Source organism: Coturnix japonica, chromosome 5, assembly GCF_054131305.1.
Source record: "Coturnix japonica strain WE chromosome 5, WE-NBRP24, whole genome shotgun sequence".
NCBI classification, from domain to species: domain Eukaryota; kingdom Metazoa; phylum Chordata; class Aves; order Galliformes; family Phasianidae; genus Coturnix; species Coturnix japonica.
The window spans coordinates 48,156,707-48,421,450 of record NC_140667.1 but is presented as its reverse complement, the minus strand read 5'-3'; the positions used below and the strand labels follow the sequence as shown (position 1 = coordinate 48,421,450).

General features: G+C 40.2%; 10 protein-coding genes and 2 long non-coding RNA genes across 53 annotated transcripts; 6 read left to right on the top strand and 6 right to left on the bottom strand.

Moving 5' to 3' along the window:
- Window positions 1-25,217: 25,217 nt before the first annotated feature.
- On the bottom strand, window positions 25,218-63,767 carry ASPG (asparaginase). Its single transcript, XM_015865667.3, has 16 exons — window positions 63,585-63,767; window positions 59,868-59,997; window positions 57,237-57,348; window positions 54,411-54,536; window positions 52,851-52,934; window positions 51,685-51,811; window positions 44,956-45,068; window positions 43,448-43,633; window positions 41,135-41,248; window positions 38,121-38,240; window positions 36,962-37,057; window positions 35,956-36,119; window positions 31,828-31,914; window positions 27,730-27,829; window positions 27,363-27,422; window positions 25,218-25,682 (listed from the first exon to the last, which is right to left on the bottom strand). The coding sequence occupies exons 1-16, from the start codon at window positions 63,730-63,732 to the stop codon at window positions 25,656-25,658; spliced, it is 1,794 nt and encodes a 597-aa protein (XP_015721153.1). The 5' UTR covers window positions 63,733-63,767; the 3' UTR covers window positions 25,218-25,655.
- Window positions 63,768-67,119: 3,352 nt separating this feature from the next.
- Window positions 67,120-111,479, bottom strand: TDRD9 (tudor domain containing 9). 4 transcript variants are annotated; one of them, XM_015865529.3, is made up of 36 exons: window positions 111,210-111,479; window positions 101,785-101,891; window positions 98,281-98,381; window positions 97,600-97,821; window positions 97,005-97,127; window positions 95,801-95,881; window positions 94,600-94,764; window positions 91,132-91,235; window positions 90,076-90,122; window positions 88,259-88,313; window positions 88,025-88,109; window positions 87,326-87,383; window positions 86,640-86,744; window positions 85,882-85,979; window positions 85,372-85,503; window positions 84,560-84,722; window positions 84,411-84,474; window positions 83,853-83,916; window positions 83,040-83,084; window positions 82,568-82,621; window positions 82,042-82,158; window positions 81,321-81,428; window positions 80,655-80,755; window positions 80,238-80,420; window positions 79,661-79,772; window positions 78,202-78,414; window positions 77,207-77,296; window positions 75,395-75,655; window positions 74,803-74,949; window positions 73,990-74,060; window positions 73,517-73,626; window positions 73,265-73,361; window positions 72,522-72,660; window positions 71,296-71,405; window positions 68,652-68,718; window positions 67,120-67,899 (listed from the first exon to the last, which is right to left on the bottom strand). In XM_015865529.3, exons 1-36 carry the CDS (start codon window positions 111,371-111,373, stop codon window positions 67,804-67,806), a joined length of 4,059 nt encoding a protein of 1,352 aa, XP_015721015.2. In that variant the 5' UTR covers window positions 111,374-111,479; the 3' UTR covers window positions 67,120-67,803. The 4 variants fall into 4 exon arrangements, with proteins under 4 accessions (XP_015721015.2, XP_085405653.1, XP_085405652.1 ...); XM_085549527.1 differs by having other exon boundaries at window positions 71,316-71,405; XM_085549526.1 differs by lacking the exon at window positions 86,640-86,744.
- On the top strand, window positions 67,870-69,287 carry LOC146760798 (uncharacterized). The gene is made up of 2 exons (XR_014946807.1): window positions 67,870-67,916; window positions 68,504-69,287. It is a non-coding gene; the product is annotated as an uncharacterized LOC146760798 (long non-coding RNA).
- Window positions 106,574-110,165, top strand: RD3L (RD3 like). Of its 5 annotated transcripts, none has more exons than XM_085549557.1 (4): window positions 106,574-106,713; window positions 107,601-107,687; window positions 108,243-108,541; window positions 109,405-110,165. In XM_085549557.1, exons 3-4 carry the CDS (start codon window positions 108,243-108,245, stop codon window positions 109,691-109,693), a joined length of 588 nt encoding a protein of 195 aa, XP_085405683.1. In that variant the 5' UTR covers window positions 106,574-106,713; window positions 107,601-107,687; the 3' UTR covers window positions 109,694-110,165. The 5 variants fall into 5 exon arrangements, with proteins under 5 accessions (XP_085405683.1, XP_085405684.1, XP_015721029.2 ...); XM_085549558.1 differs by having other exon boundaries at window positions 106,609-106,713; window positions 107,604-107,687; XM_015865543.3 differs by lacking the exon at window positions 106,574-106,713 and adding an exon at window positions 107,261-107,402.
- An 82-nt stretch (window positions 111,480-111,561) lies between the features above and the next one.
- ATP5MJ (ATP synthase membrane subunit j) lies at window positions 111,562-114,701 on the top strand. The gene is made up of 4 exons (XM_015865545.3): window positions 111,562-111,617; window positions 113,127-113,250; window positions 113,978-113,998; window positions 114,542-114,701. Exons 2-4 carry the CDS (start codon window positions 113,127-113,129, stop codon window positions 114,559-114,561), a joined length of 165 nt encoding a protein of 54 aa, XP_015721031.1. The 5' UTR covers window positions 111,562-111,617; the 3' UTR covers window positions 114,562-114,701.
- Window positions 114,702-123,609: 8,908 nt separating this feature from the next.
- Window positions 123,610-124,726, bottom strand: LOC146760797 (uncharacterized). Its single transcript, XR_014946806.1, has 3 exons — window positions 124,632-124,726; window positions 124,435-124,518; window positions 123,610-123,696 (listed from the first exon to the last, which is right to left on the bottom strand). It is a non-coding gene; the product is annotated as an uncharacterized LOC146760797 (long non-coding RNA).
- Window positions 124,727-124,784: 58 nt separating this feature from the next.
- Window positions 124,785-183,758, top strand: PPP1R13B (protein phosphatase 1 regulatory subunit 13B). 12 transcript variants are annotated; one of them, XM_085549532.1, is made up of 18 exons: window positions 124,787-125,087; window positions 143,595-143,742; window positions 151,442-151,561; window positions 153,026-153,093; window positions 167,595-167,696; window positions 168,820-168,994; window positions 169,344-169,540; window positions 170,957-171,097; window positions 171,901-172,081; window positions 173,770-173,928; window positions 176,488-176,657; window positions 176,897-177,398; window positions 177,742-178,508; window positions 180,052-180,189; window positions 180,267-180,400; window positions 180,790-180,956; window positions 181,371-181,570; window positions 182,217-183,758. In XM_085549532.1, the coding sequence occupies exons 1-18, from the start codon at window positions 125,079-125,081 to the stop codon at window positions 182,256-182,258; spliced, it is 3,420 nt and encodes a 1,139-aa protein (XP_085405658.1). In that variant the 5' UTR covers window positions 124,787-125,078; the 3' UTR covers window positions 182,259-183,758. The 12 variants fall into 12 exon arrangements, with proteins under 12 accessions (XP_085405660.1, XP_085405659.1, XP_085405658.1 ...); XM_015865537.3 differs by having other exon boundaries at window positions 170,957-171,121; XM_085549531.1 differs by having other exon boundaries at window positions 124,789-125,087; window positions 170,957-171,121; window positions 173,773-173,928.
- Window positions 183,759-184,235: 477 nt separating this feature from the next.
- Window positions 184,236-190,383, bottom strand: ZFYVE21 (zinc finger FYVE-type containing 21). 2 transcript variants are annotated; one of them, XM_015865540.3, is made up of 8 exons: window positions 190,230-190,383; window positions 189,820-189,870; window positions 188,682-188,850; window positions 187,592-187,667; window positions 187,371-187,462; window positions 186,558-186,611; window positions 185,201-185,343; window positions 184,236-184,977 (listed from the first exon to the last, which is right to left on the bottom strand). In XM_015865540.3, exons 1-8 carry the CDS (start codon window positions 190,359-190,361, stop codon window positions 184,942-184,944), a joined length of 753 nt encoding a protein of 250 aa, XP_015721026.2. In that variant the 5' UTR covers window positions 190,362-190,383; the 3' UTR covers window positions 184,236-184,941. The 2 variants fall into 2 exon arrangements, with proteins under 2 accessions (XP_015721026.2, XP_015721027.2); XM_015865541.3 differs by lacking the exon at window positions 186,558-186,611.
- A 405-nt stretch (window positions 190,384-190,788) lies between these two features.
- On the top strand, window positions 190,789-195,873 carry XRCC3 (X-ray repair cross complementing 3). Of its 4 annotated transcripts, XM_015865502.3 has the most exons (7): window positions 190,789-190,965; window positions 191,413-191,550; window positions 191,704-191,916; window positions 193,607-193,761; window positions 194,318-194,530; window positions 194,760-194,806; window positions 195,043-195,873. In XM_015865502.3, the coding sequence occupies exons 1-7, from the start codon at window positions 190,911-190,913 to the stop codon at window positions 195,263-195,265; spliced, it is 1,044 nt and encodes a 347-aa protein (XP_015720988.2). In that variant the 5' UTR covers window positions 190,789-190,910; the 3' UTR covers window positions 195,266-195,873. The 4 variants fall into 4 exon arrangements, with proteins under 4 accessions (XP_015720988.2, XP_085405679.1, XP_085405680.1 ...); XM_085549553.1 differs by lacking the exon at window positions 194,760-194,806; XM_085549554.1 differs by lacking the exons at window positions 194,318-194,530; window positions 194,760-194,806; window positions 195,043-195,873 and adding exons at window positions 192,432-192,506; window positions 193,009-193,150 and having other exon boundaries at window positions 193,607-193,794.
- Window positions 195,874-196,305: 432 nt separating this feature from the next.
- On the bottom strand, window positions 196,306-232,608 carry KLC1 (kinesin light chain 1). 19 transcript variants are annotated; one of them, XM_015865500.3, is made up of 16 exons: window positions 232,348-232,608; window positions 220,882-221,143; window positions 219,259-219,489; window positions 217,362-217,440; window positions 215,223-215,448; window positions 214,630-214,717; window positions 213,925-214,026; window positions 213,092-213,265; window positions 212,854-212,953; window positions 212,173-212,222; window positions 212,014-212,081; window positions 210,740-210,848; window positions 210,165-210,326; window positions 205,249-205,379; window positions 201,416-201,482; window positions 196,306-200,106 (listed from the first exon to the last, which is right to left on the bottom strand). In XM_015865500.3, exons 2-16 carry the CDS (start codon window positions 221,140-221,142, stop codon window positions 200,041-200,043), a joined length of 1,914 nt encoding a protein of 637 aa, XP_015720986.1. In that variant the 5' UTR covers window position 221,143; window positions 232,348-232,608; the 3' UTR covers window positions 196,306-200,040. The 19 variants fall into 19 exon arrangements, with proteins under 19 accessions (XP_015720986.1, XP_015720980.1, XP_085405664.1 ...); XM_015865494.3 differs by having other exon boundaries at window positions 210,192-210,326; XM_085549538.1 differs by lacking the exon at window positions 232,348-232,608 and adding an exon at window positions 232,037-232,183 and having other exon boundaries at window positions 210,192-210,326.
- A 10,380-nt stretch (window positions 232,609-242,988) lies between these two features.
- Window positions 242,989-249,986, bottom strand: COA8 (cytochrome c oxidase assembly factor 8). Of its 2 annotated transcripts, none has more exons than XR_014946805.1 (4): window positions 249,634-249,986; window positions 248,248-248,408; window positions 246,201-246,291; window positions 242,989-244,619 (listed from the first exon to the last, which is right to left on the bottom strand). XR_014946805.1 is itself a non-coding variant. In XM_015865504.3 (4 exons), exons 1-4 carry the CDS (start codon window positions 249,970-249,972, stop codon window positions 244,511-244,513), a joined length of 603 nt encoding a protein of 200 aa, XP_015720990.1. In that variant the 5' UTR covers window positions 249,973-249,986; the 3' UTR covers window positions 242,989-244,510. The 2 variants fall into 2 exon arrangements, 1 of the variants encoding a protein (XP_015720990.1); XM_015865504.3 differs by having other exon boundaries at window positions 248,248-248,311.
- Window positions 249,987-250,019: 33 nt separating this feature from the next.
- BAG5 (BAG cochaperone 5) lies at window positions 250,020-254,871 on the top strand. Its single transcript, XM_015865501.3, has 2 exons — window positions 250,020-250,125; window positions 250,346-254,871. Exon 2 carries the CDS (start codon window positions 250,374-250,376, stop codon window positions 251,724-251,726), a length of 1,353 nt encoding a protein of 450 aa, XP_015720987.1. The 5' UTR covers window positions 250,020-250,125; window positions 250,346-250,373; the 3' UTR covers window positions 251,727-254,871.
- Window positions 254,872-264,744: the final 9,873 nt, after the last annotated feature.

Genomic DNA, 264,744 nt, shown 5'->3' with positions numbered 1-264,744 from the left:
CGGCCCCTCCGCACGATGGGGGGGGGTTCAGGGTGGAGGGTCTGTGTGCTTTTTCTCCCTCCTCCTTCCCCTCCTCTTCCTCCTCCTCCGGGATAAGGGTAAGGAGGGAAGAGCTGCCGGTGAGGGCAGCTTAGGAGGGGGAAAGATGCACATGCACGAAAGGGAAAAAAAAAAGAATAAAAGGGGGGGTGGGGGGAGAAGAAACGAGAGAGAGAAAATAAAAAGGAGGTAAAGTGGGGAAAAAGGAAGATGAAAAGATGGTAGAAGACAAAAAGAAGGGGGGGGGGGGGGAAGAAAAGGCAGGAAGAAAAAAAGGGGAGAAAAAGAAGAAAAGATCGTGGAAAAAATAAAGGGGAAAAAAGAATGAAAAAGGGGGAAAATTAAAAAAATTTAAAAATAAAAAGGAAATGAATAAGGGGAAATTAAATGAAGGGGGGGGGGGGGGGGAGGGAGAAGGAAGGGGAAGGAAAGCCTAAGGGAGCTCTGGGTTGGGCCTTTCGCTCCTCTAGAAAGCTATACATATAAGAGAGCTCCTCACCTGGGGGAGGGCGAGGCCCCACGGCCCCCACTGGGGCATCGCAGCCCTGGTCGCACCTCCTACCCCCACCCCGGCTGCCTTACGCACAGTGTCCCCACTCAGGTCCCAGCCCGGGGCCAAGCGTTCGCCCCGGGGGTGGTTCGGGACCCAGCGGGGTATCCGCCCCCCGGAGGGGCACGCTCCGCTCAGCGCGTTAATCCCTTTCTGTGTACTTTGCCGCTGAACAAATAACTCACGTCCTGACAAAGGCATTATCCCGCTTCATAGCGCCGGCAGTGAAAGTCAGATCAATCGCCTGTTTAGTAGGGTCTCTGGGGAGCGGGTGCCAGCCCGTGCCCGGTTCCCGCTGTCACCGCCTCGGGGTGAGCCCAAGGCTGTTGCCGGCACGTCGGGTGGAAACAGAGGAAGACGGACAGATCGTAGATTCACAGATTGGCTTCGTTTGGAAGGGACCCTTAAGGATGTCTGTATTTTAATCCCCTACGTGGGCTGGCTGCCCCCCACCAGCTCAGGCTGCCCAGAGCTCCATCTAGCCTGGCCTTGGGCATCAACAGGGATGGGGAACCCACAGCCCTTTGGGCAGTAGTGCCAGAGCCTCACTGCCCACTATGAAGAATTTCCAGTCTTCTCTCTTTTAGTTTAAAGCCATTTCCCCTTGTCCTGTAAGAAGAGAAGAATTGAAGTCTCTATAGCTACAAAAGGACACCTTGTCTTCTTTTCACTCCAAATTGATCACGTTCTCTGTTCTGGGGTTTCAGCCCCTGCATTAGACAAGGAAGAGGGCTCAGTAGGCAGCTTTGCACAGTGGAGGTGGAACCCAGGTGTCCCAAGCAAGCACAGAAGGGTCCTGGGACGGGGGAAGGTGGAGAGAGGCAGTGAAGTGAGATGCTTATGGCAAAGGGGCACAGATTTCTCCAGCTTCCTTACTGCCTCCCTTCCTAACACAGACATCTCAGACTAGTGTCAGCATGTCAGCTGGGCCCTGAACCCACCTGGGATAAAGTCTGCAGGGACACAGCCACTGTCCCACCTTGTGCAGCCTCCTCCCCTCCCACAGACCAGCCCTATCCCTGCCTCCTACCTTGCTGTGCAAAGTCTCCTCCCCCCTCCTGAGCTCTACCATTCTGCCCCTCGCAAGTGGGATATGTCTCTGCCCCTGCAATGTACCATACTTGAAAGGTGCTGCATCACCAAGATGCTGGGAAGGGGAAAGCAGGAGGAAAAACAATACAAGCACAATGGTGAGATGGACATAAACTGTCCAGATAAAGATAAAATGGACAGATAAAATGGACCCATCACCAGAACCCAAAGCAACACATGGCATTTACTTTGCATTGTGGAAAGAGGCTAGGAAACTTCCAAGAACAGATAAAACTGTGACTCACTGCCTGCTTTGGAAGCATCTGCTCCCATTCCCCACATCTGTAGCCCATGGTGAGTTTAAACATTCACCCCCTACTGGATGGGCCCCAGGAGGACCTGGGATCTTCTATGTCCCTTGCCCTCCTGCCCAGCTCTCTGCAATGACCTCAGGAAGGTTTGGGTCTTAGATGGGCACTGAGCATCAGGCACTAATAGTCCACGTGCAGCTCAACCTCACCCCTAATGTGAGGATGTCTCTCTTCAGTTATCCCTAAAAGGGGGAAAATTACCTCAGCCTGCTGCCTTCAGGTGTCTTGCCAGCTGAAGCAAAAGTTATTAGCTTGTATTCAAGGCAGCTAAAGTAAAACATCAGCAGGGTGACAGTACATAATAATGGACTAGATAAAGTCCATTTTTCTTAGGCCCAATGAAAGCAATCCCCAAGCATTAAAACAGGTCTCTTAATAAATACCTTATCTCCCTGACACAGAGCCCTGGCTGAAGATAACCAGACAGCCATTACCCTACCTCTAAAATGACCTATTTCCATCCAGGCCACTTCAAATGGGCTCCTCTTTAGAGACCCCTCCCCAAGGTAGGCAGGGAAGGCATGAAGCACCTGAGTTGGGGGAGCCAAGCAGGGCAGGGGACCCCATTCTCATCTTCAGACAGGGTGGGGGACACTGCATTGCAATGCATCCCCATCCTCTCAGATAAATCACCATGGGGTGAAGCATTCTGTCATCTCACATCCTCCCACTACACCTGCACTGGGACAGGCAGTGCTGGGGTCCCACTACCTTGGGTCAACTAGGGAGATTCCGAGCAGAAGAGTGGGGCTGGAGCAGGAAGTTGAATCCCAGTGGTAGAAAAGCCCCACTCATCCCAATGTGAATATCCCAGGCTGCAAGGTGCTGCTGCACAGGTTGCACAGGACTCGTTCATTGAGGTACCATACAGGTGATTGTGGATTTATTAAGTATATTGCTGTGATTTCACATTTAATTTACTAAGAATACAATGGTTTGGGCTAGAGGACCCAAGGGAAATCTAGGCAACAGTGAGCAAAAATCCATGAAATTCAATGTAGCACACTAATCATGGAGGCATTATAGTATTAATTGCTATAATGATATACTTCTAATTCTATCTTACACCATGCCACATACTTTCATTGGGTAAGAGAGGAAAGGAATTAAATTTAGTTCAATACAGGCAACCGTGTAACTTAATAGAGTAGTTTGACTCCTTCACACTCATGAGTTTAGGGCTAATGTCACGCAATGCATGCCACGGCAGGGAAGGACAGCACGAGACTTCTGATGCCCTCCTGGAAACCTGGAAGCAATGAGGAAAAGTGCTAGAATTCTGCTTTTCAAGAGGCAACCCAGCCATATAGAGGATAATTAGAATTCGTTGTAAAGATGATTTATCATGTCTATCATTGTGCTTGAAAAGGCGAGGTCACCCATGAATGCTGATGAAATTTCAAAGATCTGCTCCCCAAGGACTTTCTGCATCTGCTGCCCTCTGAGATGGGGAAATAGCCGAGGGCAAGCTTCTCATTAATACCACAGGAAAATATAAGCATTTTGTCAGACCTAACATTTTTCTTCGGTATGATACCTGACATGATCAGACCTTTAAATAACGCCGTAATAGGGCTCACTTTCAGGTTCACAGACTTGGCCTCCCCCCAGGTTTCGCTGGGTAGCAGCACCCGGCCCAGCCCCACTCAGCCCCAAACAAATGTAGCATGGGGTGGGCGGAGGTGGGAAAGCTGCTTTTGATCTTGTTTGTGTAATATGCAAACGAACATCAATGCAAGGGAAAGGGGGGGTGGCAGAGAAAAGACAGCAGAGCAGGAATAGCCCTATGCACTGCAACAACCGAGAGCTCATGAACAGCCAAAGAAAACATCATTAGGAAAACACGATAAATTAGTGGGACTTAAAAGACAACAATAGCAGGCACTGCCCGACTTAGAGGTTGCAATGAGGAAACCCCACAGAGCCCACCCCACTGCCCCGGGCAAGTTCCCCGCAGGGCGCTGCAGGTTTCGAGGCGTTCACCAGGCACTGCCCACCCAGGGCTGCGTGGAGGGCTTTTGTTTGTTTGCTGTTTGCTTGGCCTCACCTTCATTTTCATCAGGTCTGCTAGGTGGGATTGATTTGTGGGGCAGGTGGTAAAGACCATAAAGGGAAACTTCAGCCCTCGCAAGCTGAGGAGAAAATAATGATCATAACTGTGAAACCAATGTGAAAAGTCCACATCCCACTCAACCCTTGCACGTGTTCAGATGCTGATGTGGCTGCCACCACCCTAGGGACATGGAGGTGGAGCCCAGGAGGGCTCCCAAAGAATCCTCCCCAGTTGCCCCTAACCACTCCCTGAGGGCTCCACAGGACAGGGTGGATGTACAGGCACCAGATGGGCCAGGAAAGGACAGGAAACAGGAGAAGAGAGGCCAAATTCACTCCTGAGGCAGATTTCCATTCTGTCTCCAGGAGGAGAAGGGCTTGCTGACTCAGTCCTGTTTTCCTCCCCCTCTGCACTCAGATATTTCTCTGCTATGCTGGGGCTCTTCCCCCTGCTCACTGTACTGCCACTTCCCTTCCACTCCCATGGTCCCAGAGGGACCAGCCTGGCCTCCAGGATACTTTATAGCTTCCACTTTTTATCAGAGGGGTCCCTGCCCCTGCAAGGCTGCCTTCCTCCTGAACTCGAGGCAATTCAGACACAGAGTGGATTCCATGAGCCTGCAGCAAAGCAGAGACTTCAGCAAGCCCTGAATCACAACTTGCCTGTTGGGCAGGGCTGGGTAAAACAACCTGATGCAGGGGCTCTGCTGAGCCTGCAAGCTTGGAGCTGATCTCAGGCCCAGCTTTGGCTCAGTCCCTTGCCTCCCTGTGACCTCACTCTCCAAGACGAGATCAAACCTCCCTCTTTCTGTAAACAACCTGTGAAGGTCAGGGGAAGGAAAGCCTGACACCGTTTAATGAGAGACAGTTGCAGACAATCTTTTGCTCAGTTGTCCGTGTCTGCAAGGCGTGGGGATCTCTGTCTTTCAGCTTTTTAATTTCCATTCTAATTTGCAAGTCATAAAGAGAGACAGTATGCAATCCGTGGTCTCCTGCTTAATTCCTTGTCACCCCTAATCATGCCAGTTTAACCCTCACTCACTTGGCTGGGTGTTTCTCATGCAAGCCCCAGCAACACTCACCACTGTGAAACATGCACACCCAGTCACGTTAGAATCCTGCTTGTGCTACACATCTGCGTTTCTAATACTATTTCAGTGGCTTCTATCTAGGATACATTTAAGCCGCAGAATGTAAAATAATAATTCTGCCTGCTTTTAATGTTGGTTGGCCTTTAGGGAGCTGCGGGTGGGGAGCCAGTCGAAGGCGCTCAACGCTTCAGCACCACGGACAGCGCCACAGCACTGTCTCGACAGCAGCGGGGAGAATCCGGCCTTGGGGCACAGCATCAACCAAAGGATGTACCGAGTAGGAACAGCCCTGTCCAAATACTCCTTGATCTCCGACAGCCCGGGGCCGCAAACACTGCCCTGGGGAGCCTACACCTGAGCCCGACCACCCTCTGGTCAAGAGCCTTTTCCTAACACCCAGCCTGATCCTCCCTTGATGTCGGTTTCTCACATTGGTGGAGTGAAATAGGATGATAAAGACTTGCAGGGCAGAAATAGGGACTTAGTGGAGGATTCATGCAGAGAGGTGGTCAAAGAGGGAGGGAAAAACCCAGCCCTAGCTTCTAGCTCCCATCTGCCCAAAGCAGTGCACACAGAGATGTTCCCAGGGACTCTCTCCACTTTGTGACAACCAACTCATTTAAAAAGCAAGCATCAAGTTCTGCACAGCCATTTTTTATTTATTTATTTTTTTTCCATCAAAGATAAAGGAGCATCATATCATAAAACAGAAATGTTAGCTTTGCTGGCCACACAGAAACACAGCTTCTGTGACTTGAGAATGCAACATGAAAATTATACCATAGAGAACAAAAACATGCTCCAAAGAGTTTAGAGCACACAGGCCATCCAATGCCTCATCTTACTGGAAAGCTGCTCTTTTATTTCCTTCTCCTCAGCTGATCCTGAGAGTATTTCCCCCCCCCCCCCACCAGTCCATTCAGAGCTCAGTGCCTTATCAATCCTTTAAAGAACCAGGAAGACTCCATTTTCTGAATTCAATACTTAAGCACACTTGATTGGAAAGAGCAAGTTGTAAATCTCAACTAAAACAAGGCTGCTTCAGTATGAGACAAAGAACAGAGCAGGTGACAATTTCCCAACAGCCTAGAGGCTCTTCAGAACAGATTACACCACCAGCAACAGGCAGAAACTTTTAGTCTCAGCAATACTGCTGATATCGGGGACTGCACCAGAGGAGTTCGAATCCCAAGCCTCAAGTAAACTCAAAACAAAGAGCATTTTGCAGCGCTGAAGGAGCAGCGCTTCCAGACCCGCAGCTCTCGGGCTGTGCTTTCCACTCTCGGCAGATGGCACTGCTCGGCCGGGAACTGCCCTTGGAGACCTCTTCCCAGAGGAGGGAACTCTTCTGCTGTTGCAAAACTCTGTCAGAACCCAGACTGGAGAACTGAGAGAGGCACAAAAGTCAGTCGCTAAGAAGGCTTAAATTCCAGCGTTATCAGGCAACGCATGGCAGCTGTCGGACTTTCACTGTGCATGCTGCTGTTTCACCATGCATCTTGCATGTCACAATAAAATACACAGCAGAATAAACTACCAAACAAATCATTAATGGCTTTCCTTTAATTTCTGTTGTTCCACCTCCCCCCCTGCCCCCCTACATGAGGGTGTTTAACAAAAGAAAACAAAATGGTTTCAAAATCAAGTGGCTAGACCAACCAGTTCATTAAGGTTTTATTTTTCCGAAAGCCCTCTTTTTCCAGTTTTTCAGTGCTTGCACTGAAGTTGGCTACATATTGTTTATTCTCTGTCCCAGGATATGAAAGATGAAGAGCTGAATCAGTGTCAGGGCGTTGACAGCCCAAGAAGGCAAAGCAGAATGAATGCAGTTTACTGTGAAACAAGGGGGGAAAGGCGTGTGGGAGCATCAGTATTGCACATGGAAAACATTGCTGGAGAGCCTATGACACAAAAAGTGATGACAGGTTCTTGCATAATACGACACTTAAAACTATAAATGGTTCACAAAAGTGGAAAAGCACTCCCTCTGTACCCACTCAGACATTTTCAGGCTACAAATACTTCACTGGTGCATAAAGCTCACACACGCTCACCACCAAATACAACACATAGTTTTGCATTTGTGTCTTGGGGCCATCCTGAACCAGTAGGCAACAAACAGCAGAAAGGGACACATGGACCAGCTCCAACTACAGGGAAAGCAGATATTGTCTAAATAGAGCTGCAGGCAAAAAGATTGTGAGCTCCACGGCCTCCACTGCCTTTGCCAAAGCTCTAGAAAACCGAGCTGGAAGCTGCTGAAAGGTTACTCTCTCATACAGGCACATCTCCCCTGTAATGGAAGGGACAGCAAACCAGAGTCCCCAGTATCCTTCCTTCAAATGGCAGAAAGCACCTGGCCCTTGCTATTATCTGTAGGACAATTAATCACACTGAATAGCTAAGAAGACCCAAGCCAGCTATGCTGAACACATCAGGCCAAAAACATTCCATCACATACCAGATGTGAATTGATTGTTCAAACAAAGGAAAAGCTTGCTTCCAGTGGGGGGAGGGAAGAATTCAGAAACATCAGAAAAAGGAACAATAACTGGGAGGAACAATCTCCCTAATCTACTGATTCTAACTAAACCTTTACTGGGGCATACCTGGAAAAACAAGCAACAGCTTTAAGTATCAAAGGTTATTTACTTCTTTGTTGATCCTTCTGGCAGGTCAGACTGAAGGAAGAGGTTAGAGTGGAACATAATTTTGTAAATGTAGGCAAGAAAATGGCACAGTGCAATGTCTGCCTGCCCTCCTATGCCAACTCTTCACCATGCTGGTCAAGCATCAGGAGACTCTAATTGGCAAGCCTGCATTTCTCCATGTCACAAACAGCAAAAGCTCCAACTCCTCAAGAGAGAGAGCAACTCTTCCTTCCCCACAAAAGCCTATCTTCAGATTCTTAGTGGGCCATGCCCAGTTTCCAGTATGCAGTCAGGAATAACCCTAATTTATACAAAGGCTCTTAAGTCAACCAACTGCACAGCTACATGGATGGTGGCAGCATTAGAAAAGTCCTCATCCATGCCACTTAAACTTACTTTCTGAAGTGACAAGAGTTTTCATGTTATTTAAAACCAGCAACTCAACTGGGAAACACCGTGATTGAACACACTTGACTGAAAGAGCCAAACTGTCAGTTTTAGAGCCTATTTCACAACCACATGGTTGTGAATCTGGTCAACCTTAGACCAGATCAGATGTACAATGACTACTAGACTGCAAGTGGCAACACATCCACACTCCTGGATGCCAGCTGACTGAAAGATGCAGTATCTTGCATGTTAGCTATCTAGACTAGTTTAGACATAGATCTTGGAGCTAAGGTTACTATGAGGCTGGAAAGGCACAACTTTGCAAGATGGTGGCCTCTTCTGGAATATTAGGTGTTTAATACAGTTTTCACATACATAAATACTCAGTGGTTGCTTATAAAGCAGTTTGGTCACACTCTTTTCTTTAAGGCCTTATTGCAAAATAGAATGTGTAAGTCAGGAAAAATATGTTTGTATTTACTAGGAAAAGAAAAACAGGGAGTGGAGATGCAAACAACATTATTACACGTGATGAATCTCCTGTTTATTTTAGGAGTCTGGAAATTGCCTTATTATTTTCAATTGAACCACATGTCTTTGTAAAAGATGTATTCCACTCCAAACCATAAATATTCCAGGGACATCCTATTAGATGTGTTATGAAAGAGGGGGAACTAGCTTATCCAAAAGCATTCACAGTGCCTACAGACTTGCACTTACTGTAAACCTGTCCTCTAAGCTCCCTCTATAGCAAAGGAGATACTGCCCTCACTACAGTTCTCTGTCTGCCCTCTGGAGATGCCTGGAAAATAAACCTCTCACAAATACTGCCTAAAATTACTGTCATGTGAATACCCTCTTCTGTTCTCACAGGCTCTGAGTCTGTGAAAACAATAAAGCACTATTCTTTAATTTGACATGAGCACAAAACTCTCTTTTACAATTTTACATCTGAATTTGGTTAGACGGAGCGTGTAGTGCCACCACCTCAACCTTCAGTATTTGTGGGTACACTACAGAGGTATGAAGACAAGAGCAGTGTCCAAAGAAATGTGCACGGTTGCCAAACCCACATCAGCCTGTGAAAATGTTCAGGGTGAATACATCCTGATGAGGTGAGTTCACATACACACTGAAGTGAGTGGAAGGAACATACTGGAATATGTTTGCCATTCTAAATTGTCATTTAGATCCCTGCCCATCAGCAGGGAGGTGGGAGACACTGCATAGGGAAAGACTGCATGCAAATATCATCTTCTTATTTCAGATTTGCCCTTGCCTGGCATCACGTTTGTGAATTCTCCCTCCCCAAGCAAGAGAGGTATCATCTTTCAGATCAGGGAGCCATTTTTCAGACCTCTTCCTTCCATAATTTAAACTGCCTTCTCAACAACTTACCAGAATTAGTTTTCCCATACACTAGTGCAGCTTTCCAAGCCTTCTGATGTGGAAATAAGATTAACAATATTTTCCTCTGACCATGAGGTCCTCTGGGACACGTAGTTCTTCTCTGTGCTTCACATGATGTCATGATGTGGAATACCAATAGCAAAAATAACAAAGCCATGAAAGCACAGATCATTATAGCAGTTGTAAGTAGCTTCTATTTGCTTATCTTATCCTATTCCATCCAGGTACACCAATAATTGGAGTTTCTCTGGTCTTACGCCCACATGAAAGAGAAAAGATTTGGCTTTCTATTTGGATATCATAAGATTAATGGAGAACATCTTTACTGGTTTATTACAATGTAATATTGCCGATTCCAAGCATTAAGAAAATAAGAAAAAAGGCATAATGAATTACTCATCCCCACCCTAGAACAAAAATCACGAGAGGAAAAAAAGAAAAAAAGCTTTGATTCCATTTGTTTACCAGTTTCTTAGCACTGCTGGTGTCATCAGATTACTATTCTAAGCCCTTCTACCACAATGAAAGCTAGTGACTGTCTTTAAGATTTACAGTTATGTTTAATTAAGTCACATAAATTTTGAAGCTGAATATGTAAGGAGGAAAAAAAAATCTAGCAGAACAGGCTAACAAGGAACCAAGTAAGAAGGGGTTCAGGATAGAGCTTCCAGAGCCATCAATGAACCATTGATACTGAACAGATTCAGAAGAGTCACTAGGCTGTATGAACCAGGAAAGCTGATACATTCACTTGACCAGATTAAATCTGCCTGACATAAATGAGCACGTCAACATAGTACACATCATATGTTAATCCAGATTAACTAGACAGCATTCCTGACAAAACTCGCTCCGGATGACCCTGCTTGAGCAGGGGTTGGACCAGAAGACCCCCAGAACAATCCCTTTCAGCTTCAATCACCATTCTCTGAAAAACCAAAAGGGAACAACAACAACAACAAAAAAAAACAACAGCACAGACTTGTGGTTTGAGTCAGTTCTCTTGGTTCTGATTTCTTATGAGGTCAGGCAAAAAAAAAAAAGAAATACCCCAAAACCAGTAACACCCTATTGGCAAAAACTGCTGTGTAAAACTCGTGAGATGCGGTAACTAAACATTATTATAAATTTATTTCATCCTGACACCAAAACCAACTCTACAGCTGTTTTATGATAGTGTGAAGGTTAAACTGCTACAGAACAAGCACTCCTGCACGCGGCTACTATAAAAGTGTCACTGAATTATTTCTAATTTTAGTGCCCGTTGATCTAAAAACGCCTCTCGCTGCACTCCAGGAAGCAAGAAAAAAAATAATAAATCAAATAAAACTGGCAGGAGAAGCATGCATCTAACACAAGAAGCTGAGCAGCTCTTTATAGAACTAGGACTGTGGGGAGACTCAGGGGGGGTTCAAGTCACTATAGCCCACAAAGGAGAAGTCTGTGGTCAATTTAGCGATGTTGTACCACTTCACAGCAAACTGTGGGAAACGTGTACTTCTAGGGTGGAATTAGTCTGTCTTCAGCCATTCAGTTCAAGATGGTAAGATGCCTGAGAGTGCCCATTTGTCTTCACTAACCATTAAGTTAGTACATAAAAATTAGGCATTTCATTTACATTTGTTACAGGAGAATCCCATTCAAGTGCCCACTAGAAAGTAAATCAGGTCACTACCCCAACTTAAAATGTCATTACACCCCCACCCTGAGACTCAAATTCAACACTCACAAAAATGAGGGAAGAAACAGTAAAACAAACTTTCTGGACATGCCTGTAGAAAACAGTGTTCTCAAAAGACCTTTACTTGCACCTTTACCTGCACTCTCAGGTACCAGTAATGCTCATTACTTGAGCATTAGGTCAAGAACACCAAAAAGATGATATGAAACCATGTAAGCTAAGGGGAAATGTAAATAGCCAGTCCATCAGATAGAAAAAGAATAAATACCAGCTGGTGAAATGATCATCAGCACTCATCAGCTACCAGTATAAACTGCTGAAAATCATGAAGTTTTACAATGAAAGTCATGCACATTCTGAAATTATGGGTTCTCATAAAGCTTTGCCAAAGAAAGGAAAGGAAATCAGAAACAAACCGGCTAGCAAAAAATCATTTCTTCATAGTAATAAAGCAGAGACTTTGTCACCTCATTTATCTCACGGGGATGTCATTACTGCTGATATGGACAATTAACTGTATTTGGAAAAAAACATTCTTCAAAAATTATCTGCAATTCTCCATCATCAGTTCTGAGTAAAAAAAAAAACACTAGTAAGGAGAAATGATTTCCTCACTGGGGTAAGCTGGTATAGTTACACAGAGATGAATAACCATACAGCAATTTTACACAGGCTGAAAGCATGGACATTGCTCCACAACTATGGGATGGGTTAATCTCCTCCTCTCCTCCAGTCTCTAAAGTTTAGTCAGATCAGGTCAATGTGTTTCTTCTGCTGGCAGTGAATCACAGAAGCATTAAGGTTGCAGAGACTCCTAAGATCACCCAACCATCAACTCACTCCTGTGACTACTCTAGGCCATGTCACTCAGTACTACACCTACCCTTTTCTTGAACACCTCCAGGGTTGATGACATCACCACCTCCCTGGGCAGCCTGTATCTCACCACTCTGAGTATAAATGTTTCCTAATAACCAACCTGAACCTCCTCTGGTGCAACTTAAGGCCACTGCCTTTCATCCTATTACTGTTATGTAGGAGAAGCAGCCAACACCACCTCACAACAACCTCCTTTCAGGGTTGACATCCTGACCACAACCTCTCCTGATCCTCCTCTTCTCTAGACTGAAGAAGTTCCCTCAGCCCCTCCTCATATGATGTGTTTCAGAGCCTTCACCAGCTTTGTTGCCCTCCTTTGGACATACCTCAATATCTGGTTTCCCAGCACAGAAATTGTGCAAATACTATTACAAGCACCATCCCAGAAGCTGAGCAAGAATCTGGAAATGCTGAAGATTGGCACCTAGAATTAGTTACTGTTCAGGGCTTCTAGAGAAAGGCCTGCTGATCAAGAACAAGGACTTCAGCCTTATACCTAGTATGTCCCAATTCCATTATTACTCAGCAGCACCAAAACCTGTATTACTCCTACACAGAGACATGTTCTCCAGTAGATGACACAGAAAGAGCAAAGCTGAACACACCTTCCTCATTTCAAATGTGAATTTGATTTGAATGTATCTCTCACGAGGTGTTACCACCCGGCTCTCCAACCAATCAGCAGCACATCCAACATGTGTGTGCTGAAACTGGAAGGTGCTGCCAGAGCATGAAGCAGCCTACAGAAAAGGGTGGGGAGGGAGGAATGCACTGCTGCTTCCTGCTCTTGGGCACAGCACGCAGGAGACTGGCTCCTTCAAACCAGGGGACCAAAAGGTTTAACTCACCCCTGCTTCCAGTCTGACCATAAAATACCTTTGCTATTCAATTTTAAATGGAGCAGAAAAATTAAAGTGCTATTATATGAAGGCCGAGATTCTAGTGATAAGAAACTTAAATGCTGTCTGCAGTGTTAATAGTAAGAGCTAAAGATATGCTCTGCAACTGCGGGGCAACATTAGACTAAGTTTGGCAGAAGCCTCCTCCCTTCACACCCTCAGGCTTTTGCTTAGCTTAGACAATATCACAAGGAAAGGCTGTTTGCCCAGAGGTTTTCAGTGCATATTTGTTGGGGATTTTTGTTTGTTTGTTCATGGACATGGCTTACCGCCAGCTTATGAAAACTACAAGCTTTGTCATCAGGAGTTCACCCAGTCTGAGAGAGAAAAAAAAACAACGGTTAGAAGTCAACCTTATCCTATACCTTTAAAACATCACAAGAAAAATAAAAAAATAAATAAAAATCACACAAAGAGATGTTTCAGAAACATTGTGATGCTCTCCGATTTCATAGAAGGGTTATAACAAAGCATCGATTTCTATACAAGCATAATATAGCTTTACCATGACACAGCTGAACCCAGTGCAGGAACATTCAACTCTTTTCTCCACCTAAGCAGAACCTCCCCACCAGGTTTGTTCTTTCAGTTATTGAGGCCATTCTTGAATAAAAAAAGAAACACTTTTCTGATCCATTATCAGAGAGATCTTAAACTTTTTAGGGGCACATTGGACTCAGAGGAAAAATACCACTACTTACATCATCTTGAACCGTGCTATGAAGAGCAATGATAATACCTTGGAAGCAGGAAACCCTTCCTTAAACAGCTCACATTGCCACTGAAATCAGCCATGTGTTTGAACAGAGCCAGATGGGAGGATCAAGCTTATCAGCTGGAGGTGGCATCGGGCAGAAAAGCACTGGGCAAACCCCAGCTGATGTAAATGAGTGCAACTCCCCTCGAGTTAACAGAGTTGGGCCGATTCAAGCCAGCTGTGGATCAAACCCACAGCGTGTTTTGCAAGTCTATTTCCAACTCTTCAGGGCTCTGCTTTGCTGTGTTTAAACATTCACAACACCCACTGAATTTAATGAGAACTGTGTGTACAGAACACGAGTGTTATTTCTTTTTAAATATTTGGGAGGTGCTCAGAGACTGTGATAATGAGTGCCATATATTAGAACCGAGACAGAATGACATTGAATCATCCGACCCTTAAGTGGGACAGGTCATTAATCTTTTCCTTGGGAGAACATTTCAATTTTTGCCTTGGCAAACGAGGAATCATCATTAATAGATGTTGGGGGTTCTACCTTTGCCAAGTTCCAGACAAAAATGTGTTTTTCCATTTGCCTTGGGCTTGTGTAAGCTTGCCTAAGGAGGCCAGCCTCACGGTTTGAGAAACACTGCTAGCAGCCACCATACCCTTATTACCAGCTAAATTAAACCCTATTACACTGTAATTAACCTTGCCTAACTCGTTCTGAGTTACAGCAGTAGGTTAAAAAAAAAACAAAAAAGAATCATGCCTTGCCTAAACTGTCCCTGAGAAGCATTTCTGTGTACCAGGTTGGCTTGCCTACTACTCAAATATTTCAGCTTCTCCTGGAAGCTCCTCCTCTGAAGATCGCAACTCGACTGCAGGCAACATCAGAACTCTTCTTGACTTCAGCGTGACCATATTCATCTCCTATTATACTCCTGTGCCCCGATTTCATGCCAAACAGTGTATTTTTGAAGAAAGCAGAAATCACAGCAAGACTACGCATATATAAGGCTTAGATACACTAAAATATTAAGAGATACACATAGGCAGACTCACTATATTTCTTAGGTTACATTTAAAGCAATAAAATTCTACTTTATGGATTAGTCTGTCGACCATTTTATTTAGATATACGGTGAAAAACAGAACAAAAAAAAAATAAAAACCAAACATGTTTCTAGTTCTATTTGGCTCGTGGTGCAAGCGTGAGAAGAATAAGAAAGTAGGGAAAAACTTTTCAAAGTCATCCTTTCAAAAGGAAAACAAACTGTTGGTAAAACCATTGTTTCCAGATTCCCTTTTAAAAACTCAAAAGTTCTTCAGCTGTATTCTGAAAGACCCACTTTTATCAGAGGTCCATCAGGCTTGGTTAAGCGCACAGCTTTTCATCGAACCATCAAGGCAACAGCCTGAAAACTAAAAAACCACTGAAGTCGTTCTCATGAAGGTCTGGATAATCCTTTAACTGCCTGCAGTAAGAACATACATGGGAAATACACCACAAAGCACCACAGCTTCAGCTTTGTGCTGCTCCTGATAAAAGGGTATTCCCAAAAAGGAAAAAGAAACACCCTCACATATAAAGTGCCATGGTTGACTACATATATCACCAGCAAAAAGGTGGTAAACCTCTGAAGTGCAGCGCTGATGGTCAGAGCCAATATCAGTTTTCCTTTAAGTCTGGATGTATGGGTAAAAAAATAAGAGCAAATGGTTATACATTAAACATAGCATTACACCTCCCGCAGCTCCAGACTGATCCTACCTGCTCCTTTAAAGACATTATAACCCTCGATTCAGTACAAGCAATAACTGCTTGTTCTTTTTCCCCTCTCAGTACCCCCTGGATACCACAGGTACCGTCCCTTCGCCTCCTGTCCCCGCAGCCCCCCCCTCCCATCAAAGCCGGAGCTTCCAGCAGGGCTCAACCCCGTTCCCCACCGCCGACCCGCGGCGCTGCATCTCTCCGTCGACCGCCCGATGCCCGGACCTCGCTGGTCAAGTGGTCCTAAACATTTCACAATTATGATAGAGAACTGTTGAACTGTTAAGAACCACTGCACCAACGAGGCTGAGGAGCCGCGGGGTTTTGGGGTGGGGGGGAGATGCGCTTCCCCCTCGTTCCTAACAGCCGGCCTTGGCTCTTCCTCTCGCTGCTGCGGACCTGGGGACGAGATAAAACACACGGGGCAGTCGGGCAGGAGAGCAGCCGGAATCCCCCTCCTCCTCCTCCTCCTCGCACAGCGCTGCCACTTACTCCTGGCCAACGTCCCGCCGGCCTCGCGCTGGGGCTTGGAAGGAAGTTTTATAAAGAAGAAAAAAAAAAATAAATAAATAAAAAGAAGGGGGAAACAAAAACCAACCAGCCATCCTTCTCAGCTCGGAGCCGCTCTCTCCTCCACCCGCCCCAGTGCTGGGCTCAATGTGCGGGGCACGCTTTTATATCCACGCGGGCACGAGCCGTCCCCTACCGCGGCAGCCAGGAATGCAGCCCTCGCCCCTGCCGGGACCAGTTTTTCCAGGCTGCTTTTTCTCCCTGACGGGGTGGTTTTGTTTCGAGCCATCATCATCATCATCATCATCATCTGGGGCAACCCGACGTCAGCAGGGAAGAAAGGACAAACCTGTTCGGCGTTTCCTCCTCCCTGTCACAGAGGGGGGGGGAACTGCTCAACAGGTTTCGCCTGAGCTCGGAGGGAGAGCAGAGCTGACTCCACCCAGCGCCCTCCTGACAGCGGCTTCCCCCCCCCCCCCTTCCCCGCCTGGCTGCCAGCCTGACACAAATGGGATTTAAAATCATAATAATAATAGTAATAATAATAATAAAGCCTTAAACCGGCCCGTCGTGTTCGCTGGGGGATTTTTTTTTGTTGTTGTTGTTGAGGCACCGCTCGGCGCCTTCCCCTCAGCAAATATGGGGTGGGGTGTGGGGGGGGCCTTCTGTATCCCTGTGCCTTCTGTATGGGCTGGTAGTGCTGCTCAGGGGTACCATGGGTTGCTGTGTGCTGTGGGAGCAGGGCTGACTGTGCCCCATCTACCCCACTGCTGGGGCTTTTTGGATCTGAGGGAAAAGCTGCTTTCAATGAGGGCAGTGAGGCTCTGGCACAGGTTGCCCAGAGAGGTGGTGGATGCCCCGTCCTTAGAGACCATCAAGGTCAGGCTGGACGGGGCTCTGAGCACCTGGAGGAGCTGTGGGTGTCCTTGTTCAGTGCAGGGAGGTTGGACTGGATGGCCTTTAGGGGTCCCTTCCAACTCAAACGATTCTATGTACTTCCAGAAATCAGGCCGCTTGCCACAACGCCACAAGTCGCTTTCTCTAATATTTGAGTTTCTTCCATTAATTCCTCACAATTTCACTCTCTTTGTCTAATGGAAGAATGAAACACAACCCACCAGGAGCTGGGGTGGGCATGAAGGCCTTCGCACTTTGCCATGCTGGGATGGGGCAGCCTGTGTGATGTAGGAAAGCTGTGGATGGTCGGCCCTGCTCTGCCAGCGACTCAGCCTCAGGCCTTCACCAAGTCACTCTGCCACACCTTGAGGAGGAGAGATAATGCGTACCTGCCTCATCTTATGAGGCTTCACTAATGTTAATAGAGTGTTTTGCATGTTTAAAGAGCTTTATATGTGCTGTGTATGAATTCTGGCACACCAGATCCTATGATCTTTGGCTCTTTATAAATATATAGGCAACTCAAGCCAGTCCTGGAGGAAATGCCCATTTGAACAGGCATTGCAGAGCAGTGAGGGACTCCAGTGCATGTGATTGAGGCACTCCCAGTGGAGCAGGAGCAGACAGGTCGCTCCAGGAGCCTATGCAAACTCCCCAGTTCTAGGCTGGAGGCGTTTCAGTTCACTTTGGTAAAACCAGCTCCTGCTCTTCTCTGCTCTCTCAGATTCAAGCCCAGAAAATAATTTGGTGCCTTTTTATTTCCTAGAGAGTACAATCCTTACAGCATTTCTGAACCTTTGTGTTCACAAAAGCCTGCCTAATATAGCGGAATATGCAGTGTTTCTGGGTTAATTCAAAGGAAATATGTTGCTGGCAGCAGACATAAGTCTGCTCCTCTGTGAGGAGTCCCTTGTTTTATGACAGTATCCTGGCTCTTCTCTTACCGCGATGCACACACCATGCACACCATGATCAAACTAGCTGTTTTCTATATATAATTCCTTTCTAACTACTGCCAACTCTCATCCGCCCCTAACAAACACAAACACACACCCACATCCATGACTCTACAATACCGCTCAGCTAAATAATAACCCTACTGCCCATACTGTAAAAGCCCTTTCCAGACAAACCAGTCAGAACCCACTGCTGTGATGGTGAGATGTAACACCACCCGCTGACCCCAACTGCAGGTCTGATCCAGGTTCAGACATGTATGGCTGATGGCCCTAAAGAAGGGCTCTGAGTCCTAAGAGAGGAATTGCTTGGGGCAGCCAGTGGGAGCTGAGGTACAAGAACTCATACTGGGTTTAGGCAGGATGAGTCATCTTTTGCTTGGTGTTTTTTAGCATGTATTGGTGGTTTTACTGATTGAATGTTTAAGGTTGTTGTTTGTGTTTGTATTTTCAGGGAAGAATATAGTAGAAGATGGCACAGCTCTTGTACTTGGTAGATGTGTAAAGGGTGTCTAGGACGAATTTTATTGGCTAACATCCTATTACTGTTAAACTAGATATCATTTATATCCTGCTCTTTTCAGCTGCATATATATGACCACAGTAGCTATGTGCTTTGTTTGTAATGGACCATGGTGCAACAAATGGCCTTGTTAAACAAGCAACATGTATGTCACCCATTGAGTTTGCCAGTCAGGGGCAAAAACCCGATAAATAGGGCTATGGTATCTGCTAATGGGGACTCATCCTGCTAGACATTGAGACCTGTCCGATTGCAGTGGAGAAACAACACACTGTAGCATGGAACATGATGGCCTGATACAGCAGGTGGAGTGTGTGGGGAAGCAAATACTAATCAGCTGATAGTGTCAAACAAAGGAGCAACACAAATGAAGACTTAGTGCCAGGGATAACTGTAAGAAACAAACAGCTGGCCTAGGAGAAAGCAAAGATGTTGGGTAAGCTTATGGAAGACATGAAAGGATGTGCTGATTGCATGGTAGAATATGGAAGGCATAAGATCTTGCATATTCTGACAGTGAAAGATTATGTGACATTATGACAGATGACTGGAAGATGATATCATTATTTTCTGTCAGTATCCCCATGCTCCTTGGCGTAAGGTCTCAACACTTTCCTGCCAATACTGTATTTGGCAGGTAATATCATGGAAGGGTGTGGAACAACATACAGTACTTGTACTACAATGTGCTTTAGCTGACAGTTCTAAACTCAGAATAAATCCAGCATGCCAACTATCTCGGATTCAGAGCTTACTATTGTTTTTCTCCATCCTCAACACTATTCCCCCCTGATTCACTATTCCTGCTCATTGCTGTCTGCCTAAAATTAGGTTGGAAGTTTCTTAAGCAAAGGCTTGGAGTCTAACATGTGCTGTAAAATACCTGTCATATTCTTGGGAAACAGACCAAAAACCATGCAAGAAGATTTCCTTCCACTCAGGGAAATCACTGTTCCATATATTCATAGCAAGCACTGATGGGGCAACTTCTTGTTTACTTGAGTTGACTCAAACTCATTTGCCAATATAGCAGCCCACTATGTGTCACATGAAAGCGTAATAACAGTTTAATAGTAACCTGCTTTGCGATAATAAGCACCTTGAGAGAGAGCCTACTGCTTCCTCATGAATGGGATGTATTTTCATATTATTGCCTAAATAACAATAAGTAATTTAAAGAGAAAGAAGATGTGTTGGGATATTTTTTTTCAACCAAGAACTTTTAGAAAGATTGTTGGGGGTTGTGATTCAGTACTTAAATTGATATAGAGACATGCTAGGAATTAAAATAGGGATAGCAGTGAAGAATTCACCATTTTATGCACAAAATTGTGGTTAATCTCAAAATTTAGTGGGATGGGGGTTTGTAGGTCATGTGCTCTGTCTAAACAGTTCATCAACCCTGGGCACTACAGAGGCTGCATATCAATTTGGTACTTAATACTGCATGTCACCATTCTCCTTGCTCTGATTTAATGTATTGTTCATTCCATCCCAACAGCTACATCTGTAAATTACGGAATTACTTCCCACTGGAAGCTTTGGATTCTCAGCAGTACTTTCACCATGTACTCAAGTTGTGTGATCTGCAGATAGTTTTTCAGAGTGAGTAGAATGATGTGATCCACTCCATAAAGCCATGAGATAGGAAATCATTACTCATGATTTGACCATTGAGATTTCTAGAAGTGTTTGCTGGTTCAGACCATTGAAGATGGAGAATCAGAGTGGTGTAAAATAGTAATTTTTAGCAATTTGTCATACTTCTGGTTTTATGTCCTTGAATGCAGAACTTTCCAAACAACAGTGGTAAATGGTGACATAGCTGTGGGTAAAGAGCTCAGTCAAAGTGGTCAAGTAAATAATGTGCCTTATTTGACATCCCATTCTGTTAGTTGGCAAAGATAACATCTTGGCCTTGAAGCCCTGGGTCTCTGCTGGATTCAGCAGAGATCTCTGCAGGATCCTTGCCTTGAAGGTGCTGAGGATATCATAATCACCCATCAAAATGTCTTTAAGGAAGTCAAACACCCTAAAAGACACAAGTATAATTTTTCATGCGCCATTAGAGAATCTCCCCAACACAGCAGCTTCTAAGGTATGATGGGATTAATTTCCATCTCTCTGTTCTAATTGTCCTTATTTCTCAGTAAAAGATTGCCACAATAATTCCTTTTTCTCTATCCAGACGTTCTTCTCTTTGCTATGTATGACCATTGCTTCTGAACTGCCAGGACTGAAATTCCTCTTATGTGCTTATAATTAGTTAAATAATTTGGAATCAGGATGTAGAAATAACCACCTTACAAGAGCAAACATTATTGTAATTCCTTTTATTCCCTTTCTTATCACCCTTTACTGCATGGAATCTCACTTAATCTCACTTGCAAAGTCTTACAAGCAGGGTCTGTGGCAGCTGAACACCACGTACTAGAACCTAACAGGATCTGGGACAGTGGCACGTGCACTGTACACATATGCATGTAATTAGTGGGACTAATTGGCACTCAGAAATGCTGCATATGCAACTTAGCAGGCAGCTCTGGCATTCTTCTGGGCAAGAAAGTTATACAGGGCTTCCATTTTGACACCTAGAAGGCACGAGGGCCTGCAGAATACGGTGTCTTGGGAGAACAGTTATTTGTTGTGGTGGTATTGATTCAGAGACTAATCTCTTGGCCTCTTCCCATCTTGTGCCAGGTGCCACACATCAGCTTGCTGCTGGAACTGGGCTGAGCTGCAGGATGCTGCGGGTTGGCACCTGCCCAGGGCTTGGCTGCCACCTCCCTCTGAGCACAGCATCCCGGCTGCCAGGGAGGTGCCGCTGCTGAAGATGCCAGTGGGAGAGCACAAGATCTGCACCAGCTGAGCAAGTCTCAACCAGCTGGTGTTGGCAGGGCTGGGCAAAGGGAAAGGGACACTGCCTGTTCCTCACCAGCTGGGCCAGCAATGAGTCGTGCTCCCCATTCATTTTATTTGCTTCTCTTATGTCTGCAGTAGTTTTCTTCAGATGTCAGTGTAGATTTGGACATCAAGCACTGAAGTCTTTGACTATGGGATTTATATCAACTCTCCCAACTCAAGACAAATGAAGGAGAGCTGTTTCATGCAGTGTACACCAGACATTGCATATTGCTGCTATGAATCAGGGTACTTTTCCCAGCTGTACTTTTTGAGATGCAGGCTTCTGCCTTTTCCCATTCAGCTGATCACAGGTAAACAAATGTATGTATAATTAAATTTCTAAAGTAATTTTCAAGTAGACACTTTGCACAAATAATGAATCTAGTAGTAGCAGGTTTTGTTCTGACTCACGGACTATCTAAGATGGCAACATCTGAGTCCCACAGATTCATTTGTATGGTTCAGTAGGGTATTTTAAATATCTTCCAAGCTTTCTACATTAGTAGCTGTCCTAGAAGAGTCACTAAAATTACAGTGTCATTAAAGATGCAGAAGAATCATGGAAAGTCTAGTCTTAATGATCCTACAGTCTGCTTGGAAGAGACAGAAACGTGTCAGCAGTGCCTGTGATGACATACAGCCCACACATTTGATAGGTTCTTCATAATTTGATGTCACTTACCATAAAATTATTTCAGGTTTATAGTGATCTAACAAATTACAGTGATGGAAACTAAAAGCGTTTCATTTCATACACTTCAGTGTAGGTCCTATGCAGGGATTAGCATAAGTGCCTGAAGAAGGGGGTTACACCTATAGCTGTAAAAGCACCTATGACTGCAAAAGTCTGCTTTAAGGAAGCTGAAGGCTTTAGTTTCAGGTAAGGGATTTCGGTGTCACTCGCTGCTGAACACCAAAATCATGGTATGAGACATGTGAGATGTGCTGCTGCACAGTCATTCTAAGTAAAGACGTGCAGAAGTGGCGTTTTTTAGGAACTGAAGAAGAATGAGCAGACACTGAAGCCTCGTGAACAGCTGATGTCCTTCAGCAAGTGCTGATCAGACACAGCCAGTCAGTCTGTCAGTGGGTCAGCCAAGACAACACGCAATGAGAGCGAGCACATGCCCATTTCGCAAATAATTAAGAATACCCTTCCACCACTCAAGTTTTATAAGAGAATCTCCAAACAGAAGCTTAATGTTCTCAGACATCGTTTAGAAAGAAAGTGGTGGCATTCAGGAAAGGAAAGCTGTAACTCAAATCAGGAACTCAGACATATTAATTGTGCAAATCCCTGCTTTTTACAGTGTTAGAGAAGTGCTGACATAGCCCAAGCAGTCGCTATCCCTTGGCAGTATTTGCTGGATCATTAGGAAAAAGAAACAAAGTGGAAGCTGGGTGTTGTCTGTCAAGTGAAGAAAGCTTTAAAATTGATGCAATGTTTGACTTTTACACCAGGCATTCACAGTGTCTCCTCCATGGAAGAGGCAGCAGAGGTCCACCACCAGCATTCGTTTCAAGAGCATCACTTCAAAGCCCCAGCACCAGAAACAAATCCAACATTTGAGCAGCAGATTCCTGCTGTTATTTTCTCACAGGAACGGATATGTCATTTTTATGTTCTGTTAAGCATTAAAAACCGATGCTGAAAAACATCACGAGCTCTTCTGTGCCAAAAGGCTGCAAAACGATACAGATTCTGCCAATCTATTCCAGCATCTACTGTGTGCAAAGTAGCAAGCTGGGATCTACAAATGATCCTTGAATTATGTGTCTGATGTAGCATATGGATGTAGACATTAAAGGGTATAAGGGCATCATGGCTGACTGGAGGTGAATTTGTTAGAGAAGTTAAGAAATGGATCAGCAGTTAGTCCTGGGTAACAGAATGGGCATGTTAGTGTTAGTATGGCACTGTACAGCTGCTTAACCCATGGAGCTTTACCAAGCAGAAAACTGCTGGATAAAAAAAGAAGAGTGCATTTGATCTTTCTGTGATGACCCGAAGGGGAAAAATTAGGATGTTTGAAAAGCTAAATCTGCCCCAAGAATAGTTAGCATACTTTAAGTCATGAAAGACACCCGGCTGCTTACATTAACTGGAACAAATACGTAGGAACAAATTGGTACAATTTTCATTCCTTACTAATATTAAGATTTTGCTTTTAACCACTATGTAAAGCTGAAGTGTTACTATACACAAAGAGACTCATCACAAGACTGGGAGTTATCGCAGAGACTACAATCACAATTACTAAATCTACTGCACAAAGCAAAGGGTGCAACAGACAAACCAGACCAATACAGCATCTTGAAAGCGTTACTGAAGTCTGCCCCCAAGAGAATCAAGAGCTGAAGTTTCTGAGTGGACCGAGTGATCACTGCAGCTTCTGTGATCACAGCACCCTACACAGAGCTTCATAAAACCTAATGACTGCTGCAGTTCTTGAGTGAAATTCTGACTTACATTTAAAAGAGTCGGTTCTTTCTCAGATGTTACGTGTGAGTTCATGCATTTGCCATTAGCACTTTTTTAGATACCAGTCTATTTATAGGGCAAATTGTATCTAAAAAGTTACAGGAATACAGTCCTAAGCGAGGTAATGCATTAATGGTACATATACTTTCGTAAAGGTTTGTCAGAAACAGCCTAATACCTCTTCAGGCAGATGTTAGAAGTATAAGAACATGATTGTTAAGAATGTCTTCTGTAATTAAACCAATTCTTATTGAAAGCCATAAGGGTGCTTATGTATATATTGCAGTCAGCCATCCTGGGACACAGAGCGAGTGCTGCCATAGACACAGCATTGCATCTTAGAATCTATTTTGTTACTATTTATTCTCATCCCAAGGAAGTAAATTACAGAGTTGTTTATCAAGGGATTTCCTACCTCAGTGCACCTCCTTTTAGACAAGAGTTCGGACACCAGGTCTATATATCCTATAGGAAGAGGAGTCTGCGCACACTTCTTCTAATTGCAGATCAGACGTCAAATCTGAGGTCTGATATTTGAAGCTTATCTTAGTTCTCATTTACTTAATTCAATACTAGTTTTATTGAATCTGAAACATATTTATTGCTATGTAGCATCAATTGTTTAATAACAACGCAGCACAGCTGTAGCATTTGTGACTGTATTGAAGAGTTGCATTACTTTTCACATTAAAATACTGTGCTTTTTTGTTTTCTCAGCATACACTCATGGTTGCCCTGTTTGAGGGGGATCTGATATACAGCACATCTTGGGAACCTTTTAATGCCAGCCAGCTCAGCAAGTCATCCACACAGCTCTTCTCCATGATAAGAATAGCTGTGGGAAGGTTGAAGAGCATAAGGAGGAAAAAGAAACGACTATCTGCACTTCAAAGATTCCCTTCAGATGAAATAGATATAAAATCCACATAGATTACTGCAGCAGCTTTAAGGTGAAATTAAAAGTTGTCATTGCCAATATATGCATTTGCCTGGAGTACTCTCTGTGTTTACATATTCTGGGATGGACAGAGCTGGAAAGGCATGTATCACTTTTTTTTCCCCCCCTGCAGACTGAAGGTGTTGTGACTTTAAACTTAGGGTTTGTTAACACCAAGGTTGCATTTCCAGTCCAAAGAATTCAGTGTCCAACATGTAGCAATCTTGATTATATTCCGGTCAGGATGTGGTAGAGATGCTATTAGAAAGAAAACAATCAGTTCACTCAGACAGTCCCACAAACATGCTTTATGGCATCTGCATCCTACTCATTTCAAGTGAGCTTTTACAGTGACACACTGGTGAAGATTAGTACACAACTGCAGGCAGATGCCCACGGCTGATTCAATTGTTTGCACTGACACAATTGCTGTAATTGCAGCTGAAGAGATACAAGCCATTGCAAAAATCAGACCAAGTGAAACCAACATTGTTCCGCAGAGATTTTATTAGTTGAAACACAGAAATGTACAATCCAGTGTTTTCTCTCGGAACGAGTTCACCGCAGCGTTTCCTTTTGCCATGCCTGCAATACTGTCTTCGGTCATTTAATAAAAGGACATTCAAAAGGTCTCCTTAAAAACAGAGCCTGTGCAGTAAGGACAATAAGGACAATAAGGACAAGACAATCCAGTCTCACTTGTTCATAAAACTTTCTTTCTTTTAAAAAAAAGAAGTGATTAAACCATAAAGCAGCGTATTATTTTAAGAAAATCAATGAGAACTGAATGTGTTCCTAAGTAAAAAACCATTTCTTTCTAAGTCAGTTTTAGTTTTCCTATGTGCTCCGTGTGCAGCTTCTGTTGTTTCTTTCCTTTACTTCTCCCCATAATCGCTGGACACCACTAACGCTTCTGAGCTGGCATTTCTAAGAGGAGTGACCATCTTCTACAGCCTATGGATGAAGAGAAAATGGATGTTAAACAGCTGGCTGTACCCACGACCTTCTTGGGAAGAGAACCATGCAGGCTGTCAAGCAAGTTCTCATGCAGCAACTGATGACTTCCTTGAGATTGCTGCACTGGTGGTGGCTCAGATTGAAGGAGCTGACATGATCCAACAGGGAGCTGAAGATTTAACACATTCATTCCATGTTTGCAAACTAGAAGTGACCTCTGCAGGCAAATTTCACTGCAAATGGAAATAACTTTGTAACACCACAAAGATTGTAAAGATATTTTAAGCATTTTCATCCTGGACGCTGGAAAACTTCCATTTAAAAGCTTGATACTGTGACTGCATCTAATCCTACTCTAACACCTTAGAAGAAATAAAACCTCAAAACTTTACAGGAAAGGGGAAAAAATGCCTGATTCTGTCTCGTTCTCATTTATTTTTGAAATGAAATTACCCACCTATATACATGAATTCACTCACATTGATCAAATGGGACACGGAAGAAGTGAGGTAGCCATGACTGCAACCAAACCTTTAACTAAATTTCATGTTCATTTGATTAAATAAAAGGCCATCATCTCCTCCCAGTAATTAAATTGGTATTAGAATTGCCAATATATCGGAGAAGAGATATCTAAATCCACAACATATTGCAGCAAAAAGGAGCTCAGAGAAATGAAAGGCAAGTTGTAAATGTCTCCAGTTACAGCACAGCACTGGGGATGGTCAAACGCCCAGACAAGTTCACTACAGAGACTTGTCAGATCTGATGCTTTGAACATGGGACTCACACCCTTCTCACAAGCATTCAGCCAGGAGAACACACCTTGTGCATTAGCAGCACAAAAGAGATTCATGCTGGGCGTCAGAGACAGCCATGAAGCTAAATATATATAAATCAGAGAGGCCACAGCACTGCTCAGTCCTGTGCTCTGGGTGGGAGAGCTGTGTGCAGAAAGGGAGCCTTCCACACCCTGCTGTATAACTACCTTGTACCTATTGAGAACCTGCCTATTTTTCTGTGCTGCTCAACTTCATTACCCAAAAACTTCCAGAGTTCAGGGAGCGTTTTGACATCGCACTCAGACACAGGGTTTGGTTTTCATGGCCCTTTATGGAGCCAGGAGATGCACTTGATGAACCTCATGTGTCACTTCCAACTCGGGATATTCTGTAATGCTAAGATGGGTTAGTGTAAGTTGCTCTGTGGCAAAGGCAGATGGAGAGCACATCTGCAAATGCTGCAGGTACCCAGCAGGATCTCCTGAATGGGAGGCTGTGCTGGAGATGGGCATGTTCCCATGCTATGGGCACAGCAACCTGAAAAAACAGGCTTGGCAGGGTGACCGAGAGAAGGAACTTCCTCTCTAAAGCAGACAAGACAGAAGAACAATTTACTGCGGAAGGCCAGAATGAGATACTGCTGCCCTCAACAGATGTATTGTAATAGCATTCAGGTACCCAACCAAATTGTGAGCCACACTGTAAAAAAAAATCACTTATTGTTTCAGGCCAAAAGAGGAACGAGCATTAGTTCCATTCTAGAGACCAAGGCAGGGACTGCAGCTGAGCTCAGTGCTCAAATGCGAGATAAGGCTTAAATACTAAGTCCTCCTTCATACAAGCATATACTGACCCAAGCATTTCAGAAACCATGACCCTGAAATCTGAGTCTTACCTTCTTTTGTTGCTTCTGTCTGAGGAAGTCAAGAGCCTCCTTATGCCCTGTAGCCTTTGCCTGTGAGTAGAAACATGAATAAATCCTGCCATCCTGTGCACCGGGACATGCAAATACTTTCTTGTGGGAAGTAAAAACTCTGTTACCACAATATAATTAAAATCCAATTTAAATTTTAATTCCTCTGAGATAGATGAGAAAGTTCTGGCTCCAACAATTTATTACTTTGGGACAGCACCAGACTTGAGTTCACAACATACAGCAATCCAGTTTATACATCCAGAGCACTTACTTTTCCCAAACTCATATTAGCTGACAGCACCCACAGTTAGAGCACTGCACGCAGCATGGCCATGTGCACACTTACTACTTGTAGGGCGTTCTTGCCATCATAACCAGTTTGCTCCAGGTCTGCACCAGCCAGGCACCAGGCGTACAGCCCATCCACATCACCTTTAGCTGCAAGGCTGGAAAAAACACATAATGTTGGTTATAAGTCTTTCAGTCTATTTCACTGCGCTCCTGTGTGCCGTCCGTGAGCTCCACAAGCAAATGCTGAACCAGAACAGGTTCAATATGGCTGCAGGATGGAGAGGTAAGAAAAGGAACACTATTACAACAGCTTTGAATAGCTGAGCAAGCAACACAGCTTGATGAATCAGTTCCCTAAATTAATAAGGCTGTGCTATAAGTACTTACAACAGGCTAGTTTCACACAGTGGGTGTGACTATGACCAAGGGGGAAAAAAAAGTCATTCAGTTTCATATTTCACAACATGGTATTTATCTCATGAAATGAGTTGGGGGGAGGGCAATGGCTGCATCGAGGTGCAGTTGAATAAGTGAGGGTACAAGCAGACGTGTTTGCAATCAGTTTGAAGCCACTGAGAAAACCCCTTCTTAAGTCTGCACAGCTGTGCTCACTACCAGAAGTTCTGACAGCACATTTATGTGTTATCCTTTGGACAGCCAGCTATGTTTTTTGAGTTAATTTGTATGATTTAAATGGGCAGCATAGGAAAAAATAAAGAAAGAAAGGAAAACAGGCTGCTGAAGAGGACTTCTATCTGTCATGCAGATAAAGGGCTGCCTCTGCATTTCTCAGGCCACAGAACAGAGAGGAGCTTCTTGCTGCATGCTGGGACTGTCTGAGCACAGCTCCCTGATAAGCATCAGATGAGGCTGTAGCTCATTATGAGAGGGAAACCCCCGCTCCTATTAAGTTCAACATTCGCTGCCTGAAATGCTGCTTGATGTGGAGGAATAGCAGTGATGGGCTCCGGGATGATAAATGTCTGGGCAGACCAATGGAGAGCAGGGTGTGCAGGAAGGTGCAAGGGGCAGTCGGTCAGGTAAGCTTATGGAAGAAAGTCTGAAAGCAAGTCTGAAACTTCCAGTTCTCTGCTAGACTGAAATCACCCCTGATGTTGATTAAATCTCTTAAGTACCTGAAAAAATGTTTTCAGGGGAGTGGAAGCCTCTAATTGCAGCAGCCTGAGGAGAAAGGCAGAGAGAGGCTTTCACTCACAGCAGTCCCAGAAGTTGTGCAGGGAAAGAGTGCGGAGGATCTCCATATTCCTCATGTAACCCTGCCAGCCCCAGGGCAGGGGTGAGGCCCACAGCTGGGGCTCTGGGAGACAGGGATGTGGCAGTGGGGTCTGACATCATGAAGAAAGATCAGTGAGCCATTAATTACAATTGCTGCTACAGAAAGGGCCTCTCAGAAAGCAGAATGAAATAGAGGAAGCAGAGGAGGCCTAACAGGAAACTCAGTGGGAAGCCCTCAAGGAAACTCTAGAAAAAAAATAAGCTTTAGTAAAGAAGTGTTAGCAAATGAGAGAAGTTGCTTAGCAGCCACTTCAGAACACGGTGATTACTGTTTACTAAGACTTGCTGTTCACACTGAGATGTCCCAGAATGAAGGAACAAACAAACTAAAAGCTGAGCAAGTGAGCTACACTCAAAAACCTGGCCTCAGAATGTCACTACAAAGTGGAAACCACTCTGGACAAAGTCAAGAACACTCCGAACTATTACTAACACAGGGCAATTCAGCCAGCATCACTGTATGCAGCAAACCGCACTTAGAAACTAAATGCCTAATAGCACCTCTTCAGAAGGAGCAGTTCGAATCACAGTACAAGCATGAAGTGGTCTCTTTCTGTGATATTAGAGCAATCCAAACACACAGAAATATCTTCCATTTTGCAGCAGCCATTTACTGATCAAGTTAAAAAGGTATTCTTTAAGGACCACGACCAGAGAACAAAATATGATGGAGCTTGCTAGAAAATCCAGATACAGCTCTGAACAGAAGATAGCGGCCATTCATTAAGTTGACTGTAATCAAGAACACCATGAAGCATTTTCTCCTACTCCAGATCTCTACAGTCAAGCCAAATGCATCTGCATTTCCTTCACACACTGTAAGTGTACTTCATAGAGTCAAACATATACATATATATAGGACTTCGTAGTACACACACACCTAGGGAACTTTATTTTGTATTTTTCTCAGAGATACTTAGAATCATAGAATCATTATGGTTGGAAAAGACCACTAAGATCATCTAGTCCAACCATCAACTCACCATCATGCCCACTGACCACATGTTACAGCAGCAATTCTAACTGCAAGCACAGCCTCTACATGGAAAGTCCATCATTTTCGTATCATGAAATGGGATAAAAACAACTTCAGTGTACACTTAGCAGGATTTTTTAGACTTGTTTCTTGGCAAGTAAGAGCACATTTTGCCAAACTCAAATACCACATGCAGCAGAAAATCACAGGGATGCTGCGTATCAATGACATCATTTCTGGAAGAAATGATTATGCACTATTTTGCAGTTTCAGCATGGACAGTGTATTTATGATGATGACAGGAGAGCTGAGATACCAGGAACAGTGATAAAGCAATTATGTGCCTCATTTTATGCCTCCCTGTCACACCAGTATCAAGCAAACTGAGTTACAGGAGCTGCTGGGCAAAGGGTGGTTATGGTCAAATTACATCAAAAAGGGAGTGATGCTGCTTGGGTTTCTGAGGGCTGAGAAGGACAAGAGCTACTGCAGTTCTAGATCTGAGAAGGAATGTGAGCAGCTCAATGACACTTTGGGTTTCCTCCTGCCACCTACAGTAACAGAATTTCATCTTTCCAAGGAACACAAAGCTCTGCTCTTCCAGTGATTCTCCTATTTCAGTGCTTATACAAAGCAATCAGGAAAGACCTTCTGGTTTTGGGTGCATCATCAACATATATATATATATATAATAAAGAAAAGGCTACCCAGAACCACACATCCAGCATGGCCTTTAATGCCTCCAGGGATGGGGCATCCACAGCCTCCCTGGGTAACCCGTTCCAATGAAATCCAATGACATACTGTCACAGGGACAAATTCAGACTGTACAAACTGCAGCTTAAGGTACATTATATAAGGATAGAAGTGATGTAGGAAAATAGTTCTGATTAGGTAGAGGTGTTACAAACAGCCTGTTCTACCAGCAGCTCGGCCATATGAACAGACTGTTTTTATATTAACCTTATCAACATTAATAAAAGTTTAAAATATCCCCAAACCTCAAAGCAAAATATTAGCTTTGAACAAGCAATCAGACCATACAGATACAGCTTTGAACATGCAATCACACTGTACAGATACAGTATGTGCCACAGTCCCTGAAATGTTCTAACAAATGGTGTCAGAAGCACTTTGTGTTTACAGGTCTCTTGTTCTCTTTGTGGACACCCCACTCACATCAGCCAGACAAACAGGTTCTGCACATGGCACAGTGCTAAGCAAGGGGCCAACTTGTTTGCAGAAGAATTCCCTAAGCCACTCCCATCATCTTGACAGATGGATACAATGCAAAGGAAGGGCTCAGTTCTGTCCTACCACCTGCAGTGCTCTGTGAAGCTCATATTAGAACTCAATGGTAAAACTCTTTTTACCCAGTCTCCTCTGAATAAATTACAACAACTGAAAAACTTTAAGCTTGCATTTCTTCACTCTGGAATTGTTTAAAGGACAGGGTCTGGTCCCTACAATAATGCATATGTACCCTGACCTGATAGGTTTGAGGATAACACACAATCCTCAAATTGAGACCTGCCTTGGTAAGTCTCAATTTCCAGACAACAGTAAAGATTTCCTTCTCGCTCTTTGACACTGAAATTACTTGGAAAAAAACTGTGTTGTTTTCTTGGTCATTTATCCTCACAATGAATATTTTAGAGCCTTCTTGACTTATTGGTGTTGCAGCACAGAGTTGATTATAAATTTCATCACTTCTTTTGTTTCTTCATTATTAGTTTCGCACATGAGGAGTCTCGTGTCCTGTGCCAGGGACACAGGAAATAACTTCCTTGAAAGCTGTCCTCCATTCTCAGAGTCTCCTCTGGAAAATCATTCCCTTCCATCTCAATTTTAAGGCCCCACCTTCCCTAAAATCACATTTACCTGCAAAGTATCGTTCCAGTGTTCTCCAAGTCATGGCTTGAAAGATGTGCTCCTGTTTCTCTTAATAAATTGATCACCTCTATGTGCCTTTAAGAAAGAAACAGAAAAGAAGAAACATTTTAATCACAGATTTTGAGGACTTTCTGAAACAAATTTCCTTCCCTTTTCACAGGAACTCTGCCAGGCCCTGGGCAAGGCCAGCCTTTAAATATTGCCCTGGGTACAAAATAACTTGACCTGCAAAATGCATTTTCACAAGTGGCCTAATGAAAGGTTTGGAACTTGATTCCGAAGGGAGGTGATTGTGTTCCTCTGCTACACAAACAATCTAGGTCACAAACCTAAAAGCATAATGTCTTCTCCAGAAAGAGCATGAAGGCATCAGCAGATCAGGAACAATTTCCTATTTCCTCTTTCAAATAAGTTGCTAGACCAAACTTGAAGGATTAGGCACAACAGTGGTGCAGGAAATATTTGAAGTTTCTCAAGCCAAGTTCTTGGAATTGGTTCAAATTCAATTCCCTTTCTAACAGGACAGGACCAGAAGCAGTGCAACTGCTGGATAATCAAAGTATAAGCTTAGAGAAAAGGCCAATGTCCTCATGTTAACCTTTAGTCCAGAGCTGCTTGTCCAGTCCAGCTTCATCTACTAAGCAAAACCACAAGCATACGTGGTACCTGCAAACTGTTCCTGACTGTCTTTCCTTGGCTCTCTCTGTTATGTAGCCATGGCTCTGGCTCGGACATGGCCCACACTAACAATGCTATTTCATGTTACTGGAGTTGCCTGTTTGATACCACCACTGATATTTACTTGCTCTCCAATGGAATATACAGCAAACCAGAAGTGTTTCTAAGTGTCTTCCTGGCTCCGATTCTATTACTGATGATACCACTGAAGATGAAAAAAACAACAACAAAACAAAAGCAATGTAAAGTAGCATTTTAATGACTGAAAAGCAAAATACAGGGTTTGGTGTGGTCTTCAAATATCCATTCCCATGCTCAAAGTTTAAGAGCCAGATAAAGACACCAGAACTTCTGGTTCACAAGCGCTCTGACTCTGCAGCCACCACAGCGCCATGCAGTATGTATCATCCTAGGCCTTGACTTGGCAGACACTTAACAGAAGGGAATTGACTTCAAAAGGCATGAATCACACATGTGAAACGAACACACATGTAAGAGTTTGCAAGGTTGGGGCCTTAGGGTATACACCTTCCACCAACTCTCTTTAAAGAAATGCAGGTGTAATGTATATCCAAACTTGACAGGCTTCATTCTTTTTAATGCTTGCTTCCCTAGCAACTGCAGTGGTTATGGCAATATGAGCTTAGTTTCACTTCTTCAGTTTTCTACAGGGTATCAGAGGGAATTTTATGCTCAAATATTCTAAGGACAAACTTCAGCATATTTGTTCTAAATTCTAGTGTTTAAATTCTCGCTCTGCCTTAGATTTCCTGAAGTAATGTAAATGGAACCTTGCAAAATATCAAGTATTTAAATTTTTATTTACGTGGGAGGTAATTTTACTGCCTCTAATCTGATGTTCTCACAGCAGCACACCAGAAACTCCCTGTTTTCAACCTCTTACCTCTGTGGTGTAAGTAAATGGAAGTGCTTTTACTACATAAAATATACAGGTTTTTTATCCAAGACATTTTCCTGCTTAGAAAAGTTTTTATTATTAAGAAAATATTATTCTATTGTTTTGAAAATGAATTACCCCTGGAGGGTACTCTAAGAAGTTAAAGGAATGCTACTAATTTTGATATGTCAAGCAACTGGCCTAAATTAACAGTGGTCTGCTTAACTTCATGCATGAAGTGAATGAGACTACATGTAAATTGCACAGTTACAAAGGAAAAAGCGGAAATGCAGTACTTTATTTCTCATTTAGAAATGGACTCCACATTTTACCATCCACGGAAATGAAGAGTCAGAGTGAAAAAAATTACTTAAGAGACTACCACTGATACAGATCAAATTGCTGGTCTATAGGTGACAGTACTACGTTAAGATGCTTTTAAGAAGAGACATAACTCCTGATCATCTTTACACTTTATGAAATGGAAAAGAGAAATCAGTCATCATTACACAGATTTACATGCTAGGTTAAAAGGCAGGCTGCTGAACAATGTCACATATCAAACTGAAGGAAAGCTGTTTTTAAGATGAGCGGATTCTGTACTGCAATTATATTCCAATTAAGCAAATATTAATTCTCAGAAAATGGGATTAAGCTGATGCAATATTCAGTAAAATTGAGAAAGTTACAATACGAAACATTTTAAAGCACTGACTCCTCATTAAAGTCGGTTTTCCCCCTTCCCTTTCTGCCACACAGTACATTGCATCAGGATAATCTTCACTTTCAGCACGCAACCATTTAATAAACAGAATTTAAATGTTTCTGTAGCTCAGATCTTTTTAGTGGGTATCTAATTACACACACATAAAGCTGTCTGATCTTTACCCATCTTCTTGCGTGCTTATCAGCGTGAAATGCAGTGTGAATACACAGCAGATCATCAACACAAAATTATGAAGTTACTTCCAAGCCAACTCTTCCTCTCATCATAAGAGTTGAAACAAAAAGAGAAACTGAAAACAGTTACGGTGCAGCTTCCTTCTACAGTTCCCAATATCAAAATGTGCGTGCAGTTTTTAAAGAGCTTAAGAGTCATAGTAGGAGTCTTAATATAGGAGTGGCAATGCTAAAGAATCCAAACAACAAGCTCATGTGAAATTCCTCAGGCGGTAGTTGGGTGCGGTGAAAAAAAAGAGTAGGTGCCTGATTTGCAGGAACATCTAATGGTATCTAACGCTTTAGCATTTTCTCACATTGGACTAGAGCCACCTCTGTTCAGCTACGAGGTTATTTGTTTGATTTGCTGTTGGGCTTGTTTTTGCTTTAAGACTTCAAGGGTTTGCCACTGAAGAGTTTATATATTCATAAGATAAAGCAACAACTTATAAATCCATTGGAGACCATGCAGCAGGTCTGGCAGTAGCACAGTGGCGGAACAGGACTTTAAATCTCAAGTTAATAGGGCCTGTTGAGTTTTCTTGCATTTGGTCCTTCTGACAGGCAAAAAATCTACTTCTGTAGCCAATGCAAAAACGTGGCTGTCAGACCTGCCAGGGAGCAGTCTCCAGCCTGAAAGACCAGGTGAACTCGTCAACGTGAGAAAGCTGTAGGAATATCTGGGGACAGACACCCATGAAGACCATTACAATTCTACTACTCCAAGCTCCTTTATGTAAAATACCTTCTCTCCTGCCATCATACAGACTGAATATGAGATAAGGAAATGAAAGTGGATCAAAGAAACAAGAGATTAGGGTATGCAGCTTCTAACACGTTGGAAGACCAGTGGCTCTGTGAATCCCCAGGCTATAAAAACCAACTATTTTCAAATTAAACTTCTCCTAACTGATAACTTTTACACACTATGCTATGGCTGTCCCTTAAGAGTATGCACCATGGAAAAGACCAGTACATCACTTGTCCATGACACTCAGAACAACTGGAAGAGGAAATGAATAAAGCAGGCAAAGCCACACAGACATCTCATATTATTACGAGTGGGTGGAAGAGGAAAATAAGTAAATAAAATAAAGTCACCCAGCAAGACTCAAACAAGCATAGGTGGAAGGGAAAGACTAAAACTTGACAACCTACCAGTATATTTTGTGCCAATTGAAACAGTCTGGTCTTGATGAGAAAGGAGAGGGCAGAAAGAAAACAAACTGCCCTGGGTCCTGCGTTTGCATTTCTGACAGTCCAAATGAGTATTCAGTTTGGCTCTGTTTTATAAAGAAGCCTCATAGCAGAAAGTGATGACCTGAAATTATGGACAAAGCCTTGGCAGCAATAAGTCACCTTATGCTAAAATTCTACATGCATACAAAGTTTTTTGCTTTAATTTTCTGTTACTTCAAGAATACTTTTAATTTAGGCTAGTCGCATCCTTTGAAACAAAGCTGTTTTGTGTTATTTTCACTGCTGTCCTTTATGTATGATCGCTGAGACAACACAGGACCAAAAAAAATAGGGATGGGCTTTAAAATTCAAATGGATGTAATGTTTATCAACTTCACATGAAGTGGTATATAAATTGTTACCTGAAATTGATCGCATTCATCAGCGGGGTAGATCCGTATCTGTCTCTAGCGTAAACAGTTGCACCAGATGTTAACAAATACTCAACTAATGGTAAATGCCCTTCAGAGGCTGCAATATGAAGTGGAGTTCGGCCATCATAGTCTTCACAGCTTAGGTTTCCACCCTACAAAAGGACAGGTCCTTCACATGCTAAAAAGACAATGGCTGCACATGGAATTGTTGGTACAGCAAACCACAACAAGTTGTACCACCAAAATATTAAGCTTACAAGTTTATCTCACAGTGATATTTCTAGCACCAGTACAGGTATTTATTTCACTTTCCATATCTCATTACAGCCCCCTCAGATAGGCTTTTTACAGCACTATACCACACAGCAGCTTTGTGCCTGGAGTCTGCTAACTCTGTCTTCATTTGTTGTTATGTTCAAGATACATTCATCCTTTTTCTAGACCCATTATCAAAGCCTCAAGAGTAGAGTTAGAACAAGGAAAAATTAAAAACAAAGAGGTGTAGAAAATGATATAGGGTAATAGGTATTTCTTTTATCAAGTACAATCCAAGCTCGAGCTATGGGGAGAGCCCAAATCCTGATTTAACACTGCACTGTGATTCACTTAAATATAATTTCCAAGTTGTTTTTTTTTTTTTAAATCACGACAGATTTACATCCAAAAGCTGGATATTATGAATATGCATAAAGAGAGTTAAATGAAAGAAAGCAGCACAAATCATTTTAAAGCGTTCCAAAGTTAGCAGATAAGAACTTGCATATTAATCTACCTGTACTTTTGCAGTTCAAAAGAAAATGAATAGAGGAAATGGATAGAGGAAAGAACATGCCAGTTTTAAAGGCAAAGTCTGAAGTGCCTAGAAACTAGTTCTATTAGTCAAAGCACCTCGATTTTAAGACTTATATTGTTGCTTCCCAGAGAGCACTGGCTTCCTCCTGTCATGCACAGCTCTACTTTAATACTTATTCACAGACAGTGAATTTCACGTTACCATTTCTGCTATGGCTCTCAGTGCGTCTATGTCACCCAGTTTAGCTGCAGCACAAGCCAAAGGTGGAATTAATGCATCTCTTACAGCTTCTAACTCCTGAGAAACAAATAAAAACAAAACATTTAATATCAACCTCGCCTGTATGTGATTAAAACCTAAGTCATAAAAACTCTGCCCTTACGCTTTCATGTAGAGTTTTTGAATTAGTCATCTAGATATTTTAAAATGGTAGCGTTTTGTTCTTGGAAGGAATGAAGTCTCATGTTTGCTTTACATTTTGTAGCTGTCCCATCCATGATTTATATTCCTCCCTAGCAAAACTACAATTACCTGATATCTATATATACCATTTAAAGTGCACATACTAATTACCATCTCTGCCCTGACACAGTTACACATCAGTACAGTAAGAAAAACAGGGCTGGTAGGAGTTAGGAGAGATCATTATCATTTATTCTCGTCAAGAATGAATCAACTTTAGTCATGTGAGTCCTCAGATATTTGTGTAATCTGTACCTCCAAACCTCCCATTTCTCAAACTAAAGAACGACCTATTACTATACTATTCAGTATTCATACAGCTAGTAAAAATCTCATCTTCCCTCCAATCACGTCAAGAGGAAAGCAAACATTTGTATCTAAGAACCAATACTATAGTTTCTGATTTTCCAATCGAGACTAATATTAAAAACCACAAATTATACTTGTGTAACGCTTCCTCAGTACCATCCTTCTATGTCTGCATGCACAATTAAGCTGTTTTACCCCTTATTATTTGGCCTGCTCCAAACTGTCAATGCATTTGACCACAAAAGCACACAGCACTTTTTTCATATCATTGATACCCTGAATTACAGCAACTGTCTGAGGCTTCTTGTTGTAGCCAGCCAAAAAATAAAGTCAAGATGGGGCTACAAAGAAGGAAAAAAAAAAAACCTAACAAAACAACAAATGTAATGTGCTTTTAATTAAAACCATTTTAGTGCCCTGCTTGTCATTGTGTCCTTTTTCCCACCCCAGCTGGTTCGCGGGGGCACTTGGTACTGAAAAACATAACCTAAAAGTTCCAGTGTTCCATTTTTCTTTCAGCTGTAAGTTAGGTTCCTTTAACCGAGTTTACAGATTTATATAGTTTGGGTTTAAATATTTAAATATATACCTCCTTGCAGCTGATACTTAGAGATCTGGCAATCACTTGAATAAACTTGCTATCTCTGAGAGAGATCTTGGCTCCTGTGGGTACAACAGTCATTTCTCCTCTTAGATTCTCACTCAGCATCTGAAAAGCAATCAAACCTTTTGTTAGCAAAGGAAAAATATGGTAGTAGTCTAATAACAAAACCTTAGGATCAACTAAGAAAAAGTGTCTGGAGGAATTATGGAAAGTAATTGAATGCAGGCAGAAGATTAAATAGTTACTGTCCCATGAAGACTGCAAGTTTAAAAATACAAAGGGGGGGGGGGGGGGGGGGGGAGGGGGGAATAAGGGACAGGCAAATTAAACTTTCTTCCAAAGCAAAGAAACAAACTAAGCACAGAATAAACTACCTCAATTTTTAGAGTATGCAGTATAAAGTTCCCTAACAGAGTATGCTCCAGCCTACTTAAAAACACAGAGATACTGAGGAATTAGCAGACACTAAGGTGGAAGACCAGAATATTTTGAATGCTTTTTGCCAGCATTCCCAGCACCCAGTGCTCCTACACAGGTTGTGTGCTTAGGCCTCAGAATAAAGCCCAGCGCTGCCTGTGGAAGTCATCTATTTCAGCTGATTTTCAGCTCCAGTAGCCCTGATTTTGTTAACATTTCTGTCCTCAGAACCAGTTTTGAATGCAGAGGTTCTGTAGTAGTGCTTGTTATTTAATCATAAAGCAGGTGTGAATAGTATGCAACATAAGTGCATCTGATACAAGCAGGAAAAAACAAGAGAGAACAAAAATGGATAGATAATTCGTGTGTAGAAATGGATGGAACACATCAATAAAGAAACGAAAACACTGTGAAAAGCAGGCACTATGAAATCTGGAGAACTAGGAGAAAAGCCATTCACAGTTTTCCATACTGGCACCCTTTCACTACAGGCTGCTGATGCAGCTCCCAAGCACATAGTTGCTTCAATTAGAATTTTAAAAAGCAGGATTGTGAAAGTTTGCAAGGAACAGATGTGATGTTGGAAGGAGGAATGCCCCAGGTTCACTTCTGTCTAGGCATGCCCTTTATTACAAAAAAAGCTCCCAAGCGCTGACAACACTATAGCTGTCTGCTGGAAGAGTCCCATATACATGTAACCCGCTCAGAGGATACCAATTGCTTTGGCACAGTTTTAGAGTTTGACAGGTTGAGATCATTACTTTGCACAGGTAACCCTAGCAATTGGCACCTATGCTAAAGGCATCCAATGCAAAAATCCTGTGCGCCTTACTCAGTCCTACCAGCTCTGCAGCCATTTGCTTGTATCTGGGGGCACCATTCCTTCCTTCTTCATGTTGAAAAAGGATCCTAAAATAACCATGCCAGCTTCAGGAGAGCTTCTGTCTCTTGGGAGACCATTGTTTGGTGATATGCTTAGCTGAAGATATTGCCACAGACAACATATTTCCAGCCTTTCTTCTTCTCCTGGTCTCTACCACTCATTCCTGCCCAGGCAATGTAGCATGTTGCTCCCTTAGATGTGCCAACACAACTCTTTGTGTGTCTGTATAGTGAGATGAATGAGGAAACCGATCCTGCTTAACTCAAAGAAATTGCAGAAGTTACTTGTTTTTCAAGTCGTATAAGGGAGCTGGCAGCACTACCTCATAACACCATATAACACATTACAGACGATGCAGGAATACCATGCACCAGTGGTACCTAAAACATAGTATCACCAAGTCCTCACCTGAATAATTCAGCTATCTCGCCTTGGCAAACTGGATCTCAAATTAAGTTTTAACCCATACACCTAGGCAGGATGTCAGCCGGAAAGTTTCTCCGGTTCCAGGTCAAATGATCCTCTGTGCAAGAAGATTAAAGTCTACATTAAGAAAGAGGCTAGAGTATTCCAAGGGTCAGCGAGTCTATCAAGGGGGCATCAGTAAAGAGCCTGGGTTTCTGAAGTGTATATACACAAACACATGCAATACCACAACTTACAACATCACGCTGCCTGTTTAGCATATTGTTGCACAGAGTATGTTCTTGACATCCTCTCTGGAAAAAACCACACAGCCTCTCCTTCTCTTGTTTTTCAGAGTAAGGACTTCAGCAAGCAACACAAAGCTCAGAAATGGAAAGCATTTCCAAGTACAGTTCATGGTACTTCCAATCACCCATTTATGATCACAGGTACCTTAACATGCTTGTCTCAGAGCTCCTACTGAGCATGAAATGAAGGTCAAATTTCTTCCAGTTTTAATCTCAAAAACCCCTGATGTTATAAGATACACTCTTATAAGATACACTCGTGCGCTCAGTGCTGAAGACCAGAGAGTGACTCATCATGACGTCATCTCCCAGAGTGTCAAGATTTTGGTTTCACTGCATGCAGCCACAGAAACACACACATGCCTGCAGTCTGCTGCTCCTCCCACCTAATTCACAGCTGTGTGTTCCTTGTATGCAAGAACTTTATCATTTAGGGGAAAATGCCATAATTAAAAACCAATGAACAGAAAGAACAATGTTAAAAGGGATATGATTTTTAAATACGTTACAATTGGTTCTTAAAAATAATCTTCTAATTTGGATGTACTTACAAAATGCATCCCTAATGCTCACAGAAGTAGCACTGCACAGTTAGAGGCTCTACATACCATTCATTTTCAAAATTAGCCTTACCACTAATATCAATGACAAGATCTTTGCTGACATCAGAAGAGTCAGGATTCTGCTTCCCTTATTAATTCCACACATATTCTTTTGTATGGAAATGTCTAACGCAGACTACTGCATTTTTACTGCTTAGTCTTCAACCCATTTATGCAGAGAATTCTCTTCTTCCCCAGTCTACATATTTCTTTGCTTAAGAATATTTCCAATAAGAAAAAGAAAACCAGCGTGATGTTCACATTATGTCTCTCGAACCAACTGCTTTTAAATGGAAGGGAGAATCCCAAAGCATTCAGTTGAGCAGAAGTTAACACAGTAGATGAGAAAGTTAAAGCCTTTCAAGGTCACACTGAAATATTTACCTGTCTCTTCTCCTCCCAGCTAAGCTCACTCTTGCTGAGTATGTATGACAGTTTAGTTAAGGCTGCCTCTGGTGTCATATCACATCCAGGAATTACTCCAACATCAGCGAGAGTCTGAAGGAAAAGAAATAATGGCTCCAATTAGCATAGCATGCAGAAATATCTGTGTGTACAGAAGATGGGCATGAATGTGCAGCAACACAGAACACAGCATGCAGCTGTGCCTCTACACTCTTAGTCCTTCTGCCAATGTAATTTCTGTAAACGCAGCTATCAAATACTGGGTGAATACTAGAGCCAGTGGAATAAAGCTGGCTTATACTTTATGTTCCTTTTCACGCAGCAACGCTGAATTCAGCCAAACCCTTGCCATGGTCACTTACTGTGCTCAGATAGAAAGGTCACTGGTCTGCATCAGCTATCCGCAGAGTTGTCAGATTACTTTTACTGAAAAGCTGCAGTTAGTCCATTTTAACCCAGTGGAGTTGTGAACACTGCCAAGCAGGCTGCTCTTACTCAGCCATATTTACCGTTCTTTTATGGAGCATATCTTTGGATGAGTTCCAGCACTACAGTGTGCTCACAGCAGGAGCGCTTTCATATCCTTTCAGGCTGCACGAGCACTGTGTGATTTAGAACATGCAACTAAAATGCATAATTTACGCAGTTGTGATGAGAACAACTGAAAAAGATGACCCAACATTTTAAACTTACCTTGCTGGTAGTTAATAAAAGCACACAAGCACCTGAACCAGGGTAAGAAGCTGAAGCAAGTTAGCGAGCTTCATAAGTATATAACAGATGAAGAAGATTTCAGATCCCATCAGTAAACTGTACACGGGCAAACATTCAGGTTTCTATAAACTACAGGCCATAAGCTTTGCTATTACATGATGCCTCACAGCTAAGCATCTTGCAGTCACTTCTTTACATTGATTTACTTTTAAGTCCCTTGTATATAAGCTTCATAAGTCACCTGTTGTGACTTAACTAATATTTCAGAGACTTGATCAGCACGTTAACACTCCTGAGAGCCCCAAACCAATGTAGAACTCATACAGAAAAAACACATATAAAGAAAGTGAGAAAATACCCTCTGTACTGGAGAGATAATTAACAAACTAGCAAATAACAGTTAGGGCTTTTTCAGTAGGCTCAGGAAAAAGGAGGAGGAAGGGATTTCCCAGCTTCCTTCCTATACCTTAAGTCTCCTCCTCAATTATAAGTTTCTGCTTTGCAGATGGTTCAGATGCCAGACATTCAGTTCATTAAATAAAACAACACTTCAATGGAAAGCAGGGAGTCAGCTGACACACCAGATGAGTAAAAAAAAACAGCCTAGCCACATGCAAAGACCTGTGAAAGGTTGTATTTCTGCTCAAAACAGACTGTGTGTTCTAAAAGCAAATATAACCTAAAGTTGTGCCAAATCCATGTTAAAATAGCCAGGTTTCAGCATCAGTTCAGAGGACTTAGGTTTTCCTTATGGCTAACAACAAGACTAACCAACGATGAGTGTAGTCAGTGAGTACATTCTGCTGGACAGGTGACTACTCCCAACTAAAACAGGTGCCTAAAACAGGGGTGTGCATCACCCTACAGTAGTGCTTCTCGAATACTTAATAGCTGGCCTTTTTGTAAAGCCCAGTTAAACCAGCTTCCTTCACATCACCACATGCAACACATACTCCCACAGAGCTTTGAGCTCTTATTAGTCTCAGTGATGTCATATCTTAATACACAGTTAAGAAACTCACTACAAAATATCCTGAATAGTAAGAGCATCTGCAGCTTAAATATGCTTCCTTACACATTGCTCCCCTTCTTGCTGAATTCAGTTGCACTTCCAGTCAAATAAACACTGATATTTAGAATACTGCTTGGATTTGCATGCTTTCCTGCTGTTCTTACACTGTAACTAAGCAATTGCAAACCTATCCAGTATTACTCTATTTGATCATCTGATCCACTAGCTAGACTGTAGCTCTGGGAACGCTTTGGGGAGAGACACTCACAATCTAATGTAAGGTATCCTGGAGTGTTGCACACAACAGGAGAAAGCAGCCAGTGATTTGGGATTTGAGGTGAATATGTAGACCATTCAGGCTAAGAGTAACAGGACTATGTTTGCAGATATATATTCACACACTTACAGCTTAACATTTTTCTAACATATTTCTATTATGAGCAATATCTTCACAGTGTAACAAATCTGGCTTCATACATTGGCTCTACTGAAGTATACAATCATGTTATAGTGGCAAAATGTCTTTTACACAGAAGCAGAAACTGAAATCATTGCACAAGCCTCACCTGCCCCGTTGCATAGACTGTTTTAACAGACCCTCGCAAGCACTGGGTACAGTTCAGAATCACTACTTTCCGTTCAGTTGCTCTCTGAAGTTCTTCTAGCAGGTCTTCTCTGCTATTTGGGGCATTGCCACTTCCATACGTTTCAAGTACAATGCCCTCAATTGGAGGTTGGAGAAATGCTTTCACCTGTTTAAAAACAAGACAGCAGAGATTCATCTGAATGCTGTGTTTACATCACATTAAGATCTTATATGGCAGTTATAAAAAATAGGCTATTCCCTGTTACAGTCTTATATGCTCTTGTACCTTACAGTCTCCCCATGCCCTTCTGTACTACTCATCTGCAGTAACAAGGATGGAAGAATAATGTCAAAAAAAAATGACCATTTTAAATTCTTAGTTTCCTTTAAAATTCCTAGAGGGATAGATTTTAGAAAAAACTATTTCCCACTATGGTGACCTCGGTGTGAGGAAGGATGCTGAGGAAGGATGCTATTGTTTAAGGGCCATTAATGGGCTATAATGTTGCACCATGGAGGAACAAAAGGGTAGATTTACACTTACAAAATAAATACAGAATTATTATTTCAATCTGGAATTCCCATCCCTGCCTGAATTTTTTCATTTTAGTGAAGTTTTGCAAACAAGTATCTAAGAGAAAGAGTGTCTCATCTTCCAGGACAGAACACTACTGAAGCACAGAGGGTTTGTTTTAACTCAAAAAGCAATCAAGTTAATGCAAAGCAGCTAATTATTATTATTATTTTAAGAGAGGTTCAAAATCTTTCTGGGACAGCTGTTACTGTGACAGCTATTGTGCCTCGCTCTAAGAAAACACCTTGCAAATTTCTCTTCCTAGAAAAATATATTCTTAACAATCTAAACCTTTCCTTGCTGATCACATACACGAAATGCAATACAGTGTAAGCCCCTGTGAGACGAGCTAAGCAGTTGGAGTTTTATTGCACATATACCACCCCTCTGCCTTTCCATCTGTTCATATTCACCTAAAAAGAACGGTGATATAATTGAGGAGTGCTTCTTAAACTACTGGCTTCAGTTTAAATTGGCAACAGCCATGAAACACCCATCAATTTAATGGAAGTGGTACTAGACAAAATTTCAAAGACCAATTCACCTAAGCCCACAATAAAACTCTTTTCAAAGGCTAAGAGCAGGAAAATCCTATTCCTCATCTTCAGCTGTGTATGAATGCTGAAGATCATGCTAACCACTGCCATGAGATGAAATGAACCTTAAAAATAAGCATGAGCTGTGGAAGAATTCACACTCACCTCACAACCATGCATTCTTTGGCGAGGTATTTATTAGTGTACCTTAATGTGCAGCAAGAAAGCATTTCCACCATCACCGGAGCCTATGTTACTAAAAAACACACTTTATCTATTTATGAGCCCTTACAAGAAGTTAATTTTACATTTCAGGGCCCAGAAAGTTTAGATAAAAGATACTTTAATCTGCCTCCAAACCTCAGTGGTGACACTCACAGCAGCAGCAGTTATTCCTGGGAATATTCGCAGAAGCCCAACATTCCTGTTCATGTTGGTATGAACTCGAAATTTCTTCTTGGTATTGGCTCTCCATACTGTTTCCCAGTTTACTGCAAAAGAGAAATGGCCTTTCTAATATAATAACAAAGCCATAATATTAAGTACATTTGTAGCACCTCATACTTACAGCAGTATCTTCAGAACTATTTCTTATATAGGGGACTCATGAAAGACAATATATTTTTTAAAAGAGGAAATGAAGAGTTATTTAAGACAGCAGCCTTAGCAGCTGATCTAACACACTTTATCTATTACATGCCACAAGATATGTCTTTAAGGCCAGTTCCAGGTCAAACTCAACTGTGTTATATTTTAGCTTTAACTCCAAAATAGTGTAGAAGCTGAGATAAATCAGTATTACTTGTCAATATTTCTAAGTTAGTGTCCTTTGAGGGGATATTTAAGTACACTTGTTTCAATTTAATAGCATTTTACAGCTAAGACTTCCAGAATGGACATTTTAGTTCAATGACCGCTCATCCAACTGTAGCACCTTCAAAAGAAAAGTCTGCTGGCTGTGAAAGCCAGTTGAGTACAAGACCTGACTGGTTTGCAGTGTCAATCATGTCCTGTTGGCATCAGCTCTCCCATTTCAGAGTGGTCAGGAAGTCTCAACTAACACACTGATATGTATGTCTGCCATAGGCAACACACTGACATCACACACTGATCAGAACCTTACTGTTATATAGTTGGACTGATATCAGCCTGTGTTAATGTTTAGAAAATAGACCATTTTCTCAGACAAGAGATATGACAAATGCATTTACTGTTGCTGCTAATCACCTCCTGAGTTTATTATGTAGTTACTAATGATTAAATAAAATAGCAAGGATTCAATTAACTCCGATTACACATTTAGAGCCAGCAGCCAGCTGTTTAACTAATAGTTTGTTTGTGCTGTATTATTAGAATCCGAGTCATGCATTATTGATTTCAAAATTTTACTACTTCAGTAGCGCAGACGGCTGCTACAAGTCTGCAAAGGAAGTTTAACAAACAGCCAGCAGCTCAGTGCATCATGCCTCAATGGAAGCAGACCATGCTGTATACCTGTTACCTCACTGTGATATAAGCCTTTTAGAGTTTGGCAAAATCCCTGAGCAGGAAGACAGATAAAAGAATGCGTACTAACGATGTGTTCTCAGCCATGATAAGAGTTACTCAGACTAATTACTGTTAAAAATGTCTTGCAATCAGCTGATAGTCCCTTGCAAGAAAATCTGAAGGCATTTAGAAGCCTGCACCCAAGCCTACTCTATTGCCCCATTACCAGAGATGCTGAGAAGAACGCAGTCCTTTAAGTCAGGACAGAAAAACAGTCATCTATAACACTTTATGAGCCCTTCTCAAGGTGCCCATTAACAGCTTATTTCTGAAAAACAACAAAAAAATACCATATACAGAAGCTGGCTTGGCACTATGTTTACTCTGCCGTCTGTACTTAAGCACATGGATCACTAATCCTCTGGGAATGGGAGAATAGAAACATAGACAGTTCCTACAGCTCATTTTTGAGAAGCTGGAGAGTAAGTACCTTGCTGAAGCTAGTATTTGGCCCAGTAACTTCCTGGAAGATACATGCAAGAGATAAATGGGCAAGTGCACAGAATCATAGAATTCTGCTTGAGGTTCATAGAATAGACTAACCACACTCACTCCTCAGCACTGTGCTTTAAGAAGGAGCTGTGTTTAGCAATAAACTCACTCATTTCAACTTCATGGCAATCAGGTCTATCATTTAAATGCAGCCTTCTCTATAAGAAGGGACAGCAGTAAAACTCCTCTGGTTTTGTTGTCCTCCATAAGCCAGGAGTCCCTGCCAAAACTTCACAAATTCATGCTACTACATTTGGCAACGGCCAGCATCCCTAATGCCTTCAACAAACTGCCTGAAGTAGAAGGCCAAGGAGGGAGATCAGAGGATAGGTTCAAAAGCCAGACAATACCAGGCCCATGCCTGCACTCACTGTACATTCTACCAAATAACACATAGACTTCAAGATGAATATAATTCAGTTGGATGCAATAGAGTGATGCAGTTATAAACTATGCTAAAAAAAAGAACTAGTGAATCTCTTGAATCTCCTCAGTTTACATAATGTGCTCAGAACTGCAGACTCCACAGATGTCAGATTTCCATTAGACAAATGAGCTTAAAAAGCAGAACAAAAGGCAACAGTGATGCAAGAGCCACAAAACCACCTAGATTTCATAAAAGCTCAACTTCACCTCAGATTTATGCATGACTGTTCTAACTGAGGCTATACCGGGGAGGAAAAAGAGACACGTTTAGAACACATCTTTTGCATCCTCCACATCAAAGATTTTTATCCCCCAAAAGGAAGAATATTTAGGCAATATAGTTAAGCATCTTCATTGTACTGAATAAACTAGCTGTCCTGCAGCCAGTGGCTGCAGTGCACAAGGATCTTCACTTTTGATTAAATAAAAGTAATAGCAACCTTAGCAATAATGAACACTTCTTAAATAAGAAACTCTTACAGGCAAAGTACAAAAAGCTCTACATCTTGGTAACATAACATGATGGATATGATGGATAAGAGTGACTAATTAGGGATACAGACATTAGGCACAAGAAGAAAATAACCTGTCCTGACTTGGATGGGTTGTGCTTGTAAAAACTCATATAGCCCGCTGCATTAAGAATGCAATGCTGGGGAACATTAAGTTAGCTACTGGTCTCACAACGCAGAGAGAACACTTTAAAAACCTAAAACAGAAAGCTAATGGCTATTTAAATCCTGCGTTGAGGATGGCTTGGGACAGAAAAGACTGCGTTATTCAGGGACACTATATTCAAAGTATTAAGGCATGTTTGTTTTTCCTGACAAAACAAACACAAACAATACTCTGCTGCTCCCAACCCCTCTCTCCTTCCCAAACACTACCACTTTTCACATTACTGGCCAAAAACCAAATCTGAAAGAGAAGCATATACCTAAGTCACAAAGTGAACTAATAGGGTTTGAAGCCTGAATAGCTTTTGTTCCCCTTCTGAGCTCACTAGCGTAGGGATGGGAACAGAAAGCACCCTGCAATCCCTGAAGAGGGAGCTTTTGTCAGAGGGGTGCTAAGAAAAATCTCTTGCTTCCTTCACATCCCATGGTTGAACAGTGATGCAGAAGGAAACAAGCAAAAACATTTTTCCTTCAAGAAAGAAAAGCACAATTTTAGAGTCCTTATCTTATTGAGCTTTACACACACCCACACATGAGATAGGTCTAATGTGGGGGGAAAACAAACAGAAACAATAGCCTGTCTGAAGAACAAAATAAAAAAGAAGCAGCTCCAAGCAGTGCAGAAAGCAGCAAAATCCCTTCTTTTAACACTGCCTATTCCACAGTGCGGGTTTCAGCTTATAATGGGGAGCAGTAACTCAGAGGGACACTTCCCTTATGAGTGGTGAATGAACTCCAAGTTATGAAATCAAACAAGAAATGCAGCTTTTCTTGATCGCAGAGCTCCAGACAAACAGCAACACTTTCTTCTCATCCCTCTCTGCAAGGCTACCAATAAGCCATGCCATTATATAAGCTACGCCGGTGTTCATTAGAATTCATGGTCACAGCCAAGGGGTGGGGAACACAGACCAACCTATGGGTGGAAATTCCTGACAGAGGCAAGCAAGCTTAGACCCCCTTTTTTTGGCAGTTTATTATAAAACAATTGACACACGCCTTTTGAAATGAATATTTAAATTGAGGGGTATAACTGCAAGCATTAACATGCCTACTTACTAGGGGAAAAAAAACACCAAAAGCACTTTGGTGAGCAGAGCTGGCATTTGCCTTAATGCATAAATGACTTGGGCTTTTTACTATAAATAACCAGAACTGCCAACCAAGGCAGACTTGGCCAGTGACGAATAGCTTCTCTCTAATGAGACTGGTGGGTAGACGAGACTACAGGGCCTCCCAACCTGCTGCCACCATACCACACCTGCATACACAGGCACAGACACTTTTCATCCTGTACACAAGTTATGTTTCTAATCATACGGTCCTGCACACAAACACCACTCCCAGAAGTTACATGCATGCGTGATGAAGAAAGTCCAGTCATGGTAACAAAGCAGGTTTCATATTTGCCTCATTAAGACAAGAGAGAACAGAGGACAGTAATCAGTTATGAAATATATTGAGACTCCTTATGCATTTCATGTGGAACAGACCTCCTTGCGTCTCTTTGTTTTCAAAACATGAGAGAAATACAACAAGGTATTTTACTTCATGCGCTGTACGATTTAGAAATATCGGGCTTTGATTCTCTGTTGTTCATTTCATACAGTTCTCTGATCCTGTTGCAAAAGCATTTCCCACCAACGCTGGGTTCCCTATTCATCTGAGAAGTTTGCTCACATTTTTCACTCCTTTCGAGAGTTTTGTGTGCTGAATTGGAAGTCTGGAGGCAGCTGCCACACTTGTCAGCCTAAAATTCAGTAACAGGGCTCTTAGGTGTTGGTAACGAACACAGTCAGGTGATGGGAACAGAAATCCACTGGGACTTTCATCAGAGGGGGAAGATAGGGAAAAATGGAGATAAAAAGAATGGAGAGCAGAAGCTAGAGCAGGGAGAGGAAACAAACTAAGCTTCTTCCTCTCCTCTCTGACTCTATTGTCATTATATGGTATATCTAACCTCGATAACATCTCCTCTCCTTGTTCCTGTGTACCAACCCATGATCACAAGCTCTTATCCCATCATTCTCCTCATTTCCTCCATTTTGCCACCCATTCACTCTGCTTCTCCAGAATGTTCATTCCCAGCTTTGTTCCAAACTAGGAAGCCCCAGGAAGAGCACAAGGCCTATTCCTTCTGGCGCTGTCAGACTGCTCTACATAATGCTGAAGCAGCAAGAGTCAGCCCAGTCTACAGGAAGATTAAGAGGTATTACACAAAGTGATCTGGAAAAAGAATAAAACAAATTAAAAGATGCTAGATTTGTTTGGTTTGCTTCTAAAAGCCCTGAGTGGCTCCTTGTCTCTGTGGAATCTTCATACTAGGAATATATGAGCAAACACGAGGGAGACAGCTATGTTTCAAACAATCACTTTGGACACAATAAAGCAGCACTGGTAGATTGCCCATACTATACACTATGTTTTCCAGAATGAAACAATCCTTCAACTCTGACACCATCATCTTGGATAAATGATGCTACCCAAGCTGGGTAATCAACTGAAACAAATAAAAATAGATCCTATCACACCATCAGTTTTTAACTCAGAAATCCTTACTGACCTCAATGGGGCATCCTACCGAAAAGATAATGGGACAAAATATGGGCCAAGCAAAGTACTTAGTAACTTTCATTTTTCTCCCCTAGACAAGGAATCACAAAGCAGGCCATTTAAATCCAAAAGAAAGATGGCATGCTGCGATTTGCAGCCTGATTTCATTATCGATCAGTCAGTAAACTGAATTTATTTACAACCTATCTGATGCACTTCATAAAAACACAAGAAAGAAGAACCTCCCTCAAATTCCTAAAACAACCAGCTGACAGCATTTCAGTGCTTGACGTAGCACTGTCGAACAGCAGCAAACTCTCTACCAGAGATATGTCTCATACATCACTACAGTACTTTACAGACCTCCTTAGTTTATCTGGCCCTGCTACAAACACAGCCCTTTGACACTGGAACTTCTTTTTTTAAGTGACTCCCATGCATTTGGTTAAAGGAATACATTTATTTTTCCATACTACAGAATATCCCTCTCCTGTAGTGGAAACCATTCAGAACAGCACGCTGCGAAATCTTGAGCTCCTAGCAAAAGACTTTGTGAACCCCCATCTACTACTTATTTCTGGGAATAATGGAGACTGTCACCAAGGACTCTCTCTTTTAAAATATATCTTGGCTATCCAAAAGCAGCTGGCACAATGAAATAAGTGCTGAAAAATGTCCTTTAGTATGTTTTTTGACAGCCCCTCTAGAGAGAGACTCCAAATGGGCCTCTCTTCTCTCTTCTCCAAAGAAATAGTACCCGATGTCCAAGAACCAGCACCAGAACGTTAATGACTTTACAAACAGGTACTGAAATCTTTCTGTAGTTTTTCTCCTCCTTTTAAAGCAGACACATATAAATTACAGGGAGTCTTCATAAGTGAGGGGAAAAAAACCCCAAAACTTCACACAAAGCATATTTTCAGTGTGCTTGCAGTTCAGACAGGTCCTAAATATCCAGTAAAACATCTTACAAAATGTCATGCATCAAACAGATGATCTGTTGAAACTGCATGTACTCAATAATGACTCTTTTGCCTGATCTCAGAGCCCAGCACAGTCATTAATGAGGGTAAACTCTTTGTTCTTTCAATCCTCACTCACTCATTTTTATCTTCAGAGCAAGCATTTTCATGACACAAGGGAAAAATTCCCTTTGGTTAGTCTAGATCTTGAGTCAAAGTCTGTGCAGCTCACATCTATATTCAAGAGATAAATACAGTTGAGTTCACAAATTCTCAGCCCTACTAATATTTGAAGTTTCAGAGCATATAAAGTGGAGTCAAAATACAGTGCTTTCAAACATATTTGAGTTTAAAAACAGCATTTCAACTACATAGGCACAGATTCTTTTCGGCTACAGCTCTATTACATGCGGCATAAATTACAAGGCTTAAGAGAGGATGTTGCTTACTTGTAATATCAACCTCAGCATTTGCAAGTGGAGGCAGGTTAGGTGAGGAAAAGGCATTGAAACTCCCAGCATCCACCTTAGTCACCCTATTTCCCCTGTACAATTTATTATAAAAATACAGGCACACCTGCAAAACAAGTAAAGAAACAGGTCTATGAATAAGCCGGTAATTAAAAGATTCAGTAGATAAATACTGTAGTCTGTCCTTTATAAAGTGTTTTCTAAATCTTTAAAGCTACTCAGAGGCCAGTAGATGTTTACAACTCCTACCCTTTCAAAAAGAGTTGGCACATCTGTTGCACATTGGTTTAAGAATTTAAGAAGAAAATAGGTTAAGAGCTAACTAGTTTCATAATCCTCTTATGAGGCAGAGTCTAGGAGACAGCAAATTTACCTGAGCCCACTTCAGAGACTGAGGAAAGGAACAGCGTGGACAATTTGTGTACACTTACATCTAAATTCAGAGTCCAGAATCTCAACAAAAGGCCTAGTGAAAATGAAGGATAGCTTTCAAAACTATAAATAATATCAGGTTTCTTTTCAAGCCCTTTAAAGTAAGTCAACTGGAATTTGAATGAAAACCGATACCTCAAAGTTGCTCTTAATTATGAAGATCTTGGCCTTGCTGTGATATCCTGTAAGGACTGGCAAGCATGGCAGTAGTGAAATAAGGTGTAACCTGATGAGATTTCTCTCAGATTTTTGGCTTGCATGGCATCATCATCTTTAAAAGCAGGGTGCTGAGACCATGGAGATGCTTCCATGTTTATTATGTGTATCGTCCTTGACACTTCAGTCTTCGGGTACTAGAGCTAGAAGATATTGCTATCAGTTCTAGCACAAATTAAGAACTTCAAAGTAACTTTCAGTTCAAAAACTGACTTAGAAATGCTTCAGATCCCACACATTTGTAAGGGAATCTCTGATTTCAAGTCTGCTGCAAGCTAAAATTCAGACTAGATAGTCTCTATAGATTGCACACAGGCAAAATGAAATGTCCTGAAAAAACAGCGTGTGCTTTGCCATGCAAGGGGCTGTTACATCAGTGGAATCATTTTAATTCCCCTTTCAAGTGCAAATCCTAGCAGATTTTTGAGTAAGTAAGTATGTGTCCTAACTAGAGGGAAAGGAGCAGCTGCCAGGATGGTCTTCACAGGCAAACAGACCTCAGGAATCACAAACTGTCCAGCAAAAAGCAGCGCCCCCAGGAGGTTGGCTCGGCCGTCGTTCTGCAGCTCATATATGGGCACCTGAAGAGTAGAGAATGAAATTAAACCCCATCCTTTCTGTAAAGCCTACACAGCAGGAAAAAACTGTATTTAAAGAAAAAAAAAAATCCAAATTATGCAATAGAAATACATGAATAATTCATATAACAGTGATATATGACACGTAAAGTTTCCTTCTTTGTCCAAACTATTTTAAACTACAGTAGAAGGTGGGGTTTCCCTCTGCTTATCCAGCTTCTATAATTTAAATGCTTACAGATAACATAGAGATGATTCTAGTATGATTAAGCAGTTGTTTTTAGAAGGAAAAAAATCAAGAATATAAAGTAAGCAAACTCAGCTTATGTGACTGAACATGGGAGGAATGACTGTACAGAAGAAAGTCTCAGTTCATATGGAGCTGTCTCTATGGCTTCAGAACAGCTCTCTTGCACCATCTTTCATCATAGTAGTATATAAGACCTGAGCCAACAGGTTATTACTGACAGAAATGGACAAGATTAAAAGCAGAAATCTGGTCTGCTGAATGACAGGGATGACCTCCACGCCTTTACAGGTTGTGTCTTTATTAACAGAGAGTCAGAGCTCCTTTCAGCAAAAAAAAGTCACCTGCTCAATTGCAAGATTATGCCAGGCAGCTCCCCAAATAATTAAGCAAAAAACAAAGTAAAATCTTGAATATGATGTAGCACAACTGGACTGCTCCATGTCAAGACAGTAAGTGGTAGCCTGCTCCTTCCTAGACTTTCTATTTTGACTTCAAATAGACCACATGTGAAAGGGAAGTTATGAGACGTCGGGGAAGGGTTTTACAGCTCTATGTTTCATCCCTCTTTTGTGATTAGAACTGTATTTTACACTCAAGCAAGCTATTCTAGTACGACAACCCCTCCTCCTCAGACAATATGCAAAGATCTGATCTCCAGCTAAGAGAATGAAAATTAATAAATCTTGTCTTTAGAGGAAAAGACAGCCTGTGGGAGATGCTTTGTGGAACAGAAAGGATAAAAAAATGCATCCAATGCTGAGAGATTGTAAAAAGTGAAAAATAATGCAACAACAAGTAACATAAGATGGGCCAAAAAAATGATGAAGTAATAAGTATTAAGCTTCAGGGCTTTAAAACAACAACAAAAAAGACAGCTAACAACCAGCAGCCACCTGAGGCTGGAAAGATGCCTCTCATATAAACAGATTATTACACAATGGCCAGTGACAGGCTCTTATATCTTTCTCTGAAGCATCTGGCTCCAACCATAATGAACTACTGTTCTGATGTGGTACGGAGTTGTAAAGTCACTAATGATAAAATTATGGGACAGATCCTCAGCTGGTAAGCCTGTCAGTTCTCACTGATTTCTATCAGCACTGTGAGCATTCATTCACCCTGGTGAGAGGCCTGTCCTACACTACTACTACCAAAACCCATAATGACAGTCAAGATTCAAGACAGCTTTGCATACAAAAACAAGTTTTATTACAAAGAAAGCCCATTACCTGCGATCCTGTCAGAACAACAGTTTTACCCAGGTTCTCGCACATGAAGGATAAGGCTGAAGCTGTGTATGCCATCGTGTCGGTGCCATGGAGGATCACAAAGCCATCGTACTTTTCATAGTGCTCCTGGAGACAGACATTTTTCATGCTGTTATAACAACGCACTGGCATCAAAGAGACGGATGGACTGTGTGACTTTCACTGATGCAAGCAGCAGTGTAATACTTTGAAGGGTACTACATGGGTAATTCCTCCTCAAGTATCCACATTTTCAGTTTAAACATAATTAAGGGTTAATAGGACAATAAACACTACAGCTAGTAATTCTAATTAAGGAACAGTCAAAGAGATTTTTCTATGTATACATATTAATGCAGCATTTTTAAACCAGAAGACTGCTAATTAAGAAAAGCTTAGCAATGGCTCGAAACAAGAATGTTAACATATGTAAATCAGTCGCATGGTCTGATTTCTTGTAGCTGCTTTCACTGAGGGGATTACATCACTTACAGGAACAGAAGAGGCAAACCGAGGCTATCATCATATACATATAGAAAAAAAACCAGCCCGTTTAATCCTGTTGGCAGCCAGACAGATTGCCAGTGTAAGAGTGCCCTCTTCTGTTTAAATGCCATCACTTCTCAAGCATTACATCTGCAGCTCAAGAGGTGTAGAGGCTTTTAACATTTGCAGGTAAGGTGCACATGCTTGTCTAAGAACACCAGGCACAAACAAATGCAAAAGGGAATTTTATGATGACTTTATGAAGTCGGAGTGCATTAAAAAGAGTGAGGTGAGGGAGGTGATCTGCCCCTCCCAGGAGCACTGTTGGGCTCCTCAGGTCCAGAAAGACAGGGAACTTGTAGAGAGAGTCCAGCAGGGAGGCCATAAAGGTGACTTGGGTCTGGAGCACCCCCCCTGTGAGGGCAGGCTGAGAGACCTGGGGCTGTTCAGCCTGGAAGAGAGAAGGCTCAGAGGGGACCTTATCAGTGCTCATAAATAATGGATGGCAGTCACATGGATGGCTGCCCAGAGAGGTGGTGGAGTCTCCTTCTCTGGAGATACTCCAAATCCACCTGGATGCTTTCCTGCCCAACCTAATGCAGGGAATTCCTTTAGCAGAGGGTTGGACTGGATGATCTCCAGAGGTCCTTCAAGCCCCGACCATTCTGTGATGCAATCTATGTACAATTCTACACAGGAAGCTTTTAATGCAAAGCCACAAATTACTCTTTGTCCTGATGGAATAAAATCATCAGCCGGCTTTCAGAGGAAAAAAGGAATTGGTTCCTCTGCTTTAAGAGTGATGCACATAGTAAACATTTAAGTCAGAGAAACTGATGTCTCTAATGCAATTTGGTTTGCATGGACATGATTATACAGCACTCTGAGCAAATACAAAAAGTGCCAGCGGGAATTTTTCTTTAATTTTTCTTTAATTTTCCATAGAATTAAATCAGATTTCCTTTGAAGTAGATTTCTTATGTTACGTTGGGCACACACGTTTGGCATCTCTTGATAATATGGTCAGCTCCTAATCCACCCACACATTTTGACTTGTCCTTTACTATTTCTTCACTAATACTCATCCCTGCATGTTGCTATGAATGAAAATTTCAGTGGAAATCTGTTTAATTCTCACTGGTTAGCCCACAGAGCAACCACCAACGCTGCCAGATTTTTCTGTAGGCCAGAAACTGGGGTGCACAAAGTGTGCTGCTGTGTTCATCAATGCTGAAACAACACAAGTGAATCCCAAGGGCTAAAATCACAGAAACAGCCAAAGGTAAAATAGAAACAAAGGTAAATTCTCTCCTGTTCAACATGGCATTGCCTTCTTTAAGATACCCTACTCCCAGCCCTGGGCTTTTCCCACTTGCGTCCCTGTTCCATACCCTCTTTGCCTCTTCTCCGACCCATCAAGATGCATCTTCCTTACTTTGATGCCTTCAGGATTAGAGGACCTAAAGGTCAAAGACCATTACATAATCTTCAGTAGCATTCACAGCATTGTTATACCCTTAGTGAAAACTGGTACAGCTTGGAGGAAGAAGACTTGCAACACAAAGACTTACACCACTGCAGAGTGAGGAGTGGAAGAGTCTTTGCAGGCCCGTGGTTACTTATTGCTAACAGCTGCATATGAATTCCTGGTGTGAAGTATTTTAAATGTTTCATATTTCTGCTTTCTTAAAACCATACAGTTAAGAATGGGAACAGAAGCAGAGAAATGCTCTTAAACTAGAGAAGGATGTAACAAGTTTACCTGTATATACAAAAAATATTTAGGGCTTTGATTGTTTCCCAGCATGTAGAAGCCAACCTTGGTAATGCTTTTTCTCCTGGTTGCAAAACCAAAGCTAGTCAAGACTGTGTGTCTGATTAAGAAAGGCACACTAAATCATTTCCTACAATGATAGCTAACTATATCAGAACATTCAAATGCTGTGTAACTGTACAACCTTCTGCTAAGTTACCTGCACCTAAGGATTTACCTGATACTTTTCAACAGTGAATCTAAGCCAATATGTTATAACATATTAATCTATATACTACATGTCTTTTCCAATCACAGCTGCCATTTTTCTTTTAATTTTATTTTACAGAATTATAAGCTGGAAGAGCTATGCAACAAAATAGCATGAAGCCTTTTCAAAATGCAAGCTTGTTGTTTTACAGTTAACAGTGAAACATGGATGACATTAAAACTTTAAACAAACCAATGTAATTATAGCACTCCCACATTGTTATACCTTGCTAAGTATACCAAACACAGTGCTATTTTTGCTTTAGCAACAAATGAAGTTCTTTCCCACACCACAGTACCTCGAGTTTCTTTGCAATTATGGCCCAGTCCTCTGGTGTCATGTTTGAAGAATCGAGTAGTGGTGACAGCTCCAGGATTGTGTAGAAAATTCTTTTGTTTTGCTTAGAGACACTAAAAAGAGAGATAACTCAGAAAAAAATATATATATATGATATATATATATATTCATATATATATATATATCAATCACTATTACAGCTTACAGTAGCTCATCACCTCTGTTTTTTTTCACTAAAGCAATAGCTTCCCCCTGTATCTGCATGTCTATAGCCAAAGAAATGGTCTTAAAATTGAAACATCCAAGTTTAGAAGCTCATGACTTGATGTGGTTTAAAGCACAAACACTTCAATTTACTAAACTTAGAATTTGGGAGGCGGGGAGAGGTTGGCAAAAACAAAGGCAGGTAAGAATAACGCAGAGTCACTTTGTTTAAGTTTGGAACTGAGTTCTAATGTAAGTTCACATCTAGCCTTAAGGTTTAAAAAATGCTTTGTAAGCTACTGAGAGGAGTCTGTAAAGCTCCCAAGACACACAGAGGGTCCACAGATGAGTTTCAACAACTCTTTAATGCTTTGATAACTACAAATTCCTTGCAACGAAGGGAGTCTTCAGAGTCTTAGGACTGACCTTTATTTTTATAGCTTTTAGAAAGTTTACTTTCCTTGGTTTCTCTGAACTCAGATTTCAGAAAACATTTCCTTTTTTAGCCAATACCTTTCAAGTAAACTGTTGCCAAATGACACACAGTTTCCTACTATTAGCCATATAGAAGGCCATGATACTCCACAACATATGGATGTGTAAAATAAAAGTTTCTGTAAGAGTTTGCTTAGAGCACTGAGTTCACTGCCTTCCCTCAGCATTTGCAAGTGCCTTTTCTTCCCCTTACTTGCTCTTCTTGCTTATAGCAATATAAAATCTTCAATAAAAAATTCACCACCAAACAAAATCTGAGCAGACACTGCCCATATGAAGCCTGCCTGAGAGTTGCTTACAGTAGAGAAAGTGTTTAATCTACGTGGGGTTATAATTCAAAAACAACTGATTACTGTAACTAAGATATATGAGAAATTGCTTTACTGGGCATCACGTTTATCTGTGCTGCCTAAGAGCAACTTCAGAAGTCAGTGGAAAAATTGTGAGAAGAGCTTCTCAAGGAAGCGCTGCTTAATGAACACACAGCACACCTAAAACAAGACCAGCCGAGTCCACTGCTTTCAACTCCTCTCTCCGAGAAAGATGATCATTCGATGGTATCTTTGCTCATTACGTCACAGTTACAACACAGCTACACAAAGTTCACAAAATACTCCCGTTTTCTTCCTTCAGAAAGCTGCATTATTTCTCAATGCCTCGTTAAAATATCACTCAGCTGGCACAGAAGGGACAGTGGCAGATTGCCACGACTGACCTCCACAAACAGCACGCAGCAGTGCCAGAAAAAAGAGGACAGGACTGGTTTTTTAAGTTTCAGCTCTTGATCTGAATGACTGTCTCAAGGTTTTCTGCTCTTTGTGGAGAACACATACCAGAAGAAGTACATTTAAGAGTCCAGTTTGCATATCAGTGCAGTAACGTTACATTTTAAATCCACTAAAGTACTTAAAAGTTATTCAGTTATAACAGTATTGTTACAAATCTCAAATTTTCTTGATATAGCCATTGGATTGAACATAAATTGTATATTCACATCCATATTAATCTGCTGGGAGTTCATTACTTTCCCTTCATTCATCTTCCTGCCGTCTGCCTTCTAAGAAGTTACTTTTAACGCAGAGACGTTGGTACAGAATAGAAAGAAATTAATAAACCTTACAATTTGTTTTCATGCTCCGATTTTCTCCACAAAGTTTAAGGAATATCCATTTGCACTCATAACAAAACAGCAACGGTCCCATTTGTTCTCGAGTGATTGTAAAACCATCCTTTGTGCCAAGTTAACATGTTTACAGGGGCAGTCATTCATCACAGCTGTGGAATATCTCAAATTAGCATACTGCCCTCTCAGTGAAACCCAAAAGCTTCCTAATCATTGCCCAAGAGTTAAGAAGCAACGCAGATTAATTATAAGCCCATCAGCTATTATCATAATGCTGCATAAATTTGGGAAAGACAATCAGCTTTTGGGTTTTTAACAAAACAAAACAAACAGAAAGCCTGCAGAATTAAAGCATGAGGCCTATGCATGGATGCATTAATTAGATGCTACTTTATCGGGCACGCAGAAGATAATTCACACACTGCTGTATTTGCAGCTTTCCTAGTTACTTGGGAATATTTGTACACTTGCAGAGTAGCCCATTAATATCAAAATAAACTGCCCACAGTGTCTGCTTGTTGACAAATCCATAAGTAATTTCTCAAGCAGTTTTATGACACTTCACGTTTTGCACAGTACAAGGCACGTTAGGCTTCTTCCTTTTAGAATCATGGAATCACAGAATAATTAAGGTTAGAAGAGTCCACTAAGATCATCTAATCCAGCCATGAGCCCATCCCCACCGTGCCCACTTTTAAGCCAATATAAACATTTTTGCTGATTTCATAACAGCATCCCCAAGTTAATTATTGGCAGATACAAGTGTTTTAATTAATCTACACAATTCCATCTCCCCTTGGAAATACTTACGGGAGCACCAATGTGTCATCCGGAAATTCATGGAGGTTGCACAGTTTTGTTTCCTGGGCATATGCATCATCATGCAGCATCGGCATCGTCTTCAAGCTGCTGACTAACTTATTGGCCTCGGGAGCGAGTCCTGACAAATAAAGAATAAATGAAGTAAATGAAGGATAGAAGGGAGCGAGCAGCACCAAAAGGGGGGAAGAAATCAGTTTACACAGCTTGTGGCCTGTCCCTGCACATGAAACATTAGCAGTCTACTGCCAGCTCAGAATGTGAAAGCAACGTAATTAATAAATCTTTGGTGCAGTTATTCTTTTTCAGATTTTAAATAAATAGATAAATCCTTTATTTGGCAGAAATAAGGTTACAAATCCCCTGCCTATCAAGCGTTTATGTTTTACCTAGTTAAATTGTTGTCTATGTGTAAATACTGATAGCAAAAGGCTCCCATTCTCTTCAACATTTGCCATAGGTACCCTCTAGACAGCAGCAGGATATTTACCAAACACTGAGCGTTGTTTTGCACTACAGAACTGTGATATTGCTGCCTAAATCCACTGTGAACTCAGCCTGCAGCTGCTCTGACAGACATAGGATGAAGGAGGTCTCTGCATTTGACTGCTGAAATGAGTAGAGAGGAAGAGGGAGGTTCATTTATGGTCTGAATTTAGTAAAGTGGAACATTACGTATTTTATTAACTCGCATATCTTTAAGTGACAGCAGCACATTAGGAGTTTCCGGATCAGCAGCACTCCGATTAGATTACAATAATTCCAGTTATAAAATTATATTGCAGTGCTCAAGCAGAGGCACTTCCTTCTGAACTCCAAGATTCTACCGGTGCTGCTGTCCAGATCTGTTCAGTGTTAGCTGAACTGCATACAGCCTGCTTTGCTTGGGGTCTGTTTACTTCCCAAGCTGATGGAAAATCCTTAAGAATGGCCTAATCTCTTTCCTGGCTTGCCCTAAATGAAGTACCAGGCCTTTTCATAGCCAGCTTCCTTGCAGGACAGCAACAGTATTTGAGTGGCTTTGGTTGGATTCCTACTGGAACATTTTGTTTTACAAAATATACTTCACATGCTTCCAGCGTTTTGTTCCTTCAGTTATAAACCCTGCTTTTTCCTATTAAAGATGTCCCTACCCTACTCACAAATAGCCATTGCCCTTGGGATATAGAGTCATTCTGGCTCTGAACTCCACACAGTATCACAGTGTTCTTTTTGTTATCCCCACGTTCACCTTACTCTGGATACTGGCAATGAATTACTTCTTCTATTCACTCTAAGAGCAGGAGAGCTGATGAACAATAATATTCCTAAATCACTTCCCAAAGAACATTCCTCACCTCTGGATAACAAATTTTGATGCGATTTTCCTGTGCCTGCTTTACTGTGATCAACCCTTATGACATTCTGCAGACATACCAAAGATGTCTGGCTCACAACCAACACAGTCCCCTGCACACACCCACGTTTAGCAGTATTTTCTGCTCCATTGCTTCAAGGAGCCACACAGGGGAACTCGAGCACAACAGTTTTAAGAACACTTCTACTTTATTATGCATGGAAAACAGCTCCTGTGAGCCAAACTCATTAACCAAACAACTCATCTCATCAGCTGCTGACCTGTTCCTCTGCAGCTGGCTATGGTGAGGAGAACAAGGATGACCCTATCTCACCTGGATCCAAGGATTTTGTTTTTCACTCCAGTACTAAAACTAATACAGCAATAGCTACTTATCACTCTGGTTAACCTATATATAGCCTGTGTTGTAGCAGAGAACGGGGAGCTGAAAGACTCCAATTCAGCTGTGTCTTGGGGGCTCAACACCCAAGAACCTACCATAGGAGCTGGGTCCTATTTGGACCACGACAGTCAGTCCTCTGGCAGTCTACAACATCAAGAAAAGACAGAAAATTAACTATGTTTCCCAGAAAGACTATTCCAAGTAATCCTTATAAGGGGATTTAGCTTAGCCCTACTTGTGTTTGTTAGGTAAGATTTCTTGTCTCACTTTTTAAGGCAAAAGCTCAGAAACAGAGCAGTGCTCGAGAGTGAGGAAAAGACCTTCCTGAAATCATCATCCAGGAGGAGCGGGGCACAATCTTGACAAGGGGATCAGTATTATAGTAACCTCACTGCACAGAGCAGCGAGATTATCCTTCTGAAGTGATAAGCCAAAAGAGGTGGGGGGAATGAAGTAGGAGGAAGCAGAAGGAAGGAATTTAAGACACGTTGAGATGGCTTATTTGAATGTAAAGGAGGAATGTTGGGAGAGGCTGCAGGTTACTTTGGTTGTCACTTCACTGCATGAACACAAAGAGACCAGCCATCCTATGAAAAAGTCTCCTGCAGGGCTAAGCTCAAGGACTGTAGGGAGTTCAAAAGGTCTGAGAGACATTGGGATTGTACACAGATCAACTGCAAAGCACCTGCAGTGGGCTGACCATCAAACCAGGCAGCAATCAACAGTCATCCATACGATCAACAATCATCCATACGTGCACAGTGAGTGACTGTAACCAGCACTGCACCAGGGCACCTCTACACAGGCCTGTTGTGCTCTGCAGGGAGAAACCTCCTATCAAACTGTCAGCGTTTACAAATGATACCAGCCCTTCTATTAAGAGGAAAGACGCTGCCTTTCCCATCATGGCCTTTCACCAGCTTCAGTCTAAGCACTGTGAACTGCCAAATATCCTTAACGAGGCATTCCAGCTGCTCTGCTGCTGGATCCGTGCACAAGGAGGAGGAGGAACCCTCAGCGGGATGCAGCATTGGATCAGAACTGTCAGCTTGTTTGTATATGCTGTAATGATTGACACGTGTTAGGCAACAGAAATAAAGCACACAAGATCCAAACAAGCAACAGAGTTCACGTATAAAAGAACAGAGACTCTGTTTTTTAAGGTGTGTGGGAAAGTGAGACAGCAGAAATAGGAAATGATGTTGGCAGCAAAGCAAACAGAGGAAAGTGACCACGTGTCACTCGAAACACGGATTCCTCTTGCAGCTGTCACACCTCAGGCTCATTTTGCAGGTTAAACACAGTGACGACAGCCATAAAATACGAAGCACAACGCTGTGAAGTATGTGCCCTACAGTAACAGGAGCAGCAGCTGCCTAAGAAGGAAGGAAACAAACCGGGTGTAGGAAGCTCAGTGGCAAAGCCCCAAGTGCCTGAAACCTACAAATGCAACCTGAGGTGTTATATCAGCCCTGAAACCATTCAGTAGGTAACAGGAGCAGCCTAGCCCTATAGCTAGAAGCTTATACACTTGAGCCCCCCTGGGATGCTCTGCTGCCTACCAAGTAAAGCAAGAAGGGAACTTTGGTTTGGATGAACTAACTGCTCCCATTCTGTCCACACCACCAACCCGACATCACTACGGAGCCCACGATGATTCTTTTGGGGTTAAGAATATCGCAGCGTGAGCGATAGAACGAAGCTGGTTTCATTTTCAGCGCATGAGCGTGCAGAGAAAGGACCGGCGCTCCAGGAAACACGTTGTTCTGCCAGGGGCCGCTGCTCAGAAGGATGCGCTCCCAGCAGTGCAGGATTTGAGGAGAAAAGACCCCGTTTTGGTGCTGCTTGCCCTCTAAAAGCCCTGTTTTCAGCCCATGCAGGGAGCGGCCTCCTTCCCCTCCGTCCCCTCCGTCCCCTCGGCCCGCAGAACGCCGCAGCCCGGCTCGCCCCGCTCCCCATGGCCCCTCACCCTTGTCGTCCTGCACCATGCCGATGGTGCCGCCCGTGTTGATGACCAGCACCCTCGCCTCGCTGACGGCCTTACAGCCGGCCACATCCTCGCGGTGAGTGCCGGACAGGGCTCTGCCCAGCGAGCCCCGCTTCACCGCCGCCTCCATCCCGACTCGAGGAACCGCTACCTCCGGCCAAAAGGGGAGTTAGAGGGCAGACCGGGGCCGCCTCCGTCCCGCCCCATTGCCGGGCATGCAGCGAGGTGAGGCCCAGCGGGGCGGGGAGAGCGGAACCGCCTCCGGAGGCGGCTCTACCAGCAATTGCAGCTCCTGTTGCTCAGCCCCCACTCATAACACTGGGGGAAAACCAGGCTCATGGGCAGTAAAGATGCTCGGTGTGACAGTGCTGCCCTTCCTTGTGCCCCAGCTCCACCCTTCACACCAGCCTGGCACAAGATGACGATGGGCAGCACTGATAACACGTTTGCTAAAACAGATTAACAGCCACCAATGTGTCTTAAACTGGAAGTCTGCTATCACTGATTTCAGACACCTGGTTTAAGGGGTTTAGAAAGCAATGGGGTCCACTCTGACCCTCATGACTCAACGGGATGGTCTCCTCTATGTATGTGTTTATACAGTAAATAATTAGGTGTATCCAACCACCTGGTTAGTCAAATCTGGTAAAGTTACAGTTAAATCACTACATTAGAGCACAGCAACATATATCAGAAGGGCAACCTATCAGATTGACATCCTCACCTTACAGCAGTGGGTGGAGAAGGAGCTTAGTGCTCTTTGAGTTCCTTCTGTTGTTTAAAGTTGTCTTAATACGCAGTGATTCACCAAAAATGCAATTGTAGTAGTGCATTGTTAGATCAGAGGCAAGTATAGGCACAACGCCATGCTTGTACCACATAGCTAATAGCATCCAATATACTGGGAGGAGTGGCACTCACTAGTTGGAAGGGATTCCTGCCATCCCAGCTGGTTTGCTCCAGCAGCCACAAACCAGCCCTGTCCACACGACCTTTAGCTCTGAGGTCGGGAAAAGAAATAAATGAAAAAACAACAGCCCGGTGACGCAATTTCCTGCTTGTTAGCACTGTCACTTTTGTTCTGAACATCGTGAATCAAACAGGATTAGGAGGCCTGCCAAGGGAGTCTAAGTAGGAGCTGAGGAAAAATACAACAAACACAGACCAAAAAGCTTCAACCTGCGAACAGACAGCAAAGCACACTGCTGCAAGGTAGGACTTAACAGGCTTTCAGGGCAGTTTCCTTTCTAAAATATAATTCTCAGTGAAGACTTCTCACATGCTTCAGTTCCTTCTGATTAGCAGCAGTATGATAATTCACTGCACGAACCATGCAGGTTTCTGATCTCTAACCACAGGGTATTCTACAAATGTAGCATACAGGTCAATCTGATTATCCTCGTTCCTCAACAAGAAAGAGCTGGTCATGCGATGGAAGATGGGGTACTGTATGGCTGCAGTGACCACCAATGATGCAAACCATAACCATCAGCCACGGCCAGTCTAGAGCAGCACTCAAATGACTCAGGAAGAAGTTAGCAATATAACCTAGAACTCAACAGCATCATCTAGCAGCAGGCTGCACGTGCTGGCAAGGCTGTATATTGATGCAGTCAACGTATCATACATGGTTTGACTCAAGGACTAAAATACAACTAGAATAAAGCAAACAAGATACACGAGTTCCATATGGAATGAGTCAGAGGCCTCGTGATAACAGAACCCCAGAGGCTGTCAGCAGGATAAACTACTGACTTCTCTTTTTTTCTAAAGGCTTTAGAAGAACAGAGTAATAGTAAATCATTCAGGTAGACAACCAGTAAGAAGTGTCAGTGAGTTCTTAAGGCACATGTATGTGATCAGCCCACTGAGGATGTAGAACGTGCTGTAACTGATAGACCTTGACAACTAGCTGGGTTCTAGGGTGGCTGGAGCTCTTAAAAGCAATGTAATGCTTAATTGCAACTGTTAGGGTTGCAGCTGGAGGTTGTAGGGGTTTATTTGCTTGCTTAAAACATGGTGTTTAACCACTGGCCACTGACAGTTCAGAACTACATAATGAAAGGGCACACTGGCCCTTTCCTTACAGACCAAATAAGACTAAGCTTTGATGGCAATGTGCTTTTGAGTTCTGATCCTTTCTACATGGTAAGGTAGATGGAAAAAAAAAAACATTGCACCTATTACACCCTGAAATGTTCTTCCTCCTCAAGATCCATGCTGTCGGTCTCTCCATAGCAATTCTTTTCCCTGAGGAAAACCATCTCCGTGGCTGTGTGAACAGCTGACAAAAGGGAAGGTGAGTAATTCTCTGGGAGCTGTGTGAAAATACAATGTCCAGATTTGTTGCTTATTTTTAATAATTAAGTAGTTTTCACTTAGTAGAAGTGCTCCTATATTGAAATAACTATAAAGCAGGTGCTTACAAGTAATATAAAGAATCAACTTAGGAATCAGAGATTATGTTTCTCTCACCTTTCAGTAGTTCCTGTGTACTTGGAAAAACAGCCGCTATACCTACAGAACTATTATTGTAAGAGTTAAAAGGAAAAAAAAAAAAAAATCAAGCAAGCACACAAAGAAAACCAGTTCACTTCATGTCAAGTTAGCCAGGCAGATGATGGGTTATTAGACTGGGCAAAAGGGGAGTCAGATGATGCATTATTCATAAGGACAAGAGAAGAAACCTTTCACTTTTTTTTAGGACATGAGCCATTATCTCTTCACTGAAGGCATTACATCACACAAGTGGAAGTTCAAAGGGCAACTATAAGCATACGAATAACGCCAGCAGATGGCAGCACATGCACACAAACTCACCACGATAGCAAGACACGCGATCAAGAGATGAAAAACAAATTCCGAATACAAGATACACAGTGTTCCTCTATCAACTCTTAACTGCAATGTTAATTATGAAGGATCCTAAGAAATCACATCACTTATACCATCCATTCTGGTACTGCAATGTTGCATTTTCCCCACAGAGATTCCCACCATTACCAGGCAGAGCAAAGATCGGACACCCTGCTCATTTCATTTGCCCCCAGGGGTGCTCAGTTGCAACACTCTGATTTTGGATACAACACTGTTGAAAGATATCTAAGCACTTAATTTCTTCATATTAAGCACATCACAATATAAAGTGTGATGTTTTATAATTCACAAGTATGACTAAAATGGACGAGGAAGCTAAGCAGCTACTGAAATCACCTAATATACAGCTGCCCCTCTTGACTCCAAGTGCAGATTAAAATAATTAAATTACTTTAAGCATCCCCTCACATTCCCCAAATCTTCTTGCCTTTTATTTTAAAGCAGTGACTACTGATGATATCCATACTTCAGAAGACAGCTGGATTTAAACAACCTTCCAATCACTGAGTTAAGACTGAAAAGATGAATATTCTTTCAGTATTCTTTCAAATGCTGCTTTTGTATTCATATATTTCATGAATGCAATCACACAGCATCAGTAATGAAATTTAGCTCTTATTAAGCATGACTGCACAACAGAGCAGATAAACCCGTTTTATTTCACTTCTACATTTTATTCTGAAACCACTGACCTCATTTTTAGAGCTGAAGACCTCATGAAATCAGAAAAATAAACAGACAGGAAGAAACAGAGGTGCAACGAATCATTAATTCAAGAGCATTCTTCTGCCACACAGGAAAAGGAACCGTGCATTATGTTTTGTAGTTAGAAAAAATAATGAAAAATTGCACCTGGCATATAAAGTTATATTTTTGATCAGAATATAACATAAATATTCAGTTTCTTTTCACCCTGAGCTTTTAGGTTCAAAAAAATAAAATCAAATAAAGAAAGTAATGACAGAAAGAATAAGAAAATGCAACTTTCGGTTGCAAGTCTGAATCATAAGCCACAGCTCATTTGCTTTCAGACAGAGAATGAACCATTAAAGCTAATTTATTTTGTCTTTTGCAAGCACCGTGGTAAACCAGCTCAGAATTATTATTAACCAGAAAACAGCATCCTGCTCTATGAAATAAGAGCAACTCCTTGAGCTCAGTATATCTCTGCTTTGAAAATATAAACATGTACCGAACTACATTTCAATACACTTACACTAATCTTAACAGTCTTGTGAAACACAAGTCTAACAGTTCTATATAGAAGACAGAACATTTTTAAACTGGCTGTAACATTTCTTCCTCTGAAAGAATTCAGCAATGCTTAAACATTCAACCTAACAAGCTGATGCAGCTGATAAAGACCATCTTCTCTTTTATGCTTCTTTTCAGATTGGTCAATGATATACTGTGGATCCACCTAATGAAAAGAAAAATGTAAGTTAGAATTCAATCTTATAAATGCTCTCCTACAAAATACAGTTAAATAAAATATATTCCTTTTTCATGTCTGGGAAGTTTTGACTGTTTCAAATCATACAAGCATTTCAATATGCTATACACTTAAGCATAAGAGCTATTACTATAAAATAAATGAGAATACTATTTCATAGCCAATTCCAAGGCATTACAGTAGTACTTCATGTAACGACAATGTCCTGAGACCCCTCATACTTCAGACGCAATGCAGAAAATTCTGATATAAGCTTTATACATTAACTAGTTATAAAAAGCTAAACTCTAACAAAGCTGAGAATAGGAGATGATCTTTGCAATACACCAAGGAAAAGCAAGTTTGAGATATAAAAACACAAATAGTTTTGAGTTAGACATGATATCCAGATTGCTTCAATCCCTCACTGGAAGCACACTGGAAACTTGACAACAGCAGACTAACAATATGGGCCCATTCTTTCCAAAGAAACCGAAATCTCTCATTTATACATGCTGGGTTGTGAGAGGGATTGGGAGGGTAAATGTGGAAACTGTACTCCTGCACTCAGCAATGCATCACTTCCTTCTAGGTAAGAAAATGCAGTTGTTTATTATGGCATCCCCTCAGCAAAGAGATATCCTTCCAAAGAAAATTCTACTTCTGAACATGCTGGGGTACCATGTTCCTTTTCATCTTTTTTTATTGCTATATTCTTTAAGTTATGTTTCTACACTTACTTGATTCCACGCATACGGGTTCTCGTACCACTTAGGAACAACTGCAGGTCTTCGTTTGCAGATCAAACTGAAATTACATAAAAATAACCTTAAGAAATATATTTGCATTGGGCTAATTAAATATAAAGAAATGTTTATAGCAGGTACAGCTGGGTATCTGTAAGATGTCCAATCTTACTTTTACATGTTAATATGCATACAGTCTAATTAAATCACCTACCCGGCCTCTGTCCCTTTAGCTGAAGTCAAAAGATAAACTTACAGGGACAGTAACCGCAGTTGTTTGCTCTGTTGGTTGCTTTTGCTTTTTCTTTTCTTTTTTTTTGAAGTAATTATTTTTTAAATTGACACAGAACCACAATTTGCAACTCTTATTTATCCTGTAAATTTTATGTATGCTTATTCACTAGAACATATAATAAAGCTATTTTTAGGGCATTTTGTTTTGCATGACAACTCAATTACTATAGATCGTCTGCCTGCTCCAGTTATTTCCTCAAGCCCTGCAAACTACAACAGTAGCAGACTTTAATTAATTCTGTCTAGATGTGTTTTTCAAACACACATTTTAGTCTTAAGTAGTGCTGACACGCTGTATACATAATTAGCTTTCAAATAAAGGAAAAGATAATGAAAGATTACTGAAGCTGTATTTTTTACATATTTACTCTTACTAATAAAACAGTTTTTCCCCCCTCCGAGGCATTGAAGTGAGATTAAAAAGTATTTGTAATTAAGACAGATTTTTAACATATGAAAGAGACATGACAACAACCAGATTGTTTCTTCCATCTAAAAGGACAGAAAGATGTGTTGCATTAGAAAGTTTGATAAAATAAGCCAGAATAAAATCAACAATTGCTTGATTTGGTTTCCCAATAGTCTGACACCTCCCCATCCTGCAGAACCCTGCTGTAAGCTCCCTCCACCACTACTTCAGCTGCCTGTCTACCACAAACACAGCATGGCTACATAACCTTGGCTCAGTGGTGAACAATCTGCAGACAGGTAAGAAAAGTATAAAAATTAATATTAGGATCATGGGGCAGCATTATTAGCAGCACAAGGATTTCAGGAGGTAAAAAATAGAAGCTGACATCTTTATGCCCTGGACTTTGCATCTCAGAGTTTTTATCCAAACATAAGCTCTTCTTACTGCCACAAACAAACAGGCACCTTCAGAGAGGCTCTGTGTTTCTGCTTCCTTCTGCCCCTCTACAATTATTATCACATGAATCATGTGAGAAAGCTTCACTTAGATTTGGAGACTAAACATGGTGCTAGATGAGAGTCCAAAGGAGACACTGACACCCACTGGCCTAGTGTACTTGGATGCAAACAAGAAAGTAAATATTGCATCAGCAGTGCATTCAACAGCTTGTACTTTACCATGAATTCTGCCAGAGTGAAATGCCAACACATTGCTGGCAATTTGCACCAGTGCTTCTCTGAGTGCATCTCTAAGGTACAGCCTTTGTGAAGCTCTACCACCCCCTTTATGGATGTACAGACCAATCACTAACAGCGGGCTTCAAGCTGCCATGTCTGCATACAATAAAAAAAAAAAGCTATGCCTTGTCTTCAAGACTGCAGCACGCATGGCATAGCATCCAGAATAATCACCTTGACCTGACTCAACACCTGCTGGTCAGCTGACATGTTAGGTATCCAACCTTCTGGGGATTTTCTATGGTTTTTTAGTAGCATTTCAGTTCCACTGCCTCAAAGGGTAAGGCTGCCTGCCCCCACATTTGCACATTCATTATGCAACGATATATTTTTAATTTTCTCTTAAGTATGGCATTGCATTTAGTCTTCTCACAGATGGAAGAAAAACTGAACAGTTGTATTCAAAACCAAAAAACACCTGAAAACTCAGCATGAACAGTTGTTCTGATAATCATTTTCATAACCTGAGGTATTAGCAGTTAAGCTTAAAAGCTTCTGATCCAGAACAGCATGAGAAACTGCCTCATTTTGGCAGTTACTTTACAAAAGCTTATTGTAGGAAAATGTCCCATTAACTAGAAATGAGAGTAATACTAGACAGCATAACAACACACAGAAGGAGCTGATACAAGGACACCTAATTGACCAGGCTGGCTTGCCACCAGCTGAAAGAATTCTCAAGACTGGCTGCACTGACTCATGACACTCTTTTCAGAGCCACTGTTCCAGCTATAGCAGCTAAGAGGTCTGCTGAAGAAAGACAGGTAGTTTTAAGTTCAGTAACTAAAGACTTCCAGCAACTAAGCTGGTCAGCACCTCTCCTGTTGATACCTTTTTAGGGAAGAAACGCAACACAAAATTGAGTATCAAGTTTAGAGTGAGAAAATTTTAAGTCTTTCTGTGCTTTTATGCCACAGGTCTGAGCATAGAAAAGTAAAGAGGCCACAGAACTGGTATTCTATAGAACAGGTTTTAAGCTTCCTTGAAGAACCAGTGCTGCCACAAGCAGTCTGAAGTTGTTGAGTGCACTGCTTTTTTAAACAAGCAAATTAAATATCACTGAATGAAAACATCCTATGTTATCATTTCCCCAAAGCCTAATCTGAGCTATGCTTTCAAGTTATGCTTCAAGCAATCATTTACTTTTGTTGTTGAGACAGCAAAACACAAGTTCTTATTTCTATCAAATGATTACCATAGAAGTAACTGACGAACATTTTCCTGCAGCTGTGGCATCTTCTCTTTTTGAGAGCACACTGCACACTCATAGAGAAGCTTATTAATGACTTCCCTTAGGATGTTGATCTGTAAAAATAACAGTGACAGAATATAAAATAAGAATATATAATAACTCGAACTACAGAACGGCTTGGTCCCTTAAAAGGGACCTCAAAGATGATCTAGCTTTAACTCCCCCCCCACAGGTGGCAGAGTTGCCAACCAGGTATCTAAACCAGTCCTAGTTCTGCGTTGCATTACATCAGCATGTACAGAAGATAGCCATGGCACTCAAAATTGGATGGCAATTGGAATATTAATATACACAAAAGCACCTGAATCTTTGAAACACTTCTTCCTCCAAATGCACCACTGCTGGTAGAAGTTAGTGCACCAGACACTCAAAATCAATCTTCAAGTTTAATCAGATATGCTTCAGGAGATACAGGCTACCAACATAGAATTCCTTCTGAAACATATTGAGGATTTTCTCTTCTGTCCATAGTTTTTTTTACACATACAAGAGCCTGGCGCTACCATTATGGCTAAGGTGTAATGCATACAGATATTACAGATAAATGCTTTCAGAATAGAAAAGTTCACTGTATCTGCATGATGGTCACCAGCATGACCACCCCCTCCTTAAAAAGCCTCCAGAATCCACCAGTAACTAATTGGACCTGCTCTGCACACAGAACTGCTCAGGGTGTGAGGTCTTCCACTGTCTAGAATCAGATTCCCAGAGCAGATGAGTCACACCATAAGCAGCCTCGTATTCCTCATCAGAACATTCTTGCAATTTCTAGACAGTGGTCTGCAAGAAGGATGTGTGCACACGTGGTTTTGGACAGCAGAGTAAGCTCTATTTAACTTATCCACAAAGGTTTTTATTGCTTGACTGATTTGCTCTGGAAGAATGAGCTTGATAGAGTTGACCTCTAAGAAGTTTACAGAGCATTGTACTAAAATACACTATTTTACTCAGCAAAAATGTATTGGGCGGTAACTTTTTCTCTGATAGAAGTGCAAGGTTCAAAACAGGTAGTGCAGCAGGTTTTAAATAGAAAAAATAAATAGAAATAATAAAGCTTCAATTGTTCCAAAAGCTGCTAGGATTCCAGCTAGTAAAACACTTAACAAGTTGCAATGCACTGAACTCTACTTACTTGTTAATTTATATTGTAACAGCGTATGAATTTTTACCTGCAGTATGTCATCTACGTCAAAACGCACATCAAACGTCAGCTCCACGTCATTTTCTGGAAGCAGCGGAGCCCTACAAGTCTGACTCCAGCCCAAACCACACAGAGCACCAGTAAAATACTTGCCATCTTTATCATTCCTGTACAAACAAAGAGAACAGTCTCACATGAATACAGGTTTAAATGAATTTGTCTAAGCCATGCCAAGCAAGATACTGTAGTCTTAAGAAGTGAAAGCAACTGTTACACATTCATATCTTGTCATAATGCTTTTTTTTTCCCCCCCTTTAATATAGTAATGAAACAAAGCTGGACTTCAAGTTATGAAAACCATCAAAATGTGGGAGAAAAATCATACATGTGCAAAAAGAAACTTAAATCAAGGAAAACTGATTTCCCTGCATTGAGATCACAGCTTACAGATATGAGAACTTATACAAAAGTAATCCTAAGTAAGCTGCCAGAACTCAGAAACCAGCCCAGTTCTACAGTTCACCTTCCTAGGTTTACAGCATGACTGTCAAGAACTGTATTAGTGCAATATGAGGAAAAAGCCTGCAGTGCTGCTTTGTAAGTGAACAAAATAAATTATCTTAGCAAATACTATACTAAAGCTAATAAAACATGATACAAGAGCTGCATAAAAACAAATGAAGATAAGATACTAACTACTGGAAAGAAAGCAAAGAGTCTGACAAATTTATGAGGGTATTAAACTAAACAGACTTTAAAAACTCATGATACCTAAGTTCTATGGCAGGAGCAAACAGCATACTAAGGAGAGCAAGTAGACCAGGAATTGGAGGCATCAAAGATGTTTCCTCTAAAAACATGGTAGCTCCTATAAGCACACACACAAAAAAATGTGAAGAGTACATAACGAGGTCACTAATCTCAAGACGATGTAATGTACAACAACAGTAACATGTTTACTCAGAGCTGTTCACTTAAAACAAGGCTTGAATAAACTATCAAAACGTTTGCATTAAGAGTTACCATTTTCACTTAATGATAAAGATGCAGCAACCAGAAATTGCTCAGAGGAGTGTTCTGGAGCATCCTGGACAACAACAGAGTTTATGCTTCCTTTTCGTATGACAGCATTTCTGGGGAGGGAATAAGTAGCATTTTCAACACAGAAACAAACGACAAAAAAACATCAGTAAAAGCACAGAAACAAGAATAGAATCCTATTCATTTCACAGAGCAAAATCGCAATTAGCAGATGTATATGACTTAAATAATTTCTCTTTTAGACATTAAAACATCCTTAAAAAGAACTATTCTTCCTAAAATTTTACACAGCAAAAGCGTGCATTTAAATGCAACTCACACATTACCAATCCTGTATTCTCAGTGGTCAAAAGTATTGTAAAATTTTGTAAGATTAACTAGGATGAGTTTTACCAGTTTATGAAAAATAACAGTTAAGAACACGTCTAGGCTTCACAATAAAAGCATTACCATACCTGAACCGGGATACCCGAGTCACACCGTGGCATTTCACCTCATAAGGACTGAATGGGCCACTAACTGTCACCTTTGAAAAGGAATATCACTAGTCAGCCAGCTTATGTTTCTCTCCTCAAAACATTTATAAATGAAAAAGCAAAATGTTTAAAGACCTTGTGCACACTGAGCAACACTGAGAATTATAATGCAGACCTATGCAGGCTATGATCCAGAATCAGAATACAGACAGGGACACAAATCTTTCTGTTATATACTCCAGTTTAGTAGCGAGTAGAAGTCTCAAACTACTTAAGTAGAAAAGAATTTGGAGTTTGGAGTTGGCAGTTGAAGAAACCCGCACTGTTTCACCATTATGATGTGCTGCGGTGTTCTCTGCACTACTTTTCTGCCACCTCGCTAAGGAAGAACCAAACACTTATTTTTTGCTTTCTTTTTTCCCCCCCCCCAGTAATTTCCTGAAAAACTGAGTCACAATTTTGCTTTTTTGCTGCATATTATGAAGATGACGGTGTGCTGAAACACAGTGTTCAGCTCCATAATTTTACCTTCATTTTGCAGAGGTTGGAAGCGCTGCCTTGGAAAGCGGTAGTACAGCTGGTTCAGTAAGCTCTTAGGCTATAATTCAAAACTTTGTTAAAAGCTGCAGTACATTAGCTCACAGCAGTGCTGCCATTACAGTTCCCTACTCACAGAACATACCATGAACAGCATCACTATGGTATGCTTATTTAAGGTAATTTCAGTCTACTGTTCTAATATGAGAAAAAGGGTATGTAATGCCGCACTGAAACCACCACTACTCACATTACCTTATGGGTTGGTGCATCAGATTTTTTGTCAGAAAACCACTTTAATAATATTTCAATTAGATCCTTCTTTTCCTCTCTTGAAGATACAGACACATTCTCTTTTTCCACTTTTCCATTAAAAAATCCTTTCAGCAAATCATGGCTTTGCTACATAAAAATGGAATAGTATTAAACCCATGTAACAGTATGTTTCTCATAGATTTTACACAGAAAAGTCCACAAAAGGAACTAAAACATGCATACAAAAAAAAACCAATGTTTTCATCACCTTTCTCATTATATAAGACATGAAAATGCAATTCAGAATGATTATCAAAGAGTGGTGGAGTAGCTCAAATGATTCCATTATCTTCAGGTAAGTATCTGTTTCAAAGGGTGTCTCAAAGCATCAATGCTTTTGGCAAACAGCACAGTATGAATTTTGCATAAAAGTAAGTAAGTAAATAAATATTTTGTTCCATTCAAGCATTAACCTTGCTTTGTCTTATCTGGCACAGCCCCAAGGCTTCAGCTCAACTTCTAACAACTGCAGATAGTTTGAGGTGAATAGAACAAGTATAAGCAGAGTCAAAGAAGCTTAATGAATACGTACTTGTGATTCATATGACTCTTCTGCTAGTTCAGCATAATGTTCTTCAATAAGCACATCTCGAATATTCACAAGGTCCCTGTGACTTGTGTAGTGGAAAGCATCTACATGCAGAACACTGTGCACAAGTGAATACACCTCCACTAGTAGAGTATAACCATTTACTAGTGAAGCAAACCTCCGGCTAGCACTGAAACTCCACCGTTCCCCACATACAAGAGATTTTGCAGATGGTCGCATCTTGCATATCTTGAATTCCAAAGCCTAAAGCAAAAACATTAAGAGCAATGATTGCCCAAGTAAAGAATGAGCACAAAAATCTTTCATTTTCTCAACAGTTTGACTACATTATAAAACGACCTCATAATTATTCCAAAGGCTTATGTTAATTCATAAGACTGCTGCAAAACTCTTGTCCCAATTCCTATTCTGTCATTGCCAGAGTTACACATTAAATCTTCCATCAACTCAATGCTATATGAAGTTGCAAACTGAGCATAAAAAAAGACAAATTGGTATTAATTTACCATTCGTATAAGAGTTTTACTAGTCTAGAAATGTCTTCTCTGGAAAAAAATTATTATCTGCAGATCTTTTTAACTAAGGTAATACAGAATAGCAGAGAAGACTAAGGTAGTTCTCATTTAACCCTTTTCTAGAACTGCTACCTTACAGTCTTGAATGAATTTAAAACAGAAACCCTTGTTCTTCAAGCCATTTAGGAATAGAGGATCAAAATTACTTAGCATATTAAGAAAGAAAGAAAAACATAGTTTTACTGGCTTCTTCAGACAACAATGAAGTATGATATGTTTGTTTCAATAAACTCAAAATATCTGAATGAGCACTGGGAAAGATGAATTTTAGTTGAAGTAGTTGATGTATTTGAAAATACAGTTCCAAAGAGCTGGATACTGAATAAAGTCCATTAGACTTAAGGAGAAGCAAAAATATGCTGCACAGCAACAATACAGAAGACATTACCACTGCAGACTTCCCGGCATGCAGCTGAGAAGATATCCTGTACTGCCACTTATCTGTGATGTGAACAATTAAGATTGGTTTAATTTACTTACCTTCTGCTTAATCACTGTTTCTTTTCTCTAGGCTCTATAAATTAAGCTGTAATTTACTCAGAGATTCTTCAACCAAAGCATTGCTAATCTATTGCCCAACCTGTTAGTCCTGAGCTTCAGATGTAAGCAAACTATAGAGGAACCAGAACTATGTTCTCTTTCTTTTCATGGAACTGAAGGACAAAGAAACTGATGACTAAAATCAAGAAGCAGCAGAAGTCAGCTGTCTGAGCAATTCCCACTCCTTTTCTACTGCTCTTGTGATTACAAGTGGGAGAGAAAACCCAGTATACTGTCAACAAAGGAGAGAGAGTTCCAACATTGTAAGAAAAATAATGCAATGCTGTTGAGATTGTTGTGGGTTTTTTTTGCTGATACTGCTGTTTCTATGTTGCTGTTTTTTTTTAATGCCTAAGGCAGGCAGCAAGTCCATGTGTTTTCATTTTGCTTTTAATGTTTCACATGCGCCCCCTCTCCCCACCGCCCCTAAAGACAAAGGGTGGATAACGTTTCTCTGCAACCAAATACAGTGAAATTCAGTTACACAGAACTGCTTGTTCTGTATATAAACACCTGGGAAAACATTTGCCAAACCAGTTGTAGTATTAGGAAAAATTACTGATTCATTTTTAAGATGCAGAACATTACTAAAACACAAATTAATTTGCTATTACTATGAAAAGTGTAATGACTTGATGTGCAATTCTGTTTCCCAGATGAGATGTGAAAAATTCCCTACCTGGAAAGGAAGTTCTCGAAGGCTGCTTGGAATCTCTTTCAGTTTGCTTAAAGGCACTTTTGATCTATCACCATAATCTACAAAAAAAACCTGGCAGGAGGGAAAAAAAGAACCAGGAGCATCAATAAAGTCTCAACAGCATTAGAAATTGTACTTCTGTGGCAAGAAAAGAGACAACTTAAGTTTAATCTTATCAAGTGAAAGAGAATCCTTTTCAAAGTCTGGAAAATAAGCTCATCAAGACAACCCGAAAATAGTAGGTCAAATATTTATAACATGTATTATTTGATCCCTTGGTGTACACATTCACTGGTAAATCACATCTGCTAAATTCAGAAAAGGCAAATTTCTTTCTAACTCTCCCAATTAAATCTGTGTAAATTTATTTCTTAACAGTCAGTGGTACTACATAGTAACTGCCTTTAGATAAGCAAATTGTTCACATGCACTAGTTGACTATTAACAAATGCTTACAAACATGTAGTGGGTGGAAGTCACGTGGATGGGGCCAGGCTCTTTTGGGTGTTGCCAAATGACAGGACAAGGAGAAATGAGCTTAAATTGAAACACAGAAGTTCCAGACAAACACAAGAAAATACTCTGAGGATGATGGAACATTGAGGCTGCCCAGAGAGGTGGTAGAGTCTTTTTCTCTGGAAATACTCCAAATCCACCTGGATGCTTTCCTGCTCAACCTATCATAGGGAACTGTTTTAACAAAGGGTTGGACTGGATGACCTCCAGAGGTCCCTTTCAGCCCCCACCAAAAACGAAACTAAAAACCACCAACATGCAAGTTCATCCTATTTTGGCAATACAGTATGCTGATTTTATTTTAGTTCTAATTTTCTAGCTTTTTCCTTTTTAGCGGAATAGAACTGTCATGAAAATAATCCCTAGTTAAAATTCTTACTAAAAAAAACGTCCATGATAGTTACAGTGAACTCGGTTACCTCTGGGTTACCAATTTGATACAACATAATGCACTACTGTACCTCTGCAAAATCTCCAGTAACAAAAAGAATACGTGCTCTGTAGTATCCTGTGTTGTTAAGACGAGTGAATGGTGCTAGACAAACTAACTCCGGATGAGGAGACACTGACAGTTCTGTCAAGTTCTGGTAGCTCAATTCAGCAGTCAAAGTCTGAAGTACAGACCTATTTTTTTCATCTATCCTGTACCCCCAGAAGTGCCCAACTTCTACTATCTGAGAATAGAAAAATTAGACAGTATCAGATCACATCATTATATTCATGCACATCAAGTAAAAAACAGCTTTGAGCAAAATGTGAAAACATTCCTACTCCTGACACACACAAGTTTTCTCACTCTGCAATGCTTTGGTAAAGCATTTGTCTCTCCTATGAGGTTATTCTTCATAACTTCATGCTTTTAAACGTCTCCCTGCTGTGTAATTACAGTACACTTTTCACCTAAGTAGACTGATGAAAGTATTAGAAAAATACAGAAAAGAAGAAGAGCACTTCCAAGTAAAACCAACACATTAAAAATTTAAATATATGATTGATTAAATAGATGCATACATCTATAGCACAATGCTCTTGTTAGTGGAAAACACCAGAGTGAGCTACATATATAAGCAAATTGGCACTGGTACATTACTATTAGCCGTTCTTCAGGAAACTGATGACCACTATTTCAATCAAGCTCAAAAAGCCTTTTTCTAATTGCTTACCAAACTCATCTACCACTTCTGATTTTATACTGAATGTGTTTGAAAAAGAATTTTTACTGTGGATAAAAATACACAATCGCTAATTAAAGCTGACATAGCAAAAAAAAAAATACACTGCACAAACTGGAACGTTTGATCATCAAATCCATCAACATTTTTGGACTAAGAGACTTAGGTGAATAAACTGAAGGAATTATTCCTTTCTGCCACTGCACAACATCCCAATTCTACCAAGAGCCAGTTTAATACTTCAGCCTCTGGTTTCCATTATCTTCGTGGTTTGGGTTTTTTATTTCAGCAGCATATATATTGCTTTATATTACTCAAACTGTTCAAGAGACGATAATTAACACAAGGTCTAAACATTTTCAGCTTCAGACTTCCTAAGTATTTGCATATACATATAATTTTCCTTTAATATGACATTCTGTGCATGCAGTGCAGTCTTGAAATGACTGCACAGTATCATTAACTCACTTCTCACATCTACAACTTCTGAATAAAACTATCAGGTAATATAACCAGGCCTAATAAATGCACCAAATATCTACAGATACTGATTTTTGTTGAGTACACAAATATTAAACCTCCACCATTAATCTTCTCTCCAATTATTCTATCTTTCAGCTAACTTCTTCCAGCTATTAACTGGCATTAGCATCCATTCTTTTCACTAAAGCTTGTTCAATAGTTATTTCTAGAGTTATGTAGGTACTGATTACTGATATGACCTTCTTCAGACACAGAACACTCCTACCTCTGTTACACTGATTGACAGAAGACGATTTGGAATCTTTTTTAACAGATGTGAAATACCAAATGAGACTTCTACAGGCTCCACTGTCTGCTTCTGATAGTCCACGTTCACTCTGAAGTTCACAGAATAAAAATGTTAAATACTTCACTCAGAACGAGGCACACAGGTATGCATATAAAAAAAAAAAAAAGAGGGAAGGGGGGTGGAATTAAAAAGCCAAGTCCAACGACAAAAGTCATGACAATCACACTTTGTAAAGGTAAGCCCTGAGACTCACTTATGTATTTAACCTTTACTTGAAAAGGCATTTGATTAAACCATAAAATGACTACATGGAGCCAATAGGAGAAACTAAGATGCTATTATGACCAGACAGAAAGATACAGGAAGGTACACACCAAGAATCAACTGTGCCATCAGATTACAAGAAAACCCAAGAATGAATGTTAAACAGTGAGGGTTGTTGGATTCCTCCCCCTCCCGCATGGTATAACTTATAAATTTCTTTGAATACATTACAGCACAAATATAAACTCAGCATATCCTCCCTCCCCCATTCACTACAGAATGTGGTTACCTTAAGGAGTCCATGTCTGTAACTGTCGCATGTCCCACATGTTGCAACGCCTTTTTGATATCACCTGGGTAATGAACATCCAGTTCAAGAGGAATTTTCAGCTGTGACATTTTGATTGACATGTACACTGCAGGAAGAACGTTTAAACCCTCCACCGGGTTATGGGAAAATTCTACCAAAGCCCTATTAAACAAAATTGGAATAACATTTGATAAGCTAGTGCCTTAGAGACCAAATAACACATACTCAATTTCAAAGCTCCCTTTTTTATTCCAGTCAATAAATCAAAGCCAATCTGATGATTTCTGACTGATTCAATTAGAAATATTCATTTTGTTAGTACATCATGTAAAAAGAAAAGTCATTAGCAGGCTCACAACTGAGACCAAGTGTGATGTTTAAATATGTTGTGCTTACCTTGTTCCATCAAACATAACGGATTTTACTTGTCCACACTGTCTAAACTGTGACTGCAACTGATTATGATACAGATAACCATAGGGAGGAACATTCCGCAGCTGTTAAGAAAAGTCAGGTTAAGCTTGGGCACATTCAACCACTTTAATGCACAGTGAACATCACCTAAATAGTTAGTTAACTCTTATCTTCCTCCTTTTCACTTGAGCTGCAATAGCAGTGATCTAAAACCGAAAAAAGAAGAAACAGAATGCAACATCCAAGTAACCTTAAAATAACTGACATGTTTGTCACACTCCAGTAAGTACGGGATTACAAAATGGTAACACTGAAGTTCCAACAATTCTTTCACTACAATAAAAATGTGCACTCTCAAAACCTTTCATTAGTTTTCTGAAAGTTGGCTGCCTGCATGAGACCAGCGGTCAAATGTGTAAAGGCTAAAATGTGTGAAGTTGGAATCCTTTTCAAACTGCTCTCCCACACAATGCGTACTGTAACAGAAGAAAGGAAGATGGGAGAGAAGATGACATACCAAGTGAGAAATACTTAAATACCCTGATTCTATCTTGTCCCAAGACAGAATAAAAACCTTGAGAAATGTCACTAACACTATATATTCCTATTATTTGATACTTGGTCACATCATTCACCTCCATAACATACCATCACAGTGGTTTTTGGATCTTTGCCACCAAGATCTCTCACTGCACCTTGCTCATTACATCTTTGAAAAGAGAAGTAGTTTGGATAGAAAGCACCAGCCATAACAACCTGAAATTAAAAAAGCTTTTTTTTAGAATCACCAAGGTTGGAAAAGACCTAAAGATCATCCAGTCTAACTGTTCACCTATTACCAATAGCTCCCAGTAAACCATGTTCCTCAACACAACATCCAGTCACTCCTTGAATACCCCTAGCGTCAGTTTTTTCTATGTCTGTGGAAGCCAGCTCCCCATTACCTTCCATGAGAGGAAAACACCCCCTGCCTGTCTCCTCCTGCCTACATACCTTAGAACCTCTTCTTGTTATCTTTCACATCCCTTGCCAAGTTCACTTCCATCTGTGTCTTGGCCCTCCTAATCCTATTGCTACACACATGGACAACAGCCCTGTATTCCTCCCAGGCTACACAACCCTGCTTCCAATTCTTGTACATTTCCCTCTTTTCCCTTAGTTTAAGCTGCAGGTTCTTGCACAGCCATGATGGTTGCCTGCCTTCCCTGATCAGCTTCTTCTGCTGGGGGATGGAGAGCCACTGCACCCTCAGAAGGGTATCCTTAAAGTGCTGCCAGCTCTGTCCTGTACCCATGTCCTTAAGGTTGTAAAAACCCAGTCATGAACTTTCTAAGTAATGTCTCCACCCAAAGAGTTATTTAATAATTACCTGCAAAATGAAATGCTGTTTGCATACATAGTCCTGATCCATCGCAGATAGCTCAGTATTAACGTGCATGTTAAATGGTTTGACTCTTTCTTTCAGAAGCTGAACCAACTCTGCCACCTGAAATTCCAGCTCTAGTTACACATTCAACACATCAATTCCAACCACAAACGGAAAAAAAACATAGCAAAAGTCTAAGCAAGAAGGTAAGCCCTCTTACTTTTTAAGTGATGTTAGTATGCATTTCACCTAACACACTGTTTTGCATCTTTACTAGTACTTACAGAATACAATGTAATGCTAGATTGTATTTCACACACCTGTAAGTTCCTATGTGATACCTGGCCAAGTGCCCATAAGCATTTGAGTTAACACCACTTTCAACAGTGTTTATTTCTCACAAGCCAATCACAGTTTAAAGAAAATATATACCTAGCTATATAAACATAGTTGTATGTTACATAGGCCTATCCATGATATTACCACATGTAAAAACATCTCATACATAAAAGTGACCATTTCAGCTCACCTCTCTGACTTTCTTGATATGAATATAATTTGATCGACCCCACTCAAGCTCATCCTGGAAAAGAAAGTGAAAAGTGCAAATTAAAAGCAAACAAGTTTCTAACAACCAGTATGTTCTCTCACATTCTTCAGTGTAGACACAATAGTTACACACAATGTAAAAAATTCTCATTTCACAGCTCTCTTTACTTCTAACCACACATTTTCATAACGTCTGATATCTGACTAAAACTGTACCTGGATTATCAGCAATCCATTTAAGATAGGGACTAAATAAGATGTCATCAAATACTAGAATCAAAGACTCACTATGACACCTCAAATCCCGTGCTTCTATTTACTTATGAAAATGACCATCATAGTAAAAAAAACAAAAAAACAAAAAAACCAAATTCCTTCCTAAGACAGAATACTGCAGTACTGAAGTCACCAGCTTCAGTACTGAACAGGAGCGACAAAAAAACTTAACTAACCTTGGGATGTCTCAGGTCCCCATTCTGTCTGCAGATCTGCCATGCCTAAGAAAGAAGTGGCTTAGTAATACAGACTGTCAATAATAACCAAAAAAATCACATTTTATTAAAAACTATGACAATTTTCCATACCTATGCTGAGGATAGTTTTGAAATATTGATTTAAAAATCAGAAGAGTCCTTCAGCTAACACTATTATACACAGCAGGGCCAACTTGGTGACATTTTTGATGTCTGTATCACGTTCTGAATACTTAAAGGATGGAGATTCCATAACGTCTGCAGACCATCTGTTCTATTGTTTGACTACATCCCAGACAATTTCTACCCCTCTCTCCACTGCAGTATCTCAGCAGAGTCTCCCTTGATACAACTTGTGTCCACAACATCTTGTCCTATGGCTGCTTCCAAAAGGAAGCTTATATTTCTGGCAGGCAGAAACAAAGTGGTGTGTTTTCTTTCCTTCTCCACTCTTCACACTGTTTTTCACTTGCTTGGACAAACAGTAGAAAACATACTCACAAAATGAGCAGCGCAGCCTACTTTTAACCATTTGTTGTTCCCTTACTCTGGAGAAAAATTACACATTTCCCTCAGTGCTAAAAATTAACTCAATCACTACTAATAGTAGCGCTACGTAGTGCATGATAACCTTAAAATTATTCAAAGTATTACTAAATAGATAAATATAACATGAAGTTTTTAACAATTTCAAAACAAATCACACACTGCACTAATCACACAGAAGCGAGAAGGTTTCACACCATGGTCCATCAGACTTCAGTGGAAAAATCAGACAGAAGAAAGACTTACCTTAAATGCATTCACAATTGCAATACAGTCACTCTTACTATTCCCACAAAAAAAAAGTTTGCTCCTGGAAAAAAAAAAAAAAGAAAAAATTAAGAATTTTCAATAACATTTTTTCACATTTTTCTTTTAATAGCTGAACTATAATTATTATAGTTATAATAAATATAGTAATAAAAACTGTATGCAGTATTATTACAGCAACATTATCAGCATCTTCCAATACATTAATAAGCAAGTTTAGTATGTTTATGGTAATTATTTGTTTTTTCCCCCCACACTTCCTCACTGATGTGAGAGCATGCTAACCTATTTTTAATAGACACTGTTCACATCAGTGTTCACATCAGGAAGGCAACCCTGAATAATCAGGTCCTCCACTCAGAAAAGGATGAGTTAGCTTACTGATTATTTCATATATCAATATTGCAGTAAGTCAGCTGCTATGACACTTTGGATGAAATTTAAACTCAAGACATCAAAAATGGAGCTTTGTAATCAGCTTTGCTCTGTGCTTCCAAGAATAGCCAAGAAGATATAAAACACCAAAGACTATCATACCTGTATCCATCAATAGTCTGCTTGAAAGGCTCTACAAAAAAGTTCTGCAAAGAGAGTGCTGCAGCTACAATAAAAAAAAATCAAAATGAAAACCTGTAAGTTACTTGGTTTTATGAAAATACAGAAATGCTCATATGTTTTTCTTTTACCTATAATAAGGCATTCTTCTAAGCATCCAAAGACATGTCCAAGGACAATCAATTTTCCAAGATGGAGATCCACTGGCAAATGTACCAATATGTTTCCTAAGAAAGTCAGCTCACCATCACAAGGATTTTCTTCTCCTTTCACACAAGCCGTAAGTGCTCCTAGCTACAGAAATTTAAATTATTTGCTTGAAAAAAATCAGATCAAGTAAGTCTAAGATCAGTTTGTAAAAAAAACAATACAAGAAATAAACAATCACAAAGCAACATCAATTTGAGTCATAACTGTAAACAAGTTGAATCCATTTGACAAATCTACAATCTGAAGCTTTTACTACAATTCCTGGATATAAAACCAAGCAACTGTACACAAATATTTCTTTTACACCTCAAAGATAAAAGCCTTAATACTTTAACATAACTGGTGTTTTACCACATATTTTATAACTGGAAAGCAGAATTACCAACTTTCCTGTGCAGGTAGAAAGGGAGATGTTTATGCTGCAAGGTGCTGCATGATTAATAAACCATTTCAATTATAGATCTAAAGTTCTCTAACATTTCTCTTATTCTTTCTAATTACAAATATTAGAATTGCTGCAAGACTCTGCTTTTTCTCTCTGATGAAATTACAATCCCTTTGAAATACAGTAGCAGCAGAACCTATGCTGAAGAGCATGGCAATCAAGTAACAGCCTAGCATGACAAAACATTCAATAGACATTGTTCTCATTTCAGGTTCCAATTAAGGTTACTAGCACCTTAAATAACAAAGAATGCAGTACATTTTCATTACATGGATATTAGCAGCCTACCTCCTTCAGATGAAGTATGGTACGTTCAATGTCACTTATGTTGGGTGGAGAAAGAGCTGTTGCCAACAAGGCTTTTGGTTCTCCCATATCAAGCTTTTTTATTTTTAATACCGTAGCTCCCAGTGGACGAGTCTGAAGGGAAGATGTTATTCTTACTTTTCCCCAAGGGAGGTATTTAATTTATGAATTAATTGAAGATATTGATCCTTAAAATAAGATCAAGCTTATAATTCAGTAATAGCTGAAAATAATTTTGCACAACTAAAGATACTTCTCTTTTGAACAGAATGTTATTTCCAAAGTCACATCCATTTTACTGCTGCAACTCATCTCCTATGAACAATACAACAATGAATGGTCTTTCTCAATTATTTACCAACTTAATTCCATTTAGTTGCATAGCTATTAGTAACTACAGAAATAATGTATTCACTTCAGGTGAAGTCTGTGCTACAAACACATGTGTAAAAAATAAAAAATAAAATCATTAGTTTCCCCAAAAACTGTTACCAGCATCTCAGGTAGTGATTTCTCTGGGATATAGTCTGTCCAGAACTCCTTATATACAAGCCTGTAACAATATCCATTGGAAACACGTCCAGCACGACCTTCACATAAAAGAACAATCAATCAATTTGTAAAATGCCCAAGCCACATTGTAAAAAAACATCATCATGAAAAAAAAAAAAACAAGCATCACGAACAACTAAGCAAAAGCAGCAAACTCAAGGGGACTCTATTCAGTGTGTGAGATAACTCCACTGAAAAGTAAGCCCATATTTTTAAGTCACTTGCTCAGCAAGACCAAGTTTCCTGCAATACAAGATGCTGCTGCTATTAGTTGTATATTGGTCAGCTGCCATAACCATCACTGACCTAGAACCAAATGGAAACAAAGCTGTAACTGTGAAGCTCTGACAGTATGAAAAAAGATGAAGATATTTTTATATTTAATGATTTCACTTAAGTACTCCTTTCCACTGCAAATAAAGACTCTGATACCAATGAGTACTAACAAGAAAAGGTGATCTAATTTTAATATTTTCCTATAACATACAGAACTTTCCTCCCTAAGAAATACTTCAACAAAATGTGACACTCAGGCATAGTAGTTCAATCTCTTTTTAATACCTGACTTGATAAGGAAGTCCATTGCTGTTTAAATCATTTAAGACACAAATGATCTGTACTTTTCACTGAATAAGATGACTGGAAAATAATGTAAAATTCTTCATCAAATTCCTTTCCATTCCCTACTGCCACCTTACCTCTTCTCTGATAACAGTTTGTTTTAGATGCCCAGCAAAGTCTCAAACTTTGATAGTTAGTTTCCTCATCACAAAACACAATTCTAGTTAAGCAGAAATCTATCACTGCAAGTAAAAACAATATAACCTTAGTAACATTAAGTAGTAATTTATCTTCACAGTGATATACTGGCTGATTTTATATAATCAGAAAAATAAATTTTCCTTTTCTACAAACAGTTAGAAAACAAGCAGATTCAAGCCACTGAGAAGATTAACAACTGCAAAGAGATTTTTACATAGACATAGAAATAATGCAGATGCATTAAAAAATAATCATCCTGCTCACAGATATTCTAAATCAGAATTTGTTAATCTGACATGAGTATCTTAAAATGTATTCACGATGGAAATAAAAAGCTTAAGCTACTTGAAACATAAGGTTGATCATATGACCACATAAGGTAACCATGCTTGTTACTGCATTTGCAATAAGGGTGTGCTTTTCCTCCAGTGCAAGATTAAAACTCGCACCCTAATCAATAGCTTTGTATGTATATCCAGATGTAAAACTTTCCCACTGTGAAAGAAAGACTTCAATAACGGCCAGAATTTAACACCATGAGGAAAGCTTTGTAAAGGGGTGACATGCTGCAAAGATTTAGGCAAGAAGTAACAAAGACAGTTTACAGATTTAAAAGACTTACCATACTTAACATCAGGAACTGTTACTGAGCTCTCAGCTATGTTTGTAGATAGAATAATCTTTGAAGCAAGAAAGAAACAAGGACTTTATAAAAATATGAATTACTTACATTAATATATCATCATGAAATATCTAACCTGAGGAGAAGGAATATAGTATTGCTGCTCTATATACAAAATATAAACAGTGTAACACCAGAAAAACCTCCATTTTCTTGTCCTATTAGTAAAAATGCATAGTAAAGTAGTACAGCATATAACTGAAGAACACAAATATTTCTTTACATATTGATCATAACAAAGTATCACAGTATTAGCAGCAATAAAACAAACCAAGACCCCAACCAAAATGTGGGGTACAGAAATGGACATATGCCCATACAGTAGGGCCACCCTGCCATGAAGGGTCACCGTCATGCAAGTGGAAGAAGAATCATCAAGCACAAACTACCTTGAAGGATAAAAAAACAGTGTCACACAACACATTAAGGGTAACTTCCTCTATCTGCACATCTCTCTCAGGTCTAAATACCAGTAAAGTCAACAGCTTGGTAAGAGTAAGTTTCTATCTTGAAGAAAAAAACAAACAGAAAAGCATCCTTTGCCCTCATACAGCAATTTTAGTTGGAACAGATAATATTCTTCACAGAAAAAGGTCTTAAAGGCTTAACAAAAAAAAATAACAATTCAAGAATATTTACTTTTCTGTAGCCAGGAACTGGATTCAAAAATACATTATTTTGTTCTTCTAATGAGACTCGTGAGTGAAGAGGGTACACTTGCCACCTAAAGAAAATGTATTCATGAATATTTACTTACACAAGCATATTAATATATATATATATATTTCTATGCTAAACCATCTGTTCTACTTAGGACTCCCACAGATAAAGGATTCATTTTCCAGTCTAATAAATAAATGTGGTTTAACTTACTTTTTGTTAAACATACGTGTGAGACGTGAATGCATGTGGCTTATTTCACAGAAACCTAAGAAAAGAGTAATAAGAGTTTACTTTTCAGTCATTACTAACAACTTTAAAATCAATTCTCACTTAATTCCCATCTTTTACTTGGGTGTTCCAATGCCCTTCTTGACTAGCACAATGGAGAACCTGTAGTCCAGACCTGCCAAACTATCCTGTTGTCTAATGCCTCCTACTTGCTATATCCCTTGGTTCCAAATCCAAATATGAAATCACCACTTGAATTCAACTTATGCTTATTAACAATTCAAGAGACTTCTTCCATGATCAGTAGAAACAGACTGTACAAATAGAAGTTATTAATCAATCTAGCGATTACCTACTAGACACAGTAGGTAGAACCTGATTACCAACTTGGGAAAAGGCAAGACTCCAGCAGAAAAAAGGTACGTCAAGAGGAGAGGCAGATCTTTGAATGTAAAAGTTTCTAGTAACAAAACCTGGCAAAAAATAAAACAACTATAAAAATAAGGAGAGTGGGGCATGAAGAAGCAGGAAAAAAAAAACCAAAAACCACCAAAAGTGAGGTTAACATCAGAACAGATAAAAGCTTAGGACAGTAACAGCAGAATCCCTTTGAAAGAGCACCATAAACTTGAAGCCATGCAACTCCTGCCACCAACAAGGAAATAGGAGGAACAGAACTGAAGCCATTCTTATCTTGTGCAAGCTCTTAAAAGGATGATAAATTACTGTAGCTCTCACTTAGCCCACCAGCTAGTCTTGCAGGGACACATTATATACTTGAATACTAGCTCAGTGATGATTCAACCAACACAGCCTAAGCTATTTTACAATATTTTTTTTCCTGTGATGAATCAAAGGAACATACATCAAAGTACATAAACAAGAAATAATCAAGGTTTCCACATCAAGCATTCAGATGAAAAAGAAGCAGAATTATGACTGGTTGTGCAAATTCAACATATCCCTACTGGGAACTTTAAAATGCCTTTTTTGAAAAAAGGCAACTGCATTTTTTAATATGGCTCTTTGTACCACTTGCTATAAAAATATGGGAACTAAAACTGCAAGATTAAGTTCTGACTTAAGACTAAACGTACTCAGAATACCTTAGAAAGTCTGAAAGCATACCACAAACACTAAAATAGGATTCCAGATGCAACAAAGATGGTCACTGTACTTATGAGAAAATGGAATAAGTCCTACATTGACACAATGAATCAATTCCTTCTACCTAGAGGACTTCTATAGAGAACAAAACCGAGAAAGGATGCTGTAATTCCATTTAGCTGGCAGGGAGCAATCTTCACTTGAAGCTACAATATCAGCACAGTATACTGCTGTGTTGGTGTGCTGTGCTTCCAGCCCGAGAGCCACCATGACTCCTACTGAGCTCAACACAGCAGTGAGATTCAGAAAGATTCAGAGATAGATATGAAATTCTGGCAAGGACAGACATGTCTGCACCCAAGGAACAGAGCTGCCCCCCCGCTTCCATCTGACTGACAGAACGTGCCCAGGGGTTTCTGAAATTTTCACTGATGTGAAACTTTGCTAGATTAAGTACAGGAAAACTTGAAACCAGCAAGTAGTTAAGCTTGTGATGCTAGAAATACTAGGCTACAGCTGAGTACAAAAAAGAAATACTGATTACTGAATGCTTTCATTTTGGCTGTCATTATTACTTGTAGCCCTTAGCAGCCCCAGTTAAACATGTTTAACAAACAGCTGAAAGAAACAACAAGAAAAAACTTGTTAAATGACAAATAAGGAGCTCGAAAGTTGCGAGTATCTATACTCACCTGGCAAAAAAACAAGTACACTTCCACGGTCTGGTGTGAAACTCCCCCTAAAAAGAATACATGGTTCTTTAAGCTACTTTATTATTCCAATATATGTCTTGAATGAACAAACAAGCAAAATTGTACATCTTCTATAACATGCATTATTCAAACTCCCTCATGAAACAGAACATAAAGCATCACCGTAAAAATTTCATCTAGATTTTTGGGTTTAGTTTTGTCTTTGAAACAGAAACATTCTTATTTACCAGTTAAATTCATCGAAATTAGGTTATTTAAAAACTAGAAAAAGTATTACACTATCAAAAAAGCACAGATAGACTTATTCAGTATACATACAGTCTCACATTTAAATGTCACTATGTTTAAAGCTGTACGCTTTAACTAAAGCCTAGCATGGAAGAAAAGTAACATCATCAAGAACTATGAGGTCATTATATTCATCAAGGGATATCATTTATTGCAATAATTCTTTTATTGCATTTTTTTTTTTTTTCAGAAACAGTATCTATGGAGTATCTAAAAAGAATCATAGAACCACAAGGTTGGAAAGGACCTATTAGATCATCTAGTCCAACCATCCTCCCTTTACCATGCCTACAGGAAACCCCTGTCTCTTAGCTCCCTATCCAGGCGCTAGGATCAAAAACCACTTTGTTCAAAAGACAGTAAAATTAAGCATTAGACAATCCATGGAAATTACTGTCTTGCTTATATTCCTTCATGTTTTCATGTATGTTTCATTTATTCTGCATATTAAAAATTCAGCTGCAATCAGAAGCAAAGAAAGTAGTTTCTGTATGAAATGGATTGCTTGGACAGCCACACTTTAGGGCACAAATCTTATTTCAGCAACACCGATCATTCAGTAAGAGCTACAAGGAGTCTCAGTAGACAGAAGAAATCACACTATTTCATAACATAAAAGCAGTGGTATGTGGAAAAGTGAGGGACCACTAAGAATTACATGATGCAGGTTGCTTTAGGTCTTGTTCCTTAATTAGTGTCTCGTTTCCCCAAAGAACCACTGACAACAGAACTTGGACTGTATCTTACCCATTGCTTTGCATCTCCAACTCATCAAATGACTGAATCAAAGACACTGCTACCTCATACAGTTCACTTCCTATCATTGGCTTATCAATTCTTTGAGAAGGAAGCTGTGTGGAAAAGGAAGCATTAAGGTTAACACGGTAACACAAGTTAGGTTACATGATATGACTTGTCTAATAGTCTTCAACTAAAACTCATCCAGAACAGCAGATTTACTAAGAACATTAGTTCTAAATTATTCTATAATATAATATGTATTATATTTTCCTTCCAGCATTCATTCATGTCATGTTGACAACCTGAAGTTTTTCAGTTATATGTAATTTAGATAAAAAATTTGGATAATTAATTATTTAATAATTTATTTACTTAATTATTAAAATTAAGTCAGCTGGTTTTCTACCCATTTTGTTTCTCAAAGCAGCTCATAATGAAACCATAAAAGCACCACTGTTGGCACCAAAGTGGCAACACTGGTTTGGATCAGCTCTTACTACTGAAACCTCAGTCTTGAGCTTCCCAACCCTTAGCAGAACAACCTGCTTGTAACACTACAGCCTATTAACTGTAGGTAAGCTTGATATCTGCATGAAAGCTGCTTTTTTGAAACTCCTAAAAATACCTTTGTTCTGGTAGAGGCCTGACTGGAGGCCTCTATCTATCTAATCTATATTATATAGATTATAGATCTATATAATTTCTATAAGATGATGCAACAGTACTTTCTCCACCTCCCATCCCTCCTTGAATCAGTCATTCAGGTAAACTTCTTTTAGGTGTACCACGGTCAGTCCCTGAGCTTCTTAACTGCATTTCATACCCACTATGCTCACACTTTTCCACTAAAGCCTGCTAAGTCCATAGAATGGTATATTTTGTTTCATAACACAAAATATGCAATAATTTAAGAAGCTTTCTATTTCCTATTACAAAAGCCAAAACCTTCAAGATTATCCAAGCTTAAATAATTGTCCAGTTTGTCTCTCTGGTTTTGTTACCTGCTGTACCTTTAGTATTCCTTAACATGACAAGGCTGCCACATCACTCTTAATAGAAGGTAACAATGTGAGAAACCTTAAGTCCAAAAGCCCAGTCAGAAGTGACTGAAGTAATACTGAATCAGAATTGCTTTTGACAGCAGTTTACTATCTCTCATCCGGACTCTGACTTCAGTTGGGGGGGATATGAAGGAGTTTCTACATGGGCAAACCAGAAGTGGAACTCTTTTTTTGCTTAAATAGATACAGAGGATTTCAAAGATCTATCAAAGACTAAAATCAAGATGTCCATCTTGCTTAACTTTTAAAAGTCTGAGCTCACAATTAACTCAGTTAACAATTAATTAGTTAACTACTAAATAACAATTAATTTACATTTGATATCACCAGTGCTATACTGCAGCAACAGGTATGAATTCACAGAACACAGATAGCCTTAAGTTTGCCTACAGATACAGCCTTTGTGCATTTTAAAATCAAAACCTGTGCAGATAAGATAAAATAATGATTCATTTAAGTGTCCAGAAGAATGTGCTCAGAGGTCATTATGCAAAAAGAAAAGAAACCTACAGCCTCATACTCCAAAATGTACCAGTAACACCTATAAATGACTCAATATCCATTCAACAAGACTACACCAAAAAAATGCTTTTCCTTCTGATTTTCTAAATATGGTGCTATTGAAGGGGAAAGCTTTATCTTTCATCCAGCAACATCTATCATGCCATAGAAAAGTGATTATTGTAAACAAGTGCAGAGAAGGATACAAAATAATGACTGGCATTTCTGCTTATCTTCCAAGTCACAATTAGTAACAGTGAATTTCCAAATTACCTCGAGTCAGAACTGCTCAAGGAAAGCAAATTATTTCCAAGGACGGTTTTAAAATGTTATCACCTACAAAACTGAGCAATAATATTGAAGCTAAGAGGTCTGCAGAATAAAATAATTCTACATTTATCCAGTCACATCAAATTATTCTAAGATTTTCTGGAGAATGGACAACGGTTCAGACTTCACAACATACAGAACAGTAAAATTATTGAACTGATTCACATCCAGATGCTTTTAAGTAATGACTGTTGATTTGTGACACCTGATCTTACAGTATTTGTTTTAAAATCTAGATGAAACTTGGGAAAAGAAAATCTGTTTATCTATAACAGATGATACTTTTCTTTCCCTCTTAATGATGCTGTATTCTTCTACGTGACTGTCCTAAAACAGAAGTACTTAGAACTGAAGCCTGCAGCTCAGGCAACTACTCGATTCTGAATTTTAACATGCTGAAAGAGGATTTCCTACTTCATATGGTAATGCTCAAATTATTAGAGCCTGAGAGTTAAGGCAATTCCTGTTACGTAAATCTTCTTAGACTTTCCATTTCTCTAATAAATCTAACGTTCACAGAAAGTCTCCAAGCACAGAGCACCATAAGGAACATGATGCAAGAGCAAACATCAGCACTTTCCAACTCAATTTCCTTTTTTGTTCTTCTTATTTATAAATATGAAAAACCATTCAAGAGCATTTCTCTGTTTCTTCAACCTTCAGTTGCCCTAGGGTATAAATAAAGTCTTTGACAACCATATTCCTTTCCTCTTACTAAACAACAAAACAGCTGTGGCCAGGAAAACACAACATAAAAAAAGAACAAAAACAAACGAAAACTTAAAAATCAAAGTTAAATGGCATTATACCCAGAAAAAAAAAAAAATTGTAAGGATAATAGAGTACAAGGACTAAAAGCAGCTCCTTTTGTTTGTGATCTTTGAGCTGAAAGGTGTGACAACTAACCTCCAGCTGAAAGCTTTGACAAATGCAACTGGATTGAAGTAGACTTCTTACTAAATTTCTTGGTTATCTTTTTGTTGTCTTCTATCATCAAAAATCTCTTAGAAAAACTCATGTTATGTAATCCCCTCTGAGATGCCATACAAACACTGACAAGCCAAGCGCTACATACATCTATTGTATTTTTTTTTGGCTGCATTAAGACTTCAACTGTTGACAGCCTTCTAGCCTGACTTGCCTGTGCTCAAGTGTAACAAATGCCTTCCCTGTGCACAGCATAAGGAATTACTTTGATTTTTTTGCTTTCCCTGTTTTTAAATATAGTATCTATATAACAGAGATGAAATCTAAAGAGTAACAGTACGCTCACAGCCTGCTCCTGTTATGGTTCATCCCTTGTTTTCTTCATTTATCAGTGTTTTATAAATGTTCTGAATTACCAACATTGAATAATTACTCTCATTTATCAGCTATGAAAGCCTAACTGTATTTATTTAACTGTTAAACTTTACCTCAGTTAACGATACTCAAAGTTAGACAAATTGTTGTATCAACATATATTAACTTGCGTCTAAAACTGTAATGTAAAATCATCTATTCAACATTTTGCTACACAGCTTCTAGCTGACTATTCTAATTTCTTACTATGTCCAATGAAGTAAAATCTTATTTCCCATACCCGGAAATGAACAATGTGCTTCAAATCATCAAGATAATATTCTTCAACAGCATAAGGTTTGCCTTCCACCTTAAAAATGCAGGCTGGATTCAGACCGTTTTGAGTTGGCATTGCAAAGTAATCAGCAATTTCTTTACAGTTGATGGTAGCAGACATCAATATGATCTGTTAAAAAAAATTGCATAGTGAATGCAAAACAAATTTTGAAGCAAGATACCGTACTACATTGGAACTCTAGAATCTCTACTTCTTTTTTCCCTTAGCTTCAATAAATTTGTTGGTTTATTTCTCTTCCCTGACACCTCCCATAAACTCAGATACAAAACAATAAAACACACAAATCAACACTCAGAACAAAAATGCAACGAAAGAACATTCCTCCTACAAAGAGCTACGCAGCTACTGAGGTGAGCATCACAGCCCAGAGCTGAAGAATCAGCTGCAGAGCAAGATCTAAAACAGTGCCATCCCAGACAATTTGGGGAAATCTAATCAGAACACAGATTGCTTTACATTTACAACAAAAAAAGCCAGTACAGACTCAAGTTTCCTTTGGTTTGAACAGGATAGTTAGCATTTAAACTAACATTTGACTAAAGCTCTCAAAGAACTATCACAGCCTTACAGAAGTTCGGCAGCCTTGAAGAGCTGCACAGAGATGCTCTGCACAAGTCCATTTCCTGTATTTAATTCCTTACAATTCATGACTTTGTTACTTTGAGACCACGAAGACTAAATATGTCATGCTAAATCTCTGCAAACTGTTGTAGTGGTTTCCTATCATGCAGACAAAGATCTCAGTCAGGTTACACTAACAGTTCTGCCTAGAATGCAATCCAACATCTTAACACTTCCAGAAGTTAATGCTACCACGTTTAGCCAAGGATAAGCACTGCTCTCAATACCCCACATATAACAGACAGTTAAATCTCCATCTTGCTTTTTTAGCCTTAAGCAAACTTTAGAAGCTAATTCATTTTAACATGAGGAAAAGAAAAAGTTCTTAGAGCACATACTGGTCACAAAAAGGATGCCCTTTAGCTTACATGCTTAAGAAGAGCAGCAAACCAGATAATATTTAAGTTAAAAGTAATGACTAATACTAAAGTAAGCTATTTAAAGCTATGCTCTCTGTAGATTTAAAAAAAAAAAAAAAGGAGTTTATTTTTGCAAGAAAGAAGTAGAATGTGCTTTAACCTACCTTTACTGATTGTGAATTGGTACGCAAAAGTTTACGGACTACCAAGAGCAAAAAGTCCATGTCTTCAGTACGCTCATGCACCTGAAAGGTATCATCCATAGTTCAGTTTACTTTTGCAGTGTCTCTTCCTATGCTGCTTGTTTTCATGTTTTATATACTTTTGTCATTTAGAACAATACATTTCCATAGCAGAAAATACACCTTCAGGACTAAGCAATTTCTTCTCATTTCAAATCTCAATACAGCTGTTGCGATGATTATAGCCTCTTTTGTAAAAACTCAAATGTCACTTGTCATTAAACTAGAGAACCAGTCATGAGCTCTAGGTTTAACTGTGACTGAAGCGATAGTGAGGATTCTGAGGATGGTTAAGTGAATTGCAGTGGTAGGATCAAAACTGATCTCGGCAGGAAATAGATCTGCTTATCTAAAAGCCGAGCAAATCCAATCAGATTCCTCTTAGAATGGCTTCTAGTCAGGATCAAAATACACAACACACCTCTTTAAAACATCATTTATTTTTTCCCCCCCCCCAATTCTTTACACACCTTTGCTTATACCATGACCTTTTTCAGTTACTTCTTGTGATGATGGCTTTTACTCAACACTATCAATGATTAACACATCCTTACCTACACTTATTATAGTTTATGTACAATTAAGAACAGCAGGTTTTTTCAGATCTCAACCTTCAGAAGGTGAACATTCATCCTTTTCAGGTAATTAGCAGACACCAGTGTAATACAAAGGCTTATATACACTACAAAAAACATTCAGCTGAGACACTTCCCAGGCTGACTCTTAGGACATGTGAGCTTGGCCTTTTTAGATCTAAGTCTTGTGTAAGTTCGTCCCACTGTGCCTGCACTACCCTGATTGGTTTGGGATCTTCAAGTCCACAGAACTTCACTCATCCATCTAAGCAGATTTAATTGCTTAATTCTTGCTTCTTATATCTAATCCATATTTCTTTATCTTAGACTTAACAACCTAGTGGTATACAAAACTTCAGTTCTAAATTTCAGTGCTCAAAGAACTCAAGGATAAGGCTGTTTCAAGAACTGTTAGTTTGGATAACTTATACGAAGAATATTTACTTATTTGTAAAAGTAGATGTCTGAATTTTGATTTCCTTACCATAGTGAGAGACACAAAAGATAAGGTTTTCTTATACTGCAATTTAAATGTATTTCTACCAACTTACTTCATCAATGAAGATGTGTGTGAATTCAGTTAAGCTTTTGGCAGTAACCACTTTCTGAAGAAGAACTCCAGTTGTCATGTACAGCAACCTTGTCTCCGTTGAGGATACGTTCTCTAAACCTACCTAATACGATGAATAAAACAGACATGAGCAAACATTACATGCATCCCAGGAACATGCATCTGAAAGAAATCCAAACTGAAATAAAAGCATAAAGGCATCAGCTTTACTCATTCATTCAAGCTTGGAAAAGCGTCCAAAGAGAAAGAACAACTCTGAAACAATTTCAGTAATTAACAATATAAATGCATCCAATTATCAGAACACAGACAATTAAATTTCTGCTGGCATCTAACTAGTACTTCAATTTGTTTAACTTTGAAAGCTTACACATTTGCTTATGAATGTTTAACAGCCTATAGCTAAAAAACTGCAATTTCATTTTCAAAGCAGATTTCTTCAAATTTCTTCAGCCCACTGGATATGATTAATAAGTAACCAGGAAAAAAAAAGAAAGTTGTAACCAAGAAACAAGATAGGGTGCTATTTCCTCTTTATTTTTAAATACAACCTGAATTCTTATGTTTTTTTGTACCTGGTAGCCCACGAATCTACCCAGTGTCCATGATCGCTCCTTGCAAATCCACCTGGCAATGCTGCTGGCACCAATTTTCCGAGGCTGGGTAACACCAATGTTGCAGCAGATAGATTTTTCAGTGTAATAGTCCAGAACATATTGTGGAAGCTGTGTGCTCTTCCCACTTCCTGTTGCTCCTTGTATAATCACAACTGAATTGTTTTCTATCAGAGACAAGAGCTGAAACAGTTTTTCAAAAAGCCTGTAAGCCTACAAAGGAACTCACAACAGATTTCAGACAGACATGAATTATCAATAGCTTTCAGAAAGCATAACAAATCTTCATAGAATATTATGGCATATTTCTATAATGTCTCAGGCATCAGGTCACAGGAAAGATTGTAGGCTCACATTCACATTTGTGTAGTTCACGTGTATTTCTAAAAAGAAAACATAATAGCAGTGTTTCTTCCTGAAATGATTTTTGTGCAATGGTTTTGTACACTGAACAAAGCCTCTCCTGCCTCTCCTTCAATGCTTAAAACAGGAAAGGCAGTTCCCATCTGAGAAAAAAAACACACGCAAAAGCCCGAACCTAAACTAAACTATAACAAAAAACCCCACAACCAATGAAGAACAAAAAACAAACACACCACGATTTTCAGATCCTAATGCACAATGAAAGTACAACACGATTACCTCTTCCCTGTGTCTGGCTACAGGCATACCAGCATACTTATGGTTAGTTGTTATTGGTATAGAATTCCCAACATGTGGCTCGCAATTAGGTACTGAAGTATCTAGTAAAAAAAAAAATAATAATAATCAAAAGTAAGTTTCAACAATACATAAAGAGAAAGATGAGTAGGGGAACATCATTACTGTATTTGAAAACCTAACTTCTACAAAGTTTAAACCAAAGGATATAATAGAATTAATCATTTTTAGTATGAGAGTGATTTTCTGTGTATAAGTAACCATTGTTTTTACCAGCAGCTGCTCTGGTAGATGTTGCTTCAGTGTATAAACCACCATCAGTATGACAAGCACAGAAGATTGAGGTGGGAATAGACTGCTTGGGATCATCTAGTCCCATCCACAACCTCAACCAGAGTCACCTGGAGCACACTGCTCAGGACCACATCCAGAGAAGTAGAGTCCACCGTCTCTCTGGGCAGCCTGTTCCAGTGCTCTGTCAGACTCCGTCATCCTCAAAGTTTTTTTCTCATGTTTGTATGGAATTTCCTGTGTTTTAGTCTAAGCTCTTGTCCTGTTGCCAGGAAATCACAGAAAACATCCTGGTCTCATTTTGTTGATACCCTCCCTGAAGTTATTTGTACACATAAATGAGATCTCAGACTCCTTTCTTCCAGGCAGAACAGCCCCAGGGCTCTCAGCCTGCCCTCACAAGAGTGATGCTCCAGGCCCCAGCCATCTTTATGGCCCTCTGCTGGACTTATAAGTTCTCTGTCTTTCTCGACCTGAGGAGCTCAGAAGTGCCACAGTACTCCAGATGTGAACTCACAAGAGCAGAGTACAGGGGCAGATCAACTCCTTCACCCTGCTGGCCATACTCTTTTAAATGTACTCCAGGTTACCACTGGCCGCCTTGGCCACAAGGGTACACTGCTGGCCCAGCCAGCCAGGTCCTTCTCCTGATAATAAAAAAGTGTGGATTAAGTGATAACGAAATCAAGAGTGGGATTTCTATAATTGTTACATATTTAAATGGCTTTTTTCTATGTGTAGCAGTGAAATTTACTTACATTTTAGCATATAAATAATATAAGCTAAAAACTTCACTCTTATGTAGATACAGATTATGCAGTTATTTACTTGCACTACAAAATAAATGAAAGAACTTCACATCACCATCCCTGGAAAATACTAAAAGTATCCTTTTTAAAAGGTTTTTGGTAAAGATTCTAAATATATACTACAGCAAAACTCATATATAGCATTCTGTTGCAGGAACGCTGTCAAAGGCTGACTGGCTTCCCTCTGGCACAAACATGTCACTGCTAAAACATCAGTAACTCTGCAGGATCTGACCAATGCTGGAAGAAATCCCAAGCTGCTAGAAGAAAGATCTTGGTGTCAGCATAATCCTGTAGAGGTAGGAAGGCTGTGTTAGTCTATCATGTTTTCTAGGTAACAATTACATTCAGTGCTCTAAAGACCTAGTGCATGTGGTTTACAAAAGTGTGCTTTAACACAACATATGTCATGCTGTTGGAGGAGGTCCAGAGGAGGGCCATGGAGATTATGAGAAGGCAGAAGCACCTCCCTTGTAAGAGCAGGTTGAGAGTGCTGGGGCTCTTTAGCCTGAAGAAAAAGGCTCCGCAGGGAACCCTACAGTGGCCTTAAAGGCCTACAGGAAGGTTGGGGAGGGACTTTTTATAAGGGCATGTAGCAACAGGACAAGGGGAAATGGCTTTAAACTGAAAGAGGGCAGATTTAGACTAGATATTCGGAAGAAGCTCTTTAATCTTTAATTGGATGCCCCGTCCTTGGAGGTGTTCAAGACCAGGTTGGACGGGGCCCTGGGCAATGTGATCTAGTAAATGTGTATGTTTGGTGGCCCTGCCAGGCAGAGGGGTTGGAACTACATGATCCTTGAGGTCCCTTCCAACCCGGGTCATTCTGTGATTCTGTAATGTGAAGGTGGTGAGACACTAGAACTGGTTGCCCAAAGGCTCTGGATGCTCCCTCCATGGAAGCACTCAAAGCCAGGCTGGATGGAGCTGTGAGCAACCTGGTCTATAGGGACATGTCTCTGCCCATAGCAGGGGGTTGGAACCAGATGATCTTAAAGGCCCCTTCCAACCCAAGCCATTCTGTGATTCCACACACTGAAAACTGACACATAGGCCCATGAGGTATTTATACCACACAGCACTCTGAGGCCTCATTACATCAAAGTTCTTTGACTCAGCCTGCACCAACTGTGAAACTGCACTAATGGGCAGTGAAGAATTACTGTTAGATGTTCTCTTTTTCAGCTAATAAACATTAAACTTTCTTTCTAGTTTTATTGTTTATTTATGTTAAATCCACATCAACTCCTATTCTCAGCAGTATTTCCTAACAATAACTCCATTTTTTTCACAGAAACACTGCAAATATTAATTCCACTTTTAATTAAGCAGGCCACCAATACTGAAAAATTAAGTTCCTATCCTATCTTAGAAGTCTCATTTAATTGCCAATTTATGGCGTTCCCCTACAGTAATCAAAACCAAAGTACTTTCAGAAGTTCGACAGTAAGGTATGTTGCTGGCCTTCCTTCACTGATAAAGTACAAAAAAGAAAACGGATTAATACATTTCTGAACTACAACACCTTAGGCTTCTTTTAATCCCATTACTCAATGTTTTCAGTGCCTCACAGTCTCCCACAAATTTTATGTTACATCAAGTGAACAAGAGACAATATTCTGTGCTTTGGACAGTGACACTGCACATGATGGACAGGCCAATCACACCTGCTGGCTCTCAGCTGATAGTCAGTTAGATGCAGGATCTACCTAAATCCCACAGGTCATGCAATTTACAAAGGCATGGAAAGACACCGATCTATAATACACTCCACTACGTTCCAAATTTTGGGAAATCAGCAAAGGGATTTAAAAAAATAATAATAATGAAAAAAAAATAATCAGACAATGGCACACAAACCAGAGCAACCACAAGGATGTCCTTTCCTTGGGAAATCAACTATATTAACAAATCTGGAAATTATAAGAAGCACAGTAAAGAGTTTGAAGCTAAGCTGTCCTGACAACTGAGCCAGCCTCATTCTGCTTTTACCGGAGCTCCTAGGAAAGAGGTGCAATCAAATTTCTCTCTAAAGACAAACAAAACGACAATTAAGTACACACAAAAATAACATAAAGAGAAAAATGGGAGAAGAAAGAGACACACTGAATGTGATTTTTCTTACCGATATTTATCTAACATATCCACATGTATCAGTGCAATAAAGCACAGTTATGCACGCAGATTTATGCAATAAGACGGTAGTTTTCTTTTTAACCACATCTTGCACAAATGTACAAACACAGCATCAGATAAACAGGAAATAAGTACGTGAGATTCAGTTTTGTTTGAGAGAAGACAGAAGGAGAAGGTGGAGGAAAAAGGGCAGGTTCAACTGAAGCCATAGTTGGAAATGGGTTTTTTTTCCCCACTGCTTCACTTTTACCTTGTTCACAGACAAACTGATCACTTCCAGATGCATCTCGCTTTTGGGCCTCCACTTGTCTGTATTCTTCAGCACATTCAGTTTCGCTTCTCTCAGAGGTAGGCAGCCTAAGCAGAAAAGAAATGACAATTCAATGTATAATTCCTAATTCAATAGCCACAGATCTCCCTGGGAATAAGTGCATTACACAGTACACTCAGACACTACGTCAAGTAGTACCCACTTTAACAAACAAACTTCAGAGATTCTTTTTGTCTTGGCATTAAGATACTTGCCTGAGGACAGTGCCACATTAAATCTTGTCTGGATTTAAAAAACCGAGTTCCCAAAGCATCCTCCTGTAAGTTCTTAAATACCCAGGAATTTCTCTCCTGATGAAAGCCTAAGATTACTATTGAACTAACATTAACTCCTTCAGTTTTGCAAGTTCCTGTCAGAGAATACACACAATTGTGACACTATTCCCTAGACAGCAGAGGTGGGAAGGAATAAATACAATCTCCTGACTGCTTTAAGGAAAGAACTTTTGTCTTTGAGCCAAGAGATGATGGTTGTGCAGGAACAGGGTACCAGAAAGAGAACGTTATGTAAATTCAGAGCTATGCCAACACATGTAAGACAAAGTCTGTACATAACATATTAGAATGATGGGGATTAAAAAATAAATCTGTTCTACATACATAGCATGAAGAAATAAATACTGATTTCAATAGAGAATAAAGTAGCATACATGCAACAATTGTATTCCATAACAAATCATGAATGAGCCTAAGTATTATAGAGCTGTAAACACAAAGTCAAAACTAGGGCTTTACACCTCCATTCAAACCCTGGGCCCAGTGCAAGCTTTAGCTGCGTAGCGCAAAGCAAATGTGTATCTCAGTGGTTCTGTCTTTGAGGCATTTTATACATGGATACTGCAATACAGAAGGCAGACTGCAGCAGGCTGACCACACCAACCCTTCCCAAACACCTGGCAGAGGGAATACTCTGCAACAGCCCTTAAACCTCAAGCGCTGTTTGGAAGAGTTCATTGATGTACAGTCAGCCCACTTGTCAGGTTCTTCTACTGACAAACTCTTCAGCACAAATAAAACCAAAAATAAGACAAAGCAATTAAAATTGAGCATGGGTATTTAAAGCGCAGCTGCGGTAACTTAAACTCTGTTTTAAATAATATTGCATGTATTCAGATAGACTCTGGGCTCACAGGCTGTGCTCCCCATCACTGCCTGTTTAACTCCAGGAAAACGAGGACAGTGTGACCTCAGTGAGGTCACATGAGGTTTTTATTTGGGCATCTGGCTATTTTCTTTCAGATGTGAAGGTTTTTGTCTTCAGAAAGCAGCATGCAGTAAATAAACCTCAGGCTACGCAATGAATAAAGAAAATGCTTAATAGCCACTCATTAGTAATGAACATTGCTCAGTCTGTGCACTAATTCAGGCTACAGTCCTGGAGAAAATCGTATGTAATTGGGAAATTGCATATGGGCATATGAAACGGACAAACAACCTTTATTACATCATTTCACAGCATCTTAGTGCTTAACTTTGCAACTTTAATAAAATAAAAAGCTTATAGCATATACATATATGTGTTTTAAGTAAATTGAGGGGGGAAAAAAATCCTTCTGGAGCCCTCTGGCAGTCTTCTAAGTCATCAGAACAATATAACTCAGGTAATCATTGGTAAGCCATTATCCATTACATAGACAGAAAGGAATGGAGTATTTTCCTGATGGATTTCAACAAGCATTTGCTGACAGCAGGAAGTCGAGATGCAGACAACTCAAATCCATTCTATAAGAGAGGACATCACTAATGAAGGGGCTTTTCCAGATACTCCATATGATTCATGTGCCTGTCCACTACATGGGTTCTCTCACCCTCACTTCTATTCCCTGCCTTTCAGGATACCTGCCCTAAAACAGCATACATTCACCACTACAACCTTTCTATGATGTGTGACTGTTCTTTGCACCATCTGACTGCTCACAGTGAGTTTCAGGATTTGACTGGGAGAAAATATTTAAACCCAATAATGAAAATACTTGAAAAGGTCAAATCAGTGTCGTGAATATAAAATTAAATGTGGCTGCCACTTCAGGCAGAATTAATGGAAGGGAAACAGTTTAACACCAGAAATTGTTGACATATCCAATTTCAAGGGCTCTCAAATATACTAAGGGTGCTTTTCTTTAAGTAATTTCAGATAGAGAAAGGTCTTCCTTTTCTCCAAGCTACGGAATGACCTCTATTAAGTCAACAAGGTCATCATAACTGAATAACACTCAGTATATTTCCTATCTGATCATAATTTGGAATACTAAACAAAGCATTCTTGCATTCACTCATTTCTCAAAACCAGTCCATTGCCCAATGTCAGACAAGTGACTGCTGGCTGATCTACTCGGTTCTTCTCAGCAATATAGTCTAAAAAACAACCAACCAGCCAATATATGCACTGAACAACCAACATCCCTAGTAGCAATGATTGGAAAGGAAAAAAAAAATGAGGAGAAACATCTAGTGTTGCTATCTGTAATACTGGATACTAACAGAGCTGTACAGAGAAAATACTCAAATCCTTAACGATGCTTGAAAGATTCAGATGGATACTTATCAAATAAGAAAGAAAATTCAGGTATTCCTATCAGAATTTTGGGGCAGAAGCTCTTATCAGGAAGACAAATAAAAAGGGAAAAAAACAAACTGTTCTATGATGGAAGTTCTTAAAGATTCTTACATATGTATTTCTGCTCATTTATATTCTGCCTCATTTGCCATGAAAATCTCCCTTCACACAAGAGTGGAGCTGAATGTAAAACCTGTGTCACTCATTTCACAGTTGATGAGAGGACTGCCCTGAGTCACGGCTCCTAACACATGAGCTGACCACCTACTGAGAGAACATTGAGGGGGGGGAGATCACTTAAAGAACACTGAGCACACCGAGCAATATTTTGCTGTACAGTTTTAGTACAATATATACTGTAGACCATTTCAAAGTCTCTCCTCTGAAACTAAAATAATGTGACACTTTACATAACTGAACATTTGCCATGACAGTAAATAACCTTCCTCTGGTGTTACTGAAGGACAGCCTAAAAATGACTCTTTTTAACTGGCAGTGGGCATTCCGGACTTTGAGAAGACTGGTCTTACCTGCAGGAATAGACCAACTTTAAATGAAAACAGACTGTCACTCAAAAGCCGTAATGTTTCACTCTAAAAATCAAAAAGATGGTTACTCAAATGATGCAAACCTCCTGGTTAACTGAGGTTGGGTGAAGAATGTGTACAGCCAGAAAAGCGACGTATTAAGGTTTTGGAATAAACTTATTTGATACCAGGAAGCCCACAGGATAAAAAGCAGAAACATGCTTTCAAAATTCATTACATCCTTTGCTTAGTGAGTTCAGAAAACAAAGTATACTCAGGATGTTAAATAAAAATAAAACAGAAAATAATCTTCAATTGACATTTGATATTATACACAGTAATCATTAGGATTAATTTACTAATTGATGCTTCTCTTCTGTAAACAACTGTTCTGCTACAGTGGCAGATTAACTCAGGGTTCTTTAAAGATGAAGTTACTCATCATTGTATAAATACTGTTATGGTTTATTGATCTTCAAGGTCTTTTCCAACCTGGGTAATTCTATGATTCCATGGTCTCATTTGAGTACTACACTGTTTTAGACACTAACATCAGCAGAGGAAGGTTTGGAAGAGGAAAATGAAGACGAAGATAAGAGATCCAGAACCTTACATCTCTAAATTGCTTTTAATAACTCAGCATCCCTGAGTTTACAAACCAAAACTCAACACTGCCACAATTATGCAGTAAGAACTTCGTACCATTCGTAATTTTATTATAAAACTGCCCAGCAGTTAATGAGAAGAATCAAAATAGAGGCTTCTTCCCCCAGGATAAGTCATAACATCCACAACTACTTTAACCATGATCAGCTCATCAAGGCCCCACTATCTATGAAAGAAAAAACTTCCATCCCAATAGAGCACTGCAAAACCACTGCTCTCCTTCACCTTCCAGTTCCCAATGGCAAACACACACAAGCAGCCATCTCTTCCTGAAGGCAGATCTCAAACACGCACAGAACTAGAAGCAATAGGATTTACTGCACCTCTTAAGCATCGTTCTCAGTCTCCTGGCACTCAGTGTTTTATGATACAACCAAAGATTAGGTTAAAAAAAAAGGAAAAAAGCCCAGTTGTAGCTTTCTCATTTAATTCAATTCCACACCTTTCAGTACTTATGTCCTTAATTGTCAAAGGTTTTATGCTGTACAGCATGTTCCCCCCCACTGTACCCAGTTAGAAAGTAAGCAGTGACACGGTAACTGTGCTGTAAAGGAGGTGGCAAGGAACATTTTAATTTCAACTGAAAATCTGTCAGGACAGTTCTGTCATCATAAACCGAGCTTCCTTCCTTTTCCATAGTACCACATACAATGCAATGTGAAAACCTTCCAGTTGAAGAGGATTAATACTGACATCTGAATTTTTCCGATGTATAAGTAGTATCAGTTTTAATAACAGCCCTACACGTCATCCTTTATGTTGCGTGACATCTAGAACAAATTTACAGAAGCCTTGTTCCTTCAACAGCTCAACACACCAGTGGAGGCAAAAAAAAGTAGGGATAAAAAAATACTCACAGGAGCAAAGACAGTCATTGCAACGAGAAAGAGCAGAAGAGAAGGCACTTAGTATGTCCACCTCTTAAAATTAATAGGAAGAGACCAGAGAACTGGAACGGAAAATGGCTGCTTCAGCGACCTTAAATGTGCGTGGCGCCATCCCTGAAAATGAGCCTTAAAAATGGATACGCTCAAAAAACTCATCAAGGAAAGAGAGAAAAGGCAACTGACAGCCAGTTGAGACAGAAGCAAAGTCTATGGTAAGACTCAAAATTCTGGGCTTTTTACAGCAGTTTGACTTCAATTTGCATTTCTTTATCATTTCATTCCTTTAATTAGATTAACGCGCCTTTCGTGGCACACCGTAGGTGTTACAGACTGGCTTCTTCGAACACATTTGAAATGTTAATTAAAAATGCTAACAGCTATGCTGTGCACAGCAATGAAGAAGCGTAGTAGCATGAGATAGATGAAATTCAACCAGGGAAAGCGTTCAATGTAGCAACAAGATCCCGAGCAACTGTCAAATAGCTCCATCCCGTCACCACTCGGTTAACAAAGGCTTTAGATGATCTTTACCAGAGAAAGACTATTCTTAGCTGTTTAACAGTGACAGTAGAACAGTCTGCCCCCCCCTCCACAACAGGAGGAAAGTCTTCCAGCATTTCAAGGGCCTGGAAGTTTAGTTTGATGATAAAAGCAACGTGGTTATTTTTAGCACTCTACAGGCATAAAAATACAGCTCCAAACTGTGACCTACAGCTATGCACAGCCAAGCATCACATCATACGACAGCCTCAACTTTAGCTAGAAGCACGTCCACAGTTGCTTCAGACAATCATTATTCATCTCCCTGCCAACAATACCCTCGGATGGATTTAGCAACAAGCACTTGAAATTGGCACCATCTTTTACTGAATCGCTGCCATCGGCAGAACTCAAATCGAAGGTAGGAAACCTTAATGGACTTTGTAGAAGTATTAGAAAGACCATGTTAGGTTAAATGGATTAGTGCTGCTCTTGGGTACAGGGGATGAAAAAGAACCTTAAAAGCAGAACAAACTTAATCTGTCATATGCACTAAAGAAAGACATTTTAAGCACAGTTTAAGTGAATAAAAAAAAACCACCTTGTTTTCTCCCACCAGTAGTAACAGCCTGGGAACAGGATATGCTACAGTAGGAGACCTTCAAGCAAACTCACCTGAGACAACACTGCTCAGACAACTGCAAAGGTAATTCATTTTATTCTTATTCAGATTTGTGTGCTTCTGTCTGCAGGGTTTGGAACAAACTGCAATTTAGAAACCTATTCCCCTGGAATAAAAACCTGCTTCTAGAAGTTTTGAAAACAAGAATCTGTTTATAATAAAAAGCGATACAGAACTTTTACCAAACAGGATACGCACGGAGTTACAGCACTGAACTTATTATTTTTACTTAAAAATCAAAAGTAATGCTTACATGTTATTTTTTTTGTAAACATCACCTATACTGTCCATATTAACAAAGATGTGTGATTGTGAGATGATAAATATGCAGTTTGAAATGCTGTAAGCTTCAGATTCCTAAGTGTTAATTCAGAAGACATTTCTCAGTGTTACAACATGTGAGCTCTGTCAGATTTGATGCTGGTTTGGTGTTTCTTTCCCCTATTCTATTGCAAAGTATTTTAATGCGAGGAACAAAGTTTCCTTCAAGCACTCACCTGCTTAAAAAGTCTACAGGGATAAATGGTTCCAGGTTAACAGAAATAAGCAAAGTTTCCTTTTCTTTCCCCCTCATTAAAGATGCCACTTTTCGGCTGGATGAAATGGCCAAAAAACGATCCCTACAAATCCTCAAGGTATCCTGGATCAGAGTTAGTTACGAAAACCCTGCTGAGGGAATTGAAATGGCACCTGAAAGAGCGTGAAAGGTTAGTGCAGGAGATTGAAAACGAACAAAAAGTCCAGAAAATTGGCATGGATTACAACTGGTTGAAGAACTACCAAAATCCTCAAGCAACAATTCCAGCTACTGAGCAGCGGCAGCTCGAAGTTCTGTGCTCTCAAATCCAACCCTGCCAGACTGGAACTGTTCTCAGCAGGTAACCATTTCCTATTCCTCTTACTTGGAGTAGCTGATATTAAGCGAGTTTTAAGTAAGCTATTTCTTCTGCCAAATCCAAGCTTATGTATGGCTGTTATCTTCTTTCCGACTTAGGAATGAGCAGCAATCTGAATATTTCTTTATAGGTGTTTTAGAGATTACACCCGTGCGTTATTATCTCATACATGAAGAAAGTTGTTGTTTTGTGTTTGTTTGCCTTTTAACATCAGGATTCTCCCAGTCAAATCTTAAACAAAGGAAGCCCTGCATGCATAGGACATACAACTTCTCAGTACTTTCAATTCTTCTTCCACTGTTCATCCCCAGTATTTATTAAACTGCAGCCAAGTATCAAAAAATCCAATCAGCGCAATGTACTGTTAAGTCTCGCTGCACTAAGTACTTTTAGTCTCTAACATTAGAAAAATAAATGATAAACAGAATTTCCAAGGTAAGAAAAAAAAAAGGATTACCATGAAAAATTCTCCTATAGTCGTATTTAAATATCCTTTCTAGGGGCACACAGAAATGACAGAAGAATCTTACACGCCTTTTAAAGCCCAGAATATACCTAAGGGCAAAGTCAGTTTAAATCAGGTTACCCAGATGGCGAAGACAAAAAAGAAAGGAATAACGAATAACAACAATCCTCAAAATAGCTGGACTGCCTCCAATGTATTGTCAGAGCTCTTTTCCTCTACAATCTTCTGGGGGAGGTGTGTGGGGAAACGTGGCAGCAAGGAATAACTGACATGAGAGCACGGTCACTTCCTCCTCCTTTCCCTCCCCTCATTAGATTAGCAAGGAAACAGGAGCACTGTCAGCACCAATGATTAGATTTCAATGCTCGTTTGTTTCTAGATTTCGTGAAGTTTTGGCAGAAAATGATGTTTTGCCTTGGGAAATCGTCTACATATTCAAGCAAGTTTTAAAGGATTTTCTTACTACGATTGAGAGAGAAAACCAACAAGAGCAACTGGTAAATGTGTGGAATACAAATTGCTCCGAACATTGTGGAGACAGTTCGAACAGATCAGAGAAGGAGGAAATCCCCACAGTTTCAAGTTACGTCGACAAAAACACACAAAGCATGTTTCCCACTTTCTCTGATAGGATCTGGAACCTACCGTACTACTACCCATCGAGTTAAGTTGCTTTGTGTCTCCTTCCTCTGTAGCTGTCTGCCTTCCTTCGCTGTGGTTGCCATCCACAAACATAGCAATAAGAAATGTGACACAATCCCTTTTTTTACCTTATGGGTTCAGAAACTAAAATCCTTGATTACAGCTAGTATGCATTATATAATATAAACTTGTAGTATGAACTCTCTCCTCTCACCTGCAACATCCCTTGAAGCTGTTGTGTTTGAAGGAACCTTTTAACCCAAAATGTAGATGTTGCTGATAAAAGAAGCATTTTATTTTTGGCTTATCAGTAGGTATAGAAGCATAAACGAGAACAGACTGATTTCTGTATTTTGGAATAGCCCCACTTTACAAACTGTTAGGCAACAACTTCTGTATTTACCACGTAGTTTCTAAGCTCTATGGGCAATTTATACAATGTAAGATTTCTTTAGTACATCTGATGTTATATTAAATGGATAAGTACCTTTTGGAGCTCAATATTTATTTCTCAATTTCAAGAGTAAGTCCTAAAGCAAAAACAACATAAAATAATGTGGTGAGGCACTAAAATGGACTGGTAATAGGTGAGTGGTTGGGCTGGATGATCTTTTAAGTCTTTTCCAACCTTGGTGATTGTATGATAATATTTCCTTGCGTGTACAGTTTCTTCATCATGAAACACTGTGAAACCTGACAGCTAAATGTAAGCTTTGGATAGTTAAGTGCTTTTAACAATTAGTTCTCTACCTCCTAAGAAATCCACACATGATTTCATTTCAAAAGGTTGCATTTCTGTTATCTGAAGCTACCCTGTAAACCAGGCTCTAAACTGCAGCATTTTGGTAAGTCACAGCACTTTCTAGAAGAGCAAGAGTCAACAGACCGCTTCAAAACCAAGAAGGGAGCTTTTTGAATTAAGATATTTGCCATTTTCCAGTTGCTATTATCTATGACGAAGCTAATAGCAAAGTTTTAAAGCACTGATTGGACACAGAGCATTTACGGTCAGAGCAGACAATCAAAGCAGAAAATCAGGGTAAGCTAACACCATACCCACACATTGCATTTCCCATTGGGCTCCCATCACCACAGGAAGCAAATTATCACTTGCCTTTTATTTAAACTCTCCAACTCCACATCATATAAACAGACAAGCCTCCCATTTCTCAATTCACTAAGCACTATTTTTCAACCTCAAAGAAGAAAATGCTTCATTTGATATTGTTTCTAAGCACAACGAAGACGATGTTCATTCACAGTTCCTTGCTCTGGTAACACACAAATTAAAAGATATTCCCTTCTGCTCTACTTGCACCTTTCACCCAACACAGCATTTACCTATAACACAATGTCAGTTCCACAGCCGAGCTTTTGAAGTGTTTTAATCTGAACCACAAGTATTTTGGTAACAAGAGAGATTTGAGGGTCATTTCATTCAGTTAAACGTAATCAGAGGAATCACTAAGTTAATTAATAAGGTATTTAAGGATAAGAACTCTAACCACAACAGCACTAGTGCTATTCTAGAGGCACACTCACCATGCTGCCCTCAATGACTCCTGCACAGCAAAAGGGTTGGGGAAACAAGATGGCCCACACGAGGCTTCACCCTGAATGCGGCCACCTAAGAACTCAACATCGGCCACATCCTTCCCTATGGTGAACCAGTCGTTCACCTGCTCCACCGTGAGCTTCCTCAGCATGATGGCGACCCCACACTAAGGTGGATCCTCACCGCGCTTTCTACCCGCGCTCGGGATATCCCCGCCCACAGCTTGAGGGGAAGGCGTCGGGCTGGTGCTTTGGTCATCCACACCTGCAGGGGGCGCTGTGCGGCTCAGTGTCTCCGCTCGTTGGTCGGTTCCATCCCGGCATCCCCGGTGGCTGTAACGGAGGCTGTTCCTGTTCCGTGACCTTCGCTGGTAGCCGCTGTGTCCCGGCCTAAAGGTGGGTTGTAGATCGGGCCTGGCCCGGTACTACCATCGTTCTGGTTGTGTCGGGGAGGAGGCTGGGGAGCAGCCCTTGTAGATTAGCAGCCGTTGTTTCCTTTGCAGAAGGGGCCGTGGGTGAGCGGGCCCTGGTGCTGGGGAGGGGGGGAGGAATGTGGGTTAGAAGGTGCATTCAGCCTGCATTAATTCCATCTTCTGAATAAGAAATAAAGAAAGAAATGTAAGAAACCTGGGTAGCAGGGTGTTCTCAACAGCACTGGTGAAAGCACAGCTCTATGTCAGGAAATACGCCCGTAATTGATGTCATTGAGCTGTCTGCTGGTGAGCAGAAATATGGATTTATATGAAGGGTTAAGGTCTATAGAGATGCGTTTATTCTTGGATGATTACCGAGGTTTTTCCATTGGTTCCAATTGCATTCTTTAATCCTTGACATCAGAAAATACTTTACACTTAAGTGAGAATGATCTCATAAAAATTAAAATAATAAATATAATATGTATATATATAAATAATATAAAATATAAAATAAACTATAAAAATATATACAATAATAAATATATAAAATATGTATATAAGCTTTCTGTTCTGGGGCTCTGAGTTAATATATTGTGTCCATATCTGTATGCAGGTGAGTTTAATGGGTTGTATTATTTGGGTGATGCGCAGGTGTTTAAGGCAGAAAACAATAGAACGTGCAGTATTGCTATGTAATATGGTACAACTGTGTGCTAAGATGTTGAATAGCAGGAAGTTTGACTTTAACACATATCTTATATACTTTTCTGGTTTTGGTTTGAATAACAGCCATTATTTGGATAATATTTATTTGGGGGTTAAAACTTGATGATCTTTGAGGTCCTTTTCAACACAGGCCGTTCTGTGGTTCTATGAACAAAGCTGGGTACAAAGGAAAACACATCAATAGGTTTCCTGCTGTTGGAGCATGTTTAAGAAGTAACATCTTCATGATAAACCGAGTAGCTTATTATGTATTCTGCTATTTTGAGTAGAAATTACGATGCTGAGAGGCATTTATTACATGTCAGGGAGGGAGAGAAACTAATTTGGTGTAGTGTAAGACAGGAGCCTTTCTAGCTTGCATGGAACAAGATTTTACCCCAAAGAGACTCAGGAAACAAGTCACTGGTAGAGAGAACCCCAGCTATTGCTACTCTGCAAATCCTCTGTTAATTCATCTTTGAATCTTTTCTCAGCAGGCGTGTATCTGTGTGTGAGCCTGTAGGTTACAACCTTAATTCTGAATTTGCAGTGCCTTGTTTTGGAATAAATACTTTGTCATGTTTGCTTTTTTAACCTGTAGGCTGCTGCTGCTGAGGTATGGGGGGTGTGTGTGTACATATATCTGTGTGTGTGTGTGTTTTACATGCATGTGAAAGTTATGCACACAGCATACAGTGAGTGCACACACGTGTGTAAATGTGCATATAACAGGTAAATATATAATGGCACAATTGACCATTGCAACACTTCTTATAACTTTCAGATGGTGCAAAGTATGATTCCAAAGTCGTGGAGACCCATGAAGTTGTACTTCACTACTGTTTACCAAGAAATATGGGTTGGTCTGGCATTAACAGCTTACGCCTATTACAAAATTTCATACGGTGGTAAGTTAAACATTATAATCTTTGTTAGCTGTTGAAACCCTGGTATATAGATAAGGGTGTCTTTCATAGTTCAAAATTTTCACCTAGAAAATATGTGGCAAATAAGAAATTAACACTTAAAGCGAGTTTTTCACTGTAAAAATGTTAAAGTTTGCCATGTTTGGTGCAGAAGGCTGCCCTAACAAAATCACTCCTAAGAATCCCTCATTGTGGGAACAGCTGAGTGACCTGACCTGAATATTTCTCTGTCTAAAAAACTTGTATGTCCAGAACTGTAACACAAGACTTAAAAGCAAAAGTAAATATAAGAAGCTGAACAGCTGAAGAGAAAGCAATAGTTTAATTTTAGAATTCTTCTTGAAATGAAAGAAATTAAAACAAAACTGTTCCAGGTTTGGGTTCTGGTCATGCTGCATAAGAGATGCAGTGGTGTGGGGTATGAGGGCCAAAACCTTCCTATACGAGAACTGTACGCTAAGTGTTATTTTAAAGTGAAAGCAGCTTTTAATACCTGTGTACCTTCTTTGAATTTGAGATACAGTCTTGTGTTTAATACATTTATATATAGAACTGTTGAAAATCCGCAAAGGTCAATAATATCAGGTCAATAATATCAAAAATATATATTGATATTGTATATCAATATATACAATAATAATTATCTGTGAAATAGAAACAGGAAATCTTTTAAAAACACACTGTTAAATTTGTTTTCCTTTCTCTCTAGGCAAGAAAGCAGTGGCGAATAGTAAGTATTAACTAATACTTGTATTATTTTAAGTTAATGCAGGTAACGTAGCATATTTTACATAAGTTTGGGTTTTATTTAATCAGTTTAGTAGGTGTTTAAGGGTTGCCTCAAAATACATAGTGTTAGTTCTTTTGATAACCATCAAAAGCTTTTGCAGCCTAAAAGCATTTGTGAATCTGCATGGATGCTTTTTCAATTTTACTTTGCATAGCTTTTAGGAGCAAAGTGGAAGCTGTATGTCTTGATAGGGTGGTAAGAGTAAGGCCAATTATTTTCAATCATGATAATGATGGCCATTTCATAGGAATTTTAAGTGGTCAAAATTTCCAGAGTACCCATTAAAATTTTAACAGCCAGAAAAACTGCAAGTTCGAACTTGTATTTTCAATTTGTAGTTTTTATATCTTCTACAAAAGAGCATTTAAATTTAAGCTGAATTTTATCAGACCCAGATATACTTGTGTATTTTAGGTTCCGAATTGTGTCCTTGAATTGATTTGCTGTACTGTTTGAACAGTCTAAATTGTGTCTTTGTTTCAGAGTCTTCTGGCCACCATTAAAGATCTCTTCTCTTGGAGAATGAATTTGGTGATTGATCATCTTTGCCATAAATGAAGTTAATTCTAAAACTGTATCTGATGCTTCTGCTGTACTTATAAATATATTGAGCAAGAAGGAATTAAACATGTTGGATAAAGTATGCTGGAGTCTATTGTAAATGTAATTTCTAGGATAACAAAGTCTTGTTTTCTTCAGTTCTTCCAAGTTCTGTGTAAAACCTTTTTTCGGTAGTACTTTGGAAATAAGCACATCTCTGTGATGAATCTTTTTATTAGAATAAGCTGATATTTCTGACAAAATCATTAGGCCATTTTTAAGAGCATCCTTTTCAATTGTTACCTTTAAGTACTCTATTTTTTTTTATTTAGGTTTGACGTTAGGAAACACTTGTTTACAGAAAGGTAGTTAAACACTGGAATAGGCTCCCCAGGGAGGTGGTTGAGTCACCGTCCCTGGATGTGTTTAAGAGCCGTTTGGATGTGGTGCTCAGAGACTGATTTAGCAGAGGGTTGTTAGAGTTAGGGTACTGTGGTTGGGCTGTGGTTGAACTTGATGATCTTTGAGGTCTTTTCCAACCTGCGTAATTCTATGATTTTATGATTCCTTTGGAAACGTCATTTAAGACTACGTCACAAGTGAGGATGTAAGTGCCAGCTTTTTGTCAACTTCCACTGCAGTGTTTTGGGGACTCTAAAAACACATGAAAATCACTTTTCAAAGTGTACATGGTGAGTGCCCATAGCGAGGATAATTAGCGCATAAAAACAAAATTTTGCTTTATGTCGTGTTTTGTTTAAATTTAGCCTAATCTGCTTTTGAGAAGATTAAGAGGCTGAAGTCATTTTAATGAGTAAACGCTTACGTACATCTTTTTAACTACTTCATTGAAACATCTTAAATCTTTCAGCTTAAGGTTTTGTGCTTCAATTTCACTGATAGTAATACCAGACAATAGCTTAAATACTTTGCATTTGAATGGTCATGATAACCTCAGTGATGACGACACTGAAAACTTTCCAAATGCTGTGTTGTCTTTAATTCCTACTTATACTGACATGGGCTATGTCATTTTCATGTTGGGCCTGTTTTGTTTGTTTTAAAGCAGTTATAGCTCACTTGATTTGAAAAGCTGATAGTTACTTCATTCATTCTTGCCCTTTCTTCTACCTTCTGTAGTTTTCTTTGTTTTACATCTTCCCTTGGTGTGCTTTTAAAGCTGATTCTCATCAGATCCTTTCTGTGAGTTTTCAGAGTTTCCATCTTGGTTTTGTTTTCTAACTGGAAGAATGAAGGAGTCAAGGAATCTTAGGATTTGTGTCTTTACATACAAAAGCCTCCAGAAATGGGGAACAGAAAATAAAAAGTAGGGGAAAAAAAGGGAGCTTCAAACAAACAGATATTAGCCAGTGGTGATTACAGGGTGGGTCAGAGTTGTGGTATTGCAAATAAGTGGTTCAGATTGAAAATGTATGCCAGGTAAGGAGCTGTATGTGCATTTGTGATGCAAATTTATGATCACTGACTTAGTTCCTAAGATATTACACATACTTCAAATAACCTGCTTTAGCAATTTTCAATTAGAGAGCTGAGGCAAACAAGGTAGGGAAAAAACATGATTCATTTCAGGATTTACCTTAGCTATAGAACCTAGCATACTGGGAATGAGCTACATCAATGTGATGTTTGATCTCTTAGACATTAATGGAAAAGCAAGAAGAGCTTTTGCAAAACTGCCCCTGGAGCGCTGTTAATTGCACTTCTAGGTGAATTTTACCCACTTTAACTCTAAAACTTGATGTGTAACTTAATTTTCTAATAGGGCAAGGAGACAGATGGGACTCACTGTCTGGACTGTGGAAACTACGCATTGTATTGAAATAATGCTGGCTGCAGTTGGTTCTTCCATTGCTACGTTTCTGTTCTAAGTTTCTTTGTTTCAGAACATTCCTGCTCTGCAGAAGGCATGGAAGTAAAATCAATGTGTTCCTCAATAGATTTTATGTATGTGAGTAAGATACAATAGGAAATTGACAGTCAGATACTTGACTCAAAAACAGAAACCAACACACCCATAACACGATGTCTGTCCTCCTGTTACGCTATCTGCTCCTTAGTGCTGTAGCACAATATGGATGACAACAGAGGAAAATTAGACAGGGTGTTGTGTTGTTTATGTACTGTGAGGTGTGAAAGGAGAAATCAGTTTTCTTTGTAGTGCTGGCATCTGGAATACAGCCCTATGTACGGAAGCACTGCAAAGGACTACTACTGCAGGGGGTGTTCTTATTTTAGGACACGAAGCTAATATAAAGCTAATCCAAAATGGGAAGGTTCCAGGTAAAGGCCTACCCAGACAAGTCCCACCTACTGAACTTGCTCATTTTTCTATGCAAATGATTATTTCTGCTCCTTGACAGATCATGCTGTATCTATTTGGCTGTTGTATCTTCATATTGCTAACATTTCTAAAGAGAAAGAACTATGCTTACACTTTTAGAAGTAGTTCAGCAACTGCACATTTCATTTGCCCATGATGAGGTGTTGGCAATGACAAAAATTATTCACTGCCTTTGCAATGTTAGTGGAACCAACTTGCAGAGGTTGAGAAACCACATTCAGTTGCTACAGCATCACCTTCACAAAGTTTTGCTGTTTGTGTTTTGTTTTGTTTTTAACTAAATGTAGAATATCAGAACTCAAGACAAGGCTGCTAAGTTAATAATGACAAAGCTAATGCAAGATATTGCCTTTTGTACCATGAAAAATACTGTATTTGTGCCTCCAAGCCAAATCTTACAAGCCACTGTTTCTCATTGTGGAGCTCTGAGATTGCAAGAACATTCCAAAGTCTTGACTTACAATTGAGAATCTCAGAGTATCCCCTACATCCTAATAAAGGATTGTGGAATACTCTAGAAGAGTAGCAAAATACAGTCACAGGCAACAAAACATTAGTCACGAGGCCCAACCTACTTAACCTCCTTAATGGTTAACTTGGAAAAAGCCCCAAATGTGTATTCATGTTAATGAGGAGGATGAGTAAAGTTGCAGGAAATGAGCTAAACCAAGTAAAACAGCTGAAATAGTCTATGTATCTGAATCATGATAGCAAATCTCTGAAGTATATATACACCCTGATACTGAGCTGGTATGTGCTCATTGTACTTTCAGTCCCCAAGGAAGAGCTATCAGGAGCTTGTTAGGCACAGGTGACTGTATGTGACATCACCACCAGATGGCTGCAGTGAAACCAAATGAGGAAATCAGCATTTGAAATCTATTGTTTCATTCACGGAAATCCGTGTAGTTATCAGGAAGGAAAGAATAGTGAGATAGGAGATACTCTTTGGCATTCTCTTGTGGTTAACAACTTGGTAAATGGAATAACAAGAAGAAATTAACAGATATATCTTCAACAGCAGCAAGCTCTTTGTACTATTAATTCCATGACCTTTAGCAACCAACATTAAGCAGCTAATACTCTCTTTATAATGACATGTGAGTCAGATTTGGTAATTTATAAGGAACTCATAAACAAGAAATTCCTGTATTCTACTCCACTGCTTCTGGCAAACTGCTTAGAAACAATAACTCTATCAAAGTGAACTGACCACCACGAGAATGGAATCTTTAGGAATTTTAATTAAATTCTGCTACGTAGCGTAACATCTTTGGCTGTGGTTTAACATAACAAGTGCTGCGGCAGCTTGAGGAGTTTCCACCCTTATACCACAGTAGCATGTTTCTTTTTGTTGTGCTGATACAACAGTTTGTGTGTCAGTTTGGACAAACTGTAATGATTTTACAGGTGTTTTTTTCTAAAGTAAACTTAGGGGTTTTTTTGCTTTGTTTTAATTTGGATCCATCTCCAGCTGTTTTCAGCGTGGCTACTTTATAACTTGTATTATAGCTCAGCAGATTTTATTTCAGGGAAGCAGCAGATGATTCAGCATTTGTATCTGTCCATTCACTACCAGCTGTCCTAAGTCACGTGCCTTAGAATAATTTAATGCTGTTTCCTCCTCACATCCAGCGACGCACATGATCAAAGTGCTGCCTCATGTATGAACTGTCATCACTGTCAACACTCACAGCAATAAGAGGAATAGCAATAAAAAGAATGCAGAACTCCACCCTGTGTACAAATCAGGACTGTCAGCTTGTGCTTCAACAAAGGGGCAGAACCTTGCATCCTTCTTTTGGGGCACACTGCTTTCTCAGATGTCTGCTATCAGTTGGAACAAAAGAACAAACAGTTGTACAACATCTTGATGCTCAGTACATGCAGGAGGAATGGTTTCCATATTAAAGGATGAGTTTGATAGTGTTTTTTCAAATCAGGAACGATAGCCATTAAATGAAAACTAATAATAATATAATACATATTATATATATGTGCACATATATGGCTTTCAGAAACTTTTAATTTATTTTTTAATTGACTTGACCTTTAACTACTTAATATCCATCCACAAATCATCACTGTAACTTTGGATGAGAGATTTCTACAGAGCTGTGTTTGGTCGAAAATGATAATGAGAGATTCTGTGGGTGGTAGAACTAACAGCAGTATACTGAATGAATCCCATCTGTGATGACTACTCCTGCCTACACAGATTTCTCCTGCAGTATCAGTTGTAGTCCTCGTTTCTTGTTTTAACCTGTTGTGTTTAGCATACTTTTGAAAATATTAAAGAATTGCTGCAATTAAGGGGGGAATTATTTAGGTATGCAGTAGAACTGTTGTGAGATATTTCATATGGAATGCTTCATAAACAAGCAAAATTGCAACAACTAAACCTTGACTACAACCAGAATGTTACTGGGGGGGAGGGAGGGGGAGAGAAATTAATAAAATGATTAGAATGTTAGCAGACATCTGATATAGTAACAAATATACGCTTTCTTTTAATGTACTTGTATTACAAAAATAGCTTTCTTTGAATTCTTCTGTACCTGAAATCATAGTTCTTACCTTATAATCCTTTTTAAGTGATTACATTTTGTACAGTATATCACATCTAGCTTAAAAAGCAATCAGAGAATGGCTTAGATTGGAAGGGACCTTAAAGATCAAGTCACACCCCCCTGCTGTGGGCAAGGACAGTGCTCACCAATAATCCTTGTCCAAATTAGAACCTCAAGACTTCTTTGCAACAGTTAAAATATTGCCTTTTTTTCAATAAACTAAGCATCAGAGGCATACTAATTTCAGCCATGGATCTGAGTCTGTTTCAGAAAGCAGTGAAACATAACTATCTTTTAGCATACTTAGATTTAATGAATTCTTGTAGCTAGAAAAGGAGTCCTGCCAAAAGTGTGTTTCCTTTGCTTCAGATTGTGTATTCTTATGAATGCTGGCCGTCACACCTATTTTTAAATGAAAATTACCAATTTAAACATGTAATTGGGCCTGTCTGGGAGGACAGAAGCAGAAGGCAAGAAAAACTGGGCAGAACTTTCACACAGCAATGGGAGGAAAAGGAGAAAAAGATTCAAGTTTCTTTATCTCGTCCTACAGCTTGTATTTGTACAGAACAGAAGTAGCGGTTTTGAATTGGAGACATAAGCAATAGATAAACCTTTAAAGTCCTTCCTGCTTTCTCAAATCTTCTGTGGTTCAACTGCATATTATGACACCTTTGAATAAGTCAAATATATTGTAAACATGTACAGGTGGCACATTTTGTACTGTCTCAAGTTCTAGAGCTTTACGCTTAATCATTTTCAATGGGATTCCATTGATGCAATACAGTTCATTATCCTTTTCAGTTGATGTTCTGTTTATCCAGCTAAGAACTGTAGTAAACTTTGCCAAAGGATTAGAGCAGTAACAGTAAGAATTATTCAGGCACTTAAAAATAAAATAAAAGCAAGCTGTCTCATTGAAGTTCCCAGGACTAGAATATCAATACCTTCCCTGAAAAAGTAAAACTTACACAGTTAGAAAGGGTGAAGAAATGAAATGGAATCTCTTAAGACATGAACTGTCCCTTTTACCCATCAAACTTTAGCAAGTGATAACATGGAAAACATGGTAGTATGTATAAAAAGAAATGGTGACTGAAGGACTGATTCATGAACTTTTGTCTTCAATTATTACTTCAACTAATATCCCATCACTTAGTCACGGAAGCTTCCAATCTTCATGGCCATACTGAGGAAAATAAAAAGATTTTTCTAAATAAGCATCACCATAAAAGCCTCTGCCAGGATATCTTTTTGTTTTCTCTACTCCTTCTTATATTGTTAGTAGTTTCTTCATTGTAAGTCACAAGGGAGCAGAAAAGGATGATGAAAAGGATGGTGCATAACCTGTTTTATACAGCTATAACTTGTAGCTACAACATAAAAAATCAGCAATACCTATTAGTATAAGAATTTTATGAGAATGTATAGGAACATATTCCCAGTGAGGCCACAGTATTCTCTACTAAGCACACTTTCTTGCATCATGTGTATTGGATTAAGCATACAATTTATGTTATTGTTCAAAGAAATTACATTTCTAATCCACCAAATACAGGGCTGAAACACATGATGTATCAGGCACTCAAATCCCCACAAAGTGCACACAGCTCTGCTATAAACAGATCGTATGGCTTCACTTCTGCTTTAATTATTGTACTGCTTTTCAGAACGATGCGCTGTGTGCACTGTGCCATGAAACTACAGAACATTAGTCATCTGGTCCAGCATACATTACTAGAATATTATAAGGTAGGGATGAAAAAGTATCTTTCTCCTATTCACGTGTCTCAAAGACTGTATACAAAACAGACATCAAAGTGTTTCCTTTAGGTTATTATTTATAGTTTATCTCTGAACAGGTTTGGTGGGGTTGGAAAGCACTGGCAACGTATGAATTCAAACATGGCAGCTTATGACAGTTGTTCAGTGTGAATTCTTCATGATTGCTTCCTTTGGAAGTCAGCTCTATTCTGGAATGTAAAGCTACTAAAGGGCACAGTAATGAGTTAAAATTGATTTTCTTTAAATATACGATGTGCAGTATTTCTATAAAGATCTTAAACTATCCATGTCATCTGGTACAGCACACTGCACCTGCAAGTAGCTGCCTAGAACTTAGAAGTAACTCCGAAACCCAGCTTCTAAACTTGCTTGCCTACTCATGGCTGCATTCTCCTGCTTTACAGCAAATCCAAAATCTGCTTTTGGAGAGGAGAGTTGTGTTACGTAATAAAGCAATCCACTAAGCTACTTAGAAAGGACGGATTAAAATTTCTGTAGTATACATACACAAAACCCCCTAACACTCGGTTGGTATTTGCTTTTTAAAGGTTTTCTTCTGCCACTTGTGAGGAATCCCACCCTAACTATAACCATCTAGAAACCTCCACTCTAATCTCTGTTAGTCATCCAGGCTCCATCTTTAATCAATAGAGAGATAGGCACCTTCAAAGACATTTAGATAGTGGGATGAATATCTCAGAAAGGAATTAATTGCCTGCAGAACTGCCTGTCTCCCTTCCCTCCCATCCCACTTTATTTACAGAAGGAGCCAAGACGATGGATTTGGACCACGTGCTTAACTTCCAGATTGTTTCAGTTGGATGAGATGTATCCCACCCTAAACGTTTGACCTCTGAGAACATTTATTTCTGGCTATAAATAGGAATACCTGTTATTTAAAATAATACCACATGAAAAGAAGTCGTCTTAAATGAATTAAAATTAATTAAAATCCCTGTGACACCTCCAAAGCCTGAAAACATTTTCCTATGTTCCAGAAAAGCTTCGCAAAGCAAACAAATGCAAAACTGAAGAAAGCTTGGATCCAACAAGGCAGGAAAGCTCATTTTCCTCCTCTTGTCTATGCATAAAAAACAAGTGGGGGAAGTTCAGACTTGGCAGCTTTAAAAACTTGAAAATGGCTGCGTTTGCAAACTTGGCCAATAGATACTTAAAAAAACAAAAACAAAAAACACAGAGAAGTTTGGTCAGGAGTGGCTGTGAAAAAGCTCAGTAGTTGTTCAGACTCCCATCTGTACATCTGTAACATTAGGAATCTCTGTTTCTCCTAAGGGGAATGTTGCACATGATCACATAGAACATCAGCCAGCTCATTAACTGCAGTTAATATACCTTTTTTAAAGGTAAATCTGCGTTAAACAGAAAACATACTTTGATAATTTGTCTCTCTGTACCCTTTAATTTCAAGTGTTCTCACAAAAGAAGATGATAGGTGATACATTACAAGCAGATTTCACATTCTAGCTAAACAAGATCTCAGCCCAAATCTCAAAACCAAATCACACTGTAAGTAATTCTTCATTTTTAAGGATTACATGTCAAATAAAGGTGTGTTGAGTTACACTGGCTTCAGTATGAAGTTGAGTTGCTCTGGTGTTTTTATTATTGTTGGTTGGTTTTTATTTATTTTTATTTCTTCGATACCAAGCTGACTGTAAAAGTTATTTGCATAACACATTGTAATATTTATAGCAACAAACGAGCATAAACCTTTTCCTTTACAAAAAGGCCCACAGAATTAAAGTGCCTCTTACAAAGGCTGTGTATTGTGAAGCAAGTAACTGGGATTCAGTATCTCTGGATTTATCTGCTTCCACAGCAACTCCACATACTTTTAACCTTATCTTCCAAGGCATTCCCTCAAACACGACTGCTTTCACATAACCTCGCTTATCTAAAACAGGCGACTGAATTGGAGGTATCATTGGCCCCTTGGCCAAAGCATGGAAAGAAAAACAATGGTGCGTGATTACAAGCGAACATTTTCCTGTTTGCAGCAAACAAAGCACATGAAAGACACTTAAAGTTGGAATCAGAAGATTTGGCTGATAAATGGGTGATTCTCAGGAAGATCGTTCAGCAAGAGATGGTAATTAATTTACCATGGTACAGGCATAGTTTTAAGCCTTACGATTTGTAAAGACTGGTTAGTTTTCCTTCCTCATTTCTATGGGAAAATGGAGATGGGGAGGGCTGGATTGGTAGTTGTTTGTTGGGTGTTGGTTTTTTTTTGCTAAGTGAAGTAGAAATAGGGAGTATGAAAAGGCTTTATATAAAGTATGGCCTATACCTTTTGAAGACATTTCCTCCTAGTCCGCATGATCCAGTCTGTCTGGTTGCAGCATTGGTTGAACCTGCACCTGCCAAAAGCAATGCGCCTTAAAAGCTGACAAAGGAGTTCTACCAGAGGGCATTATTCCAATGGAGACACTGCGTGGAGGAGTGCCTGCCTTGCCAGTGGCAACTGTCTATGCCATATTCTCCCAGTTTTCACTTTGTCATCGCTCCTCATAAAGGATTGGAATGGTAATACTGAGGCTCTATTTATGATGTTTTAGCCTGTGTTTTGTGGTGGCTTTTTTCTTGTTATTTTCCCCAGATTATGAGCGCCTTATAGCACCTTATAGCCCATTTTACTTCATGTCAGCTCAGCTGCAGGATCATTCTGAGCAGCTCAGAAGGTGATGACGTCAGAAGTACCATAGGCTTACCTATCTCTAAAGGCGTCTAAGAGGTAGAATCATAATTTCTGGAAACTCAGATAATAATGGTGTTGTCTCCAAATAATACAAAATAATACATGCAAAGCAATTTTAAATCGACACAGTATTATCTGGTGGTGTCAGCAGGATTTTTCTATAGGACCAATTTCTTAAAGAGGAGCAGCAGCTTTGACTGTCACTAAGTTCTACCCTGCATCTGCATGGACAAGGCTGTTGAAACCTTTAGGCAGGTATGTATTAAGGTAATTTACCAGCCATCTGTTACAGGAACTCGCATTAATAGGTCAAACTTAATGAACAAACTCATGTTCGAGATCAATACTCAACTATGATCACTATTGTTATGCCTAAGCTTAAAGATGATACAGACGGTACCTGAGGTCCTCTCAACAACTTCCCTGCTGAGCCTAGCTGAGGTCTGTCACGGTGATGTACAAATAAAGACTGGAAAGCGGCCATCTACAGACACAGGGGAAGCATTTTTCAGGTTAGGATTTCAGACTGGCAGCAATATGACATTTACCTACGCCGGCTGCGTTGCAGCGCTGTGTTGATTCATCACTGAGCCTGACCTCTCGCAAGCTTTCATCTCGCTGTTCCACCTCTATAGAACGAGACGCGGGGGCAGGCACCACCCACAGGCCGCCCGTCCTCCGCCGTGTGCCCGCCCCCCGCGCTCCCGTTGCGGCCAATGGCGCTGTGGCGGTGGTTAACCCTGGCGGGGCGGGCGGAGCGGAGCAGGAAGCGGCGGGGGCAGGAGGCGGGCGGGCAGGAGGAGGCCGCCGTCGCCGCGCTGAGGAGAAGGAGGAGAAGGAGGAGAAGGAGGAGGGGGGTCGCGAGCTCGGCCGCCGCCTTCGCCTCTTCCTTCCGCCCGCTGCGGGGAACGAGCCGCGCGGGAGCACCTGTCACCGCCGCTAGGGTGAGCGGCTCCTCCGCGCTCAGAGGCGGCAGCGTGAGAGGCCCGGCGCGGCACGGCACGGCACGGCACGGCGAGACTCGGCGGGGGGACGGCGGCCGAGATGATGCCGGTGAGTGGGGAGCGGCCGGGCCGGCCTGGCGCCGGGATAACGCCGGGATAGCGCCGGGATAACGCGTCCTTTCCTGCGGGGCCGCCGGGCCGGACGCAGCGCGGTGAGGCGCGGGGCCGCGGGCGCGGCCGCTGATCCTCGCCGTCCCGGGGGCTCAACGGGAGCCGGCCGCCAACGTGAGGGGTCCCGGCTGCGGCTCCCCGGCTCCGTCCTGTCTCCGTGCGCGGCCGCGGGGCTTTGACGGCGCCGCTCGGGCCTGGCGTGGGGCTGCATGGGGCGGGCAGCGTGCTGCTGTACTGCTGTATTGCTGTATTGCTGTGCCGTTGTGCTGCTTTCCCTTGAACGCAGCAGTTCTGTTGTGCTGTTTTTTCTCCCCTCACACTCGTCCCCACGGCCGGGGCCGCTCGTGACGGCAGCGATGTGCCGAGCGATGGCGTCCGGCTCCGGGTGAGCTGTGCCGTGCGTGTGGGAGGCACCGGGGTGACGGCTCCCCCGTTTTCGCCTTCTTCCGAGGAAAAGAGCTTTTCTTTAGGGCTCGGCGCCGTGCTGGAGGCATTGCAGCAGATGGGCGCTGTGCAGAGCAGCGGGCACGGCTTTCAGGGAATGTCAGCGCTCCAACTTTGCTCCGCGAGCAGGAAGTGGAAGAGCCACATGAGCTGGGCAATGATGTGGGATTGCAGATGGAAGGGCGCAGGTAGAGCCTGGCCTTGTGACAGCGCCGTGTGCCTCCCCACCGCCCCGGCTGGGTGCCGGGATGCTCTGTCAGTGCTGGAGGAGGAATTTTCACTATTCACTATGAGCTGCTTGAGCTGGAAACCGGCATCTGAGCTCGCTGAGCTGCGGGTGTACGGGTGGGTGTCAGCGAGTAAAAGCAAAACTGAGCCGGCAGAGACAACCCAGCGCATGGCAGGGGCTTGGAACTGCACGATCTGTACGGTTCCTTCCGACTAAAGCCATTCTGCTGTGACTGGCAGCGTGCTCAGCATCCATTGCAGCTTGGGCTGTGCTTTACATTCATAAACTTCATACTGAAAGCCTACACCAGCAGTGGGCTGGGTCATAACAAATGTATTTGCTTCCCATTCCTGACTCGTGTGTGAGTCTGAGGCAAGTGTCATAAGTTCCATGCTCCAGCGATTGGCTTTCTGTTAAAGTCTGTGCTGTTGGCTTCTTCATTTCTTTATTCTTGTCTGTTTTTCACAGCTTGGCGAGTGTCTCACTGACAGTGTTCACTGTTGCCTTCGTACTTGCTGAAGTGCAGCAGTTGCTTGTGGTTATTTGAAAGTGTTATAAGGTTCTGACTTTTATTATGGTTTTGAAACCTACTTCAAAGCATTTTCGCGCTGACAGCTGGGTTTTAATAAAGACAAATTACGCTGCTGCAGTGATGGTAATGTTGCAGATTAGAGCTTGCTGAGTCTCAATCCTGAAATCATAAATATTTTGCTTTTCTGAAGCGCTTTTAGGTGCTGTTATGGGCAGTCTGTCATAAAGTAATCAGGAATATACACATTTAAATGGACGCTTTGATAGCGCCATTAGTCTTCCAGTTTCTTATCCCAGCTATTTGATTTCTGGGCTGCAAGGATGGGAAATAAACCATTGACTGGAATAATCAGCGCATAATATCAGAATGATGTGAACATATGGCTGTAGAGCTGGACCATATTTAGTTGGCTTTCTTTTATTTTTAACTTGAGTTTTCCTGTTCTGAAAAGGGAAAAGCTGTGCTGGGATTCCTTGACTTCACATACAAAGGAACTGTTTTCTCCTTGATCCTGTTGTGTTTTGTTTCTCTGTAATTAGCAGAAGTGTATAATAATAGCAGGAGGACAGGCTGTAATACTGCAGGAATTGAACTGTAACAAGTGGGCATTGCTACAGCTTTGTCAACAAGTTGAAATGAAATGTCTGGGAAGTAACAAACTCATTGAAGCCATTTGGGGGTTGGTAATATATTAATGTTCTGTACGTTGGTTCTTAAGAATGAAGTAATGGCTGAGGAACAGAAAATGGAATGGTGACTATCCTCTTCTCCTCTATTTTGTTGTTAGTGGTGGGTTTGTCATGTGGGAACAGGGTTACTTATGAGAAGCTTTATCAGCTATGATTTCTTTTGCTGCCAGGATATCTCTTCCTCTGTCCCTTAGCATCCTTTCCATGCAAGCCCATATTGCTTACTCTACTCTGTTTTTTTATGAGATAGAAAATTAGGTTTATTGTTGGTTCTGAACACAGTTGGGCTTCCAAGAAGTAATGAGATGTGGGCTGCGCTTTGGTTAATTTTGTGTGAAACTGCAGCTCTTATTGAAAGATAATCCCTGGTGTGTATTTCATGTTAGACTAGAGAATACACAAGTGGATCTTAATATTACAGTGTGCATTAATATCCTTCTAATTGCTGCATATGTTACTGGTCTACAAAGACAGATAACGTGATAGATAGAACACAAACCAAAGATGGATCTGCTTGAGTTAGGTTTAAATTGAGCCATCTTCCAGGTGAATGAAGAAAAAGGGTCTTTCTTTCTCTTTTTGTGGCGTTTTTGTTGTTTTTTTCCGAGTATGCCCTCATAATATGTTGAGTCTAAAAGCTTTTCCAGCAAGTGCAAAGTGGGTGTTGCTTATTCTTAGTTTAAAACCAAAGTAGTTTCAGATCTGCATATGTGGTTGTCTTCCTTAGGAAGGTCACTACTAATGGTCACTGCCTCCTATCAGTCTAAAGGAAGATACGTAGCTTTAACAAGCTTAATATTAGCAATCCTCAGTGATGCTGAGATTAAAATATATTGTAATGAATGCAGAGCAATATAAATACCAGCAGTACTGATACCATCCTTGTTTGCTGAATAAATCTGAACTGACTGGAGAGAATAATTTGCAAGTTTATCAGCCATTAGTAATGGAGTTATTTATTGCAGTGATGCTTAAAGGCTAGTTCATGTTTTTTGGATCATGTCACCATTTTATTAGGATAATAAAGTCTGGCCTGTTCTGCGGTTAAAAATAAGTTCATGAGCTTCACCATGTCCATGGAAAGATACTTTTCATAGACTGCTTTACCTGGATTTGGATTTTTACCAAAGATTTGATAGATGTTTCCTTAAAATCCACAAGTATATAGGAAAATATTAAGGGTATTTTCATGTCTGTTAGCTTCTCTTCTAAACTGACACGGATGAGGTTGTTGTCCAGTGCAGGCATTGGAGAGGACTTATTAGAAATCAAAATGCTGCTCCACAAGATGAAGTTCTGTTAATGTAACAAGTGAAGTTTGGTGTGAGATGCAGGACTTCTCACCGTGTTATGAAATCCGTCCTGTACTCTTTTGATTCTCGCTCTTAGTGCTGCCTAACAGGAGATGGCCACGTCATGCCAAGGGTTGTCCATACACAGAATAATGGCAGTGCCTTGGTGGGAGAGTTTGCTACATGCAGAGATCACCTTTATTCTATCGTAAACATTCAGAGCATTTTAGATCTTGTTTTCAAGGAAGCAGTTTCAAAGACTGAAAAAATAATTATCAAGAGTAGGGATTTGAAGAAGGAACCTGATTATTGCATAAATAGGGGAGTCGCTGGGAGTGCCTCTGTACCATAACTTGCTTTTAGAACTTAATGATTCTTAAACATTATCTGAATTAAAAGCTTAATATTACCATGCGGTAATTCCTAGCTCAGCATAGCTCAGAATATCTCACCTCTAACTGTCAGCCTGGAACACTGGTTGACCTTGGGCTTGTTCGACCCCAGCCAAGTGAGGGTGTTTTTCCTTAAACTGGGAGATGTTATTAAATAACGTACTTCTAAAATATCTTCCTGCCACTTCTCTGAGCATCTTTCCCATCAATTTTGGATCCTGTGTCTCGCTGATTCTTAAATTATAAGTAAATAAATACTGTAACATTTTAATCCTTCGAATTGTACATTTTCTAGTAGTTTGGAAGTCTGCCATTAGAATCAATTAAGCTCAGAAGCACGTACGAATCTGCAGTGTATTAAGGAATCTATCCATGGAGAGCTCTCAGTGTTTTAAGTTTCTGAAAGCAATTTTTGATGAGGGAGAGTAATAAAGTTTTATTGTGCAATAACAGATGCTGGATGCTGTCCTTCAGAGGTAGATTTATGGGTCACAACCAATAATGCTAGTGCATAAATTCCGTGACAAATCAAAGGACAAGTGAGTATATGAGCTGCTTATTCCAGAGAGTTGTTCTGAATCAGAGTTGTCAAGCACTGTACCTAGATTTCAAGTGGCTCAATTCTTTCACTTCAGTGTTGCTCAGAGGTGCGTGTAACCTTGCTAGTGGTAAAAAGTGGGCGTTTATCATGATGGGGCAGTAGGATGTTGGAGATGCTGGATTCCTTTTTGGGCTGCTGTTTCACAATGGAGGTGAGTTGCACTGTTTCCTGTGACCACTGGCTGTGGTCTTTTCCTCCTTCCTTTACTCCTCGCTGCTCCTTCCCACCATATACTTTGAGCACACTGTACTTGCCTTCCTTAGTAACTGATTGCACTCGAAGGATGTGGAGGGTATATGTGCTCATATATATGAATATCCTGCTAAGCTAGGCCATTAAATCAGCTTGTATTGTGGCTGTCATTGTCTCTGCTGGTTCAGGAAGGAGCAGGCTGCTGGGGTGAGAGGGACAGCAGAGGAGGTGGAAGGGAAGTGGCCCTTCCTTGTGTCAGCACTGCCTGATTATTCTCTTCAGTTGTGCTGGGAAGCTGTACCCAAACATCGTATAGTAAATTTTCTTTTCTGGCTCTTTACCAGTTCAGTAGGACAGTGAAATGAACCTTCAGATCACTGCACTGCAGTAATATTGTGACTGTAGAGATAGCAGAGTTTTGCCACTTCTCTGGGAATTAAATAGTGCTTGATGTATGTTGCCTGGAACAGGAGCAAATAAAGGATTTAGGATTTTTGGTGAAATATGTGGTACTGGGGGAATTCTTTAGATGCAAATGCAAACCATAACCATAATATGTAACCATGCCTAATCCATCAGTGTGGTGTTTAGGTAGAGGTCACTGGTTTGCTGTCACTTGCAGTATTGTGTTCATTCTGGTTTCTTCCCATTCTTTCCTTGTTCTCTAAGACTCATAGCATAATTGAGCCCAGGTTTTCACTGGTTGGAAGTAACTGCCACAGGGGCTACCATGCTCCTTTCCTCCCTGCTTCCCCTCTCCTGCACTGGCTCCGTGCTTGTCTCATCCTGTGCTGAGCCACTTCAGTTTGCTAACTCAGCAGGAAGCTGTTTGCTTTATTTTGTGGAGGTGCTTTTCTGACAGCTTAGCACACGGAAACCGCCTCGCTGAGGGGTCAGAGAGGTGCTGGAGCTGTCATGGGGAAGGGCAGAAATGCAGAGATTGCCGGAAGGGTGTCAGCACTGATATTGGGTTTTGTTGTTGAGATTTTCAGCCAAACAGGGCAGTCTGAGACCAGCAGCGATTACCATAGCCAGCGAGTATGGTCTTACCTAAATAAAAAGATAATTATTTTTTTAATTTCTCAAGCAGGATCAAGTCTTAGTTTAGAGTAACAGGTATGGTTTAAATTGTGGTGATATGCTTTGAATGTATAAGACAATCCTTTTCTAATCCTCTCTCCTACAAATTGACCGACATGGTTCAAGACAATTGCTGCACCTGTTGGTATTACTTTCTTTTTAACCTTTTCTGGAAGGTTTCCTCTTGGGTTGGGGGGAGGGGAAGCTTCAGAAGCATATCTGGCTATTTTATACAGTCTTAACAAATACGCTGATCAAAACCTGACCTCAGTATCTCATTTAGCCAGGGACAGAAGTTGTCAAATCTCAAAGTTACTTCCTTTGGGGAGATGTGTAAGATGGAATTTGTAAGTTTCTGTGTTATGATTAATGCCTGTAAAATTCTTCACAGACTGCTGGGGTTGGGTTTTGTAGAGATAACATCATGGCTAGAGCACATGCTGTGTGATGCTGTGGTGGTCAGCATCAAAACTGCAATCTCTGTTAGATACTTAACTTCATTAGAAAAGCTCATGCAGCATCCTTGCTGTTCAGGTTGCTGTTCAGATATGTTGATGAAGAGGTTGGATTTTTCCTGTTGTGTATCTATAGGCAGCACATTTTTGGAAGTGCAACGGTTTGGTATGATTCAACAGGCCAACAAATGGGCTCGCAAGTGGGTTAGTTACTATTGAGCCCAACTGTTGGGAATCTATATGGGAGATATTGAGGTTTCGAAACAGTGTCTGATAAAAATAAACTGTGAAACATCTCAGCGTGCCGTTTCATCTCTGCATGAAGCTCTGAATGTCTCAGCATGTCTGATGCTTCGTCTCCTCACTTAATGCTTTGTTGTCCCGAGTTACCTAAATTTTGGAAAAAATAACTGCAAGAAGCGTGGTTTTCTGCTAGAAAAAAACCTGTAATTATTGACCTCCTTTACACTTAATCATGTCAGCATCAGCGCAGTCATTTCAAAACCATATTGCATGGATTGCTGTCTACTAGCCCGTGTCACTTAGGAATATTCTCTGTTCTTTCTCTGGCCGGTTCCTTGGAGCGCTGTTACTCTTTTATGGGCAGTTACCACCACATCACTATGACTTGCTTTGATGAGGAATCAGAGCTTCACATGGAAAGAGCTGAAGGTCTGTTACTTGCAGCCCTTCTCAATTCTGTGCTGTAGCACTTCTGTTACCTATGATGGATAACAGTAGTATTTACTTCTGTCACGCTGGCAGGAGGTAAAGTTACTAGGTTTAAGTCAATTTAATTCTTTAATTCAAAATTAAATTCTGAATTATCAACTGCTCTTTTGGACCCCTGAAGTTTGCTGGGGTCAACATAAATACTTATGTGGGTTAATTTATACTGGCTAATGTGCTTTTCTCATTTTTAGCTGAAGATAAATGCTTTGAGATTTTGTTCCTCTTCACATTTACCAACCTTTAGACTTCTAGTAGCCTTTTTTATATCTTTGTTGTTGCTGTTTTTAAACTTTATTGTCAGCCATAGAAAGCCTTTAAGGAATGGCTCCTAAGCAACACTAACTCACCTAATTTACTGGACACAAAAATACTATGTTGGAAACACTGTATCTTGCTCTCTTCTAACATCTCACCTAACCAATGTTACCCCCACTTAGGGCAGCCCCTTATCCACGGCTGTAGTGCACTAGGAAGGAGGGTCCTGTTGAAGCCACCAAGTGCTATTTGGTTTGTGCTCTCAGAGCTCTGAAGAACCGATCTTGATCTGGAGTATGCAGGTACTCATCTGTGTCCTTTCAGAAGTAGGGGAAGCTTTTGATCAGTTTTTTCTTACTGTGTCTCAAACTACACGTATTTTCAAGCACTGAAGTCTCAGCAGCCTCTTTGCTTCCAGTGTTTGAGGGTGAGAACATCCTGATTGTATCTGAATTTCTTTATAGTTCTTCTGTCTTCCTTTCCCCACCCGAGCTGGAAACCCAGGTCATTCTGCTTTGTTGAGTACTGTAGATTTCTTGTGAGAAAAGGTATCTTCAAACACAGGAGAGAGCACCATAATACGAGTGTTGAGACAGAGAGGCAAAGTGGAATCAAAGTCAGTGAAACAAGTAGGTCTTAAAGTGTTAGTGAAACCACGGTGCTATGTTTTATTCCTTTTGAACTCTTTGTTTGTCCACTGCTTCTGAGTATTCTTAGCTGCTCACATCCACCGATTGTAGTCTGTAGCTTTATGTTACGTAGTTTTCCATTTTGTGTTTGCTGTCAAAATTGTGTGTGTGTCCTGGAATTTCACTCTTATTTTGTTCTATTTGCTACATCATCACATGTGTTGTTCGGAGGCCAGGAGTGTCTTTTTGTTAAAATGCTTTGGCAGGATCATAGCCTGTGTTTCACTTTCCTATTGAGCTGGAATTGAGTGGGTGTGTAGTTTTCTGAATGTGAATGTTGGTACACAAGGATCCTCTTGGATCTCTCATTGTGCCTACATTTTTATATAAGGCGATGATTTGCGTTAATGGAAAGCTTTGTCTTCTTTTAGAACACTCAAAAATCTCTTCATGTTTTTTGGTCAATAAAATCTCCTTGTTTGTTGAATTTAGGATTTTGAGGCTGATGATGTAAGGCAACCAGATACGGTTGTGGTGCCCATATCATTCTCTCTGTCTTTCCTAGATTCATAATTGCCTACCTAGAAGTAGCAGTCATGGAGCAGTCAGCCAGGTAACTCTGCTGGGTCAGATCCTGAATTTGGAGACAATACGCTTTAAGAACTGCAGGAGAAAAAGGAAGGAGCTGAGCTGGGATGTATTGCTTGGTATTTATCTGATTTAGCAAGTAACCACAGGTGTTTTCAATTATTTCAAAAGTGGGGAGTAACAGGATAAAAGAGGAAAATGCAGTGATGCATGTTTTCTAGTTCATACTCCTCTTTGAAAAGGTCCCGATTACTCACAGTTGTGGCAGGCTTTAGATCTGGACCTCCCCGTGTTATGTATATTGAACCTTCTATTGCAAATGCAGCGTTCAGAAGTCTTGGCAGTTTTTCTGTTGCTGTTCAGAAACATTCAGTGCGTAGCAATAGTTGGAGGAGGGGCGCAGTGTGTTAGTACAGGCCCTGCTTTGTCTCTCAAATATTTATTCATATGATAGTTTGTTTTTCTGGCAGATAAAGATCTGTTTTTGGAGAGCAACCAGTTTTGATTTTTTTTCACTCTTTCAAAAGCAAAACAACCCTTCCCATTTAATGAATATCCTCTAGATTCTCATTTATCTAAAATGTCCTCAGTCTTTCATAGGTTAATGTTTCATTGTTGCATTCTGAATGTCTGAAATGCTTCTACTCGTTCTATTCCCAGTAAAGCCATCTACGTGACACTTGTTTGCTGAGGAGGAAGGAAGGCTGCACAGGATCACAATGTTTGCATTTCTAACTAAACGCGTTAAGGAAGGACAGCGCTGTTTCTGAATGTTGAGACAGATTCCATATTTAGCCTTACTCGTTTTTTCTTCCTTCTGCTTGTAGAGAAGGGTAATGCCGCAGTTCTGTGGATTGCCAAATTGTGCTGAGGATCTATTGCTCATCCCTTCCTGCAGTTAATATGTACGGGGTTGCTCAGAAAATGTAACATCTCTCTGCTGTAAGAGAAATGGGTTGAGTTCTATCGTGTGTGCTTTTTTGTTTTGTTCTTTCCCCCTGGGTCACTGGCTTACTCTCTTCATTTTCTCTATTAAGGGAATGTATTGAGGCATAGAATATGCTTTGCTTGTGCAATTGCAGAGTAAGAGCTAAGCTGGTGCCATCTTGCTGTCCCCCACTCAGGATCCCGTACGGTGTTGACAGGAATGATGATAAACACTCCCTGTCCCTTGACATGAAGAGGCAGTCAGACCACAGTTTACCATTTTGTGTTCTCGACTGCTTGAATTACGTCCAGCAAGAAGGAAGAGTTTGCCAAGAACGGAGTAGTACTTATGCCTAAAAATACTATAGTTGAAGTGCATAATGGGTTTTGTTGTTTTCTTTAAGCTGATTGGTCTTGTTAAATCATTTTACTGATTTAAGAGATGTATTGTGGCAAAGTCTCTGGGAGTTGTTGGCATGCTTTGCTCTTGGAACTTCTGCTCATCTCCTTGCCCTCTGCAGCAGAGAAATCACTTGTCTCTTCTGAGGCAGACGGAGCCTTATATGTAAATTTATTTAAGATGAATATTTAATGTTTGTCATTATAATATTAAACAAAGATGACTATTGCACAATGAGAGGATAGCAGAACTCCCCTACTGCAACCTTGCCTAATTAGGGGAAACTTGATCTCGCCTATCTTGTTCCTGTCACAACTGTGGCCTGTCTTGTTTCTTTGGAACATCTTATCACTGCTCGTCATTGCTGCTAGAATTCGGATGCCAGCAGACCAAAAATACTCCATTTAAGTAGTTTTTCACTGTAGCTGCCGCACAGGAACTGTTGTAGGTTTTAGCTCTGCACGGTATATTTAATCACTGCTGTAACTGTCCACATGAAGAATATTTTAAGAATGGTTCTTCAGAATATTATAAAAACACCAAAAGAGAAATCCTGGCTACTGGAAAAGACTGGACGTAACTCGAAAAAGCGGACAAGGGACAGAGTTATAAAAAAGAAGGTGGGATGTCTTTGCTTTTTGTTATTTGCTGTGAAATTGGGTTTTAGAAGAAAGCGCAGAGTGCTGAGCACTGATTTCTTATCATGGCTCAGTGTGTTTGTAGGTGAAATCTTTCCGTGATGGGGTTCTTTTGTGTGACAAATATCTGAGTATTTAAGAACTGAGTATTTAAGTTGGAGTTTCTTGGGTAGGGGGGAGGAAGGGTAGGGAATTTTTGCATGCTTGCTTTTATTTGTTTGATTCAGCAGAAGTGGGGGCATGGCAGCAAAATAGAGCAGCTCTGAGTTTTTAAACCTCCCGTGCAGAATCTGAAGTACTTGAAAGAGTTAATTTCTATTCTGTGCAATTTCCACTCTGATGATGGAAGGAGAACTCTGCGGGCTGCCTGTTGAATCCCAAAGGGTATGTTCTTCTTTCACTCCTTACGTTTTTGCCAAGCCAGATAATGTTACATCACAGATTGAATGGCTGGTATTCCCTGAGATCAATCTGTGAAACAATCAGTATTTTGTTAATGGTTTCCCCTCAGTGGAAGAAAGCGGAGGCAGTTTGTTCTCATTGTGCTCTATGGAAAGTAAGAGGAGAGCTGCTTCTGATTGTAACTTTACATATGGGTGTAAGTCTGTAGATTTCATAGATGTTTGTAAAATGAAAGTGTTGCTGGGTTGGCCACAAGCTGCCTTTATTAACTGACAAAAGACAAATGTCCCCCCTCGAGATCCTTTTATTTCTTTCTTCCACTCAGTCAGCTTTGTCATGTGCTGTGGATTTATTTATTAGAAAACTTATTAAATGAAAAAGCACAATTATGTATTCTGTAATTATCTGATGAGGTTGATGGAGCAGCTGCATAGGAGACAAGCTTTTCTGGAATTCAGTGCTTTTTGGATGACTTTGCAGTAGCTGTCAACAAGGTCGAACGCAAGATTGTAGAAACATCAGCACCTCCCTTTCCCTGGCCTTGGCCAAACTATTTTTAATAATTTGAGAACAGTCCATTCTGTGATACAAGTTCTGTGCGACTCTTGTGTTGCGTGCTGGTTTTTACGTTAAGTGTTCTTTCAGGACAAGTAACCCCAAATGTTGGGCTTGACTTTGTTCTTCAGCTTTGCCTTGAGTTGTCGTGAGTTGCCTTTGAAAGGATCTCAAAGTTCTGCTGATCTCAAAATGCAGTAATCTTCAATAAGACTTTTCCTTGTATCTTCTGCCTCCCAAGAAAGTTACGGACTCCTTTTTCTTTAACTTTCTTTTTTTTTTTTGTAGCTTTCTTCTAATCAAATGGAAAGCTGAGTTTCTTTATTAAATAAAATGATCTCTGAATGCGAGTCACCTTGGATTAATTTGGTTTTGTTCCTAATTTATTGTATGTTCACCTGAGTTTACAGCAAACCTTACAGGAACTGGAGTTATATTGTTTTCCAGTAACATATCTTCCTTAATGGTTAGGAAAGCAAAATGCATAACAGTGTTTTTTAAATGTGTTGTTTCTGTCTCTCCAGCTGAGTAAACAGAATAGGCGGTTAATGTTGTAGAACTGTTATTTCAAGCTGTTCATGCTTCTAATGTATGATGTACGGGTTATCATGACAGATTGGAAAGATTTAGAGCTCTCAACATGAGCCTGGGATTGAGTGAGATGTGGCTGCAGTACCACAGTGATTCCTCCCTTCCTTTCCACAGGAGCCTCAGGGCCACAACTCATCCTGTACTGCATTTCCAGTTTAATTTAACTCTGAACCTTTTGGTTTGGAGGATGCTGGGCTGGAGATATGAACACTAGAAATGCGAGCATCGTGCATTTTCAAGGAGTTCCCATTAACAAGCCCAAATGATTGTTAACATGCACAGATGTAGCAGGCGTTTGCTAGTTTCTTAAATACATTAGCAACTTATTTTTTCTTTTTAATCAGAACAAAATTGATGTGCCTGCTGATTTGTTTTCCTCCCAGTGCTATAGATAAATGCCATTGAAATTAGGCAGGCAGTAATGAATGAAGTTTATCATTCAAAGATTTACAGACAAAAAGTATTGTAGAACAGAAATTGAGTATCTTCAGCAAAGCCAGCAAGTATCCTAGGATGTTCTGAGGAAGTCTCAGTTTGCTTCTCTTCATGGCTGATAGATGGTGAGGACTCCCATTCAATAGGCCTGTAACAAATCAGAGCATAGCAATTCAGCAAGGTGAGAAGACAGTTCAAAGAAAAGAAAGTAATGACCCCTGTGAGGGGCTTAGGAAGCCCAGCATCAACTGATGAGTGCACAGAGCCTTTCAGGTTTCTGCCTCCTGCCTTTAACAGTGGTTGTTTTACATACTGAAAGATAACGTGTGGCCTGGAGTCTTTTAAACAGTGAAATTTCAAAGCCTTGCTCTGGAAAAAATAAAAATAGTTTCATTTAAACTCTAATGTTAGCTAATGACGAAATGTACTTGGCAAGAACTTGTTGGCATACCTTAAGCTATCACTGTGCTCTGAAGTCTCTTATGCTGTAACTTGTGCCTTGGCAGTCCTTTTGTGGAATTATTTGCATCAAAGAGCAACAACAAGATCCCTTGCTGTTCCTCCAGATGTAGCAATTTAGGAATCGAGCCAACAGATAATGATGCAGGGATGTTGAACTCATTCTGTAGCGAGTGCCAAATTACATTTTCCACTATAAAACATCACAAGAGGCATGTTTTATATATTTCTGTAACTTCAGGCTGTGTCCCTTTAGCTCATGATGATAAATATTGCACTTGGACAGATTTCCTTTTAAATTAAATAGTTTTGTTTGTACAGATTTCCTTTTAAATTAAATAGTTTTGTTTGTAGCACAACCTCTTAGTCCTTTAACTTGTCCCTTTTTGGCTATAGCCATTTTACCTTCTGTAGCCACATGCTTATTGCCCCTCTCTTTAACTAATTTATCCAAATCCCAACTGCTGCTGGCTTTCAAAGGAGCAGTCTGAATGCAAAAGGCAGCATTCCAATGTTGTGACAAACAACAAACAGCTTCTGTAAAGATAAAGCCTGCAGAGCTGGCGGAGGTTTAGCACCATGGCTTCTGATGGAACAAAGTGGGTTCTGAACCTCCATTTGAGTCCATGGGTTGCTCGCGTGTTTATGCAAGTGAACTTTTAAATTACCCTTGTTTCATCAGGTTTTGTTTTCCTGGAGCTCTGGAAGCCTTCCAGTGAGCTACTACTATTCCTTTCATTATAATCTGCAGACCTGTCTTGCTTAGTTGGGTGTATTTAAATACTTGATGATGGTTGCTCTTTCCTTCCTCTAACATTATTTCTCTGCTATCCCGGAAGCCTGCCTGTGGTTGGACTAAGAGGCTTCACCTTCTGAATCTGCCCTTTGTGCTGAGGGGTCTTCTCTTTGAGTAACACAGAGCAACGGTGTTGCAAGTGTTGCTTCTGCAAATGAATAACAAGCAGGTGTATGTTCCTGAAATAATCCAAATCCTGTGGAATGCTGGCTGTCAGGGCTTATGTTCCGCAGAGGACAAAAGCAACAGTTGTAAAAGTCCTGAGAGAAAACATCTGTGAGGTTCTTTTCCCCCCTTCTTTAAGCCATTGCATGCATGTGGGCATGATGGAACTAAAGGAAGATCTTATATTTATCTACAACGAAATGTGTTCGTTTAATGCTTCTTAACAGCCTGAAGAAGAATCATCTGATGTTTTTAGCATTAGAGACCTGCTACCAATTGCGTGAATTCTTTTGCAGGTCATTGGGAAGCAGTTGTCTTCAGATTCAAAGCAAGTGTATAAAGGAGCATGGCATTGGTTTTGCAAGTATGCAGCCTGGCTTTACTCCTTTTTGTATTCTACAAGTCTGTACTGGTTACACTGCTTTTGTGCGTGGTACCAGTGCAGTCAGCAGCCATGACTGAACACTAAACTTTGGTCTAAACTGTTTGGTATGGATTAGTTGTGAGAAAATGCATTCAGAAATATGGAAACTGTACTCATTTATTTCTCGCCCTGTACATAAGAACGGGGAAAAGATGTTAAAAAGAAGCAATGATAAATGCAGTAAGGAATAGAAATGTGTTTGATTCTTTTATTGCAGTGTACTTCTGATATTTTGTATAAATTCTTCAGGAAATCTACATTTAAAAAGCGTAGTTTCAATCTAAGGTGAGTTATTATTGGGACAAAGCGAGCTGGTGAATAACTTGTTTGTTAGGCTTGCTTTAAAGATTCCTTCTGAGTATATGAAAGTGAGGTGGTTCAATCTTACTGCTTTTCTGAGACTTATGTATATTAGTCAGCATCAGAGATTTACTTGGGATTTGTTTGTTTCGAAATGTCACAGTAAAAATAAATTACTTGAGTCAAGAATACTTTATGTAGCATTAATTAAAACAGTTTTGTGTTTATAACTTCGTAGTCTGGTTTCTTTCAAGATATAATTGCTTAAAGCTTCCCCTAATAAAGTCTATAGTCTGAAAAGGGACTGTGTATGTGTTGCAAAGCAAATTCAATTCAGTCTTGGTGCTTGAAATGTGCAACTAGAATTGCTACAGCTTTAACTAATGCAAGATTTATGTAGTGGCATGAATTCCACGCAAACGAACTTGCATGGCGTATTAGCCTGAAACATCACCTTGTACTGTGTTATCTGAGTTAGTAAATTAACCTGGGTGTAAGGCAGTTGAGGGATTTTTATGGCCTAGTTCAGGCTGTGGGATTTAGTTCTATTGAAACAGTGGTGTTTTATATCTTGGGGTAGCATAGGGATTCTTTGAACAAGATGTATGTATTATCTCTATGAAAATAATTGTCAAGGATAATCCAAATACATACCTGTTCTTCATACTTAGAAATACTAGCTGAAGATCAAAGCATTGGTTTTTGGTTTTATGGGTGGCTGTGGGTGGGTGTTATTTATTTGCAGGACTGCAGAAAAAGGGTGAGAAGATGCTTCTGAATGAAGCTGGAAGTTCTTAACTTTCTAGGCAATTCCAAAACTAAGACACAACAGGCTGCATCAGCCATAGCCTTCTGGTTTTGTGTAGTTCTTACATGGTTTTTTCCCAATGATAAGTAATACTATTATACTGGAAGAATGAAACCACGTTTGCTAAACTCAGGTAGGAGTGTCTAGGACAGACTGAACAAGTTCATAGAGAACAAAGGATATCAGGCTCATTTTTAAGTTTGTTTCTGTATCTGTAATATGGATGGTATTTGTAGTATGTAGGGTGTTTGTCTGTGGCATTGTGGGATCTTACTGTAACAGAGGAGAGTTATGAATGCATCACTGCTGCAGAGCTCTTGCAGTCTTGGTTTGATGTGAAGTGAGGGTTGAACTGGTCAGCTGGAGGAGTCTAAATAGACAAAACAAGATGCATCTGTGATCAATAGCTTTTTTTCAGCTTAGTGGTAGCTTGTGTGTATTCTGTTTTGTAACCAGAATGATAGAGGAAGTTGTTCATGGAAAGTGGGTCACTTTCCATGTGAGCATGGATATGAGCATGATAAACAGGGCTGTGTGCAAGCTGTATGGGACTTGAATTGGTAATTCACAAGAGTTAACTGAGGGTGATGAAGGTTTGGGAGTCATCAGTAAGAGATCAGGTCTAGAAAGGTAAAATTGCAATCTCTATGGTAAATGCTTGCTGAAACTTGTGGGCAATGTGGAAAGAGAGGAGGTAGGAATCAAGGATAAAGATCTTGTGAATTTATCCCCCTCTCCTGCTCCTTGAGAAATGGCAGGAGTGATTAAATGTAGCTCCAGCGAGTGTGATGGGAGAGGAAAATTGGAACTGGAGAAATGGAGACAGCAGATGAAGAACACGTGTATTTCTCTTTGTTGGGTAAAGATTTCAGTTGAGTAGAAGGTTCTCAGTAAGCTGAGAAGTGAGTGAGATAACAGAGCAGCTTTGAAGACAGATTGTGATGTTGGTGGAGCTTACTTGCCATGGCATAGAACTGAACTGTGAAGGGTTATACTAGAAGTGGGGAAGAGTAAATAGGAGCAGGAATTGGAAGTTGGAATACAGCCATTGGTTTGGAAGCAGGAGTAGCAGAGGAGGGTAGCAGACAGGTGGCATCTGTATATTGCAAAGGCAAGGGCAAGATTTGAAGTTCAGTATAAATTCCGTAGAAACAAAATGTAACACAAAAGCACTGAAGTGACGTTGCCACGAGTCGTGGGTGGATCCTATTGCATACTGTTGTGTCTACGCATTAAGGTTTTTGATGATTGAACTGGATTGCTGCTATGATTATGAACTCACTTTTAAGAACATGGGTTTTCACAATTGTTCTCACTGGGAATCAATTTAAAATGAGAAATCAAAGGAGTTATCAGTTCTCCTGCATCCTGATCCTTGGGTAAGAACATTTTTTTTTCATAAAACAAATTTACATCAGTGGGTGTACTGTGTATTTCACAAGTATGCCTTGCTCATATTCTTCAGCAGCGAATTTCAAGGTTCCATCAATACTTCTTTGTATTTTTCCCTTATGAATTACCTCTGATTATTATTCCATCTCCAGCACGAATAGGGAGAGCTATGACTCTGACTTGAAAATCTAATTAATGTTGCAAGATGTTAATAATTCTCAATATTTTGAGTCTTCCTTTGTTTCAGGCCATCTGTTTCACAGCACAGCGTTTCAGTTCCCATGGTGTTACTCCGACAACCTGTTAAAAATAAATAAATCCTTACTTTAACAAGTTTGCTTGGGAGCAATATGAGATCAGCTGGCTACAGCACCTTGCCTCCTTGTTAGCAAGCCACCTTTCCTGGCTGTCTTGCAGATGATATTGTGAGTGACATCGTGCCTTGGAGAAAGCAGAGTGCTAATAATGTCATCCGAAATCAGTCCTGGATGACAATGTCTGAGACTAGGGGAAGATTTGAATTAAGCAGTGTAAAGTTTTGAGCAGGCTTTGTGGAGTTTTTCCTTGCAACCACAATCCTGGACTTCTGGGGTGGATGGTTCAAGGAAGCTGTGGAATTTCCATCATGAAAGGTTCTTCAGAACAAGTTGAACAAGCATCTCTGCAGGATAATTTCAGTGTAGTTGATCCTGCCTGAGGCCAAGAGACTGGATCAGATGACCTTGTAAGGCTCCTTGTAAGTTTTATGCTCATATAGGACTCTTTTCTCTTAAATACCAGGTGAAATTCCACTACTAGATTCTGTATCAGATGTATATTCTGTAAAAGGTTCCACCTCTACTGAGTTTTGGCTGCCAGTGACTCTTTTTGTGTATGGGGAAAATAACATTGTGAGCTGTAAACAATAGCTGGTTACAGACATCTTCATTATCTGTGGTTGTATCCTCTCTGTACTATAGCTTGCTTTAATACTACTGCTGGAGAAACTCAAGGGTGAGTGCTAGTATATTTACAGCCCTGGGGGGCTGCTCTTTGCATGGAAATGGAGATAATTGGAAAACTTCAGGATAAATACAAGCTTGGCAGGCGGAGGGAGGGAAGAAATGTGGGCTAAAATAGCCTGAAGGTCTGATGAGGAGACTGAGAGCTGGAAACATCCAAATTGCTTGGAATTTGTCCCGTGCTTCTGAGGTAGACAGTGCTGGGGTAGATTGCTCTTGCTCAGTGTGTAGCTATTAGTAATGCAGACCTCCAGTTTGGGACAGGTAGTATGTCCCAGAAATGGAAAAGTCTTACAAATGGGCAAGATCTATGCAAATTGAAGTGGAGAAGCGCTCATTTAATGAAGGTCTGCTAAATGATTAGGTTTAATCTTTGTATTTGTAATTCTCGTATTCTTTAGGGGCATCTGTCACATCTTTGAGATACTGCTTTATCTGTCTTCCATTGCTTTGAGTTTACAGAAGAGTACTGTGACTTGTTTATTGATTGGAAATGCAGGTGTGAGGGAAATGAGTTGTTATAATGTTTAAAAGTATCCAATTTTGGGCAAGAGCTGAAGGTTGGGTATCTCATTGAGGAGAAAGGAATTTGAGTAGCGATTTATTTCATCCTAGGTTAGTGTTATCTCTTAGAACTAGGCTTTTCCTTTAAAGTTCATTCTACTTTTTCTTCCTTCTGTTTTCTTTGACGTGAAGTCATCTGGAATATTTTTAAGGTGGCAGCTTTCCAATCGGAATAGCTGGGAGCAGTTACTGGAGGGGAAGTTGTCCTTTGATGTTATAGATCTGAATGAAGGAGGCAAGCTTAGTACTTCTGCCACAAGGTTACACATCCGTCTGATCAACGCAGCAAGCTTGGGGTGGGAGCTGAAGAATGGGGAAAACTGATTTCTCAGAGGTTTTAGCTCCAGCAGGTAACTAAGCAGCTGCAACCCTTCACAAAATCTGACTTTCTGTCCCTGTGCTTGATGGTTTTTGTCTCGTTTTAGCCATATTCTAGTCATGATTTTGAGTATTCTGCTTTTTTTTTTTTGTCTTTCAGATGATATTAACAGTGTTTCTGAGTAACAACGAGCAGATTTTGACAGAAGTTCCAATTACACCAGAAACAACCTGTCGCGATGTAGTAGAGTTCTGCAAAGAGCCTGGAGAAGGAAGCTGCCATCTGGCTGAAGTATGGCGTGGAAATGGTAAGCAAAATGTATGGTGGAAACTGATTTAAATTCATATGGCAATTACTTAAACAAAAAACAGCACCGTGTTTTCAATGTCAGTGATTTCTAATAGTACTTTACCTTTTTTTCTAGCAAAATTTTGTGCAACGTGAGGTGTTCAATGTCTGTAGGGATCAGTGCAATTCTTTCTGATTTTTTTTCTCTCTATTCCTTCCCTTGGCATGGACTAACTGATAAAATGTGTGTCTAAAATGTTAGTCTTCTGTATTTAAGATTTTCAAGTTATATAAAGTATTAAATATCTGCCTTATTATGAATAAAAATAAATAAAGATGGGTGTATTTTCACTTCTAGGTGTCATTTATTTCAAAGAGACATACAGCATCTTTGGGATGGAGTAGAATTCAGATAACAATTTGGAATGTCAGCAATCTGCTCATACAATAGATGGATGCAGATTATAAACTGGACTATTTCCAGTCCTGCTTCCTCACTGTTCAACACAGAAACACTACCTGAAATGTAACACTGCTTATAACAGAATCTTATACAGTCTGTATAGTTTTTTCCTCCTGCATCTTGAATAACAGAAGCTCTGCAGATAGAATTGTGCCAGAATAAGATGCATTAGCTCCAAATTTCTCATGAATCAAAAATTTCACACTTCTCTTGGAACAAGTAGCTCCAAGTCTCTTGTCTTATTGTGTTGCAGTTTTTATTTTGCAGAACAAAGGGATGATCGTCTTCAGGACAATATCAAAAAGTTTATTATGGGTTCTGCTTCTAGAGGAGCTTGTGCAGTTAAGTGTAGTGCAAGCTTCCAGGTTATACTGTACCAACATATGGGTAGGATCAGTGGACGGGTGAAGATAATACGTTCTCATCCTCCAGTTACTAAGGTTACTCCTTCTTAAAGTAATATTTGTTATTGGGTTTTGTATGAAGTCTGATGGGGCCATAACTTGAGATAGGATTCTTCATTCTTTACAGAGGGGTGTCATTTCTTCAGGGCCTGTTTATTCATTTTGTGAAGCAGACAAGTTTATTGCATTATTCAGATGCTTGTGGAGTTTTAAGCTTTAGCAGTCTCAAATAGTTTTTTTCATTTCCTAACTGTTCTAAGACTGTATAAGGAGAAAATGGGGCTCAACAAGTAGTTTTCTCACTGGATGGGAATTTGAAGAGTTAGGTCAGAGTAAGCAGGGGAGAGGCTGAGCATTTCTGCAGTTCTAGGAATAAGAAATACAAAATGACTTAACTGAGAAGACCCTTTTAAGGATGAAGCTTATTTCAAAGTTAAAAATTTTCCAGTTTGGAAGTTTAGGTTATAGGGGGGGAGGGCTATAAATCCCAAGTGCATCATATAAGTTTATAAGATGGACCTGCAGACTTTGTTTAACAGCACTTACTTATCCCTAATATTTTGCAGTCACTGGCCTGTGAAAGTGTAACATATATGGTATTATTTGTCCTTCTGCTTTCACAAGTGCTTTGAGGATGTACTTAAAAAATCTGAAGAATGTTCTCAGCAGCAAAAGAAACTCTAGCCTATGATCCACAACATCTTAAGACTTTTATGCCTTGTAACCCCAGTAAATGCAAGCACAAACTTTCTCTGTTTACTTCTAAAATTGAGAAAATACTTCATTTGTGTAAATAGTGCATTGTCAGCTAACTGAAGGTAAAGGTTTGTATCAAGTGAGAAATAAAATTTATCCAGGGAAAGGTGGAAGAACTAATACTAGATTTTAGCGTTTACCCTGTGAATTGTGTGTCTTAGATCCTATTAACATCTACCTCTCCATCAATTATACAGTTAATAAAATGTGGAGATAACTGCTTTTGGCCAGTTATTACCTACTTGACAGAGCATCATAGTTTCCCCAGTTCTCTGAAGCAGATGTCCAAGCTTAGAAGCAGGATGCTTCCCAACACTTCTACCTGTTGAATGGGAATATCAAACTTCAAACTGTGCTTGTGGCTCAGCAATCACAAATCTGTCTCACTCAAGGTGATTAGTGTACGGATTATATTTCACTGAGAATGTGGAAGAAAACGACTAGAAAAGAATAGGGGCAAAAAGAAAAAAACAAGAAAGCAAACTAAAAAACCCTAAGCCATTCTGGAGCTATTGGACAGACCTATACCATCATTAAAATGGTGTTCTGCACCCTGTTTCTGAAATCTGACAGGAATCTTGGGACAAGCACTTTGTTTCTTAGGTGTATGATATGTAATCTGTGAGCCGGTGGCCTCAACTTCTTACTTAAGAGTATATAAGTTTCTTAGTGAAACAAATTGAAATATCTTTTCAAGAGCATAGGAATGATAGTTTTCTGTCAGCTGCTCCTTGGAGCTAAATTAAACTTTACCATTGCAGTTTTTAAAAATAACTTTGCCTGAAGCAGAGATCTGCTGTAGAAACCATGAGTCAAAACAGTTACAACAGCGAACAACCCAAACCATGGTTCATAGTGGGAAGTGTGAAATAATTTGCAATGAAGGTGCTGTGTACTGTGCCAGCAAATGAGTATTTTTTGTCTCCTTAATAATTACACTCGCTCTGACACCTCAGTCCTTACCCTCAAAGAGAGATCTATGAATGTTCTCTTCAGATTTATGAATCTTGAAAAGTAAAATTAATACCAAAATTTAATTCTCAAAGTTGGGGACTGGATGAAAACGCTGACTTTTGATACATGTTATAAGTAGTCTACACTGATCAGGGGACAGATTGCAGCTCTCTCCCTTCTATAAGACAGATCTGTCACACCTGTCCCCATGCAAATGTACTTACCTGCTGTGTTCTACAGATCATCTCTTTTAGGTTATCTGATTGAATAACACACATCTATTATAATTCTAAGCTATTGGGGTTGTAGAGTCTAATTTTGGTATTAAAATAAAAAATTGTGTGGCCAGATGCTTGTTTTCTAAAATGTATCAATCTAACAAAATAATCAGTCTTAATCTTTTCAATATGTGTGTATAAATAAGTAACTCAGATATATGTCATTTTACTTAGTCTTAGAGGGGGAGGAAAGAGAGATTACTTGTTTTCCAGTAAGGTGCTGATTGTGAAATCCTTCCAAACTTGGCATCAACAGTGATTTGAGATTGCTAGTTTAGAAAAGGGTTGCAATATCTCAGCAGTTGGAGAGCTTATTTATTTTAATGTTAGATTTTTCTTTCTGTTTGATTTTGCCTGGTAAAGAAATGGTTGAGGACCTTCCCAAGAGTTGTAAAATAGATATTGTCTGTATTACAGTTAAGAAGCTGAATCTCCTCAGAGTTGAGTGGTATAAGGTTTGGTCAAAGTGCATTTGGTTTTAGTATTTTGTTCCACCTCTTTTCCAGTTTCTTGGATTGCTGAAAAACACAGCAGCATTTGTGTTTGATGTGTCAGTGAATTTAAATAGCACCTTGTGCTTTTTCAGGTTGAAGTTTCCTCTCTTGGATTTCTCATGCTATGACAGGGCAAAAAAATGCAGAAGGTTCTTCCTCATTCCTCAGCAATTGCAAATTATGATGGGTATGGATGTCACAAGACAGGTATCATGCCAGAAACCTGTAGTGCGTTTCAAAAGAGAATAGGTTTCAACCTTTTAAATCCACCCATTGCTCAATTATCTTGCTTCATTTACATCTGGAATGCCCTTCAGCAATTGGTAATGTTAGTCTTCCTGAACTTAGTTGTAAGAGGCTACTGACTGCGCAGGAAATAGAAGTGCCCTTGTAGTAAACAGCTGCAAACCTGAGATGGTAAAGACGCTTTGTTATCTTGGAGTGAAATCTTGACTATGGGGACGATCTGTTTCTTTTTATTCTGGTTTCACATACAGCAAGCATTACTGTGTTTATTACAAATATCTTTATCCATGTAATCAGGATAAAAACAGATTCTGATGCCTAAAAGTTTTTCTGCTTTACATATAAGGCGTATCATTCTAACAGAACAATCTTTGCAGTTCTTTTCTAATACGTCCCTGCAGTATGTGCATTCTGATCTTCCAAGGTGGCTCAGTCTTTACAGGAAACTTAAACTCACCTGTTCTCAACATTTCAAAGGAAAAGTAGAAAGTTCAGTACTCAAGTTAGTATTCCAGAATTTTTGTCTAACTTCCATCTTAAGAGAGTATTTGCAATGATTGAAATATGCATATATGATTGTTTTTTGCTTATCTTTTCACATAAAGAGGAATTTATTATTGAAGTATACTATTGGTATTTATTACTGCTCTATGCTCATTCCACTATTTTACCTTATTTTTTTCCTCTTGTATTTTTACAATTACTGACAGATATATTTAAAGCTATGATAACTGGGAAGCATTTAACTGCAGTGCTTTTTTATTCTTAAATAACAAGCATTCCCAGAAACGCTCCTTTGTGCTAACCTGACTTGCAAAAAAAATCAGATCAGTGTTTTCTTCCTGCAGTTTATACAGATGAAATCATGTCTCGTGTCAAACACTGACGACCCTTTCCTCTTCCTGTTTCTTTTCCAAGTATCTTTTGTCTATCTGAGTTGCTCAGAATGATTACTGCATCATTTTTCTTTGCTTCAGTAACGATGCTCTCACTGCTGCTTTGTCTCATTTATGGCTTCACATTCGTTTCAAGTTGTTTTGGTGGAAGTACTGAAAAAGTAGTAGAAAATGTATTTCCCATTTCTCTACAGGGTCATGTGTGAAAATTATTGGCCTTGATTCCTGAAAATGCTCTATGTAAATAGGATGTTTGGTTTTGAATGGTTCCTAGGGTCAGGGCCTTGTACTGGGAGACCAGCTTAACCAGCAGTGATGCTGCAGCCACTCCTCACCATTCCAGAATTAGCCCAACCCTGTTCAGAAATCTAGTTTCTTGGTACTTGTTATCAGGCTTCCATTCTTACTAAGTTTAACTAGCAATCATTGTACTTGAAGAAAGAAAAAAAAAAAAGCGTAATGCTTCAGATCTTCTGTGTCCTCTGAGCTAAACTCTTGAGGTATTTTGCTCATTGTGATCTTTAGATTCTTGTTCCAATTTTAGTGGATTTACTTCAGAGCACTTGAAATCTTACCTCCCTCTAGGAGTTGGAAAACCTGAAAATCGTGTTTTTAAAAGTCCTTTTCAAGAACTAGTTGTAATAAGCCGCTGCCCTTACCCTTGTGTGCACAGACTCTATTGGCAACGTTTCTTGGAATCCACTTGAGTAAGGGTCAAGAAAAGGAAAAACATCTGTATTTTTTAATCCAGTGTGTTGATTTTCATTTATTTTTGGTCTGTTTTGCTTTTTGGGGGCGATATAGTAAGGACTAAGCTGATGAACATAATTAGCATGCAGTTTAAAAGACCCATCTCTACTAAAAGTGTATTTGCTGCTTAATTTTGGTTCTCGTAATGGATGTAATCTATATTTCAGGGCCTGAGTGGAGCTGCTGCATGAGCAGATATTGGTGGTAGTAGCAAGCATTTAAGGAGAGCTTTGAAGGCTAAGTATGGTTGGGTCCTGTATGAACAGCAACTGAGTCCTAACTGATAGATGAGCTCTGTTCCAAAGGGATGTGTGCTGGGCTCCATTGCTCTGAGACAATCAGAATGGAGTCAGGTTCAGATCCCTGAATCCAGAGTGCAATATGAGAAGAATATAAAACTATTAGAGGATGTCCAATGGAGTGCTACAAAGTGGATGAAGGTTCTAGAGAGCAAAACATAAGAGAATTGGCTGTGATCCCTGGTGTGCACAGCCCAAAGCAAAGAGGGCTGAGGCACAGCCTCATGGCGGCTGCAGCTCCTCACAGGGAGCCAATGGGCAGCACTGAGCTCTGCTCTGTGTGGCAGTGACAGGGTCTGAGGGAACAGTATGGAGCTGTGTCAGGGGAGGGGCTGAGAGGAGGGTTAGGGGATGCTCCAGAGGGTGGTGGGCATAGAGCAGCCTGCCCAGGGCAGTGGGGATGGCCATGAGCTGCTGGAGTTCGTGGATTGTTTAGACAACAGTGTGGAGCCAGAGTTTGGACTTGATGATCCTAACCAGTCCCTTCTAACCCCAGACCTTCCTGTTTGTTACGCTGCATCCTCAAGCATGTACTGCTTGCTGGAACTGAAAAGAGGATACAGGTCCATATGGGCAAGTGATCATTCAACAGAGACAACTTCCTGTGTTTCAGTGCCTGCTGTGGTCGGTATCCTTTTAGCCACATCCTTGGTTCTTCACAAAAGACTTTGAAAATAAAGAAAAAAACATATGGATAACCTTTATTTTTTCTTTCTTTTTTTTTTTCTTTCCTCATTCAGGAGGTGCTCTAGAGTTGTTTCCCTCTGCAGGGGGTGACACAGTAGTTCTGTTTGTGTGTTATCTGAAATTGTTAAAGATGCTCCTTAGGATGTGCTGATTTGTGGTTATAAAGAATATGAAGGTGTTGATGCGATTAAGCTGTTTGACATGACAGATTTTGACAATACAGTTACTGTAACAAATATATTGTGATTCAAGTGATCCAAATGTCTTTACATATTACAGTTAAGTTTCGAGGAGTATCAAGAGTTACATATAATTACACAGTTCATAACACATACAAATATAGGTAAATTTCATTATTAAAAGTTACAATGATTATGCCTTCTCTTTTTCTTCCTTCCTTTGTTCCGTCCTCCCAGGCTTTCTAGAAGATTACTTATATTTTTAAATAATTTTATCATCTTGTATCAAATGGATTAAATATGGAAGAGATAGATTGCTAGCAGTGTTTTGTCTGGTAGGAAATGCTGTAGTTTGAGTTTTAGGGGCAGAGGAGATTTTGCTTTTAATGACGAAGAATGCAAACCATCTTCTGGTTTCCATCCAAATCTGGTTTTCTGGACTAAATGTTGGTTTGAATGCTCAGAGCTGTACATAAGAAAGTGAATTAAATCTTTTCTGCTATCGTTGTATTCTGATTAGAAAGAATCTAATATTTTGCTTAATATTAGGAAGCTTTAAAAGGAAGGTTTTTCTTACCCTTAATAAAAACATAAAAATAAACACAAGTATATTTAAACACGGTGAAGTGTTTGCTTTTGAAATATGCATTCATTCTGAAATGCTAAATAACCATTTAGTAATGATAGATTTGATCAGTTTGGAAGAAGTAGCTGCAGTATGAGAATGTTTTACTTTTCTTCTATGGAAAACAAAGAGACGTAGTGTTGCACAGATCTTAATGTTTATTTGTTCAAATATTTGCCTGAAATTCCACGTATATTTCTTGAATAATGGAGTGGAGGCACCTGCTCAGGTTCTTAGGAGGTGAGATGTCAATATACTGATGTGGTTTTTAGTGTGAGTAGAAACTCTTAGATTCAGACTGAATTAATCATCTTAGTGATAGAGAAAAATACCCATCTGCAGAAGGAGTGCAAAAGTACAAAGATCATCACTGTGAAAAAAAGCTTTTGATGAGGAATTCCTGACATGATTAAACTAGAGTTTGTAAACACTGGTATTCGGTATGGTTTTGCAAACTGGCTGTGTAGAGCTGTAAAGCAGTGAGCTGTGTTACAGTAAGAAGGCTTGCTTTGAACTATCCAGCTGTTCTTCAGTTGGTGTGCTCTTGTTTCTTGGTCATTGCATATCAGTAAGCACATCGAAGGGATTTAATTACTAGAAAAATGGCATTCTTAATTTTAACGAGAGTTCTATAAAGTTTTGCCTAATTTGAAATAGTTGTGATAGGCTTTTTGATTTTCTTTTCAGAACGTCCTATACCCTTCGACCACATGATGTATGACCACCTACAGAAATGGGGTCCCCGGAGGGAAGAGGTGAAATTTTTTCTTCGGCACGAGGAGTCACCAGCTGAAAGTAATGAGCAGGGTAAGTAGACTTATCTTGTAGCGCTGTCACCGAAACATTTCACATGTCTTCTGAAGTGAGTTCAGTTATCAGTTCTTTCAGTAAATTTCAGTAGATATATGCAATGCAGCTTCCTTGTACCAAAGTCATTTTGAACATTCCTCAGTGTCATGTTTATTCATGTTCTCAAATTCCCTTCTCTAGAATAATTACTACCAATCTGTTGAGCAATTCTTTTGTAGTAAGAATGGTTTCTGTTATGCTTAGTAGTTAAGGAAAAATTCGATGCATGAGAGGTTTAATACACCTTTGCTTTTTGAGAGGATGGGAAGGTTCTTCCTTTCAGTTCCCCCCAGAGAAAAGATTCAGTGAAATACTTTGCATCCCTCTGAAACTAAAATCGGTTTTACAGACATCACTGAGAGACATCACACAAGCTTTACTTTCTCTGTACTTCATATATACATGAAGTACATGTATATATGTATATGTATATATGAAGTACAGAGAAAGTAAAGTTATATATAGGAAGTAATAATTTATATCTTGAAATATTTTTGGTCTGTTGTACAAAAAAGGTCTTTGTGTGAAACAATGCCATGTTAGATGAGGGGCTTTATTTAAAGACTGGAATCAATAGAAAAAAATCTTATTTTTCTGATCTAACTGGTATATTTAGAGGCTGTATGTTATTTTATTTATTGTACTCACACTGGATGAAGGATAGGAATGAAATCTCAAAATGAAGTGTATATTTGTATGCTGAGATTATCGTTACTCATTGAACTAATCAGACCACTGACAATTGAATGTCAAGTTTTATCTGAGACCTTATTGTTTTGATCTGAGGATTCTTTTCATATCCTTGTGGCTACTGTTTGCTTAGAATGCCAGAAATAGCTGGTCCAAAATTATGTTATATACAATATATTATGTAATAATGTAATCAAATAAGGGTTTTATACTTATGTAAATTAGTTTTTTTAAATATTCATCATTTGGATCATTAGGCTTTAAACAGTGTTATACCAGAAGCCATATTGCCACGTGCAAGGAAAATGTCCCTTCTGAATCATGCATTTTAATCAATCATTGACTTATGGATCAATTTACAGAATAAAGTTGTTTTTAGAGCATTGGAGAAGCTTCCTCTAATGTAGTCATTTATAGTACATTTAGTTAGAACTATTTCTTTTTGTGGACATATAAGAGTGAAGCTACAATAGTCATGCTCAATACATTCCCTTTCATATATATTATCATTGCCAAAACTCAAGTCAGGAAAGTAGGCCTACTTATATGCACTGTTAGTAGAGACGTCTGTGAAGTGAATGTTTTATCTTTTCTGACTACCACATACAAAGAATAACCTAATATGGAAGGTAAAAGCTGTATGTACAATTTCTTTTAAAGTATGGATTCAAGAATGAAAACCATTTGTGTTGAAAACTCAACTTTGCAGTACGTGTGATACTTTACTTTTAGGTGGACGGCAAACCCAGAACCAAAGAAATGGAATAAGTATACCTGTGGAAAAGCGTGCAGAGAATGGGGTATGTAACAAATGATTAAGGTTTTGGTTCAGTTCCTCCCATGTATTTAATGTTTTAAAAGTTATTGGTTTGCAGAATCTGTTACTGTGGAAACTATTGGAAAATGTTCAATTGTGACTTCATAAATAGCTGTCAAACTTCTATCTAAAAAGAAATACACTTCTGTAACATGAAATGTCTTCAGAATCTTACTAACTGCTGCGTTTCATCACCTGCCTTTCTCTTTCTTATTTGTGTGTGGAAGCAGTCAGCTCTATTATTCTATTGTACACTGTACACTGTCCTGGTACCTTGCCCGTCACCCCTTGCTTTTCTTTACTCACTAATACTGAGTTTGTGACTCAGCCTCTTATGTTAAAATGTGAAGAAGTATTAATGGATTAGGATGTTTTTAGATGCCTACAGAAGATAGAAACATGCAGTGCACCTTCCTTATGCTTGTTTAAGCACCAGGTTCTGGGTTTTTGTTGTTGGTTAAATAAAATATTACCAAGTTGCTGATTTAAAGTGGCCCACACTATGCACTATATATCAGTTTTATAGCATTCTGTGAAACCTGGCTTGATTATTGTCTCTTTTACAAGAGACGTGTAGTGCATCTCTTTAAAGTTAGCATGGCTTAAAATCTTATGCTCCATATCTGGATGGAATTCCCTTTACTTTATTCTGTCCATTCTCATCCTCAATTCTAATAAAAACTGAACAGGACATAATCTGGCCTTGTTCACTGGGGGCTGTGCTGCTCCCTTTACTGAGGCACTACAGTTACAGCTGACTGTTCTTTAACATCTTTAAATTTCAAGAAAAGTTGAGCTCACAAATTAATACTTGTTTGATCATTGTGGAACGTCATTGATTTCTAAATATACATGAAGCTTTCTCTTTGTTTAATAACAAAACTAGTGAGATTTTCAAGTTGAGATGTCTTAAAAACAAACCAAAACCCTTAAATTCTGAAAACAGTTGTGCAAGTTAAGTGATGGTGATGCCTGGTAATTGGCATCTAAATTTCACACATACAGCTAAATATGCTGAAAAGTTGTGAGATATTTTTTATCCATTCAGTTGTTTAGTCAGATTTCAGCTCTTAGCAGCAGGTTTTATATGTGGCATTAGGGCCTAGTGGAAGGATTTTTTTTTTCCCCTCTCCTGCATGGATCTGTTTATCCTACTTCCATTGTCATATTGTCAGTGTAGTGAGATCATGGGAGTACAGTGACCCAGAGGAACATAACTCTTTCATGACCTCCTCGTTCCTCGTGCTTCATATGATTCAACTAGGATACAATGCATTCTGGAAATCAGGACTGGCATGAGCAGCATGCTTTCTAGCCTTACTTCTTGGCAATATTGAATGTTATGAGAGCATCACTTTGTTTAATTTGATTTGCTGTTAATTTTATAGGTACAAGCCAGACCTTGTAATATGATAAAAAATGTATGCATCATTCAGTATATACTAAAAAAGTACAACATTTGGCCATAAAAGTAGAATTTACTGGGGAACTGATAACTTTAAAATGGACTTTTAGCAAGTTCCTGAAATTACTAAAGAAGACAAGAAGGACCTGAAGGGATTATATTAATACAAGTTGTGGGTTTTATGCCAAAAGTGGTACAACTTAGGATTTGAAAGTTACAAAACTCAGATTTTTTCAATTATACTAAGTTTTAAATGGGAGGGGGAGGGGAAAAAAGCGGTGGCTGCAGGATCAAGGATTTAATCAGCTTACACTTACGTAATGCATTAGGCTTATTCATTGTTACTGGACTGCTGAATGTTAGACTAGCCCTAAAATCAATACAAACCAATGGAACACTGAAGACAGCTCAAACGTTACCAAGTGTTCTTCATTGAGGTATATTTGTATTACTGTATCTGTTTTAATGATGAAATGGTTGGTTTTTTATTTAATATCTGGATAGAGCTGAAAGTGTGGCATGCATAGAGGACTTCTAGATACGTGTTTGCTTTTGTGTTTGAATTAATAGTCATGGAAAAAATATTACATGCAATCTGTGTGGAATTTGCTTTGGATAATTTTATGAATTGGCATTTTGTCATGCAGTGTTTTTACTGTTTTTTGCAAACTGTGTGCATGGTCAGCAGTTATTTAAATAACGGGGAGCTTAAAATCACAAGATTATTTAAATGCACAAATTTTATCAGATTATCTCCCAAATAAAGATTTAATTTTAAAAACAGAATGGGTAAGGTCTCTTCAGACAGTGAAATGCACTGTAAAAAGAATACGTATCAGTAAGTGTTCATCTGAGAGCTTTGCATTTGCAGAACAAAGTGAGACTGTATAAACTTGAGTGTTTCTCCCTGAGGTGACTTCTCCCTGAATTTGCTTTTGTTGACAACTTCTGAAAGTGGAATTATGCTGTAACTGGGGCCTGATCTCTTTTACGAGTTGTAAAAAGGGAAATTCTAATTAAAGATTGGTGAAAATGTTTTCTTAGTAAGAACAGTTGGTCTTTGGAACAGATTGCCCAGAGTCTGTGGAATTTCCATCCTATAGAGCTCTCAGTAGGGGTCATTGAACCAGGTTACTTCCATAGGCTTCTTTCTACATAAATTATTTTCTGATTTAATTATGTGCTGTGTGTTGATGCAGAAAGTGCCCTCTACCGTTTAGTCATTTCTCACTTGATATCAGTGGCCACAAAATAGTGATCATACAGTGCTAGATGTTATGTTCTTTCAGATATCTTCACATTACCCAAGGATTGTTCCATAGGGATGACAGTGGTCTGGGCACAATGAGAAAGAGCAAATATAGCTGTAGCCACTGGAGGTCAGTGGTACACAGGAGAGTGACTGGGAGCCATCCAGTGTGGTGCCGCTGCCAGTGGGAAAAATAGATCATAGTCTTACTTGAAGGAAGGCCTGGAAAAATGACTGATCATATGATAACAGTTGTCCAGATGAAAAAGTAATCAGATTACTGAGGTATTTGTTATACATTATTACTTGAAGTTCCTTATTTGAGATGTTAAAGGACAAAGGGCTTAGTCTGCTCTGCAAATCTGAGCTACAAATACAACTTAATGTATGCTTGTAAGTATTAAGTAGTTTCTTTTAGTAACATTTAACAGTGTACTTGGAAGAGGCTGCCATTCACGTAAGACAAGTTCTAATGATGTTTGTTTAAAATGAGCAAATTACAATGTCGGTCTTAGAAATCTAGATCCTTTAATGGCACTCAGCTGTAAGTCTAAACAAGTGATTTCACTAGAGGACAACAGAAAGAATTCTAGCAATTTGCAGGAATTTTTATTTTATTGAGGAAACTTTCTTGCAGGCCTCATGGAACATTTTGATCATATGAAAAGCTACTATTTAAATAAAATCCATACCTTCCCAGTTTTCTGCTGCAACTTTGTATGTAACTTCTTGTAAGGGGCCAAGATTATCATATCTGCCACTTCCACTAAGAGAGCTCATGGATCTGAGACATCCATTCCTAAAGTTCTCTTTACTTGTCAGAGAGGGGAGCCTTGCTGCACCTTCTGTGCAGACATCTAATTCAAGCTGTTAGTCAGTTTAATAGATTTAATGACAAACTGTCTGAGGATAATCCAAATTCATCTAATGCATTTCCCAAAATGCTCGCTCTATCTTTCTCTTCAAAAATAGAAAACCTAATCCAACTAATGAACTTGAGGGGGAAAAAAATAAATTAGTAGGGTAGAAATTACAGTCCAAAGCTAATGTTGGTGCAAACAACCAGCTCTTGAATTCTTGCTGAACTAGAAATCCCAGTCTCTTCACACCTCAGTAAAGGGTAGTTTATGTAGGGTAACATCTCTGCAAGATTAATAATTGTGTTACATAATAGAAAGAACTTCTCTGAAACTGTAGGGAATTCAGATGCTCCTGAACTTTCATCTCTGAATCCTTCTGTAAACATCCTAAGCAAGATCACATCATTCTGGGATTTGAAATGCCATGAATAATGTTTGGATATGTTCTGTGATTTCTCAGATGTATTTCAGTTCATAATGGACAAAATTCCCAGATACTTTTTTTCTGAGAATAATCATCACATTTGACTTACTCTGTAATCATTTTTTTATTATAATTGTGATAGCATTAGTTTATGACTAGTAAGCTAATACATGACTTAATGTTTTGAGGAGTCTAAAGAAAATTTGTTGGGAACAGGAAATACTCTCTGTGCTCAACTTGGAATAAAAAAAGTTGCAATCATTGTGAAGGAACTGGTTTCCTCCATGCATTCTCCATATAAGTGCATAATTTTTAATCTCTGTAGATTAGTTACCAAGAAGTCTACATTGATGTCTATAGATATGTCAGATGCTCATAAGTACTTTTTATTTACTTTTTTTTCTATGTGTATGTTTATTATCTTTTCTTGTTTGTCTGTCATTTTTGCATCCATCTAAATTCCATTCAGCTCATCCTATTCCCCTTCTTTTCTCTGAGTTCTGGGGCCGAGCGGTGTTCACTGGCTTTTGTAGTTCTGCTGCTCTTCTGGGCACCAAAAGATAGTTCTGCTCATCAAGTTACAGGGAACTTGGCAGCCAACAGGTGGGTCCTCATTTTGCAGGGGAGAAAGGGCCTACGCTGTACCATTTACTCAGTCTACACATTTTGTTTCCACTTCTGCAGATCTTACTTTATTTTTCCTCAGGCTTGGTTTGTCAGTTTTACAGCTACATTTAGTTGTGGGTGTCCATGGAAGAGGGAGGTTAAGAGATCCTTCCAATTTGCCTGACCTCAAAGTGTGATAGATATTTGTATATATTTCTCATTCAAGGAACCTGGAGTAATACAATTCATCATTTCCCTAGATTTCTAACTAAATAAAGTGAAGAACTGCATCCGGTTGTTAACACACATTGAGATCTGAATTTGCTTGTTCCTTGTATAAAGGTAGAATAGTTTAGAATATATGGGTGCATCAATTGTCACAAAGTTATGCACCTTAGATCATAAAATAAACATAACATGAAGAGTTTGTTTGTTATTTTTCATGAAGTACTGCTGTTCTTTCCCAGTCCTTATGCTGACAATTTAAGTTTTAATGTCTTTTAACACAGTTATGTTTTTTGAAGTCACATTAGTGTAATTTTTAGGTAAACTAAATAATAATAAGTTATTGTTAGGAAGGTGGGACTTATCCTCTCCTTTATTTCTGTAGTTCCTTACAGGAGACAGATTATGAAAGCCACTGTGCCAGTAAGCTCAATGAGCTTTAGTTATTAAAACTTGAGAGTTTAGCTCGTCCTTCCATCTCTAAACAGATTTCAGTCCCTTCCTCTCTTTCATGTAGATGTGTTATCAGCAGATAGTGTTTTCCGTGTTCTTTGTATGTGATGGCTTTTTGCTGTGTGTATGTGTGTGAGTGCATTTGTGTGTGGAACTCTGGCCTCCTTTCTCTGACACACCTTTAATTGTTCATTTACGCATTCATTTAGTTTCCTGTCCATCAAGCCTTTTGGACACGTAATATACCTACTTCCCACCCATATGGATTTCCCAGGCAAGAGAATTATCCCATTCCTCTGTCTCCGCAACAGCCTCATGATCCAGTTGTAGTTAGGTTTGTTCCCCCTGCAGTCTTCCTCACATCAAAGTGCAGAAAATGAAAATCCCTGTGGCTAATTCAGGAGCAAGGGAGTTCAACTTGTTTTTCTTCTCTTATTCTTACTGGATGATTCTACTCTATAGTTCATACCTTTCCTTTCTTGCTAAAAATAAGCCTGGTCTTTGTGCAGCTGGAATATTCACTATGTCGTGCTTTGACGTACAGTTCTTCAGTGTCCTTATGGAGATCTGTTTGGCTGGATCTCTTGTGTAAGTGCACTGAATCATACTTGAGTTCTTTTCTTGAAAGAATGAAGAGAGAGTGACCTTGCATACCATTCCTGACTTTTATAAGGTAAATTACAGCTTTTTATATTTTCTCTTTTCTGAATGTTATAATTTTTAGACACTTTGGAAACTGGTAATGGGTTTTAGTATTTTCTATCATGCTTAGTACTTAAAAAATCCTTAAGTCTACATTTAGGCTTTCTACAGACTCCTCTGATGTGCAGCTTCTTGACATATACTATTATGCACATGCTTTAGCTTTATTGCTGGCTCACGTATTTATCTTTCTGCATGCAGATTTTAAGAAAAAGCCAGAGTGTGTAGGGAAGAGAATTTTAGCAAATACAGGGAGAGTTATTTACATGAGACTGTCATATCTATTTTGACTGAGTTGTTTGCCTTTTTATTCTAGTCTGTCTCTGTTAATAAAGATGTTGTTAAATTTCATCTGGTATGATTTTCTGTTCTTTTTAGCAGTAAAATTAAACTCAAGAAGTGATGACTTTACTGATCTATTTGGTGTTCAGTTTTTGCACTCAGTAATGCTACGAAAATAGAAATTGAGCAAATATTTTGTTGTCTTCTTAAAGCGAAGTGGTCTTTATTCTTATATTTTTCAGCTGAACTGAAAGAAATGTGTATTGCTCAACATTTTCCATTGAATATGAAAAGTGCAACAAATCAAGCTGATCATAGTTGACAGCTGGCTTGATCTTGCACTGATTAGGTCTTTCACTGCTGGCTAAATCCACTAGCCTTTTCCGTTAGCTGATTGTTGATGAATGCAGGGAGACAGTTTTTCATATTGATAAAGAATCAGGGAAACATACATCTCATATGGAATAAGATTTTAAAATATCCTACCTCCTATTTATTGCATTGAAGCAAAAAGCCATGCTGGAACTCGTAAGATGTGTATAGTTGTTGTCTCGCTTTATTCACATTGAATAGTTAAACAATTAGTGTAGACAGAAAATAACAGAAATATGGAGTTGGAGCATGCTGAAGCAACGCACGTGTTTACTGCTGATGGGCAATGCTGCAAAATAAAGATGTGCTCTCTTACAATTACATGGGAAAATAGCAAGCAGGTAATTAATTACTTTTCCAAAGTTTTACACTTTAGTGCATGTTGTTTAAATACCGTATTGCTTTCGCACTTGAGCTTAAATGATTTTGAATGTCAATGGCACATGAGCAGAACATGGACCATTTGTTTTTTGTAACTCCGTATCTCTGAAATGAAATTCTGAATAAATCAGATTTTGATAGGTGAATTTGCTGTCCTAGTTAAGTTATAAGACCATGTGAAAACTATTTACTTCAAAATGTTATGGTCAACTTTTGTTTTCAGCAACTTCAGTTTGTGGGGCGTGCAGTGCATACGCCGTCTCACATGTTCAGATCAAAGCAGGACATTTATTTTCAGTACTTCTGCATTTTGGAAATGTTCTGTTATACTGTTCTCCTGTAAACAATATTACAGCAACAAAGGAACATTTCAGACTGAATCAGCTACTTAAGGAGAAATTAAACAGTACTCTGATAGCAAGCATGTTAGTTTGACATAAAAGTGCCAGCCTATTGTAGTAAGATTTCTTTTCTTGGGAAAGATTTTTTGTCTTAAAGATCCACAAAACCACAATTCCAAGGAGAAGAAACTTGAACAGCATGCCTTGAAACACTATTACTTATAATTACTCTGAGTAAAAGGATTGGTGATGTAAACAGATCTGAAGTTATGTGCACAGCTGATCTGCTGTCATTCTTATATGAATACATGATTTCTTTTAAAATATTTGTCTTTTGTTAGGAGTATAAGGCTTGTCAAATCAGCTGCTGGGTATTTTAGCTGGATATTAAAGCAAATACAAATGAGCTTGAGATTTATGTGACTATTAAGTGTCTGCTGGGACAAAGAAAGTAATATTTTAAGTAATGAGTTCTAGATGCTACTTGTAGATACTCCTATGCAGTAGGAGTCGTTTGTAGGCATTTTTTGTTTTATATGTAGCAGATGTTTAACACATGCTTAAATCCAACTGTGGTTATGAAAGTCTGTTTTAACATTCTGATTTTTGTTCTGTATATTTAAGTTCTGCCTTTTCTTAGCTGTTCTGTCCAGAATAGAGGACAGTCTCACCTAGGAGATTTCTAAGAAATATGAGCAAACAGTAGTAAACATGAGAAATCTGGAGTCTGTGGCTCATGCCGAGCAGACTTCAAACCCATATTAAATAGAATGACCTGTTTCTATCAGCAAGTTGGAGGAATTGCTAACAATTGATTGTAGGTTAAGGAGAGAGGTTACGGGTTTATCAAATATAGATCATGTGAAATTTTTCATCAAATAATGATACAGTTGGAATTTTTTTATCAGTTCTAAGAAACAGTTCGCTCACTTGCTCAAATAAAGTAAAGTAACCAGATGACTTTTGTGATGTTAATTTCAAGATTACTTTATTATCAGGAGATAGCACACGGTAGTTGTATTTTTCTTTCATTCCCAATATTCTGGTTGCCTTTTCTGGGTTTAATTAGCTTGTTCGTTTCCATTAGGCTAAAAAAGGCATATGCTCTTGTCATTGGATTCTTTAAAATGGATTTCTGCTATCGGCATTTTTCTGACCCAATTAAAAAAATGCCAGGCAGAGCTGTGGCTAAAGCCGTTAAACTGGAAATAATGTCATCCGTGTTGAGACCAGCAAAAAGTCTACTTTAAATAGAAGCATATTTTACTTTGTCTATTTAGAGTGTTATGCATGAATTTTCACACCAGTTTTTAAATTGCCTCTGTTATACATTGCACCAGAATGAAGTTCTATGGGAAACATACATGCATTTCATTTGAGATGTATCAGATACAGAACTATTATAGTAAATTCCCATATCTTCCTGTTGTTCCTGCTGTTCTTCCAAGGACAGGTACGGGTAGTGTGCGATGGCTATTCTTATCAGAAACCTCTATAGATTTGACTGAGCAAGTGAAAGCATCCTCTAAGCTATGTTAATTTGAATGAGGGTCAAGAAAAGTTATGTGTGACTGATGGGATTCTGCTGTTTTTGTTGAAGTTAGCATGCAAGAATTCAGAAGTATTTTGCTTGAGTCAGCATGTAGAGGAAGCCATTATTTTCTTTTCTGCTTCAGAAAGTTGGTGTCTGAGCAGCCAGGGCTGTAGCTCTCCCTTTCCTTTGAAGGCAGAACATAGAAGTGAGATGCCAGAGTGCTCTACTTAGCTGAGAGCTCCCTGCTTTGGGAAGGCTGAGACTTCCCAGCGTCTTCATCCCAGTCTGGAATTGACTGGCTGGGGAGTATACCAACCTTGTTCATTTTACAGTTGTCAGTCTGCTGTGTTCTGGAAGAATGGTCATTTATGTAATACGCTCCACTTCCTACTAAGTCTCAGACCTGCCAGTTCTGTTTTTATCACAGGACTGCATAGGTTTGGCAGCTCTATAAAGGTAAATTTCTAGTGTGGAGGAAAAATTGGTATTGCCCTAGGAAGGAATAGCTGCCTGAAGCTGCAGTAGATCATGGAAAGTTGAAACTTCCTGTATGTGTTATAAATGAGAATTCTTTATTTCTATTTAGGCATTCAAAGTCTTCTCAGGAGCAACTTGCAGTACCTTTAGAGTTTGTTGCCTTCCTGCAGGCAGGAAACCCTTCTGGGTAGCACTTCTTATAGCCAGAACCAGCCATCCTGAGGTCCAAGACAGAAGCCAGGATGCAGGCTTTCTCACCCCCCCCAGCACACAGGCCAATTACATTTTATCTAGGAGATATTGGATCTTGACAATTGGTGATTTAACCTCAGAATTATCTCTGACTATGACAAACATTAAAAATGGAGAGAAAGATGGACCTGAGTACTAAAAGAGTAGTAGTAGATTAAGGAATAAGAATTCAGGTAGTAAAAGTAAATTGCAGGAGGTAGGCTATAGAAAACAAATGATTAAGTTTGTTGCATGTGATTCATTGTGGGAGAATATCCAATGGAGAAGATGGATTGTGTCCAGTTTCAAGAGTCTTGAACCTGCAGTCTCTAGTTCAGAGATATGGGAAGGGAGCTGTATGAGAGCTGGGTGTGAACACTTATCTCGAGAAAAGGAATAGATAAGGGGAGATAATAGATAATGACATAGTGGTTCTTGCAAACCTAGGGAAAGATCTGTGGAGACAGCATGCAGGAAATGGTTGATGAATGCTTGTGTTGTTTGGGTTTTCTTTTTCAGTTAATTGGGTGAATTATGTTTTACCCTGGCTATTTGAGTAGCCAGGCATTGCCAAATCTAAACATGAGGTTGCCAGTCATTACGGTGGCTTGTAAAGCTTTGCAGTGTTGGGTTGTTTTGCTTCTTCAGTATTTCCAATAACACAGCACTCTCAGGTGTGGGTTTGGTGGATTTTTTTCATGTTATTTTCAGAGTAGCTTTCTGTTTTTACAAATGCAAAGTTAAAAAATCAAAGTAATTTTATGGCTCAGGCAGAAAAGTGCACAAAATCAAACCACGTCCATATCACCTTTTAAAAAATAAGAGACTGAAAGGTCAGTCCCCTTAAAAATTAACTTCAGATAGAAATGAAGACAAAAAACTATTGGAATCTGCCCTTATGCTTTGAATGTCTGACTAAATGCATTCTGATCGTCAAGGAATTAATTTGAGTTTAGATGCAATTTTTCTTTTACTGTTGTGGCTTCCCAGAGAATTGCCTTTCCCTCATAACTCAGAAGCATGTAGACTCAGTAAAGAGAGACTGAGGAGTCTGTGGAGTCAGACAGCAGCATTGTGTGAGGACAGAAATAAAGGAAGGAGGATCAAAAAAAATGAGCTTTCACAGTGACAAGGCTAATGTGTAGAATTCGTTATTAAGAGATTCTTCCTCTTAATTAAATATCTAAGGTATGACTTGCTTTGAGGTTGGTTATAAACTGGCTTCCAAACTATTTAATTACTGCTGTTCCATTCATCTCACCTGTCCTGAAAATATTAATCATCAAATGGTAACATAGAAGCTTGTAGGAGGAGGAGAATGCCGGGTGCTTAAACTGCAGTTCATTACAAATTCTCCCTCTCATCATAATTTTTTAAAGTGACATGCTAAATAAAATACAGACAATTTTCTTAGAGATTTCTGTTGATCCTAAGAAATTAGGATGTGTTCTTGTCTGAAACATGTGTAATAATACCTCTGTGCCTAATAACGCAGTGTTTGCTCAACAGGATTTTATTAAGGTGTTCATCTCTATGTGTAAAGGCTTCTGTGAATCAATGAAAAGAAATTTACAAATCAGCAAAATTGTCTCCTTTGATGTATCGCCACGTAGCAAATGAATCTGTGGAATCTGTAGGAGTAGATATTTGCAGTGGCTGTTTGGTACGTCCTTTAGAAAGCAGTTCTGTGGGAGGTAGGTTTCTGTTGCTGCGGGAAAAAGGAGGAGGTCTGGACCTTAAATGCAATAGGCTCATGTTTGTTATGAAAGGTGAGTCACTTCATGTATGAAATTGTTAATGACTGGTATGAACATTGCAAACTTAAGAAACTGAGGGAACCAACAACTTCGTTAAGGAACTGAGAAAGTACAGCGATCCCTTTGCCTTGCATAACGTGGGGTTCTGAAGAGAGGACTGGGACTGCCTTTTTGCTGCAGTGGTGTTTGTGTACAGCTTGTAGGAGCTGACTCAGCTCATATGAGATGATCGAATCAAATTGATTCAGATAGATCTCTGCAAGAGATTCGCTCATTTTCATACTTTTTCAAAAACGATGCTGTCCTCTTTTGGAGACCTGGAATCAGCTCCAGTCCTTCTGAAAACAATTGACTTGATGTTGAAGAGGAGCCCTGCTTGATCTGTTAACAATCATGTGGATGAAAAAGAAGAAACTCAGAGTGAAGCTACAGGTTTAAAACTTTGTTTCCTCAAATGTTTATTCCTTTCTTTCTTAGATGTAGTGTAGTTATTTAAAATGAAAAGGACGGGTATTGCTGTATTCAGTGAGGTGAACATAAAGAGATTTCTTGTAGGGCGTTTAAATGTAAATAGCTAATTATCAGTGTTTCTCATGGTCTTATGCTTTGCTCTCTATAAAAGTTTTAGACATTCCATTTTCTAAATGGAACATTTTCCTACAGTTAATAGCTTTTTTAAGAAGCTAGTATTGACATTCATCTTGTACTTTTCTTCTGTTTTACATCATACGAAATGGTGCAGTACTTTTCTCAAGCGTTGTCAGATACACTTTCAGATACGCTTCTTTAAAGCAGTAACAATTCTGAGCTTTTAGATCAAACTGTTTTTTGTTTCTGGTGGCTTTACAAACCAGATCCTTAATGTCATTGTACACTGAGGGTTACACATCTCCTTTAGGAAATCTGTAATTTTTACTCAGTAAAATGGCTTTCTTACCTTGAAAAATGGTTGACCATTATATGGGTGTCCCACTTCTTCAATCTGGACATATTTTTAAACAACATTTCTTAGCAGTAAGGAGCATCTATTTCTTGGACACTACTAAATGTACAAGTGCAAGCAGAAACAGAATGAGCTCTCAGTGTAAATTTAAACTGATAATCAAAGCAGAAAGGAAAGAAGCACACAGGAGACTTTTCATAGACACAACTTGCATCAGACTATTTTTGAAACTATATTTATGCTGGAAAAATGCCACATTTTTTTTCCTCCACTTTTCCTTTTAAAAACAGTGATCCAGTGGGTAGACTTCAGACCATTCTGAGCCCCTTTTATGACTTACATATGGGGTCCAACAGAGATTTATGCTCTTCTGGTGAGAGACAATGCCAAGGGAATGCAGCAGAGCATGAATATGTCCTAGGAGCAGCGTCTGGCTTTCCTATGTTACTTTAGTTTCTCGAGTGGTTTGGTTTGAGGGATGGCAATTTCCTTGTTTTCTTGCCCACTTCAAGCCTTTCTGTCTGTAATTAAAAGTGAAATATTTCTCTGATATATTAGGTGGTAACCACAAATGCACATCAGTTACTTGGCTGTAGAGAATGCTGTGAAAGATTCTTGTCTCTTGTAAGTAATGCTAATAGGAAAAAAACAAAACAAAACAAAAACAGGCACTACTGAGTTCAGTCTTTTTTTAAACTGTTGTGTTCACTCGCAGTGTTGAAATAGAAAATGCTTACTGGAGGTCTATTTTTGTTTCCTTTTTTTTCCTCTCAGTCTGTGAAACTTGTAGACTGTGCTCCATTTTGTGAGCAGTCTAATTTCTTGATACATCCAAAACATTTAATTCTTTTTACTTCTTTAATACTGCATTGACTGTAATGAAGATATAAATCATGTAATTTTAACTTGGTTTTCTAGTAGTATAGCCTCGTAGCTTGGTGAAGGTGCTGCATTATCTATTACAATGCACTAATCTGTTTACTTGCAACAATCCAATAACCTGGCCCAATTCCATGTACAGATCTTCAAGACATGTTGGGCTATTTTGAACTTTCCAGCTTTGGGTTGTAATTTTTCAAAGGCTGAAATTCTCTTTCAGGAAAAAAAAAATAATGCTCATTTCTTAAGGTTGTGGCTTTTTTATTTATTACAGTATTAATTCTGAGTAGCAAAGCAGGTATTTGCAAGTGTCACCTTCTGTAATTTGTCTAATTACACAGTGTGCTTTTGTGATTGCACGGTGAAAAAAGAGGCTTTTTGAAACCATGAAGATCTCTCGTGCACATTGAACTGATCCCAGAGCAGAACAGCATGCCCTGCCATTTGACAACCTTTATTTGAAATCTTCCTGCAGAGCTCCCAGCAAGACCTCTTGTCTAGAGTGACAGCCATTTCTCTTGGTCTGTCAGACTGAGATTAGCAGTGAAACACATCCTGATGTCTTTACACAAACGTAATACAGAGAATCTTTCTAGGGGAGAGAAGAAAGCTTTTCAGAGTGGCACTGTTTTTTCACTTTGATAAGCTGGATTTGGGGTGGGAGAAGGGATCTGAGGCTGGGGCTGTGTCTCTCCATTCAGATTCTGCACAAGCATCAAAATACTCCAGTGAAGTGTAAATACTCCAGTTTGTCCAGTGAGGCTGTGGATACCACATCCCTGTAAGTGTTACAGGCCAGGCTGGCTGGGGCTTTGGACAACCTGGTCTAGTGGAAGGTTTCCCTGCCTGTGGCAGAGTGGTCAGAAATTGATGATCTTTCATGTCCCTTCCAACTCAAGCCATATTGTGATTCTATGAAATTCTGATGTTTGCTTCAAGACAGCCTTTAACTACAGGTTTTCATGTGTATTTGTCCTATGGCAGGTAAATAATGCTAACCACCAGTTAAAGCAGCCAAGGCACTTAACACTGAAAATGTTAGGAAAGAAGATTCAGGTTCCACTTTCTGCTTCGTATACCTTCTTACATGTCTGTTATAGTACATGCAGTATCAGCATATACCAATTTTACACAACATCTTAGGAAAGGAATGTTAAACATAAGATGAAGACCTTTTTCTGTGCTTTGTTTCTAGTGATCCCTTTCCTTTTCCACTTCTTGCTATTTTTGCTCTGGAGTTCATTATTCCCTAGTAGGTATCTGTCATTTTTTCTCTTCTGAGAGCTGGGAATGAGGCAATAGTCAAGGAAAATTCTGGTATCAGAACATTGCAAGTATTGACGTAATATATTTTGGTCTGCAGGTCGGGAACCCACGCGTTGAGCTCACTCTTTCTGAACTTCAAGATATGGCTGCCCGACAACAACAGCAGATTGAAAACCAACAGCAAATGTTGGTTGCTAAGGTAATTAACAGCAAACAAAATATGGAGATTTGTAATAAATGCAGTTTACTTAAACATATGCAAACGCAAGTCTACTTGGATATGGAAAATGCACTAATTCATTTTAGCTAAGCTGAAGAAGCTTGAGAAATCTGTTGTTTTGCTAAGTTAATTTTAGCTAGGCAATGTAAAAACATTTCACTTTACGTGATAGTATGTCAAATGATAATGTGTCAAGGCAATAGTTATGTATCTTGGTAAAAAATATTCCTAGATTTTGTCTCTTTCATGAGGCCTGTTTTGTGATCTGTGGCAGATTGCACTTGACTCTGTGTTCATCTCTGCTGTCTCATTCACCTCAGTATGGTAACAGGTGTGAGATACCATTTCATATATATTCATCTATTATGTTTCCAAAATCTATGAGATGAAAGAATCTGGATAGATTTTCAGAGTGGGGAGTGAGATTAGTTCAGGTATTACAAAATGCCATGTGCATTGGATGCTCGGAGTACAATGCAGCATATTTTTGAAGGAATCAATATAACAGTTCTGTTATTTTTTTTTTTTTAATTACATTCTTTTTTTTCTTTTTTTTTTTTTTTTTTTTTGAATGAAACTAATGTAGGAAACAGAAATATTTCCATTATGTGTCCAATGGGAGGACTGTTATTTAGATCTAAAACATTATCTTTCAGTAGATCAGATTGTTTAGACTGGTCTGTTGGGTGTATTTTGTGTACTTTGTGAAGCTTCATAACGGCTATAGAAAATTCCTTTTGCTACAGCAGGAAAAGGGTTAACAGCAGCAGAAACCAAATGCCAGAAAGCAGACAGTTATGTCTGACTGTTCAGGCCAGGTTTTCTTTTGCATGTATGTGTAAATTTGATATTTGGTCCAAAAAGTTCTGTATTTCTGTGCTTTAAAACATGAGTTGAGAGGATTTTTTTCCTTGGGAAGACCAATGTAAATTTTAACTAGATACTGCTCCTTCTGATTTCTGGAAAGCAAGAATGAACAAACAAATAACAGTAACCAAACATAGACACACAAAAAAACCACCAATCATAGTGATGGGTTTTATTAAGACCACTTTTTTAATGAATAAATGGGTGATAAATACTTTTTGTCATATCCTGTAAGGAACAACGTTTACGTTATCTGAAGCAGCAAGAGCGTCGGCAGCAGCAGTCTGTTTCAGAGAGTGAAAAGCTTCAAAAACTTAAAGAACGTGTTGAAACCCAGGAGACAAAGTTGAAAAAAATCCGTGCCATGAGAGGACAAGTGGATTACAGCAAGATCATGAACGGCAATCTGTGTATGCAAGATTTCTAAGTATTTCTATCTATTTCATTTTCTGTTCAGTGTACATCAGGTATAACAGTGTGTGTGCTAGCGGGATTTCAGATGGAATGTTTATTTGTCGTACAGAGGGTGCCATGCTTCTAGAAAATTTATACATGGTGTAAATTCTTGTTTGGAATATGTGATCAGACTAAGTGATCAGTAACTATGGTAAACATCAACAAATTCCCAACACATCATAAGTATTTAAACATTTATGTATACTGGGTTTAAAACTAGTGTGTTGTATTTGCCAGTACCTATAGAATTCTAAATTAATACTCTCCTCTACTTGTTTTTTATTATTATCTCATTCATTTTAGCAACTGAAATCGAGCATATAAGTGCCATGTTCCAGGAAAAGCAGCAGGAGCTACAGGCTGCAGTGTTAAAAGTGGATCAACTTACGCAGCAACTGGAAGACTTAAGGAAAGGGAAACTGAATGGGTTTCAGTCTTACAATGGACAAGTAACAGGACCTGCGGCAGTCGAATTAAAGAAGTTGTATCAAGAGCTACAGGCAAGTAACAGAGACACGATTAAAATGAGAGATGTAGACTAAGGAAAGTCATATTACTGCTCTTATAGATGAGCATTTGGTACTACAATCTCATAAAACTGGTGTGTTGGGATGTTACTAATGTGCAAGGTCATGGCTATGTAAGAAATGAACATGAATTAACATTTTAACAAAATCATAAAAAATATAAGCTGCTCTGTGTTCACTCACTACACTATAGTGTACTGTAGTTGCACATATTCACAATATACACTGTACTGCTATCATACATATTTCTCAGAAAATACTGCTTCATCTCAAGTGCAGATTTCATGTCAATAATTAAATATTCATATTGAAGTTTTGTCATTTTTGGGGAGAGAAAATTTTCAGAATAATTAACATTGCAGTGTATCAACATTGGAGATTGAGAATTTACTCACATACTCTACTGTGACATGACAGCAGATCTAACATATATTTAGCATTTAAAGATAATTTAAATTTCAAGATAAGTCTAACTTTATTTTTTTGCATGAGCAAATATACCAGATAATCTCTTTCATGTTTTCAGAAATTAGGAATATAGGTCCTTTTTTCCTCCTTCAATTTATAAAAGGTGTATCTGCTTTCCATGTGTTTCCAAATGCAAAGATGCACAATCGATTAAGATTTCTTACTTGTGCTTCATAATGATCCCATACACGTTTATCAAGACTTAAATTGCCTCAGGATTTTTATTAATTTTTTTTTAATATGGAATGGTTACCATTGAAGGTATGAACAAATGCCAATGGGAACGCAAGAAAAATTATCATAAGGGATGTCATAGTTGATTTAAACTGTAAGTTAAACTATAAAGGTAATTCATCCCCTAATTTGCTGGAAACCAGCTTTGGAGGTTTTAGTTTAATTTCCATGTAGAGATGAAAATCTGCATCTAGTCCTTGCAGGGCAGTTAACTTCCCATCCTCTCATCCAGATTTCATGTGGAATTGGAATCTGAATCAGTAGCATAATTACTGTCAAGTGTTTTATCCCACTTAACATTCCAGTGATATTCAGATTGTCACTGTTCCTAAACATAACTTTTAACAAGCCTTTTTTTAAATTAATATTTCGTTGTAGAATCGATTTATTAAATGTATTTATGTGTAAAGCTTCAATCCAGTTGGTATCAGGTGCATTGTTTAGTAGGTGCATATTTAGTAGGTGCCCACTGTCTTGTTAGGACATCCTTTTCTTTTACTGTTTTCTTTTAATGGTTGTTCATGGTAATCTGTGTGAAAGCATAAAATCAGAGATATCAGAACACACCTGATACAAGCTGTCTCAGGTTTCTTTAACATTGTACTAAAAACAAACTTGGCAACAGACAAAATGAATTAACTATCCAAAAAGTGTGTCATTATTTGTTTTGTTTGTTTGATTATTTAGATTAGGAACAGGCTTAATCAGGAGCAGAACTCCAAGCTCCAGCAGCAGAAAGAACTCTTAAACAAACGTAACATGGAAGTGGCAATGATGGACAAGCGAATCAACGAGCTGCGTGAACGACTATACAAGAAAAAAGTTGAGGCACGTCAAAAAGAAAACATTCCTGTAAGATAAACTATTAAAAGGGCCACACTTTAGTTTATCAGCAGCCTATTAAAGCTACATAGACTACATAGCATGTCACTTTTTCCCAGCCAAGTAGCAAGCATTTAAAAATATTTTAAGGTTTTCCACAGATATGAGAGAACTGTTGGACAGAATGCACCTCCTTTTGTTTGTCTTTATGTTACAGACCTTACTGTATTAAAATTTATAGTGACTTAGATCTGTAGAAAGGAAAGCATGATTATGGGCTATACTTCAAAGCATAGCAGGATAAAAAGGTGGGCTGTTCTTCATTTGTTTTTCCCTGGAGCAAGAAACAGTTACTGATCTGATGACATTAGTCCTAATAGTTGTCTGAGGCTTCGACTAGAAATCAGTTGCAAAGTAAACCATTCCTCAAGGGATTACAGACACCACCTCTGGATTCCCATATGTATTCCCAGCTGGAGGTGCTGAGTTAAAAGAGAAAATAATAATTAAAAAATAATAATAATAAAGTGATCGGTTTGCCCAAAAAAGGTACAATGTAAAGAGACCTTGTACAGTAACAGTTTTTCCTCATGTGAAGTACTGAGAGATTTAATATTTGAGGAGTTGGTTTTAGGGAATAAAATTTGGTTTTCTAGTTCAATTTTTACATAGAAGCATTAAGTGCAGTAATTTATTTAAAGTGAATTAGCTACAGTGCATGGTTGTAGATAATTAAATGTAGACCTCCAGTTCATGGATGAATGCCTAAATTAAATGGAAGTTCACGTTTCAATTTCTGTGACTTTTAGTTGAATCGTATTAATGGAACTTCATCACCCCAATCATCTCTGAGTGCTTCAGGAAGGGTGGCAGCAGTGGGACCCTACATCCAAGTTCCAAGTGCTGGCACTTATGCTGTACCAGTAGATCCAGTCAAGCCACAGTCTCTCACCATTGCTTCTAGTTCAACACATGGAAGATCAAAATCTGGTAAGTGCTTAAATGTGATATTATTAATGTACATTGTTTGGGAATTAGTAATAAGGAAAAGGAGTAATCCTAAGAGATGCTGTTTTGGGATGATCTCTATAGCAGTAAAAGTAATATTGCATGTTTTCAGTACTTTTCTGTGGACTGGGCACTGCTCATTTGATATGAACCATCTTTACTTCAGTTCATGAATATTCCTTAGGAGAAGGAGGGTATTTTCTTTGCAGTTTTACTTGGTGGTACACCAATAAAGGGAGCGCATGCTCCTTTATAGATTCTGTGAATTAACTGCTCTGTCTTTAATACATTTTTGCATAGTTAGTGTGTTTGATTATAGTAATGAAATAACTTTGTATTATAAACAACTCTTTATGGTATGTTGTTATTTATCAAGTAAATCAAAGCTACTGAACAAGTAGAAACAGTATTATTTGTCAGAAGGAGACTAAATAGGAAAATACAGTAAAACTATGTGAGGTGTTTGTTTCAACTGAGATAAGAGAATCCATCGCTATTGAAGCCTTTCTGACATGGAATATTGTTAGTATTGATGCTGTTTATTTGTATCTGTCTTCATTAACAATATTCTTCCAGAGACATAACTAATATCTGAAATTGCTTCCCATGTCTTCCATAAATAATCTGTTCATTTTCTAAAGTTGAAAACACTTTTATTTTATATTAGAGACTGACAAAAGCAGATCATGGCATTTTTGCCTTAAAATTTCATTTTTGTAAAGCACACTTGTGTGGTCACATCTTACCAAAATCATAGTTCTGAAGAAGTGGCTAACTTCATATGATCAGTGCAAATAAATACAACTACTGGTTTATCCAATTTATTGATTTGTATATATAAATAAACATGCATAATACAAATAAACAGTCATGATTGATCTTAACCACAGGACTTGATTTTTCATGATCTCTTAGGAGAGATCTGAAAATGAGGTAAGGGATGACCACCCCAGCAAAGCTCTTGAAATACTCACGTGCATTTCAGTACTTAAAACTGGACACTCCAACAAATTTTGCAGCATGCTTCAAAATAAGGAGGAAGATCTGAACCTCCACAAAAGCATGTTTTCTATTGATGTTAGTGACCTAAAGATATCTTTAGTTTCATAGAAATTTAATCTCTGCAATTTTATGAAAAAATCTTAAGAACATAGAAGAATTTCATTGTGAGAATAAAAGGGCAGAGTTGCAGGTGTTTGGGGTTTGGACACGTGGCTTCCTCCCCTATATATAGAAAGAAATAACATTCCCTAACTTATAAGTTCACCAACAAGAAATAATGCACTGCTTTCAAAATATTAGCTTTGCAAGATGCAGATATCTACTTGTAGGCCTAATTCATAAGGTTGTGAGATCTGTGAATGAGAACTCTTAGATTTTTGTGGAAGTAATTATTCTACCTTAGGACAGACTTCGTGTTTATTATTCTGAATATACTTGGAGAATGTCCCACAATAGATTTATGTAAGGAGAATTATATATTCTCCTGGGAAGAAGAAAAGTGACATTTATTTTTTCCCAGCTGTCATGCTTTTATTTGTCATTGTCTGAGTGCTCCTGTTCTAATTTCTCCATTGTCATTTTGTCATTGTTATAATTTCTCCACCACTCTTTTTTTTTTTTTCTTTCTTTCTTTTTCTGTGTAACTGGATCTGCCTTGGTGTGTCCAGTAGAAACAGACTGGGGGTGTGTGAAAAAATCTCCAGACACCTGGAAGGTTTCTGATTTAGACACAATAGCGGATCCTATTCTGTCACCTCCCACTTCTCTTCAGTCTGCCGTTCACAATGTCATCCGTCTGGCACCTACTGTCTATGACACCCAGCACTGTGAGTCCGTAGAAGATCTTTGGCTAGCTAAGAATTTAGTTTTTAATATGATCATCTGAGCTCTTGCATACAGATGCGTATTAACCAGCATCTTAAGAAACTGTGTTGTGCTATGCAGTAGATGCTGTTGAAATGTAAAACTGTTTAGATTTTGTTTTTCACCATAGAAGAAAAGGGATTTGCAGCAGATTCATTCTTACAGCACTGCAGTAGCATACTAGGGATGAGTTTTCTTCACTGAAAAAACTTTGGGGAAAAAATGATGAGAAAAAATTGTGGCAATCAATCAGCAAAACATGATTTACTGTATCTCAGATTAGATAGATATAACACATACATGTTTTACTTCAGCTGTTCTACACATTTTAAGAGTTTCTGTGTTGCACTGGCCCCAGAGGTAGGAGGAAAGCTCACCTTCTCCAAGTCAGTAGCAAGAATCGTAATGACTTCAATAGGATGCAAATGCAATTACTTGGTTTACACTCCACTTGCTGTAGTAAGTATAACAGAACTGGACCTACGATAATTTTTAGGTAAAATCTGAGAAAGTACGCAAGAACTTTTGTGTGTATGTGTGCCACTGTCTTATTTATGTTAATAGAAGAGTGTTTGGTGGGAGTTGAAGTGCACTGGGTGCTAGGTAGTCATAAAAGCAGGTAGACAACGGGATACCTTTGGAAGACAAAATGAAACCTGTTGGTGCAAATGGCTATGGGAGAGCTAAGAACAGGAACTCGTTAGGACTTGCAAAAGGGTGTTGCCATCAGATGGGTAAATGTGTCTGGGAGCTGCTCAGCCAAACCAAGGACAGAAGTCAGTTGCTGTTTGGCTGCCTCTCGAGCACCTATCACAGCCTCTGGCGCAGTGCGTGCAACTGGAGATTGCAACAGCAGCTTAGTAAAGTGCATGAGACCAAGCTTGAGTTTATGAGCACTGATACAGAATGCGAGGTAGTTGTGAGTCTGCCAGATTGTAACATGAAGGATGTAAAGATGGGATCAGCTACGCTCAGATGTTGGTATACATAGGAATGAAAGAGAAAAGTCAGAGGAGAGAAAGTAAAAGTGTTTGGACGGTCATAGCTTTTGGTCTGGCTCTTGATAACCAGATTGGTGGCATAAAACAAAGGAACAGCAAAGGTATAACTCTTAATTTTTGTTCATTTAAAAGTAAACGGTCTGATTGGAACGTGTCTATATGTACTTTGTATGAGCTAATAAAATGAATTTATATTCATATGATGAAAAACTGGGTAGCAATTGGCTGGAAAACTTCAGCTTGTCATTTCAGCAGGGGGAAGAAATGCGATGCCCAGTAAAGAGAATAAGGCTCATGTGTAGAAAATAGTGTGCTGAAGCTATATTCAGTATAGTTAGAATATTTCTTTGCATCTTGTTCTTAGACTGCCACCTATTCTAAACAGAGAATGACACAGAATCCTAGAAATAGTCTTGTTGGTTCTGTTTTCTAAGCGCTTAAAACTGAAAATAAACAGGAAACATTAAACACCAGACTTTAATTTGACCTATGGGGTCAATAAATCTGAGTAACTCCCCTCACCTTAGCTGTCATCCTCTGGTGTAGTTAGTTAGCTGTTACAGATTGTCTTTGCAAGGTGCTCCATTAAGTTAATTGCAGTCCATGGGGAAGGAGAAGTGATCTCAATCCCCTCAGAGAAATACGAAGCTTAATCTTTCAAAGGCAGATCGAAGCTTTGGAATCTAATCAAGGATCTGTGTAGTTACTGTAAAACAGATATAATTGTAAGATGATTGAAACTTGCTCGTTTGGGAACAGGAAGCAGGTAGTCCGCCCCAGTTAATAAAGTAATATATTGAAGCATCTAGGATTCATTAAAGATCTGTTGCCTCAGCTTACACACAGCTATGTGTGATTCTTTTACATGTGTGGAAGATGAAAGCACATGACTTGTATCTTGGCACTGTGACCTCTTGTCAGATGACTTTAAACATTTCTTTAAAAGTTAAGTCTTTGAGGCAGTGCTGATCAGGTGAGTGTGTAGAGGAGAAAAACAGAAGGTAAGTTAACAGTCACTTCCAGTAGAGGAATGTGTGCCTTTGTTCAGCCACATTCCTGAGATGAGTTTTTGTTTCCTGTTATGAGTCAAAGAATCCAGTAACAATAGTTTAAATTTGGAATAAGTTCACACAGAGCTTACATGGATTTGACACGTGTAATTTGACAGCGTTTCTGATTGGTAACAAAAGAAATATGTAGAAGTGTTTCTGTGAGGCCTTTTTTTGCCAGGCTAAGTTTGCTTTTTAATAATAGAATGAATGTGCGATACTAACACAAAAAATATAACTGCCTTTTTTTCTGTAGGATTTTTATTACAATTTGTATGCCAATGGGTAACACACATCACGTTAAATAGAGCAATGGGGCTTTCAGTATTGATTTCTGAATCAAACATAACAATTTATCTGATTTCTGAAATCAAATTAATCCTTTTGTAATCTAACTTGTTCAGTTTTACACGTTGCTTTGCTTCTTTACATTGGTTGTATCCTAAATCTAGTGTTTTCATCTGTTTGCAAGCTAATGATGGAAACTGGCCACTACTTAAGCAAAGCTCAGCCCCTGTGGTAAAACCGCCTCAGATCTCCAATACAGACTGGAAGGAATCGAGCATGGATACTGCTTTAAAACAAGGAACAATATCCAGTCAACCTTTGCCAACTTCAGCATTAGGAAGTACTGATAAGCTGGTGAGTTTCCCCTGTGGTGTATTTATGGATCTGTTTTGCTAAAATCATGAACCTTTGGCTTCTGACACTGAATTTGCTTCATGTATCTACACATTTCATCATGACCAAGATTATTATTAGTCTGCTCTATTGAATGAGGATCATTCTTGCTTACAAGTGTTTTATGTAATTAAGTGATACATAGCTTTTTTAAATTATTTATTCTTATATATTATTCTTATTTATTTATTCTTATATAGGGTCTTGACTTGGGGAAAGTGCCACCAGCAATTCCTGGTGTAAGCAAGCAGTTGCCTCAAAACTATGGGACCTATCCAAGCCCAGTTCCCTTAGGAACAGGTTCTACAAATTCCCTAGAAAGAAGGAAGGACGGCAGCCTGCCCAGGCCTGGAACTAGTATAGCAAATCGACAAAGACCTGTTCCCCTTCCGCCGCCAAGCAACGTGCATCAACCCAGTTCCTCACAACAAATCCAACAGAGAATTTCTGTACCTCCTAGCCCTACGTATCAACCCTCTGGACCCCCCTTGTTTCCAGGAGGAGATGGCAGGCCAGAACTCCCTTTAACTGTGGCCATCAGACCTTTTCTAGCTGATAAAGGATCAAGACCTCAATCTCCCAGAAAAGGGCCACAGACAGTGAACTCCAGTTCCATCTACTCAATGTATCTTCAACAAGCAACGCCACCAAAGAATTATCAACAAGCTGTATATAACACCTTAAATAAGTCGGTAAAAGCAGGTATGATATATATATTGCTTTACTTTTTACCTTTGCTGTAAGCAATTAAAATGTATTTACTGAGCTTAGTTTACATATCAGTATAAATCACATCGTTTTAGAAATCTCTATCTATTTTTTTATAGATAAGTTGAAAAAATCACATCTATAGAGTTGGTGATTGCCATCACCAGCAGCTGAGTAATTGGTTTTGTTTTGGTAGATTCAGTGTATGTCTTTTTTTCTGTTCTGATGTCAAACAAGTAGCAGCAAAGCCACACAGAGTGTTTGCAAATATTTCATCATGTAATTCGAAAACAGTTCTTCACCGTATTCCATCTTTTCTTTTTTTTTGTTTCTTCAGTTTATGGAAAACCTGTCTTACAATCTGGTTCAACTTCTCCCTCACCGCTGCCATTCCTTCATGGCTCTTTGCCTGCCCAGACTTCTCCACAGCCACAATCTCAGCCTCAGACTGATGTCCCTGAAAAAGATCAAGAGCTGGAAAATGCTCCACCACCCAGTGAAAACAGCAATGTGGAAAACATTCCTCGCCCCCTCAGTCCTACTAAGCTCACCCCTATTGTGCATTCACCCCTGCGATATCAAAGCGACGCTGACCTTGAAGCTCTGCGAAGAAAATTGGCCAATGCTCCCAGGCCGTTAAAGAAGCGTAGTTCTATCACTGAACCAGAAGGCCCAAGTGGACCAAATATACAAAAATTACTGTATCAACGCTTTAATACTTTGGCTGGAGGAATAGAAAGTGCCCCTTTTTATCAGCCAAGCAATCCCCAGGACTTCATAGGTATCTTAGCAGATGTTGATAATGGTAACACTAGTACCAATGGCAATATCGAGGAACCTATTTCTGTGCAGCCTACAGTTCCCCTTCCTGATGAGCCACCCCCTTCATCAGATGCCAATGATAATGAATTACCTTCTCCTGCTACTGAGGAACTGATAAGCACTGAAACTACAAATCAAACATCTGAGACGACTGAAGATAACAACAACAACCTTGCTATAGTTCCTTCTACTGAAGAGTCGTCCAGTCCCACACCTGAGGTCAGCTCTCCAGCAGAAGAGGAAGCTCCTGTGCAACCTGCTCTTCCTCCTCCACTTCCTCCTGTAAGTAACTAAAAAAGGACAAATTTGTGAACTAACTGTGTGCATAAGCAGAACTGGAAGATGCAAAGCTTACACTAACTGGCATCATTGCACCTGAAGTTTTGTGATACTAAAATAAGAAAAAATAAAAGTACACCAAATAGTATTCTGATAGGTAGGCTCGTAAAGAACCTGTTCTGTTTAACATGGAAAATAAATGCAGCACCAACATGAGGCTGTGTATGCAGTTCAGGCAATAGAACCTATTTTGGGATGTGCTCATCATGGAGCTGATGCTGGTAGATGAAGCACCATTAAAAATAATCCTCAATTTCCCCAGGGCTGCAAAGATAACGGTATGAACCAATGGGTGAGCTGCTGCAGTGGGGATTCTTAATTTGCATAGAAGCTGAAACAGCTATTCTGGGAGAAGTGTGCTGCTTTCCCTCTCTCAGCAGACTGGGGCTGACAGATCTAACAGCAACACAGCTGACTTGTTCTAGCAGCAATCTTTTCCTATCGGATTGCCTCTATTTGAATTGCTCTCAAAGTTCCTCCTCCAGCTGCACCACAGTCTTTTAAATACTAGTTGACTTTGTTGTTAGCAAAGTCTACAGCATATGGAGAACTGAAGGTAGGGAGAAAACTGTAATTTATTCTTAGTTGTTAATATGACTCACTGTAACGCTGATTTCAGTGCACTTCTCAATTCACCTATAGCTCCATAGCTTCTACTGCAAAGAGCTTATGTTCTTTTTATAACCTGGCTGCAGTGTGAACAAGGCTTTGCATTTTGCACGAGGATGTGTGGGCCAAGGCACTTCTGCACAGATGGAATATGCCGACAATACATATTGCTCACACTGTGAGACATTTATTTGTTTGTTTTGCAGTAAGATAGTAGTTCTAATAGGAGACAAGAAGTCAGGTGGCTGTGCAGATTTAAAGCACTCCACAAAGCTCTCAGTAGGCTTCATTCTGAAAAGTAGCAAGAACTGGTGTAAATTACACAGTTTGTTCTCAAAAACACATTTAAACGTGTTTCAAATCTTGAGAATGTTTCTTCTGATTGTACCATCTTGAATGCTACATAAAAGAGCTTCATAGTCTTTCTTTCTCCCAGCAAAGCTCTTTGGTACAGACCTGCTGCTGACACTTCTGCTAATTCAAGGGACAACTTCCTTCCTTGTGCTTAACTGTGTCACGCTTTCTAATCTAAGCTAAAGGTCTGACGGTGCTTCAGACCATCCACCAGAGACACATTCAGCTCACATAACACGTGATTAGGATTGTTGTGCTCAGAAGCCATTGGTTTGAGTGCTTTGTTCCTTGTACTTGTTGGATTTAAATAGGAGTAGCTTGATTATGTTGGCATGCTTTCTAATTTTTACTAAGATATAATAAGATATCTATTATTGAAAGGATTTGTAATAGAAGCGTCTGCATCATTCTTACAACCATTTAAGGAATGATGGGATTCCTTCCCTAGTTAAGGACTAACTGAATGGTTTGTAACTACTTCTGCAGTCAGAAATAATGCCTTTAAACCTTCATTTCCACTCAGACCAAACGAACCAACCTGAAGAAACCGAACTCTGAAAGAACGGGCCACGGTTTGAGAGTGAAGTTCAACCCATTGGCCCTTCTCCTGGATGCTTCTTTGGAGGGAGAGTTTGATCTCGTACAAAGAATCATATATGAGGTGAGTTTCCAAGCCAAGGGAACTTGTGTGTATACTAGGGGGGAAAAAAGTGCTGAACTATTTCATGTTTTCTATAGGTTGATGATCCCAGTAAGCCCAATGATGAAGGGATTACGCCTTTGCATAATGCAGTGTGTGCTGGCCATCACCACATTGTGAAGTTCCTGCTTGATTTTGGAGTAAACGTAAACGCAGCAGACAGTGATGGGTGGTAAGTGACAACATTTTTAACTTAACTGAGAAAACACCGTTTTGATGCCAATTCTGTATCTAATGGAAACCTGCTTGGGGAACCATTTCTTCCTCCTCTGTGCCCAGCAAATGAGGACTTGCTAAGTTTGAGCACTTTTATATCCAGCAGCACTGCGGGCTATGCAAATCAGCATAAAATAACACCTGTTTTATGTTTGGCTTTGCTGGAGTCAGGTCGATGCTGGAATCCACTCTGATTCATTCGGCGTGTTTTGAACAATGCGTGCATATCCCATAAAGAACAGCTTCCTTTAAAAGCAGACAGGCTGAACTCTGTATTGCACGACTAAATAGCCAGGATTCCTGGCAGCTTCTTGTTTTCATTTCTACATGTTTGCTTTATTTCAGGACACCTTTGCATTGTGCAGCTTCTTGCAATAGTGTTCATCTCTGTAAACTATTGGTTGAATCTGGGGCAGCTATTTTTGCTTCAACTATAAGTGACATAGAAACTGCTGCAGACAAGTGTGAAGAGATGGAGGAAGGTTACATTCAGTGCTCTCAGTTCTTGTATGGTAAGCTACGACGCTTCGTTACAAACAGGTTTTCTCTCTCCTAAAATTCTTCCCTTTTCTGGCACTCTGCTCTAAAGGAAACATCTGCTTGGGCTCCAGACTTAAGAATGTTGCCCTGCACCTGCTCTTTCAACATGATAAAATCATAGATATCTTTTGGTTCTCATGTTGCTCGTAGTCCTTTCCTTCTTGACTTGCAGATTCCTCCTAACGCCACAATTGTTAATTGTTAGCTCAAGCAGTTGTGAAGTTTTTGTCCTCCTTTGAATACAAGTAAGATTATCAAGTTTCTATTGCTGAAAATCGTTTATGAAATGTTAATAATGAGACCAATATTCGAGCTACACCGAAAGTCTCAGGGGGAAAAATAGATGGTTTTACCTTCTCATGTGCTGTCTCGCTTCTTGTTAACAGGAGTGCAGGAAAAGTTGGGAGTGATGAACAAAGGAGTGGTGTATGCACTGTGGGATTACGAAGCCCAGAATAACGATGAGCTGTCATTCCATGAGGGCGATGCCATTACTATTCTAAGGCGCAAGGATGACAATGAAACAGAGTGGTGGTGGGCCCGCCTCAATGATAAAGAAGGCTACGTGCCTAAAAACCTGCTTGGGGTAAGTGCTGAATTACAGCTTGCCTTCAGTTTTTACTTCTCCCTGAAGTAGAATCTGTGGTCATTGTCTCAGTGCTCAGCAATTTAAGTGTGGTGGCTTTATTAGGCAGCCTTAAGCTTTGGCCTGAGAAGATACTTAGGAAGGCTTTTAAGTCCTACATTTATACAACTTTAAAATGGGGAAAAAGCCTTGAAGGTGTCAACTTCAGGCAAGGCATTTCTGCAGCTCTCAGCCAAATGTAACACTGCTGTCACAAAAGTCCAGGAATGGAAGGCCACCCAATGGACAGAGAGCATGGAATAAGCTCATTCAGGGGCTCGACAGGGAACTCCTGTATTTCCATAAAGGAATTTCCTAGCCTAGCAGCGGAGCTTGAACTAAAAGAACCGAGTTATTTGCAGAGCAGCAATCTCTGCTCCTGTTTACAGTAAAAGGTCAGCCCTTGGCATCCTGCTGGTGCTGCTTTTATTTCTCAGAAGTCACCTAAGAACGTGCAGTAGCTTCGAAACAAAGAAGCCCTCACACCCCCAAAGCACTTTTTATCACCCAGTTCTCATTAGTACCCCTTAGTTATAACTGCATTGATTTGATATTTAATCTGCTGCCAACCACGCAATGCCTAATACTTTCATTCTGTTTTTTACAGTTATATCCACGAATAAAACCTAGACAGCGAACCCTTGCTTGAATTCAGTTGTACAACAGTGCAATACCTTGCTGGTAACTGGAAACTTAAAACATACACTGGAGCCATTGTTTTTGATCATTTCACATGGAGAAATAAAACTATGATACTTAGTTTTAATGGTGCTTTCTCTTGTTAAATGGACAGCATCCAAGAGTTTCAAGATCTGCAGTTTGTAAATGAATCTTGTTCTATGTGACCCACCACTGATGAGGAGAGCCGTATCTCCACTACCTACAGTGTTCCGCCAACTGTTGTCTAAAGTGGTGTATTGAGTTCAAGTTCAGTGTGGTAGGAGCTTTCTTGTGTTAAATGTTCAGAGGTGTCATTTGCGAAGTGCAGATAAGCTGTCCAGTTTGCTCCAACCCCACAGTAACTGTCCCACGTCAGGATTTTGGATGTTTTCTTCAATACCGGTGAATGTTGAGTTCTCTCATTGCTCATCTTTGGGTTCTAGGACACAAGATCTTCACCAATTCCATTCATCAGAAAATACTCACCAAAGCTTTACGAAGGCTGGGATTAAGTGTTAACGTGCTTTCGCACTTATATCCTAGTTTAGGCAACCCCAACAAAAGCTTTACATAGTCTAGCATCTAGTATAAATCTGCATTTAGAACCAAGCTAGAGAACTAACCGAACAACAGTATTAGTACACTTTTCAAAGCCCCTACACGATAGTTCACTTGGTGTTCTATTTCGTTATTATTCAGCCTACAGCACCAGTGTTACCTCTACTAATGTAAAGGTTCCCCTAATAACCACTGCGGTTTGTCCCTTCGGGACACAACAGTTAATAGTGAACTTGCAGCAGCTTAAAGGATTTGTATGTCTGTATGGATGAAAGTGCAATAGTTGAGAAAGGTAAGAGTCTGGTAAGGGTAACGCTGTGTCATTTTACATCTGCCCAGGTCAGTCTAGAAGGAAAAAAATGAAGGACTGAGTAGAAGTAGAAAGTGAGGTGTGTAGAGATGTTGAGTGAAGGAGAAGAAAGAAATGAGGTATATTATAAAGGAGGATTTAAGAAAGGCAGGAGCTAATTTGAGGACAGTTTCTGTGGTTCTTGGCAGCCTCCATCTGTTGCCAAGGCAAGTTATGCAATAATCTATTCCACTACATTGTAGTTTCAAGCAAAAAAGAAAAGAAAAAAAAAGCACTTCACTGGAATTTTAATTGTACATGATTTTATATACCAAAAGTATATTTTGAATTTCCCATTCTAAGTTAAGTTGTAGCCATATTTCTTGTAATTTTCTCCCATTAAACAGTATGCAATTTGATTAATGCCTCATGTACAAGTTCTGTGTATAATTTATATATCCATTTCTGCAGTGCTGTAACTTGCTTTTACCACAGGTCAGCATTAACTGTATATATTGTGGTGAAAAGTGAAAGGGTATTATTGTTGACGAATCTGCTACATGAATGTCATGATTTCAAGAGCCTCCGATACAGTAATGCAGAGAAAATGTAAATGTGCACAATAAAGTAAAGTACTGCTAAGGCGTTGGCTGCATTCTCCCGTAAGTTTATATAAGTAGCAACCATAGCTGGGCCTTTCCTCAGTCAGCATAACAGGACCAGTTGGAGCTTGTGCTGCCTGCTGGTTGAGGTTTCCTCGTTGTTATATGCACTGTACAGAGAATGACTTGCCCTGTATATTTTGAAGCACCTTACACTGTGAGCTCCGGTCTTGCGACTGCAACAACTTCAGACTTGGCTAGAAAAGCTCTGAGGGGTCCTTCACACTTAAGCTGACACCTGAGCCTCGTGTGTTTGTTCACTCCATTTTTACCATCCTAGGACAGCGGAAGGAGAAAGACGTTGGCTCCGTTAGGTTTAGTCAGAGGAGTCAGCAAATCATCAAAGCTTAAAACTGAAATGAGGGTCCTGTTTATGAGAAGGCAAAGCTCCAACATTCAGATGGCAGCAGGCAGCTACTAAAGCAACCGTGCGTCGTGACAGTAAGTATCGCTCCTGTTTAAATAAGTGAATTAATTTATTCATTTTTGTACATGAAAACGTATACAATTCCAGGTAGCATTACAGTTAGATTAACAAAAGCTAGTTAGCAAAAAGAAAATACAAAACTAAAACTCATCTGTTAATACAGAAGGGAAGTTCCAAAACCATGTGATTCCAACTCGGTGATATTCCATGAAATGTGTTTAGAAAAAAGAAAATCAAGTGATTCTATAAAATCGTATCTAAGGCAGATTCTGTTGTCCATTGATTTTAAACATTTGGATAGAGGGAAAAACCTGAGATCTATACCCAAAAGCTATTCTCTGCAGAAGAGACATACACCGTAGTTTGCTTTTTGTGGCAAACAGTAAATACAATGGTTACTATAAAAGTTGTGCTGTACATGAGCTGTAGTGCAGGTCACTTTCATATTCATATTAAGTGCCTATAAAGGCAATAAAGGTTTAACAAAATATACAAAGTCTGAAAAGGTGAGACTGTTTAAAGCATTAATTGCATACATATTGCACACTATAGTGAATACTCGTGGTTCAAAACAGAAAGATGGTGTGTTTACCAGTTCTGACATGATGAACCACATTGGAATGAGAAAAAAAAGTCGAGAGAAAAGTGTTAACCAGTTGTCGGATTAGCACAAGGTGAGATGCAGGTCCTCTGCTGCTGGTGTCTGCTCTCAAGCCTCCAGCAGTTCACTCACTTCTTACTGGTCCCGAGACTCATAAAGAAGTTTTGTTGCCTGATGTGAAAGCAAAAAAATTACCGTCAAACTAATTCCCTCCACAAACGGCACAGCAAGCAGCTGCAGCTTCTGTTTTCTTAAGAACAAGGCCTTAAAATCTGCACATTAAGAAGACAAAAAGCAAGCAAGCTCCAAGGGCTGCAGACTCCCTACTGCAAAGCACCTGGCAACTACTTCTCTTCAGCCTTCTGTAAGTTTTGCCTCCCTTGCCAGTTCTTACCTTATGCATAGCTGCCAGCCAGCTCGCTGACAGCTTCTTGTTAGAGCTGAAGTCTTCACTGGCCGTAAACTTCATCTGTGTTAGCTCCTCCGATCCCGGTACTTTATACTGCAGAATCATACCTACGGCACGGGAATTGCCTCCTGAAAACAACAGAGAATGTAGAAATCCTGAATAGCACCAACTGAATCAACAGAACCTCTTTAAGGTAATAATCATATTTGAGGAGAGCATCTTAGCACTGAGTTCTAAGCACTGACAACTGCAGGTGAACTAACAGGCGCAGCATCAGGGGAGGCAGTGACACAAGGTGGACAAAGGGATGTGGAACGTGCAGATGCAGCGTTGCTCGCTTCTCTCCTGCCATCGCTGAGGCACAATTGGTGAAACCACTGATTGCACACACTGAGAAAACCCTCGTATTTCAATAGATACGTTTCACAACACAGTCTGCGGCTTCTAAATTGAATTACAGGTGTCCAGTAAGACCGGTATCAAATGGGGATCCTTCCTTGATCCAAATCCTGCAGCATCTGAGGATTTGGCAAGAGTAGCTGGCAATGGGCAACAATGTCATTTATTTCCTGCAGGAAATCCCTTACGAAAGACATTGTTCCGACAGCAGGGCCAGAGCAAGGTGCCTGTGTCTCTCCAGCTGCATAGAAATTAAGATCAACCAAAGCAAATGCACAGAAATGGAACAGCTTTGTTTAGAACTGCACATCACATTCACTCTGTTGGGGAGCTCGTTTATTGAAGTAGCAGAGCAGAAACTAAAGGCACAGGAAAAGCACACAAACACAGGAGGACAAAAACCACCTGCTGGAGCAGAAAGGGTCCAGGAGGCCACTGCCCTCATAGCCAGAGACTGATGTGATCAAAGCACACTGTGATTACAAACAGTGACTTCCTCCTCCTGTGGGACAGGCTGCAGTTCACCATCTTCATCACTGTCTGCTGCATCTACCCCCCGTCCAACTAACTGCCATGTACTGGACAACAATACACAGGAAATACATGACTCATTTCTGGTGTACAGCATTCAGGAAACCTCTGCTGAAGGAGGGTGATGTGCAAAGCTGTGTGCCACTACAGAGAATGTCTCTCTCCTCTACAGGGGCAGCCAATAGCACACGTGGTCTAAAAAAGGACTTGAGTGTTGTAGTTCACCACCAAAGAGTTACAAAAACAATCATTCTCAGTTTAATAAATAGATGGGAAGGAATAATGAGGACTAGGACATAAGCTGAATAGACACGCATCAAGCAATGAGGTGACACTGCATAGGAAAGCAGATGGGAGGGGGTGATAACAGCATGCTGGACGGAGCTGTGCTCACAAAAGGTCCTGGTGATACCTTCAGTAATGTGCTGGCTCTCCAGAAGGCTGGTGTAAGTGTGAATATCTTTTTCTACCATCAAGAAGGAAGGCAGGCAGGCAAAAAGATAAAGCAATCAGAAGAGTAATGAACAAGAAATTCCAGGAGCATTAAGCAACTCAGCAACACGTTGGGTTGATTTGAATATCAAGTTCACTCAAGTTAACGTGCTGTACCCATAGACTGTCCAATTAAAGATGCCACCAGCGACAGAGATGTTGCTAACGAGTAACGAATAGAATTACTGACCCCGTTTCTTCTCATTTCAATGAAATCATGTTCTAGTTCATCCTAAAATACTATGAAATGTGTCATGAGATGTGGCAGCAAGTAATTGCCTTCTGATAAAGATGTTACCTGTTTAATTTGGCCACCCCTTCATCCTGAATGAAATTAAGAGCACATCATTTCAGGTTTTTAAACCGTTTCTCTCTTACTCTCCTCTGAGCTGTTTGTATAGAATAGAAACCTGGCTGGACTCTGAAACAGAAGCCAGGACTGAAAGTTCCCTCCCACGAGCTTCTTATTCAATAGGTTGAAGTTCAGCCAAGTGAAAGGACCTTTACTTTGGTATACCAAGAAATTCCCTCGTGTCAGAGCTCTAAAGTCATTGCTGAATTCTGAGGGCTCCCCCGAAATCCCAGCAACCACATAGAAGAGTTTCCATGCACAACATTATTCCAGCAGCTGCTGTAAATAACACACCAGAACTACTAATAACCCAAAAATGTCTGGCTTGGACAGTAATTACAGCTTCACATTGTTCTTAATAGTTAATTTGTATTAAATTACCTCCAGGAGTGAATCCCTCTGTAAGTATCTGAACAGTTGAAATCTGTACAATTTCAATCTCATAATGGCTCTTTCCATCCAAAACCAGGTATCTTTATAAAAAAAAGAAAAATTAATTATCGATTTTCTTGTCAACAGCATCAAATCCAAATCAAACGTTTGGATTTCTATATATAAATAGCACTTGTGAACACAGCTGTATTGCTATCAACCGTCCTCACCTCTGGTTGTTGGAGAGCCGACAGACCATGAGCTCCGACTTATCCGACGTGCCCAGAGTTACAAAGAACGTAGCACCTGGAAAGAACAGCTTCAGTAATTGATTGCAGTATTTAGGAAGGAATATGGAAGTATCAATAACTAACTGTTACTCCCTGCACCTACAGCACTGAACGTATAAAGTCCTTAAGATAAATCCTTGAAAAATGAGAGCAGGTTTGAAGATGGCAAAAACAAAGCAGTTATTGTGTCTAAATTACACCAAAGAATCAATAGCGGGATGTGACTGTCAGGTGTGTGCTTAACAGATACGAAACAACACCTCTGCCAGTGCTGAAGACAACCTCAGCCGTACTGCGAGGTCAGCAACCTTCTGCCTTCATCTCATGTTTCCCACCTGCTCCAAACAGCTCTTTTGACATCGGGAAAGTCGTCTTAGTATTGAAGTGATTCATGAATTAAAGCAGACATCACGCCCACCACTTCATTTCCTCCATGCCTCATACTCCCTCTATTGCCTAATCCCGATAGTGCTGGGCTGGGAAATAATACTAACGCAGCGCGGTGCCAAACGGCCTGTGATCCACTGGTATGGCCCAAAGCACACAGCCCCACAGCTTCACATGCCTTTATTGCACGTAGCTTTAATGCTGTGCAGAAGTACCCTGGCACCAATCACACCCACGTGCCATGGACAAGATCAAAGCTCACAGATAAAGCTTGAAAATAAAGCACAGTGTGTCATCAACAAGAAAATCTAAATATCTCTGGTGTTCAGCATCTTCGTCCTCATTCAGTGCAACAGAAATGCAGCCAAAAGATGGACTCCTTTAATCAAATACCAACTGCACACATCAGTCCTCAGCACTGAAGTGTTGTTTCTAATGACTTGTTCTCTGTCAATAAGCCGGTGATACAGAATTAAGTGGCAAACAAGAAAACACCAAGGAAGTGTTTTAAAGACAGCAAATTGCAGCGCAACAGCTTGAGGAGAGGAATTAACCTCACTGCTTATCAGGTATCTTTTTTAACACAGCGTTTTTATCGATGTAAGCGAGATGAAAACAACGTCTACGCGCAGTCAGTACTTGCCATTCATGAGCACTTTAAGCTGTTTGTCATAGAACTCTGTTTCTTTCTGTGAGATGAGGGCACACTCAGCACACTGGCGCACAGGGTCCACAAAGCACATGCGAGGCAGAGGCACTTTTTTACTGCAGCACTTGTCACAGAAGCACTTTCCACATCTCCGGCAGTGATGCTGAGCGTGAGAGAATGTTTCATTCATTTAATGAATAAATGGTGAGGGAATAACGTGCTAAAGTTCGTAGATTAAACATCCTCCTACCCAACAACCTCGAGTTTCTCAGCTGTGAAATATTCACATGGAAGGGACAGGACAGCAGCCAATGGGTAAATGGCAATTAGCTGCTGTAGTGGTGGGAAGAGCTCTCTGAATCACAGAATCACAGAATGACCCGGGTTGGAAGGGACCTCAAGGATCATGTAGTTCCAACCCCCCTGCCTGGCAGGGCCACCAAACATACACCTTTACTAGATCAGGTTGCCCAGGGCTCCGTCCAACCTGGTCTTTGCAAGCTTTCAGCAGATGACAGCAGTTCAGAGAATGGCCTGGGTTGTAAAGGACCACAATGACCATCTGGTCTCAACCCCCTGCTATGTGCAGGGTCACCAACCACCAGCCCAGGCTGCCCAGAGCCACATCCAGCCAGGCCTTGGATGCCTGCAGGGATGGGGCATCCACAGCCTCCTTGGGCAACCTGTTCTAGTGCGTCACCACCCTCTGTGTGAAAAACTTCCTCCTAATCTCTGACCTAAACCTCCCCTGTCTCAGTTGATCACAACGTGTCAGAACAAGCGTTCCCAGGTGAGCAGGACCTGCTTTGTGGCTCACAGCGAGTCTCAACTGCTTGACACAAGGACGCAATGTGCTGCAGTTCTGATCACTGTTAACCTTCCAAGTACGACATGGTCCTATGAAGTACTGCTACACTTGGCTACCTCCATTTACTTCCCAAAGTTAACACAAGCAGCCTAATGAATTACAGCTTTGCAGCCACTCTGTCTGCGTCAAGATCTCTCCTTCCTTCTGTTATAACATCCATTGTTCTTGGCATGTAATTCTACTCAATCATCTACATTTTATACCAGCAGTCCATACAGGCACATTGCAGCAGTGAAAGCTTTGTGTTTGGTCGATGTCTCTTACCTTTCTGGTTATGAAGTCGAATTTCGTATCGCACTGCATACACCTCGGGCACTAGAAAACAGAACAGATTAACATTAACCTGTAACATCCGCCAACATCATCCACCACCCTGCAGCCAGGCCATCATAGTGTTAAGCTGAATGATGCTTAAAGCAGCAGCAGAGGAGCACAATGCAGGCACATTTCAGTTCCTTGTCACTCCAGTTTAATGCAAAGCATTAATGCAAATCACTCACACACCTGAACAAAAGGCTGCACAGGTCAGACAGTGCCAGCAGTGCTGGAATGGAGCAGAACAACCACGCTGCGATGTCTGCTCAGAACAGAACTACAAGTGCTTCCCTATTGTTTACGTAACCCCACACACAGCGCAGCCCGGCCGTTCCCGCTGACACCCGTTGTCCCGTTACCTCCCTGTCGGGCACCCAGGGCGGCTCGTCCAGCCCGAACGGGCTCCTGGCGTTGCGCTGCTCGGGCACCATCCTCAGCCCGCTCACTGACCGCACCAGCTTCTTGGCGTCGCGCGCCTCACAGCCCGACATCTTACCGCCACCCCTTAGGACTGGCAGCGCCGCCAGCCAATGACCTCTCGGCCCGCTCGGGACGGGCGAAGCCCTCGGCCAATAGGAAGCGGCTCCTCGCCGGTCCCCGCCCTCCCGCTCGAGAGGACCAATCCCGTATCGCTGTGGGCTGGAGGCGGGGTTTGTTCCTCGCCCCTCTCGGGACTCGCTGCACAACCCGGAAGTGAGGGGAGGCCGGGCAGAGATAGGCTAGCAACAGGTGACGTAAGAGCTGGCTGCCCGCCCATTGGCTGCGGAGCCTGCGGCGCGGAGGGCGTAAGGGCCTGTTGGGGGGGGGAGGGGTGAGGCGCTGAGGTGATTTCGGGTTCGCTGTCGTAAAGGCAGTGCGCGCGACAGTGCTGCGCTTTACGGCACTGTGCGGTTACGGTGCTAACCCGGTGGTGACGGTGCTGTGGGGCCCGCCATGTTGGCACCGACAGCCCGCATTGAATCGTGTGTTATTGCGGCTGTGTCCGGCTGGGGGTATCACCGCCCCCCGATGCTGAGCTCAGCGCTGGGCCGGGCCGGGACATGGACTGGGACCAGTTCGACCTGAACCCGAAGGTGATCGCGGCCCTTAAGAAAGGTAACGCGCCCTGCATGGGGTGTGAAGTGATGAGTCCTGTGGGGTCCCGTGGCAGCTCAGTGCACAGGATACAATAATGTGCTGTGTGACCTGAAGGAAACCAGCAGCGGGAAGCCGGGAAGCTGCTGTGTGTGACTGATGGGATGGTGGTATCTGTGTGTGACTGCGTTGGGGTGCTGGTATCTGTGTGTGACTGTGTTGGGGTGCTGGTATCTGTGTGTGACTGTGTTGGGATGCTGGTATCTGTGTGTGACTGTGTTGGATGCTGGTATCTGTGTGTGACTGATGGGATGCTGGTATCTGTGTGTGACTGTGTTGGATGCTGGTATCTGTGTGTGACTGTGTTGGATGCTGGTATCTGTGTGTGACTGTGTTGGATGCTGGTATCTGTGTGTGACTGATGGGGTGCTGCTATTTGTGGTGTTGATGAGCTTCTCTCTGTTCCAGCCGACATCAAGTCCATGCAGGAGGTGTTACATCTCTCCGGATCCGACCTGCAGAGGCTGCTCAAGTTGCCCAGTGCGGATGTGGGGCATCTGCTGAGAACGGTCTGCCGTGCTCTGAGGAAGGACGGTGTGCTCACAGGTGGGAAATACAATAGGAACAACGTGCTGTTAAGGCTGGAAACACTGCTGGCCCTGCAGACACACTGCTGGCCCTGCAGAAACACTGCTGGCCCTGCAGAGATGCTCCAAGTGACTTTTTCCTTCTTTCTGTTTGATTTCAAAACCCACGCAGCTCTTCAGCTCTACCAAGACAAGGATTGTTTCTCCTCCCAGTGCCAGAAGCTCAGCCTGGGCTGTTCGGTGCTCGATGACTTGCTGAAGGGTGGCATCCCTTTAGTGGGGATCACAGAACTTGCTGGGGAGAGTTCTGCTGGGAAGACTCAGATTGGTTTGCAGCTGTGCCTTTGTGTGCAGTATCCTTACAGATACGGTGGATTAGAGTCAGGTAAGTATCGATATGTAAGTATTGATTGATTTGCCACTTGGAGGAATGTACTGAGGACACTATAGAATCACAGAATGGTTTGGTTTGAAAGGAGCCTGAAAGACCACACGGTTTCACCCCTCTGCCATGGGCTGGTTGTCCCCCACCAGCTCAGGCTGCCCAGGGCTCCATCCATCCAGGCCTTGGGCTCCTCCAGGGATGGGGCACCCACAGCTCTGTGCAGCAGTGCCAGGCCCTCACTGCCCTTACATGGAAGGATTTACTCCCAGTGCCATCGGTGTGATTTGGCAGCAGTATTACTCTTCCTTCCGTTCCACACTGGGTTTAATGGGCAGAAATTACACTTTAGCTGACCTTACTTTGGTTTAAGTGATGTCATTAATCAGAACCGAAGCAGATATATTCCATTCAGTTCCTTCCTGTGTTAAACTGCACTCTGTGCCACTCTGTGGTGGGATCTGGAGTGCTGTAATGTGGGCACTTGAGTTAAATTAGAACCTTTTGGTCTCTTTCAGCGTGGTCAGAAATTAATTACTACTTTGGGAGTCCGGGTTTTTATCCCATTTACCAAAGTTGTACTTTGGTGACAGGTAACAAATAGCTCTTGTCAGGCTTTTAGATGCTAAACAGTAGCAGCAAAGTGTGAATTACCAACTTGGGGCTTTGTGGTCTTTCCATGTTTTTTACAGCGGGCAAGTTTGGGATTGCTGGTTGAGAACAGCAACGTTTTAGAGGTGGGCAAGGTGCAGAAAGCTGATGTGCTGCATGGTCTCCTTCCCCCTTAGATGGAAATGGTGAATTGCATTTCTTTAGGCAGTCTAGATCTATTGTGTACTTCCTTCACTTAACTTCATGTTAATCCTGTTTACAGTTCTCGAATACTGGCAGTAAACCAAGCAATGAGGACACCCTTTGCCTCAAGGTTTTCTTTCTGCTATTCCAAGAACGTCAGTTATGGTCTATTGCATATTGGCTGAACCTATTTTCCATGCCCATATTCACGAGTAACACATGAATGCAATGTGACATGCAAATCCCTATTATAAATTCTGAATTAGAACCAGCAGCAAACGTTTTCTTCTTGTTAACCAGGCAGGTTTGGTGCGTGGCAGGTCGGGTTCATTTTGTCTGCATGGAGGAATCGAGTGACACCCTTCTGCTCCACACACACTTGCACCATTATGGCCAGGCACCGTATGGTCAGATTGGTCTTTGAAAAGCAGATGCTCTCTCTGTAAGTCAGTATCTGTGGTAAAGAAATGGCCGCCTGCCTGAATTAGGCAGCGCTGTGCTAAAGGTAATCAGCTGTGAATAGGAACGGTAGCTGGGTAGTGCAGAGTGGATTCATTTAGCCTGAAGATACCTCAGCACAAGTTAGCCTGGCTTTCATTAGTTTGATATTCTACGTTGCAAGCCATAATTGGTTTATTGGAGCACATATTGATGCTGAATACATGTAACATCACATTCGTTGTAGAGGTTTCTCTTGCTGATGTTTGAGAAACTGAAAATCTGACTGGGAGGATGAGAACTGCAGGGATTTCTATAAGAAATTTCTTCACATTCTATAAGAAATCACTTCACTGCTCGGCAGTGGTGCAGGAGGAGCGTCACCTAGTGGATTGCTGGGGAGCACACAGTGAAACTGTAAGTCATGCTGCAGTAACAGAGGATTCCTTCTTGATTGCAGGAGCTGTCTACGTTTGTACAGAAGACGCATTCCCAAGTAAGCGTTTGCAGCAGCTGATAGCTCAGCAGCATAAGTTGCGTGCAGATGTGCCACCTGAAATCATACAACGGATCAGGTTTGGGAACAGTATCTTTGTTGAGCACGCAGCAGACCTGGTAGGTAACAGCACAGCTTACAGATACATGATCATAATGCTGTAATCCAGTAACCAGAGGAAGTTCTTTGTTGCAGGAGACCAAAGAGGCTGCATGTTATCCCCAGCTATTTTATTCACAGATCCAAAACGTAGGAGTCTCTATGGAGAAAATCAACTCTATCCCAGCCAAGATGTCTTTTATGTTGTAATGTTTATATTTTTGAGGGGGGAAAATAACCAAGAAAGAACAGTTAGTTTAATAGAATGAGTCTTACTGCAAATCAAACTCGAGAATCACAGTTGAGTTGTAAAAGCTGCAGGGAGCTGAAGGCTATTGTTTAATTCTTGCTGTGTTTGATGCTGCTTTTACCTGGTGGCAGCAATCAGGAGAACTGAGACTCACACAATCACCTTTTCTGCCCTCACTGAAACAAATTGGCCAGAAGTTGAGAGTGTCACCATGTGCTTGTTCTCCTTTATATCCAGCTGCTGTACACCACTGTTAGAGACGAGACCCCAGGCTGCAAGGGTCTCATCTCCGTTCTGTTCTAACGCTGTTTGCATTCTGGGCACAGGACACCTTCCACAACTGCATTACAAAGAGAATCTCTTTCCTGCTCACGAGAGGCGTGGTGCGGTTGGTGGTCATCGATTCCATTGCTGCTTTGTTTCGATGTGAATTTGGGGCTTCGGATTCTGTTCTGAAGGCTCGTTATTTGCAGACATTTGGAGCTCAGCTCCACGGCTTAAGCACCAGATTCAGGACTCCAATAATGTGCATTAATCAGGTATGGCATCAATGTGAACATCCTTCAAGGCTGCATTCTGATGGGTGTGGATGTGTTAAATTCATATACGCTACAGCTACCACAGCTTTTAGTTTGCTTTGAAAGAATATGGGTTTTTCTAACTTGACCCAATAACCTGAATTTTGTTGGCGTTGCCCCCTGCCCTTCTGTTTGCTGGTATCAAATGCACAACAGCAGCTCAGCCACACGTGTTGTTGTTCTGCTGCAGGTGACCGATGCTGTGAGCGAGTCAGAAGCTGCACCGTGTGGCTACAGGTGAGTCATCCACCACAGAAACGGAGCAGTGCTGTGCAGGGCACCATTTAACCACCGGCACAATCTACTGATGTGCATTAACAGCAGTGGTGCATTATGCAGCAGTGCTGGATTAAACTAGGAGCTACATCACTGTGTCTCAGTAGAGCAGTTCCAATGGAATTTTGTTCCAACAGAAGCCAAAATGTTCCATATGAAATTGATACATACAGAAATCTGCACTGCTTTCTTTATAGCACTGCTGACAGCAGAGTCTTTCCAGCACTTGGAATAACCTGGGCAAATCAGCTGCTAATGAGACTGATGGTCAGCAGGGTGCCACAGCCTGAACCAGCACCTGGAGCTGCGTGCCACCACCCTGCAAGCGTCAGGACCTTAAGAGTCGTGTTTGCTCCTCATCTGCCTCCATCCTGCTGCTGCTTTACAGTAAAACTGGAAGGTGTGAGAGGAATGAAGTAAGCTCGTTCTGCAGGATCGGATCCTGTTCCAAAAGTGCGTTGAACCTGCTTTGCTTCAGGAAGGAGCATTAGTGAAATGAAATTCTTCCTATGGCAGAGGAAGGGATGCTGAAATACATAAAGGGTGTCTGCCAACGACATCAAGTGTTCTTTCTACATTGTGCAGAGATGCTCTTTTTGTGTCCGGATGTATCCGTGAGATACGTGAGTAATCCTTGCTGCAAGGATTGAGTGGCACCTTCAGCTGTGTTCATCCACACAGCCCCTGCTCTTTTATCAGAGCTTTACAGGTTTCTCTCCCCATCTTCTGCTGACCTCAAGCATAGTAATTGCTCTGGGTGCTTTTTGAAACCGTTGCTGCATTCAGGGTGAGGGACAGCTCAATGAACTTATTCATCCACACCTTCCAATGGCCTTAAAACTTGGTGTGCTCGGTGGGTGGCTGTTGCTATCAGTGGGTGACACTCACTTGTATCACATACCTGTTAAGCTTTCACACGTTTCCCATCTCCCCCCTCCTCCCCAGGTCACCCAGCCTGTATTTGTAAGCGACCACAATCATTTATTACATTATTTTTTTAAAATAAAACCCAACAATGAAGCTTTTAAGTCTTTGTGTTCTCAATTGAAGGAAAAAAGACATCAGGTTGCAGTAGCTTATCACCACAAGTCCTCAGTCTTCAAATGCTGATGTTTCATACAGCATAGCTACCACTAGAATTACTCTCCAGCTCCTAGTACATTGCTCATCCTATTGTAATAGGTGGTGGATTGTAGTTTTATTTATATACCATATATATATATATATATGCCTCTCTGGGCATTGCATTCAGAGCCCAGCTACTGTCTATCTTAAGGCTCAGCAGTAGCTGTGGTTTCTGCCCCCTCTGCCAATCACACTCAGCACCAGTCTGAGATCCAACACGCAGCACATGAGAATGGCTTTGGGGGTATGAAGAGCAGACACGGCTGTTGCTTTGGGGAAGCATCTGCCCCGCTCAGTCTGGTGTTAACACTGCTGAAACACACAAGCTTTAATACTTTCCCTTTATACAGCTTTATTCATCTTTGGATTTCACAACTGAGATTTGTTTCTATACAGGAAAGATGGAACTAATTTTTACACAGATTTACACTGTAGAACGTGCTGAGTACACTCATTTTGACCCTGTGAGAGCATTTTAAATACTTTATTTTCTACCCTTTGAAAACCTTTTAAACAGCTTCAAATGAATCAGCAGCTCTGTGCTGTATTTCAGGGGACCCCTCCTGGAAGGAACAGAGCGAGGTCTGGGAACAGACTGCTCACAAGGTAAAAAGAGCCGTGGTGGATGTATTTAGAAGACAAATGTAGTAAAACACAAACCAATCTCATTCCAAGTGGCAACAACAGGGAATGCTCTTAGTAACAACTGCCATTTGTTCTGGGACCTCCACACTGGATTTCTTCCATTGCTGTAACCAACAGTAATGAGACACGCAGAGCAAAATGCTGCACCTTAAAGCTGGGCTTAGAAAGGTTTAAGTCTGTACTCAGACATGAAATCCACACATCAAAATGTATATACATATAAAACCAAAACTATTTTCCTCAAAATGACAAATCAACATTAAAAATAGTTTTTTCTTCACTACTGACCTGGACCCATCAGAGCACAGAGAACCATCTGGAAAACTTCAAAGGTAAATGTTCCAAATCTACCTGCAAACCACTTAGGAAAACCCCAACAACATTCAACTATATACAATACAAACATTCCTATGAAGGCTACGGCAGGAGCAGAGAGAAAGGCAGCTTTGTGCCCATTGTTTGCATACAACTGTTCCTATATGCAGCTCAACGGCCTCAGTGATGCACTGCAAACAGGAGCGGCACTGGCTTAACCTCAACTCCCTGTAACCTGTATAATGAAGTTCAGCATTACTATTCCAAGCAAGGAATCGTGCCAGATTGAAAACCAGCAGCACTACCAAGGATACCACCATCCTGCCAAGATACCCGTCCATTCCTAAGGCCTGAAGTTTTCTGCTTTAGAGCTGTTGATTTCATGTCAGTACTGAAGACGTCCAAGAATTAACAGTTGGGTTTTTTGGTCTTGTACTTGAGCAGACCTGCTGGCTACAACCAGAACAGAGGAAATGCAGAAAGAAAATCCCACATAAAAGCAAACTAAGAAGCCCACCTGAAACTGCAGTGTGTGAGCCAGGCCATGGCAGGAGCTGATTCCTGATGGGAACACAAGGACTTCAAGTTGACTCTATGTTTGGTTTTGCATGCTAAGAGTTCCTCTCACTGCCAACAGCACAGCAGCTCACAGCTGTACAACCTTCTCTAAGTGCCCGGCCATCATCCTTTGAGATTTAGGAAATTGGGGTTTCTTTTCTAGAAAACTACATAAGAATTGTTAGAGCTACAGCGTACTCAACAATGCAGATTTATCTTCCAACACACTTGGAAACATAAGAGTTTAACAGATGTAAAAGCACCGTACTGGTCAAACCAGCAGCAGTAAGAGCTGTGTGCAGCCCTCAGTGAGAAACAGCACACACTCTGGCCATGCATCCAACGTACATTTGATCATTAACACAGTTCTGTGTTTACGCTTTTGAGTCTATGAAGAACAACCTTTCAATGCTGAAGACAAAACTGTTGAAAATACTCCATTTCTTTCAAGCAGCTCCTTATTACCAAACTCAGTTCTGTGTCCGATTAGCTTTCTTTTTTTCTTTCTTTTTCTTTTTTCCTTTTTTTCTTGTTTTTAAAGGAAGTTAGGCTTCTATAAACACCTCAAAGGGAAACACTTGACTCTACAGAACACTTACAAGGCCCACTGAGCCACTCCTAGAGCAGTAGCACTGTACTGCTGTGGGTCAGAGAGACGCCCTGGGGTGTTTGCAGGCAGAGGAACTGCCTACAGGCCAGCACAGGGCACAGCTACCCTGGTTCAGGAACCAGCACAGGGCTCCATGCAGTGCCCAGCCTGAAGAGACCCAAACATACCAGTGGGTGCACAGAGCGCATTTTGCTTCAGGGAAAAATAAGTATATATTAGATATATATATATATATTTAATATAAAAAGCTCTTTAATAAAAGACTAAAACTCAAGAGTCTACATTATATGAGTATATATCGTTAACGTCACTGAGCAACAACTTGTTCTTGCTCAGGTTCATTAATGAATTGCACTACTCTGTGCTAAACTTCTACATATTAGCAGCATCGTATCTCACCATCTCTAATGTGTCCTTGCAGCAGGTGCACCACGTGCAGCTTTCTTTAGAGAGATGCTGACACGGTACCCCCTGGTAAACATAGGCGAGTGCATTCCATACGCAGCGGTACGCGACAGTCACTGCAACACAGCTCAGAACCAGATGCCAAAGCAGATGGATACTTCTAAGAAGTACTATAAGAGACCGTTCAACACTACAACTTGCCTCCTGGCTCCCTCAGTCAGTGCTGACCCTGGATGGCTATTCCAGCCTTCACTAAGTTTGTTCTGTGTTTTCTAACTCACAACTACGACCACAAATATGTTTCTACTCTGTTGTGGTTTTTTTTTAAACACCTTTTCAACCAACTTCACACAAATAAAAGTTGTTACAAAAGATGAACAAAATCACAAGCTTTACGGAAAAGAAAACACTGGTGTCTATGGAATACTTAAAACTTACATACTGGGTTGCAGCAGCAGTCCTTTATACAAACAGCATAAATGTAAGTCGATGTAACACGGCTGCGTGGCCAAATGAGTTGGTGTGGCCATCCTGCGCTTCCACCGGGGCCCTTCATGTTGGAGCGGTCCTTTGCTCAGCAGCTGCTCCCAGCGCAGCAGCCCAGCCTGCAGCTGCAGCTTCTGCTGCCATCAGCTGTTGTGGAGAAAGGCGGCATTTGGGATCAACACTGGAGCACTTGGAGCATGCAGAGAATAGGGCCGAGTTCCAGTGGACAAGCGAGAAAGTCAACCTGAGGCGTGGCGTTTCCCCAGGAGCAACAGCAGCTGCCCTGGGACTGATGCAGTCCAGAACTTCAGAATCCTTCCACCACACGAGACAAAGGGCAAAACGTTTTCCTTTTGTCCTCGTCAGCTCAAACTGTCCTATCTCCATCCATTATTGTGCCCTAAGACTTTTATCAACAGGTATCTAAGTTATGGTCACAGGAATTCCTATTCGTGCTATATGTAACGTAACCCCAGTCATCTCCTATAAAACATGTTAGCTCAATCTAGTGGTTAAGTAATCCATGTTTAAGTGCTGTTTTGCTAGCTAAGATCTTTAACGTCAACATAATCAGGGGAGCAATGGACAGCCCCACCAATACAGTGCGTTCGGTTCGAATGGATACAGTAATGCACACAACTTATCCTTTCCTCCAGCACTGCACACATTTACTACCACACGTTTCACTTTGCCCTCATTTTCAAACATCTCTGCCTTCTGCTATGTTTTAAATGTGTTTGCATTTTGACAGTTGTTGGGCTGCTGTCTTACTCAGACCTCCTAAAGAAATCAACGTAAGTAACATGAATGGGAGCAGTGCAATGAGCAATATATACCTATACAGTTTTATCTTAGAAGAAAATACCCACTTATGCCACGTTTTAAATTATCCCTATTTAGAAAAGTAATAACAGCAGTCCTTTGCAAAACTGAAAGAGAAAACATCTATGAACTATGCGTTCCTATACATAATGATGAGGAACCAAAGCTTTGAAGATCTCAGTGCTTCTTTATTCACAAAGGAATATTAGCTAGCTTCTCTCCAAGCATCTCAATGCGCCAAATCAGTTTGACTGACACTCAGAGCTCTCGAGTCTGTCAGACAATTATTTCGTTCCTGTGTGAAGGGGGGAAAAACACACAAAAAGTAAATTATGCAGCTGTCCGGATAGTTCAAGCAAACAAAATTACTAACAGGAAAAAAACCTACAAGGAACCAGAGAGAACTGACCTCACAACGTCGTGTTAAGGGACCTGCATACTCTAACGAGCATCACTGCGCAGCTGTACTGAGACCAGCACACCCCCTGAAATCCTAACCCAGGTCCTACCATGAACAGGAATATCCATCTGTGGGAACCACCACAAGTGTCTGCAGTGGGTGAACTAGAAGTCGACAGCTCATTGACAAATGCAGTGAGTACACAAGTAATAAATAATTCTTCTCGAAGTAGCATTGATGAAATAGTGAGAATTTAGTGGCACTCAGGACATGACAGCTGGAAACCTTAGCACTGTCACTACAAAGATTTACTCTTTATCCTGATGGATGTTTTCTTTTTTTTTTGGCTAAAGTTCACACTGTGCAAAGACTTGCACACATTTCACACTACAGAAACCTCTGCAGTACTTTAGTTGGAGGTAACAACAAAACCTGTAAGCCTTTCAATAGCAATATGAGAGTCACAGGTTGGGCTTTCTTGCTACTTTAGGACAAATAACGAGGAATATCCTCAGGTGCAGTTTCATTAGTACAGAAGCAATTACACTTCCCTAAAATTAGTGTTGGTTATGGCGTTAGTAAAATGCACAACGCTGTTTAGGACGTAGGACATTGCTAGCTTAGTTGACAATGTAGGAAACAACAGCTTATTAAGGGAAAAACAGAAAATGGGAAGCAGCAATCGGGCACATCATATGGAGTTTAGCTTTTGTTTTAGCGAAGCATAACACAGGTCAGACAAACTTTTAGAGACTGTTCCTCTGCACCCTCAGAAATCACTGAGGTGGTGTTTAAGGAAATCTGAATACGTACAGAGGTCAGGACTGCGGGGCCCTTCTCAATAAAGATGCTGAAGAAAAAAACACTTTGAACCTCAGCTTTAGAAGTTCATGGGTTGGTTGTTTTTTGGTCTAAATGTCTAAAGTATATAATCTTCCATTTTAATAGCGAGACTAACCCAGAGACTGCTTGACACCATGGAAACCAATGCTTTTTACTGAAGACTTGAACACTTCCTTACATTTAAATATAGTCCACAAGAAGTGTTACTGAATGAAGCATTAAGCATATGCTTTCAATATCTTACTCAAGTAGGATTTTGCCAATCACACAGGAGTTCGTTGTTCTATTATTTGTGGTAATACTGTATCCCAAACCCTACTAATAGCATCTATTTTGGTAAGAACATTGTAGGGCTTCTTACTTGAAAGTGATCTTCAGCAGCCTTGCCACCCATGTTAAGAACATTCAGAGAACTGGCACGCTTCATGCTGCAACCAGGACAGTGAACATGCAAGGATAAACCCATCAGAACAGCTGAATACTAACAGCTCTAAAAACACAAGTATAACAACGAGCAATGCACAGTTAAGGGAGTTATAACAAAGCACCCAAAGTGATCTGAGGAAAACTCTTTAAGATGATTATATGATTCAAATACTACATCCAGTTATAATTACATAAGAAATCAATTACAGGCTCCACAGAGCTTAAACACTTCAGGCAATGGATTTAAACGGCAATTCAAAATAAAATATCAATTTTTTTTTTAAAAGCACATCAAATTAATACACTCACTTAACACTAATTGTTAATTACCTAATCCTCAATTTCATGTTTAACGCAGCTTGTTTTAAAAACTAAACATTCTGATAGTTCAGGAGAAAGTGGTGAAATTCACAGACTGTCACATAGGCAGCTTTGGAAAAGCTAAACCAAATATGAGCTGAGTCCCTTCTGCCCTGTTTACATCAATGTGCAGAGTCCATCATTTCAAAAAACGTTTTAGAACATTTCATTGTATGCATTTCATAGTGAAGGGAAATGAGATGGCAGCTGCTGCTAACTGGGGTCATGCTTTAACAATGCTTTGAGCAGCAGCAGCAGCCCTACAATGCTGTACTGAAAGTAACAGGTGAGCAAAAAACACCACCAGGATCACCTACACACAAGCTACTGACAGTCAAAATATTGCTGCATTGGCAGCAATATCTACTACTGTCTGAGGTGAGGATTTGTCCATGGAGGCTGTGGACGCCCCATCCCTGCAGGTGTTCACGGCCAGGTTGGATGGGGCTCTGAGCAACCTGGTCTAGTGCCTATAGCATGGGATTGGAACTAGATGATCTTAAAGGTCCTTTAAGGTCCTTTCCAACCCAAGTTTCCCCAACATGTACAACATAAAACAAAAATATTTTAAAGTGTGTGTAACAAAACCCCAGATTAGTCTCAAGCTTCACAGTGATAGCCTCAATCCCAAAGAGGCTGTGCACTATTCTGAATGCCAGAGGTTGGCCTTGATTTCTGACAAGCTCTTTATGGAGTTAAAAGCTCCTAAATGAGAGCTTTGAATGCATGCTGGTGAACTCCTGATGGCAGAACCAAGCAGCTGCCACCTACATCTTTACTACGGGCCCGACAAAGTTCCCCAGGCCTTCCAATCACATGGAGAGGTTTATCCATACACTTCACAGACTTTACCCAGACTGTCTTTGACTGCCAACAGTCAAAGTGAAGCACGTGGTTTAAATGCTTTCATAAAGCAAAGGCTAAGCAGAATAACGAACCAAAACACTGACGAACACAGGCAACAGATGCTGCACAACACAGACCTATTGGTTTTTTTCTTAGCATTTCAAAAGCTGGGGCACACACAATTTAAAATATTTGACATGAGTGTTAGCAACAGCAAAGCAAAGACTCATGCATGGCATATGCCTTCCCTTTCCTTAAGGAAACATGTGCAAGAGTTATAAAGGGAAGGCAAAGCCAGTTAATCAATAAAACACAAATATCACATAAAGTCCTCGTGAAAAAGAGTGCAAAGGTTTATGGAAATAATTCCACTGGTACAATTTTTAAGCCCTCACTGAAGTATATATTAATAAAAACCAAAAGCCCACTTTGTTGTTAATCTCTCATGAGATACTTTTGTTGTTACAAATCAAGCACTTTGCGAAGAATTAACCTTTAATTAGGAAACACATTAGGACTTCTGAAGCTGTATCTTCCAGTGGACAGTTCTTAGTTCTCAGTTAAGAAATCTGTTCTTTGTTTCCTATCTTAAACAACACAGAAGGCTTTTTGACAGTAATTCCCCTGGTACATTTTCCACTATACTTTCCTTCTGCATCAAGCTGCAAGATGAAAAGTCTTTCTTTCATGATGTGATATGAATGTATTTCTCTCTGAGCACTTCTCATTTAGAATCAGACTATCACTGGCAATTACTATTTACAGAAGCACAGCACAAGCAGCAGGAGTAAATAAACATCAGATTGAAGTTGAGGGGCAGGGTTTAGTGGGAAGTATCAGTGATAGGAGGATGGTTGGACTGGATGATCTTGGAGGCCTCTTCCAACCTCGGAGAATCTATGAGTGACCTTCAGAGACACCAGCAGCAAATGCAGAGGTAACGCTGATAATGCCTGGAGTGGCTGACTTGGCAAAATTGACTTCTATGTATGCAATGGCACCTTAGCTAATTTTAATAACATACTCAAGCGTAAATTAAGATTTAAAAGGTTCTGTATCTTACATGGACACAAGTTCTGATATTTGTCAACACACTCAACAAGTATACCTACATAAAAGGCTGCCAATGCAACACGTTGAATGCAAGTTCTAAGAACACACTGTTCTTTGAGTACTGCACTGAGTTCTAAAACCAGGAATATTTTGTCAGAAAGGAAAAGCCAGGAACACGTTGTCATCTTTCCAAATTAAGTTCCTACCAATGTCTCCATCTGAGGTGATAGAGAACCTGAAGAATAATGAGCATTATGTGGGTAGACCACTTCTTCACTGGTCAAATAACGTAACAGAAGTGCAGACAACAAAAAAGGAGAGCAGCTTTTTCAGGATGCTGCAAAGCCAAATGTCTTAACTCCAATTTTCTATACCTATCTGCAGTTGGAGTAACTACCTGATGAAAGTTACCTCTCTAATACAGAAACCAAAGAATAAAACTTGGTCTTTTAAGAAACTGAAGACTTGAAAAAGTCTCACAACAAAGAAAAAAGAAAATGCAAAATTAGGACTGAATTTGTATTTATATTGATAAAGAATATGCCTACACTATGATACATGAAATTTAGGTAGAAATAAGAAATGCCAAGCAAGTTATAGAAATGCTAATACTTAAATCAAGGACATTCCTTTTATTCTTTCCCGTCTTGCCTCTGCACGCTGCCCCTAACCCATTTCACATCTGTGTACTTCTCCCTCCTATTTATGCGTATTTCACAGTTTATTCACAACCTATCATCACAGAGACAGTTATCAATTACATATCAGTAAATACGTAGGGAGTTTGGACTTTGATTCAGTGCCTTCAGACTACATCTGTGACAGCTCAGAGCAAAATGGCAATTACAAATTTGGAAAATCAGATCAAGCTGAAGATCAAGCAGGTGTGTGAGGAACAGAATTAAACAGACTGATTTCCTAGAAATCTACACAGATCCACATCGTTAATCATACTGTAACAAAAACAGTTTTAAAAGTCTTAATGCCACCGACTTCACTTTGGTTAAAATGCTCAAGAGATGCACCAATAGGTTCAAGTTTTTCCAACATTCTCCTCTGCTCTGAGTGAGAAGGGCTCAAGTCAGTAATTCACCTATGCACAGAGCAACGTAGAAATATATTAAGCTGTAGGAATGATAGCTTACTGTATTCTAGCTTTACCATCCTTTATTAACTTTATCACTGTGTGAAAAGGAGAATTTTGTTGTTTACTAACATTGACCAATAATTTTAAAAGGCCTTTTTGTTCAAGTGGCTAAAGCATCAAAAAGGAAAAAGGCATTTAAAAACTGAGTTAACCCTCAAAAGCAAACATAATTCCTCAGACGTTAAAGAACTTCAATAATTTGCTTAAGAAAAGATTCTCTATTTTCAGTTTCTTTATGATATTATTCTAGGTGACATGCGGTTAGCTAAGCAGAGAAGAAAATACTGTCCTAGGTACTGCGCTAGGCTACAGCAGGAGCACAGAACAAGGGCACACCAGCACAGCTAAGGAGAGATAATTACCCTGGATTCTTGGGTTCACTGTCTCGTGAACTTCCTCCCTTCAGCTTTCTAACCAGCTTCTCGCTGCTGCGTCTAATGGAAGCTCGAAGTTTGCTAAAGGAACCACTGCGTTTTAAAGATCCAGTGCCATCCTGAAAAAAATTGAACAGATGTGAAACTGCGAGAGTCCGTAGCCCTCCCCCAAAACTGGTTCCAAAGTGTCTATTGCTATAAATATAGACGTGGTACAATTACTTAAGTACAGAATACTACAGAGCTACAACTTTACCAATCCAAATTGGTTTCTTCCATCAAACTGTACCAAAGATTTCTGAAACGTGAAGACATTCTCAAGTGATGATTCATAATAAATAGAAATAAGCCACCACGACGTGTCAAACCATTCACCGTCACCATGGCACCATTTCGTGTGAGCACACTGTGTTCAACATAGTACAAGCCCCAAGCAAAAGCATTCCAGTCTAGGAAAAAACTGTTTTATTTTTTTTTTCTGAGCATCTACATTATTTGCAAACATGTTCAATCAATCCTAACATCACTGATCAGAGACGTTAATGGTTAAATTCCTGTGCATCATTTTAACTCTCACCAAGGCAAATGTAAAACACGTCAGAAATGCATTTTCTATACGCTGCATTCATGTTTTACACTGCTGTGCTCATCCAAAGCTTCCAGCCGAGCACAAGTTTATTTTTTAATGTTTTATTCTTAAAATAATAATAAAAAAAAACAAAACAGTTTAGTGAGATTAGAAGTGACCACCTCCTACTGCAGAGATACCCTACGTGACTATGAGAGGAAGAGTTGCAGAAGAAAGCAAAGTGCTATTGAGCAGACAAAGACAGACACCTGAGTTGGAGTGAGTTTATTAGAAGTTAGAAAGACAAATACACAAATCACTGAACACCAAGATTAGTAGAGAAAAGCATATTTGCCAAAATTTCACACGAAGACTAAACAGCAATGCTACTTTAGAATAATCATAAGTGAAGACATCCAGAGTTCCATATTGATGTTAACCATGTAATAGGTCTCTAAATACATTTTAAAGCACTTGGAGAACATGCCTTACTTTTAAGGGTTCAGGTTGTTTGGTTTTTTTTCCTCCTGTAAAGATCACCATCATGCCATTTCAATAATATCTTGTGTGATACTTTTAACTACCTTTTTTTCCCATAGTGAACAGCTACTTATAAAGCTCATTGTTAATTCTTTACTAATGTATTACACAGCAAATGGTTGTAATAACATTTTGTATGACTAGATACATATTTGGCAAAGCTACACGTGTACAGAAATAGAAACCAAAAAGACACCAGCACTGAAGGAATGGCCAGTTTACAGGGAAGTGTAGCTCTGACAAGAATCTTAGGGGGGTTGCTAAAACACAGCAGTCAGTACTGGAGAGAGAAGTTAAAGCTTGAAGATGGTGCACGCCCTTCATGCAGGAGACAGTATAAGAATCACAAAAGGCATCTAGGCCTGTCAGAAACGGAGAGAGAAAAACTGAATGAAACTGTTGGGAACAATTCAACAGTTTTCACTTTTGTGCAGTTACGCTCACAGTATTTCTAGGTCACGCTCAAAACACTTTGTAGTTATTTTAGTTAACAGAGTAAGTTCTCAGTCTGCATTGAAGTACAGAGCGCAGGCCCTCACAGTACAGACTGTAGATGTGCATTTGCGCTTTGGCCTATAGCACTAATAGGCAACACGTAAAAGCATGAATGACGCCGTGCTTTTTTAAGCTATAATTGATACAAAATACGAACCATCTTTAAGAAGGGACAGCTTTAAACGTGACGTCTTATAAACAAATAAAGGATCTTTTTAGATGATAAATGCAAAATAAATACATAAATAAATAAATAAAGGGGGAGGAAATAAAACCAGAAGGCGACAGAGCAAGGTGCATTCATTTCAGCTTTAACTTCTGTCAGGAATTTTCTTCAAACAAAACCAAAAGAAGAAAGGTTTTTCCCCAACCTCCAGACAAAATTCTGTTCACTCTTTTAAGGAATTAGAATCCACCTGAGCTGTCAATTCAGTCTCACAAATGGCAGCTGGAACAACACAGTCATCACAGTGACCCTTGGAAATGGCAAGATGTCTCGCTGCAAAGTGACTGGAAGATCCCAATCTAACCAAAGAGCGCGTGTGGTTCATACTAAATTGCAAACCTTTGTCAGTGTTTTACACGTATACTTCTGTTTGGCAGGACTGAATAAACTTAAGTTGAAAATTCCAGTTAGAAGTATTGGATCAAAGGGAAAGGTAATTATTCCTATGTTCTTAAATTAGTGATTTTGTAGTAGTTGTAATGATCCAGACAACAAAGGCAGGACAAATTTGGTAGGTACAGGGGCTAACTTTTATTATTCTAACTCGCACATTCAGAATAAGCTTTTGGGTACTTCAAATCTGAAATAAAAGGATCTCGCTTTGAAGATAAACACTTTCTCTAAGTCTAAAAAACACTTTCAAATCAGGAGTTCAGGCTAAAAAAACCCACCTAAATCCATTGTAAGCAAAACCAACAAAAACCCACAGAGATGTCAATTTCTGTGGCAAAAGTTTTATTGCCAATTTTTGCTACTGTTGCTTTCAGCTTATATGTGGTAGCAAAATTTACTGCTTTCATTTCACACCTTGAAGTAGACTTGCGTTCTCAAAAGCCTGTCTTGAAGTTTATGGGTTAGAGTAATAAAAGATATTTCCTCCCACTGAAAACGTGACCTTAATCTCTGTCATACCATGAAGACTTTGAGCTGTCCTCCAACTGGCTGCAAAATCAGTTGACAAACATTGCAGTCACATGTACTCACTGATATCTTCTTAAAAGTCATGCAGAAGGGCATAACACGATTTGCTTCTTAAGAAAGTGACAGCAACAAAAGAAGATGCAAATACACTCAAGTAAGAATTCTTGAGGTAGAAAAGCAAACCTAAATTGATTCTAAGGGGAACTCCTGAGATTTCTACTTTCTAATCTTTTAAGACAAAGTAATGCACTGCATTTTTAAGTATCTTCTGTTCACTTGGACTTCATAAGCAACAAATAAACATGCACTGCACAACCTTAACAGTTCTCATCTGCCTGAAAAAAATATTATAAAATTATACCTTGTGAAACAGAATATTTTGTCTGGAGGAAACACATGAGGGTAAATAAAACTACGCCATATACGTACAGGGAAGAACAGCACTGAGATAGAAACACTAGCAGGGTAGAGGGAGAGAGAGTTGCCCACTTTATGTAAAACATGTAATATAAGATTTCTTAAAGGGAAGAAAACTGTAAATAAAAAAAAAGAAGATCACAATAAAGCAATGCCATTTCAACACACTAAAAATTGAGAAGTTTGCCTTGAGAGGTCAAAACTGAATTTTTTAGATACTGAGTTTCACTGAAATATTGACCTAGAAATACTGTCTGTTGTTTTACCGGAAGGCTCATTCAATCCAAAACCTGCATGCTTGTTTAATTAATGTCAATAGCAGAAAGAAGTTTCATCTGTTTAGAACTTATTGTCATGCAAAGTACAGCAGAAATTAAGGGAGGAGTACAGTACACAGTTCTAGCAATGAATGGGCACAATTAGAGTTAAAAAAAAGAAAAAAGAGTTATCCAACCTTACTTTGAGTTTATTAATGATGCAGTATTATTCACAATAGATGCTGATTGACTGTCTTGGCACTGAGAACACCAATGCCAAGAAAAAAAGAATGAGACAAGATCAAAAGATGGAAAGTACGTTCCCCTTAGAAACTAAACCCAAATGTTTCATCAAGGTTTCTTTGGACCTGCAACGTTTTTAATGTGTGGCTTTATACAAACAAACATGGATTGCTACTCTAAGAGAAATGAAACTTCAGAAGACTCAGTATTGCAAAGTAGGCTACTTCCCCTCTCACAAAGCAAAAGCACACAAGCACATTGCCTTTATAAATCAACAGTATTTTCAGCAGAACTAAAGCTGGGAGTTAGTTATCAATGCAATAGATATCCTATGGCTAACAGTGGGATAAAGCATGGGAAGGCTGGTGACAGAAGCAAACAAGTTCATAAATCTGATCTATCAACTGGAAGGTTGCACTGACTTGGAAAAAAAAAACAGTGGTAAAAACATGCATATGTGAACATACCATACACGTAGTTTTACTTTGTGACATTCTGTGTTGCACAGTGAGGCCAACACGTGGGAAACAAATAAGAACAAGCTCTGACTCCAATCAAATTTGAGCATTGGAATGTAATATTATTATTTTGGTTAAGAAATGTGAAATTGTCAGGCTTTTGTGATGGCACTGCATATTAAGGCAGATTGTGCAACAGCTTGTAAAGTTAGGCTGTTTCTTCTAACAAGTTGTATAAGGTGGAGATCGGTATTATTTTAATATTAGGCTACTCAATTTACTTTAAGGTCTCTAATACTTTATACATCTCCATAGCAAATGCTTTTTTATTCCAACAGATGCAGTACTTTTAAATAAACATATAAAATACAGGAAAATACAACATAAACAAGACAGAAGTAAAAGCAGAAGTTAATTGCCAGAACGTTCCTGCCAGCGAAAAGAAACCACTGAAAAGTAATTAAACACCAGACCACAACCAGGACACTCAATCAGCATTAAAACATCTCAATGTTAAATACAACTTCTCAGGATTCTTGAAGAAATTTCAGCATTCAAGACCACAATTGAACAAATACTTTAAAATTTCAAAACATTTTTTTACGTTATCTTATGAAAAAATGAGGTGTTACTCTTCATTTCTTAATCGATTCTGGATAATTACAGAACAAAGTCAATTAACCAAGAACCAATGGCAACTCAATTGGTGAATGGATAGCTGTATTTGTTATGGCAGTAATTTATCTAGGCTATTTTCTTAAACTGTGTACTGTACTTACCCCATTCCATTCTACGCTCATACTCACTTCCTCGCCTCCATCGGGACCACTCTCGTACTTTACCACATCAACATTGAGACTTTCTCGGCTTCGCCTTTTTTCTATGCTCTCAGGGTCGTTGAGCACTTCAGCAACTCTCTGTTTATGAACATTGTCAAGACCCTGAGAATAAAACAGAATAAGTTTAAGTGATATGCTGTAGTCGTCTAAAACTTACACAAAAACTGCATAAACAAAGAATCCAAACATGGTAACTCATCATCTTTTTGCTTTCAAAGGACAATCAAGATTAACTGTCCTTTACTGCAGGCATCAACACAGCGCAGAGTGCTGCATTATCCCTCAATCTCTAATATTCATCCCATCAGCTTGCAAATCTAACAGAAACAGCAACTGATAATTTGTAACAGCATTTTCAAAGTTAGGGTCAAGCAGTTGAAATTCAAGGAGGACGCCAGGCAAGAGACAGCAAACAGCGAAGTGTTTATACATTCTGAATAGAGGATAGGCACCAAAGTCGAAAATCTGCATGACCATAATGCAGAGGTAACACGAAGGAGAATTCTCATACTTGCCTGTTTACGAGATCTCATTGCTGCCTCTTCTAATGTTTCAGCAGCTTCAAATTTGCCTTGTCGTCTGTAAAGTGCCCCAAGGTTCTTTAAGGTAGTTGTTACTGTTGGACTAAAAAAAAAAAATATATATACACACACATTAGATTCTTCTCAATTCACAAACTAATAAAAAATAAATGAATACAGTATAATCTTTTTGTAATTACTGAGACTTGAAATACGCTATACCATACTGCACATATGAAAAAACTGTTATGCACCCTCAAACTGCATTAACATCTCATGGTATCATTAGTCAGCACCCTTGAACCTGAATGTTAGTAACAAGTCTCTGAATCTACCCATGAGAAAACTGGAATGTTTCTCAGATGCATCTCAAGAGGCAAAAATTCAGCTCAGTTCTAGTGTGTCCAACTGAGTAATTCTGAAGCATCCAGATAATGTGCTCACTCGGGCACACAGTGACTGTTAATGTAGCACACGTTCATCACAAAACAGAATCACAGTAGAGTTGGAATGGACCTCTGGAGATCACCCAGTCCAACTCTAAATTAACAATTCCTTCCATCAGCTTTTACATAATAACTACTTTCATTTTCTGTGCTAAACCTGAGCAATAGAGCAAAGGAAAAAACACACCATATGCTCCACTAGCAAATCTGACTCCCGAGACATTTTTGATTCACTGATGCAATGAGAATTAGCTCATAGTATTGTTTGAAGGTTTGCTCCAGTATCAGCAGAGAAAAAATTCCCCATGCCTTAGAATGAAATTAAAGCAAAGCACGCATGCAAAGCATGATGAAAGCTTACATTCCTGTTTCTCTTCGCACAAGATAAGATGCACATTCTCATTCACGCAAAATTAACATTCTTCAGGCTTTGGAAACTCAAATACTGCATGTGTAGCAGTTCTAACTTTGCTTTCTTATGCAAGACAGAAAATCAAGGCCCAGGTATTTGCACACTCTTTCACTCCTGACCTTCTCTACAGGCTCTGTTGGGGCAGGGAGAGCACGCAAGCAAATTGAAAGTATAAAAAGAAAGGTGACCTACACTAGATCCCATCAGCCTACACTAAAAGCAGCCTCAGGATTGCAAACTGCTACCATCTGCGCTCCTGAAAGCCAGCCTTAGGTCTGAGTATCTAATATTGTAGTTCTTGTTGCCATAAGCAAATTGCTCATTTGTTTTCATTTTAAAACATGCTCTAGTCTGACATTTCTGGATACTGTCTGTTGCCACATGGTCAGTCCAAGAAAGGAAATACTGACCTGTCGACTTTGCAAGCTTTGTACCAGCCACCATATTCTCCAAAAGATGTGCCATCTTTTTGCTTTCCCTAAAAACAAGAGTAACATTCAATAAAAAGAACTCATTTGTAACTAAAATAATAAAAGCTCCAAAAAAGATTTATGACACAGTGGCCTTACTTTGCACTCTTCCCTCTCTTCCGCATGCATCCAAATAGGCTTATTTTCATCTAATAGAACAGAAGAAAATATTTTACAGTAGTACAAAGCTACAAAATGTTCACTGCAATATTTCAGCCCTTCTGAAGTAAGGCTAAAAACCACAGAAAGAAGCACCAGATGAATGCAACATTTTTAAACTGTTTTACAATTCTGTCCTTTTTTCTGATCTGAACAGTTACTTCTGAGAAGCTTTGAAGTCAATACATACTGCCATCCATTTATCGGGTACCTCGTCATGTGCTAGCAAGCATGCATTTGTTTCTTTTACCATAATGATTATTTTGACATCTAATAAGTGGTGCATATGCTACCGTCACAGAATGCAATAAAAATTCTGTGATTTCCAGTTGATGAAATGGTGTACAATATCCTTAAACTTACAGCACAAATATCCTTAAATTTACACTACAAATTAAGAATATTTTTCAAAACTCTCATTTTGAATTAAATTTTACTTCTGTATCCATTAAACACCTTCTTATGCTGAATTTTACAGTAACTTAACACATCTGCTATCTCACTGTTCAAATCTGCTTCAAGCAGATTCTAACCAGGATAAGATCAACCTCTGACAGATTTTCTTTCCTAACTACTACAGAAATTAAACATACTTTAAAGTCTAAGGATTAAGTTTCTTACCATCTACAGAGCCAAATTCCCGTTCATGAGCACGAGTAAGAATCTCTTTGTACAAAGTTTCCGCTTGCTTAAATTTGCCCTGTTTTAGATAGCAGGATGCCTAGAAAGAAAACACCCCCAAAAAGACAACAGCACTTTTTAAATTTAATTTGAGAAATAATACATTCTGAGTGATGTACTGAATACATTCAATTCATGAGAAAATTTTACTTCTCTTAGATTTACTTATAAGCCTTACCAGGTTATTCTTTGTTTTTGCAACATTTGGATCATCTGGTCCCAGCTTAGTTTGGTAAATTTCCAGTGCTCTCTGATAGTAATATTCTACCTCCTCATATTTACCCTGGTTCTGGCATAGTAAAGCCAAGTTATTTAACTGTTTGGCAACATCAGGGTGATCTTTCCCCAGGACCTGAAACAGAAATATCTCACATTAAATCATTTTCCAGTGATCATATCATGGTTTAGAAATGAATCATGTAAAAAATAGCCCATTGGTATTGATTCCTCAGAAACTTCAACGTGAAGATGATAAAAGAGGACTTGGCAAGAGAAGGATATGATAATTACTCAACGATATTACAAATTCAGAAAGCTGTAGAGAAACCTGTAACAGGCATATTTTTAAATCATATAATTACGTTAAAAGCAGTGTATTATCCAGATAAGCCTGAAGATGCAGCCATTCCGTCACATGGACCATGATAAATATCCACATAGTCCTAGAATAATCAATTTAAAAGTTTTAATTAAGTTTCCTGTTTAATTCCAGGGCTTCTGTCAAATCAAAGATCCCTTAACAAACAAGAGGGGAATGAAGATAGAGAAGGTTTATTACAAAATACAGAATTTGGAATGCACCCACGGTGCTGCAACAGCTCTGTAGGAATTTAACATTGTTTTACATCTCACTGATGTTGCTAACTACTGTGATTGCCCTGGCAGATCTGTCCAATCAAAACATAGAACAAATACGAGGAAGTTTACTTCTGCCCCCCAGAAAAATCTATTCAAAGGTGTTCTGTTTGGGTTTTTTGTTGTTTTTATGGGGGTTTGTTTTTGCAATTTTACCTTTTCTCTGATTTCCAGAGCTCGCTTACACAAAGGTTCAGCTTCTTTGTACTTTCCTCGTTTACCATAAAGAACTGCAAGGTTGTTTAGAGTTGCTGCCACCTGCCAACAGAGAGAAGGATTCATTACATCAATTTGCTGATACAAATAACTATCAAATTAATGTCCCTGCAATGCAATGATGTTTTCAAATTTTCTTCTTGAATTTTGCAAATGAAGAGATTACCAAATGTTATTCACAAAGTTACCCCCAAAGTTATTTATACTGCCTTGCTTCCAAACAAGTGGCATGATGAGAGATACCCCACTGATTTTTAACACCGGGTACAGAAGTTTGATTCATGCTTCATTTAAAAGCAGCAGCAAAACAAATCAGAAGAGCACCTCCAATCTGAGTTCACTCAATCAATAGTGATTCGAGTAAGCAAATTAACATTTTTCTTGATAAATTCATTTCCCATAGAAGGTCCATGCAATCTTATCCAAAAATCAAGTAAGTCAAGTCATGTGTGGCAAAACAGCATTGAATAGAATGCTTATAATTAAAAGAAAATGAAGAACATTACAACATGGCCTCCTACCTGTGCTGTTTAGAGATAAGGCAGGTCTTAAAAACTTTCCTGTTGAGTTTAATATTAGAATGAGTTGAAAAAAAAAATTCATCAAATAACAAATCTAAAAACATAGCATTGCTTGTATACAAACCGCTGGATGATCTTTGCCCAAAGTCTTTTCACGGATAGCCAAGGCATCATTCAGGAGATTTGCTGCGTCTTTGTATTTGTTCTGGTCTCTGAATTTTAAAAAGTCATAATTAATACTGGGGATTCAGAATGGATGTCATAATAATGAATCTGGCTTCAGTATTGGACTAAAGATATTACTGTAACAGTGGGTCAATTGAGAATATGTTTAAGAACGGCAAAGCAAAAACATGAAGCACATAACTGTAGAGTAGCTCTACAGACTCAGGACCCGCAGGTATAGTTTTGACTGTGTTGTCCAGTTTACCTCTCTAGATTACCTGGGAGTGGATAACCAAGACAGGGTTCTTCAGCATACCAAATACGGACAATGCTAATTTAAAAAATGATTTGCTCTCATGACAAAGGCATAAGCAAAAATCCAGCAACTCACTTGAAATTTAGTATGGGTGGACATACATTTTGCTGGACCCTCTTGAGGGTTTTATAAAACAGAGAATGGAAAATAATAAGATAGCAAAAATGCTGGCCAAACATTACAGCCAAACGTCAACTATTTGTTTAACTGGCATTTATCTATGTCACTATACGAACCTGTACACCAAAGCAAGTATGTTCAACATAGTGGCAACATCAGGATGGTCGTGACCCGAAGTCTTCTCCAGATCTTCAAGAGCTTGTTTACAAAGAGGTACAGCAACCTCGTATCTACCTTGGGATGCATACTGAATAACAAGGTTATGAAGGGTCCTTAATCTTGCTGGAATTTCATAGCCACCTTGCTGGGCAGCAGCTGCTGCACTGCTATGCTGCTGTTGAACTGGAAGAAATCCACAGGATTTTAAGTTGTTTTAAAGGATTGATATAACTTGAATACATTTGACATTTTAAGCTCAATAACGCACAAAAGACTTGCTGAATTCTATTTCTCCAGTACAAAGCATTAGTATCAGAATGGACTTCACTTAATTCTTCACATTCTCTCCACGCTCATAAACAAAGGTACTGCATTAGCATTATATTACTGTTTTACTAGCTCAGGAGGTCTAGTTGATAAACAAATGGAGAAAATAGAAAACTATGTCATACTTCACCTCATTAAACCATTAACAGTTCTCAAGACTATAACACAATTTTACAATCAGAAATCTTAAAATTTGCCTATGGAAAGGAACACTTTGCAGACAAGCAACATACTGGCAGAATGTGTCAAATTATTTGTTCTTTTTCCATTATTATCTTTCTCTAAACATGCTTCTGTTTCACTCAACTGTCATATTATTTTATCATTCTTTGTGATACAAAGAAATGGCAAAGGTTGGTACAAAAAGGATGAGAGCACCTCAGCTTCCACAAGTAACAACTATAAGGGAAATGGCATCAAGTCAATACCTGTATCAGTGTTTTGATTTTACTTACTAATCCTTAGGTTAAACCATTTGTTTTCCAGTAGCGACTAGCTTTTGGTTGTTGCAACCCCCTCCCACTCCTCCAAACTATCCCTTTCCTCTTTGCCTGGGAGATTTAATCTCTTACACATTTGCACTAAGTTCTAAACACACAGAACAAGGGTTCCTGCCATGAGACTGACTTTATTCTCTCTATTAAAGGAAAGACTCTCACAGCAAGTAGAATCCTTTTCATGTCAGTGGAACCATACAGTTCCAAACTTACATCCACAATCATCCTGCCAAACCACCAAAGCATTTGAGTTTCATTTGTTTTGTTTTTTTTTCCTGGAGGTCAAGGAAATTACCAAAACTGCACTCTTCTGTATGAAGCAAAATAGTACAAATATAGATGGACTACACAGGTATACAGACAGATCTGTCACTCAACTTTCTTAATCTAAAGCTCTAGGTAAGGCCAGATAAGCTCAGGATGAAGTCTGTGATCAACACTAACCTTACATAATCCTGCAAATCTTCCCTCCATTGCTGTTCTCATATACTCCACGCCTGATAGCAAGGTAACCTTGCATGTGCTCAAAATGGAAATCCAAAACCTTTGTCGATAAGCAAGGTAGGCCCTTTCAATTTTTTTTTCCCTGTCATTTATCTACTAAGAATCCCTATACCACTAGCACACCACATATACACCATCAATATATTGTATAATATCAGGCTTACATCGGTAAGAAAAACAAACTATTTCAATAAGTAAGGCTAATCTATCAATAGCTCCTTTCAATCTATAAAGCAAACTTTGTACCTATTCATTGGTCCCTCTGACAGTATCTCTAGAATGAGTAATGAACTAAGGAAAACAATTTTAGCAAAGGGCAAAAGACTGAATGAGAAAGACTTCATGCCCCAAAATGTTAAATCAGATCATTTAAAAGGTCATTAACAGAATTGCCGTCTGGGCAGACGACCAAAGAGCTTCAATGTTTCAGAGAATTTGCCCCCGTCACCTTGAACAATTTCCTCCATTCTGAAGCCCACAAAAAAAATACAGACTGCAGGACCAGTTTTATACTGACTTAGTTCCAGTGTTTTGGTAGTTCCACAAATTTTACAACTGCTAGTAAGCTCTTTAAAAATCTAGGCCCCAGTTCTACACGCAACAATTAAAACAGGAAAACCAGTTGTGATATTACTCTAGTAGGACAAGAGGCATTCACCACTTCACTCTGCCCCAGAAAACCGTACATATGGATTCACTTTTCTGATAAGCATCCTTAGCCTCTGCATTACAGAGATGAAGTAAAGCTCCAATTAGAAATGTACTTACTTCCCTGTCCTTGGTCATCTTCATCATTGGGAAATAAGTCATCCAAAGGCTCTTTGGTGGAATCTGTATCTTTATCCTCCTATAATAAAAAAACAAGCCCAAACAAATTGTTACGAAATTAAATCTGAAGAATAAAGTCAATTTAATCCACAGCTCTGAAGGAACACTCCACATCCACAACTTTGGAATTGCCAAGAATAATGCTTCTTGAAGAAATTTAATGTAGGTCTCACGTTCAAGTGTACTTACATCCTCTGTCCTAAAACAATATGGGACACCTTCAGGAGATCCAGGAATAGAAATCAGGTCTCCTAGATTTCAATCTCAAATTAAGCTCCTAAGAACATACTTGCTACTTTTACCAAAACATTATGCCTACAGAAGAGTACCCATGGAAAAGCTCTACTGAATACACCCTTGTCCGTTGTACTCAGAAGTTATACGCGCAGTTGTAGACAAGTAAGTGAAAAGAATGAGACTGATCTCAAGAAAGAGAATAAATTTGGACTAGCAACCAGAAATAGATTATGCTCCCAGCCTGATTCACATACACGAAGCCTACAGTGTATATATAACTATATTTGAAGTTCTTGGAAATTTTAACCTCGGTAAGAAAACCCAGCTGTGCATTCCTTTTTTCTGGCCCTCCATCTAACACTTTCTTCCTGCAGAAGAAGAGGTAACTGCTGCTGCTGGCACTCAGACTCAACAGTTGCAAAACAGGTGCTCTGCAAAAACTTGCAGGTTGATGAGACTATAAACTTCCTGAGATACATTTTTAGATGTGCTGATTCCAAGTTTACTTGGAGTATATACAATTGACAAAAGGATAACAACGGAGACTGTCCACGTGGTTAGTGAAACCATAACGGTGTTTTTGTTTACTTTGTTACTATATGCCAATCAGATTTCAAGTCGTGTGTTATTTAGGCCGTCTACAGACTACTGTTCAACTTATAGAGCACAGAAGTCAGAGTATTCCCTCCTCCTGTCCCTTTTTTTCCTCCTCAAGGAAAGTTTATTAAATGGACTTCACTGGCAGTATTCAACTACAAATACCAACACATGAAACAGAACTGAAAAATTCTGAATTCTTCTGATCAACTCTCACTATATTAAAAAGGATTTAGTCAAGCAAGAATGAAATACGCGTTTTCACCCATCATGCTGCTAATTGGTTATAACTGTAAGATATGACTGAGTAGGTCTGAACACACAAAACAAGATCTTTTCCTACAGTACTGTCCAGGAGAAGAAATAAAAAGATGATATGAAGAGTAAATTAGTTAGAGATCTTTTCAAGTGGTTAAGTTACTTCTGTAAATTAAAATCGTACCCGTTTGCTCTCTGAATCTAAGAACATCTAACAAAATAGGTTAGGTAATGATGACTGAAAATGGACATATGATCACAGCGTACAGCAGAAGGTCGAGAAAGGGGATCCTATACTCGTGCAAATTTGCAAAAGATAGAAGCTTGTTGAGACTACAAAGAGCTTGCATTAGATATAAATGAAGTATTTTTCCTGTAGTCTGAGTAATTCAAGTGCTCTTTGTTCTTAGAATCCATAATAGTTTGCACTGCTTGCTTATTTTTAACTGCTGAGTGTATTGAAGGAAATTTTTGGTCTCAAATTCAGCTTATAATTTTTAAGCTACTATGACACTACTTTACATATTTTTCATCTTTTTTTTTTTAATTTAAGTACCTACAGGCAGTGAAACATTTGCTCTTACTCTAAGAATCTAAATGATGTGACACTAGTATAAAGCAATCACTTTAATGAAATGTTTATGTTAGCAACAAACAAAACTCTTCCATCTGTCATTTTTTGCTAACTAGGCAGATTACACCACAAGCATAAACATAAGCTAATTTTTGCCATACAGCTACTTACTGATGGTGAAATATCATCATCATATTTTTTTAACTGATTCATGAATTCTAGATGCTTCTTTTCTTCCTCCAGTTGAGCCACGGATTGCTCACTTTTCTGTAGTTTCTGTTGTGTATTGGCCAGTTCATCCCGTAGCCACTGATTTTCCTGGCACAGTCGGCGAACCTGAGCACGCAGTTTTTGCTTCTCTGATTCCACTGCATTTAAGTGATTTGACAAGGCCATCATTACCTAAAAGGCAGTAAGCATCACATGACATACCTCCTCCAGAATGCAGTCCTGTATTCAGCACTAAAGTGTTTTACTACTTAAAACCTGCATCATTCGTGAGATCTGGACAACAGAATAACGATAATACTTCAGCAACTATTATACTACTCAGATCTAAAGGTGCACACAATTATACAGGCATCCGAGTGTGTAGGTAACCTACATGTTTGAACCATTTTTGTCCTGTAACACAATAGAGCGGCCATAAAAACAATCTACTTGGATTTTTCTTCTGCAAAGCAATGTCAAGTGAAAAATGAGTGTTAAGTGAAAGCCAAATGCTATATGCAGAATGCTCTGCTTTCACTGTATATGTTAATATATCACCAGTGCAAGTAAAAAGCACACCTTCAAAGAATGGTTCAGTGGTGATAATAAAAAGCTTATTTTAGATGAGTTTGATGCTCCTAAGTTTCATGTTTCTTTAAAGCAATGATATTTCAATGTGTTTTTGAACTAAGCATTTAACATGAAATAACTGCTGTTCTTAACTGAAATTTCAGGTATCTAAATCAAACATTAATTCTTAGGAACTACTTTTTCCTTTTAAAGGAAGATAAAACATGAGGAATAATTTCCTAACACCAGTCCAAATCTCCAGACTTCAGCATCTCGCTGCTTGTGTGTTGAAAATTAACACGCATCTTCTCATTCACCTTCTGCAGATGATACCTTCCTTCACTACAATAGCTTATGGAAGTTAGCACAGAGACCCTTCTTCAGGGCATAAATGAAGTCAAATTCTATACTAAATTTGTAACCTTCAAAATGCATTAAAATTCAATTTTGATTTGTTAAGTTTTTAAATAAACATTGGAGACTCTTAAACCCCAAGAGCACTGTAAGCTTGTATAATGAATCTCAGAATTAAAGGAATAAGAACACAAATGTAAGATCACAGCAGAGCTGAAAGGTCAGTTTCCTAAACCCATTTGTGCATGACCTCCACACGCTGTATTTCAGAGTTAAAATGCTGATGCTTGGTTCTTGTTTGAGCAGCTCATTACCTGATTAATGCCATGGAAAACTAATAGAAAATAGCAGCCACCTCACCGAAGCAAAGAGGAGCTTAGTTACGGGCTTCAGGGCTTTGAGACAGAATGTATAATTAGTTCTGTAACACAGTAAGACAGCCTCCATTAATTACAGCAGTCTGCTTCCTTAGCATAAAATAATAACTTCCATGACTCAGCATACTGCTAATATTCAGTAAGGCAAATGTACATCCATCAAAACTGATTACGTTTACTTTGAATTTCCAGTCTGAAGTCAAACAATGACCTCTTACTATTTTTTTAATACAGTAAAAATTTAGTCAAAATCCAAAATGCTTTATTTCTACTTGAGTTTTACCTGTGCTTCACTAAGGCCGAGTTCCAGCATCTCCAGTGACTTTCGAATCATGTTTGATTTCTCTTCAACCAGATTAGTTTCATCATCTTTCTTCAAACATTTCAGTGTTTCAAGTAAGCTCTGTAAAATCGAGTTGTGTTCATTCTTCAGTGCCTCTAGTCCATTAATCACTTGCTTAGTTTTGGCAATGATTTCATCTTGAGTGAGCTTCTCCAACTTCTCTTCCTTTAGATACACCATTGTGGACATGTTTTCATACATTCTGAAGAGGAAGAATACAATAGTTAACCAAAGGGAAAAAATAAAACAAGAGATTCTCTAAAGGATTCTGGTTTGTGCAGAAGCAAATAGAGGAGCTGGTGTATGAAAGAATACATTATAATCTGATAGATGCCACTATTTGTTTATTTATTACAAATATCCACAGAACAACACTTGAAAAAACAGTATCTAACCCTCTAAAAAGAGGTCAGTTATGGAAAAAAATGAAGTCTTAGCTTTTCTAGTCCTTGGAAAAGGACAATCTGTGTTTTGAAGTTAATAACTGCCCCCTAAGTCATTGTTGCAACACATTCATATAGAATCACATGCAGACGATTGTCTATGGATCTAAACGACTGTTTTGATGAAGCTGCAACAGCTGCTAAATGCTGGAAATATGGTTTGTACAGCACAAACTTTGTGAGAAACATTTCACTGTGCTGTTTTACCAGTAGCTCGCATACTACATTAAGGCTACAAGACTTCTGGATGTTCATAAATGCCTCTACCAAATGCCAGGTATAGAAAGCCCTGTATTTTTATCATTGCACATCCTGTTAATGAAGTACCAACCAAATACAACAGCACCAAACTACAAAGAGAAGATGGAAATCAATTCAACCTATTTCAACATCACCAGGAAAATGTCCTATAATGAAAACAGAATGTAGAAAGATAGGAATATCTTCAAGCATACTGGGAAGTACACAAAGGAACAAGTATCCACACATCGTGACAACAGCTGGAAGATGAGCTTACTTTAAGGTATTACATAAAAAGAACGATGCTCATTCTCTTTATATACACTCAAATCACCTTCTCTGTTATGACTTCCTGCAAAGTGATTTGCAGAATCATACTCATTCCTCACAAAAGAGCCACAGAGTAATTTGTTTTGTTATCAACTGTTGTCTGAAAACACAGATAGTCTAGAAAGCAGTCAATTCAGTTTTACTACAATTTAGCTCCACGTGAACTTCATACTCACAAAGAGATGCAATCTGGAGCACACGTATCTGTATAAAACACCAAATTTAGCATTGGCCTAAGGAATCAACTCACTGAATCTTGATGAGAAGAACATGAATTACACATTTCCCATTTATAACCAGAGAAATATTACCTGAACAGCATAAATACCCTTTTTTAAAATGCATTCTCTCAAAAATCATGTATAAATGAATTATCATGTAAGCAGAATCTGTAAATACATACTTAACAAGCACGCTCATATAAGAAACTGTTACGGGTAACACTAACTGCAGCACACGGTTCAACCCTAATTATCTCATTATTTCATGCCTTCAATTAACAATTCCCATCCTGAATACAAGAACAGAACTTTTGATCGTAAGGAAATAAAAAGGCAGAGGACATCTAGAAAATAGGCTTTCATTTTGTGTTAGACAAGTTTGAGAAATCTCATTTATAATTATCTAGAGCTTCTCTACAACACTTTGTACGTTCTCCAAAATGAGCTTGTAATCAGCTGCTTCTGCCTCATGTGAACACGAACAGCAATTCCTTCTGCAAGCTGCAGTGTTTTGGAGTCATGCTGTAATGTCACAGATGGAAAGGAGGTGTTTGCACATGCGTATGAGGTGCATATGGAGGTTTAAAACATGAATTTGTACATATAAACCACAGCATCAAAATGAAATGAGCACAGATAAATTAACAGCCATTCACTGGTACTAAAAGAATGAATACATAAATAAAGTCCTCCTTTCATATGAAACTTACCAAGCTTGGAAGATAATCTGTAGTCACATTTTGTGTCTGATGTTACTGCTTTAAAAGACAATTTGTAAAACAAAATTATCCGTGAAGAAGTGCTGTTACAAATAAATTATTCCAATCCTCCTTCCTTTACATGCACAGAAAGCAGCCAGGACTGCTGAGCACAGCAGGATGATGTGTCAGCATACAAGAAAATCATCATTTCCTTAACAGAAATGCAGGCCGGCCCCACTGCTCCTACCATCTATGTGCACTGCAGACTCCACACAGAACTACTACGTGTCAGTTTGACCTTCTTCTCTCTCCAATACTACCTACCAGCCCACGGTTTTGAATAATAATGAATCTGTTCAAGGGCTTTTAACCCTAATTTCACTCCCAGTTTCTCCTTAATTAAATGACAAGGCTCAGTATCTTAAATCTGGTATGCACATGTTTCCTTCTGCATTAGTTGCAATCTACAAGTCATTAATTCCCTGCTCAAACCAGGCATACATCTCATTACATCACAGAAAGCACTGCTTTATCTGCCTTCCCTGCTCAGCTTAGTAACAGAGAGCACTGCTTCTCAAACAAAGATCACAAGCTTTTCAAGCACAGAAAGAAGAATCACCAACAAACGAAAGCGATGCAAAACAGCCTGCCAGGGTGTGCTGAAAAAACACCCCAGTTCAAATGCACTGCTGTTATTGTTTACAGTCAGACACGTCCAAGTCTACAAAAAATAGATAAGCAAGAATTAGTCTTTCAATCTAAGATGTTACTTTCTATGTTAAGCTATTTCTACTAGCACAAGTCCTATAACTAAACAAACATACAACATTCTTTCTTCCTTTGGCTTGCCTTCATTTTAACTAAAATGGTCCTTTACATTCAGGCCTTTTATATCAATACTTGCCATCTCTGGTGCCACAGAAAAACCAGCATAGCTTTTCCCCCCACATTTCACATATACAGGGCTGCAGTTGAATACCAGTGCTACACAAGACTCTTCTCATCATACTGCATTTGAATCCATATGAACCTCCAGAGAATAGAAAATCTTGAGCTGCATCTGGAGACAGCGTACAGCTGGAGGTCAGGCTGAAGGTACAGTTGCTGACCCACTTCTATAATCAGAATGCTGCTGCTCTTCTGTACTGCCTCAGGTTTCCAAATATATGATCTCAAAAATGTCTTTGCTATTCAGCACACGTATATACAAGCTACCTTAAAAATAGCTCGGTGAGAACAATTAGCAGCACATACTGAAGGCCACAAACAACAGACCAGAAGCAGATAGGCAGATGGAGCTGCACTTGACTAGCAACCAACTTTATGCTGAGAGAAGTCCTTTAGAAAAGGATGTGTTTAAAAATAAAAACAATTCACACCTTGGGCTCTTTTTTGTTCCTATTAACTTCCTGCTAGCAAGCATCTGAATTAAAGCAACAACATAAACACAGCATTGTGCTCCTCCTGCCAGCTTCCAGCTGACCCTGATTGCAGAAGCCTGCCCTGCCACTTGGTTTAAAACAAAGGTATGCAAGGTGAATACTATAAAAAGGACAAGTGTAATCCTTCAATGTCAAGGGCAAACACTATAAGAAAAGCCCAGAATAAAGTTTGCAGTTTGGCCTACGACATAACACTGCAACACATCTTTCTTGGTAAGCAAACACACCGTGCAAAGGCTTAGTGCTTATGTGGATAAACCCACAGGGTGCAAACTCCTGGAAACCCCATTGGCTGTCATTAAACCTAAACAATGTTTAAGTGAAAAGCATTAAAACATAACTCCAAGTAAGCCTACAGCAGAGCTGATGCTGACGGCTCTCTGACAAAGCTATGAGGATTCCTACCACAGAGTTCATTTACTTAGATTTCTGTATCACAACACTGTATTACAGCAACACTAGTGAAGCACATGCATCTGTCTCATTAACAATCATATCTGCATTTTTATCAGTAATAAAACACTACTTTAAAATAAATATCCTTGTGTTTCTCAAGGATAATTGACAAAAAACCCCTTCAGAGCAATTTCAGCCTTACTGCAGCAAGTAAACTACATTCATTGCAATTATGACTTTCCACTGAAATACTTAATTCAGTAAAACCATTACACAGCATAGAAGTATCTGGAGTGGCATAAAAGGGTCCCATAAATAAACAGATCATCAGTTCCTCTTAAAGGTCGTTATGGTGCTAATCCTTTGATAGTACACCACCAAGTTAACACATCAAGCTGTCATTTCAATCCTGTGATATAGTTAAAGCTGGATACCTCTAAGACTGATGACCTGCCAATGTAACCACTTCCAAAGTCTCTTTTAGATTCAGCCACACCTGGAATTCCATAACTCTGAAGAGTTTGGCCAAATCCCATCTTGCACCTCCTGTGCTCTTGGATCCCTCCAAAAAGCGGCATCTGCTTGGATCATACATCCAAGTCCACAAGCATCACAAGCATGAAAAGCTTAGTCTCTACGCATTCCCAAGCCCTAGCATCTTGGATTCCTAATGAAGATAGGTGAAAATAAAGCCTTTTATCCATTTGTTGTTACATCAGAGGTTGCTCTTTGTCAAAACTGAAGCAAGCACAAAATCTGTCAGGAGTGTGACAACCCGCTGGTTAATTTTTGTTACACCCGTACAGGCTCTGAAGAGAGAGAGACAGCCAGTCTCAGTCCCCTCCTCCTGGAGCAAGGCAGTTGCTTTGCTATTGCATTACTGCTTTGTCAACACCAAACAGCATCTGTCGCTCTCCAACAAAGCTGCACTTTGCTTCTTTGAGCACTAATAAGCACCTTCATGCAGCCACAAATAGACATCAAGAAAGCAGAGCATTTTGCCTGCTCACTACAGCAGTGTCACAACATACCATAGGATTTACCTCATTCTTACAACCACAAAGCCCACCTCACTGTGACAAGAGATTAATGCACATCTTAACAAAAAGAGTAGTTACATAAAGGCAGAATAAGCATTTTTAACTGCATCGCTAGTTGAGCGATTTAAGAAGTCATCATATTTACACATGGTTATTAAAATTACTTGTGACAAGAATGAAAGATACATCAAGAGAAAAAAAAATTATTCAAGAACATATATTGAAGTTCAAGGATTTGTTGTTACAAAGACGTGCTTTATAAAATACCAACTTCAAGTGGATTGAAAGGAAATTGTGACTATTCGTAAAGAAAGAAATACTGACAAGATGGTTTGAGCTCCAAATCCATCACTATCAAATCTCATATCTTTTTACCCTCAGCACTCCAACTGTCTACATCAGTTTCTGTGTGGGAGCATAGATATTAAGGATAAACTAACTGTGCATCATTAAACATTCCATCAAAATGGACCTTTACAAGCGCAGTCAACAGGTAGCAGCCAGCACTTCACACCGTACAAAGCCCATCTCATAGGAAGCACAGCAAATGATGCAATCCTTTAGAATAGCAACCTTGTATCACTCTGGGTGCATCTGACACCTTGTATAAGAGAGCTGACTCTGCTCTGAAGTGGTTAATCATGCCCTTGGCTTACTCAGACAGCCCTAAGGTCTCCAGGGCCAGGAGGAACAGAACGGTGTAACAGGGCCCAGCCCTGAGTTTGGCAAACTCACCTTTTCATCCTGTGCTCTCACATCTTCGGGTAGTACCACAGTTTGAGTTCCATTTCCAGTCATCTCTCACATTCATGTTTCACCTTGTTGATTACTAGAGCACTTAGTGCCCCTGCAGGACTTTCACCTTGTATTTCAAACCATTGCCTTTGGATAAAACCGATTTAATCCCTGTACTAAGGTGGCAGAACAGTCACTTCCTAAAGCAACTGTGCCACTAAAAACAAACTACCACATTTTCTAGCACTGCTCCGAGTGCAGCCACACTAACAGAGACAGGAATGACAAGGAAACGAAATAAAAAGAAACAAACTCATCCAGCATATTTCCAGGCCATCTGTTAGCACAGCAACTGGGGGGGTTTAAGGAACAGATTCAATGGCTGCACAAATGACAAGCAGGCAGTGTAATTCAAACCTCCCTGACTGCTGCTGTTACAAATATGCTGTGTGTCTTTACCTGCAGAATACAACCGAGCAGCTGCATCACGCCCTCGCTGTTAAATGTGGATTCTGCCTTACATTGACACAGTAACTACGTTTTCACACATTAAGGGTTCCCAAGGCATACCTCAAAATTAACCCTTCCTCCTGAGGAGTCATTCTAATGATTTCTCTGGGTCACTGTCCCACACTGGCATCCTGACAAACACCATCACAGCTCCTGCACCGCTCCATATTTCAGTACAGCAGTACATTCACAGAAATCATGAACAGCAGTGCATTCTTAGATCCCCCATCCATTATTGGTTTATACGAGAGAGACTTCAGAGAGAGAAATGGCTGTCAGGTATCTGGTCTAGACCATGAGCATTCACTCACCGAGGCTATGGCTGGAGACAAAAAGCTGGCAGTGCTCCACACGCAGCCAGACATCTCATTCACATCCTAGTACGCCAGCATGCCCATCCACAAACATATAAAAGACCTGCTCCTTTCACTGCGTTATCTTTCAGACAAAGGTGAGGAGACAAAAAGAACAGGTTCAGGGCACAAACCAAGCCTAAATGGATCTATTTCCCTGTGTCGATATACAGAGACCCATGTTAACAGAATGAGGATACAGAACAAGCAGCAGGAGCGTGGTTCTACATAAACCAGCCCTGAGACTCAAAAAACTCTCAGCTATATCCTTAGACGCTCATGTACTACGTTTCTGTCACCAGAACAAGTTTATGAGGCTGCTGCCTCCCCATCTCCTGCCGCAACCTCTCCTTACCATCCCACCACCTGCACTAATCCACCTACACACTGCGCCGTGAGCAAATAATGCTGCTTCTCCCTCAAAACACTTGGGGGACGCATCTGATTTAACAACGTGAACAAATGACATGTTAAAGCCAACAGAGTTGAGTGACGAAGGAGTAACAGCTGCCTCTCTGAAATGGAAGCTGCACAAGCCAGAGGATACAGCTGTGGTTTTCCTACATGATACAGCCAGACACTGATAAAGAACATCCACAGAAACACTCCATCTTAAACACAATATGCTATGCAGGAAAGAAGAAAAGGGGACCCTCCCCCCCTCCCCCCCAACATAAAACACACCTCCTTCTCCCATCAGGCTGCAAGTGCCCTTCATATTTTGTTAGTATTTACCTACTTGTAGGTAAAGCACAGTATTAGAACTCCATGAACATTAGCAGTAATGTACTGCTAAGAGGGATGGCAGCACAGGATGCAAAGAAGAGTTAATCAGTATATGTGTACAAAATAGAGCCTATGTATACAAAATACCCAGAACTATGATATCCTGATATACAGCCTGTTATCTGATCATTCTGATGTGGTAAGTATTGTCATTTAAACGGACTGATTTTTAGATACAACTTTGATTCCTGGGATATACACAGAATATATTGTAAGAAAAGCAGATATTAACTGTCAGAAAATAATATATGTCAGAAAGAAAAAAACATCTGACACTTCTCAACCTTATCAATGTTAATTAGTGCATCGTTAACTTTTCTAATGGTTTTCTGAGGTGCGTGCAAATAAATACAGGGTTATTCTCACAGAGTGATTAGGTTGTAGTGAGCCACCACCCCACCCTACCCAGCTACAAGGAAGCTGTATAACTGACCAGACTGGTTACATCCTTTACTCCATTCACTTTGGAATATAATAAAGTCAGCTATGGCTCTGATGGAAGCACAGAAACACCATCTTAAAATGATTAATGGGTTTTATGGCAGATATTTATTAAGAATCAAAATAGGAAACCGCTCAGTTTTAAGGTAACCTGACAAAGATCTATTAGTTTGGTTCTTTTTACTGTGATTAAGACACGATACTGAGAAACCATGCAAAAAAAAATCTGTGTTTAAGTAGAAAACATGGGGAAAGCATACGCAGAATAGAAGATGACATGACTCCTAATTTAGAGAGAGAAAAGAAACCAGGAAGGAAAAAAAGAGCAATAATAATTATCTGAAAAAAATAAATTTGATTTAATTCCACCTGCAGGTCAAAGCAGCTTTCAGGGTAAAGATTGCTTCTGAGGGCACTGAAAAGAGCTGAACAGCAGAACCCAAGGGAGATAAGCTGGATTCAGAGAATCAAACCATGATTAAATCAACAGACAGATACTATTACTTGCATCTGCCTTCTTAGCTGACTCAATCTGAAGAAACTATCCAGTGTCAGAGATTAGATATGCTAATTTTATATCGTATGAAGAAAATAAGCATCAACTGTGCTTCGGTGTTTGTCCTTTGAATACCAGTTCTTTGTTCATGCACCCAAATATATTTAGGTGCTCATGCCTGCCTATCTGCCACGGCCTGTCATTACGCATTATATTAACTGTCTGCTACAAAAAACATTTTCCAAAACAAGCCCAGCGTTATCTGTCAAAGCACCTCAAACACAACCCTGTGGAAATGATTCCTACATCACTGAAAGGACCTGTAATTCTGGCTCTTGCCCTCTTACAAAGTGCCCGGCTCAAATCCCTTAAGTCAAAGCAACAAATGCATCTCAGCATGAGTTCAAGCTTCCTGGTCTGGCGTTTATTGACTGTGGTGACTGGGTAAGTATTCTTTCAAAGGAACCACATTTATTTCTACAACCTGCTATTAGACAGAAAACGTTCCATTAAAGAAACGACCAGGAGAGCCTCACTACCTCAAGCTGAGCATGACTCAGGATATAACTGGCTCTATTTTGAGGCCAAAATGCTTTGTTTTAAAATAAGCCGTTTGCCTTCCACTAGTACTTGGTTACCAGGAAGTATATACATCATACACTGCATGCCCAATGATTTTGTCTTAAGGAAAACAACAGTTAACATCTAAAAGAAATATGTGTTTTTCCCCTAAACTTTGGTCAAGGTAAATACTGTGTTTTCATAGATGAAAAAATACTTTGAAAATATAAAATATTATGCAGATTATGCTACAATAAATGCTTCTATGTAGCCACTTCTATTGCAATGATGATGGAATTGGTCAGATCCCAGCTTTATGGCAGATGTGTCATGCTGAACTGTACCCTGAGGCACACGGACAGCAAAAGGTTCCTTTAAATAAACGCTCACCTTCATCTTTGTTTGCTACCACACGGTTCAACATTAAATACAAAAATACATATTGAATCGTCATGAATGTACCCATACTCATTTTTTCACTCCCTTTATGAAAACAGAATCACAGAATAACAGTACTTTAAAAGTTATTTGTACACTTCATTGAGTCTTAAAATAATTATGAGCTAAGCATCTGGAAAGAAGCTGCTAATACCAGCATAAATCTACTTACATGTCTTCCAGAGATACCGAGCAGAGTAAGAAATGAAAGAGTAACTGCACAGCCCACATGTCTCAAGAGAAACAGAAGCTGCATTATGTGGACTCAGCACAGAGCATGAGGGTTCAGCATTTCCCCAGGCTCCTAATTAAGGGACATAGGTAGGTATGTCTTTATGCACACGTAGATACGCTGATCTCTCCCTGTGTTTAAATGTACACAGCCTATGGGTAGCACACAAGTGAGGGTTTTCTGACTTCGTTATGGTACATTCTTCATCAACAGAGCAAGCAGCAATTGCTTTTATACCCCTTACGCCTCCCTCGAGCAGCATTTTGATTATTGTATGTCAAAACATTTAGTAGACTGCCACAAATTTCATTCACTATTCTATGCACTATTCTTTTGTTGAGCAAAGGCTTTTTAAGATTAGTTTCCATTCATAAGGCATCGTTGGTACATCCCAATAATGCAGTGAGCAGCAAACAAAGCAACTTTATAATATACATTCGGGGGACAACTTTATTTTCTTTTAAAATTACTTACAATAGCATGTTTTCTTTGATTAGAAAATGAACGGAGCACAGACTTACACTGCTGTCGGAATGTGAGATTAATGGAGGTGCCCACTTCCATCACCACCCATCAGGAACAGAAATGCTGCCAAACTTCACTGCAACACGATGCAGAAGTGATACCGCATTGTTGTGTGACTTCGGGAACTCACCATTTCAGTTCCCTGCACTTTGCCACCTGGTTCGGCATTAAGTTCTTACCTAATTGGAACTGGAGTTTTCTACATACATGGATATGTCACAAAAATATTGTCTTAAACCACAAAGAAAATTACATCACAGCAACACCTTACAAAATACGAGGCCTGCTCCGAACCAGCACAGAGATCAGTTTCCTCTCTGCTTCCACTAAACGCTGAATGTGTTTCTTTCAATTGTCTCTATAATCCCGGGGTTATAATATCCTCTATCACGTTTCGCTGAAGCTTAGGAATTCAGAATCAATTAAAATCATGTCATTTCCCAAAGCAGTTTGAAATCAATCCCAAATTCAAGAAGGTTTGGATTTGATTTGATATTTGATTTCATTTGATTTTTGTACATTGAAATGCTGTGTAAATCTCGAAGGTTCCTTTCCAGCTTTCCAATGCACACCCTTTGGGCATGTTTCCTATTTCAGAGAAGTACAAACACAAAAGGGGAAGTGAAACAGACAATTACTTCCCAGACTAATTGTTACCAAACCTTCTGCCATTTGCAACACGAAAAGAACATTTTAAGTATCATCGTCCCAGGCGTTTTTATGTAAGACTCTAAAAAATAACTTGTATTACCAATGACATCGTTCTGCTGTTTAAAGTGGAGCATAAGAACAAACTTTCACTTCCCCCCCCCCCCCCCCCAGCTCCTTTTGCTTTCTGATTCTGTACTCGAATGCTGCTGTTACAATGAGGACGGAGGATATAACAAAGGAAATCTTTAATGGGGGATAAAAAAAACAAAGCGCAGAAGCACCTGATGGATGGAGCAGGCTCCCAGCAGTGTGTGTCCGTCTGGGTGCTGCTGCCCTGGCCATCACAACGGGCTTCTCTCAGCTCAGCTCAGCACACAGGGAGGAGGCGCGGTGCTTACGCACAAGCGCTGTGCGGCTGTACCAACCTGACATCTCTCTACCCAAAACAGCAGCAAGCCAGAAGGATAAAGCACCTTCCTAATTCACCTCTGCCCAAAGGACAGTACCAGTGAGGTCGGTCAGGCACCGGCGTTATTTCTCCCCTCACCATTTACCTCACTGTAGACAAGGATGCCGAAGGGGGCATATCACGGTGACCTGCACCGCTCGGTCACGATCAGCGCCGTCCCCGCCTTCCTCCCTTCATTCTTCCTCCCTCCGTTCCACCATTTCACGCCTTGCCCTCAGCCCGGCCCGCTCTCCCCCTGGGCGGTGCCGGCCGCAGCCCCGCGGGGGGGACAAAGCGCGACCGGCGGAGCTGTCAGCGGGGAGCAGCCTTTTGTTGTCTGCCAGACGGGATGGAGGAGGAAGGCGAAGATGGAACCGAAAAGCCCCGACCCTCCCCGCCCCGCCGTGCCCCGCTCACCGCTCGGTGCTGCAGGCTCGGATGTGCGCAGCGCTCGCTGAGCCGGCGGGGGCCGCGCAGCCCGGGGAGGCCGGAGGAGGATGTCAGCGACGGGCGGAAGGAAGGAAAAGGATTTCGATGAAAGGAAGACAGCGGGCACCGCCGTGTCTTCGGCTTTACCCGCGAGGAGCCGACGGGCCCGACCCGGCCCCCGAGGAGCGGGCGCTGACAGCTGCACGCAGCCGCCGCCCCAGCCGCTACCGCCGCGCCCCGCCCGGCCCCGCCCGGCGCTCCGCCCGGCCCGCCCCGCCCAACATGGCGGCCGCCCTCCCCTCTCCCAGCAGCCCACGCGCGCCCTCCTTTCCCGCCGCTCCCCCTGCCTGGATGATGTCATGGCTGCCGGCCTGAGGCGGGAGAGCAGGAAATGTGTCTTTGTAGCTTCACGTTTCACTTCATAAAGTACAATGGTGGCCGTTTTCTCTGTGCTCCACTGGGTACATGTTCAGGGGGCTGGAGCACCTCCCCTATGAGGACAGGCTGAGGGAGTTAGGTTTGTTCAGCCTGGAGAAGAGAAGGTTGTGGGGTGACCTCATTGCAGCCTTTCAGTACCTGAAGGGAACTTACTCCCAGGAGGGGAGTAAACTCTTGGAAAGGGCTGACAATAGCAGGACACGGGGAAATGATTTTAAGTTAAAAGAGGGAAGATTTAGGTTGGATGTTAGAGGGAAGTTCTTTACTAGGAGAGTGGTCAGGCCCTGGAACAGGCTGCCCAGGGAGGTTGTGGATGCCCCGTCCTTGGAGGTGTTCAAGACCAGGTTGGACAGGGCCCTGGGCAACCTGATCTATGGGGTCTCTATGGGGATCTATGAGGTCTCCTGAGCAACCTGATCTAGTAAAGGTGTATGTTTGGTGGCCCTGCCAGGCAGGGGGGTTGGAACTACATGATCCTTGAGGTCCCTTCCAACCCGGGTCATTCTGTGATTCTGTGATGATGGTGGAAGAAACGGGAGTTCTGAGACAAAAAATACAGTTAAATATGACAGTGCACTGCTATGCGTGTAGGGAGTCATCGGTGAATGGTGACAGCCTAACTATAAAGTGTTATTAATGTCTAGACAATACTATGGTGCATTATCATCTGAACGCCGCGCAGCTCCTGCAGTACATATTACATATAGATATGAATCATAAGCTTATGGAAATATGGAGATGTAGCGGTGAATCAGAGTGTGCGGCCTCACCTACGTGGTGAATTCTGAGAGACACAAGGAAAGCTGTGCTGACATCTGTTTGTCCTCAAAGAAAACATCAATGGGCTCTACAGAATGGCAGGACTCTAAAGCGGAGATGGAAGAAGGAGTCACAACTGGTGCTGTAGTTAGAGAAGCCCAGCAAAACAAATGGGGCTGCAGAATGCACAAGCAGAGAGTCCCTGTGGGGTTGGAAAAGGGCACTGTAGTATTGACAGGGAAGTCTGGGCAGTGGCCTGGCCAACTGAGTGTAATGGTGGGAAGTAGGTGTCTGAAAGTAATAAGAAAGGGGAAAAAATGAATAACCATTCCTTTATACACGTTTTTAAAATGAAGAGTTATGTCAGCTGGTCCACAAGTTCAGAGAATTTTCATGAATATGCAAGAGATTTAATTAAAAATAGAACTTGCCCTAATTACATGATTATGCGAGAGAACAGATTCAAAGGAACCCCTCCTATCTTTTGAATAAACAATATTCATTGCTTTCTTCCTATCACACATTTGCTTTCAAAGATTTCCTGCAATTAGCTGCTCACCCCAGGGAAATGAGTATCTCTTGAACAAAGCACCTACTCCAGCTTTGACCCTGATTCATAATACGCTGCCTAATGATGTATATGCATGCTTGCAGTTTCCCACACAAGCAGCACACACTACAAGCTGTGTCGTGCAGCAAGGCTGCTTATTGCAATGGAGCTAATGTGCAGTATTGCTTACCTCTGGTTATGGCATGCAGTGGAGGAGCAGACATAAGAGATTTGCTTCTTCCTCAAGCTTTTGCCTGACCCAAAACATCATCGGTTCTCCCCAGCTGGATCTTGCTTTTCTTGTCCATTCTCCATAAGCTAACTGCATTCTTCCAGTAGAAAAGCTGTTTGCTGCCCACATTTCCATCTTGTCCTAGAGAACTAGTTACACTGTGTGCCCTGTTTTTAGGATGAAGTGACCTAGACATACTGCCTCTAAAATATTCTTTGTCCAACAAGGTCACTGTGGTTTTCTGCAGTCATCCAAGTAAGTATTAAAGTAAAACCCCCAAATATGTTATTTATAACGCTGAATTCTTTATTCTCAACATACCCATTTTCCTCCTCTCCCATAAAATAGTTAGGAATTTGCACTGAGAGGGGGCAAATCAAACAGTTCAGCTCATGCAGCAGAAAAAGCTCTTACATTTTGAGGTGCAAGTGTGAGAAATACACACAGCAAATCATGATTCAATTTGACTGACATCCACAATTAGAGCAAGCCTCTGCAAAGAAGTTCAGGTTCACTTCATTTATGAAGTGTAGCTCACTTTATTTTACCAATGTCATTATATCCTCCTGCTCTTTCTGCCAAAAGAGACAACAGTTTTTAAGTCTAAACTTACAGTCTTTAAAATCTATGACTTCATTCTATAAATATGGGCTACCATAAAGCATTCCACTGGAATAATTTCAGTTGCTGCTAAAGTGCTGTTTAAAAGCATCCTGGTAATAACAAATACTGAAAGGCCAGATTCAGCAACCTGTCTGGCTTTTCATCACTATCACTTGACAGTTGCATATGTTTTATATTATATTTCCTACAAGAATGTCCTTTATGAAGAACAGGAAACATAAAAATCAGGGCTTAAGACCAGAAGTGTCAAGTGCTCAGTTGCAGACAGCATTAGTCTAGCTCCTTTGTACAGATCTGCAAATTACTGCATGCAGAGCTACCTTGTTAGCATGGAGTTCAGGCACTTGGGAATAAAAGGACTGTATTTTGTTCGACATGACTCATTGTCATGGTCAAGATGCCTGAACGTGCCATAGGAAACCCACTGTTGGGCATGGCATTAAAGTACTAAGTAAAATAAACACTGATCACAATCCTGCTTCCAAAGTCAATAAGCTTAATTTACATGGAAGCGAATTCTCCTTTTTCAGTCACAAGGATTTCTGGGAAGCTGTAACAAATGAAAGCCAGCATGTTTCCCCCCGTCATTCTCTATCCAGAGTGAAATAACAAGGAAACAAAGCGTGTGGTGTAATCCAGCTCTAACAGGCCATTTCAGTAGTTAATTTCTTCTAGGTTTTGTTTTAAAGAGAGCAGGATGCTTGCCGAGGACATTAACATTTTGCTACCCAGACTTCTTTTCATATCATCACTATTACAGAGTAGTGCTATTGAAAAAAAACCCAAAATACTGAAGGTTTAAGAAGATCATTCAGTTAGCTTCAAAACATTCTGTTTTAAAGAACACAAAGTAAAACACATAAGAACCTCAGCTAACCAAGTTAATCAGATGAATGCTATTAACTGATACACAATTTTCCTGCCAATGATGCGACTGTAAAGAAAAACATTGAACAATTTCAACAACAGAGCTGTATTTATTTATTCCAGTCTCCACTGTGATCTTCAAATAGTAAATGATCAAGGAGTTAGGAATCCTACCCTTTGACAAACTACAGTGCTCTATGCTGTATGAATCAGTTTATCCCAAGATTGTACTTCCAAACGTCTGAATTCTCAGCAAGTTAAAAGTTGGCAGCGGAGAGTTTTTGATGTTAATTGGATTTGAACCTTCATTCATTGTATGCAAGTGAGGTTGAAACTCTACAACAGACTGCACAGGCCTGTACACAAACCTCCCTCCAACCAGTAATTACACTGTCTTCTAAGACATTCTTTCCAGCCAACATTAAGCAGAGGGACAGACTGGGGCATGAACTTATCTCAGTACCAGTATACCAGTGCTTCTTCATGAAGATAGGGAAGGAAGGAAGATGTATTCTCTTTATTCTCACAAAGATTCCTATATACATTTAAAAAAGAAGGAACTTGGGATTTTTCTGGTGCTTTTTTTAATGCTTGTGCACATGCTTAAGCACAAGAAACACTAGTTTCAAGGTATGCCTGTGTGTGACCTCCTCTGGGTTGTTTTTTGTTTTTAATATGACTGTAAAACCAAATTACAAAACAATTGGGTATCTTGCCCTTTGTGTCCGAGAACCTCATGCTAGTGCTGTCTCAAGGGTAATTTATATGCTTAGATACTGTGCCAAATTGAGTTGTTTGTGTGTTTTCCCTTGCTAGCGATTAGCCCCTTTTCTCTAATTGTTTGCATTTTTAAGTTCTCAAATGTAACAACTCCCTTTTGCACTTATTTAAACCATTGCAGAGAAAGGATGTTTCTCCCTGGCTAAACCTCTTGGATAGTCCTCCCACCACTCACTTGTCTAGATTTGGCATTCCTTTCCTATCTCCTGACCATCAATTTGCTTGCCTAAACAAACTGAACCCGTGTAAGATTCTACATCTCCCTGATTATCCTAGCTGCCCTTCTCTGCTATTATTTACTCCATCTTTCTTGAGCATAACGTGCTACAATCTTATGCCATGATCACTATTGAAAACGATGGCTCCTGAGTCTGATTTATTAATAACCTCCCTTTCACTTGATGTATTCCTTTTCTGTACACGATGCAGTAATTGCCAAGCCCTTATTCACCCTTCAATTCTTCTTTTAAATGCTCTTCTCTCCTCCTTAACTAATACTGTATATAGAATTACACAAAATGCATTTGGCATCCAGGCAAAATTGACTGCAATTAATTTTTTTTATTATTTTTATTTTTTTTAATATGAGCCCATTTTGCATCTTTGCTTTGGTTAAGGGGCTATTCAAACGAAAGGCAAACCGAGTTTCACTGGACCAAGAAATTTATGGTAATACAGTTTGCCCCAAGGGAAGGGGAAATGGAAATGTCTCTGCTGTGTGACATCTATTTCTGTAGCTTCTGGGCCAATGACCCATTATGTCTCTGCAGAAAATGGCTTCTGTGAATTTGCCTTTGGCTAGATGGATGGTACACAGTATATAGGGCTGAGAAGGGCACAGCCGCTCTAGAAATCAATAGGAAACAGAACAGCCTGTGCTAAGCATTTCATTCCTCATCCTCTCTCTCCTGGGAAATAGAGCAGGTGCAGGAAGAGAAATGATGGTATAATTCCTAGTAGCTTCGATATGAGTGCCCTCCTTGCAGCCTTCCCCTTACTGCAGTGAGAGTGTGCTGTGAGGAGTTCTTGCTTCAGTTTCAGAAGTCATAATTCTTATTTTTATTTTTTTTTTACTCTGCTTTAACGTAACCTTTCCACATCACAGAGAAATCCATTGAAACGTCCATAGACACTCTCTTCCCTTTTGTATGTTCACAATGATGTAGAAATACTCTACTGTTTTCAAGTCTTAGACTTTAAAACGCTGGGCTAAGTCACTCCTACACGATGGATCATCTGTTTCTTTCTGTACAGACTTGTCTATGGCAACTACCTGAGAGAAAATATTCTTGAAAAACTCTAATCTGGGCAATCTCCAAAAAGCATAGAAGAGAATTTGGTATCCCAGAGGAGGCGGGGTGAGGGTAGAGTAGTTTTAAATCCCTTTACATGCCTTCTTCTCAGCTCCCTGCTTGATTCAGACAACCTCAAGGACTTGGCTTCCACACACTGCAGTTCACCCCAGGACCTCTACAGGGTCCATCTCTGACCCAGCCCATCCATACTTTGGTTCTCATTACATCAGGACATTATAAACCAGCCTTGTAGCAGTTTATTTCTTCTTCTGAATAGAGGGATTCCTCATACATCCGTGTATTGGTGTTTAAGAGACCAATAATAGACCAATTGCTTTGCACTAGCAAAGCAATCTATGCACAGCAATCTATGCAGAAACTGGCTAGGGAAAAGGCAGTTATGTCATCAGCATGCCAGTCATCAGAGATATTCTGAGGCTACACTTCTGCTTCAGAGAAGAAATAATTGGAGAATAAATAATTGGAGAAGAAATAATCGGTATTAAAAGCAGGATTCTTTGACCTTTGTCTTTGGTGACCAGCTGTTTATAATTCAGTTCACAGAAAATAAAGCTTTTAGTAATTTTTTTTCAAGGGAAAAAAGAAATCTATGCCACAAGGGCCCTCTAAAACACATCATCATCTGAAACAGCTGGGCTGCTAGAAGCACTTTGCTTACATACATGGTTCACTCAGTCACATCAGACAACAAGTCCTGTGGGGAAATTCCAGGGAATTGCTGGAACACGCCACCTGCAGTGTTCTAGACTGTGAATCTGTAATATTCTAACAAAATTATTCCCAAATATTTAAAAGCCTGTTTTTTCAATGAAAGCTTAAAACAGATTGAAATTGCTTCAGTAGTGAGTGCAGTTTTACTCAGTTTATCAAACCCCAGTTATTGAAAATAACATACTGTAAACAGGAACTGAAACATGCCTTAATAAACACTATGAGAAATTTGGGAACAACTGATATGAACAAATTAGCCATGAAAGTGAATCTACTGCCTATACAGTGTCATGCTTGTTACTACCAGCTAAAGGGCCAACAATACACCATGACCATATGTTTGAAAACTCTTGTGACTCATACAGAACTATCTTCTTTCATCAGCATGTAACGCTGACCAGAAATCCACCCAGTAAACTGTTCTATTGTGAGCAGCAATTTAACATGCCCCACATCCTTACAATTAACTCTAAAACCATAAAGACATTACTGCCAGGTTTATAATGCCTGCATGCAGAAAACACTCTTAAGTACCTTTAACAAACAGTTCCTGCATTTGCCTTTTCCCATCCCAGTTGCTTTGCAGAATGGAATGCTGTTCCTTTGCTATCCCTTCTTTCACTTTGATTTTTTGCTCATGAAAACTAATGGGCAGTGCCTTATAACGAAGTTCATACTGTAAATAATTGAGATTGCCTTTCTAATTTACATGTAAATGCATACAAGAACTAAAAGTTGAAATTATTAATTACGGATGAAACCGAGCATCAGGTTCTACATGGTGGTTGGATAATGCCTATAAATTATACTCAAGGCCCTAGATAATAAGAATCTTTGCTGCTTTTAAAAGAAAGTAAGAACCTTGCAATTCAAAAGACAGAGGAAAACCTTCCCAAGATGGAAAAATGCTCTGTTCAACACCTACCTTTCCGTCAGATTCTATCAGCATCAGCCTGGTTTACTCAGTTCTATGACTACAGAATGTAGTTCAATCAGATGTATAGCTGCAATGCTGTGGTAACTATTCAGCACGCTTGGCAAGTCTCCAGGTGTCACACCAAATATACCCCTCTTTTTCCAACAGCAAAAGGAGCATTAGAAAGAAGCAGCGAAGCATCAATTTCTACTGTTTCAATTAAAACTGCTCTATAACATCCTACAGCAGAGCTGATTCTTCATCTTTGAAGTGAGCCAAATTCTCCTTTAACATAAATTAGCACCTGTGGCTATTTACTCATATCATAGATAGCTGAGTATTTTGTCCTGTTCTTCATGGTAAAAATTTCATGAGGCCCAAGGAAACTGTAGGATTTCCAGATGTTATATTAGATATGTAATATTTTGGCAAATAAAAGACATCTTGAAGACATTTTCTTTTGTCTTCATTGGAAAAAGAATCTAGACTTTCAATCTGTTCTTGACATTAAAATCTGCAACTTCTCCAGATCTCTTTAAAAACAGCCAATGTTTTCTATACATCGAACACTGTGTGAATGTTTTCTGGGGTGAGGTGTTTTTTGTTTGTTTTTTTAAACAAAGATGGAGCTAAAATTAGTCAACAAAGTTCTTTAGCAATGTGATACGAACAGTGACCTGAATTCCTCATGATTCTGAATCTTGCACCTCGCCTGTTGATGTGCTCTGGCTCAGCTGATGAAAGTTATCACAGCCAGTTCTGCAGCTGAATCATATCCGTAGATCCGCTGGAGGCGGTTGTGTGAACAGACCACTGCTGAACGCCAGTAATTTTTGACAGGTATGGGGGCTGCTGGAAACTCTTGCCACTCACGGTCCATCAAAGCAGTTTCAGGACTGCTCAAATTTATGCTAAATGTTAACTACTTGCCAGCAGTCCCAGCAGCCAAGCAATGCTCATCGTCATTCTTGCTGTCTCCTGCTGTTTCAGGCCCTCCTGAACCTGAGCCAGCCATAAGGATGAGAACCAGAGTACATTAGCAGGGGAAAAAATCACTGTGCCTTCCTTCCCCGTCAGTGTAAGAAAAGGCATCCAATGGGTATCCAGCTTGTACCAGTTAACACGAGCAGCTGTAAGTAACAAAGACTTAATCTTCAGAGCATCTGCATAGTTTCTAAAACTCTAATTTTGACAGCAGCGGTACTATTAAATATTTCTCTTAAATACCATCACACAAACACAAATAATGTCATATTTTTTTCTTCAGCACATTGAACAAGAAGTACTGCTGCATTTCCACAGCATCTGCCACTTGAATAGATCAATCAACTAAATCTCTGAGTACTTAACCCTAATCCATTAATGAATGCAAAGTCAGGGCACAAAGAAGTAATTCCTACAATAATTAATATTAATGAGTATTTCAAGAGGAGGATATTCATCTTCTCAAAAATCATATTAAGAAATAAACTTACAAGAAAAAGTAATTTGTATTTGTTATTTTTTGCTTTAAAGAAATGAACCTGAATATTTTTGAGTTTATTGTTCCATGAATGAGATTCCAGCCAGCAGTGGATATCATTCTAATACAGAACTTAACTCTTGAATATTACAGACCCAGACATAGAGTATTTATTCCTGAAGACATTTCAACCTGCCAGCCTTTATGCAAACAAGTGCCCCTTGGGCTCTGTGCAGGATGTAAAGTAAGTCCTTGTTTGGCTAAATCTGATTGCTGGGTAGGATAGCAGGATTGCTTAGCAATAGTGGAAATTGAACACTGCATACAGAACGGTCCCCTTGAAATGGGGCCGGTGCAGGTCAGCCTTTATATTACAAACTGGGCTTTTCAATCTTTTTTTCGACTAGCAATTTTCATTTAAAGATTCTCAGTAGTTCCCTCCACTATTTTTAATACTCCCAATAAATTTAAGAACTGTATTTAATTTCAAAAATTCTAAGCCTTTCTGATCCTTCTTTGTCAGTCACACATGAGGGTGCTGGAATCACTTCAAACCAACCTTTAGCTGTTCTGCCTGTCAATTCCTATTTGACAATTCTTCCTCCTCCTCTCACATTCCACAGAAATTAATGTATCAGTAGAGAAACTCAGTGATAAGCAAAAACCCAAAGATTCTCAGAACAGAGCCATCCCCAAGTCAATACAAACTATCTACAATTACCTGAATATTAGCAAAACATTTCTGCTTTATTATGTTCTTACTGAGATGGATTAAAAAAGGCACACGCTGACAACTACTAAATAAGAAATACTGCTGTTCCTCCTGACAGGATTAGCTAAATACCTAAATGATAAGAACACTCCTCTGCATTTTTCCTATACTTGGGAAACATGCTCTGAAAAGTCACTCTTTGATCTATTTCATTGGTTTCACTTACTGCAGCAGACCTTTAGACACATAAAAGATTTATTTTCAGTAGTCTAAGGGAGCTCCTCTTTCTTGCTTTGATGTATAAAGGATTTATGATCAATACTATCTGAGAGCAGCTGGCATTGCTACAGCTGCTCAGAGACAAGCAAAAATATGAAAATTAATGCAACACTGGCAAAAATGATATGGCCTTTAGCTATTCAGAAAGTGTAATTATCTTAGTAAATGCATGTGGTTTTGGTAACGAGACTCAAAGTTTCAAATGGATTATTTTTAATAACATCTTTTCACGGTGGTTTTATTACATATTCTAAATCAAAACTCACCACTTACCTAACAGATAAATGCCTCACTCCATCAATAGGCTTTAGATGAAGGGGTCTGGCACCCCACAAGGAATCTTAATGATGTCAATCCCATAAAGGCATGAACTTCACCTACAAGCAGCTCAGAGCAAAATCCATCTTATGCTAGTTACATTAGCTTTGGGTGACCAATATAACAACGCTTATTCAGAAAACAGTTTTATAGCTGTGGTTCTACTACTGAAGATGCTCCCTGTTGCATTTCCACAGGCAATACTAAGGACTAGATTAATGGAAGAGAATGTAGATTGGAAGTAGTTTCACAGCCACTGTGAGCTGACTGAGAAGCAATCCAAATTCTTCACTAAACTCCCACAACTCCCTTCTGCCACCAATAGCATTCTTACATCTGCACAATGAGACAACATGAATTCAACTGACATCCAACACTTTCCTCCCTGGATTAGTTTCAGTAGCAGTGAGTCAATTTCCTGATCTGGATCAGCAGGCAGGCAATGTCTGCATTAACAGAAGTGAGCAGCTCAGACCAAAATGGTTCTTTTGATTGACCCCTACCCACTAAAGCATATGTAAAACTACCTCAGGGATTTCACATGCAGGCTATCACAACATAGGGCTCTCAGCCATCAATACACTGGGGATCTGGTCACTGCTCTTCCAAGATATGACCAGATGTTCTCCAATAATTACCAGATGTTCTCCAATAATTCTTCCACGTTTTATGTTGAAATTATTTATTAAAGTGTGCATTCACGTTGTAATCAAAGCATACAGGCTGCAACATAGGATTTAATGTAACATCCTGATGAACTGCATTACATATCAGAAGCAGCCCATTTCAAAAACTTATTTTCATTAAGAAACATGTCATTTTCTAACTTTTTAATAAATACATACCTTTTACAGTACCATGTAGTAAACAACACAGTGCTCTCCTACTGCTGTTTCTCACTTCAGCAAACACTGTTAATGAATGCATTCGTTTACTATTAATGCAGTTATTAGAACCACAACTCGGTGAACATTTTAATCCCAATGATATCACCATCATTGTATGAAACAGTGCAATCCATTACAGTATCATTAATATTTCATTTTCCAAAGGAATAATTAGTTCACTAATGCCAACAAACCTCCCTTTGCTCAACCTGAAAAACCTCATTAATAAATTATGTCATGTTTAGATATGAAAAACAGGTCAATGGCTATTGAGTTCACATTTCCAATATGAAAGCCTTCCCTACAGCATGGCTCTAGGGAAAACACACTTCAATAATAGAATCCTCTCAGTAAGTATTAAAACAATCACTACATTGAATTGTATAGATATAGAAAACATTCAAAGTGAAGGAACTTTCTTTAAATTACAGATACACAGCATAACATTTTAAGACTTGACTTATACCAGCTTCCTCCCAATTGACGTTACATACTTTGACACCAGAAAATCCCCCTCGAGCTCTTGTGAGTGAAGGAATGGGTGAGAATATGACATGTTTTTCCTCATACAGCCAAGTATGAGTTTCCTTTTTTATGAAGATCGTCTGGCAATGCATCTTTTTTATTGCTCAGCAGATAAAATCTTCAACAATCACAGGTTAGAGGAACTGTTGTCCAAGAGGGACATTTCTTATAAAGGAAACAAGATTACAGTAGGCTCTACAGCCTCAGTAAATTATATTGAAAGCTTAAGATATGATTTCATAAAAATGGAAAATAGATGCATTAAAAAAGAAAAGCATTATTCTAAGTCAATTGTGCATATACACTTAGAAATCATACTTGTTCCTACAGACATGTTATACTACTACTGCTCTGTGCAGCTGCTGTAAAGTGAGGCATTTTGTCTTTACGTACAGACACAGTCTGTAAGAGCATTCTCTGACCTAAGATCAGGCACAGCACACTGGGATTTGTTTTATGAGGTATATGCCTCTGTGGCTTAAAAATAAAAACAACCCAAAAAACAACCATCAGTTGTGTTCTGTTCCAGTCAGTGTCTAAGAAGAAAGCTTTCAAGAGTTCTCTAAGTTGTGATTTCAATGGGAAATATTTTGGATATTCATGAAATAAACAGTGGTTGTAAATTAAGGCTGAAGGCAATTTTTATTTACACAGTCTAACAAACAGACCTAAGCAATCATTACATTGGACATTCAGACTCTGAATATCACTACTAGCAGGTTTATAGCACCTCGGCACTCTACTAAGTAGTGTTACATTCTTCATGGAGCTGTGATCACTGATTTCCAGCATTGGTTGTTTTCCGACGAAGCCACCTCAGGGCTCTCACCAGTGCTACTTGTCCCATGAGGAACGTGATAGTAAAGTTACGTTTATACCAATCTCTTGGATTCCAAAGCCAGGAAGGCAACCAGAACACAGAACAAGAAAAGGAAAAAGGAACATAGATATATTAAAACATCTCTTGGCAATGACAAATGACAACTTTGTGATGACTTACACTTTCCATTCTTTGTGACAACACTTGCCTTGTCTAACTAAATAACTTAAAATGTCAGATGCGGATAGTCACATAATGAACAGATTGCATGTGGAGTATATGGCTACAATTATTCAGAGCTCAACTATAAAGAAGTTTAATGTGTAGCTTCATAACCAATTGCATTTTAATTCAGACAAGATTAACTAAATCTTACAATGACCTGCTTTACTTCAGAATCCAGCCACTTTTAAGAATTCCCCACCAGTGCTGTGCTACATGTGGCATTTGTGCACGTATGAAGAGGCATGTGTTAGAACAGGAATAATTGGTCACCTATATCTGAAGGGATGGTGAGGGGGGAAGTAAAATCATACTTCCATGTTCAATTAGGTAATGCAATACAGGAAACACTTTTGCAATCAATACAGGAAACACTTTCACAATGCATCACCTTTTAAAGACCATGCCTTTAACATTACCAAAATTAGCCTTCTGACATGCATGATCTCTAAATATTCTAAATATACATCTTTTTAATCTCTGGGCATCTGCTTCAAATTCTTGCTCCTGTTAGCAACTAAAGTAACTTAATTATTGCCTTCATTTTTCCACCAAGGATCCCTCCCCTGTTTTGCAAAGCTTCACACAAGCAGCAATACTCTTATTGTAGAAATAGCAGAGAATATTACATTACACTTTGAATTTAGGTCTTCTGTCACATCTTTTAGAAACCTTGCATGTACAGGTTAGCATAGACCTGAGATATTAACTTCTCAGTAAGGACAGAAGCGAAAATCATGCTGACAAGAAGCACTGAGCTACCCTCTAAAATGTCATGTTAAATCAAAATATCATGCTAACACTGCAACTGTTTCTTTTCCCCTTTCATGTCTCATTTCCAATTTCTTATTCTTTTTAAAGACTATTTCCACTCTATGTACCCCAAACCATATATGCTTGGTGTCTTTATTCTACCAAACTTGTAGAAGTTTTAACACTTCAGCAGCCAGCTTTCAGGCCAGCTAGCAACACTGCAGAAAAGCATACAAATGAACGCAGAAATTGATCTTTTTTTAAGTAGGCTCCAATGCTTTCAAGGCTGTGCAGTTCCACTCAGCATCAGCCATTCAGTGTGTTGTAACAGAGCAGCAACAAGGATTGCCACCTTCAGAAATAAAGCCTGAACTCTTTGGTTTTGCTTCCTCCACTCCCATGCAAGACGTGTTCATTTATTTTAAATACTGTTACTTTACTGTAAGAACAATTCTATTGTATATGCACAATACATACAAAGAACCCTAAACTGCACTTTGTTACAGTGACATTAGAATTCTAACTCATGTCAAGTCATGAGGAACCTGAGAACACTTGGGACCTTAGAGCCCTGTCAAGTCAGAGTAAAAAAACAAAGTTAGATCCAATCCTCTATACCTTTTAGCTAGACGGTGATGTCCAATAGTCAACATAAATATATTCTACATACCTGTTATAATGCATATGCTTTCTAAAGTTTTTACGTAGGAAGTCCTTGTAAAAGTCAGCCATTTCCTCTGCATTCAGTGTCACCTTCTGGCCTGAAAATAAGTTTTGGCATGACAATGTGAAGATAGTTCTTCAGACTAAAACACAAGGCTCAGATTGTGGAGCTAGGTCTGACTCCTTGCTTTCAAAGGCTTCTTGCGTAACCTTAAAGACATACATTTACTTTCTTATATATTAAAAGCTTATCAAGGGAGCTCAGCAGATTAAAAACACTGTTACACCTTGGAACCAGCACAGTAACTCTGAAGCCCTTATTACTCATGAAAGTGATTTTTGTTTGTTAGGTCTCAGCTTACTTAGGAAGCCAGTGGGCCCCTACGAAAAAGTCATCTACTTCTTGAATAACATTAATCTGTCACAGGGCTGAAGTCTAAACACCACCAGTAAGAGCACTTAGTAACCTGAGTTTCCTCCCTTAAAGGAGATCTGTAAGCACAGGCAGAACACTATTCATCACTGACAAAACACTGTCAAAAACACATTTTTTTTCCTACTGCTGTTGCTAAATTTCAAGTACAAGAGAGGACACGTATAGCTTTGAACATATGTCTCAGTATAGAAGGTAAGGAGACACATATTCTCTCCATGGAATGTGAAAGGAAGATCTGTGGCTACTGCACACAAGTAGCGCCTGGACAGCCAACAAATATTTTCAACTTTAACAGTTAATTCCTACAAAATCTTTCTGGCACTAACAGCAAGTCTAAAACAAGGATCAAATTTGAGTTTCCCAGAGAATACAGACACGATGGAGACTGCAAGATTCAACTTGTTATCGTTCCAAAAACACATTTTAAAGCACCCAAGACTGATCACAGAAGTGTATGTCATTTATCAGTACTACCATGTCCTAACATACTATGCAACAAAATCATTGTAACAGCTTTAATTATTTTATTTCTTCATAATCTTCATTCAGTTCTGCTGACAGCACGGATCTGTTGATTAAGAAATAACTTCTGTTCCAACTGTACATGCATGTAGTTATTACTCTTATCTATACACAGCTCTGTCTGTGAGCAATAAAGAGCTAACCCAATATGTGCAGTCAATGTAAGGGATGTAGAAGCTTATTTTTTCTTTTACTTCTTGATTAACAAAAACACAAACACACACAAAGCAGCAGTTTTTCCTTAACAACAGAATTTAATTTGTTTTGTAATCACATACCAGTCACTGGGACATAAATACAAGTGGAATGTAGAAGTCTAAGATATATAGAACACCAGTACAGATGCTTTCCTGAAGTCAAACACACCATTATTCTATAAACAAAATGTTCAGCCATGTACTACAATGGCCAATCTCTGTATTACGAAAGCATCCTTTTTTCTATTTCACATAACACATTTCTCAGGCACGTATTTTACAGCAACTGTGCTCAAAGACGGTCAGAGAACAGCTGTTGTCTCTTTGCCCAGAGAAGCTGTGGGTGCCCCATCCCTGGAGCTCATAAAGGCCAGGCTGGATGGAGCCCTGGGCAGCCTGATCAAGCATCTGACTTATTGGTCAACAGCCCTACCTGCAGCAAGGGGCTGGAATGAAGTGATCTTTGAGGTCCAGTCCAATCCAAACCATAATTATTCTTCAGGGGTTGTCTTACCTCTTACCTCATAGAAAATGCTGTATTAATTTAACATGGACCTGATGGAAGAGCATGCATTTTTTTGCCCAACCACAGCATCCGCTTAAGGCAAGTGCTCTAGTATGTTCAGCTCAGCTAGTTCACTGGGTTAAGAAGCATGAGAGAAGAAAGCCTGTTCCTCCTTAGGCTGCAGAATGATTAAATCACTTGAACGGGATTTCATCACATACCCTCCAGCTGGGCAGGGAGGAATTAGGGGACAAACACTGCAACAAAACATCTCACTTTTCACGTGCATGCTCTGAACAATCACTTGTGACAGAACACACAGCACATAACTAGCAAAATCTGAAGTTAAACAGAATTCATAACGTATCTTGAATTGTACAAAGATCTCACTAACCTGTTTCATCTCTCGTTTCCAGACCCTTGGCTTTCAGCCTTGAGTAGATAAATTCTTCTTTTTCCTAAAAGATGGTTTTTCCACATTAGAATTTGAGGCATTCGGTCCTTGAAGTAAACCACTGTTTTTAAATCATGTAACAGCTCAGTGCCTAATACCCTCTGAAATAACAAACAACACTCATTAATATTGGAAACATCAACAAAACATTTACCCAAGCACAGTGACTTAGTGTTAAACCGATAAAGCTCTGTTGCTTAGATCCAGAAGATGGCCATGAGGACAACCAAAGGGCTGGAGCACCTCTCCTATGAAGGAAGACTACAGGAGTTGGGTTTGTTTAGGCTGAGAAGAGAAGGCTCCAGGAAGACCTCACCACAGCCTTCCAGTACTTGAAAGGAGCTTGTAATTGGGAAGGAGACAGACTTTTCTTTGCATAATTTGATAGTGATAAGACAAGGAGGAACAGCTTTAAACTGAAAGAGGGAAGATTTGGGTTAGATGTTAGAAAGAAATTCTCTGCTCAGACAGCAGTGAGGCCCAAACAAACAACAAACAAACAAACTAACAATGAAGACAACACATACCACATAACTGAGCATTTCTGCATTCAGATAAACACGTGGCCTTCAAATCTGTCATTATTTGGATGTGTACAGAACAATTACCTTTTCGTCGAGTTCTCAAACTCAGTTCTACAGAAGTCAGGGAGGATATGGTGATCAAAGCTCAGAAATAACAGTGAATTACTGAATCACTCCCACTCCTCCTAACCTATAGGGTCATAGAAGAGCTTCGGTTGGAAGGTCAGCGAGCTCCAACCCCACTGCTATGGGCTGACTGCCCCTCACCAGACCAGGCTGCCCAGGGCCCCATCCAACTCAGCCCTGAACACCTCCAGGGATGGGGCACCCAATAGTGATAGGACAAGCTACGAGGTTGTGTAAGAAGTCACTCCTACTCCTGTTTATAACCTCTCTTCAAGTACTGGGAGGCTGCAATGAGGTCTCCCCAGACCCTTCTCCTACCTAAACAAGCCCAATTCTTTCAGCTTTCCTTCATAGAAGTGCTCCAGACCTTAAGGTGCAATCGCAAAAGAAAGCACGTGTCCTTGCTTTCAGAATCACACACAGCATCACAGGCTTTCAGCCTTGATAAAAGGTTCAACTGCCAGTGCAGCAGGGCACATCAAAGAACCATCTGAGTTAGAATGGACCCCAAATGCCATTTTCTCCAACCACCCTACAACGAACAGAGACACAGCTCCATCAGGTGCTTCTACAGCAGAGCTTTCCTTGCTTTTTCCCTGCGGCAGCACCGCTTCCAGCAGCCAAACCCCCCCATTCCTCCCGGCCCGATGCCGCCCCCCAGCGGTTCCGGACTGACCGTCCTGAAGGCGGTGTTCTGCCGGGCCCAGAAGCGCTGGTTCCACTCCTGTGTCTCCTCCCGCAGCTCCCGCAGCCGCCGTTCCAGCGGGGTCTCGTGAGGCGACACGTAAAAGATGACGGGGCGGAGGTTAGAGCGCTTGTCTGGGGGCCCGATCCAGTCCCTGCGGGAGCCGGCGGGGGGACAGAACCGCGGCCTCTGTGTTACAAGCGGGACGATCGGCCGCTCCCCGCCGCCGGAGGACACAGTAGAGGAGAAGCATCCATAGCAGCATCCATAGCGGCATCCATAGCGGCAGCCGCCCGCCCTCACGGCCCGCACAACCCCTACAGCCGCCATCCCCGCCGCCGGCCGCGCTTTACGGCGATGTCGCAGCCGAGGGCGGCGCTGCGGGGCGGGGCCGGGCTCAGGGCTCCGAGCCCTTCGCTACCGCTCGGCCGTGGCGCAGCGCCGAGCCGGGCCGCCGTGCCTCAGCCCGGGGGCGGCTGCAGGGTGAGCCGGGAAGGAGGGGGGGAGTGCGGGGAACGCGTCGCTTTCGGCTCCGGAGCGGTGGGAAGGAGCGGCTGTGAGCGGGGAGGGGAGCGCCGTGCTGGGGGGTTCAACCCCGGCTGAAGGAGGGGCGGCTGCGTGCCCGCTGATAGGGGTCGGTGAGACCGTAATATAAAGTTGTAAACACGGGTAACCGATGTGTTCGCTTCGCTCTGCATCGCAGTTCGACTGAAGGTGGATGAGAGCAGAGCATGGATATGGGGAACCAACACCCTGCCATCAAACGGTTGCACGAGATACAGAAGGAAGTGAGAGAGATCGAACAGCAAGTGGCAGTCTTCAGCGGGTTGTCCACGGACCGGGACTACAAGAAGCTGGAGAGATCCCTCACCAAACAGCTGTTTGAGATCGACTCTGTGGACACTGAGGGCAAAGGGGACATCCAGCAGGCCAGGAAACGCGCTGCCCAGGAGACCGAGCGGCTGCTGAAGGAGCTGGAGCAGAACGCCAACCACCCGCGCAGGCTGGAGATCGAGGCCATCTTCAAGGAGGCACAGGCGCTGGTGGAGCGTGAGATCACGCCTTTCTACCAAGGAGGCAACAGCATCAACGAGGAGTTTGAAGAAGGCATCCAGGACATCGTGCTGCGGCTCACCCAGGTGAAGACCGGAGGGAAGGTTTCCTTGCGCAAAGCGAGATATCGCACCCTGACTAAAGTGTGCGCCGTGCAGGAGATCATAGAGAGCTGCGCCAAGAGACAGCTCTCCCTGCCACTCTCTAATGATGCGCATCCTTCTGTCTCCAAAATTAACTCTGTAATGTGTGAGGTGAACAAAGCCAGAGGAACCCTTATTGCGCTTCTGATGGGAGTGAGTAGTAATGATACCTGCAGGCATTTAGCCTGCGTCCTCACAGGCCTCGTCGCTGATTTGGATGCTTTGGATGTCTGCGGTCGCATGGAAATAAGGAATTACAGAAAGGAAGTAGTGGAAGAGATCAATAAATTGCAGAAATACCTGGACTTGGATGAAGAAGCAAATACTACTCATGCTTATGATCTGGCCCAAAATCAGTCCATTCTAAAAATAGAAGAAATACGCAAGAAAATGAAGGAAGTTAATTCTTTGCTTTTAAAAACAGAGAATGCTTCTGATTTGTATTTGGGATCCAAAGCAGAACTGCAGGGATTAATTGCCCAGTTAGATGAAGTGAGTCCGGGAAAAAACCCTTGTATTAGAGAAGCCAGGAGAAGAGCAGTGATAGAAGTACAGACTCTCATAACATACATTGATTTAAAGGAAGCACTTGGAAAAAGGCAAATGTACGCAGAGCAGACTGCTGCAGAACATCAGTCTCATCAAGCAGTTTGGACTGTGCTTGGAAACTTGTCTCAGATTCAGCAGGAGGTGATTTCTTTTGATGGAAATAGAACAGATAAGAACTACATGCGATTGGAAGAACTCCTTACAAAGCAACTTCTTGCACTTGATGCCGTCGACCCACAAGGTGACGAGCGATGTAAGGCTGCCAGAAAGCAAGCAGTAAAGCTTGCACAGAATATCCTTTACTACCTGGACATGAAAACAGATGAATGGGAGTACTGAAGGAAACGTGGCCTGACATAAAATACCATTTTTTTTCCTGCGGCACTTCATGTAGGATGATAGCTACACTGGCAGCACATAGTGAAAGTAGTGTTCTATGCTTGCTTAAATCACGGAGGTTGCATACAAAGTTACCTTGGCTATATGTGTGCTATCCCACGCAGTCACCCACTTGCCATGGCAACTGTCAGTACACCATCAGCAATTCTGGTCACTGCTATAAGCAATGGAATGAGATTCTCTGAAGGAGCAGCTTAAGTGTTGATTGAACGGCTTCTTTTTCTTAATCTGTCTGTGTTTTAATAACCTGGTGTAACATTCAGAGAACGCAAATGTTTCAAAGATGCCGAAAATTCCTTGTGGTGCAGTACTGCAGAGCTGTTTCAAGAAAGCTGGGCGTGAAAATTAGTGTTTAAGCACAAGGCTCCATCCAGCAGCATCGTAGCAGTCTGGATATACTCTTAATGTGCTGCTTTGATGAAAAGTATTAAATGCAAACAAAAAAAAACCAACTTGCTGGCTTTTGGGTTGTGCTTGTTTTATTCCATCCATCACACCTTCTGCTTGCTTAGATCTCTTTAGATTTCCTGCTCGGCAGAAGTACAATGCCAGCTTCAAATTCACATAGGCGAAGCCACTTTTGTATGGCACCTGTGAACTGTCATTTGCAAGAACAGCTTTTCTGCTGGTGGAAACTCTCAAATATTCTTTGCTTTAAGAAGCTGGGACTCAAAGAGGACAATCTGTAGATATTTACTGGCCAGATGAATTGGGTTTTGAGGATTTCACACTGCCATCCATTAGAACCTGAAAACTGCAATGAACTTTTTTTAATGCTACTTAGGGGTCTTTTTAAATTCTGCTGTTCTATCTGGTTTTGACTCGCCTTCCCCTGTTTGATTAGAGCAGAAGTCACTTTGAAGCGGATGAGGATTTTGGATTTATTTTTGTAGTGTTAGGTAGTATAAAGGCATCCCTAATGATGTACGTTTGTGTGATACACGTAGATCTTTCATACTGGTCAGGTGTGGCTTTAGGCATGTCTTGGAAGAGGCTTTTGGCATACGTCTCTCTTTGTAACTCCCTGCTTAATTATAAATGAGCTTTGTAAATCAGCTCGATTGTACTACTTTATGCACTACCTTTTCGTTTGTTGCTGCTAGCACCCATCACATTTCTACTATAGCATGGTTTTGAGTTTTGTTTTGTTTGGGGTTTATTTTGAGCATGGCATTAAAATGAATTAATACAGAGAAATATATTTAATTACAGAAACTTTGCACTTCGCTCTTTCATGTTGAATTAATGAATCAATGTAGGTGATGATTTGTGCCTCTTTATGGAGTAAAAACCATTTCGGATGTTAAACTTTAAACAAAGTATTTTTAGATCTATTTTAAACTGATTAAATAAGACAGTGCTGTCTGTGAGAGACAAGTGCCTTTAGGACACCACAAACTTGCACCATCATGTGTAGATATAGAAACTGTTTATGGCAGCTTGATGCAAACTGGATTTATTGTGTATATATAAGTGCACTGTATCTCAAATGAACGTAATGCAATAGGTGAGAATTGCTCTATGGCGTCCTGACAACAAGCATCAGCTTTAGGAAAAGCAGACTCTGTTTAAAAATGAATTTATTTATTTTAAGATAAATAGGGAGATTGGGGACAAGGAGGGAGAGAGAACTCTTCTTCTGCATCGTGCTTTCAGGTGCTGCTGAAAGCCTGTGTAACTTCAGAGTGTGAATACATTTTGTTTTGTGACAGAACATTTGCTGGAGGGTTCTCCATGGCTCTTCAACCTTGTTGAATTTATCTTCCCTTACCTAAAAATAATTAAAATAAGTAGAATCATCTCCTTTGGGTAAAATTCCAGTCTGTGTTTATAGGTTTTATGGCTGGCACGGAATAGTGATGTTTGACACCTGAATTACTGGACTCATTTCAAGATTTCTTGGTGTTTGAACTTCAGCTTGTTGTTTATGCTTAAATTTGTAGGAAATGTAAGGATTTCATAGTGTGGTAATAGAATGCATCTTTCTTTTGTACTGCTGTCAGGTCTGCAGTGGTTACTTGTAGGCTGTTTAACGTTGGTGTTCTTTGGAGGTCGTGTGTAGCTTTATAAATGTTTGAACTTAGGCGAAAATGAGTAAGTATAGTTTTCAGATCTATTTTAACTCTGCTTGTCTTTCAGCTTCTCTGGATAAAAAATCAAGCCTGTGTCTCTAGTCAGGCAAGTGTGTAAGGTTAGTGTCACTTCCATTAACTGACTAGGATTTGGTAGCACGATACAGTGTGGATTAAGCTTTTCCCCATTGTTCTGTAATCTAATCAATTGATAATCTAAATTTTATGGTAAAAATCCTCATCTGGAATGGGATCAGTTTAGATTTTGCATGAATGAAAACTAAATATACTTAATCAAAAGAAAGGAAAGCAAAAAGTGGAGGTTTCTCAAAGTCTTGCTTTTGTGCTAAAGAATGTAATGGCTCTTTTTGATATCCAAAGATTGAGAAGCACACAGCGTCTCACTATGGCAGGCTAAATAATCAGCGAAATGCAAGTGGACCAAGTTGCAAAATCTTGCATTTTAGTGCTCCATGGAAGTGAAGTAACTTTTCCATGCACTTGGCAACCTACCTTAGAGCTAAACAGGTCACTGGATATTTTGGGGAGGTAATGATACATCCCGATTTCTATTTGTTTATTGTATTTCCCTTTGAATTGGTTTTGTTTGGTTATGTCAGCGTTTATTTTTGTTACTTAGTTCGGAGGAGGCTTTTGTTAAAGTAAATTACTGTACATACTCCTATGGTGTATGTCTTGATTTATTGCTGTGTGGGGTGTGGCATTTGTATATACAAATTCAAGGTTAAATATTGCAGTGTTATATTCCTGATTAATAAAAATACATTGCTAATTTTACAAGGTGTTCATTTGAATGTTATGCCCTGCTGCCTTTATTTATTTATGAATGTGAGTTATCAGAATGTAAATTATTTTTGTCTTAGAAAAAGTCATTAAACATATAGACAAAAAGTTCTCTCTCTTTTTTTTATCTCCTTCCTCTAAAAGTTTGCTTTTTCACTGCTGTATTTAACAAAATAAAGTTCTTTGTGTGGAAACCACCCCCACCTCTACTTGCTAAGTCTGGTGTTTGGTTTTCTTTGCATGTAAACTTGCATTACAGTAATTACATCAGCTGGTGCTTGAGTTGTTCCTTCAGTGGCAGCTCTGCACACTCCTGGGCTTCGCTTCAATGCTCACTGTAAAAACGTTGGCAGTAGTGACAATCCTTTCTGTTGAAGGATGCTTCCTTTACAGGTGAGCGTGCAAAACTGATCGTGTGAAGTCTCTTCGTGTGCAAAAAGAACCTCCAGTAGGAGTCGAGCTAATTAGATTCTGAGCAGTATAGATGAGGCATGTTCACATGACTGTTCTGATGGCTCAGTATGTTTTCCTGAGATGCAGCGAGTTATCAGCTCACTGCTGCTGGAAATCTGTACTGCTATTTCTGCTCAGAGGGCTGCTGGCTGTGTGCTGCTTCTGCTGCATGACCAACTCCTGTGAGCTGATTTAATGCAATAAAACAGGAGGGGTAAAAAAACAAAAAGAAAACACGAGGAAGAAAGAATATAGCAGAATATAGCATTCTGTGTGTTCAGTGAGACAAACTGGGTTGTAGAATAGCCTAACGTGAGCCAGAGCTACCGCAGAATGAGTGGGTGGGTCACAGGGCCAGGGGTTAGGGAACAAATTTTAAGTGTTTCTGTAGCACTAAGCCATTAGATCAATCTTTCACACAGCTAAATCTATGCAGGGGAAAGAGAGAAGACGGCACTGTCAGCTCCTACTCTTCTGCCTTGGTAATGGATTGTGATGAAGGCAATGCAAATGAATCATGTACGGAAAACAAACCAGTTGCTTTCAGATGCTCTTTCATGTTTCTCAGTAACAGTCCATGCAATAAAAAATCAAGTGGCCATGTAGAGGTACTGTACAAATTCTGTGAAGTTCACGTGTGGAAAACGTCAGAAAAGATTTATAAACAGAATATTCCAGTGTGTAACAAGATCACTCCATGTTACCTTCGCTTTTAATGATGTGGCTTAGTTCAAGGAAATACTCTTCAAAGTCCGGTAAAGCATGTGGGCAATGGCCCTCAGAGTCACTGAGCTACTGCTGACCTGTTTGTCTTGATCGGCTGTGTACTCATGAGTGCATTTGCCTTGCTGGGAATTTTTTATGGGACAGGCAAATTTAAGTACCTGGAACGTTTTAGCTGGAAAAACTCTGGCTTCTCAGTGTTTTATTTCCATATGGGTGTACCCTCCGCTTTGGAAATGTCTTTGCTAAGAACCTGAAGTAGTAAAAGTGCTTTATTACTGAGCTCACAAATAGAAGGCCTGGGGGCTCAAGCTGGCTGCCAACAGGAGACATTTAAGGGTTAGGATCTTGGAAAACCTTCCTGCTAGAGGAACCTGCTGGGCACATTACACACTCAGATCTTGTTTTATGAGTGTGCTCTCTGCCTGCTCCCATGTTGCTTTCATTGAGAAAGATGATTCTGAGGAGGGTGGTCCCTGAAGATGTCAGGCTTTTTGTTTTAGGTCAGTCTGAGCTACGGTGGGGTATGTACCAGTCGTTTGGTGTGGGTGCCGTTCTGTTTTGCTACGTGAAATGATAATGAACACAATCCTTTCAGTTTTATTAGTAGGCGTGCACATGTAGGCTGGTCATTAGCTAAAGAAGCTATGGAAGATGTACTTTTGGTTGAACAATTCTTACCCTTTCTGTTTGTCAGCATTTGGTCCAGGGCACTGCCAAACACAAGCGAGTCATATTGCTTATCAGTGCAAAAATAAGGAGGACATATTCCAAGTCGGTAAACTCTTCCTACAGGACATAAATCATAGCAGAGTTTCCCATTAGAAGTGGAAAAGTGCAGCGTGTTCCTTAATTGGACCATTTCACCTCAATTAGTTTTGCCAGACAAACTTCTGCGCCAGAGGAGTTCCTTGTGAAACCTGTATTTCAGGAAGGTAATCAAATGCATCTCATGAGAGAGAGAAACACACTGATGCAGTTCAACATCCTTAATGATCTTGCTTTCTTTAGCTCCCAAACTATCAGCTCCTGAACAGATACTCAAAAACAAGTCTGTCAGCATGACCACCAACATGTTCATAAGCCAAATTAAATTGTAAAAAGGGGGCAGAGAGAGACAAAATACTGAAGGAAAACAAAACAAAATCTTAATGAAGTTGTCAGGCAGTGGTTTGCCCAACATCTTTTCGTTTGTGACACAAGAAAAGCAAGCAGAAAAAATTCCATCTTGTTCCCTTTCACCTTGTTGCAATTAGATCTAGCCTACACCCTGCAGCTCATGGTTGTTTTCCTCAGTCACCCTAAATGCTCCTCCAGGGTACCATCCAACCACTTGCTGATGGGCCTTAGCCTTGGGCAAGAGAGATGCCATAATCAGTGTCATTCCCTGTGAAATCTCTGGCAGTGGCAACTCTTTATGCACTCGGAGTCGTTGTAACTAGCAGAAGACAGTGTATGAGATGAAGAGTGTATCCTGTAATAAACTGTTAATTGGAAGGGATAGTATAATGACTGGGAGAAAGTCTGAGTAAGATATCATTACTGTTATTTTTATATTGATCTTTTTTTAATGAAAAGTCTACATAAAATTGTTTTATTCAGACCAATCTGTAGCCAGTTGTCAATGATCCATAGTCTATTTCTTTCCTTCCAGGTGCCTCATGTTAATTCCACTGGGAAAGGAGATTTGAAAAGCTCAGCCTTGTATTGATCTTAATGAGCAGCTTCTGGTCACTTTCAGAACACTGGTGGACATTGAGTTTTCCAGAATACTCAGCATCCAAGTGTTCCCACCATGACAAGTAAGGCAGTGTTCTGAATGGGGGCCATTGATAGGCCCATGCAGCCCATCATTTGCCATCTTACAGCCATAGACAGACCTTGCAGCTAATTAAGCCTCATCTGAAAATGGTGTTGCCTCAGTCTCCTAGTAAAGAGTTGCTCCAAAGCATCATTGCTGTGGGGATTAAGTAACCTTCTAATTTCCAGCATAAACATATTCATGAGAAGCTTCTCTTCTCCCCTGCTGTGTAGTCTAGAATTTGTTTATAGGCCATGGTTGAATTGCCTCTCAGCTTCTGTTTTGTTTGGCTAAGGAGCAGATTCACCCAGACAGGCCCAGCTCTATTGAGGATCTCTATTCTGTCAATCCAAAGCAAATCTGAAATAGTCCTTTTCAGTTTTCCAGGAGGTTGTCAGTTCTCAATGTATCAAGTCAAATTCTTCCAACACCAAATTTGACTACATTAATTTGGTATTTTCTTCATGCCATTGCTTTTATGCTCTGCCAACTCTGACATTCGGATATTCTAGCAATCCATAACTCTGAGTGACCTGCAGAAAAGTGCGGAAATATTTCAAGCCTCTGATAAGGTTGTTTGCATCAGAAGTAGCACTACTGTTTGATGAAACAACATAGAAGTGTACTGATGGGTTTTTAGATCAGAAGCTATCACACTGATCATTTTCACTTGACTGGAAGCATGAGTTAATTTTGGCAAGTCCAGTAGTATCCCAGATAGATTAAAAGCTTCCCCAGGGACAGTCTAACCCAATTCATGATGACACTTGAAATCATCCTTTAAAACAGGAACCTGCTTATGAAATATGACTTTATTGTAGAGAGACCATTTACACTGACATTATATATGTGTGTGTGTGTGTGTGTGTGTGTGCGCTTTCAAATCTGATTTATTAGGAATCCTGAAATGCCTACAAAACCTCTTATGGAACATAAATTCACAAAGGAACATGCATATTGTGCGTGCTTTGTGGTTTCCAACCTTCTTTGAATTATAAACTCAAAAAATAGATATTTTAATTAATATCTACTGATATTTATCTACTAATCTACTGATAACAGTTGTCTTTGAGGAGCTTCTAAAAAGTACTCTGGTGATCCTTGGGAGTCCGTGATACATGAGTTGTAAGATGGCTCCTTGCAAAGTTTGAATAAGTTTACAACAATGGGGGCAAATATTCTTCAGAAAAAAAGAAAGATTATCAAAAGCTTCGGAAAGCATCAGAACATCCTCACTCCAGTTCCGCGTTTTGGAACACTTCTCAGCACTCCTGTTTCCAAAGCAGAAGCCAATTTATCATCTCATTTCTACAAAGCCATATTATGTCTCCATCTTTTGACATAACCCTTTAATTCAGTTTTGCGTCAAGCATCTTCAGTTTTGTTTCCAGTCTGTCTTGTTCTTCCTAAGCACAAGCTGCTTCCCAGGCTACTAATTCTTTTATGCACAGTGTTTTCACAACTTCACCGATGGCTGAATACAGCTTGGGTTCAGGATGGATTTATTGACTGTGATCTCCAAAAAAAGATCAGATTTACTCCATTAGTCAGGATCAGAGATCCCAAAAAAGACATGCACTCCACATGAGCTCCTGTGTCACAGATTAATGAGGTGAAGTCTCTGTTAACTGTGGAGAAACCCTAAGATACAAGATAGCTAAGAAGACTTTTTGAGGTTCATACGTGATACAGAAAAAGAGACATCATCAGGACATAACAACAAGCAGGAAAACATGAGAGAGTCAAAGACTAGATAACAACAACTTAAAATTACTGGTATGCACAGCTGATGGAAATCAGGGGTACAGGAAGGAGAATGGGATGGAGCTTGAGATCTGACATGACAGCAGGGCAGGTCTGGTGACCATACCCAAACACAGCCAAGAGTCAGGATTGCCAGACTGGTCTGGTGATAAGATGAAGCTGGGAATTCAACCAGCAGGACGGAATCAGGGCTTGGATCAGTGAGTCCAATAACTATAAATGATAGGGTTAAAAATGAAAGTGTTTTAGACAGGTTTTGCTAAGCAGTTAGAGCGTCATTAAAAAGTTGTTAATACAAATTATTCAGGGAGCCAGTAGAAGTATAAAACATGGAAAATCTGTTCTTGATTTCATCTCATCAGGCTGCATTTACAGAAATTCAGAGGACTGAATTCAGCTTCACTGATGATCTCAAGGGCCTGGTATCATGGAGCAGGTCTGGATATACAGTGACTGAGCAGTTTACAAGGTCAGGTATGTTTTCTGACAGACACACCAGTGCATACATTAGTTTGTGATGCAAGTGCATTCTCACTAGCTGGCTATGGGATGAAGTTATATAGGATGCTGCTATATGACTGAAGACCAGCAATTATAGTATTGTTACTACAGAGCCCAAACGATCCTAGCTCACTGAATAGGCTCAGAACTTCAGATCAGTGTCATCACTGCAGAATTACTTTCAGCTTTGGCATTGCCTCACTGAGAGCTTTCTGGAGTATTTCTGTCAGAATATATCTGTGCTATCAAGTACATGTATGGCCAAAAAGAAAATAAAGAAGTTCCCATATTTTCTGTCTGAAGAGTGATAAGAATTAGTGATGAAGTACTAAAATAGAAGTAAGTCATCCCTTATAATGTATAGAAGATAGCTGTTTCCCCGTTTCCCATTTTTGGCATATCCTTTTATAGATAAAGCAACCAAACACCTCTAGTTTTCCATCACAAAATAGCACCATCTTTCTCTTGCTTATGTGGCTCTCTTGTAGATACTCACCATGGGCCTGTTCCTTGGACTGCTACTCATGGACACAGGAGTACAGCTGAGGAGTCATCAGCAATTAGTAGCATGGCGTAAGTACTTTTCATACTTCAGCTAATATATTCCTATAAATACAGCCAAGAATACCTTTCTTGCAAGAACATCACACAGTTGATTCATGTTTGGTGCGTGACTCTGCATGAGCCTGGACCTGTCTGATCTCACACATAAGCTTCTGCCCCACTTGCGTGGTTAGTTGCCACTGTCCACAATTTGCTGGCCAAGGCTGTTCCTTGCAAACCCACCCAGAAATGACTGCAGCCTGTAGCCATGCCTCTGCTCAACCATATGGATGGAAGTTGCTGGCTGTGCAAGCAATCCGGAATGCCAGTAGCTTATGGTCCCTTAAGAAACCTGTAAGCCTCAGTTCTTTTCCTATTCCTGTCTGGTCCTGTGATCTTTAGATATTTAATTGGACAAAAATTACTTGTATGGAAACTTGTTTGCCTTCCAGAACTATTGGCCTTGGCAGCTGGAGGGTGCTCGCCTCTGATGGGGGAGGCAAATTTTAGCTCCTTGATCTGAATCCTCCAAGAGAAGCCACATATTCACAGAGAGTCCCCAAGCATTTTGTCACAGAGCACTGACAGGGCACTTAAAAATATCTCCATATTCAAGGGAAACCTAAAGAAATCTTGGTTCTTTTCATATTGCTGAGCCTTCTGATTCCCACACCTTTCCTCAGTTTTACAAGTTCAGCTGCTGAAAATAGGAGTGCCTTCTGGCATGCCAGTCTTTCTTGTAATAAAGAGCACTCTTTGGAGTTTTATAGGCTTGTGTGGGTCCTCAGCAATGAATGCTTTTTTTCCCCACAGTTTGGATTAAGGTAGACACGCACTGATTCACCTACATTAGTGATTGTCACTCTGTGCTTTCAGGTGAACTCTCCTCTGTGTACCCTCTTTCTGTGTTTCCTTGCAGCAGGCACTGGGATCCTTCCAGCCATGGTTTAGCAGCTAAGTACTGGGAGTATTTTGTCTGCATATAGAACTGCTTTCCTTCAAAGCAGCAGATTGCTGCAGGTTATCTCATTTCTCCTCATCCATGTGGGTGGAAAAACCACCTCTGGCAACACCTGGCAGTGCCCTGTGCTGCTCCTTGATTTCCTTTCTGACTTGATGCCTGCTGTGACTCCATATCACCAGGATGTTTCTGCTCTGAAGCACAGATCTATGTGCTCCCCTCACTGTGGTGTTTCTGCAGTGGGATGGAAGCAGGTTTCCTTTGGGAAGGGAGGGGGAGGGATGGCATCAGCTTTCTATTTCCATACACTGCACCATACCCTCAAGCTCCCTCTCCTCCATACATAATTACTGTGAGGAATTCAATTACTTCTCTATTTCTTTCATAGCCTCTGACTTTCCCTGCAGTTGAACCCAATCCCATACCTGGCCCTCTAGGTCACAAAAGAGCCTGGAAAGGAATCAGACATCACCTATTCTGCTGTCTTCTATATATAACCAGAGTACACAGCACACTTCCCAAAATAAGCTGCAGTGTCTGGTGATTGCTGCATTGTCATAGGGCACAAGATTAGAACCACAGCCCCTCAGCTTTCAGGAAAGCTTTTATAGCCAGCCTGACCCTTCACATCTGTAACTGAAAGCAGCAGGGAAGTTACTTCTTCACGGACTTCACCTGTTCACAAGACAAAAGTGATATAACAGGTGGGAAAAAAAGAGGTAGTTTAATGGCATTTTAGTAGTGCTGCTTTTAGAGATGGAAGTCAGAGGGATTACTGTCTGCAGGCTTGAAGGGAGCTCGTTCAGGTCAGTAATTTAGTTGGAGAGCCATGCTCTGGCTCTCATCTTGTGATGCTTTTGCTGGATCTTCAAAGGGATGCCACCTTGCCAAACCTGCAGCCCCTCCTCTCTACAACAGCTTGAAAGGAGTTTGTAGTGAGGGGGGAGGGAGGGCTGGTCTCTTCTCCCAGGTAACAGCAATAGGATGAGAGGTAGTGGCCTTAAGTTATGCCAGAGAATGTTCAGTTTGGTTATTAGGGAAAATTTCGTCTTAGAAAGAGTGGCAATGCATTGGCAAAGGCTGCCCAGGGAGGTGGGGGAGTCACCACCCCTGGAGGTGCGCAAGGAGCGTGGAGATGTGGCACTGAGGGACGTGGTCAGTGGGCACGGTGGGATGGGTTGGACTGGGTGACCTTAGAGGTGTTTTCCAACATTAATGAATCTATTCCTCGCTGTGGATGGCATAGCCTGGCTGCTGCTGAATTCCTGACGTGAGCCTGTGCAGTCCCTGCTAAGCCCTTTGGACAGGACACAACAGCTGGGCTCAGTTACTGCCTGGCTAAGAAAGAAGGGTGATTTTGCAGAAATGAAACTGGAAATAGAAGCATGTGCCTGCATATTTTGCATGTTTCTCAGTAGATTTCTTAAATACAACTCAACACAACTGCTGGTACTTAAGGGAGTTTTTAGAAGCCTTTCACAAACACTCAGTTCAGAACTGATCACAAGACTACTGATAACCATTTTTTTTTTTTCCTGAGTTGTTTCTGGCTGCAGGAATGAGAAGCCTGTTATTTCAGCCAGCAAAGCCATTTACATGCAAACGTATGCACTAAGGATAGGAAGTCTCAGCTAAAACTGTCATCCAGCACTTCTGCTGGATGTTCTCTGGGGAAGTGCAGGGTGCTGATGCAGGTTTTTGCCTTCCTGCAGTGCTCCCAAGGCTCATTTTCCACCTTGTTTTCCACCTTGTTTTGGCAGTGGGTGCAGAACACGATTGTGACTTCGTGCTCTCCAGCTGTTCAGTACACCCTGGAAACACCCAAGGCACACCCAGGGCACGCAGCCAGCTCCTCTGCTGCTCTATCACCAGCAAACAGCCCGAGAACCACTGCAATTTGTGCCCTGTGGGACTGGGGCAGACACTGAGCAACGCTGCTCTGGATGGCACTTGGAAGGGTGTGGGCTTCTGAGCACTTCCTGCAAATTCCCTGCATGAACACAGCAAGTTTTGTCTTGAAAGGCTCCCACTGTTCCTTTCTAGCTGCATCTCACAGTTTCCTGTTGACATCCAATATAATATACTTGTTCTCATGCCAGCTTTGTCCTGCAAAGTATTCCCCGCATCAGCACACGCCTGTTTATCATAGAGTCACAGAATCATAGGATATCCTGATCTGAAGAGACCCACAAGGATAATCAACTCTAACCTGACTCCTAATAGGACCCCCCAGATCCAAACCCTATGTCTGAGAGGTGTCCTTGAACTACGGCAGCTCCGGGCTGTGCCTGCTGCCCTGGGCAGCCTGTTCCATGCCCATTGCCCTCTGGGGCAGTCCTTTTTCCTGATGTCCAACCTAAGGAATCCTGCCCACTGGAAAGCTGCCCATCTTCTCATCAGATGCTGGTTATAAGCTGGGAGGTGTGCGAGGTGCGGGTGCTTTCCGCATGAAGGTTGTTCTAAGAACAAGCAAAGCAGCCCCAGGCTGTTGTGTTTGCTGCATCTGGGCCAGAGCAGAGTGATAAAAATAGGGACAGACGTGGCTCACCATGGAGGATGTGCAGCATCCACAGATGTGCCAGCACAGCACTGGTTTCCTGTGTTGGTTTTGAATTGCTAAAAGCAGCTGGAAGCAGGCACTGAGGGTCTGATGGGTAACTGCTGGTTCCATGTGTGCTCTCTGCAGCATCAGGATCCTCTTGCTCCTGGTGTCCCTTCTCTGAGCAGTGACACTGTGCAAGAAGCAAAGAGGTGACTGATGGCTCCAAGTGTGTGCCTCCCCCCTGCAATGTGCCAGGTGAGGGGCCACGGGCTGCAGCTTGCAGAGAGCCCTGTGACTGCTTGCAGGTGCTGCTGGCAGAGTGATGTCAGTCATACAGCATTCTGGATGGCAGCTTTGCTCCCTGTGCTGCTTTCATGTCACTACATGAGCTCTCAACGAGTCAGACGCTGAGTGCCTCCAGCACGCCTGGCACACCATGACAGGCTCGTCTTCTCCTTTTGCCTTGCAGGGCCCTGCCAAAGCCACATGGTGTTTGAAGAAGAGTTGGGTGTCAGCTGGCAACCATGCTGGTCACAAGGTGTCTGGACGCATGGGTGTATTTCAGTGACCTCGATGAGGAAATGTGGCGACAGCAATACTATGACACATCACCAGAGGCCGATGCGTCCCAATGCATCGTGAAGAGTTTTGCTAGCTGAAGAAGTTGGTCTGCTCAGTAGCCTTGTAATTAAGCTGTGAGTGTGGCACACAGCGCATCCATTTTCACTGCTGGAAGCTCTTCATGACGCAGGATGTCACGAGCTTGAGTCCCAGCAGATGCACATTCACATAAT

Excerpts from the sequence above, each read along its gene's own strand:
- TDRD9 (XM_015865529.3), bottom strand. The coding sequence starts at position 111,373 with ATGCTGAGGAAGCTCACGGTGGAGCAGGTGAACGACTGGTTCACCATA. Across the intron at positions 85,980-86,639 it reads AAACTGTTATCAGAGAAGAG|GTCGTGCTGGACGTGTTTCC; the intron begins GTAAGGTGGCAG and ends TTTTATGTGAAG. Across the intron at positions 83,917-84,410 it reads CAGACTATTGATGGATACAG|GAGCAAACTTTTTTTTTGTG; the intron begins GTATGATAGTCT and ends TTTTTTTTCCAG.
- BAG5 (XM_015865501.3), top strand. The coding sequence starts at position 250,374 with ATGGATATGGGGAACCAACACCCTGCCATCAAACGGTTGCACGAGATA.
- XRCC3 (XM_015865502.3), top strand. The coding sequence starts at position 190,911 with ATGGACTGGGACCAGTTCGACCTGAACCCGAAGGTGATCGCGGCCCTT. Across the intron at positions 190,966-191,412 it reads GATCGCGGCCCTTAAGAAAG|CCGACATCAAGTCCATGCAG; the intron begins GTAACGCGCCCT and ends TCTCTGTTCCAG. Across the intron at positions 194,807-195,042 it reads GCTGCACCGTGTGGCTACAG|CACTGCTGACAGCAGAGTCT; the intron begins GTGAGTCATCCA and ends CTTTCTTTATAG.
- ATP5MJ (XM_015865545.3), top strand. The coding sequence starts at position 113,127 with ATGGTGCAAAGTATGATTCCAAAGTCGTGGAGACCCATGAAGTTGTAC. Across the intron at positions 113,251-113,977 it reads TTACAAAATTTCATACGGTG|GCAAGAAAGCAGTGGCGAAT; the intron begins GTAAGTTAAACA and ends CTTTCTCTCTAG. Across the intron at positions 113,999-114,541 it reads CAAGAAAGCAGTGGCGAATA|AGTCTTCTGGCCACCATTAA; the intron begins GTAAGTATTAAC and ends TCTTTGTTTCAG.
- KLC1 (XM_085549537.1), bottom strand. The coding sequence starts at position 232,068 with ATGCCCCCTTCGGCATCCTTGTCTACAGTGAG. Across the intron at positions 213,266-213,924 it reads CTCTGGAAATCAGAGAAAAG|GTCCTGGGGAAAGATCACCC; the intron begins GTAAAATTGCAA and ends TTTCTGTTTCAG. Across the intron at positions 201,483-205,248 it reads AGTGAACCCAAGAATCCAGG|CATGAAGCGTGCCAGTTCTC; the intron begins GTAATTATCTCT and ends TCCTGGTTGCAG.
- RD3L (XM_085549557.1), top strand. The coding sequence starts at position 108,243 with ATGCCACTTTTCGGCTGGATGAAATGGCCAAAAAACGATCCCTACAAA. Across the intron at positions 108,542-109,404 it reads ACTGGAACTGTTCTCAGCAG|ATTTCGTGAAGTTTTGGCAG; the intron begins GTAACCATTTCC and ends GTTTGTTTCTAG.
- ASPG (XM_015865667.3), bottom strand. The coding sequence starts at position 63,732 with ATGGAGGCGGCGGTGAAGCGGGGCTCGCTGGGCAGAGCCCTGTCCGGC. Across the intron at positions 52,935-54,410 it reads TTGTTCTGACAGGATCGCAG|GTGCCCATATATGAGCTGCA; the intron begins GTAATGGGCTTT and ends TCTACTCTTCAG. Across the intron at positions 41,249-43,447 it reads CAGTCTATGCAACGGGGCAG|ACTCTCGCTGATGTTGGAGT; the intron begins GTGAGGCTTGTG and ends CTTTTCCTTCAG.
- COA8 (XM_015865504.3), bottom strand. The coding sequence starts at position 249,972 with ATGGCGGCTGTAGGGGTTGTGCGGGCCGTGAGGGCGGGCGGCTGCCGC. Across the intron at positions 246,292-248,247 it reads GGAAACGAGAGATGAAACAG|GCCAGAAGGTGACACTGAAT; the intron begins GTTAGTGAGATC and ends ACTTATTTTCAG. Across the intron at positions 244,620-246,200 it reads AAGCATATGCATTATAACAG|AGATTGGTATAAACGTAACT; the intron begins GTATGTAGAATA and ends TTGGAATCCAAG.
- ZFYVE21 (XM_015865540.3), bottom strand. The coding sequence starts at position 190,361 with ATGTCGGGCTGTGAGGCGCGCGACGCCAAGAAGCTGGTGCGGTCAGTG. Across the intron at positions 187,463-187,591 it reads CGGCTCTCCAACAACCAGAG|ATACCTGGTTTTGGATGGAA; the intron begins GTGAGGACGGTT and ends TTTTTTATAAAG. Across the intron at positions 186,612-187,370 it reads AGAGGGATTCACTCCTGGAG|AAAAAGATATTCACACTTAC; the intron begins GTAATTTAATAC and ends TCTTGATGGTAG.
- PPP1R13B (XM_015865534.3), top strand. The coding sequence starts at position 135,081 with ATGAAGAATATTTTAAGAATGGTTCTTCAGAATATTATAAAAACACCA. Across the intron at positions 153,094-167,594 it reads AAAAGCGTGCAGAGAATGGG|GTCGGGAACCCACGCGTTGA; the intron begins GTATGTAACAAA and ends TTTGGTCTGCAG. Across the intron at positions 180,190-180,266 it reads TACAAAGAATCATATATGAG|GTTGATGATCCCAGTAAGCC; the intron begins GTGAGTTTCCAA and ends TGTTTTCTATAG.